The sequence below is a fragment of the Biomphalaria glabrata genome, chromosome 14 (assembly GCF_947242115.1).
Source record: "Biomphalaria glabrata chromosome 14, xgBioGlab47.1, whole genome shotgun sequence".
NCBI classification, from domain to species: Eukaryota; Metazoa; Mollusca; class Gastropoda; family Planorbidae; genus Biomphalaria; species Biomphalaria glabrata.
In genome coordinates this window covers 12,565,956-12,780,957 of record NC_074724.1, presented here as the reverse complement: position 1 = coordinate 12,780,957, position 215,002 = coordinate 12,565,956, and the positions used below count along the sequence as shown (strand labels likewise).

Sequence of the window (215,002 nt, the reverse complement as noted above, 5' to 3'; positions counted from 1 at the left end):
GCCATCTTTTCTGGTTTTTTGTAGACCCCCTGCTTAACTTGCAAAGTTTTGCAAATTCATTAACATTTTTTTAAAACTAATTTCTAACTGTAGTGAGTTGAAAAGAGTGAAAAGTAATTTAAAGCTACATATTACATATAAGTTTTGGCAAAGATCAGCTACTCGTGTATTTCTTCATCTTTCACGTGTGGCTCAAATATTGAGTCCGCGGAGCTGTTTTCACTAACAGGAGATAGGGGGGAAGGCGAGAAACTGTTGTCTAAATCTGTAAGCTTCGAACAGGTAGGGCTCATTAGAAGGAAAACTGAATTCAAAACTCTGCTGCCTTGTAACTATACCCAAACATGGGAAAGGTTTTGTGGGTTAACCCTGAGGAAAAATAAAAACCCAACGACCATTAGGCAGTTCGCAGCACTCAGCGCTACTCCATGTCAGAACCTGTGACGCCGTTGATCCCAAACTGTATATGTGTCGTTTACAAAGATATAAATAAGAAGTTTTTAATTGTATAAATCATGTCACCGATGTGCTCTTGAACTGTATTGTTGCTTAAAGAAATTCTTTTATTAATATCAGACGTAGGTTTGTGTAAAACAGTGTTTAAAACTACAACGGCTGGTAAAATCATTTTTTTTTATCTATTGTGTTTTCCGTCTTTTGCAATAAGTAAAGAGATGATGTTGATGGAAGAGATACTGTTCAGCGCTCACAGACCATCATTTTGTGGGTCTTTTCTGAACTTTATATTTGAGTGTTGGAAAGTTTTTAAAATCTGAATTAATTTTGTCAGGGTGGCATTGTCTCAGATAATCCTCACGTTAATTAGTTTCATATTGTCATAAAAAGGCATTTTGATAACTTCTTGTTTGATAAGGAAGGAATGAACAAATTTAAATAATCAACGCTGTACAATCTATATTTCTTTTTGTTAAACATTAGTTACATGTAGACAAAATTAAGCTATTTAAATAAGTATTGAAATTTAATATAACCATTTTTCGTTTGAATATCATGATAAATATGTAAAGGTTAACTAAGGTACAAATCATATATTAGTGTATAAAAGAATTAAACTAATGGGTTGTAAAAATTAGTTTAAGCCACAACCTGTTTAAATGAAATCTATTATGGTAGACCCCCGTGGACATCTCATAGACCCCCAATTTGTTTTTTTCACTTTCGTAGACCCCTTGGAAGTCTTCGTAGACCCCTGGGGGTCTATATAGACCACTTTGGGAATCACTGAGCTAGATAGTTGCAAACTAACATCATCTTTCAATGTACATACTTCGTAGTATTTAACACTCAATAATGTTTTGCTAGTATGTTCGTAAACGCATGAACACCTGAGTTAAAATTGCCAATCCTAACAGTAAATGTCACACATGAGTCACAATGTGTGCCATTTCAGTGTAGGGGTATATAGACAAGATGAGGGAAGAAAAAAATTAAATTTCGAATTATGTGACAAAATAGCTTTTGGAAATGTGTATAATTTATTCAAATTAATTCCAATGTGACATAATTATAAAATAAAATAAAAAAAAACAATGACATCCAAAAGACTGTATGTAATCATCCAGTATGAAATAAACGTAATAAAATGTTTTAGAAATGGATCACAACTTAGTGATAGAATATATAAATACATAGGCTGTCCGTAATCAACTTAATAGCACAATGCTGTATATACACAGATCCCTCTTTTTTAATCCCTTCTAAATATAACGTATAAATTAGATTTCAAAAGAACTGTGTTAAGTTTGCATACTTAATAAACTTAGGTCCAAACTTCATAAATTATAATCAAAAATATGTCAAATAATACGCTGATTCTCTCTAAAATAAGAAATGATTTGGATGTAATAATAAACCAACATAGCTAGCGAAGGGTGTTGAATACACAAGTCAGAGTCTACTATTGTCATTCAACGTTTGAAGTTTTATTTCCGGCCATAAAGGTCTTCTATTGAATATTAACACGTTATACAATTGCATATAAGAGTGTTTGATCCAGCATTGACATTGGCATGCCAAAAGTCATAATACAAGAGAACTACAAATAACTCAAAATAAGAGACTCTCCAGACACTTCTGATGGAAGAGAAAAAGATATAAGGTGTTTATCTAACAACATCAACAGTTTCAACATCTAAACACCAAGTGAGGAATCATCTTACTACTCAAGCTGACTTATTACGTCTGTAATATAAGTGTGTTATCTTTATAATGAAATATAGATTCCGAAGTAACTTTTCCTATAAATGTAGTTATATGTATTTATAAAAAGTGGCATTGTATTTAGTAAACAAGTATGAACCTAAATCACAGAGAAGGCGAGAAAGATGTCAGATTGATTCTCTAAGTCTGTCTTCAGAACAAAACAACAAATTATTGGGTCTAGTTTACATTGTCCGTGGTAAATTTTTTGTTTTCTTTTCAATGAAACTAAGAGGAAGATATAGTCCGTCTCATTTTTAAGAAAACAAGTTTTTGTCTGTCTTTTTGTCTGTCTTAGAGTAATTTTAAATAGTTCAAAGAAATTGTTAGGGAAGTTAGTCTTCTGTCGTCTGGTCTTCTGTTTGATCTTCTGCTGTTGTGACATCGTCGGCTGTCGGGTCTTCGGCTGTTGGGTCTTCCGCTGTCTGGTCCTCTGTTGTCTCCTCAGCTGTTGGGTCCTCAGCTGCAGGTTCATCTGCAGCTGTCTCCTCGGCTAATGTCTCTTCAGCTGTTTGCTCATCCGCTGCTGTTTCTTCAGCTGTTTGGTCATCGGCTGCTGTATCTTCAGCTGTTTGGTCATTTGCTGCTGTATCTTCAGCTGTTTGGTCATCTGCTTCTTCTTCTACTTGATGGCTAGCTGCTATCTCATCCAATGATTCTTCACCAGCGGCAGCAGCACTCTCTATTTCTTGCTCTTCGACTGCGTCTTCGATGTGGTCTTCAGCTTCTACCAATTCACTCTCTTCAACTTCTATTAATGATGCACCCTCAGCGGCATGTCCCTCTACATCTCCGTCCTCTTCTCCATGCTGTCTTTCAGCAAGCATGGCCTTGACCTCTTTTCTCGCTTTCATTCCTTTAAACCCGGCTTGAATTTTAACAGCTGCCGATTCCATTTCTGGGCTATCTAAATTCAAATCTGTGGTGCTGTCCTCCTGAGTTTCATCTCTTTCTTCAGCACCTGTCTCCTCAAGTTCCCCATGCTGCAGCTTACCCCGAAGCTCTTTGCGAACTTTGTAGCCTTTAAACCCAGCCTGAATCTTTGTAGCCGCTAGGTCCGCTTCAGGACTGTGCAATTCCTCATCGGCTTCACCTCCAGCGTCGTCGGCAATTTCATTGTCTACCCCGCCCTCCTCCATCTCAGTCTGGTCCTGGTCTGCTTCTTTGTTGTCCTTCAGCTGTCTCCTGGCTCGGTAGCCACGGAATCCAGACTGTATCTTGACAGCTGCCTGGGCCGAGCTGTCGTCAAACATCATCTCGTCCACTTGCACCTCGTCGACGTCGCCGTTGTTGAATGTGTCTCGGGGGTGGTTGTCTGAATCATTGATATCGTCTTCACTTTTCTGTTCAAAGAAATTAAACATAGTGAGATTGAATGGCAAGACTAAATAGTCTGAATAATGAGACTAGATAGTGACTGAATAGTGAGACTGAATAGTGAGACTGAATAGTGAGACTGAATAGTGAGTCTGAATAGTGAGACTGAATAGTGAGACTGAATAATGAGACTGAATGATGAGACTAAATAGTGACTGAATATTGAGACTGAATAGTGAGACTAAATAGTGAGATTGAATGGCAAGACTAAAAAGTCTGAATGATGAGACTAAATAATGAGACTAAATAGTGACTGAATAGTGAGAACTGAATGACGAGACTAAATAGTGAGACTGAATAGAGAGACTGAATAGTGAGACTGAATAGTGACATTGAATAGTGAGACGGAATAGTGAGACTAAATAGTGAGACTAAATAGCGAGACTGAATAGTGAGACTGAATTTATTTTTTAAAGTGTTCTGAACACATTTTTTTAAACAGAAACAATAAATTTCAAAAAATTCTCAAAATATTTAAAACACGTCATTTCATTATATCATTCAACACATATCATATTCATTAAAATATTTAAGTACGTAGTCATTTATTAAGTTCACAAATAAATAATACAAATAATAAAGTTAATACTAGTCCCATTGTTTCTAAAAAACTATTTTCTGTTCATTATGCAGCATGCATTCACCTCACACACACATGAAGACCTCATACAAACAGGAACACTCCATCTACAAATAGTCCTCATATACACACGAAGACCTCATATACACACGAAGACCTCATATACACACGAAGACCTCATATACACAAGAAGACCTCATATACACACGAAGACCTCAGTTACACACGAAGACCTCATATACACACGAAGACCTCATATACACACGAAGACCTCAGTTACACACGAAGACCTCATATACACACGAAGACCTCATATACACACGAAGACCTCATAGACACACGAAGACCTCATATACACACGAAGACCTCATATACACACGAAGACCTCATATACACACGAAGACCTCATATACACACGAAGACCTCATAGACACACGAAGACCTCATATACACACGAAGACCTCATATACACACGAAGACCTCATAGACACACGAAGACCTCATATACACACGAAGACCTCAGTTACACACGAAGACCTCAGTTACACACGAAGACCTCATATACACACGAAGACCTCATATACACACGAATACCTCATAGACACACGAAGACCTCATATACACACGAAGACCTCATAGACACACGAAGACCTCATATACACACGAAGACCTCATAGACACACGAAGACCTCATATACACACGAAGACCTCATATACACACGAAGACCTCATAGACACACGAAGACCTCATATACACACGAAGACCTCAGTTACACACGAAGACCTCATATACACACGAAGACCTCATATACACACGAAGACCTCAGTTACACACGAAGACCTCATATACACACGAAGACCTCATATACACACGAAGACCTCATATACACACGAAGACCTCATAGACACACGAAGACCTCAGTTACACACGAAGACCTCATATACACACGAAGACCTCATATACACACGAAGACCTCAGTTACACACGAAGACCTCATATACACACGAAGACCTCATATACACACGAAGACCTCATAGACACACGAAGACCTCATATACACACGAAGACCTCATAGACACACGAAGACCTCATATACACACGAAGACCTCATATACACACGAAGACCTCATATACACAAGAAGACCTCAGTTACACACGAAGACCTCATATACACAAGAAGACCTCATATACAAAGAAGACCTCAGTTACACACGAAGACCTCATAGACACACGAAGACCTTATATACACAAGAAGACCTCAGTTACACACGAAGACCTCATATACACACGAAGACCTCAGTTACACACGAAGACCTCATATACACAAGAAGACCTCAGTTACACACGAAAACCTCATATACACACGAAGACCTCATATACACACGAAGACCTCATATACACATGAAGACCTCATATACACATGAAGACATCATAGACACACGAAGACCTCATAGACACACGAAGACCTCATAGACACACGAAGACCTCATAGACACACGAAGACCTCAGTTACACACGAAGACCTCATATACACACGAAGACCTCAGTTACACACGAAGACCTCATAGACACACGAAGACCTCAGTTACACACGAAGACCTCATATACACACGAAGACCTCATATACACAAATAGATCTCATATATATATACAAAACTATTACACAACAGAGTGCTTAAGAAAATGCATGCCAATAGTTCAGACTAACAATTACCATAACGTATCATTAAGATTGCGACTCTTAACATGTCTTCGCAAGCTCAATCAAAATGAACAAACAGAACCACGCCCTAAAAGATGGACTGGAGCACAGAACTTGTTAGATTAACTACTGATCACCAAGTAACATTTAGAAATATCACCGCAGCCATGGAGAGGGCAAAAAAAGACAGTGAATTCGTTTAAATCGAGGTGCCAGGGAACATAGAGAGAGACTCGGAAACTAATGAACTAAACGTGTAATAAGAACATCTTTTATCAATGAACTTCTTTTTTTACTCAATTCCACGTTGGGGTATTTCGTATTTCTCGTTTTGTTCACGGACTTTAATCATTGTTGCCAAAAGTATTCACTGAAACATCGTAACTCTCTGCTATATTTTTTTATTCCTGAGACAATGTCTTTTTTTTTTTGTTTTCAACGATTTGTATTTTAGCTTGAAAGAAATCTAGACTTTAAGAGATTCTCTTTTGCTTTGTTCAGAATGTCTTTCAATGACATTGTTTGATGTCCTTTCATCGCTGTCTCTGCCTGGTGCAGTTCTCTGCAGGAAGGACTTTGCAAGCCTTGAGTATCTGTAATATGGACTATGAACATGCAGGGTTCTTTTTTTTTATATTGTTTTGGACAATTGTCATCAGATCATGATGAGGCCAAATAGACATTGGGTGCCTGTTTCGAACAGATCTCTGACCTAGAGACTAACAAATGTCTCCACCGTTAAAAAAATGTATAGTGCTCTGCTTTGATATAGATCTTCTTGTCAACATTTTTTTTAAAATATTAGAAATAAAAATAAGTATAAAAAGTAGAACAAACAAAAATTACCATTGTTCTCAACCACCTCTTTTCATCTCAAGTATCCATATTATCTTTCACCACAAAAGAAACTTGTAAGGGCTTCACAAAATATGGTGATGGGTGTATATAACAGTTCTACACTTATATTTTTAATAAAAGAAAAAGGAAAGTAGAAAAGAAATGTTCACCTACCGCTATAGCTTCTTCCCTTTCCTTGAGACCTTTAAATCCGGACTCGATGTGTTTGGCAGCGTTGCGAATGTCAGGGTCTTTCAAGTCAGTAATCTGAAAGAGTTAAACTAACGTTGTAAATGAACAAGACACAATGTGGTGTGTCTAACAATAAAGTGAGACGTTCTTACAATTTCAAGGTCACCTTGTTATTAATAATACAATTCACAATTTCAAGGTCACTTTGTTATTGATAATACAATTCACAATTTCAAGGTCACTTTGTTATTGATAATACAATGCACAATTTCAAGACTGTCACTAGAAGCACAATGCAAAGGGAAGAGAGAAAAATAAAGAAGGGGAATTATCTCTTATCTTCTTATCTTATATGATACAGACGTTACTTCAAAAAAAAAGAAGATGATTACATCCTACGCGTCATGCATTTAGTCATGCATATTAACCAATGACCTAAGTTCTGCCAAGTCACTGGTTTTCCTGGCTAGCTCAGGCAACCCATTCCATGCTCTAATAGCGCTAGGGAAGAAAGAGCATTTGTACAAATTTGTCCTAGCATATGGAACTTCATGTGAGTCTATGTCTTTGTGTCTTTCTGAGTATTTTATTAAATTTTTTTTATATTTTTTTTTATTTGAAGATTATGGTTCAGTGTTTTATGAATAAATGCTGCCTTACTGGTGAGTCTTCTGTCCTTAAGGCTTGCTAAATTTAGAGATTTTACTAAAGGTGTTACTCTAGTCAAATGTGAATATTCGTTTGTTGTGATTCTAAACAAGGCAAAAAAAAAAAAAAAAGGGAGGAATGGAGAAAGACGGTCGACTAATCTTGCCTGGTGCCCCAACGGTCCAACAGACTAAGGGAAAGCATGTAGCATGTGAATCTCATTGCTCTATTTTGTGTCTGTTCCAGTTTTTTAAAAATGTTCCTGAGTTGAGGGGTCCCAAATAGAAGATTCATATTCTATTATTGGCCTAATCAAGGTTAAATAACATTTTAGTTTTATGTTCTTATTTGATTTATAGTAATTTCTTTAAATAAACCCTAATGCTTTGTGTGACATTTTTTTTGCGTTTTTAGTCTGTGATACTGGTTTACCATGAATAAGATAAGTGGAAGTAATTTGTTTTATTTATTTTTTTTGTTACTCTTAATAACTGACATTTTCCTGGGTGGAAAGACATGCTCCAATTTGATTCCCATTTCTGTAATTCATCTAATTCTCTTTGTAAAATTTCTGTACCTTGTGTTGTTTTTATTGTTCTATATATTATGCAATCGTCTCCAAATAATCTGACTTTTGTTCCTGAAGTAATGCAATTTGGTAAATCATTTATGTAAATTAAAAATAGTAGTGGACCTAAGTCTGTTCCATGAGGTACACCTGAGTTTACTGTTATTGGTTTTGATTTAGAGCCATTTATTATTACAGTTTGTTTTCTCCCTATCTGAAAATCTTAAATCCACCGATGCATTGGACCATCAATGCTTACTTATTAAAATTTTTTAAGCAAACTATAGTGGTGAACTTTGTCAAAGGCCTTGGAAAAATCTAGTAAAATAGCATCTACTTGCTCACTATCATCTAAGCCTTTTGAAAAATCATCAATTAGTCCTATTAGTTGTGTTTCACATGATCCATATTTCCTAAAGCCATGTTGGTATGGTGTGAGGACATTATGTTTGTCAAAGTGGTTTATAATGTCACTACATATTATGTGTTCTAGGATTTTACATGTGATGCTGGTAAGTGATACTGGCCTGTAGTTTCCTGGGTCAGATTTTTCTCCTTTTTTAAAATATCTATTGGTTAGGATAATAACTTTCCCTGTCATGTAATTGGTAATTTAGATTGTATAAGCCAGTCAGGAGGACAATAAATGGAATTACTAATGCTATGGCGATGACATTCAAAAGTTATGGGGCAATAGAATATCAGCAGGTAAAGAATATAGAACAATTGAATGTATCTTGTGTAGGGTAAAATAAAGCCAGTTATCATAATAGAATGCCAGTTAAAATAGGGCCATATTAATTGATAAACGGCAATAGAAACTCAGTTGATAATGGGCAATATAATGTTGGTAATGTGCAATATAATGTTGATAATGGGCAATATAATGTTGGTAATGGGCAATAGAATATCAGTTGGTAAATAACATATAGAATGTCGATTGTCTTAGATAAACGGAATGTAAGTTTGGACCATAGCAATGCGATGTGACATGGTCAAAGGTAATAGAACTCAGTTGTTATAAAGCAATAGAAAATAATTTGGTATAGGAACAAAAATGTCAGTTGGAATAGTATGTCAGGCAAAGAAAATAACTTTTTCATAATGATAACAAAATGTTTAATTGTTTAAAAAAATTCTAATTAATAAAATAATATCTGTATTTTAAAGCATGATCAATATTATCTATAGCGTTTCATGTCTTTTGTTGTTTACTAAAAATGCATAATTATCATGGAAAATAAATTTTGAAATGAAAATGAAGCGAAATATAAAAAGATATATAACTATTATCAACAAATCAATAGGGAGTATAGTGATCACTATTAAATCTATGCAAACATAACTTACGATAAATTTCGTGAAGCTAGTGTCTAGTTCGACACACATGTATATAGACATAATTTTACAATACACGAACACATTGAAAGTATAACAAGAAATCAATAATAATAACAACATAAAATATCAAAAAGAAAGAGAAACTCAACTATTAATTTAACGTTTCTATAAATTAAGCTTGAAAAACTTCTGAAACAAAAAAATTAGGTTATTCAAAAAAAATTCATGCAAATTTTGTTGCATTTTCATTGTAGAAATAAGTTTAGTAAAATAATATTTAAAACAGCAAAAAGGAATTCTACAATAACTATAGGGGCTCTGCTCTAGAAAACAGTAGAAATTAAACTTTTCTATCATGCAGACTTGAAATCACATGCCAGAGAACTAGTAACGGAGTAAAATAAAAACCAGGTGGAGGTACTATGTAGGATTTCTCAGAGAAATCGGAACCTTTTCTTCCAGAATGTGTTTTCTGGTTAACAGTCCCCTAACGCCAGCTTGGATTTTTGTCGCTGCGTCATTGATTCTACTGTCATCGGTATTATCTATCTCAACCCCATCATTCATTTCTTGGGATAGCTCAACATTTCCCTCAATATTTGGAGTTGTCTTCTCACGAGAAGGTACAAGGTAGAAAAAAAGAAAAGATTATATAAGCATATAATGTAATTCATTACAACATATCAATAATAAAAGGAAATAAAACAAGACTAAGGTTTAAAAGGTTACATTTCTGATACATAACATATTAAATTTAGTATATCAATTAAACCGTGAAGAAGCTGATTCCTACTATATCAAGCTGATTTCTCATTCAATTATTGCAACTAGTCTTTCCAGTGAGATTCCCGCTGAAGTTATTCTATAACATTAGAGTTGGATGCTGGAATTCCCGTTGAAACCATGTCTTTTTCTTACTTCCCACGGAAAATGTCTTTGTTAAAAAGCCAAAGCCAAACTTAATTTTAAAACGATTACATAATTCTAAACAAAAATTCAACCGTTCAAATCAGAATTTTCACTGTATGTCAAATGAGCTAGCGGTTGTTTTTCAAAATATATCTAAATTATCACATTTCTAGAACAATCGTTGGAGACTTTCACGAAATAAAAAAAAATTGTATAAATAAAAGACATTAATTCAAACATATTACTGCCGAAGCCTGACAACAAAATCTTTAAAGTCCGGAAAATGTTTGAACGCAAATTATGGGGCTGAAACCAACCTTCCTTGAGTCCTTGCGCACCAAATGTCCCCGGAAATTGGCCTGAATTTTTGTCGCGGCCTGATTGAATACTTGGTCCTGGAGTTCAACCGAATCACTTTTTGATTTTCTGTGATTTTCGTTTTTGGCCTTAAGTGAAAAAGGAATGTGAATCAAACAAACAAGAAAGCAGAGAAAAAAAAAACACCCAAAGTTTCATCAACAGCTCTATTGAAGAGTTGTTTGAGCTCTAATTAATAGCTGTTTAAGATCTTTTGAAGAGTTGTTTAAGGTTAACTAAAGGGTTGTTTCAGACCTACTTAAGAGTTGTTTAAGGCCTACTTAAGAGTTGTTGCTATTCACTACCAAGTCTTGCATCAATTATAATGTTCGACACCCGACTCGATCAGAGTTGTGTTTACTGAGCGCCTAAGGGCAGCAAGTATCCTCTCAGATACCTCCTCCACTCACTGACACTCACACACCTTCTCGCACAAAAGTATGTTCTAAACAAAAAAAAACATATTTTCAGATATTTGAAGAAAGTAATTGATCTATTCTCTCGTGGCTCTGACCAACGCAAAAGAAACTCTTAGCACAACCCTAACCCACGGGCCTCTCCTACAGACAAGACTGCTACAAACTAAAACTGATTGAGGCCAACTAGCTCGATAGCCCGGCATTCTTTGGTCGCCTAGGCCTTACAATATTGCAGAATGAAAAAAACAACAACAAAACAGCAACAAAATTTGAAACTCTAAATACACAAACCTTTTTCATTTCTTTCCTAACGAGGTGACCTCTGAACCCTGCCTGGATTTTGATGGCAGCTCTTTCGTTATCCAGGAAACGTTTCATTTTGACGGCTTGTTTCTGGGCGTTGAATACGTCATGAAGAAATCACACAAACACACACACACGAATCGAATATTAAAACGTTTATATTAGTCAAACACACAGACACATTAAACGTGACAGTGACAGACAAAAGCAATCATTTGATAAACAAAGAGAAGCTTTTCTTTGATTTCACAATATCTTTGTTTTTTTATTTTAATTATTCTTGACTATATAAAGTTGTAATTTACTTCCGTTCAGGATTGTTTTCTAGTGACAGTTAATGCCAATCAAAGAGTCTTTTTTATGTATTTTGTTTTGTACCAAATGATTGATTTTTACATGCAGCGTAGCAAATGTTAAATCTGAAAATCCACGCCTAGAGAAGCCAAAATGTATCATGACATTATCATAGAATTGAGGCTGCTTGAAAGCAAAGTGGATTCCCAAATCAGATAAGTGTTTTAGTAATACATCGAGCCATTCAAAAGAAAAAACTGAATATTGTTAGTTATTAAAACTGCAAAAGATTCTTTGTGAGGAATGTTAATAAAAATGCATTAAACATAAAAGTTAAAATGTTACTCTGAAGCAAAGTTTATATGAGATAAAGATTGAAAGAGAGAAAGGGCAAAGTCCTCTCATTTTTCTGACATTTAAATGTGTTTAGGTCATAGTTTAGGTCATAGTTCGAACTTTAACCAGGGAAATAAAAAAAAAATCTAAAGACTGAACTTTCATTGTCAAAAGGAAAGAAACGAATGCATTGTAATTACAGATACCAAGTGTAGAACACTAAAGTTATTGTTTTATTTTTAAGAATCCCTATATTGTGCTGCCTATCTGTATTTAGAAACTCTGAAGCACTGAATTCAACAACAAAAGATAACTGGAAGGATAACAACTTGAAGATTTATTTTATGTGTTTGTGTGTGTGTATCTGCAACGGCCTAATTGTTCTAAATTATGATTTCTGAATGTACATTGTGAAACATTTTGAATTTATTATATGTCTGGCTAATTAATATAAATTCCATTAAATTAATATAGACTCTGGTAAATTAATCATACTTTTAAGCTGTAGCGGTGCTGAGACATGTTCACGTGCAGACGCATGTATAATCTCGTAATTCTAATAGTTTCAATTGCACCTCAAAATCCTCTTTTTAAAACTATTAAACTTGTGTTCTTTTCCTCTACACAATATCTATAAACTTTTCCAGCTCAAAATATTAATATTCAAAACAATTTGAACTACAATCAATTCATCTCATTCCGATCTACTTGCTGTCACCATATAGCTTCCTCTTTCTTTAGATTCTCCTTTTTTTTTAAAAGTTCCCCACTTCCAAGTTCCACATAAAATTTAAAAACAAACCATTACATCATTCTCTAAAAATAGTATTTTAGATTATACTACTACACCATTCCGAAATTTCTACAGACTCACTTCTTAATTTTTTTTTATTGTTTTTACTTTGTCAAGTTATAAAGACTTTGCCCTTCCTATATTTGTTGAAATGTATTAGATCCATTGATGCCCAAACTATTTCAGCATGGAGGGGGGGGGGATTACATGTTTCTGACAGATGTATCATGTCCACAATACCGCGAAAATATCGTTAATTCTATGATACCGATCTTGGCGGCTACATTATACTCTGCGGACGGGAGTTTTGGGGCCGGATATGGCCCGAGAGACGTAGCCTGGGCAACAATGTTTCGACATTTTATTACGCAGAAAAACATAATAACAACCCAGTGATAATAATTAAATTCAGATTGGATTCGTTTACCTCATCAATGGTGTCCTGCGCCTGCTGCCTGGCCTTGAAGCCTTTAAATCCGGATTGAATAAACGAGGCCGCCTTGACTACTTCCGGATCTGTAAGGTCTATGTCTATGCCGTCCACTTTTTTCTTCATGGCCCGCTCTTGTTCTGCCAGCTCAGCCCTGACAAAAAGACATCAGCATTTACAGGTGGCGCTGTTTTAGTCTAAGCTTTTACTTAACACTCAAGTGCAGCCAATGAATAGAGAATGAACATATTTTTGTAATGAAGAGTAAATATTAATAAGTGACTTATGAAGGACTCCAAGGTTGACTAAATTATACTTAATAATATAAAATACGAGTTAACAATAAAGAATTTGAAAATAGTAATGTAAACCATGAGAATATGAAAAAAAATACAAATGTAATATATATGAAGAATTTTTGTTTCCAATATGCAACTGGTAAATACATTTTTAAAAATTTGAAAAAAAAAAAAACAACAAAAAACAGTACGAATACAAAACAAACCCAGGATAGGCAACGAAATACAACAAAATATTGGACTTCGAAGACTTGGATAGTCATTGTTTAATAACATGCCTTTTATTTTTCGTTTTTAATACACTGGATAAATCCAGCCAACAATAAATGAATCTATTTAGCATGGTAGATTGTTTCGATGAATGGCTTAGTACAAGAGATGTTTTTGTATTAAATCTAATGCTATGGTTGCAATAAGTAGTTTCCTTTGTATAAAATAGTTCTACTAAACCATGTCCTCTTGTTAACACGTCAGAGGTAGGTGGTTGTGTCATCTGTGTTTGCCGTATCCCAGCCAGGAAAAGCTTGATCGACTATTCACTTATCAACAAATCTGTTCTATGCCAATGTAGAAAACCTTTTAAAGGCATGATCGTTAAACAACAAAACTACGCGAAGCTGCGTGTGTGTGCGTCTAAAGTGGTAAGCTCCAGCTTGGGATGTATAGCTGTATAATAAATGTCTTCCCTGGCTGGGATTGGTCAAAGATCAGTATTTCTCATTCTGAAGTGATGTTGAACCATTTAGGAACAGAAATGTATCTCGATTAAGTCGTTATATAATGTACTTTATTTACGATGTCAAAATGTCAAGATGTACTTTATTTACGATGTCAAAATGTCAAGATGTCATCTGTGAGACATTCCAACATAATCCTAACCGTTAAAATTTTAAAAGCAAGCATAACCTTATGGCTCATCTGCTAGAGCAGCTAGACAGACCTGCAGTCCGTTGGAGTTGATTAGGAAGATAGCGTCAAAGGGAGAAATGTAGAAAATGTCAACCAACCAATTAGACGATTTGAACGAAACATGTTTCTCTAGCACATCCAAGAAAGTTCACATCTTGCCAGCTTGTCATTGTATCCTGCCACAATTTCTACAAAGTATCTAATAACCAAACGTAGCGTGATTTTAGTAAGTCCACTATTAGTATTATTTAATTCTACTTTCCTAGCAAAGGAGTAGATGTGCTTGATCAACTTTGAAGTTCAACAGTTTAATAAACCTAAACATGGGTAGTGTTGCCTGTATATATAAATCTTCTTATTCTGAAGTTAATTTTCAAGATACTAGGTTTTAAAAAAATGTTGCACTTACTCTAGCGAGAGAAATACTGATCAACGATTCCACATGAGTTGAATATTCTTGTATCAATAAGCATGCAATTAAACAATGGGGGAGTTTAAAATGAAACTGTGGTATTAGAAAACAAATGTTTCATTTTGATTTCAACGAAGACAAAAAAAAAGGCTTGTGATAAAAAAAAAGCAACTAGTTTTTTCGTGTTTCCTGCTCGCTGTCTTGGCTGGAAGAGGCTTCAAGCTTTTCAGTTGTGGGCTTTTTCTTCCCAGACATCTCCCTAAAAGCAGTGAGAAAACGACACGGAAGTGAGAATTTCTACCCAAATAAACCCAGAATTCAGTGTTCATGGAGCGGAAGTTATGAACAAAAAAATGTCTGAACTTATTCTCAATAATGAATATCCAGTTTAAAGTCGACTCCCGCAAATACGAGTCCCAATTTATGAAAGACACGATTGCATTAAAAAAAAATATAGTGAAATAAACACGGTCCTGGTTTTGCTGTGACAGCGTCAGCAACTGAAATATATCCTTCGATACTTAATAAATAAAGCACAGAGCCAATTGCAGATTTACGACAAGAAAATAAAATAAAAAATACTTTTTAAAAAAGCTTATACTGGGAGTAGTTGTATCAATTAGTTTGGATTAGTCATGTAATTAAATTTGTAATAGATCTAGACTAGCAATAATAATTTTTTGCGATTTAAATATTTTTACAAATTGTTTTTGTGTAGTGCAATTTCATGCTTTTAGTTTTGTCATTATAGTATGATCCACTCACTCGTGTGTTGAACAGTTGGGGGGGGGGGGGGGGGGGGAAGGAAGGAGGGAGGAGAAGACGGGGGTATCTGCGTGAATGTTGCCGTGATTGCTTCTTAAATGCATTCATAAAAAACATTGCTGAAGGACCTGAATTCGAATCGAGGGCTCCAGCCTCCTCAAGCCAACACATTAACCTCTGTGCCAGCGGATCGCTTATAAAATAGAAGGTTTTATAGTTATCTATTGTTAGCTTCAAACTTTAAAGCGGCGACCTACAATGAATAAAGGGGACTAATTCAACTTATACCACAACATCAGTCAGGTAAAAATTTCTTTCCCTTGTTCCATAACAATATTAATTATATTATATTATATTAATTACCAATAGTTAATTAACTAATTGTTTATTTTTTTAAATCAATTCTTGTTTTGTCATGTAAAAAATATAATTGTGCTAAATTTCAGTCTTATCCGACATTGGGTGTGGGAGAAATCACGTGTACAAACATTTTACCAGACACACAGCCAGAGTGAGTTGATATCAGCTTTGTAAATAATAATTTCAAAACACTCACGTTTTAGTCCAAATAGTAACATAAATGTTTAAATACACAGTACAGTACATTATAAACACTCATATAACTCTTCTTTTACTTAAGTATAAATTTGACTTGATTTCTTTTCTAAAATATAGATAGAATTTACTATTAATAGCTCAGCGTGTTTGCATTATTTTAAAATTATTTGGATAAAAAAAAACCCCACGTCTTTTAGTTTTATAACGTAATCTAGCTTTGTGTGTACTTATGCTATTCTCAATCAAAATCACAAATTGTGTGTCTTTAAGTGCATATAAATAAAGTGCACACAGAGATGTGCACATAGACTTTGTCTATTGAAAACAAAAGACGCATCCCTAAAGTAGAACTACACACAACATGCACAGCAAGCCAGGAGACAAAGCCGAACCTTCTCTTACCTCATCTTTCTGACTTGCTCTCGGTCCATGTGACCTCTGAACCCAGACTGGATCTTGATGGCTGCCTGTTCCATGCGGAGCTCCTGGACTTCTTCCTTGGCTTCTTTCTGTCGGTACTGGGTCTGTATCAGGACTGCTGCGTTGTTCTGCTGCTGGTCAGTTCCGGCGCCTGGTTTCCTCTGCTCAAACACATCAGCACATGTTGTAATATATACATTATTGTTTTCTTCATTTAGGCTACATCACTACTAGACTTAAATATCTAAGATTTGTTCTCTTCGTTATTCATACATCACTTAATGTCTTGGCAATGACATGGATCTAGCTCAACATTCAGAGAATTTCCCTTGTAAATGTGTAGATACTTCCCTGGTTCTCTCAGCGATGTGGCCACGAATTGACAACACTGACATTTTTTTTTTTGTTTTCTCTTTTTGCCTTACCGAAATTCACCTTTCTAAACATGTTTTTATTTCATTCTAATAAATAGGTACATCTATGCAAAAAGTAAAAAAAGAAATGATAACCAGACGAAATATATTGTGAAGAAACATCAAATATCTGGTTCAGGATATTAGCGACATTTAAGAACCTGTACACAAGAGAAGGAGACGCGTTGGATGAGTGGTAAAGTGCTTGGCTTCCGAACCGAGGGTTCCTGGCTCCAATACTGGTGAAGACTGGGATTTTTAATTTCAGGATCTTTAGGGTGCCTCTGAGTCCACCCAGCTCTAATGGCTACCTGACCCTAGTTAAGGAAAAGTAAAGGCGGTTGGTCGTTGTGCTGGCCACATGACACCATCGTTAACCTGGGGCCACAGAAACGGATGACCTTTACATTGATGGCTGCCTGGTCGTGCGGTTTGCGCGCCGGACTGTCGTTCAGATTTATCGATGGTCCCGGGTTCAAACCCTGCCCGCTCCCATCCCCCGTCGTCCTGCGGGAGGTTTGGACTAGGAAGTAATTATCTTCAACTCTGAAGGAACATCCGAAACATGTCAAACATTTTACAAAACATTTTACAAACATTGTCTACATTATCGTAAGGTCTGAAAGGGGAGCTTTACTGGGTTTTTTTAAATTAAAGATTTAATTTGATTTAACTAAAGATACTGAATGCACATTTGACTTAATAGTTCTTTTGGATTTGGACGTTCATTTAAAGGAAAGATGTTGGCAGGATTCGAACCAGGCTCCATCATGACAGGTCCGAAGCGCATTCAACAAGAGCAAGTAGTCATCTATTTTTAACAATTACAAAGGTTTAACAAAACAGTTCTTGGATTTTTCACATCCAACTATCCAGTAAGGAGTGAGGCAGACTCGAAAAGGATATCATGTGACTTTCAAAACAGAAGGTTTTAATAAACTCCATGTCAGTTTCTAATGGTGAGTGAGGTAGTCTTTAAACAATGTAAGTTGCTGGACACTTCAAATGCAAATGCATCACTTCAAGAACGATAACCAGCAGCCCCAGGAAACGAGCGATTTAAAGGTGATCAATACAGATTTGCATGGGTGTTCTTCCCCCCCCCCCCCTTGTATTGATTCTCAATTAAAGCGATCGCTTTGATTTCAAACTACACCACAAGGAACCGCAAACTACATCGGACTTTGCCTGCAGTATTTCACGCATAACACATAAATGTCAATGATTTTTTTTTGGGAGGGGAACTCTATAAACATTCTATAAATAATATAAAGAGCTGAGTTATATTTAGTACAGTATTAAGAAATATAAACATATTGTACACATCTGCTTTTATTTAACAACAAAAAAACAACATAAAAAATATTATTTTAAAATACTATACCTCCCTCATACATCTTGTAGAGCGATTATTTTGATCTAAATAACTAATCATTTTTTTTTAATGAACATTTTTTTATGAATGTATATATCTATTAAATATTATGATATTCTTGTAATACACTTTTATATCTAGACAGGCGGTACGCAAATCAATCTATTGAACTATTGCATGAATAAGCCTACATGAGAAAGGATGTATAGCCTGTTCAAGATTAACAGTTTCTAGTCCTCTAGACAAATTTGTAAATAATTTCTTTTTATACTTTGACAAATTATAACGGTCTAACAAAAGTATTCTTAGTATGGTTAACTGTTATTTACCCAAATAATTGTTTGAGCCGTTTTCCAACTAGGTTCCATGAATGTGTAACTTCAATAGAGGTATTGTAAAAAAGGAAAATCTTACAATCACTTCACATTATAATCTTTATTTATTTCCCCTAGATTTCAAAATTGTATTTTAAATAGATATTTACTAGGTAAAGCTTTAATTTTTATTCAAATAAAAAAAATCTAAAGAATTAATGACACATTTTTCTTGTATTTCCTCCTTGACAAAATATTTCATTCAATTCACTATAATTCAGAGGGAAAAGACTAAGCAATGATTCTGTACTAACCATGAAACTGTTACACAATCTATAGTAACGTTGATGCGTTCGAAGTTCACAAAGATATCATCGTTCAAAAAAAAATAATTCTTGATACTCATTATTTTCAGTTAATTTTTTTTTTTAAAGTAATGTTTCTTGAAGCTATTTCTTTCTGTTGAATAGCAAAAATTAATAAAGGATGTCGTTCGAGCAGCAGATAAAAATATATCTGAGGTGAAATACCCAGCAATAAATTACTGTTATAAGCTTTATGAAATGTATTGTTTCCCTTCATTGAAGACTAGGGCACTAAGAGCGAACTGACCTTAAACCCCTCATTATTGTAGTTTCTGTCGTCAAGTTTAGCTCCATGGACTGCAGGGTCATGTCCAGTTTCTGTAAATAGAAAGAAACACAAAAATATAAACAAACAGAAAGTAGAAAAACACACTTTCATATCTAGCAATAGGACAAAGTTATTGTTAGGGAGCAGCTTTTCTAACTCAAGTTCTGCTTGCATTACAAATATAGCACAAACGGAAATTACTCTACTAACTATGGGGATTGATTACACTAAATGAGAGACACATAGAATGCAAAAGATTGCAATTGTCAATTGTACTGTAAACTGTCATTTAAAAATACGTAAAAAACAAACAAACAAAATAAAAAAACAACTACATTGGCTCCATTCAGGAATCCCTAATTTCAAGCATTGCAAGCCAATGCGTGTCTAGTAAGAACAAGCTTCCAGCTACGAGCATCTATATATCTATCTATTGTTTTACACTAAAGAGCATTTTTTCACTAGCGTCCAAATACAAGCACGATTACAATCATACAAATACATACATCCAGCTACAAGCAAAAGGTTACATTCGTACAAATACCAGTATCCCAATACAAGCATAAGGTTATAATCATACAAATAGCTACAAGAGTAAATTTACAAGAATCTGATTACATTCATACAAATACAAGCATCCAATCACAAGCATTAGGATAGAATCATACAAATACAAACACCAGGTTTCAAGCAAATATTTACGAACAAACACAATCATCCTAATTTCAACGTTCATATACTTATAAACAAAAAGTTAGTCTCATGAAACATGAAGAATACCCTTTAAAAAAAAATAAGTCAACTACTCATAGATTATGATCTGATGTCATTAAAAACATTTTTCAAATAAACATAAGATAAATATAGCTACATTAAACGGTCCTAGGCGTATTTCATCCTGAAACTTGACTAAAGCAGTACACGTGGGGCAAGATTAACGATGCTGAGACTGAATGTCGAACAAGAAGTTGAATAATAACGAAGGGAACTGTCGAATGTCGTCAAGCTAAATCTCAGCCTGCATAAAGCCTGCCTCTCTCTAAAGCCTTCAGAAGTAGTCTGTTTACATTTCGCTATTCTTCCTCAAATCCTAACCTTATTTTTACTAGCGGCCCGTCATTGTCTCATAGTCAAACTTTCCCTTTCTATGAAACAACTCGTTCCTAATCATTGCCATAACAGTTCTCAATTATTTCGAGCTAAAGCTGAATATGATTTTTGTTTCCCAATGCACATAGAGTGTCGTCAAGTGGAACACAAAAGTTTATTATAGTGTTCTTGTTGGCCATGACAAAGTCAGAATCGTCTCAATTCCCTGTTTTCAGTGGTGAGTGTAACACGAGAACATGTTCATCCATCAAGCCCATCACGTGATTAATTCTATTTTGGGAGGGATGAGTGCAGAGTGTCACATGTCAACACGCATATGTCAACAACACAGACTGTAGTATCGCTAAGTCTCGCATGACACCGCCCCTCCCCCAAGGTGCCCTGCAGAATTTACAATCAATAGAACAATTTGTGGAAGCTAAACGGTTAGGGACTCTTTATGGAGTATACATTTGATTTGTGCCCTCAAAGTTGTTAATGACTATAGTAGTATTATTAGATATCAAATGTTATCTGCATATTTTTTATAAAACTTGTATAAAGTCTCTCTGTCTGGTTAAAAAAGAAAAGGTTTTAGCACGTTATTTCTCCCATACCCATTCTTAGATCAAGTTGAAACTTTACACAATTATTCATATGTGAAAACAATGAAACAAAATAAAATCAATAATAGTAACAATAATAAATAACCAATTAATCAAATATTTAGCTGTAAAAATTGTATTTTGTTTGATACCAACAATGGAAATTAATCCTTCAGTATTCATAGATATGGCTAAACATGTGGGTAATGTCCCCTTAGATAATTCTACAAGTTATTTGTCCCACGCCCATTTGCGGAACCTTTACACAATTATTAACTCTACCTAACAAAACATGAATCAATTAAAAATACAAAGTTCGTTGTACTCATTTTCTTAACAAATTATTCTCTAGACATAATTTATCTAAATCAGTAGGCTTGTTTATTTTCAGTACAGACTATAGGTCGCTTTGAATAAGTTACATTTAGCAGTGCCAACTAAACAAATGACATAAACGACAAATTACTTCATTAGGAGATCACACACAAAAACAACAACACAAAAGGGTGGAATTGAAACTTAAAGCCTAACAAAGCATTAGAACACATTAACAAGTATCCCTACAAATCAGTCAGACAACAAAACACACCATCATTGTCCGGGCGTACTTTTTCCTCACAGTCTGCCCCATTCGGGGAACAGAATTTCCTGCCGACAGTCTCAGTAAACTTGGAAAACTTGGTTCCCATTTCGATTGGCTGTTATCACTGACCATCCAATCCAGAAACACCAAATGTCCGCACTTACGTCATTTTGGACTTTATAATACAGAAATGTAATCACCAGGAACTATGACCACTTACTTTAAATGCATATTTACAAACTAGATTACTAAAAATTCTCATCTGCTGAATGTTAGAAATATATTACGTAATATTCTTACGTAAGAGCTCAATTCTTGCATTTCTGGTCTTATTTCTATTCTACCATGTGTATATACAGTCCATAAAACGCGTTTAATTACTTAGCTAATCTAAATGTAAACTAATCAGGCTGTCAAAATTTGGCTATTGCTTTAACGAACTTTATAACAAATTCTTACAAAAATGTTAAGAAAGTTAAATAGTAACTATATTATCTCCCTTGTCTGTAACGTTACTATAAATAACCCAAATGGCACGAGATAAAACCTCGCATTCTGCAATCGTGCAGCTCAGGCGGAATGTTTCCAGGAGACGGGAAAACAAGGGAGAATAGTCATCCTAAATACCACAATAATTATCGAACAACGTATGTAATCATCAGAAACTACTTCGCTAGACTCAATTAGTAACTGAATAGTAACAAAGTAAACACCACAGGCTTATTTCGGTATTTCACTCGCACAGAGGGAAAAAAAAAGAAACAAGCAAAGTTAGAAGCACTTTGTATTTTGTATGATGTCCTAAAAGCACTAACTCTAAATATCGATACTCAAATATCGAAAACTAATAGTCTGATCAATACCAATAGAAATAGAACTTGGATCGAATTTATATTACAATAGGGACTAGGTGAAAATTGCTGTAAATATCTTTTCTACTGTCCTTAGAAATGCACATCAGCATAAAATAGTTTGATAGTTTCTGCTTTCACATTGCGATTGATTCATATTTTACTAAACAATTGTATTGTCTTTTATTAATTGTAAGTCTTTACACATTTTACTTCGCGGCTTTCGCGGTCTATGAGAAAAACTTTGAGCCTTAATATTAGATAAGTATAGAGCAACCCTTGTGAGGTTCATATCGATATGCATATAACAATTGTTTTAAAGCAATTGTTAATCTGTTATAAAGGTGGCACGAACCAACTCATGAATAATGGATGTACCGGATGTTGAAGTTATTAATTTATCTTATATAATACAGACGTTACTTCAAAAAAGAAGATGATTATGTCCTACGCGTCATGCATTTAGTCATGCATATTAACCAATGACTTAAATTCTGCCAAGTCACTGGTTTTCCTGGCTAGCTCAGGCAACCCATTCCATGCTCTAATAGCACTAGGGAAGAAGGAGTATTCGTACAAATTTATCCTAGCATATGGGACAAGGAATGTGCCTTTATCTTTGTGTCTTTCAGAGTATTTTATTAAATTTTGTTTTTGTATTTGAAGATTATGGTTCAGTGTTTTATGTATTATTGCTACTTTACTTTTGAGCCTTCTGTCCTGAAGGCTTTCTAAATTTAGTGATTTTACTAAAGGTGTTACTCTAGTCAAAAGTGAATATTCGTTTGTTGTGAATCTTATTGCTCTATCTTGTGTCTGTTCCAGTTTTTTTAAAATGTTTTCTTGAGTTGAGGGGTCCCAAACGGAGGATGCATATTCTATTATTGGCCTAACCAAGGTTAAATAACATTTTAGTTTTATGTTCTTATTTGATTTATAGAAACTTCTTTTAATAAACCCTAATGCTTTGTTTGATTATTTTTTATAGTTTCATCAATATTTCTATAACTAGATCTAATATTTCAGACAATTTAAATTTATTTGTTTCCTGTCCCCCCCCCTTCTCTCTCTCACTGTGTAAAAATTCTTTAATAATTATATAATTGGTTTAAATTAATTTTTCTTATAGAAATTAACTTTATCGAGCCAATCATACTACAGTCCGAGCACATTTCGGCAACCAGATGGGAGACAACCTATACAACAAAACAGGCTACATAGTTTCTGGGCTCTGAACGAGTGTACGGAAGGAATGTCTGACATTTAACTACCTAAACAAACAATACAAAAAACGTCATTATTATCATAAACCAACCACGACTAAATATAGGGACCAATGAAATGACTGATTTTCAATAATGGCAATTATAACAAAACCTTATTCGAAAAACGAAAAGAGTAGGAACATATGATTGCTGTCTTAGAACGTAAAATTTAAATGGCAAGACATGAAAAAGGAATAGACAAATACATAAATACATTTTTCAAACAAATGTTAAACTAATAATTGTCTACTTTATATATTCTGCTTTAAAAAAAATACAATGTTTAAAGGAAACATTCTTCTCAAGAAGATCATAACAAAATAAAACGACAAATTCATTGAATTCCAGGAAATGATCCTAAACATCAGAGTGCTCCACATAACAAAACAAGTCTAAACACACTTCACATCTCGCTATAATCACAAATAATCAGAGCGCCAGGTCCGGGTAGAAAGAACGGTCACTCCGAGTCCTAGAACAAACAGGACTTAAGGCGATTGGAACTCACGAGCTGTCGGTCCTTAAATGACAATTAAAGTAGGCCACGACAGAAGTAAGTTCAGGCTGGAACTGAGGCTGCGTTCACACAGAAAGGTACGGGAAGCACAGAGAAAGAGAGAGAGAGAGAGAGAGAGAGAGAGAGAGAGAGAGGGAGATATATATATGTGTAGCGCTGTGCTGGTTGCACGGGCATTATGAGACATTATGGACGACGCTATTCAATTTTGTTTTGGTTAATTGAACATGAATATTTAAAAAGTAATACAATGAAATGCATTTAAAAAAACGCATTATTTAATGACAACTTTATATTAAAACAACGGATCAACAATACATTGAGAACCATAATTGTTTATGCTTCATAAAAGTAGACATTGGGAAAGATAATTGTATTTGATGTCTCATAAAAATAGACTTCGTGTGTAGGTACTTGACATATATATCTTCATTTTGTTACATAATTCTTTAAGCAATTTAAAACATTTATTTGGATGAAGCTTACAAAGGAACTTATATATGTTTGTTGTGTGTGAATACTTAACAAAAATGTATCTCATGTAAGATGTTTCAGTTCAATAGTTTCCCAAGGCAATAAAGGCTTATGCTTAAAACATTTTCCTTAGTACCAAAATAATAGTACATTGACATCTGTGAACTAGTTACCTATATAGCCATAGACCTACTGCAAATCTGTATAGTATAAAGGGCTATACTTTTATACACTCCTTTAATTAATGTAAATTTAATAGCATTATCATTAAATATCATCGTATAGACTATAGAGTGCATGCCAACCTGTCCGTGCAGTGAGCACGCAGCCTTAGACTTCACGTCATGGCTGGATAAATCGAAGTCCCTTGGCACTTTTCCAAAAGAGCAAAGAGCAATTATTTCAAGGGGGGACGACTCGAGGCACATTTCATTCACATAAGTAGTTCAATTTTTATGGGCTTTTTATTCTTTTTTATGAAATCTGTCTTGGTATATTGACAGGTGGAGAAGCTGTGAAGAAATTTCTTAGGAGGGTCAGGGGTTCGAATTCTTAAAGCGATTTGATCTTAACTTGGGAGGACACACCTATAATGGGTACATGGCGAGAGAATTGAAAAGGATCTTCCCAATGTCGACGATGCCTAATGATATAAAACAGAGGTCACAATAATAGGTGAAAGATGCTTCACTAAGTAAAAAATGACTTACTACCGCCCCAGCACTCTCTACACACTCGGTGATCCAAGGGTGGTCGAGAGGAAGGTCAAGGGAGTAACGTGATTATTTCCTAGTATTGAAAATTGTATTATTTCGTTCATATTTGAAAAGAAAAAGTTGTATGATACATAGCCTTGTTTTCTCTTAATCGGTTCATCTCTAAGAAAAGGCTATTGCTAATTATCTTACATCAATAGTAACACTCAGGGCCTATGTTTTCAAAGTCTACTTTCTACAAACATTTTTTTTTCTACTAAAAGCTGAGGCACACACACACACACACACAGACCACAAATTACTCACAAACACCAACCACACATTACTCACACACACACACACACACATACACATCTCCTACCATCAGCGCCAGTGCGTATTGATTCTACATCGAACTGACTTCAATAGTCAAAGAAACCATTATCGCTAGGACAGGTTTGACCCTAAAGGCATTACAAGAACTTCACTACAAAGAAGAGGCAAGAAGTATAAAATATTCACAGACCACATTGGACACTTTCATTTAGTGGCACATCCATCTCGCGGAAATCAACATTTGGTCCCTATACCATATAAACGGGACCAATAAATATATATATTGAGAGAAGTAATAGTCAGTTTTTAAATCTTGAAACAAAAAATCCTACTTTTTAAAATTATATACTAGAATCACACGAAATAAAATGGTACATAGATAGACAAATAGACAGACAGACAGACAGATAGATAGATAGATAGATAGATAGATAGATAGATAGATAGATAGATAGATAGATAGATAGATATTATTGACGTCAAAACCCTGGTAAATCTAAAACCAGACAGTGTTCCCTTTTACATTGCTATTCTTCCTATATCTTATAACAACCGTAGGTGTATGCCTCCCATTGGGAGCCTTGCTAGTACTAAAAGAAAGAATCACGCACTTAAATGTCTGCTTCCTAAATATTTGCAACAAAAGATTTGCATCGCCTTTAATTGTGTATATATATATATATATATCGTGTATATAAATTGATCTGGTGTAAAACACTAGAATCTCAGACGATTCTGAGATAAATAGATGAGATAGAATTTGCTTGCTTGTATGATAGTCTCTGGAAATACGGATGAGTTATTTTTAGAATAGAGTGGAAAGAAATCCCAGCTAATCAAATATTTTTTTTTACCCTTCCATGTGACACTTTTGACTCAGTCTAAAGAAGAGTATATTTTACTGTTTAGTAATGACTGAGTCTGCTCTGTGTTGGAGATTTTCACGAATGACGCAGCAAGGTCAAGGACAATGTCGAGTTCACTTTTGCCAACTAAATAAAAGGAATAATTATTTGAGCTATAATTTAAACATCGCGTGGCAGTTGGTCTACCTATCAGGCTCCCACCACATCTGTCAAGTACGATGTCTTTCCCTTGTTCGATACCAAACATGCCACATATGCGGCCGGATTTTTAAAGCGAGGATTGGACTTTACAGCTACCTTCGAGTCCATAGGAAATAAGAAATGTGCTCATCTTCGACCACGAAGAAGAAGCTATATATATATATATATACCAAATAGAATAATTATTTGCCAATAGTTAATTAACTATTTTTTTAATGATCCTTGTTTTGTCAGGTACAAGAAATAATTGGGCGAAATTTCAACTTGTTACGAGATTGGGTGTAGGAGAAATAACGTGTACAAACTTTTTTACTAGACAGAGAGACAATTTTGATAAAAGCTTTGTAAAAACTAGCTTTTTATAGTTTTTTTCTTTAATAATATGTGTTACGACCTACTATGACATTGACCTGCCAAATTTATTTTGAAAACGATCCAATGTGTTTTTTATAGGGCGGAGAGATCCAGTCACAGTTACCAACCACGACGCCGACGCTGCATTGTAGAGATATTGATGGAAGGGTTAGCCGCGAAGCAATAAATGACGGTGGGGTGAGGGGGGCGGTAGGAGGGAGACCAGGTCAGAGTGGAAGGCAAGTCGCTGGGGGACACCACAGGGTGTTAATCTAACAAGAAGAAGGGTCACAGGAAACTCAATTTAAGTCTTTGTGGTTCTAATCTCATGGGGCAAACACATCCCACTAGTTCCTGATACACACACTCATACCTTTGAACACAAACACATATACCAAGACACACAAAGATATAAGACTTGTGAGAGGTTTTTTTTAGAGTGTTAGAAATATGAATAAAACAAAAAAAACATTTTTTTAAAATACTCAAAAAAGAAATCTTCTACGAAGTGTAATTAAATCAATTAGTTTGGATCAGTCATAGAATTAAAATTTTAATAGACCTAGACCAACAACAATAAATCTTTGCGATTACAAATATTTTTATCAATTGTTTTTGTTTACCGCTATTTCATGATTTAGTTTTCTCCATGCGCTATGATCCTATCACTTGTCTTCACAATATTGAGGAGTACTTCCTTTTGGCCAGTCAGACTCGTAAAAATACAAACTCATTTGTCTTCTTTGTCAGGTTAGAATTTTTCTGTAGCATTTTTTCTACAAGCTTTGATTCTTCTTTCAGTTCGATATCCGACTTTTACACTCAAATTTCAATAAGAAGCAAAAGTCGGAACCTTCAAAGAAGGGTTTCTATTGATATTAGAAGTGATGCACCACGAGCCGCGGGCCATATTCACCTTACTACGCGGAATTATCCGGCCTTTCCAGACTTCTATCCAGATTGCATAATGGAGTAATGAGGCTTTATTCTACTAGACTCAATTTGTTAGGTTATTGTGGCCCATGACATGCGTGCTAGAAATGGATACGACTCTCGCTCCGAAAAGGTTTGAGCACCGCTGAGTTAAGAGTAAGGATTTCTTTGTTTAGGCCAGTTTTTGTCACCTTTTCCCATTAGCAAATCCGCATAAACTTTTCAGAGTTTAATCTCCCGTCGTCCTACTAGACGCATTACATCTCTAGTGAGGTGAGAGATTATTTATTACTATTATTGTTATAATTATTCACATATGTATTAACGGAATGCTTTCACCCAATACATTTCCACATTAACTTGTCGTGAACAAACGTTTTGAGATTGCATCGGGCCCTAGAGCGGTGCGTGTCCTATAGTATTACTTCCGTAGTGCCAGTATCATTTGGCCCCAATCCCAGCTTGCATTCAAGCGGCCCCTGAACCCATTCAATGTGGCTGGGAGATGGGCATGACGGGATGTCCTGAGGGGGTCAAAGACAACGTGATCTCTTTACAAGCCTCGATCGGCAATTAGCTAATTTCTCTGTGCTTCTATCCACCTTCTTTCTCTCTCTCTCTCTCTCTCTCTTCTTTCTCTCTCTCTCTCTCTCCCATTCACAAACAAAATAACATATATGTAATGTTATCCTATACTGAATCTTATTCCTGTATATCCCCTTAGGAATGAAGAACAAGAGAAGACAAGCCTTATAGCATGTAGACTAGATCTGGATGTACAAGTCGTAATTCTTTCCCCATTACCTTAATCTTTCCATGAACTCATCAACAAAAATAGAAAGACCCTATGTTATCTCAAAACGAAGTCGTTTCAAAAATAGCGAATCCTTCTCATCAAACTACAGTTTAGGTGAAAGATAGGAGGTTCATATTACCCTTTCAAAATTCTAGTGTAAGAGTACAGCGTGACTAGAGATGAAGATGGTAACTTTTCAGGGCCCTCGTGAAAACGTCTGCTTGGGAAGTCAGACGTGCTAACAGAGGGCTTCCAGGAGCATGATCTAACGAACAAGCATTAAACTTGGAAATAACTTCGTCCCTTTACCCACGCAGTACAGTGTAGGACTACAGATAAATTTCTCGTGGGCTCGGCTTCCGGCCTCGCCGGAAAGGAGGAGTACCGGGGTGGCTGAAGGAGCCGTGTCCTACACTACATGGATATGATCCAGGTGGTTGATGGGAAACCTTCGGACAAGTGAAATGTCTGTCTCTCATGCGTGGTCAATGGGTGAAATCCTTTCTCTAGCTCAATGGTCATAATAGAGCGCTCCTGCTAGTTTATCCCTTACTAAATAGTCACCGTGTTTTTACTATTAATAGTGAATAGTAGTAAAAATGTTTTTTTTTTTTAAAGGGCATGCAAAGTTGATTTTAAAAATTAAATTGTTCGCTTTCAGAAAACAAAACAAAAAAATTGTGGTTGCATCAAAACTGTGAAAGATCTAAAATATCATGATATCGGATTTTCAATGTCGGTTCTAGTTTATGAGATCTAAACGGGACAAACGGGCTGACAGACCACACAAAACAAAAAGCGGCTATTTCCCTTTCGTGTGCCGCTAAATAATACTTCTCTGTTTAGACTTAGAGTATAGTTCCCTTTCAGACCATGCGATCTATAGGGCAGATGACGTTAAGGTCATCTGATTCTTTGGCTAACGGTTAACGAGCAGGGTATCATGTAGCCAGCACAACGACCAATCGCCTTTACTTTCCTCAGCTATAGTCAGGTATCCATTAGAGTAGTGGGGATTCAGCCGCAAACCTAGGACCTCAGGTACGGAAGCTAAGCACATAACCACTCAGCCACCGCACCTCCTCTCTCATTATAAACATTTTACTTTTGCTTATTTTATTCAGTTTCGTAACGTTCAAGACATTAAAATAAATATAATAACGTCTAATGAACAGACAAAAAAAAAATGTTGAATTTAACGGTCAGATAAAATTAGAATGGAAGTGTTGAGCCGAACATAATGGAGAAGGCAAGGCTAGAGCAAACAGGTCGATCAAGGGAGGCTATTCAAGGTTATCTCGTGTCGAGACCAGGAGTATGCTTAGGTGAAGAAATAAAGGAAGGCTGAAATTGAAAATGGCTGACAGGAGGCCGTCCAATGAAGCGTTATTTGACGACTGGCCTCCTGCTGTCTTCAAGAAAGTAAATTAAGGGACAAGTAATTCAGTGACATTCACTGACGTTAGAACCAAGAATACAACTTTAAATTTTAAACAAATACATCTTCTAAGGTATTGTAAGTTATGTAGTAGAAGATACAGAGACCTATAAACGATCAGTGATAATGGTGAAGACAGGGCCGGTCCTTAGGTAAGTGGAAGTGAATTTGGTGACCCCCAATGAAAATTTAAAATAAACAAGAAAAAACTAAAATCACGCAATTTATTTCAAACATATCTATATCATTCAATATGCTTCCAACCTTATTTATTACTGATGACCATAAGCCTAGATCCCTCCAATCGAAGCTATGTATGTTGACTCCCCTCTGCATCGCGCGAATGTACATGAATCTCCCGTAACTGTGTTCATGACTTCCCTTCCAGCAAATGAACCAAATTGTTGGCCAATTCCTCTAAAACTATCCGCTTTACGTTTGTTCTTTGATGCACCAGACTCGCGACACTTTCACTAGTCTGGGTAGTCTAGCAGATATAGAGCAATAGAGACTTGCGATTTTTGAGATTTGATACAATTTTCGCTGTTGTTATTTTTTTTTATGTAAAAAAACAATATTTTTAGTCTTATGCGAGACCCCCACCTATCGGAAGCCCTAGGCGGCTAACCAGATTTCCCAAGCCTAAGTCCGGCCCTGGTGTAGATGAATAGTTGACATTTAGTTTAAGTCGTAAGGAGGATGATACGGTAGCGTTATGTGTATGCCATTTAAAGACAGAAAAACACAGACCAGAAGAAAGGTGAACTAGACATTACAAATAAATAAGAACATAGACATAGGGATAGACATGCCATACAGGGGCGCATACATAGTTATGCACACGGGAAGAAATATGGGAAAGGCAGAAATGGCGCTCAGATACAAGTACAATTAAACAAGAAGTTACATTGAGGGATGTTGGGATGGATGCGTAGATATCCAAACAAAAGTTATTTAGTTCGGTTAAATATGGTTTAGATGGCCACGCCACGCGCAGAACAAAGCGACAAAGGCTTTACATTATCGATGTCGTGGTCTCTGGCACGTCAGTGACAAGCCTCGTAAGATGCCTCAAGTCTGTCTATTCATACCTTCACGCATAGAGAAATACGCCGTTTATCTCTTTGTCTCTCTCTCTCTATCTATCTATCTTCATCCGTAACAAACGTCATTTTAAATACATTTTTAAAAAATTATTTTTAGTGGGAGCAAGAGGGGTAGTGAGCAAAACGTGCGCCCGGGGCAAGAAACTTTATTGGCGCCCCTCCCCCATTTCCTATGAACATCACAAAAATATAGGCTCATAGGTAAATAGTACTTAATAATAATTCTAATAACCTAACTAAAATATCTACACTAATTTTTATATTTTTGGCGCCTCTGCGTGTGACGCCCCCACCCCAAGGTGACGCCCGGGGTCTCGTGCCCCTCCCCCTGACCCCTCACTACGCCTCTGGTGGGAGCATAAAGTTAGACCGTAGAATAATGAGTTATAAATTTATTACTTATTTTCAATGGCCTATAATTATGTTCTGTCTGTAGACGTTCGACCTAAACAAATGACACGTTGTTTTTCAGCGAAACATTTCCTCAAGGAGGATGTACAGCATAAGCAATAAATGAACAGGCTACTCACCAGGAAGAAGCCCCGATGACAGAATTTTAAAACAAAAACAGGAATAGAGTAGGTCTATTCTTTATGTCTTATACCTTTGGATAAGATCCAATTGACCATAAAACAACTCCAACACGTGTAATACTGTAACCAACTTTGTCTGGACATTAGTTGTCAGACTTCAGTAGTTTTTAAATAAGTTATAAACCAACAGATGATTTATGTCTTTGTCAATTATTCAAGGCAAAACAAATAACAACAAACAAACAAAGAAAAAAAGCTTATGTTTAGTGTAGTTGTATCAATTAGTCTGGATCAGTCTTGTAATTAAATTTGTTATAGAGCAAGACTAATGATAAATCTGTGTGAGTAGAAATATTTTTACCAATTGTTTTTGATTTGGGTATATTCATACTTTTAGCTTTCTCAATACGCTCTGATCCTGACACTTGCCTGGACTATTGGAAAGAGGTAAAAGGGGGGGGGGGGGGGGGAGAGAAAGAAGGAAGTATCTGGGTGATCGCTTTCTAAATGTATTTATGAAAAAGGTAAGCTAAGGGTTGCTCAGTCTCCTCAAGCCTATACGGTAACCATTTATGAAAATAGGTTTTATACGTTTTATAGTAATTTATAGGTATTTTTTTCTACAAACAATAAAAGGGACTAATTCAACTTATACCACTTTATCAGTCAAGGAAATTTCTTTCCCTTGTTCGAGATACAAAACAATTTGATTAATTAACAATAGTTAATCAACTAATTGGTTAATTTCTTTTTATTGATTCTTGTGTTGTCCTATAAAAGAAATAACTGCAAAATTTCAGCTTGCTCCGAGATATGGTCTTGTAGAAATGACGTGTACAAACTTTTACCAGACAGACGAGCAAGAATGAGTTGATATAAGCTTTGTAAAAAAATGTTTAATACAAAAAATAGTTTTTAAAATATTTGTTAGAAAAGCAGTTTAGAAAGATATTCACAAGCTTGACTACTTGTTTGAAATCTTTTCAAATGTATTTTAAGAACATTGTGTTTGTATGTAATCACACGTTCAGTATATTAGTTAATAAATTTTCTCTTTCATATCTTGAGATCTATAAGGCAGATGATGTTAGGCACATCTGTATCTTTGGACAACGGTTAACGAGCAGGGTATTAAGTGACAAGCACCTAAGCGCCCAACCATTCGACCCCCGCGCCCCCTCGTACCTACCCTGGATAACATTAATAGAGGCGCACTAACATAAGAAAATGATTTACTGTTGTACATTTGGACTGTAAACAATACTAACTGGAATGTGTAACGGTCAGGTGTTGCTGTTGATCTGCATCAAGTATAACAACCTTGTATTTAGTCTTACCTTGGAAATCGTTGCTTAAAATTATTCTATGAATAAGTAGCAGTGTATGCTTTTTTATAACCAAGTGTTTATGAGTTCGAATATCTGTTTTAAAAAAGGTATCTAGCATTTCGGTCCATTTAATATATCCCTGTCTAGACAGCTCTAATGGCTACCTGACCTAAGAAGTCAAAAATTTAAGTCGGTATGCTGGCCTCATGACATCCTCGTTAACCGCTGACCAGATGAGATTAATATCATCTACCTCATTGACAGTAAGGTCTGAAAAGGCAACTTGACCTTTTTTTCTTTACGTTGCCCTTGTCTTGTTGTTCTTCATTCTATCATTCTGAGTTTCTTGAATGTTACTGCCGGCTCTAAGGGTGACATTTCTCTCTCTCTCTCACTCTTTCATTTCCCTCACTATACCCCCCACTCCTCCCCGTGTATGAATGTGTGAGCCCAACGATACATGTCTCTATTATTGACGTCATAAGGCTGCTATCGATCAAGTGTCAGAGAGGAGACGACCCCCCATCCAAGGTCACCTCTCAAGTACACCCAACACCTCTACCCCACGCACCCCCCCATTCCCACACGCACATACCAAAGGCGCTAGAGTCGTGTCTGTAATGGCCGCTATCTCTGTTGCTGTGGTAGTATGGTGGTACCATCCGATCCAGATCTAAACTGTACAGACCAGTGATGGTCAAACTTTTCTGGGAGTGGGCCAAATAGTTATATTGAAAATTTTGGCGGGCCATAAAAAATACGGAAATGTAATATGGGGTCTACTGATATCAAATCAAACTAGTGCGAAGTATGAAGCTTTAAGTTGTTTGATAATGTTTTTGTTTTTTTTACAATCTATTTCAAGTGGATGGAAGTTATTCTAAAGTCAACTGAGATTGCTATCCGTCAAACTTTTCATTTCAGATTCATTATTGAAAAAGAAAAGCTGCTCAGTATTATATGAAGATGTCAACATTGTACAAACATTCTACAAGTTTTAATGTGACATCGAGGACTGGTTTTATATTGAAAGCATATCATTTATTTTTACTGTCTGTCACATTTTTAGTTTAATTTATTTTTCTCATTATTACCTTTCTCTCCTCTATGTTTCTCTCTCTTTCTCTTTCTCACTCTCTCTCCCTCTCTCTCTCTCTCTTTTTCTCTCTCTCTTTCTCCTTTCTCTCTCTCTCTTACATTCCTTTCACTCTTTATATATTATTTAATTCTCATTTAATTACTCACCCATTCTCTCTCTCTCTCTCCAAAAATTGTGTTTTTTCTTAAAGTAATACATACCGGGGGTATCTAAAATGAGCTTTCTTCTATTGACCGTATTGAAAGGGTTAAATCACATTCATTAAAATTTATGCATTTAAACGTAAAAAATCTATTTTATTTAAAAATTAAGGTTTTTCTAGACAAACATTTAAACAAGGTTACAAAGACATTTTGTGTGGGAATACAAACTCATAATCGGCCTCCGAAGTAGTCCACCCAGGCAGGTAAAAAAGACAGGTTTCAATATTTTCAGAAAGAATATCAGAACAAAATTCTATCAAAGCAAAATGACAGAGAAGAATGAAGAAAGAAGATTTGACAGAACTTGTATGGTGGTGCCCTAGCGGTCCAGCAGACCAAGGGATAGGTGCCTAACTGATGTCATATAATAATTATCTAATTGATCTAATTGTTCTGTAAAGGGTTAATCTCATATTCAAGGCTTCAAGAATTACACAACATTCCGTAAAAAACAATTATCCCTTCCTTTAGTTCAGTGTTTCATATTTGCTTAGCAGTGTTGGTATCTATGCGATAATATAAAAAACTACTTATTAATTGCTGTTTTAAATTATGTTCCACTTATATGTGTATTAAATAGATTTTTTCTCACTTCAAAAATAAAAGTAAACATTTCTTTTAGTAAATCTAGAAGTTACTATGACAGAACCTACTTAACTTACCAATACAATTGTATAAAAAATTATTTTGACAAAAAATCTAAAATCGTTCGCATAAATGAGTTACAAGTATGGTGAATGGTGGTCGCCCTTACTAAAAAGCCTCCCATGTTTGTTACTAATATTAGTGAATAGTTGTAAAAATGGGGTAATTTTATGAAAAAAAAAAACTGCTTGCATAGTTAATTTTAAAAATTAAATTTTTCAATTTCAGAAAAGAAAAAAGTAGCTGTTGCATCAGAACTTTGAATGGTTTAAAATATCATAATGTCGCATTTTCAATATATTTTCTAGTTTACGAGATCTAAACGGGACGGACGGATGGACAGACCACACAAAGCTAATAGCGTCTATTCCCCTTTCGGGGGCCGCAAAAAAATTTATGCAAATATTTAATTTCATATTTTGATATATCAACGTATCATTTCTGCTTCTATAATATAAAAAACTGACATTTTAAGGAACAGTTTTAATGATTTTGCTTTGTCTAAGTGAGAAGTGATAAAATAAGTAGGTCAGATATTTTGGGTCTGCCTAAATTTGCTAAATAAATCACTCCTTTTGATTCTTCATACTTGAAGACATTTGTTTTATAATAAATTGTTATAATTTTCGTTCGTGTTTTAATTTGCCTTTTGCGGTGGTATGTACTATAGCAACCACTTCATATACAGTTTGATATACATAATGCTAATGTAACTTGGCGATAGCAGACTGCATCTTATAGTTCGAAACAAAATTACAATGAACCTGGCTGCAGTTGATCACTTAGCGACAGGCACTAAAACGTTTAAATTTAAAGTACCATTGATTCAACTAATAAAACTTTAAGTTAAGTCAACCAGGGGAAAAAATGATTCAATTCCCATCGCTACAAAGATATTATCGGTAGTCTCCCCTGTACATGGGCTTGCGTGTGGCAATGTTGTGTGGCGACAGGATGTCAAAGGGTCCAGAAGAACAACTCCCCTCGCCATGAGTTTATATTTGATCAACAACTGGCTACCAGATGAATGTGTTGATAAAAGCCCCTGTGGCGGCCATGAACAGGAAGTTGGTCATATCCGACACGCTAGATGAAGTAAGGTGACCTTTAATAAAGCCAGTTCAGAAACAAAGAGCACCATTCATGTAATAAACAAGTAACAAAAAAAAATTAAAAAAAACTCTCCTTTATAAAGCTGATGACTCTATGTAACAGCTATTTTAATAACTAATGAATTATAGAAAAAAAATCCCAATCAATTCCCCGCCCCCCCCCCCACAACCCCGATTCAATTCTGGTTACGCCCATGTATAAATCTGCTCGAAGTATTTCAAAATTTGGTTAGGTGATTATAGACCCAGATTTAAACAATGAGTGGACTACGGGCAAGATGTAGATTACCTGATCAGAATACATGCGGGAATTCCCATTGACGCCAGTTCAATATAGACCAAATTAACTTCAAGACTAATGGGTTTAGAACAAATTATAACGGTCATACAATAGTTTTCCATGTGTGGCCAAAGAGCTAGTATATTTTTTTTCACTAAGATATACGTAAACTCAGTGGCGTCACTAGGGTCGGTGTCACCAGGTGCGGTTAGTTCAGGGTGTCACCCCCCCCCCTCAAACTTTAACTACCACCTAAAGGGGAAAATATACGTTTGCTGCAACCTTAGTCAACTACTGGTCTCGGGGAGAGTTTAAATATCATCTATCGAGGTCCGGGGCGAAGCCCAGGGCACCAAGCATTTTTCAGCATTTCTGAGCTTTAGAAACTCATTTTCCTTAAGTCTATCATGTAAAATTTCTAGTAGAAAGAAGTTTGAAGGTAAAATAAAATTCAAGAGGTAAACTGGCTGTATCTAAAGTGTGAGATACATTCGAGGCAGTGTTTCTCAAACTTTTACCCTTGGCGCCCCCGCCCACTAAATGTTTTTTTTTTGTGGTCACAATAGTGCTATGTACATAATTTTAGACTGTTTTGTATAACCGAAAACGTTCTTTCTGGAGATGATATTAGAGAGGCATCAGGCTCCCTATCCATCCAGCAATGTGGTCTGTTGAAGCGTGGTTAGCTCCTTCAAGCGTTTTCCTTCGTTCTCAGCAAGTGTTGTCTTCCCGTAGTAATTAAAGCCCAAGTCAACACAAAAAGGTAAACATTTTAAAAGATCCTTATTAGTAGAAGGTACGAAGCTGGGCTGATATTCAAAATTTGATTGGTACCGGTAACTACAATCAACAGACAAGTTTTTAATTCTACCACTGTAAAATAATTTGAATCGCTTCACCCTCTCCCTATTGGTTAGGGAGTCGCGCCCTCATGACTTCTCATGTAGTTCGGCCTCGCCTTCTTATAAAACGGTCTATAAAAGAGTTAAAATTTATTTAGTGTCTTTTTCCTCTTTACCAGTACCTTGAGATTGTGAAATAGTTTCCTTACCAAAGTAAGAGTCGTTACATCGTTTAGTTACTATTCATTGCCTTTAATAATGTCTTTGTAGATATGTACAATAAGAGAGAGACAGAGAGAGAGAGAGGAGAATACGGAGGAAGAGAGATGACCCTGACTGTAATTATTCACCATCCACATGTTCTTTTGTAAAGTATGACATGTCATTCCTAAAATCATGTATCTAAACTTTTCGCTATACATACAAAAACCCCACCGTAATGGCACGCTAGCAGACTCAGAATTTTTCATAAAGCATTTCGTTTTTCTTAGAATCCGATCTTCTGCAAACTGGCTGAGATATTTGTACAAATGATAAATAGATCTCTCAACTCTCTTTCACTAACGCTGACATGACAGATTTGAGTTGCCATGGCTACATCTGTTGACAGAACAAGATTGGCTTCAGAGACACAAACCAAGACGGACGACCAGTTAAAGAGAATAAAACTTTTTAAGTTATAGCAGAAAAGAACCTTGACCTTTCTGCTACAGATGTTGAGCACTCGGGTTCATAGCCGATTTAGTTGAGCCATTTGTTGGCCTTAATGACACAACAATGCTTTTATTCATGAAAATTGATCATTAACAGAATATGGCTGGAAAACTGATCAGACATAGTTCTGTGTATTCTACGACACGGACAAGAAGGAAATAATACACTGTTTCAAAATGCATCACCGAGATCAATGAAGAACTAGTTTCACTGGACAAATTCTCGTTAGGAGCTCTATAAAGAAAACACAGAAGGGAGCTGTCAAAGTAGTTAGAAGCTCACTATTACACAAATAACTGAGTTTAATTCAAATTAGTTTTCAAGTGAATGCATTTTTTCAAAAACAGTTTTAGTTTTAATCTGGCTTGAAAGAAACAACAGGAACAAGATCTTTTACAATATATACACACACGAACTACTAGACATGTTCTCCCATGTCCTAGTAGCACTACTTTTTGTGACTTTTGGCGACTTTCACAATAAACTCAACATTGTCAAGGACGCTAAAATAAACTTCAATGTAAACACCAAAAAAAAAAAAAGCTACAAACAGAAAAGTTTAGAAAATTTGATTCTGCAGAGTTCAAAAGTGAACAACAATTATCCATTAAATTAAAACATTCAAAATTACAAACACAGATACGATATACCAAAAAGATAACATGTTAAAGTTTTTTTTCCTGCTATTTATGAAAATCTTAATGAGAGACCTTGGTGATTCTGAAATATTTTTTGATTTAAAAAAAACTTGATAAAAGAACAAAAATAAAACTTGATAAAAGAACAAACTAAAACTTGCAATATTTGTGCCAATGAAATGGGTGAACGAACTGAAATATTGATGACCCGGTTCTAGCGAGATTTGCTTTAAATGTTTTTTGTGCCACATTCCCGGCTCATGTAAAATGCACGAAGGGAGAACTGCTGGAGACATGGCCTGGGCCCTCCAGTTAATGAAGCAAGAGAAGTTAAGTTTACAACAAAACAACAGCAAGGGCGATAAACTGACTCTAAGATAAAGCCATGAGATCTTAGCGTGAAAATATAGTGGTAGAAAGCCTTAAGTTCTACAACTAAATACTAACAAAAAATATATTTCTTAAAATGCTTCAAAGAGGATATATATATGTGTGTGTATATATAAGTATGAGCATTTACAATCCTACAGAGACTAAATCAATCTGTAGTCAAAGTAAAGTAGATTACCTCAATCAGTATAACCTACAACGTAGAGCTATGAGGTATTTTTCATAAATGGCGGCAAATGTTTAGTTTGCATGCTTTTTGGTGTAACCGGTACAGGAAGTATTGATACGATGTTATGCACCGGCATTTTAAAATGTTTAGAATAATGTGAGCACCTTTAAACACGGTCGAATTAAATTCCAGATTGTAGCAAAAATTAATTTTATTAATTAAATTAATTAATTCATTCATTGTATTTTTTAGTTGGCAAAAGTGATCTTTCAAATTAGCGTCCTTGACACTGTTTTGTCTAGTTCATTCAGAAGTGGTTCTTCTTTTCATTTCTAAAGTTGTTTTGATATTTTTTAAGTTCCGTTCCATCGCCCCCCCCAAACATTCATTTACTCACTCACTCTCTCTCTCTCTCTCTCTCTCTCTCTCTCTCTCTCTCTCTCTCTCTCTCTCTGCTTTCTCTTCTCTTTTTTCTTTCTCTTAAATTCAGTTCTTACTAAAACCATAGAACATGAATTGTATAATTCAAAATGCAAATGATCAGATTACTGTAATTGGCTTAATTATGAAAATGCAGTGTAAAAAAAAATATTTAAAAAATAAAGCTTTCTTAGGTCATGAAATCTAATTGTTTGTTAGGAGCAGTCTAAAAAAAAGGCTACGGTACACTGCAAACACTTATTGTTCCGCAACTAAAAATCAAGACCATTAATTGTTTAAGTTACTTTTTCAAAACAATTTGGGTATGTTACAGATATTTCCAAACCTTGTTGATGTCCAAGAGCTGAGCCGAAGGCTCTTCGAGCTCTAAGTTTGAAAAAAAACCTGTTTGGACGCCAAACAGTAAAAAAAAAAAAAAACCTGTGAGAACACAGTTCTGTTTGAGAGAGACCCGAGTCAATGCCTATATAAAACATTGCTGTTTCCAATGCCTTTGGCCCCCGACGCATGCTTGGCTGCACATGGCCGAAGGCCGAGGGCACCGGGAGCCTCCGCCATTTTCCTTCGTTGTACCAAGCTAGCTGTGCGAGACCCGCCATTTATGTAACGGTCCCTTTAAGGAACAGCGCATGGATGTGGGACGTGTTTGTGGGGGCTTTTTTACAACTCCGCCCGTGCAATGGGTTGACTCTCGTCTACCCGTGGGCATCACCACGGGAGTCTTGTGTTGCTACCCATTTAGCCTAACCACTTCCTCTAATGGTCGTTTCCACGCGAGCGCCACGATGAGGCAGGGCAACGTGCTCACCAGGCCCTGGACTGGAACCTAAAGGAGAAGGGGAAAGAATGGGAGACAAAAGTGACCATGCAGGAGGTCGGTAGAACAAGAAGACTTTAGCATGGTGACAGGGGCTTTCGCGGTGATACCATTTAGGAATTAGTTCTTTGTTTCATAGAAAGGTGAAGTTTTGACTTAGAGAAAATGACGGGCCACTAGTAAAAACAAGAAAAAGATTTTAGGAAGAATAGCGAATTGCCATAAATGGGCCACTTAAACTTAGACTTCTAAGTCCAAATCAAAGTAAATGGGTCACTTGCAAAGACCGCATCTCGAATGACAAGATTAGAAACAGGATTAATACAGCAATTGGAATCCACGGCGACCTGCTAATTACTGTCCTAAACTCAAACTCTATGACCGCATTACAAAGTCCTCCGGTCTCCCAAAGACCTTCCTTCAGTGAACAGTACCAGGATAAAGAAGAAGAGGAAGACGGAAAAAGCGATGGGAAGACAACATCGAATAATGGACAGGCCTGTCTGTGAATGAAATTCTATCCACGGCAGAGAGAAATGGAGTAAGACGGTTGACAGATCTTGCGTAGTGTCCCAACGATCCAACAGACTAGGTTATAGGTGAAGGTGACACGGGCCATGGTGTAATTATTATTATTATGGCCACTAAAAATCATCGAGCTCTATGGGACAAAGCTCTACGGCTTGGTCTTACCGGCCGGATATAGCCCGAGGACAGTAGTCTGGAAATTACTTTTACTCCATTCGTTGTTTTTTTTTTCATTATCCTTCTCTACTCGATGTTAAGGAAAGTACAAAAGATAAACTTTCTGTCCGTATCATTTTACCCTAGACATAAGACTGACACATGTCTGGAAACTGTTCTAGTCATCATGTCATGTCATCCAGCGAATAAAAAGGGAAACAACAGAAAACGTATTTTCTGATCTTATGATTTAAAATAGAACTTTTTTTTTCTTTGCCGGAGTTTTCAGTTTTGTATTACATGTTCAATTTGGAGTCTGCTTACAGGAAGATTTCATTGCAGTGTGTCAGAATTAAAACCCGTGGGTCATATCCGGCCCATTGTGTATCAGGCTGTTCGAAACGGCTGCTTAGAGAGAATAATGTAGTTGCACAGGCTAAGTTCTCTTAAACATTTGAACTTTTTTTTTTCCTGTTAGGTGTTGCCGCCTTTGACACTATATCCGATTGGTGGGGGCCTCGCACAGGATTCTTGAACAATTTTTTTTTAGAGAAGAAACAGAGACACGTGTGTTTAATGAGAGTGTTGGAGTACAACCTTGTTTCGAATCTATTGCGTTCGGTACATTTATCTTTTTAGCTGTACATTTTTTCTATATTTCATTTAGGGTCACCAAATTTAATTCGCCTTGGGCCTTACATTATCTAAGGTCGGCCTTGGACACGTATGCTAGAAAAAATTATATAACCCCATAGTAGAAGCAGGTTGGACACCAGTGTCATTTAGGAAATGAAATACACCTATGGAGATCTACATGATGAGAATATGATTACAATACATCAGGTGGCTAGAGAGGAGGCGCGGTGGCTGAGTGATTAAGCGCTTGGCTTCTGAACCTGGGGGGGTCCTTGGTTCAAATCTCGGTGAAGACTGGGATTTTCAATCTCAAGATTTGGAAACTAATCTAAAGGGAAGAACTCCGCATTTAAGGCGCGTCTATAATAATGTAGGATTTATTTCCCTTTTATATCAAACAAAGCGATCACCGTAATTACCACTAATTAATTAATTAACTTTTTTTTTTTAAACTGATTATTGTTTTGTTTGTTACAGTGAATAAATTTTATATTTCAACTTGATCAGAGAATGGATAATGGGAGAAATATGTGCATAAAATTGTAGCAGACAGACAGCGTGAGTTGATAATTAAAAAAAAAAAAAAAGGTCATACGTTTTAGACCTTGCAAACTGTAAGAAATCTTTTTGAAATCAGTTCATGCCAATAAGTTTGGGTCAGCTAACTGTTAAGTGGAGCAAATCCTTGAAGTCCTAGCCCTTGGCCTAAACTTTATTCTAGCCCGGTTCTCTCCATCTGGTAATGTGCCGTGTAGGATCGCTCTTAGAAAGTAATTTGATCTTGTCCCATGACTACACCATTGTAGCATTAAGTTTAAGTATAGATCTATAACACATACACTCAGCATGATTAACTATGGAAACCAAAAATTGGTAATCAAGTAATTATCATTACGTACACCTGGTGACTAGCACCTGGCTCAATGAGTCAAAGGTCCCGGTGTTTACCAAGGTATTGAGTGACACATACATAAATAATGCGAACTGTGCAACCTGGCAACTCTTTTTATCACAACACATGACACATCGCCCGTATCAGTGGTCATTACATGAATAAACATTGTCCTTACCTGGTCACATACTTCACCACAGTTTACGGTTCATTCAAACTCTGCGTACACTGTAAGCGTTCGCTTTGTTGTTTTGAATCACTTATTGAAAACTTATTGTAATAATTTCAACGAGTCTAATGCACAATTACTTTGATACATTCATTTCTCTGTTCGAAACGAGTGGATATCTGGGACTGCCTTGGACAGGAGAGAGTGAACGAAAGCTGCCCAGATTGACCAAAGTCTTAATAATGGTCAAAGTTAGCCTGTTTAGCTGCAGCAGATTCAGCCCGACTCAAGGAGAAGCGATGCTCATAAGTCAACTGGAGAGGTGAATCCGCTGCCTCTCGAGACACCTGCATATCAATCATGTAAAGTTTAAAAAACAAAACAAACAAAAAACTTGGCGAGGTGTCAATCTATTTAACAAAAAAAAATATTAAGACATGAACAGAGGGAATTGATACTAAACCTTGATCAAAACAGCCTCTGTTTACATAGAGGAGGGCGATACTATCCACAGCAGCAAAGCACCATCGCCTTCATGAAGCTATTGGAAGTTTTTTGAGAAGGTGACAGTCTCTTTATTTCCAACTGAACTGCTGGTGAAAAACCCCAAAAAGAAAACTACAACTACTGGAATTAAATCAAACTTGTCACCCACTTCGATCAGAATGTTAATTCCGTATTGTTATTTATTTTGTTTTGGACTGAAGACATGACTTCATCCATAATATTCAAACCTTTGCGCCATCCACCTTTCTCTGAACATAAGGTATTTCTAATGTATAGGTATATGGTATTTGTATATGAGATATGTGTTGTTTTTATGAGATCCTTTAATACAGGTCCCTATGTCCGACGTGATCGTGGGGCAATCAAACGATCTAGAAGTTATGTATTTGTAGGTGTAGAGTGCATATTAAATACATATTTAATATAACAACTTACAATATATTATAGTATCAGAAAGAGAATCGCCCTAAACCAATCTCTGAGGAGACAGCTTGCCAACCTATACAAACAACGTAACGAGAGAATGTAAGTAATCGTCCTAAACAACGTATTCTTTAAGAAATAAGTATTTGATTTCCTAATATAACGGCATGCATTAGTATTGATTCATTTCCTACTTGAATCATTAAATTCTCTAGCATTTTCTTTTTGCTAACTGTAGATAGGATATTATTTACAGCAATAAAAACAAAGACAATATTATGTAACAATAAACAACGAACTATAGAGACATTGTATTAATTTATTTAGTTATTCATTGTTTTATATTCTATATATACACACACACACACACAAAATCATTCAAATCTCAATTGTGTCTAAGTTCAAACATATGACTCTGAGAAATCATTTTTAAAAAATGACTTAAATTAGATTAAACATTACACTAAATTAAATGATTCAACGGGTAACTAAATAGAAAAATGAATCGACAAAATGAATGAATCAAATGATTCAACGGGTAACTAAATTAAAAATCAATAAACACATGAGTGAATCAAATGAACACTAGACTGACTTTTAAAAAAAACGTTATATATGGATACAGAGAAGTAGTGCAAGACAAAAACAATAGTTTTTTTTTTATTATTTACCACAAAGTTAGTAGATTATTAGATACAATGTTAACATGTTAAAACAAAGCCATTAGGTAAACATTGAATGAAAGGGAAGGGGGAGGGGGGAAAGTGGATTGCTCACGCACACACACAAACACATGTATAAGTGAAATTGACATCACGTCTGCTGAGTACTAGGGGAGATAAGTGAAATTATTTGCATGTTTTCAAAAAGAAATTTGCGATGGGTTAAAACAGGAGAGATGATTCAGGATATTAGAGTAAGACAATCAAGGGAGCGAAAGCAGCATACTATATTAGTTTTGTGAAAGAGAATAAGTATACAATTTAATGCGATCGAAACTATTCAATAAGATTCGTTAATTGTTACCAATGGTTAAAAGTTTTTACTATTATTTAGAATTAAAGTTCACATATATTGTTTTCTTTGTAATTCATGGTAAGAAGTCGCCTATTGCGTATGCTGTCAATGCAATCAGGGCAAACGTCACACTAACAACATGCGTTATTTATCTGATACATTGGAAAGAATATTTACCCTTCCAGATCTACACGATATTGCTGACATATATTCATGTTAGTTTGCTAAGACAATCTATTTCTAAAGATGCCGTTTTTAAAGCCAGTATAATGTTCCTGGAGCTTTTCACAATGGGGTAAGTCTTCGATGTCTCCTGTCTAATATTAAGCTATGTATTTCAAAACTTCTGAGGGGATCGAAAACTTTGTGCACTGCAGAATCAAGTTTCCAAATTCTTACGTTTCCAACTCAAAAAGTGCAGTTTCTTTTTTTTTAATTTAGTTAGCTTTCAATAATTTCTCTACTGATATTTAGTTGAAAATCTCCTCCGAGCTTCCTCTTTTAATCATCTAGCATATTTTCTAGGATCCATTTTATCGCCCTTACTTACTGCATATTGCTTTCTCTTCTTTTTTCTGCGTATTTGTATCTTGGTTTTTTTGGCACTTCGGCACAATTTAGGGCATGTAGTGCCAGTAATCCCTCAGGAGTTATTCTCCCTTAGTATCACAAGAGCTAAATTTATTCACTTAAATCATTAAAACCAAGGTCTATTCACAGTTTAGATAGTAATAATTTATTAATTTAATAAAAAGTATGTTGTAAATATTACATGTTCACAATTTCTTTGCCCTATCACAAATCAAACCTTCGCAGACAACCCCCACCTCCCGGACAAAGCCCAGTACCTTCCCAGGGTCGACATTCAATGGCTGTGATTTTTAAAGCAAAACTTGCAGTCCTAACATTGAGATTTAAACAGGAGACTTTAAGCTCTTTGTAACTCTGCATAAAGTTTTAGCCATTTGATCATTAAATCTATAGAATGCAAGAATATATGAAATTTTCATTGTTGATTCTCTTAGACATTGTCAGGTACGGTACACTAACTACAGTACCGGCACTTCAAGTATGTACAGGGGAAAGATGTCGAAATAAAATCAGTGACATGTTTGTCTATGAGAGAGAGAGAGAGAGACAGAGAGAGAGAGAGAGAGAGAGAGAGAGGGGGGGGGGTGGGGAGAGGGAGAGAGAGTGAGAGAGAGAGATGGATTATTGGGGTGAGGAAGTCGATCTATAACTCTATATATCTGCTATTAATTTGACAACAACTCAGAAAGGCAAGATAGAGCAAATATACAAGTATGTTTTATTGAACGCTTGGTTATAAGGACAATCGTAAAGAACAAACAATTTCAGAAAAATACAAATTTTTGCAGGTAAAAAAAAAACAGAGGGAAACTGTTAGAGAAAGAGAAACATAGTGTTATTTTAGAACAAACTACATTGAACTAACAAATGATTTAGCAGCAGAATTCACATCAAATAGTAGACTCAACTAAATTTAAAAACTAATATTGCACATTATTATTGTCATGATTTTATAATACCGGTACACTCGACTTTACCGGAGCCATTTTAATTACGTGTCTAAATTCGAGTCTATGATGCATTCCGTGTACCGATAGAGAAAAAGAAAGTATTGATTACACTAGTGTCAACAATATTGTGTACTTCCTAGCACTGCCAAATCCTAATTTGAAGATCAATGCTTGTAACACAAAGTCATGTGTATTACTTTGCTGGCACCAGCAAAATTTCAAAATAGCATACTAATAATTGATTCTAAGACTTTTAATATTCAAAACCTCTCACAAAGTTTCCCCTTTTCACTATCTTAAATTGTTTATGCTCCATTACATCGCCCCCCTATTGCCCATTTTCTCTTTCTCTTCTTTGTCTCTCTTACTGTACGTATTGAAATGCTTAACGTAAAAACAACAACACGTCACCAAGGAGCAGATTCCTGTGACTATCTTTACTTGACAATCCCCTGTATTCAGCAAACTTATCAGCTAATTGAACTATAAATGGAAAAAAAAAAAGGATTCGACTCAAATACTACCGGTATGTCAAAATTTATTATTGAAATAATTTATTTTGGATTAAAATAGAAACACCATTAGAGCTATTTTACTCGACAGTGTTAATATACACGTGATAGGAATTTCAAAACAAACTAGATTTGGCTATCAGCAGTTAAGAGGGGAATTTTTTATTTTTTTTTTTTAATTAGTAGTACCGGTATTTAGTTATTTAAAATTTCTCCAAAAATATTTCACAATATTGTACAATCATAATTACACAAGAAGAGTGTTTCAAAGAAGTGTGTATAAAGCAAGTGCGGTAACCTTACAGTTTAGTGTCCAACGTTTTGCAATTACGACAACATAGTTTGAAGGCGTTTTTATGGCAGGTAAAAAACGACGTTAGTCAATAGGTAGCTATCACTACACTGGCACTGTCTACACTGATCTAAATGTACCAGCATAAACGACATCGTGCCTCCCTAAATTCATTACTTTGCACTTAAAACTTAAATAATTAAAATATATACACACCTAATTGCTCTCTATAAAACATAGCAATTCAAACAGACAATAAAAAATAGACAAAAATATGAACTGTACAAAACCTATCAACTCGTTCTGGCTTTAGACAATATTGCACATGGTCAACTGAAAAATTACATTTTTGAAAATATATTTTAATATAATTGTTTACTATATATTTTTCCTAAATTACAAAAGCATACTGTTATGGCATTTCCAAAAGAAAAAAAAAGAAAAAAAAGGACTATTTGTCCTATTTTTTTTTAAATTACATAAGTATATTTTTATAGCATTTCCGAAGTTTAAAAAAGAAATTATAATACATATTTTTTCTTGTTAATTTGTATGTTAGTTGTTATACAAAAAAGAAGCAGCGTATAATACATATAATACTGGCAAATATATAAAGTGCAAATAACTAAACGCCCTTTCGTCATAATCCAAAGAAAATCAGAAAACCAAATGAAAATTGTTCGTCATACAAATGAATAATACAAGAACATAATCTGTTTTTTTAGAGCAACACACACTTTCCGAAATAAAACTCAATATCAAAGTTCAAATATATATACATTTGCTAGTCAATATTTGCTGGTGCTGTAAGGACCGACATTAGTTAAACAAAAGAAAATACATTTCATTTGTTCTCTCCCCTTAACATTCTACTCATAATAGTAAGTTTGAAACTTGAAGACGTGACTTCAGATTTAAAGATTCTTTACGTCCAATCCCAGACCTCAAACAGGACGGCAATGGGTGACGGCGAGCAAGGTTCGGACTCGGGACCATCAAGACGACAGTCCCAAGCGCTAACAACACGGCCACCCAATTTTCTCGAAAGGTCTGCAATAGCACCACCTCACGGCACCTAAATAAATTTCCAACACCTGTGTCATGGGCCGCTTAAATATTTCCCTGAAAGTGAGCCTCTGTGGCTTCATTATCCATTGTTGGCAGAAGAGGACATATGCGCCGCGGGGCGACGGTTGGGCACCCAGGACAAAATCCACTCAAAATGTTCTCTCTAATCACTCTGCATCAAACTGTTATACGTTTTTTTAACTCAAATTTTTTTTTTTTTTTTTTTTTGTTAATAATAATTCTGAATCAAATTAAAACAAGGAAATCATTTTAAAAACATAAAAAAATACTATTTAAAAAATAATATATATATATATTTATATATAAAGTCAAAATGAGCTTCAGTACAAAGTAGACATAAAAGGACTAGATGACATGACATATACAACAACACATGACTTAACATGAACACCTATTTCAACAACAATACGGGAACAGTCAGTCCTGGCCTTGCTGGATGGTCTTCTGTTACCATGGCTACCTTTAGTTTATCCTTTCCGTGTAGGCAGTGTTAGACACTAGAATACTAAAAGCAATTCACGTCTATTTTCTAGAACTGTACAAGCTACAAGTTCATCATACAGTTTCTTGGACCCGTCTCTTAAAGGAACCACTTGTTAGTATAAACTAGATGTAAGTATGTAATAATGTTGGATGGTAGTTCGGTACTCCTTGGCATTGCCTTGTATAACTATTGACAAAGTCGACAGCTTCTAATGCTTCACATTCTAGCAATCCATTCCATTGTGAATAGTTTGTTCTTACATTCACAACATATGTTAAGTTAGTCCATTCGATACAAAGGAAAACGTCTTTGTTGTACACTACAGGCTCTAACATAGAGCTACTCAACGAGAGGTTCCAGCGTTTGTTCTTGAGGAGCGACCATGACATGCGAATACGTTAATGCTATTGGTTAACGGGCAACAGTATACTGTTAGTGTATAGAAATATATGTATAGTAAAATATGTAAATATATATTTTTTTCTTAGTTTAGAAAGTTGATGAGGTTCTAAATAAGGGCTTCGGACTGTGACGTCGTAAGGTCCTCTGCAGAACCGTTGGTGTGGTGGGCGCTGTCGGGGGAGTTGATGACAATGGTGGGTTTGCCAGGGGAGGAGTTGAAGTCGTCAAAAGACAGGGAGGAAGGCACTTCGGAGGGAAGGGGCAGTAAGGGGTCGGCGTCGTTGCTGATCTGGTCTTCGTTATCATCCAGAGGCAGAGGGCAGGTATTGTTAACAGCGGCGTTGGTTGGGGTATTGGCTTGGGAGGAGGAAGACTCCTCAAAGTTTATGAGATCGTTGTAGGTTGCGGCGTTCAGAGGGGCTGCAGGGAAATCCGCCGATGTGCTCTCGGCTGGAGAGATGTTGTCGATCGGGGAGGTGACCAGGTCGGCGAGGTTTGCGACGTCCTGGCGGAAGACAGCACCGGGGTCGTAGCTGGACAAAGACTCAGAAACGCTGCCCTGAGCAGAGGTGTCGGTGATATCAGAGACGGGACTTCCACGCTCCACCTGGCTGGAGTCCGTGGTGGTCATCTCTTCTTCGTCGTTTTCAGGACTGGACGGTGAGCTGACGCCGATATCGTTACTCAGAGCTGGGTTGGTTAGGAACGTGCCAGTTCCGTTCTCCGTGACAATCTTGATGGCATCCTGTACAGCCTTTGTGGTGACCTCCATGGCGACCCGCTGAAAGGACTCATCCTCTTCTTCAGTATTGTTGTTCAATACGTTGTTGTTGTTGTTGTTCTCGTTGAAGATGATGGTGGGCGCCGATACTGGGGAGCTAAAAAGCTCATCTTTGTCGACGCTTTCATTCTGGGACCCGCTGCTGTTTGTACTGTCGCTAGGCGGAGTGAGATCATCTACAGCGGGAGGAGATAACTCTGGTGGCGAAGAGAGCTGTAGAGAGGACTGCTCGGACAACTGAGGGGACACGAACATGACACCCCTCTTTTTCGGCTCCATGGTCTCTTCTCCTCTTTCCACGCTGACTTCTGAGGAGGTGGATACTTCTTCCTCTGTCTCATCATCTTGTTTGTTAAAAGACTCTGCGACAAGGCTCGTGGCTTTTTCAATAATAGATTCGACAAAGTCCCTTGCAGTGGCTTCTTGGGCTGCTTCGGTAGCTTCTGAGCTTTCTTGTTCGTCAATATTCTCAGGTTGTTGTGTAGGTTCAACACTTTCAACATCATCAGAATTCTGGGCTGAGGCTGAACTTTCGACCTCTTTTACAACACCTTCAACTACGTCTCTGACAGCCTCTTCCATTTCATCTTTACCACTTATATTCTCTGTTTCGTTCATCAAGCTAACAGTTTTGGTCTCATCCAATGAGTTTCTATGAGCCTCCAAGAGAGATTTCGCCTTTTCAAGAAATGTTGGCTCATTTATACTATCTTCTTTTCTAACCTCTACATCAGCAGGATTAATATCTAAGCTTTCATCATTAGCTGCTTCATCTCTATTACCAATTAACTTCTCTACAATATTCTCTTGGACAATATTAGCTCCAGATTGTAAGACGTTTTGTACGGTGGCGCTTAAATTGTCGAGGATACCAGAGCTGGCTGTATTTGATTCAGTGCACTCTTGTGTGGTAGATTCTTCTTTCTCTTGGACCGCAGTAGAAGCTTCAGTAAAATCCGTAGCATTCTCAGAAACTACGCTGATAGCACTGGCAGCTTCCCTCTCAACATCTTCCGCAGTTGATACTGTAGCGTCTACAGCATTAGTAACTGCCTGTGATGCCTCATCTTTCAACAGCTGCTGGTCCTCGGCTAAGACGTTTTCAGCTTGTGACACAGTTTCACTAGCAGATTGTGAAGTTTCGTTTAACAGTTGACAGCTGTCAGAAACAAAGCCCTGAGCTTCGGTGGAGGCATCATCAGCGGCATCAACAGCAGCTGAAAGAGTGTTGGATCCGGACTCTTGAATATCGGCTTCAACATTCACCACACTGTCAGAAACAGATTGCGCCGACTCAATCACTTCGTTGTTAACATTTTCAGACGCATCAAAAGCTTGCTGGCTTATTGCTTCTGTAGACTGTTCAACTTGGCTAATAAGATCGCCTGCAGTTGCAGATGCTGATTGTTGAGCATTATCAACGGTCTCGGTCAATTTTTCGTCAGCTGATTTCTGGAAGCTTTCCACGGTGTTTAAAGTGGATGATTTCAGCTCCTCGAATTTATCTAGGATGTCATCCTGAAGACTTTTCTCTGCTTCTGATTGCAAAGTAAAAACTTGTTCGGCACCAGCGTCTAAGGAGTCATTGGTGTCATTCACAAGAGAAGTTCCTGTGCATTGTAGAGTCTCAAAGTTAGATTGAGCATTTGATTCTATATCCTTATTAACTTCATCTATTGCACTGACAGTGTCGTTTGCGTTTGAAAGTACCTGATTTGAGGTTTCAGTTCCTGCAGCTTCAATCGACTGACTAACGTTCTGAGTCTCCTCCTTAGCAGATTGTGCGCCACTTACAGCTGCAGATGTTAGAGTGGAGATAGTTGAGGACACGTTTTCTGATACACTGGAAGCTTGCTGGCGTGCCTGCAGAGCAATGTTCTCTATTTTCTCTTGCACATTGTTCACTGCTTCAGCAGCAGCGTCTTGCGTGGCAGCTTTGGCGCTTGTAACTGTCTCTTCTACCGCTGACTGGACGTCTTCAACGACATTGTTACCTATGGTGGCTGCACTACTTGCGGCGGAGTCTGCACTAAGGTTGACTTGCTGAATCCCTGTCTCAACATTTTCTTTGCCAGACTGCACGACTCTAGTAAAGGCGCTCTGTCCTTCGGAAGAGAATTGATGAGCTTCAGTTTCAATGGATGCGGACACGTCAGCCTTCCCCTGGCTTAGCGCTGCACCCAACGCCTCGCCTAATCCGCCGCCATCTCCGCCAGATGATGACACTTGAACTCCATCAGCGTTCAGCTCCACGGCAGCTTCGCCCTTGGGCAGCAGCGCCTCATCCTCTCCGTCCTGGGGTTTATCTGGTAATTGGTTTTCCTCTTTCTTTTCAGATCTCTCAGCGCCGGACGAGCAAAGATTCCCCATTCCTCTCTTGCTGGATTATAGCCGTTGTTATTTCTTCAATTACTATTCAATCGATAATATTGTCTTGCTATAAATGTTTGTCTTTTATATATTCACTATTGTTCAAAAGACTTTTAATGTTTTTTCAAACTATATAAATAGAAGAACAAAGCAAAAAATTAATGAATACATCAATCACATGATTAATCCCAGAATAAGAATCGCGATCTATGTTGTAACGTATTAATCCGATGTATAAAAATCCAATTTCGAAAAGTAAACAACACACACAGAGTACTGAACAGTATAACGTGAGCTTATATCGACTTTTCTAGGCTTGAAATGCAAACAACTGTGTACCAATTAAGAAACGAACTCACTACAGTACATAGATTCAAAAGCAAACAACTATAAATTACAGACAAGGCATGCCAATGTAACAAACTTAGAAACCAGTCAAGAACAGTTCCGTACATGAAAACCTGAAGAATAATTGCACAAGAGAAACACAAATCTTCGAAAGAACTTCTTCAACCTTATAACCACAGCAGATTCTAAAAACAAACTATGTCAAAAAGCAAACATAACTCTACTTTTGTATAATAAGAAATATACATAGAACAAAACCTTCAATACATCTTAATGGTCTTCCAGAACATCTACCACCTTGTGTCTGTCCATGAACTTTCACTTTTATTGCTTGTCTAGACCCTACAAGCAGACGCGAAATCTGTCTCTTTCTCTACAAAACATTTGTATTCTCTTTTTTTTCTTATTCAAACAATGCCAACCAATCAAACTTCCAAATGTACGCATGGATGAAGATTACAGCGCATTAGTTAGTCAGATATTCAGTGCACAAAGACACATCGGTAATATCTTTTATAAATTAAAGAATCTATTAAATAAATGACACGCAAAACATGGCCACGCAAACTAAATAATTGGCATGCCATGAGAAATGTATGTCAGTCGACAATCAATTATAATCTAACCAGATCATGGAATACAAGACGTTCCATTGAACTTAGTGTTAGATTTCTTCAGTTCGATGACACATGAAACCTTACTCATTACTCGAGAAATCCTATATAAACCATTCTCCTTCGGGTTGTGCTTCCTTGCATTGCGGTTGTTAAGTGAGAGAAATTGCTATCATGAAAATCACACAATTGAATAAGAAGATGCTATAACTCCATTGAAGATTCGGTTACAAGGAGTGATAAGAATGTAGATACGAATAAGGAAGTATATCGATAGAAGGTTTGTTCTTTTCAATATAACAATCTTTTTCTTGCACATTATCAGAGTGCATGGCTTTCTCTAACTCATTCATTTGTTTGTTCTCTCTATCTCTATCTCTCTCATTCTCTCTGTCTGCGCTCTTTATCTCTCTCTGTATCTTTCTCTGTATCATTCTCTCTCTCTCTCATTCTCTCTGACTGCGCTCTTTATCTCTCTTCGTATCTTTCTCTCTATAATTCTCTCTGTCTGCGCTCTTTATCTCTCTCCGTCTCTTTCTCTCTATCACTTTCTCTCTCTCCTATCTCTCTCTTCCTTCGAATAAACAAGCTATATTAGCCCAAAGTAAGGTGATTTTTTTTAAAACACCTGACTTGTTTAAACAAAACCATTGGACCTCCAACACAGAAATAAGGCTTATTAACCCATTCCTAGCGTCTCTATTTATTAACCCATTCCTAGCGCCTCTAGTGGTGTTGATCATCGTACTCTTGAAATCAATAGCGCAAAGTACACGGCGAGTCATTAAATCTAATTGTAAGGAACACGTTCCCTTTCCTTCGGTACGGTATATCCCTAGCTTAATACCCAACAGTAACAGTAACTTAGTTGATAGTTTAGACTCAAGTGTGTTGGTATGTAGTACTTCAATGTCTCTCTAACTATCTCTCTATATTTATAACTATCTATTGCTCTCTCTGTCTCTCTCTCTCTCTTACTTTTCTCTATGTCTATTTCCTTATCTCTGTAATCTTGCCTCGCTTTTCACTCTTTTTTTCACAAGCATATCTTCATCTTTCTTTAGTCCTCTCTCTCTCTATTCCACTCTCTATTAATCAGTATCTTTTTCTCTCTATCCTTCTCTCTATATAAATAATCATCTATTTCACTCTAGAAATAACCTCTCTTGTTTCTCAATCTTTCACTCTTACTATTTCTTTCTTCCTCTTTCTTCCTCTCATTCCTTTCTCTTTTCTTTCTCTCTCTCTCTCTCTCTCATTATATCAGAAACTTCAAGAGCGAGCGAGACTAAATAGAAATTTAATTCTGAGGTAAACTATCACACAAGTGGCGACATTCAAATGACATGCGTGTCATTCATGAGTATATCATTCTACCTTGTGTGAGTTACTTCCATTATACAGTTCAAAATAAAAAATCAGAAATACAACATAAATACTCAACAGTGTTCATGTGTTTTACTATATACCAAATAACTCTGCTTAGAAAACATACACCACATGTAGGAAGCTGCCTGGAAGTGTGGTTTGCGCTCTGGACTGTCGTTCGGTGATCTCGGATTCGAACCCTGCCCGCTGCTATCCCCAGTCGTCCTAACGGAAGTGTGTGCTAGGATGTAATTATCGTCAAATCTGAAGACAGATCCGAAATATGCAAAACAAACTAACATTGAACTCGGTCAATGTTTCCACTACCGCTACAGATTACTAGGTGAAACATAAAATATCACATTTACTATACTCCCAGAGAAGTGACTTAAAATGTATGATCAAAGGAAGCCAAGAAGTACTGATCTACTGACCGTTCCACGGGGAAGAATTACCTTTTCATGATATGATCAAACGCAAGGGCAGACAAGCGAACCAACAGAAAAAACGAAAACTAAAGTCTGTCGGATATTCCATACTCTTCTGTTACCCTAGACATAATGTTGTCAGTGCCGGTAATTGAAATTAACAAATGTCTGGGTTTTGATATGAATCATATTAGTATGTTGACAAGGTGCTTTCTAGTGGAATTCAGGATAAGTTTTTTAATAAATCTAAGATTTAGTTATCACAGGCACTATTTTATAAATAAGACGAAATCCGGTCTCGTTTGTGCGTTACAACTAATTCAAAAAGGCGAAGCTAGAAGCACTGAGTTCCAGGGGTGAACACCCTTGACCAAGTCAACAAGTGGAGGCTACTCATCCAGAAACAGATGCGCGTTATGTCCCCTTATCGGCGTCCTGATCAACTTTCTCTTTTCTTGACTCACTTTCTCTCCCTTTACTAAAGCAAACTAAAAACAACAACATAATTAGCTAATGAATTAATAACGTGATATTCTAACAACGTGGTCTAGGGGCTCAATTCAATCTGTGCTGTGTTGTTTATAACTGACTAGAACAACAACAAAACTCGTGTAGCAGCATTGCATCATAGCATCGCAGTTCGTGTCTGGATACAAATAATTAGCCATTGGCTAGCAAATAGTCAAAGAAAGAGAACTGGGGTCAGCACTGTCTGTCGTTGAAGACCGCTTATTGATTTGAGATTCACTAGTAGCGGTAGGTCGGGGCGGGCGGAGCTACAGGAACTGAAGGCCGGGTTGGTTCGGTGCTAAAATTTTCTTCATTAGCTCTGCTAACGACAATTTAGAAAACAAAAAAAGTAAAAAAAAAAGGAGGTGGGGTGGGAGGGGGGGGGTCGATAATGGCACAGAGGCCATTGATTCCTCAAATGTGTGGATGTGATGTGTGTGTGTGTGTGAAGGAAAGCGTGAATGCGTGTGTGTGTGTGATTGCACATGTTGCTTTTCACAAACAGTATTTCAGCATTAGATTTCTTGGAGCCCAGAACTGCGACGATATTTGAACATGTTCAAGACTGCGCTCGAAATGACCAAAAGGAAAGTCATCTTAATAACGTAGTTCAGACAATTAGGGCTCGTTCCCAAGGTGGGTAATAGAGTCAGAGTTAGATCAAGGGGTTATATATATATATATATATAAATGTTTTCTATAAACTTGATGTTCTAAGCTAAAGTTTAAAGTGTACGTTTTTTTTTTTTTGCATATTTCTACAAGGCAATATTTAAATGCTGATTTAACTCACACAAAAAAAGATAACTAATTTAAAAAGGGGAATTTCAAACACGAGCCTCACACATTCTTGTATTATATCATATCTAATATGTATGGTTTTATTGGGGAAGGGGGGAGCTAAAAACTGTGAGCCCGGTATTCGTAAGGGAGGAAAAGAGCCCGTCATTAAAAAAAAAAGTACAAATTAAAAAGGAGTGTCATGTTTTTAGCATTTAGCATTGTGATATTAATGTGTTGTTGTTTTTTTTTGGGGGGCGGGGGGTTCCATCCACGTCAAACAATTCAACAAATATATATATATAGTCTTGACGTGTCCATATTTGGAAAACAATTATGTACACGCTACAAGACGCACTGACCATATCAAGTAAAAAAAAGGTTTACATTCGCCTCACACATTTATCTGTCCTTAGCATTATTTCTTTGAATGTCCTATTGACCTGGGGACACTTATAAGTGCTATGTCGATCTAAAACATTACAAGTTGTACAAACACGTGACATCTCTAAATCCAGGTCAAAAAAAAAAAAAAAGGAAAACCCGTACTTGTGATCCGAATGAACAAAAACATACACCACTATGAACAAACTTAAGTCATTCACAATTAGCAAACTGAACTAAATGCCAAGAAGTTGAGATCTACAGCAAGGAAAATAAAAACTAAAATCAATCCTCCAACACGTACTCTATCCATGCTCACGCCATGACACTCGCACTCTAAACGTGCTATCAAGATAGATCTTTTAAATTCTAGAAAACATCTCACACCAGACGACGTGTCTGCACGCTGTGAGACACCCCCCCTCCCCCAAGCAGAAATGTGTGTATAATTACACCCTCCTCCTCTTAACAAACCTGGATGAATTCACTCCGCAGCCGCCTATCGAACTCCACCAAAGACTTAAATTTGTTCTACTGCTCCTGCCATAACAACCTTCGATTTCGTTCACCTCTAGAAAGGTGTTTTCCAAAGCGAGAAAGGCAATACAATTTAGAAATAGACGGAACCATCTCTACGCTGTTTCTCTTCCTCCCTCCCCCACCCCCCTCCCTCTCTCTCTCTCTCTTTTTCTCTCTCGCGAAATAAATATATTTCTATATTTGAGACAATCTTGGTAGACTGGTCTAGATCCAGCCGTGCACGAGTGAGCCTAACTCAGACATCAATACAGGTATTTATAGCGTCTGTGTCTTGTTTGTTTAAAAGGAGGGGAAATGGGGTTGGGGGTAAATATCAGTTACGCAATCCATGCCAGTGGTGCGGTTTCCAGACAATATGCCCCATTTTTTGTTCTAGCGCTAGGCTTAACAATTATGTCTTTGTTTCGGAAAGGAAAACATTTCTTATATAAGCAGTTTTTAAGTTAACCTATAATTGACTCCAACAATGACGTCATTACGTAAAGCAACCCATATTTCCGGTCCCTTTTTCCCCCAATAAATGACACCCCAGCTCGAGTTTAGAGCGGTCAATTAAATAATTAATTGTAAGTGTGGACTAGTTAGATCCTAACACGCAGGACCAGAATTAACTGAGTTTAATAAGTAATTAAATAAAGCTGACTGTCTGCAATTTGCGTTAGAAAGACTAGATCCAAGTATCTCTGCCAACTATTCTAACAGTAAGTAGGCCTAATCTACTTAAAGAAGGGTGATGCAGCAAATATTTAAAAACCAAGTCCATTCCTGGATTATTTAAAGTAGATTGGCTTTTATTATCCTAGAACAAGGGATTAAGATTATTTCCACACAAAAAAATCCAGTTACTCTGGCCGACAATGTGCGTAACAAACATAAATCGTGGAGAAGGATCAAAGAGCCTCACAAACCAATGTGATGCTGTTTCATTTCTACCCAAGAAAGTCAATAAAAAGAACAAGTTTCAATGACGTCATTTCCTAACGTGTCTGTCACGTGATTTTTCCCGACCAAAAAAAAAAAAGACGCTGCGCGATTTCCTATTACTTTAACTCTTTCTCTCCGTAATTATTTTCCTCGTTTCGATAGTATTATTCGTTTTGCTCATTTGTATTTCACTCTCCTGTTAGGATTAAACTTCAATAACTTTTTTGTTTGTTATCAGAGAATGTTACATTTGGTGTTGAATTATAGGAGAATGCATGCTCTTTTTTTCACTAAACAAAATTAAAGTTTATAAATCCAAAAATCAATTTAGTTTCATGGGGTCAAATCAAAGTTAGCACCGTCAATTAGGAGAGTTTTTCGGGAAAAGGAGGGGGCCTTCTACTCCCAGGGGGAAACAATGTTACATTAATCATTAAAACGATGCCACTAATTTCCATAATCATTAAATATTGTAAACAATAAATGACGAGTGTGTATATTATTTGATATCCATATTAGTATTTACTTTATACAATATTTCAAATTAAAATCTTATATTATACTTTACAAAATTATGCTATAGTCTTTTCATATTTTAATTTCTTAAATTTTATTTTAAGATGAATATTATTATTATTTTCTAATTGAAAATAAGGACATAGCTGTTGGCATTAGATAACTGGATCTAGGACAGAACAAAAAAAAAATCCCGTTTTTAAAACCTTAGGAGAAGTTGTTGTTTTTTTATAAAGAAGAATGGTCTCCCTTATCAGCGTTGGCAAATTGTTCTTTTAAAATTGTATCCAATAACGTTGCTTGTATGTTGTTTATATCTATTTCTTTGGTGCTAATACCAGTTGAGATCTACTTGTTGGGTTGTGTGTGTGTGGGGGGGGGGGAATCAAACCTGTTGGTACATTATCATAGAAGTTTCATTCACAGAGTCTCAGATTTCATACCATGCTGCCACCTATTGTTACAAGGCTCTATGAAAAGTCATACATGTCAAGGGTAACGTGACAGTGTGAATCGTATGGACATATTATTTGTGTGTGTGTGTGTGTGTCCTGAGCGAAGAGCCAACTAAGAACTCTGCACACTACATGTTGGTGCATTAAGTGATCGAATGACTAGAGGACAAAAAGTGTTTGTCAAGGCAGAAAAAAAACACAACAGCTGACTGCAGCCGACAGTTTGTGAAACGTTGATATCAGTTCCCAATAGCACGAGAGACCCGTGTGAAACTTGGAGCTTAAGCAGCTTTGATAGACACAAATATGTAACGTCCTTCAGCTGGATATAAAATCAACGAAACGAAGTATTTATTCCCAATCGGCTATCAATAGGTTTACAACCTATTCACAGTCGGTGGCGCTTTATTGCACTTTATGGTAAAATCTATTTCTATATTGTTTTTTTTTTCTACTTGTCTATTCGCAGCCGACTTGGAATATGGATCGCAATGTTTAAAAAAAAGCACATACAGACTCTGATATCGTAACACTAAATATTGTCGAGATAAAAGGGTAGAGGGGGTCTAGAAGTGAGGTCACTTAATCAAAACATTTAGGGCAGGAAATGAAAAGAAGAAAGAAAAAAACATTGGGATACTAAAGTGATTCAATATATTTCAGGATGTTTGCTCTTTATAACAGATTGCCCTTAAATGGCATCGATATTCTATCAAAAAAACTGGGTGACATGGGCAGGATCGATCTGTGAAAACATTATGGAGATGTGAGCCAGAAGGAAATGTGAACATATGGTATCGAGTACTTGGTTGACTCGCTATCAGATGCAGCGGCGTGGCCTGAATGACTTGCCCCAGTACATTAACAAGACTTGTATCTGAAGGGATCATAGAACACCCGCTAGTAGACAATAGAAGCAACAGTTTCATAAAAAGCGTGTAAAAATAAAAAAAAAGTAGGTAGGGGCCTGGGGAAACAAAAAGAGACATAAAATTACCTAAGTCTGCTTTAACCAATCAACAGTAAATAGTGGCAGGCTGTTAGTTACTGGACGTAGGTACATCTAAATTAGGGGAAAATGACTTATTGCTTTTATTTAAAAAATCAACAGTATTAAGTAGAAGGAATATTAAAGTTTCCTTTTTTTTTATACCCCCCCCCGGTCATTCTTTCTCTGTATCCTATGTCTCTTTCCCAATCTCTAACTTGTTCTTTTTCTTTTGTCCTAAATCTCTCTCTCTCTCTCTCTCTCTCTCTCTCTCTTTCTCTCTCTCTGTCTACTCAACATTTCTGAATGGATGGACCTAATCATGTGATCTACCGCCCCCTCCTCCCCCCGTATTTATTTCTTCCTCTTTTCTGTTTATATATTTTGTATTTCTTATTCAATCTTGTGTTAGTCTCAAAACCAAACGTCTAGCTGTTCTTGCTAGAGTGAACCACGCAATTATTACAAAGTAAACGCTCCGAATCAATGAATGACTTACACACACTAAGTCATCTAGTAAGTGTCACCAGGACGTTCTCCCTCCCAAGATGCTGTGGCTCTACTTGGTCTGACGTGAACTGGCAGAGCTCTCTGGTTTCCTGGACTAAATCTGTTTCTTCCGGTACGGAAACAATTAATGGCCAGCTCATAGAAGGTGTTGACAAAAGACTGTTTACAATACTTCTAGGGGCCATTCCATAGCGACTACCATCTGTAACATTATGTTTTACTGTATCCAGCGATCTATCTTGCGGTAACATGTTAATCTGCCGAAATGCGAGAGAGGGGGGCGGAGAGACAGTGCTATAAATTTACTAAATACATAATATATTATAACGAAAATTCAACTTTGATGGCTCTGGGATTCTATTAGAGTACGCTGGAAAGAATGATCATCCCTATTGATCTTCCTTTTGAACCCAGGGGCCTCAATGGGGTCATCATTTTGGGCCACAATAAGAATGTGCTGTGAAATGAAGACATAGATCTCAATGGTAAGGGGAATGAAGAGTGTTATCAAGAGTACAGCCATAGATCGGAAATAAGAACAAGACATGCCGTAAACTGATAGTAGCATGTAGATTTATCTAGAAGGGAAAAAAAATTGAAGAAAAATATAGGTGCACTTAGAAAAATATGTTCATTTTCTCTCTCTCTCTCTCTCTCTTTCTGTGTGCCTTCTCTCTCTTTTCCATCCAACCTCTCTTACATTATCTCTCATTTTCTCTCTATCCTCTCTTTCTCTTTCTATTTTACACATTCTCTATCTAATATCAAATAAGGTCGCTCCTGAGCCCAGCGTGGTTATTCTAAGCGCAATCAATATATTTCCAGGGCAGACAATTCTCTCACATTTCATTGCCTCGACAAGAACAATACAAGAATAATGAGGAAGGTTAGGTTTCTAGAACATTGTCATGGAAAAACAAAACACAATACTAAATAAGGTATAACTAGGCTAATCAAAGATTCAGTAGAAACCAAAAGTTAAGTTGACAAACTTATCTATCTATCTATCTATCTATCTATCTATCTATCTATCTATCTATCTATCTATCTATCTATCTATCTATATCTATCTATCTATCTATCTATCTATCTATCTATCTATCTATCTATCTATCTATCTATCTATCTATCTATTTCTTTGTCCATCGGTCTGTCTCTATAAACATATTCACATCTACAGTCACAGCAGACTTAGTTCCGACTCAAGACAAAACTAATACCAGTAAGTCATCCATTTTGTTTTGAGACAAAACAAGCCCTAACAAAGTTCATAGTCCATAATAGCCTTCAGACTACATTCCATAAATAATTATTCCCAAAAGAACATCTCCATATAAGAATAGTCAAAAAAAAAAAACTTCCAGAAAGATTTACATTCACCTCTGATCAGCTGTGATGTCTTTACCATACAAAAAAAAAATAAGTCTACGAAATCAGCCGACACTTTCCTAGAGCCCATAAATCTAATTTATTTCTTTTTTTACTTGTTCTCGGTCTCCGCCATTATTTCGTCTCTGCCGTTGTTTGTTATTTCCTCTTCCTTTCTCTGAGCTCTGGACAGCTTCATGGCGGCAATTTTCCATGGCTTCAGACGACAGCAAACGTTTTAGAGATTATGCTGTCTCGCGTCTGCTAAATGTGATGCAAAGGTCAAGACAAAAGGGCACGAGCGTCTGATTAATATATTAGCTGGTGCAGATTGAAGCGCTTCTTAACGGATGCCTGTGACGCTGGTGTGCTAATCAGATACGCATAAATACAGTTGCTAATAAGCTCTACATTATCTTATAATGAAAAGGAGAGATGTGTGATGTAGAACTCTCTGATACCGTTTTAGTTTCACACCACAAGCTTGGGGCGAGTTTAGACTTCACAAACATTAGGCGGAGATCTGGAGCTGGGTGCACACATTGTATGCAAGCTCTACTCACGACAACATGTTAAACCACAGAAGGAACAAAATATGTATAAGTACTATTACTAATTTTCTGTAACGCTTCTGCCTTGCTTGTATTACATACCCGGTACTAAAACCCCAAGACCTCTCACTGACTGTTTTTGCCACTTAGGTTACATAATCAAAAAACAATAAATGCACAGATAAAATGTTAGGTGTTTATAAACATTTACCAAAACAAACGTACAAAATATAGAGCACATATATAGACATAAAAATATCGATTTCAAAGTAGTAGATGTAAGGTTTTATTCGCATGGGTTTGATGTATTTATAGACTGCAGAGCAACGCACCCCCCCCCAACCCACCATAATAATCATGAACTAAAACCATCTCGTCAAATCAATGCCTAAATAATTGTTTTTTCATTAGACATACCAGATTAGTTTACGCCAAGATTAAATTAAAAAAAAAAACTGTTACCAAGTATTTTCATCTACAGACTGTAAGACACTATTCCTTTCTGTATAAAAGAAAAAAAAATGTTCACATTTGCATTAAAATGGTCCTATACACAAAAAGGTAGAATCCTGCCCAAAGTTCTAGGTTTTAGATCGCCATACAACAAACACTGGACATGAACTCACTTGCTCTGCACTTTTACTCAGACTCTGGTTTCACTCATTTTTTGTATTTTAGGTTGTGAACTGACATGCAAGACTTGTGATAAATCTGGTCCAATCTTCTCCAGACCAAACTTTGTTCTAGACTCTAGCAATACTACTTGGATCAATAGGAACAAGACAATTATTGCCCCATTAGATGAATGGATGACTTCAATATGGAAACGTCCAGAACATTCCAGGGATTGATACAGAGACTATAGGGTACATATGCTACTAAAAGAAACACAATTTAGGGACAGAAAATCAGGTAGTGTAGACAGTGTAGATTCTACATTACATACTAAATGTCATACTAAATGCCATACCAAATGCCTTACTAAATGCCATGCCCAATTTCCAGGGCTTTTATCGGGATTGAAAAATGATCCCAAGTCTAACCAGATTCAACGTGTGCTCTGCTGAAGGTAAGTAAAGTACGGTATGTCTTTGAGACAGCTTTTTGGAACCTGATCTAGCAAAGCGCTCAGTATTTGGTTTTCTTGTGACAGATATCCATCAGAAGAACTTGGCAAGAGCGAATAACTCAACACCCCAAAGAAAGACAAACGTGGATGTTAGGGAGAAGGAGTGTGCGTCTCTTTGCTGGTGTCATCTTAGTAGAATGGACGCCAAGTGAGTGGATAAATGAGGGGGGGGGGGAGAGAATGAGGAAAGGGGAGAGATAATGACAACATTAAATTTGGTAACGAGGACAGTGAGTTTGAACTATGTTTTTCTAATACTTTCACATCCTGTCATTTAATTCAAATATTTCAACACTGAATTTGAAACCTGCTAATGTTCAATAACAAAAGCAAAGCTAATTCTGTTTGTAAATGCAGTTACTTGGCTTGCAGAAAGATTTATGTGTAAGTTAAGTAATAAGCCTGCAACAATAAGGCATAGCTTTTGGATTAGTTCTCTAAAGCTACAACTCACCCCCCCCCCTAAAAAATACTATTAACAGTGGATTTAATCTCAATACTTTGGAATTAGCTACCAAATACTTGGATTCCGAGCTGCAAGTGGAGAAGGCCGCAGAGAAATATTCAACATGCCATTCTATTTATTATGTTTCCTTCAGGCGCGGTATCTGAGTGACAAAGTGGTTGGTTTATAAATAGGGTGTCCTGGGTTTGAATCCTGGTGAAGACTGGGATTTTGAATTTCGGGATCTTTGGGCGCCTCTGAGTCAACCCAGCTCTAATGGGTACCTGACATTAGTTGGGGAAAGTAAAGGCGGTTGGTTGTTGTGCTGGCCACGTGACTTCCTAGTTAACCATGGGCCACAGAAACAGGTGACCTTTACATCATCTGCCCTATAGATCGCAAGCTCTGAAAGGGGAAATTTACTTTTATTCATCGCTAAATATAGATAAAAGAGGGCACAATTCGTGACCATCTGAAATATCTAAAGAGCACAAATATCACAAGGCCAACATCTACAGGACTTAGAGAATCGCAGCAACCTCCCATCAAGTTAAATGTCCACGGAGCGCTATTGATTCATTAATGGTTGAAGTTTGCACTCGGATTTGAGGGGAGAAAAAAATTAAGTCAGCTCCATTGATTACGCCCCTTTAATCTGAACTTTTTTTTTTTTTTTCAATTTATTTCCCATTCTCGAAATTACGTTTTTTAAAACGTACATCTCAGATAACAAAACCAGTTCATTTGTATGCCCACCACATTCGGCAAGCTCATGAGGAGAGACGTTAAAAGGTTTGTGGCAACAATTGCTTTCATCTCTTGGGGCATTCACTCTGGAAATCGCGCAAACATCTTAGCAACACAAGTGCTTCAGACGCCCACATCGATAAGAGACGCATTCAATGCATTGAAAAGTACATGAAACTTGACGAGTCTTCTGGGGCGTTTTTCAGAGACGATATTTGACATCGTTTGTCTATTACATTTATAATAATGATGATTAGTTGAAATGATTTTTAGATTTATTTACAAGGGATGGACTTTTGCTTCTCTACGATACAAACTTCTGAAACTTGATACTCTAAAACAGCTTTACTTATACATAGCTTCACATATGTGTGTAACTTCTAGCTAAAATAACATTACAGAAAAAATCAAAGATATCATAAAACATTTTTATAAGAGAGTAAAAGTAAAGTTCCCCTATCAGAACTTGCAATCTATTGGGAAGTTGATGTCAAGATTATCTGTTTCTAGGGTCGACTCAAGGGCGTCCTAACAGTCCCGAAATTCAAAATCCCGAGAAAACTTAACAGAAGCAACTTTTCATCTCCTCACAAGGTCGTCACCAACAAAAAAAAAAGATTAAAGTTTCATTGAGTGACTTTTTAAGGCATTTTTTGCATGACCTTGACATTGAGAGGGTTTGCTGGTAATACAAACAATAAAAAAACATGGAAATACCAAGTCTAAAAGCTAGACACTTCTGAGGTTAACAAGTTCACATCCGCTGGTGTTAGCCGTAACAAGTGATTGCCGTAACCCATTGTGTTGGAAAGGTCAACATTATCGTACCGCCTATGCCGAGATTCAGCTTCGAACCAGTATGACAAAAAATAATCTCAAATAGATTTCCCAAGTATAAATCGGTTACCAGGTCGGAAAAGGTCAACTTTCTATCTCTAATTTCCGGTGTATTTTCATAAACATAGCAGATCCCAAAACACGCCAACCGGTACTCTTTCTAATTATACCACAAGTGAGATAACTACTGAAGCTGGTTGGTAGTCGAGACCACAAGTGAGATAACTACTGAAGCTGGTCGGTAGTTGAGACCACAAGTGAGATAACTACTGAAGCTGGTTGGTAGTCGAGACCACAAGTGAGATAACTACTGAAGCTGGTTGGTAGTTGAGACCACAAGTGAGATAACTACTGAAGCTGGTTGGTAGTTGAGACCACAAGTGAGATAACTACTGAAGCTGGTTGGTAGTTGAGACCACAAGTGAGATAACTACTGAAGCTGGTCGGTAGCTGAGACCACAAGTGAGATAACTACTGAAGCTGGTTGGTAGTCGAGACCACAAGTGAGATAACTACTGAAGCTGGTTGGTAGTTGAGACCACAAGTGAGATAACTACTGAAGCTGGTTGGTAGTCGAGACCACAAGTGAGATAACTACTGAAGCTGGTTGGTAGTTGAGACCACAAGTGAGATAACTACTGAAGCTGGTTGGTAGTTGAGACCACAAGTGAGATAACTACTGAAGCTGGTTGGTAGTTGAGACCACAAGTGAGATAACTACTGAAGCTGGTTGGTAGTTGAGACCACAAGTGAGATAACTACTGAAGCTGGTCGGTAGCTGAGACCACAAGTGAGATAACTACTGAAGCTGGTTGGTAGTTGAGACCACAAGTGAGATAACTACTGAAGCTGGTAGGTAGTCGAGACCACAAGTGAGATAACTACTGAAGCTGGTTGGTAGTTGAGACCACAAGTGAGATAACTACTGAAGCTGGTCTGTAGTTGGGACCCTCGTTAACCCATGATTATAGAACAACTGAAAAAGATGAGCTTTACATCTTCTTCCTCCTTTCAATAGATCGCAAAGTCAGAAAGGGTTACTCCAAGTTGAACACTAGAGTTTTGTCAAAACCAGAGAACCGCTGCGAACATTACATGAGAGATTAGCCAATGAAAGTCTTAGAAAGGGCACTATGTAAACTTGACTTAAGCTTCGAGCACTCACGCCACACGTGCCAGGTGTACAGAAGGTAAGACATTCTACATTGGCATGAGGGGGAGATAGACGTTCTAGTCGCAATATATCGCAAGTCCCTCAGGTCAGACTTCGGTACTATTTCTGTCAACTGTAGAAAAACAAAAATAGCTTGCAGGCGATTACTTTCTTTTTTTCTCCATAATTCCGGAAAGATTTTCTGTTTGTATTCTTTAAATTTAGTAATATTAAACGAAATAAAAGAATGTGAAAAACTTCATATTGAAAGATGGCAGCCAACCAAATCATAACTTTGACCTTCAAGAGAAAAACTTAGAAACTTGATTCAAAAATACTGATCACTACTTCCGTTACATGAACACCTGAGACACCAAAAAGAGTTGCTAATAATAGATTTGTATCTATGTCTAAAAATACTGCGTTTTTATTCCCGGTTCTTAAACACTTGAACTTCTGGTAATGCCTGGTCGTCAATATGCCCTGCAGTTGAGCTACAAAGGTAGCAGCAGACATTCCTAGTCTTCTTAATGACGTGTTCCATGAGCTTACAACCTTTCAATGGCGGCATCTCGCGCGCCCCTTGAACTCCCCATTATCTATGACGACATTTGTGGGTACGAGACAGGGAGGGGCAGGCAGGAACTGGAGCCCCCCACTGTGTTTACGTTATACTGCGTCAACACATCTGACATTACAGAAGGTCAGCAGGAATAACCTTGAACCCTCCAAACACCCGCATCCCTGTTTCCTCCAAACGCACGTGTGGCAATTAAATAAGCCGACGAGCATCAATGTTTGTGTGATAACTCCAAGATAATCACTTTCTTTGTCTAGAAGCCAGAGTCTGTTCTGCTTCGTCTTTAAAGCCAGTCCTACAAAGTTGTGTTGATGATAATTAACTCAAAAACACGCCAACCCATTTATGTATGCGCCTATGTAGAGACCCCTTCGAAAAAGCAGGCCAACAAATTTATGTATGCGCCTATGTAGAGTATTGTAGGGACACCCATGTAGGTTACGCTTCTGCATTACTTCATACAGACACTGGTACACATTCCATAAGCGGCACCGCGGGGAGGGAGGCTGGGGAGACGAGAATGGGCGACCGCCTAATGCCCTGCGCATAACGTAACCTTTGCGCAAAGCATGTGACGCACGTATGGCATGCATGTTCATTACAGATCTGAACATTCAGTGCCACCTTCCCTGAGCTTCACATTTTTATTGGCTCAAATCCTCACACTTTTCTTAGTTGATGGCTTTGAACATAAATGTTGACTGCCGACATCTAAGAAAAGAAAAGGGGGGGGGGGGAGATCTGTATAAAGCACTGTATCAACAATTCGTCTGTGCTCTTGTGTTTATACCTACTACAACACGTAAAAACAACTTATTTTTAGAATGTCAAAAGAACAAATTGCTTTAAAAGAAGTTTCAGTACAATCAGGCAACAGCAAATATTTTTACACACTATTCCTAATAGATGTATCTACTAAAGAAATTCGTAATAGCAAGATTTGACATTATACCTTTTATTTATAACCAAAAGAAAAAGCAATATTAGCATTCCAAAGATACCAAGTGAAATGTACAGAGATGGGATTTACAAACTTACACTTCGAGCACGTAATCTGTTCATTTTGATAGTAGGAGTCATTCCGATGCAGTAGCCTGTTGCATTTTATTATGCACACAAAAAGTGATATGAGTTTGTTTAAAGGGGAAAAGATATGACCTGGTTATTTACTTATTTTTAGTTTAATTTAAAAATCCCTTAATCCTTAACGCAGATCCGTGAATCAATAAGAATATCTTCAATATGTCAAAAGTGAAAATGAACACCGAAAAGAAAAGAGAGCCAACTTCCACAAAGAGAACACAGTGAGTTCTTTCTTTCCAAGAGTTATCAGCACCATTATCTCCCCCTTTACTTCTCAAGCCCCAGGCAGACATACAGGAATGCGATCACATTCTGACAGACTCTTTACCCCCACGAGTTTTTTTCTTTCTACACGCATATTTATAGCATTACGAATGTATAGGCGCAGTTCTTGTGGAGCTTTTCAAGAAACGTAGGGGGGAGGAAAGAATAAATATATCAGGGACAGGGAAAGGTGGAGGCCATGGAGGTCTGTGAGTGAAAGTGGGTCTAAGTTAGAGACAGAGAGAGAGAGAGAGATGGAGAGAGTGAGAGTTAGAAGGAGAGAGAAAAGAAACGAAAAAGAAAGCCTTTAAAATATGTAGGTAGAAAGGAACATAGGATTTTATTGTAAAGTAAGTTATTGTGTGTGTGTGCGCGTGTCTGTGTGTTTGTGACTGCCTGTGTGTGAAGCGTGAGTATAACTGAGAAACATCGTGCATGTATGTGTGGAGCGCTTCTTTATAGCAGAGGAAGTGATGAAAAGAAACAAAGAGAGAAAGAAGAAGAAAAAAAAGGAATGAGAATAAGAGACTGACAGGGTGATAGAAAGATGAGATAGAGAACTTGAGAGAGAGAGAGAAAGAGAGAGAGAGAAAGTTAAAGACAATATATATCAAGGAACTCCATCCACAGAATGAAGAAACTGATCAGTGCAGAGAGGTTGTGCCTTGCGCAGAACGAGAACTCACTTCCCTGACCTAGCCTCGGTCTCCTGGAGGAGTGTTTCTCCTGCTGATTTAGACAAGTTTCATTTCAAAGTCTACACACAGCATGTTTCCACGCATTCCTCCTAGTCGTATTCAACACGGTTTCATCATTTATTACATTAAAAAATCCTACAAGATGTTAAGCTGAATTAAGAAAGTATAAACCCTTGCATTGAAAAGTATTGCTGCAGTAAGTTTTAATGGGCGATTGGCTATTTATAATTATAGTTTACACAGAGATTTATTATTAAAAATGAAGTTGTTAGTTGGACAACTTGATTAGTATTAAACACAAAGTTAACTTCTGTAAATCTGTGAGTTCTAAAACATTAATTTATTTAAACGCAATTTGGTTTTGTTTAAATTAGTATCTACAGAAATATAACTGTCAAAATGTAAAAAGAATATGGCTGAGTGGAAACATATTTGATAAGATAGATATTTAAAACTGCTCATTTTAAAAATTAACAACATTGAAATCGATATGTTAGTGTTGATCAAAATTATAATTTATACACTCGTTTACTGAAGTCGGTGGAGAGACTCAAAAGATAGCAAAGCAATATTACAAAGAAAGTCTGTGTTACAAGTTACAAGTCAAACTGAGAGGCGGTTCCCAGCGATTCCACACCAAGCCAATGGATTTTTTAAAAAGTAAAAAAGTAAAATAACTGTCAAGAAAGTCGTTTTTCCAATGACAAATGACACGACCTATATAAAACTGTATGCATTGAAGAGAATTTTATAGAATCGAATAAACAAACAACTGATATTGATATTGATATCAAGTCAAACCTCATTGTTCAATAAATATAGCTTTAAAAAACAACAACTGAGGCCTAAGTATATCAACCAAGCTAACAACTTGGACAAACGGTAAATGTAAACCACACAAACTGCTTCCTGGCGAATGCCGTGTGCTTATTAATGTCTAATAAATAACATCAACCAATATCCACTGAATGGTGCATAGCTACCTATCACTTCAACACACAACCAATTGAACCCACGCTCCTGTGTGCTGACATCTATGAGCTATAACTGTGCCGGTGCACATATAACGCTGCTTGACTCACCTACATGTAATTCAAGGTGTGCCCAGGTAAACTATCACTCACAAACTACTTCTCTTAGAAGACAACAACAAAAAAAAAATGTTCAGGTTCTTCTGTTGTTTTTCGTTTAGTTCCTTGAGCAAACTGCGTGTCTCAGTGGCCAGCTGGGAGAGAGAGCTTGGGTAATTACAAGCTAGACCCAAGTCTTCATAAATACACAGTTGTTTCTAAAACATTGTGTACTAGGAGCAGGCCTTCAACACGACGATATGGCGCAGTAAATAGCATTTTAAAAAGACTGAAAGAGAGAGAGAGAGGGGGGAAGAAAGAGAGAAAGGAGAGAGAGAGAGAATAGGGAAAGTAAGAAAAAGAACAAAAGAGAAAGAAATAAGAAAGAAAAATTAAAGAGAAAGAGGCAAAAGAGATGGATAGCGAGCGTACCAAAAAGAAACAAGTGTATTAACGGCTAAAATGGGAAATAAGAGATATTGAAAAGAAATGAATACGGTGCATAAAAGAATCAAGAAGAAGATAAGAAGAAAGAATTAAAGATGCCAGTATGGGAATTTTTTATAAGACAAAAAAAAAAATTTAAAAACCGAAGTGCGTAAAGGAAGAGAGAGAGAGAGAGAGAAAGAGAGAAGAAGTGACATTGCCAGAGGGAGAGTACGAGAGAGGGCGTGAGAGTTTGACAGAGAGGTGGAAAAGAGAAAATGGAAAAAGGGAGAAAGAATTCGGACAGAGATAAAGATGGAATAGAAAAAAACAAAAAGGAGACAAGGACAGAAGGAGAGAGAGAGAGAGAGAGAGACAAAGTGAGAGAATGAAGGTGTGAGACAGAGATATAAGAAACATGAATGATATAGAACTATTATATCAGTACTTGAAACTGTTCTCAGTTAAAAAAAACAAACATCTCGCTCCAACAAAGTCACCACATAACAAAACAAGCAGAGAAGCGAGAACTTCACTAACGCTCTGAGACCATCGATGACGTCAACCATGGCTAGCGCTACATCCTTTCAGGTGTTCCAGAGTAGGACATAAAACATTCTTCAAGTGAAATCCCAGAGACGTCTTGACCTTTATCTCAATGGCAGCATCTAGGCAAGCTGCCCCCCCCCCTCACCCATCCCTTTCACCGAACCCATCCGATTCATTCACACAAGACAAGAACCCTCACCGCCTAGAGGGGTTGACATCTACTTACAGTCGTCTTCCTCGAGAGCCGACACGTGCAAACCACGTGACCAGAGAGCTATTTTAGCGTTTTCTTTTTTTTTTCCAAGAGTAAAAGGGCTTAAAAAAAAAAAAGAAACTTGGAATGTAGAAACAGTGATTTTACTCAAACCCTTCAAAACTTTTTATAGTAATTATTTTTTAATTTAGTACTCAGGTAACCAGACAGTTTGAGATTATGCCTCTATCGGGTCGCCAACCTAGTGTAGTAAAGGTCTTCTATGTTATACACCTTATTTATGAAGTTGTCTGAGATAGTGACTTGAATAGCCCTGTCTAACAACGAAAAGCAAAGACGGCAATGAAAAGACACTGTTAGCTAGCAAGCTAAATGAAAGTGTTATTATTAGTGTGTAAACAAATCATTACAGTCACATTCGAAGTAGATGTTGTTCGTTAGATCTACATGTTATATAATTCAATGTCACTACCTGCTATTTGGGATTGGTTAATAGATCTACCTGTCATATGTTATTATTCACTAAATCTAACTGTTGTATTTCATTGTTTACCAAATCTACCTGTCATATGTTATTATTCACGAAATCTACCTGTTGTATTTCATTGTTTACCAAATCTACCTGTCATATGTTATTATTCACGTAATCTACCTGTCATATGTCATTATTAACTAAATCTACCTGTCATATGTTATTATTCACTAAATCTACCTGTCATATGTCATTATTCACTAAATCTACCTGTTGTATGTCTTTGTTTACCAGACCTACCTGTCATGTTATTATTCACTAAATCTACCTTCTATACGTCATTTTTACCAGACCTACCTGTCATATGTCATTATTCACTAAATCTACCTGTTGTATGTCATTGTTTACCAGACCTACCTGTCATGTTATTATTCACTAAATCTACCTTCTATACGTCATTTTTACCAGACCTACCTGTCATATGTCATTATTCACTAAATCTACCTTTTATATGTCATTGTGTGCCTGACCTACCTATTGTATATGATTGTTTACTGAAATGGCGACACTCTCAATTCGTTTCTAAACAAATTACATAAATCTGTGGAGACCAATGGACCTCATTCACCAATCGTAAGCAAACAACATTTAACCACGTGATAATATTGATAAAACAATGAAAAAAACGTATCACGTGACAGCCTTTATGGATTACGTTATTTGTATAGAAGAGATAGAGAACCACGTGGCTAAATGTTGTTTGTTTACGATTGGTGAATGAGGTCCATTTGAACAAAGTTCAAGTCAACATAGAAAAACTTTCAAACTAGAATGTCATTATGAAGTTAAACTTGAATTAATCCCGTATTTTTTTTTAAAAAAGCAAGTTTCTCTTGTCAACAAAACATAGCATGTTCATTCATAACAGAGAAAAGCTGCGCCACAACAAAAAAATCCGGAATTTTCACCGGAACAAATCAAAGACTGTCATTACTATTTTTATTGTTCAATTGTATGTTAAAATAATTCTTTACACACAAATTAACTGTACGGGTTTAAAAAAAAAATGACAGGATCTTAAATCCCCTTATCAATACACTCACACACATGCAGACACGCTACAAATGAACATTTCTTTTATAAAAGTTCAGAATCGAATTTCAATAAAAAAAAAAAGTATTAAAAGAAGAAATAAAAGACACAGAAAATATCAGCTTTAAGATTATTCTTGGAAAATTATACATAAATTATTGCCCAAAGGGAAGACAGACATTTGATCCAGAACTTCGTTTTTAAAAGACATTGTAAAACATAAAATGAAGGCCATCTTCTCTCTCTCTCTCTCTTTGTCTCTCTCTCTCTCCTGAAACTGAAACTTTTGAAACAAACAGATTACAAAATATAAAATGTACTTTTTAAATTGTTGAAAGAAATTGGTTTTCTCTTGACTAATCTCTTGAAGAATTGTCTGTAGAGAAGTAACGAAAAAAAAAGAAAGACAATTGACATTGAAGAGTATTTGTAAACAAATGTTTGTCGTATGTATATGTTGGACAAACAATAGATAAATGTTACGTTTTTTTTAAAAATATAAACACATATGACCTTTTTTTAGTTTACAAATCTTATATTAATTCACTTTGTCTGTCTGTCTGGTAAAAGGTTTGTACACGTTATTTTTCCCACACACAATCTCGGATAAAGCTTTGTAGAGAGAAAAGTTTGAAATTAACAAAAGATGACTATAAAACCTTCTATTTTCATTTAAACAAAAACACATGGTAAAAATATTTGTAATCGCACAGATTTATTATCGTTAATCTAGATCTATTTTCAATTACATGACGGATCCGAGCAAATTGATATAACTACATTTAATATAAGCTTTGTTTTTTAATGAAGTATTTGTTTAAATGTTTTTCTTGTTTTTCTACTCAATCTGTAAAGATACAGATTCAACAAGCCTATCTTACAGTTTCAACAAGCCCTATCTTACAGTTTTAACAAGCCTATCTTACAGTTTTAACAAGCCTATCTTACAGTTTCAACAAGCCTATACTACAGTTTAATAAGCCAATCTTAGCTTGCTTGAAAAAGTAGGAATTCTACTAACTTTCTCTCTCCCCCCCCCCTCTGCCAGATCAACACACACACACACACACACACACACACATAGATGGCGTGGAGATCTAAAACTACGTCTGTGACGAGGATCCAAAGCAAAACCATTTCGCATCAAGTCACATTTAATCCCGGCCATTAGCCAAGTTTGACTAAAGGGAATCAAATCTTGAGACTCGAGAAACATTTTGTCAAGAAAAAAACTTTTTTAAAAAAGTACACGACGTCTAGCAGTAACATCATAATACAAGTGATTTGGCGAGGGGTTTTACTCCAATACTGTGTTCGGTCTGAGCAGTGGTGTTGCTGGGGGTAGGGTGTAAACGGTGCCGACCACATCGAACGAAAGCAATGAAAGAGTAACACAAAAGTGAAAAAAATGTCTGAATCAACGCAACCCACATTAAAGAACCACGACACATTTTCATGTTTCGTAACAATCAATTAGATGATGAGTTCTATGTATCAAAATATTATGAAAACAGCGACAAATTTTATTGGCACATTTTTGCTTTGGGTGAGGGGAGGCAGGGGGCGGCATTATAAACTGATAGCACCGGCTAAACCTAACCCTAGCGACGCCTCGGGATCTAAGCTATCTATTGTCAGAGGACCTCTTCTCAATGTTCTCTTAAGCTCTGTTTTCCTACTTTCCTATTGCGAGCTGTAATCTTTTCGTTTAATGGCAGTAGGCAAAGTGGAGTCCCGGTAGATGGCGCTAATGGATCTGGGCTAGTGGGTGTGAGAAATGTATGCGTGTTGAGGGGGGGGGTGGCTAAATATGTAAAGTTTCTGGCACAAACTTGTCATAAATAGCATGAATTATGTATAAGCTACTGAGAGCTAAGAGCATATTGACATATCAAAAGGTCTGTGTAATATTTTGAAAATTGAATCAAATGAACTGAGTGTGTGTGTGTTTCTATGGTGATGGTGGCAAGACGTTAGCTGTTGGTTAAGTGAATGATGCAAGATAAACAGTATTGTCGTCAGCGGACTTAGATAGGAAAGACGACTCCAGATTACTAGAGTAAAATGACGTGTTATTGTAGTGAATTTGGAATACTATTTTATATTACTACTAAAGTCTATTATAAGTATTATAATTTCATCTCAAGATGAATTAGTCTATATTGTAATAAAAGTAATATTTAGTTCTGTTTACAAAGAAGTTACTCAAGTTATTCCAAGTCTTATAAGTAAGAGATAATACCCCTACAGCGTTTTAGTTGTCTACCGGCAGTTGGGTGCTACAACTTAAAGACCGCCAACAACAGATTCAAGTTTTTTTGTTAAAGTTAACTTCACATTAAATATTTATTCATTCTTATGTATTTATAAATTAATTCCTTTAAGAAAATTTATTTATATTTCGTAAACAACTAATGTTAATGAGTTCCTGCAGTAAAAAAAATATGTTCTTTAGTGTACAAATGAATATTTCCCGTCTCAAAACTTTAAAGTATGCTCTGGAACATTCATATTGGGTTAGTGCCCACACGCTGTTGTATTCGCCTTTAGAGTGCATAAGATATTAAACTCTGATTTGATCAACTGCATTTCAAAGATATATCGCAAATAATAATGTTTTGTACTAGTTTGTTCACCCGAAGACACTTGGGAAGGTCACTAAAGGGGAGAAAAGAATGAAATTGTTTTCCATTGCTCTCCCTTTGTCTATTTATAGAAGAGCAGGACTTTCAGATTTATATATTATTAAAATGTGTCGCAAAACTTCATAAGGAAAACGTTAGCGGCGACGACAGCGGGTGTGAGTGAATGCCAATGTCAAGGCCGACACAGAGGTACTCACTCACACTCTATTGACTTTTTGTTCCGGAGAGTCTAATCAAAAGTCTTGGTATTCTGTGAGAGAGTTAAGCACAAAAGACCTACTGCTCTCCTGGGGGATAAACTCAAGAAATAGTCTCGCTATCCCCACAATGAATTTATAATCAAACAAAACAAAAAAAAGAACATTCTTCTTAGTTTATCGTTTAGTTTCAACGTTTCTTTTTGGTTTCGCCTTTTTCTATGATACTAGTAAGAAAATTGGAACTTTTTTTTATTATTGTTTGGAATTACAGCGATCATAATTGTCTAACTTGAGTGAGGCTGTGGATGTCGCTAGTGACCAATCTTTGTGGGGATAACAGGGAGGATCGAAATAAATCAAAGTAAGTCTAAGTGAATAAGTAAGTATTAGTATTGCATTCGTGGAATGTGTGGCTGAGAGGATTAAACCGCATGGCTACGTCATGGCTAACTAACAAGTGGGCTTGTGTTCGAATCCCAATGAAAATGTATATTGTTATTATTTGTAACTTTGATTGCCTTTTGTAGCACTTGTGCTTTGTGGTAAAACAAATAGAATGGTTCAATTGTTTGCTGAGAGCCTAAAGGCAGCAAGGAAACCTTCTCCCAGATATCCACTTCCCCCATTGGCCCACAAAAGAGATTGGGCCATAGCGCATAGAGCATGAGAAATGCCCTGTATAAAAGCAATTTAAAAAAATAAAAATTAAAATATTTTTTTAGCTTAGATTAAGTTTTTCCAAAATCGCACATAATTGAATGAAAAAAAAAGTTGAAATATTGACAACGGTCAGTTTTTGAAAAGGTTAAAGATTACGCCCTGTCACAGACTCGTTTGAGACTCACTGTGACATGAAGTGATTTCGTAGTCCCTTGATTATCTTGTGCCTCTTGCACAGAAAAACTATTGGTCTAATACTGACCACGAAGATAAAATCTCCGTTGTTACCTGGTCCTTTAAAAAGGAAGGACGTGGACATTGTTTCTCTAGACTATGTATAGTGTAAGGATTTAGGAGTTAAGTCTGAGTGTCAAGTCGAAACTATATTTGTGATATGATTACTTGAATGTACAATGTGATTTATGGCGAGATTGGTCAAGTTATATTTATCCAATAAATATATCGTCTGATAAGACCGTCTTTATTTAGTACGTTTTGTGAGTTGTGGCTACTGTGAAACAGTGCAAGTAATAAGCTCTGAGAGACATTCGTGTTAGCAGAAGTAAAGAAACACCAAGAGAGACGTGGATAGTTGTGTTACACGCCCACAAGCACCCCAAGGAAAACTTGCTGTATTAATGTATACAATTACGTGTAAACTGATGTCCAAAACTTTCTTTATTCTGCACTGCATGAACAAATACCTGCAAAGCAATTGTCCCAAAAATAACGTCCTTAGTAGATCTACATTAAACAAACAGTACGAAGGAGCAATCACGATTTCAGCACTGGGCTAAAACTAATACTAAATTACATAAACTAATTTACTAAACAATATCAAACTGTATACATGTTAATTTTATTATCGACGTCTGCCGATGAATCATCATGCTCACAGGTGTGACAGGAGTTAGACATAACAGAGTCTCATTAGCAAGTCTAACAAGAGGATTTCATTTTACCAACAGACGACATCTACATTTAATACGAGAGAAAAAAGAATGAAATTGGTATATATTTATATATAAACTTGTAAGTAAAAAAATAGGTGCCGGTACTCAGTGATTGATTGCCTAACTTTTAACTACTGATAAATAAATAATAGACGTTACAATACAAGAAAAGAAATGACTGAAGAGATTCTGTATGGTCGACAAACTTCTTCGGCAACCAAATTTATGAAAGGCAAAGTTATTCCACACACATGTTGACTTTAGAATTTAATTCTGAAACAATAATAGTTTAGTTGAAATGTAGTCTTGTTGTGTTAATGAATAGAAATAATTAAAACATGCACCCGACATTTTCTTTATATATGTATTTACTTCGCTGAAATTGTTTCAATGACTTCATCTGTTCTGTCTTAAACAAGAGAACACAACCCCTAACAGATTAGCTTCTATCCTCCATCCACGATACGTCTATTGACATTCACAATACTCAGATAACATTATCTTCAAGGATAAACTGGACCGCACTAATAGCCTCTTGACCGGGGGGCAAGTACATCTTCGATATCTCACTGGCAGTAGAGATACACTAAGGGAGTTTGCAAAATGTCAATTCTAATGATTCATGACCTATGTTTTTGTTTGTAAGCTAAAAAAAAGGGGGGGGGGTACTTTCCGATTGATAAGAACAAATGTACATTAACCTGGCATTTATTGTTGGGTGAAAATTAAAGAAAATTGAAGGCTACGAAAAATCTGTGCAGTGAACAATTCATTTGTGGAATAAAAAGCAAGAAATATTGCTGAGTCGTATAAATACAGAGCGCAATGATACCAGGAAAGAGTTACACTAGGTCTGATGCAGCCACTCTACATACATACAGAGCGCAATGATACCGGCCCAGAGTGACACTAGGTCTGATGCAGCCACTCTACATACATACAGAGCGCAATGATACCGGCCCAGAGTGACACTAGGTCTGATGCAGCCACTCTATATACATACAGAGCGCAATGATACCAGGAAAGAGTTACACAAGGTCTGATGCAGCCACTCTACATACATACAGAGCACAATGATACCAGGAAAGAGTTACACTAGGTCTGATGCAGCCACTCTACATACATACAGAGCACAATGATACCAGGAAAGAGTTACACTAGGTCTGATGCAGCCACTCTACATACATACAGAGCACAATGATACCAGGAAAGAGTTACACTAGGTGTGAACGAGACCATTCGTTGTTGAAGGCCTCACCATTGACTTGCTACATTGCAACCTGTGGGCTGTGGAGACCAATAGTTCGTTGCCACGTCCAACAGGTCAATAGTCTATTAGTTCTCCAGAAAGTAAATAATTACTTCAAGTTCTCCAGAAAGTAATTTCTTAAAGTTCTCCAGAAAGTAAATAACTTCTTAAAGTTCTCCAGAAAGTAATTTCTTAAAGTTCTCCAGAAAGTAAATAACTTCTTAAAGTTCTCCAGAAAGTGAACAATTTATTAAAGTTCTCCAGAAAGTAAACAATTTATTAAAGTTCTCCAGAAAGTAAACAATTTATTAAAGTGCTCCAGAAAGTAAAAAATTTCTTAAAGTTCTCCAGAAAGTAAATAACTTCTTAAAGTTCTCCAGAAAGTAAACAATTTCTTAAAGTTCTCCAGAAAGTAAATAATTTCTCAAAGGAGAGCATCGAGCTTGAAGAGTGACAATTATCGATCTCTCCCCCCCCCCTCCCGGCCGTTATTTCTCTTCTCAATCCTCAGCTCATTCCAATCTCCCCCCTTGTGCTTTTATTAGGTTCAAATTGTCTTCCAATTTAAGAAAGACGGTTCTCTAGTCTGTCAGCGAGTCTGTTGGCTTCAATGTGCTTATCATACTGCTGAGGACATTGTATAGTTTCTAGTTCTGGCGTCTCTTTACATTTCCAATGTAAACATTATCATAAACTATAAACCTCAATCAGAAAATGTTTTTATGAGCCAGCTTAGTGCTTTACGTATTTTGACAAAGCATATATCAACTCACTCTGTCTATCAGGTAAAAATTTGTACACGTTATTTCTCCGACATCGAATCTGGGATCAAGCTTAAAATTTGCACAATTATTTCTTTTACCTGACTATACAAAAATCAATTTTAAAAAATTAAACAATTAGTTAATTAACTATTGGTAATTAATTATTTGTTTGGTATCTGGAACAAGAGAAAGAACTTGTACAGATTGCACAGATTTCTTAAGGTCGGTCTAGATCTATAACAAATTTAACTACATGACTTAACTGAATTAATTGATACAAATACACTTCGTATAAGCTTTGTTTCTATTTTAAATTGTTTTTTCATTCTATTGTTGCGAGCAAGATTAGTCTTTCCTTTCAAGTCGTTATCTTAATAAGTGGTTTGGACATTGACAAATAGATCGGCATTTCTTCATGAGTCTTTAAGAAATACAATCTGTTCTTCTATCACATAGTTAGTTGAATTTAGTTCATCTTAGAATTCATTATTCAAGCATTATATTGACTATTTAATCTGTAGGGACTTCATACAAATTGACAAGTAGTTCCAAGTACAGGCTATGCCAGGCATTGTTCAGTGGTCACCTAAAATAAGTATCCCCATTATGGCCTGCTTGACGTAGGCAATTCCCCATTACAGTGGGTATCAAGTCACGTTGGTGAAATCTAATGCATTTTTGGACTTTCGTATTACATTTGCATAAAGTATGTGCAATACAAAAGACCACATACATTTTTCATTTACTAAACTTAGCTTATCATTCAACTTATTACTTTATTATAAGCAGAAAATCAATTTTCTGGCGATATCCAAATGTAATTAAAATGAACATCTTTTTTGTTTTTATTGTTTCATCTTATATGAAAATAAGCTCAAAGAATCAGGGACTTCAAATTGATAAAACTGCAACTGACTTGTTAAATTATCTCCCTTCTCTAGAAAATAATTATATCCCTCCCTTCAGGGGCATTAATTACAGAAATTTGTTTTCAAAGATTGCGCCATACGAGGCAAGTAATTGGAAATCTAAATAGAAAAGGGGGGAAAAACATGAAAAATGTGAAGATGTTTTCAAGAGGAAACAAATATGATTACAAATCAGTGCATAAAAAAAATCGTAAACTTGCACCAGGTATTTATTATCTTTTGGTAATGGCGAAATAAAGGGAACACTAAATTACTTACTTACCATTTGAAAACATGTCATTTCGTTTCGTATTCCGTACTATTACTAAAACATCATAGCAATATTACAAGGTCTTCGGGGCTCGCAAAGACCTTCATTTAGGGAACAGCACCAGGAAAAAGAAGAAGAGGCAGAGACAGAAAGCGATGGGAAGACAACATAAAAGAATGGACGGGCCTGCCATTGAAAGAGGCTCTATCTAAGGCAAAAGACAGATAGGAATGGAGAATGACAAATCTTGCATGGTGCCTCAACGGTCCCAAAGACTTAGAGATAGGTCAAAGTAAAAAAAACAAACAACGATTTGTTTAAACGTGAACTCTATAAACAAAAATATTTCATAAAAAAAAAATGTAAGTTAGAAAGTCTCCTGTCCTAATCCCTGAGTGGGGTTCGTAGAGTACAAATTGAGATGATCGCCGAATACGTATCGATCTCCCCCACCCCTTTTTTTTTTTCCATGCACACACACACAAACACACACACACATACACACAACAAAAAAATCAGCAGACGACAGGAATGGTAAACTACATAGGTACCGGTATATGGAAAAATATTCATTCATCGTCTTATTCTTGCCCCCCCCCCCCCTTCACAGACACGTGCCAAGACTCAGGAATCACGGCTGTGATCTCAGCTGTTACGAGTGTAACAAAGAATTGACAGCTGGGACGCGGCTGTGTTCACGGCTGTTACGAGTGTGACAAAGACTTGACAGCTGGGACGCGGCTGTGATCACGGCAGTTACGAGTGTGACAAAGAATTGACAGCTGGAACGCGGCTGTGATCACAGCTGTTACAAGTGTGACAAAGAATTGACAGCTGGGACGTGGATGTGATCACGGCTGTTACAAGTGTAACAAAGAACTGACAGCTGGGACACGGCTGTGATCAAGGCAGCTACGAGTGTAACAAAGAATTGACAGCTGGGACACGGCTGTGATCACGGCTGTTACGAGTGTGACCAAGAAGTGACAGCTGGGACGCGGCTGTGATCACGTCAGTTACCAGTGTGACAAAGAATTGACAGCTGGGACAACGCGATAGAACGAACATATTTAAGTCTGAACTGAAACATTTTTTCCTTTTTTATAAAAAAAAAAATTTCTATATCAGAGATTTGGACACACCAAATGTTAGCCTCTTCCTTCATTTAGTACCATCACATTGTAAAGCCAAGCGCCGACACTGTTTCACCAGGACGATGTGTACACTATACAACTATACACCTTCCTAAAACAATCGACAATAATGCGTCTTGTGTATAACTGGTTCCAAAAAACAGGTTTATTTTCTCAATTTATTTTTTTTAAAGACGAAAATAATGTTGGTCTTACTTCAACATCATGAGTCATTTTTTCCTAGTATCTCCTGTGTCAAGGTCACACACAGACAGGAGCGACTCAACGTGAATATATAACTCACCTATTTAGTCAAAGGAAGCTGATGTTAACCCCCCCCACCCCCATCCCCAGGTGTGAGCTGTACAAACAACGTAAAGGGGGGAGCAGGTCATCGTGCTTTCCACCCTCACAAACTAAGAGTCTGGTGCCTGGCATCAATTAAGGCTTGAGGGTTATTGTGATCTGTGGTCATGCAATAATAGTGGTGACCCCATAATACGTTTGCTGTTGAGAACCTGAGACCATATCTAGCCCAGTCTCAATTTTTTTTGGGGGGAAATGTTATTTAAATGACAAGTTGAAATAGAACTCCAAATGCAAATATACACAAACTTTTACAGAGATGTAGACAATCTCACTTAAAAGAACTTAAAAACAAAAGGAACGAAGGTGTCCACAATTGCCAGTAATATCCAAGTTGTTGTTTTCTAGCTGTAAATTTTCTTTTCTTCATCTGTTGCTGTCTGTAAGTCCCCCCCCCCCACCCCTTACAGTCCAAAAAGTTCTTATAAATTGTAAGTTATTAAAATATTGAATTCAACTTTAAAAGCATTATGGATATATTTTTTTTATCAATGAAAGCTAATAGGCTGTTCAGTCACTGTTAATGTTTCAGTATACAAAAAAATGAGGTCCCATACAGAATGGGCGCAATCAATGTGGGTTTGGTTACTGAGTGATGGAACTTAAGGTATTCAAGGCTGAAGCATAATATTTTTGAATGTTCAAGTCATTGACTTGGTATGATAGTAACTCGAATTTCCAGAATATTCTTGAGCCCGTCAGACATGTTCACGTCTGTAAACGTTTTTCTAGCACGTGCAATGTATCACAATATGAAGTACTTGAGCCCCTTGGGGTACTAAGCACACTAGCTGGGTGCGCTCGAAAAATGAAGACAAGTTAGCTTTGCGTGTGTAGGGGTGTATCTTGATGTATGAATGGGAAATTGAGAAAGGAAACATTGTAATCTAGAGATACTTTACAAAAAACGCAGAGAAATTCTGTGTTCACTTAAAAAAAATAGTAGTAGAACTATAAGTTACAGGAGTTCTAAGACGGTCTACTGGTTGTTTGAGGACTAAAGCCAAAGTCTTTATTTGCAAAATAAACTTTCCATAATCATGGTTTCGTTTAAAAGGGATTGGGTGAAAAAGGGGGGGGGGGGTAAATGCATGCCATCGTGTACAAGCTCCATACACAATGGTCTCATTGTCTAAACAAGGTTGCTCTTGAATAAGCTTAAGTTTTAATAAGTTTTTAAGATGTGTGTTCAGTCTGTGTAAGATGTGTGTAGATTTGTGTTTAGACAATATTTTTTTATCTAAAGAATTATCTAAACTATATAAAGCAGTGTTCTATGCGAAACAGTGGCGCATGGTGGCCGCGGTGGCGCATGGTTCCCGAGGAAAGAATGATCTAGAACTTTAGTTTTTTTAGGATGACCTTTACTAATGGGTGTATGATATTAGTTGAGGAAATTAAGTCGATTGGTCGTTGTGCTGACCATTTGACACCCTCATTACCGTTGGCCAAAGAAACAGACTTTGCATCAGTCCGATAGACTACGTGCTCTGAAAGCGGGAGATTTACTTTTTCAATAGGATAACACATCTTAAGCTGTATATTAACCAAGCAGAAGCCAATTGAGCAACAAGTCAAAAGACACACAAGGGGCAGGATTGGACATAGAATAAAGACCAATAAAAAAAATACTGCAAAACTGGCTCTGGAATGGAACCCCACGGGAAGAGAAAGGCTGGAAGACCAAAGCAGAGGAGATTGGTAGATCAAGAAGCAAAGTCTGCATGATGAACAGGGACCCAACTGAAAAGGGGGGGGGGGGATTGCGTAAACAGGGTCCAATGGTGAAAGTATTATTGCGGCCCTGTGTTCCTCTATGTATACTTTGTGCTACCCAGCTCTAAGTTTGGCTCTTAATATATGTGTGTGTGGGGATATGTGAGTGGGGGATATGTGTGTGTGGGGATATGTGTGGGGGGATATATGCGTGGGGGATATGTGTGGGGGATATGTGTGTGTGTGATACGTGTGTGTGGGGATATGTGTGTGGGGATATGTGTGGGGATATGTGTGTGGGGGAATATGTGTGTGTATGAAGGGGAAGAGTTGAATTGGGGCCCAAGAGATACAGTAGGAAAAGATACAAGCTTATCTTCCAGAACTCTGTTCAATGTATTCCGCAAGTCTATCTGGGCCAATACGTTTCCACTTAAGGGACACCTGTTGTAGGACAATCAAGATTGTATTTCTGTTCACCTAACTATCCATGCCAGACACAGCGAGCGTTGCCCCAGTCCCTGTCATGAGTCGGTATTTACTTTCAGATTCAGTGAATATCTCTAACAGCTAAACAGTATAAATCTATGAGTTAGAATACGTTACAAGAAGAAAGAAAGATTTTTGGAGAACCTTTGAAAACTAGTTGAATATAAAGTACAATGATACAACACTTGTGGGTATAACCTATCAAGTAGTGGGTGGGTGTTGAGAGCCAATTACATGATAAATATTAAACATACAACTATAATGTATACACTAAAAGTAACTGTACATCCATCTTGTGGATACGAAGTAAGAAACAGTAGAACAAATAAGACTAAGATATACTCATCAGAGTGTTCCAGGTGTGGAATTAAAATCATAACAGCCAAATGTATCACAGTTACGAAATCGGTATCCATACGAATAGAACGAAAACATAGAACAGAAAATGGTTTTTACAAAAAAAAAAAAAAAAAGTCTGAAAAGATAAATGTCAGACCTAGTGCCCCAAGTCAGTTTGTTGCTGGTCATTCCAATAAGCAAAGATTTATTGTGGAGGTCACGTGACAGGGAGAAAGACAAGACATATTTTAACAGACAGAAGCTCAGTCTCATCTTATTCTTACGTAGTCCTCCTTCTCTCTGGCCTGGTCTCACGCTCAGCCATGTGTAGGGCTAAACAAACACTCACACGTAAAGCGTCAGACCGGTGAGGAGACTTGTTTTAAAAGGTTGTCATGGAAACAAGAAGCTAGATTTTCATACACGAAGCGGTTTAATATGGCAAAGAGAAGTTTAAAAAAAAAAAAACATTTTTAAACAAAAACAAAGACGACTTTCTTGGATGTTTCTAAGCTAAAGTTACGTCATCTGGAAACAAAAAGGACGATTTGAAAGCAGTGACTCTCAACTTTCGCCTTGTGTACCCTAGAGGTACTTTCTACTTACAGGAACATTCTGTAGAGGTGGATAACCTTTCTAAAGAATAAGTTCTGTACACTGGGAAGTACATTGGTTAAATGAAAATGGTTCAATAACTGTACGCTGAACTAATGGACTTTAGTATTTGTTCCCTGACAACTCTAGATATTCTTGTATTTATTATAAGCGAAACTCTGAGGCTCTGATCTTACGGTCATTCAAAAGGTGCACTATAAGTTTAAGATATTAGCTAGTATGATTATTAATTGGAGGCGCGGTGGGTGAGTGGCAAAGCGCTTGGCAAACTAACCGAGGGTCACGAGTTTGAATCCTGGTGAAGACTGAGATTTTTAATCTTTAGAGCGCCTCTGAGTTCATCCAGCGCTAATGGGTACCTGACCTTAGTTGGGGAAAATTAAAAGCCGTTGGTCATTGTGTTGGCCACATGACACCCTCATTAACCGTGGGCCACAGTGGCAGATAACCTACAGATCGTTTCTCTGAAAGACAAAAGGAACTTTACTTTTTTTTTATAATTATTGATTAAAACATGGTTCGTACTTCTTGGTCATAAAAATATGCTATCAAACCAACTTTTCTTACTGCAATGACCTTTCACACGTGAGTCCTTGACCTACACTGTTCCTTGAATACTATGATGACTAAATACATCTCAAGTTTTAGTCGCGGTCCTGCAAGGAATTCAAGAAGTGACAATAGCGATGATGTCGACTACTTCAAAATGTACATCAACATGCGTCTGCCCGAGCTAAGCGTGAGAAAACACGTTCCACTCTGTCCACATGACGTCCATAACGCCAAGTCTGGTCATTAAACCATCATTTCGACCTGTCCACCTCCTGGGTCTGGCACCAAGGGTACACAAGGGAGATCCCAGTGGGAGATCTCGCGTGACCTTTTATCTCTTACTCAAACACACACACTGAAAATGTCGGCTAGTAAACTACGCAAGACTAAAGGTCAAAGTTCGTAGTACAGTTAGATTCTATCATTCTAGCTTAACATTGCCAAGTCTAGTGTAGCTTTGTTTTAGCGCTACTAGGAGTATCAGATTTCTACTGAATTAGGGAGTGAGGGGAAGGGGGAATCGATTAAAGTAGATTTTTTTTCTGCACTCCCCTGTGTGTTATTCCCTCTTTAAAATAGTGTTAGATTTCTTGTTCAAGCATTCTGTAAACAATAGATAGATAGATCGGTAGGTAGATAGAGTCATGGTCGATAATAGAGACAGTCGGGCGGGCGCACGGACGGACGGACGGACGGACGGACGGACGGACGGACGGACGGACAGACAGACAGACAGACAGACAGACAGACAGACAGACAGACAGACAGACAGACAGACAGACAGACAGACAGACAGACAGACAGACAGACAGACAGATAGATAGATAGATAGATAGATAGATAGATAGATAGATAGATAGATAGATAGATAGATAGATAGATAGAAAACAACATGCAAGTATTAAGTTTCCTCGTGAATTTTGCAATTAAAAAAACACACACACTTGAATAAATAATTCGCCACTTCTAGCCTTCAAAACAACTAATAAATAATGCATCTACACTTAAAAGTCTATCCACTCCTCGAGCCTAATAAGAGAGAACTGACCAACTAAAAAAAACAGTACCCAGAGAAACATTTAGTCCACATGAATTCACACTGACACATTCCGTGAGAAGCGTATCGCAGAGGTCGACTGTCCTGCTACTTAAAAACTGTCACGGGTTAGTTGTATGCGTGAAGTGGCCGCAAATTGTCAGGTCAGCAAGTAGAAAGGGGGTCGGGGTTACAGAAACAAGATGGTGACTCACGGTTTGACACACGTGTTTACAACTACTCATTCACAATATGATCCCTCAACTACACGCACTCGACAGACACACGTGACTCCAAATTCAATGCTGTGACCTGGCATTTCTATCTAGCTAGAATTCATTGCTCTAAAGAGCCAAAAGCTACAGAATCGAGTTTAAACACAAAAACACATGTCAGGGGAAGAATATGATGAGCTCCTTCTGTGGAACAAATTATGTCTAATCCTTCTAATTAGTACAAATAAAATATTTGCATGTTTATGTTTGTGTATAAAGTCTATAACGTTTAATGACTAGATAAATACATCGCGATATATGTTTTAATATTGAAATCAAAGTATATGAGTTTAAAGTGGGCTAAACGACTTTATTTGCAAGCAGTATTCAAAGTATCTCTTGACGTGCACTCGAACAGATAGATGCTAAATGCAATAGCTATATAACACGCGAGTGTAGAATGGGAGAAATAGATCTAGGTCTCTCTCGATCCTTTTAAACCAAAACTTCATTTACAAGTTTGTTTGTTTTGTTAAATAGATTTTATATAGTTTAAACTTTCATCCTTACAGCATGCTCAGAGCGCTATGGTCCAATCTGTTTTGTGGACCAGTGGAGGGAGGGGGTATCTGGGAGAAGGTTTTCTGCTCGAGTCGGGTGTCGAACATCATCCCCCTTGATAGGTAGCCAAGCCTAGCTCAAGCGTACTAAACCTCTCGGACAAAAATGGTGAGATATGTGTGACCGAGAGGCTAAGTAACTTTAAAAAGTTACTTAAAATCAGGAAAATATTGAAAAGGTTCCAGGTGCTCTGGTTATTGAACAATTGTCTTGGGTGATTGAATCTGTTACTGCAATTAGTATTACGTATTATTAGCTGAATAGTCAATAGATAAACATAGGGGAAAAAAGTCTACATTTTCAGTCTGCTAAACACGAGAGCAGGTCGATACAATCTGGAACTAATCGCCACAATGGAATGAGGGAATTCTTTTATTAGTGTACATAAGAAAAATCGCAAAAATCTTGGAAGACAACAGCCACCCGCTCCATCATAACTACGTCAAGTCATCGCGAAGTAGGCGACTTCTGTCAATCACGACAAGAACTGAGCGGTACAAAAACTTGTTCGTACCTTACTCGGTCAGACTTTATCAACGCCACCCTCCGATCAGGAAACATGAAAAGGACGAAGATGCCTGTGTGTAGTCGCTGAATAAACTCTTTGTGTTGTGTCTGCTCTATTTATGTGTATGGTTCTGTTGTGTTGTCTGTATATGAGAAAAGAATTCTAGTTATCACAACAAATTTTCAAAAGGATCAATAAAGCAGTCTTAGTCAGCCACCATGTTCTAGTTGTAGATGCGTTCAGAAAGTAAAACTACGTCACGTAACTTGGTACTATCCGGTCTCTCGATACTTCTGTCCACAGTAAAGAGCCGCAAAGATTCTGCTCCATAATACACAACCATGTTATCTGCGGTGAATCGGTCCTTGATAAGCGTGTAGGAGATTTATATGGCCCTCGGCCGAAAAGGATGTACTACACTGATATTAATTAAAATGTATCTGTTAACACGCAGTGTATGTCTTCGTGGTCATAGCGTCTCCCGTGACTGGACCAAGTTTGTATAAATACATTTATCCCCAATCACTGAATCCCTAACCCTAGTTCTACTGCAGACTATAGGAGCAACTATCCAAGTCATCTGAGACCGGCCAGACACGATTAGAACACCAGCGGACAACAAAACTGTCCACGCGGCCATCAATATCCCATTAAGCCCACTTGACCAGGGCGCAAGGATAGAGAAAGGCTTTAGATAGACGCACACTTCAGCCTCATCAGTCAGACTTTAGACCGTGTCAGGTCCGCTCAAAGATCTAGTCCTAGCAATGTAATAACTAGAGTAAGTGTCACAGTACACTCACACACACACACACACAAGAGAGCACTCGACACATATGAGGGTCATTTGAAACACTCCATTTCAGAAAGACCGTTATCATGCCAAAGCTCCCCCTGCTCAATAATAGATTGCTCCTTGTGAATGAAGTTTGAATCTTTGGTCGCTAACAAACAGTATACAATGAATTGTTGAGACTATCAGACATACAGACATAATACAATACAGTAGAACAGTGGTCCACAGACTATTCCCTTAACGGAACACCTCGCACATTCTGAGTAGTTAGTGGTAATAATTTTTAGAGAGATTAATTCACGTGGTGGCCTACTAATTAATTATTCCAGTAGTTCTTGGAACACATATTGATGCCTCGTTTGTAATAAATCTCACTGCTCTATTTCGTATTTGTTCTAGTTTCTTTATGTTTTCTTGATGATTCTAGACAAGTGCTGTGATGTCACAATAATTCACTGACTTTTCATCTTTAGCCAAGCGAGCACATAGTCAAACATATATAGAAGTAATAGAAGTCCTACTTTACTTGACAAAAATAATTTACAATATAAACAACAGTTTGCCAGATTGGCTAGTGACTAGTGACAAGTTAAAAACTTTATATGAAACCAAAAATCTTCGAAAGAATTAAAAACACAAATACGGTCAGATTTGACATTTTGTGTTAAAATGGGGGGGGGGGGGGGGCTGAGAGTATAGTTGGATTATATAAGAGTGTGTCACATGAGAAGAGGGTCACAGTGAGAAATATGACAAAGTATCTTGGCAGAAAGCAAGTACTATGGAGTAGATACATGTAAACGCTGTATTTCTCATATAATGAAACCCTCGCGATTCCCACCGCTATTATTGTAGCTCATTATAAAAGTCATTGAGAGAAGATAACGCAAAAATGTCAAGTCTGTTAATATCAGTCATATTTGTTCCTTGAGATGCATGTCGATAAAATAGTTTATTTTTAAATTAGTACCGGTATGGTAATACGATGTACGTTTCATGTTTTCTTGGTTTTTCAATAATTCAACAGCTGGGTGTAATAAGTTAAGTGCAGCATCATTTGTATTTCAATCTTACATTTCTTCCACTCACTTCTCTTTCTCTCTCTCTTGTTTTCTTCACTAACCTTTTTCTTTCTCAACCTTCTCAAACTCAATATCCCCCATCGCTCTTTCTCTCTCTCTTTCTCTCTCTCTCTCTCTCTCTCTTGGGTGTGCATTTAAACCCCCATTCCCACATATCTAGTTCTATCACTGCAAGCTAAGAATGTGTCAAACTGACAATGAGATACTCAGATACCTTTCTCTGTTAAAACGCACAAATTTATTATTGAGCTCAAACAAAACCATCCTTTAGATTTTATAGATTTGCCATTTCCAACAAGTAACTCAAGACCTCAGGGCAGCAACGACTAGATCTAGACACGTTCTTACAAACTCACCTGAAAGCAGCACTTAAAACTCTTAGCAAACTTAAGGAGAATATCATAATATAAACACTATAAACTATCAAACTGAACCAGCAACACAGCTACAGGACACTATCCGTACTGAATGAGTTAAATATATAATCAAACTTAATTAAAAGAAAAACAATGTGTGAAAACAAACTCAACACACGCACACTGCAAGACCACGAAATATCAAATATATGGCGGTATCTTGCCTGGCTCACACACGCGAAGAAAACTGGCCAGAAATAGATGGATTGCTTCCCTTCCCTCTTTGACTGGCTACGGCTACAGCAACGCTAGCCTCCCCTTTCTTGCCGCGGTTGGTTATACAAGCCCGACCGGCCTTGGCAGACGTCAGACCGATGGAACTGGGGGGGGGGGGGGGGAGGCATAATAGGAGTTAGGAGGGACCAGTAAGGGAGGAGGTGAGAAAGAAAAAAAAATAAGGGGGAGGGGGAATATGGGTCAACGCAGAAGGCAACCCACCCAAGGTAGCATTGTCTCATCCAGAGGCATGGAAGAATAGCAAGAAAGAGTGAAGAGTGAAAAGGAGAGATGGAAAGTAAGAGCGGAGAGAGAGATACAAGTCTGAAATAGAAGGCAGAAAATGCTGGAAGCGAAATAATTCAGAGATATTTATAAAACATTGCATGTAAAGAGTTATATGTGGGATGGAGGCTTAAAACTGTACTCGTGTGATGAGTTTGGAAAAATTATTGAAACTAATTTGTGGTAATGATATTCAAAAAGATGATACCACTAAATCTATGTCAAAATACGTGTAGGACTTACACTCTTACCACTGCACAAATAAAACTGCAATGGAATAGACACCGGACTGTACACCTTATATAGACACTATACCGAGAACATATCATATATAAGGATTCATGCTGACGAACCACTCGCATCTATCAATATATATATTTATTGAACGTCAAGACAGTGCAATTGCCACCTAATAGAATAAATTGCCATCTGGTGCTCTGGACAGGGTGTCTGGAAGTTTAAGCATCGGATATTTAGGCATCGATATTTAGGCACCCGGAAATTCCATTTTAGCAACTTTGTACTCTGCTGATCTAATTTCCATACCCTTGACCCCAGTGTGTAGCCTTAATTAAGACTCATTACGTAATTTTCACGACCAAGTTCAACATCTACCCGCGACAAATCCCCTCCTTTTAGTGGGAGTGCGTGGGGAGGGAGGGAGGGCTAAGGAGGTGAAGCAATGAAAGGAGAATCATCTCTACCTCCCCTCCCCTGAATCCTATGATGACTCTTAATCCGAGTCACTTCCCCCACACATTCTCATAATTGTCATTTTCCCCCCGTTTTTTTTTTCCAGCTTTTCTTTTGCATCATGAAAATGCAGTAAGAATCGTTCTAGTTGCTATTTTTGATAATGTCACCGATAGCCCAGAGCCTAAGGAGAAAATATACATTAAAATTGTTTTAATTATGTTTAAATCTAAGTTCGCTATTAAAGAGTGCCTAATATTCCGGTGCCTAATTTCCGCCTTGTCAAAAAGTGCCTAAATATCCGGTGCCTAAATATCCAGTGCCTAAATTTCCTAGATTCTCCAGAGTTGGAACCGTGCCCTCTCCCATCGCCAGCTGTCCTGTATGAGGTTAGGACCAGAACGTAATACTTTTTATTTCTGAAGGAACAATTTTCCTACAAACTAGAGAACAAAAAACGCACTAGCAAGCTGTGTACACAAAACAATTCTCTATCAAAATCAGTAACAAAACAAAAAACAGAGTGTAGAGCTTTGCCATGTCCACAAACTAAACAATTTATAAGTCTTCAATCGATAAGAAAAAAGAATTCCATTCCTACCCCCACATCTGACTGTGAAGTGGATCTTAGGGTACAGAGAGGAGTAAACATACAGCCAACTCAAGATACTGGCAATACAAGCGGCTTCTTCGGGGCTAGTAAATACAAGGGCGTTCACTGAAAGTTTGACGCGTTTAGGTGCCAAAGACCATGTTGTTATCTCAATTGACGTTTCTTATATTTATGTGACTCTAATAGACCTAGACGTAGAATTGCACAGTCCACAGCAGCACTTGCAATTCTCAAAACAATATGGAAAGACAAAGGCATAGACTAATGCGCTACCTGGTCATGGTCACATTTTTATATGCTTGCGAGTCTTGGAAACAGACTGCAGATCTCGAGAGGATTATCCTAGCAATGGAATTGAGATGCTACAAAAAGATCATTCAAAGACCGCATCACAAACCAAGAGATCAGAGACAGGATTAGTTCAGCGATTGGCCAATTTATTTTCTCTTCCTATTTCATGAAAATAAGACATGAAGTTAAACTTAATATTTCAAGGTAAAGTAGGAATTGATTTTTTTTTAAAATTTATAGTACATGCTCTAAAAAATAGGTGGTAGCTTTAACAAAAACTGTCCGTAATATTATGCAGATAACTTCTATATAACCAACCCGTTTTTTTTTTTTTGTTTAAATTAAAAAGTTTCGATGAATGCAGCTGTGGCGAATAGCTCAATTAAAAATAAAAATGAATACTGGTATGCAGAAGAAAACACGCTGACGCATTGTGTCTAGTACATAACGAATTGCATATTGTCATGTTAGAGATCCAATATATATTATAAAGCTTCACATTAAAGTTAGAGTCAAATAGATTTAAAACAGCGTAGAAGCCATTTGCTTTATAATCTTCAGAAAAGTGTCAATAATAATATGTCGTGTAGTGTACGTGCCCGAATAGCTAGTTTACAGCCTATAAACAGTTTAGATGTAAAAATAATTATTGACCTCTGGGTATGGGCAAACTACAGGAACAAAAACAATCTTCTGGAGGCATGAAAATAGCGAGAAAAAGAGAAGAGTGAACAAAAAAAAAACGACTAAACAAACACATTATTATTATCTGCCGTTGTCTTTTTCTCATTTGAAAAAAAAACAAAAAAAAAAAAAACTTATCGTCCTAAACAGTAACAAAAATTCGTCGGTTACATTGAAAACGGAAGCGCGGTGGCTGAGCGGTAAAGCACTTGGCTTCCGAACCGGGGACCGGGGTTCGAATCCTGGTGAAGACTGGGATTTTTAATTTCGGGATCTTCGGGCGCCTCTGAGTCCACCCAGCTCTAATGGGTACCTGACATTAGTTGGGGAAAAGTAAAGGCGGTTGGTCGTTGTGCAGGCCACATGACACCCTCGTTAACCGTAGGCCACAGAAACAGATGACCTTTACATCATCTGCCCTATAGACCACACGGTCTGAAAGGGAAACTTTACTTGACTACATTGAAAACGTAATAATAAAGAAGATCAATCTCTGACTGTATTTATTTCTGGTGGTTTATTTATAATCACATTTAATGTGAATAGTTTTGATTTTGAAGAATTCATTTCAAACTATTTTAAGCTATTCTACACCTTGCACTGAGTAACATGTTTTGGAGATTTCGCTTCAACTAGTGGACTTCCCATACTATCAATCTGTTTCTCCGATACTAGGAAGGATATGTGTATCTCTAGACCAGCGGTTCTCAACCTTTTATGCTCGCCGACCCCTTTTTAAAATCTCCCACTCTGCCGAGACCCCTTCCCCACACACACACATACAGCAATAAAATAGTAGACAATAACAATCCACATTTTCGATGGTCTAAGACGACCCCTGGCAAATTGTCAATCGACCCCCAGGGGGTCGCGACCCACAGGTTGAGAACCCCTGCTCTAGCGTCTAGATCAGCGTCTATTTATATCCCATGTAGCCTACCAGTTCATTCCCCTCCACTTTCGTGAACAATGCTTCAACACCGTCTCCACTTGACTTTAATTAGTGCCTGCCCTCCCCGCGATATGCTACTGGACATGGCTGAGGTCATTACTTATATGGATCTACCAATGGTTCTCAACGGTGTGTCTATAAGACACACTGGAGTAGAAACCAAAGGATGAAGAAGTACATAATTATATTTTTACAACATTACAAATTATTCTACACTATTTCGATTATTTACACAAATCACCTAATTATCAATACCAAAGAATCACCCGTCAAATCTAGGGCTTGGGGGTGGAGGTGAAGCGATGAGCGAGGAATCATCTCTACCTCCCCTCCCCTGAATCCAGCGATGCCTATATCATATAATGACTCTTAATCCGGAGCCATTTTTTCCCCGCATCCTAATGATTGCCCCTTTTTTCCGTTTTGTCCAATTTTCCTTTGTATCATGACAATGCAGTTAAAAATCAAAATTCATCTAGTTGGTATTTTTTTTATCATAGCTCATAGCCTAAGGATGAAATACTCGTATTTTTTTATTAATTCAAAAAAAAAATCGCTATTATAGAGTGTCTGTTAATGTATTAATCTTCGTCTTCATCGTTCTCATTGTTATGTTGGAGTGTTCATATGACTAGACCAATACATGAGATGAACTGCGCAGGGAGCTCTTCATATAGTTTTCTTTCTATTGGGGTGTTTTTGGGCCAGTGTCTTGTACGGGCCTCTTGGTAAAGAGAGCAGTTTTGGAGGACGTGGTCGGCATTCTCTGGTGATACTCCACATGGTCAGATTTCACTGGTTTCAATTTTGAGCTTCCGGTACATGTGTTGTCGCATTATGTTGTGTCCGGTCCTGAGTCGAAAGATTAGACGTTGATCTTGTCGGGATAGCTTATAGTAAGCGCCATCTTTCTTGTGATTTGGATGAGAGCTCGTCCATTTCTCATTTATTTTATTTACAATTAATTTCTTCAATTTATCTGAATAGAGTGGAGAGTTTATTTGTGAGTTAGTTCTCCCACTCTTGGCAAGTGTGTTAGCCTTCTCATTTCCATCTAGTTGTATATGAGCTGGTATCCATTGAATAACAGTTTTTTTTTGCTGTTGTTGTTGAGCTTTGTAAGTGCTGTTCTGAGGTTTTTAATATAAGAGGAATCAGAGTTTTGCAAGCTTTGAAGGTTTGTTTATTAATCGATCTTCTGGTTTCTTAAACGGAAAAAAGGAGGGGGGGGGGGAATTTACCACCATAAATGTACCCAGGTCACTGGTGTGACCAACCTCCCTGAAACAAAACAAAATTCTTTTTCACTCTACTCTCCACACTGTCTTTGTTTGTAAGTGTATTGTGTAATTACAGTAATTACATTACATTCACATATGATAACTACCACAACTGTTTGTTTAGGAAGTCATTGAACATGTTCGATATCAGACTGATGTCTAGTTGACACATGGATTCAACAAGACAGGTGCTAATGTATTACTTAGCTGATGTGGTTAATACATTGACCACACAGTATAAAAAATCTACAGCAGCCCATGAAGTATGGATGGTCACACCTTTCGCAAGCCTGCATCCAACAAGCCCTAACCTGGAACTCCCAAGGAAAGAGGAAGAGGGGACGGCCCAGGAATACATGGCGCCGCGATTTGGAAGCAGATTACAACCGAGACTCCTGGAGGAAGCTACTTGATGGTCTATGCCCCAGAGAGAGAGAGAGAGAGAGAGAGAGAGAGAGAGAGAGAGATAATCATCTACATTCTATATCATCCTATTTCATGCAGAAAAAGAGACTATATACAATGCGTCATTTTTAAATATAATAATCTATGTGCTGTAAGGGCTAGAGAAATCAGATTCAAAGCTGATTTAAAACAAGCACTTGTATGACCCCGACATCAACCAATATTATTAATAAGTACGGCCTCTCTAATTATGTGATATTTAATCAATCGTTCTAGCCATCGTCTTAACCAGCTTGATACTCCTCTCACACTTCATAACGCCTACAAAAACAGAGAAAACAAATTACGGGATGGGGCGGTTTCATTGTTAGAGCGTTTAAATACGAGCAGAAGGTAATGGTTTCGAGTTTTGCTACAGATTACATTAATTTAGTCGCTTAAAATAGGAGATCATACTAGATACTTGACATCTGTTGGAGAAAGTGAAGGTCACACACGTAGGCTTCATTTCACCTGGTCAATGAAGACTTCTAAGGACGCATTATTGATCTGAGCTCAGAGCAAGTCTGCTTCTATTTTTTGCATATCTATTTTCATAATGATTTTTTAAAAATTCTTTCCATCTCAGATGATACATTAGTTTACGTGAAATGTCTGCAAAGACTCCAGATATATTTTTCTTTCCTTCTAGTAATTGTAATTGTATTCTGATAATTGAAATGGTGTTCCTATCAAACAAGCGGTCATCACACTCTATCTTGAAGCAGTCAAAACAATTTAGACATTTCATTTATTCTTATCTCTAGCACTTCCCCCCCACTGCAGCCAGGACTGTTTTCGTTGAAGCTTATCTTTGAACAGAGAAACAACGGACTGGGAAAAGAACACAAATCCAGAGCTACTCCGAGATGCAAGGTCAGGCAGTGGTTCTCAAACGTGTAGCAGAAATTGAAACAGTTTCTTAGTTGGTTTTCTATTTTAGTTTAAGTGTTAATCCCAGAATCCTCGTCGAGATTTCCGAAAAGGTTCAAAAGATAAATCCCTGTTATGAACCTTTGACCCTGGAAAGGATTTTATCCTGTGACGCATCTGTCTGTAGACGCCCGTCAAGAAGATGATAATTTAATCACATCCGCTTTTTCATGGGTCACGGTCCCTTTAGCCAATGCAATGGGTTCCCCCATCCCATTCGAGGTCGGAGGCCGAGCACAAGATGGGAGAAACTGTACAATGGCTTTTCGTGGTGGAGGCATCACCACCAGTATGGACCCACTTGATATTTTTTTCCCCTTCAGAAAAAAAAAAATCGAAAGAGCTGCAAGAATGCATGTGTTTGTGTGTACAAGTTTCAAAAAACAAAATGAAAGTTATGCATAAGTATGTGTGTGTTTGTGTAAGTAAGAGCCATCAAGTCTTTGTGGGAGAGCTTTAAAATGCAAGCCGATCATTTAAAGGCAAAAAAAAAAAAAGAGTTGTGTGGGGGTTCGTTGGAGAGGGGCGTTGTTCCGGCCAAAATAAACCACATATATAGCTTGGATGCCAATTAATGGGTAAGAGAGAGAGAGAGAGAGTGAGAGAGAGAGAGACATTTTAAATCTTTAGATTGGACCACTCCGTCATCTTTACTGTGGTGCGTGTAAATCATCTAATGTATAGTTCACGACCCTATAACTACTCTGGCTGCGTTGTGTTAGAAACTTGCAGAGCATCGCTTTTGCTACAAGCAGGACAGGTAAGGAGATCGCAACGGCGATAGGACAAGACCACTCGCTATAGCTAGTGGTCTCAGATAGACGAGCCTTTGTATTGTGAAACTGGTGTCTTCATTTTATCTCCCAGCACATAAAATGGTGAGAACCCTCGATCTAAGCAGCGTCTGTGACGTCATATTTCAATTTAAAAAAAAAAAAACGAGATAGAATTCCAGACGTTTAACCGTTTTGGTGCAGAGGTGAGAGAGAGAAAGAGAAAGAGAGAGGTAAAAAAAAAAGAGAGAGGCTGACTCATCCAGATAGGCTCTAAGACATAACTCACAGCGCACAGATTCCGCAAGCGGCCTAGCCGTGACCTCCGTGAATGTCTCGCCTACCTCACTCTTCCTCCAAGAGATTTTTTTTTCTTTTCTTCCCCAGTTAGCCTTCAACTGAAGGTCACGACAGGGGGAGGGGCGCCCCGGTGCGGATCAGGATCAAGAGGGCGGCTGGCACCGCTCCTACTATGACGATTACCGACCGGTACTACACCCGAGAAAGTGAAAATGGGGATAGGGGGTGAAGAAAAGGAAAAAAAATTCCATTCCCCCCCCCCTTTTACCACGGAAACAACGAATAGCAAGGGGGGGGGGGGAGAGTGTAGATCTATGTTTCGAAGGTAGAAACACATTTTGACAAGAATGGCACATGATTTTAAGGAGAGCAGACGTGATCAGTGGTACACATTCTATGTGACCTTGCACCCCCTTAAACAATGATATGTAATTAAATTATTTAAATTTTTGTAACATTGGTAAAAAAAACACTTTAATTTTTACTTATTAATATTTAATTATGGATTTATAAATGCAAAGCAAATAAAACAGTTGAAAGAAGAAATTAAACGCCTTTGCGCTCCCCAAATCAGCGCGCCAATAGCGGAATGCGCTCCACGGTTTTGTGAAAAGATGGATTGGACCGCGGCCTTGATTGGACAGACGTAACCTGAATAGAGGTATGTCAATATTCAGTGTATATGTATAAAATACACATAACATGCAAGCGTCGGTGGTGTAAAGGTTAGCATGGTTGCCTTCCAAGCAGTCGATCCGGGTTCGATTCCCGGCTGACGCATGATTTTTTTTATAATGTTTTTTAAAACCTTTACTTTAATAAAATGCTACGAAGTATTTTTTTTTAAATATTTTTTTTATATAAGTATGCGCTACAGACGTTGGTCACGATTTCCCGTGTTTAAACGCTGCCCACCGCAATCTATACAGCAGCCCTAGAGGAAGTAGATCTAGTAGTCGTTAGGGCAGGACGCCCGAAAATGAACACATTGAATAAGTTGCACACTACACTTTTTGGCTGTGTTGTTTTTGTTTTTTTTTGGTCAAGGGTAGTTTTTTAGTTCCGCGTGTAAGCCAGTGACCCGTGTGCCGTCCTGTCAATCCCTGCCCTCGGGTAATAAAAAATACCACTTGAAGTGGTTTATTTGTACAACGGCTGCCTCCCTCAAACCGGCTCGCGCAACCTCTGTCGCCAAGGGCAACAGGTGTACCACTCGCCCCCACCCACATATATATACGAATTTGAAAGTTACAGATTATCTTTAAAAAAAAATATACCAGTACAATACAAGCATGCGGACATATCGAACACAACGTCCCCTAATACCTCATATATAACGAATTTACTACATGTATAACTTTAACAGCTACAACATTCAGGTTACAGCCGTTGCAACTCGATTTTAGTCAATAGGTCTGAATAGGTACACGTTTATAGACTTCTAGCTAATCACTAACACTCGAAGAAAGTACAAGCGAAACAGAAAGGTGTGTTTGTGGTCAGCTTGTTAAAACACTATAAAACAACTCCAAACCCCCCTCAAGGCAGGTTCCCGCACCTCCCCCACCCACTTCAAAATAAAAATAAATTTTCCCATATTTACGTTAACAGAAAGGGGGGACAAAATTTTTTTTAAAAAAAAGGGGAAGGGGGTATGTTTTTTATTTTGGTTTTGTTTTTGGATACGCAAGGGAGATAAACCTAAATATTATATATTATAGTCATAAAACATTTATTTCCCTTAGAACTGGAAAAAATAGTATGTTTTTTTTTATTATTATTACTTAAGTATTCCTAAAATATACGCAGATTTTTTTTTTAAATGTCAAAGCCAGAAATTTGGAACAGTCAACAAGACTGAATACTATTTTAAGAAGACAAAATTTTTTGTCCGGCGCCGAGAAACATTTTTGAATGACAAGATCTAAACGGTACACGCAAAGTTGATACAGCAGACGATTAATACATCTGTGCAAAACAGTCTAAACAATATATAACTATACTTACTCTGCATTTGGGAAAAGTCAGATGATCTCACTCCATTCTCTCGTGGCTCCTCTAGCATCCTCCGGGAGGTAGAGCTGGATTCGGGGCTCCCTTCGCCCTTTAGATGCACGCTCTTCAGCTCGGGCTGGTTACTGGGCTCCACTTGAACCGACTTTTGGCAAAGCACCGCGGCGCCCATGGCGTCAACCAGTCTTAGAAGTCTAAGCTCAGGGGCGTGTTTTTGACTGGGTACTTGCTGCCAATAAAGAGAATAGACTGGTCTCTATGCCACGCTCGTCACTCCATCAAGATGGGAGTGCATATTGAGACTAAAACATCGTGTTTGTAACTCAATATTAAGTAATACTTGGCAGTTTGGCACGATACATTCATGTCCAGTTAAAAGTTTGTATGTTATAGCACAGTCTTATTTTTTAAAGAAAAAGAATAACTTGAAGGCGTGCTGTTATGAGAGACATTCTAACCGAATGGTTCTAAAATAAATGCACTCTGCTTCTACGACACTTTAGCATACAATCTAGAGTAGCAGAAGTTTAGAAAGCAGACGGCATTCTTTAACAATAGACAAGACTTATTTCCCTTCACCGACTACAAAAATGAAATGGTCTACCCAAAACAAATACATTTACCCGAAGGGCTAACCCAGGGGCGCAATATTCACTTCTTGCTTAATCGTTAATGTCTGGTCATTATCATAACAGAAGTTTATTTCGAACAATTAGATCTAGATTCTATAATCTATATCTAGGTGATGTGTAGATTTGTCCAGAAGAAAACCTCATAGAAATACAACGGCAAGTTAAGGAAAGGGAGATTACTGACAGAAAGCAATGGCTAGCTCAAGCTGAAACAGTATGAGTCATGTCCCCTTGATTTGATAATCGTAACAGTAAAAAGCTGGAAATAGTAAACAGACTGAAGGTAGACAAATCTTAGTGAAGACTTGAGAAAATAAACACAGAACAGAATATGATTTAAACTACTTTTTAAAACAAAATTCTTTTAAAGTTTCATTCAAACCGGAATTCATTGTGATCTTTCTCAAAGTATTATTAACACATACAATTGACTAGAAATTAGTGCAATTATTAAACACGTTTCTTTTCGTATGGTAATTATTCACGTCGAGTATTACCAAGTAATAATACTTAATCATATCATCATACTATTCCTAATATAAATCATTATTAATTTACAAAATGCAAGGGCACTCTACTTAACATGAGTAGTAACAATCATGAGATTTGCTTATTTCCTTACTATCATGTGATTAAAATATCAAGGTTGGGAAATTAAAACTAGCAAGTACCAGAGCCAATACATAAATTAACTTTTCCAATTCTCAAATCCTTCCCATAAGATGGTGTAGTTCGAATAGGCTGGGTCTAGAAACAATATAAAAGTTATCTTTTAAAATAAGCATTGTTCTCAAGGCTTGATACCTATTTTAAAAAATGGCCGAGCGTACTATTATATTTATATGTGCTAGAATCAATCTTACGATGCAAAACAAATGGGGAAGTATACTCCCAAAACCAAGTTAAGCTGCATTGATACAGTATATATGACGTAATTATCTCCACGCTCTAATGAGGATCAATTAGTTGAGCGATTACAAATCCTCGCTATTTAAAAACGAATCAAATCTTATTTACACGCGATTTAAACCGAATGTTTCGGTTTAAAAAAAAAAGAGAAGCAACTCATTACGCATAAACTCTCAATGTTGTTTGTCTGCATTTGTTATCGACCTTTGCACGAAGTATTCTTAAGGATTTATTAAACCTTTCAAAAAAAAAAAAGAAAACATTGCAAAATATTCTATAATGTTACTTGACATTTATTTCCATTGATTCTAATAAGAGTGACGTTAGCTGTTCTCTGATCACGTGAAAAGAAAAAAACAAAAAACAAATCATTGTTGTGTCCTTAAATATATATTGCTCACACAGACCCCATTCACCACCCTCACCGTACACGGTGTTCCCTGGACATAACCGACCTTATCAGTCAAAGTGCACGTTTTATTTGTTGACATAGGTCGATGCACAGAGTAGACTGTGGCCGTAAAAGGCAACATTTATATTGCCCACTCAGTCTGGAACATTCCAAATGCTGGCCGTGATCCGCCATTTAGTTCTGCAATAAGGTCTGAAAGCCAGCAGATTTTCGTGAAACTATGTAAATACAATAACACTTAGGAGGATTTAGCTAGAGATAGACGAGATCATTGTTTAGCTAGAGATAGACGAGATCATTGTTTAGCTAGAGATAGACGAGATTATTGTATAGCTAGAGATAGATGAGATAAATTATTTACCTAGAGATAGACGAGATCATTGTTTAGCTAGAGATAGACGAGATCATTGTTTAGCTAGAGATAGATGAGATAAATTATTTACCTAGAGATAGACGAGATAAATTATTTAGCTAGAGATAGACGAGATCATTGTTTAGCTAGAGATAGACGAGATCATTGTTTAGCTAGAGATAGACGAGATCATTGTTTAGCTAGAGATAGACGAGATAAAATATTTAGCTAGAGATAGACGAGATAAATTATTTACCTAGAGATAGACGAGATCATTGTTTAGCTAGAGATAGACGAGATATTATTTACCTAGAGATAGACGAGATCATTGTTTAGCTAGAGATAGACGAGATCATTGTTTAGCTAGAGATAGACGAGATCATTATTTAGCTAGAGATAGACGAGATCATTGTTTAGCTAGAGATAGACGAGATCATTGTTTAGCTAGAGATAGACATGATCATTGTTTAGCTAGAGATAGACAGGATCATTGTTTAGCTAGAGATAGACGAGATCATTGTTTAGCTAGAGATAGACGAGATCATTGTTTAGCTAGAGATAGACGAGATCATTGTTTAGCTAGAGATAGACGAGATCATTGTTTAGCTAGAGATAGACATGATCATTGTTTAGCTAGAGATAGATAGGATCATTGTTTAGCTAGAGATAGACGAGATCATTATTTACCTAGAGATAGACGAGATAAAATATTTACCTAGAGATAGACGAGATCATTGTTTAGCTAGAGATAGACGAGATCATTATTTACCTAGAGATAGACGAGATAAATTATTTAGCTAGAGATAGACGATATCATTGTTTAGCTAGAGATAGACGATATCATTATTTACCTAGAGATAGACGAGATAAATTATTTAGCTAGAGATAGACGATATCATTGTTTAGCTAGAGATAGACGATATCATTATTTACCTAGAGATAGACGAGATAAATTATTTAGCTAGAGATAGACGAGATAAATTATTTAGCTAGAGATAGACGAGATAAATTATTTAGCTAGAGATAGATGAGCTCATTGCTAGAAAAGTTAGTTTGCAAACCTAGACATGTCGCAAAAAAATTATTATAGAATTTTAGCAACGCTTTTTCATAACTATGTATTTCCCGAATCATAACTCGAGATCAAATTAAAAAAAAAAAAGAAACAGACAAATTGATCGCGTTTAAAGGAATTCTTATTAATATCATTAAAACAAAGCACACTGAAATAATGGAAATCAAATAGAACTAATTCCGTCTACCCTTCTAGGCTGTGGAAAGCGTGGTCGAGAGGCTAAGTGCGCTTGAACTATGAAGGAGGGTCGAGGTTCGACACCCGACTCGGGCAGAGTTGTGTTTACTGAGCGCCTTAAGGCAGCACGGAAAAACCTTCTCCTAGATACCCCCTCCCCTCCCCCACTGGTCCACAACTAAGAATGGACCAAAGCGCTCTGAGCATGTTATAATCACGAGAGTAGCGCTATATAAAAGCCATAATTTTAATATAAACATTTTAGCGTTAACGTTTCGTTAGTTTCAAAATATTTGTTTATATTTAAAAACAATTTTCTTTTACCCTCATGTCAATTTCCCAAAATAAATGACAAGATGATTCATTCAATCAACAAACATGGTTAGATTTATCATTCACTCAATAATAACGGTTAGATTTATCATTCATTCAGCAAATCATGTTTATATTTGTCCTTTATTGAATAATCATAGATATTATCATTTATTAGGCATTCTGGGCTTTATTACCTACTCAGCAATCAGAGCTACGCTTTTCCAGACTTGATAGTTCAGACTCATATACATTATATCGAACTAAAACATACACACAAAAAAGCTTGATTGTTAAATCTATTTTATTAACTTTAATGCAGTAGGATTTAATTTACATGAGTGCAATGTAGGACTACTGCGAGATTTTTAATTTAAAAAAAAAACAACTATTTAATTTTATATCAAATCCCAGAAAAAACGAAACCCAAACTGATAATGTCTCAAATATTACACAAAAGCTAATACCCACAACGAATGCCAGATTATTTTGGTTGATTGATAATAATCGATAATATGATTTGACATGACAACATTGAGTCTATTTCAGATGTCAAGGAAGGCCATGGAGAAGATGAGTTCGAATCCAACAGACGTGAAAATGTACAACAAAGAATTAGTCGAAATCTGCTTCAGCTTAGCGACCTTGTGGTTAAGTTTCCGCTAAAGTAGAAATTTAACATTTTAAAAATTATGGCGGGAAAGTATAAAATAGAATTTGGAATGAAACTGACTGGCTGGTCGGGAGGTATATTTTCCGAGCTGTCATGTCTGAACGGACGTCTGAAACTTTGAAGTCAATACACTGCACATTGAAAAGTTGTCTGACTTTGAAGTCAATACACTGCACTTTGAAAAGTTGTGTGACTTTGAAGTCAATACATTGCACTTTGAAAAGTTGACTAAATATAAGTCAATACACTGCTATTTGAAAAGATGACTCACTTGAGAGTCAATATTCTGCGTTTTGAAAAGTTGTCTTACTTTGAAGTCAATACATTGCACTTTGATAAGTTGACTTACTTGAAAGTCAATGACTAGGCTTTAAAGACGATTGATACCTGACAATGATTGATGTCAAGTGAATCCTACAAGATTATGAAAGAAATAAACACTGACCTATTTAAAAAAAGGAATTTCAAATACTTAACCAAAGTCGTTAAGCAGTGAGAAACGAATGGCACAGTGACACGAGTGATGGCACCAATCGATGACATTGACAATACTAAACGTATCCATGTATATTGATCGGCGGCCTTGGAAGCGCTCGGTGACATCTGGCGGAGCAGTATTTTTAGATGAAACTGCAGAAAGCTAAACCCAGACGACTCATTAAATTGGTACAAATAAGTAACTAGGTAGATGGGATATGTGAGTTGAGAGGATCGACGAAAGTAGTTCCAGTTCTCTACTGACTTAACTTTTTCTCTCCGTAATTATTTACCACATTCTGGTGGAATCAACGCTGGTATCGTCAGTTAGGAGAGAAAGAGTTAAAGAACGCGATCCATACGTTTCAATTCAGACGTAAAAGTAGGCCTAAAGCGCTTTGAGTCTTCTTGTGTGTGTACAACTTTTAAGATGTTTTTAGGATCCAAGCGCCCGCACCAACGAAACATTAAACAAAATGTAACAAATATATCATTTCGGAGAAAGATGGTAAAAAAAAACTACTCTGATTGGTAACATTATTATTAAATGAAAAGGATTTTTCGAATCTAATTGACTTCAAAATCCAGTATGACTAAGCTAAATAACAAAACATTCTGTAAATAACTAGGCAAAGTTTGTGAATATTACTAGGCTAAGTAACAAAATGTTGTAAATATAAATAGGCTACGCACAAAGATATTCTGAACATAATTCAAATAAGAAATGAAATAATCAGTTACAGGGTTACACTTATGGCTAAAGAAATAATGACACAAAATTTATATAATTATATAGAAATACATAATAGGCTGCTTATAACAGGAACGTTTTGAAAAAGAAAATAAAAATTCACCGCTAAAAACTCATTACAAACTAGAATTTACTAGAAAGTGTTTTTTTTTAAATAGAGTTTATGTTTACAGCGATTAACTTCATTTCTAGTGTATAAAAAGGTTACAAAGACAGTTTATATGGAAACAAAAACTCAAAATCGGCCCCCAAAGTGGCCCACCCAGGCAGGTAGTCCACCCAGGCAAGTAAAAAGGCAGGTTTCAATATTTTCAGAAATAACATCAGAAGGAAATTTTATCAAAGTAAAATGACAGAAGAATGGAGAAAGAAGGTTGACAGATCTTGTGTGGTGCCCCAGCGGTCTAGCAGACCAGGGGATATGTGAAAGTGAATGTGAAGTTAGATGTGAAACTGGCATAACTAATGTCTAATAATCAATATCTAATTGATCTAATTGTTTTGCAAAGGGTCAACTGTTATTCAAATCAGGAAGAAAAAAAAAAACATTTTCTTAGGAAAAAAAAGTTTTTTCCTCTTTAGTTACGTCGCTATGCCAATCGACCTACAGTTCACGCGATAATATGAAAAACTAATTACTAATTGTTGTATTTAATTATGTCCAACTTATATGCATACTAAATACACTTTTCCTCTTTAAAAAATAAAGTAAAAATGTGTGTAAATGTAGTAATTAGTATGACAGAACTTATCTAACTTAGCAGTACAAATGTAAAAAAAAAAATTTTTTTGACAGAAAATCTAAAACCATTTGCAAAAATGTGTTAGAAATACGTATATATATATCCCCTCTACACACACTAAAGAGCCTCCAGTGTTTATTACTATTAATAGTGAATAGTTGTAAAAGTGGTGTTTTTTATGAAAAAAAACTGCTTGCATAACTGATTTTAAAAAATTAGATTCTTCGCTTTCAGAAAAGAATAAAAGTAGCCGTTGCATCAGAACTTTGAATGGTCTAAAATATTATGATATCGGATTTTCACTATCTTTTCTAGTTTACGAGATCTAAACGGGACGGACGGACAGGCATTCCACACAAAACTAATAGCGTCTTTTCCCCTTTCGGGGGCCGAGAATTATATGGAATTTAGAAAAGAACAAATGAGCTTGTGATTTTAAAAGTCATTTTGCATTATGGCTGTTATTAGGATTATCTTGCAAAAGTTTTTAACTTGAAAGTCAGTCGCCACAGCACGAGATGATTATTCTGAAATTAATGTTTCGTGTTCCAATTAAGCAACATCCGTGTCGGGCGGACGAAGCAAACCTGATACTTGGCTAGTGAATTCCTGGCTTCAGGACTATCACCAACTTCCTACAAATTAAGTTATGGATCAGAATGACGTTCAATTAGTGATTAGTTTTGACCCGTCAAAGATCGAAGTTCAGTTATCCCATTAGAGTTAGCTTTCAATGGTAATTGCAATACAAAATTCCGACAGAGCTCGCATAGCGTAATTAATAAGCGTGTCGTGTATTGTTATTAAGGGTGTATTATTTTAGTTAACCTACTTGTGAAGTATTTTTTTTTATATACTGACAGCTTAAATCTAAAATTAATGCAGTTCTTTTAGAGAAATGTTAGCTGTCATAGCAGTTACATCAAGACAGAATAGCTGAAGAAAGAGAAAAGAGAAAAAAAAAAGGCAGGCCATTCTGCAATAAATCCATCCTACGCGTGCCTGGAGTGAAGCCAGCATTTCAATACGAAGATCTTCAAAGACATTTTCGAGATCTTAGGAAATGACATTGTATTTATCTTCGACCATGACAGAGGAGCTTATTATCGTTATTATTGTTTTGGTACTAATATGATATATTATTTATTATTATTATTATTATAATTATTATGCTAGAAACGAACGACTAATCATTCTCTGGCACTGCCAGGGTTGAGTTTCGCTAAAGAGAAACAAAATTCATAGTAGTCTTTCTATAAGTGTCCACTGAGGAATTTTCTGGTGATGTGACACAGCAGAGTTCCTTCCCAGTGTACTACGGGAGACCTAGGTCTCCCTGCCTTGTCACCAATCGGAGTTCATCTCAGGTGATGTGGCAGGTCTGCAGCAGTACCGTCCTCTGACAGGCTACGAGAATCTTCTTAGGAATGTTGAAGTTATCTGTGAGGTCTGTTGCCATTATCCCCTCGGTTGACATAACAATTGTTATTTTTGATAAGTCCCGTAAACGCTTAATCTCCAAGCCTAGGTCCCCACATTTTCTTCTTTTTTTCCATTTCTGTTTTTCTTAAATTAAGAGACAGACAGAGTGAGTTAATACAGGATTAGTAAAAAAAAACAACAGTTAATGCTTAAAGGATGAATCAGCAATAGAACTTATTTCTTGAAAGATAAAAGTCTTTCACGAAGAATTTAAAAAGAGAGGAACCATTCCTCCTTTCATTTTCTGGGCGTGTCCATCATTATTCAATGACCGTATCTCGGCTAACTGCTTTAATCTTGCACTTTGAGTAACAAAGTCTGACATTTTTACCATTGATTCAAGCTTTACTTTCAGCTTTGAAGTCAAAAGATAGTTTTTGTTAGCGAATGAGTTAAATTGGATAGAAAATCGTAGCGATTCACAGAAAGTATAATGGGACACAGAAAATGTAGCGGGACACAGAAAATGTAGCGGTTCATATAAAATGTAGGGGGCCATATAAAATGTAGCGGGTCATATAAAATGTAGCAGTGAGTCACAATTTTTTTTAAAGAAGTATTAATAATGTGGTTTAAAAAAGGATATGTTGAATTGCTTGTGTGTCATATATGATGCTGGCACTTTACTTGATTCGCACAATATATGGTTTGTTTTTCATACGAATTGTGATAGAATAGAGATGACAGCTTTTTACTTAATAATAACAATTCGCTCACATTTGACCTACTATAGTACGCATACTCATACACTACTAAGCATAAAAGTAAAGTAGCAATTATACATAAAACACTGAACCATAATCTTCAAATACAAAAACAAAATTTAATAAAATACTCTGAAAGACACAAAGATAAAGGCACATTCCTCGTCCCAAATGCTAGGACAAATTTGTACAAATACTCCTTCTTCCCTAGTGCTATTAGAGCATGGAATGGGTTGCCTGAGCTAGCCAGGAGAACCAGTGACTTGGCAGAATTTAAGTCACTGGTTAATATGCATGACTAAATGCATGACGCGTAGGACGTAATCATCTTCTTTTTTGAAGTAACGTCTGTATTATATAAGATAAGAAGATAAGAAGATAAATGTTACGCAACGGACGGAAACAATCAAATATGAATAAAACAAAATGAATTAACCACTCCAAATTGTAAATTAAAAAGTGAAGTTTAGTGAAGCCACCAATGTATTAAATCCCTGATTCAATTACCATCCTTGATGTAAGCGAAACAATACCAAGACTAAATCCTCTTAGCTCCACAGAACAAACCAGCATCTCAACCATCACGTATAATGAACTTAGTAACTGGCAGACTCAGCCCTGATCAACTTTACCGGAGTATCACTAGTCTTCCATCCATTTATCACATACACAAGTATTCACACTAGATCCTTCTTGAGGCTTAAAGTAATGTGAGGGGAAAGAGAGAAAAAAAAATAAAAAGGAAAAAGAAATGTTTTTCTAGCCCCAGCGACCCCCCAACGCGATCTCTCACCCCCCCCCTCCCAATCCCGAGACCCCCCACCCTGCCTAAGTTAAAATAAATCAATAACTTTGTGTGGCCGGTCCATCAAGCATAGGCCAGAGATGTGGAGAGAGAAATTGAAAAGAGTAAATAAATAAAAAAATGTCTATCTATTTATAAACGTTCCAGGAACGTCACCCGCAGGCCAGGAGATTGACACCGAGGAGCACACATTGGAACCCCTCCAAAACAACTATCAAGAAAAACAAAAGTCACGCCAATGATAAATAAATTATCAGCCAGAAATTCGTCTTTTAGAGATGTGATGGTAACATGGCAGCCCAAATTTCAACTAGCCAGTTTCTGGTCAACAAAAGACATAGTGCGAAGTAGATCTAAAGTTTTCTTTCAAAAAACCTTGAGGTCCATGATGTAAAGATTCGAACATCACCTGCTTGTGGCATTATATGGTTTACAAAGCGATGATTTTCTCAACATTATTCACAATCTGACATATTCAAAATCTTGAAGTTTACAGCAATACGAGATTATACTACACTTTGATGAAACGTTGTTTACCGCTTGGTTTTCACCCTACTGCACAAGTACTTTATAGACAAATGATTAGGTAGCCATATTATTTCCTGATCTGGCTGCACATTGTCTACCATGGTCAAACAAATAACATTTTTTAAAAAGTTAAACCCAAGTCCTTCGAAGTTATTGTTTTTTAAACATAACTTCATCTGATTAGTCTTGTAAAATGTTTGACATGTTTCGGATGTTCCCTTCAGAGTTGAAGATAATCTACTTCCTAGTCCAAAGCGTCCCGCAGGACGACGGAGGATGGCAGCGGGCAGGGTATGAACTCGGAACCAAGGAGACGACCGAACGACAGTCCAGCGCGCACACCGCACGACTAGGCAGCCATCCATTCTATTAGAAACTTAATGTTTGTTATTTCATTTTGAGTTTTACATATAGTTTAGTACATGGATCTGGTGCAGCAAATTATTACGTGATTGAGATTTGAGTAACAAAATTGAAACAAACAAAAAACAAAAACAAAAAAAAAAAAAAAACGGCAAAAAATCTGCCCTGAACAAATATATTATTTTTACTCTTTGGAACATCCATTTAAAATATTTTAAAACTAAACGGGGTACATTTGTTTCTGTTGTTAATTTTTGAAATTATTGGGAAAAAAAAGACTGCTTCTTTTACTATTCAAAGCTTTCCATACAGGAATCTATTCAGGATCTAAAAAAAAGGCTGGTCATTAACAGCTAAGCACTGGAAAAAAGGACTTCTCAACTACCATCAAAGGGTTTGAAGGCAATGTCATCGAGCTTTCTAGAATTCCTTATTTTTATATAACTAAATATTTGCTGCTGAGCATTAGGCTCTTTTGCAGTCTGTTTGCTCCTATCACAATACAAAGTTGGACCGCCTTTTAAATATCCTCTTTGCAAGTAATGTAAGAGTATTATATGCATAGAATTATTGCTCCCTTTGATTCTTATCTACATTTCAACATTTAATACACAATTTGGATATCCGCCCCTAAACGCATTAATTGTACAGGCGCCAAGGAAGTAGGGAAGACTACACAAGTATATCAATTTTTGTGTACACAAATCACTTCATCCGATTCTCATTACTGTATTTCCAATACATCAACATTCTCCAATATCGATATCGTAGTCTACATTGAATTCTCGATATTTTGTCCTCGATACATCAACATCGACGTTAAGGAATTTTGCAGTATCGATATCATATCCCCAACAAACACCACTTCCTGTGCCGTGATGGAAGCAAAAAAAATGTCTAGGTCATGTTCTCCAAATCGCTACGACCTGGTCCCAGTTACAAAATCGATCCCTTTTCGATACACAATTGTTGAGTAACCGTGGCAATGTGTGAAATTCGTCAAACCTGGGAGTTTTTTTTGTCAGACAGAAAACCTCACAGCAAGATGGCTCAAGATGGAGGATAGAGGTAGTGGGGGGAACAAGCTTCAATGTGAATCTAACACACGTGCACACACACACACACACACAGATCGGACTCACACACAAACGACTCAAATCCATTCTAATTAAGTTAGTTTATCCAGAAAATACGAGAATGTAATCCTATTAGCGCCGCTCTAGCCTCACAGAGGTAGACAGAAGCAGCGGAACACACACACACACACACACAAAAGCACATTAGAAAACCATCTTCAACATTGAAGATAATAAAAAAGTGAGTTTATAACAAATATCATTATTTCCCACCAACATTCAGAAGTAATTTTTAATCAACGATATAATGATGGAAAGAACTCGTAAACAGATCATTAATTAGCTCTTAGATTGACATTAAGAATGAAAACAAGACAGAAAACATAAATTTTTCCATTATATCTTATTTGGCAACCTGTCAGCGTCCTTCACCTTGGTTTATTATGTTTATCTTTTTTTTTATCGCCTGCAAATCGGATACAAGCTGTTTAAAACTCTTCCATATTCACATTTGATGCTAGAAGATTATACTATATTCATTAAGACGATATCCCATGAAGGAAATAGTTGTGTACAAAACGAATTGATGATACGACAGTTTAGGAAGTGGCATTAAGACTTGGTTGTAAACAGATAAAAGACACATTTGGCGCTATTGGAAATGATGCAACTAAAAAAAGTGAATCCCAGTGGACTCCTCTTTGTCTACACTTTGATTGGATCCAGCTTACGTTATAACAGAAATGAAACTCATTGAGAGAAAAACAAAGGGGGAAAAAAGGAATCTCAAATAATAAGACAAAATAAACAATGTCAAGGTCACCAAATTGAAAGATCACTGCTGCCGACTGTTACGAGACTCTTAATCCTACACCAAACAAATCCATCAATAGTAGATTCTGAGGACTTTAATCTGGATACACCAAATAATAATATGCCAATAATAACCTCGTTTACATTCCTGTAATTCTCTTCTATCTTCCTCTTTCCACATGCATAGGCGCCATTCAACATTCTCACTACGCTGAGCACGTAACACCAACTAAACAATAATAATCTTTTTGTGCTACAACCGATTCTATTCTAGTGATGAAAAGTCCTGAAAAACCAATGGATCTAGGGTTCACCAAACCTTTTTGCTCATTAAAACATACGTATAATGTAAGCAGGATACACACAAAGCCAGGGCCGTCCTTAGGCCAGCCTTTAAAAAAAAAAGCTTCCTATTTATAGATTAGCCTCCATGTATGAAATCTGCAATAAAAACATTTTCCACTGTTGACAATAAACCTTTTTTTACAAAGCTTATATCAATCGACTCATTCAGTCAGTCTGGTATCGGTATATTATACCCTGTTTCTCCCGCTTCTCATTCTGGGATTAAGTTGAAACTTTTCAGAATTATTCATGGTGATAACACATATGAATTAATTTTAACAATTTACTAATCAGTGATAATTAGCTACTTTTGTTTATATAGGAAAAGGGAGATACATCTTGAAGTATTGAGAAATATTGCCGTAATTGTGCGTTTCTTTCCCTTATAAAAGTTTTTGGTTTGTTGTTGTTTTTTTTAATTTTTAAAAAAGTATTTTGCAAGTGTTGGTTTTTTTATAACTAAAAGAGTTGTCATTTCCTAGCTGTAAGAGCTCTCTTTGACGATAGGTCAGAATACGGCTGTACTGTGACAGTCACTGTAGCGTTTAGTGTTATTGTGTTTTCAGAGTAGAACATTGTTCATTATTATCGTCACCAATTTGTCAATTATTTGATATCATCGCAGCAGAAATAAGACAAAGACGTTTAAGCAGCATGTTGATGTCTATACGGTAACCAAGAAGTGGAGTGGCACTGTTTGTATGTGCTTTGAGTTGATTCTCAATCACGTGACAGGAGTGTTCGTTTCCAGACGACTACAATTTCAAAACATTATCTTGAATGCACGTCCGGCTGTTTGAAGCGTGGTCAAGTGTCCGGTCAAGCAATAAACACTAGGGACACTTGTAATCAATACAGCATCGGACAAGGAAAACCCATCAGTGAGCGCTCATCTTGTTATGTCTACCAAGAGTTGGTCTCATCTCAGCTTTCTCTTCTGGAAAAGGTCTGTAGCTAAATATAGGAAGAGGCGAGGAGAAAGAAGGAAGACATGATCTACTAGAAAGTAGAAAATGGCAATTGATTTTTACCCATATATGAATGTTGTTCAAGAGATAAATCGAACAGCATTTGAGGGCAAGACAACTGTAAACATTGACAATTAATTTCGTAAACAGCTATCACTAACTATAATTGTTATTACGCAATTTGGTCGTGATGGGTTTGCTGTTGTAGAACTGCGTGTAAGCGAAAAAAACAAATAAGGTAAATAAATAAAATACTATTAAAAAGAAATCGTATATATAAGGAAGATAACCGCACCAGTTATCTCTCAATACTGCAAGAGTTATCTTCCTTTATATATATATTTCAGTTGGAGAAACTCTCCCAGAACCGAGAAGCCTGGAGGAAGCTGGTTGGTATTCTATGCCCCAGAAGGGACCACAGGCAGAGATGAGATTGGACTGAACTACAGAGCCAATCAAATCGAACCGAATAAAAAGATTTTGTTGTGACTATAAGATCGAAGGATGAAAATCCAACGGCACCTGGTGATTATATATGCCCAACCTGCGATCGCAGCTGTGTATCAAGGATTGGCCTCTTTAGTCACACAAGAAGTTGCAAAGGGAAAAGATCGTCTCTCGAGACGTAAAATGCCACAGATAAGATCGAATCTAAGAAGTCGATGTTTACTGATATCTTGATCGTGTATTTCTTTAGAGGTCGTTTATTTTTAGAGCAAAGTCTACAGTAGAAATTGTTCCGACAACTGACACTTTGTTTTGTTTTCATTGCTTGGAACTTTGTTCTCCGGCATGCAATCTTTTTTTGTTGTTGTTCTCGTCACAGAGAAAACACGAGATCGTGTCATTCATTTGCAGTCCCATCAGGCAATGCCGCCCAATTAATTGCATTGGTTGTTCAAATTATGTCTCCCCCTTACTGGTTCATCGATTACCAAATAGTTTCCCAAAGAATGATTTTGATATAGCATTCTCTCTCTCTCTTTCTGCTCATCACCTCCTTCATTCTTTCCCCCTCATTCTTTCTTTCTCTACTCTTCAGCCTTTCTCTCCTCATCGCCTCTTTATTACTTTCTCCTTCATTCTTCTCTCTTTTTTATTTCTCTTTTTTTTTTCTTCGACTTCCTCATGATATTATTCTTTCTTTGTATAATTTTTATATTTCTTTCTTCTTCATTGCTTTCTTCCTTTCTCCCTAATTCTTTCTCTTCTCCTCATTATTTCTTTCATATCTCAATATTTCCCCTCCCCTCCCATTGGCAATCATTTCTCCTCCATCCCAATAAGAACTGAGAAAAAGAGAGAAGTGATGAAAAAAAAGATTTGTGCAGAAGTTGTTTCCCCTTGCCCAGAGTGATCCCGCCGTGTCTTCGTTCCCAATATTTTCACTTGCACTCAGCACGCCATTTCTGTTTCAATGACATCGCTCAGAAAGATGTCGACACTACCCCAACAGGTCTCCGAGACCAGATCCAGATTGATGTAAGTGGAGGCTCTGGGTAGGAGTTTTAAAGAGACCCCGCTAAAGTCCCTGCCCTGCTTTGAACACATGAATACAATGAAATTCATCAATGCCAGGATAACTACAGATAAGTGAACTCATTAGTGAACTTTCTAGAGTACATTTAACAGAATTGTCATTCCTTTATTTATATTTAGTATGCATACTTTTTTTTTTAAGTTATAAATTTGAGAGTGAGGCTTTGGGAGGCTGCACTGCCGTGAATCTGATGTTCCAAGGCGAGTATCAATAACCCCCTTCCTTTAAACTTCCTTACAACTCAGGCGCCTGCATCTGACATGGTAAAAATGAGATATTGTGACAGGGTAATGACGCTTTACCGATAAAATCAATGACCGTAGGTTAAGGCGTCTAGAAAAATAAAAAGCAAAAAAAAGAAAGAAAATATTAAATATATATAATTCAACTGACTGCGTATGGCAGACTAAAGGGTTTCACATGTTTACACGAAAGAAAGATTTGGTGAAAGAAATTTCAGAAGGAAAAAAAGAAATAATAAGTTGTAATTGTAAATGAAACAGATCGGTGATCCGACATTTATTGTTACGAAATCTAAAGAGGTTGGTCAACCAATTGACTAAATGATGATCCAATAATAAAAAAAAACTCAGCGTCAATGAGAATAAATGTATCGAGTCTCTTTCAACTAGAGCACGAGACAATTCAGTGCTCAGAGAGAACGCACGTAGTCCAACATTTATTCGATAAAATTGTAAGATTATAATGCGAAAATAAAACCAGGACAAGATAGAAAAGTTTAACGGGAAAATCGTGGGGAAAAAAACGTTTAAAACGATGCAATAGTAACGTTGTGATATCTATTTATATCTTGCCCAAAATAGGAGCCAATGACCTGAATGGAATAAATCTTTTAGCTACCTAACTATCGGTCTCAAATATAATTCCTATAAAGTCTACGAATGCTTAAGGTTGTGTTAACTACATCTATATATGTCGCTTTGATAACACCCCCCCCCCAACTCTCCTCTTACAAGACAACACAAGCGTTCAAAGGTGACTGGCAATATAGGCGTAATGTTTCACTTCGCCCTAATTAGGCTGTCAGGGGCAGGTATGGCGAGACTGAATATTTTACTTTGTTTGATATTTTGGTATGATAGTTATATCCCTTTGTTTATCTACTCCCGTGTTATGAATGGGAACAGTCTGCAGTGAGTCTGCACGTGTTGTGAACTGAATGTTTTAGTTTTCCTTGAATGTGAGAGAGAGAGAGAGTGCAATAGTCAGATGGGTCTTGTTCCCCGTCCAGGAAGTTTGGACAGTTGTTTCCTGGACTGGTTTTTGTGTTAGTTGTGTTTGTTATTATAGTAGACGTTGGCGGATTTTTGCTTGATATTACTGAGTATTTTTCTAAATAAATAATAAACTTGTGATTTCATGAGAGATAAAGTTTTTCTGGATTCATTTAGAAAGATATTTGTTATCTACAAGTGTTTACCATAGATCTGCAATAATCGTTAGTAAGTAACCCCTATTGAGCCAAGAAAAGAACATGACAGAGGCTAGACGTGAAAATGTATTATTTCATTTAATCGTTGGATATCAAGTTTAGTCTAGATCTAGAAATATTGAACTAAACGTTTATAACTGTTTTTAGAGAAGCCCCTACCGAGTATAACTTCAAAGCTATACTGTAGTTATATTTACTTCGAGAGTTGTTTTAAATACGCTAGAGATATTTACTCATTAAAAAAGGTGAAGACAACGTCACCTGGACAACGGTTTAAGTTAGACTTATTTAGCAGCTTTTACTGTCTGTAGTTGGGGGCGTGGTAACAACGCGCTTGGCTTCCGAACCGAGAGTCCCATGTTCGAAACTCGATGTAGATTTTTAATTTTGGTATTTTAAGGGTGCCAGTGAGCTCCCCCAACTGTAATGGGTATCTGACATTAGTTGTGGAAAACTGTTAGTCGTTGTGCTGACCACAAGATATTTTCGTTGCACAAAAACAGATGGCATCTCTCCTGCTGATAGCAAGGTCTAAAAGGGGAACTTTATTTACTTTACTGTCGGTTGTTAAGTTTAAGTTTTCAAGATGAAATTAAAACGACATTAAAATTTTCTATCTTTTCCCAGACGTCTAGTCAGACACAAGCTCAACATTTAGTCAGAGGCGTAGTGATCAAAACTTGCTCCCCGAGTAAGAAACTTTATTGCCCCCCCCCCCCCCCGGTCCCCCATGAACATCACATAGATATATAGGCTTACAAATAAAAAGTATTTAATAACAATACAATCTGCGTGTGGCGCCCGCCTGAGGATGGCGCCAGGGGCATCGTGTCTCCCTTGGGACAGAGGCTAGACGCTACGCCTCTGCATTTAGGTATAACTTAGTAAACGATTCATATTATTAACTAATTTTTTTAAAGTTCAAGATCAAATCTTAAAATAAAACCTGGTAAGTATATTAACAGTGAGATTTTAGAACGAATAATTTTAACTGTTGGTCATAAATCTGTTTTTTTTTTATAGCACAGTAACTCGCACACAGCTCCTTAATGGTGATAAAGAATTATTACAACACTGATATGTCAATATACTATAGTTACCACCTACGCTACCTCACAAGATTTGCTACAAGTCAACGCTAAATCTTGTCAATTAATCCTCATATCGTGTCCTTATGTTCCGCACATTAATGAATAAGTAGAATAAGTATCCACACATGTCAACAAATAGGCCTACCACTAGTCTCGTCCGAACACTGAAACTTTAAACACGCTTACAGGGAGTTGAGACTAAAGTCATTCATAGCTCCAAAATGTTTTCTTACATCTCTCTCTCTCTCCCTCCCCCCCCCCCTCTCTCTCTCTCTCTCTTATGTTTGGAAACTTGATAGTGACGTAGTAGAAAGTGGGAAAATTGTCTCTGAATCCACCAATCAGAAGCTTTGGTTCGATTGATAACTTTATTGATTGGCTCGTGTGCAATGGTGAGCCGATGGCTTCTGAAGGCGCGTTTTTAAGAGAGAAGAATAAGAAGGAAAAAAAAAAAACAGGGAAAGAAGAAAGGACATGGCCAAGAAATTGAAATTTAAAGTAGCCCCGAGGTCTAGCCAGAGAAATATCTTGGTGTGGAGATAGTTTTAATTAGCACCATTATCTTAGTGTTAGCTAAGTAATGTCTTTACCCAAACACTTATGGTTTGTGAAGACGATAGCTACAAGTTCAGCGTGGGTGTCCAAAGCTAAAGCATATATTCATTCGGGCGAAATACGTGTAGCCATATATTAAGATGTCCACTTTACTAGCCATGCCCCAATATGTATAATGAAACACCGTTATGTCAAGGCTAAAAAAAATGATCTTTAAAATACTGAGATCTTGTGGTGGCCTTTGTTGATTCGCTTAATACCATTTTAGTATCATATTACTTTTTCTACAACTAAAATCGATGGTATTGCATGTCTTGTTTTTGGTAGCATGTATAACAGGAAAGTTGTGTCTGTCCGTTGGTTCGTCTGTCACGTTTAGATCTAAAAATGTAGAAAATGTATTGAGTATCCGAAGTTACAGCATTTAGTAAGTTTAAGTGCAACAACCACTTTTTTTATAATATACAAAGACAGGAGGTCGGGCAGGGCTTGAACCCGGGATCTTCAAGACAACCGAATGACAGTCCAGAGCGCAACCACACCGACCTACTAGCAATTGTGTTCGTTAGACCTATATTGTATAGCTAATGCTCAGGGAAAGGAAAAATACAATATTGTATTAGGCCTACTCTTGGGTCAGCACACATGAGGGTTTTTAAATACTGAATTCAAGTAATATTCACGTTGGCCGATATTCTTTCTCAGGGGATTTGAGATGGTACAAAACAGCACATCATAGACCTACTACAGCTAAGGATTTAGGAATTGAACATGGGCTAGCAAAAAGAAAAAGTATCATAAAAGCTGGCTTGAGAGTAAACTAGTTACAAATTTATTATCAATCATTGTGAAGAAAAAAAATGAATAAAAATATCCCTACTTGGATTACAAGGGGTCCCAAATCTGCAAATTCTTAAGACTAAATCCAGTCCTGGGTGTTAAACGTCGGCCATATAATTATGTGAAATAGTTAGATAAAATCTACTTGTTTTTGTATTCGTTGGATTAGTAAAGGAAGGGGCACATCAAAATGTTAAATAAACAAATAAATCACACCCAGTGGGGTTTTCTTTTTAAAAAGCTTATATTTATATCAAATCTCTCTGTTTTTCTGTAGGGTAAAAAGTTAAAACATGTCTTATTTCCCATTCTCGGATCAAGTAAAAACTTTACACAAATATTCATTGAACCTGACAAGACATGAATCAATCACTAAATTAAACTAATTGGTTGATTAATTATTTTGTATTATATCTAAACAAGGGGAATAAGTGTTACTTAATGATATATATATATATATATATATATATATATATATATATATATATATATATATATATATATATATATATATATATATATATATATATATATATATATATATAATATGGATTTAATCCCCTTATTACATTTTGACACGTTTTTTTTCCACTTCCCACTCTCGGATAAAGTTGAAATTTCGCATTATTGTACTAAAAATCAATTTGGTTTACATACATGAAAGGGAGCTAAACACTTTAATTTTTCGGATAAATGGAAGTTATTAGTGGTTCTTTTCCTTCGATAAGCTTTGTTTTATAATAAGTATTTTTTTTCTATTGCTTTTTTATAGTAACAAGGTTAAATAACTAACACAACGAGATCGAGTTTAAGCAACTATGCTATGATAAAAGGGTTATAGGTCACCACACTGGTAGGCTTGTATGATGTGTAAGAGTCAGAGATGTAGGCCTATAAAATGCCAGACTCAACTTGATACCTTTTCCTGATGAATCTGACAGGTCTCAAACTTCGGGTGGTGTTAGTAATATACGGGTAAACTATTATCCCCCTATATTCACTAATGCAATTCATATATTACACAATGACTACAGTCATTGTTCGAACCCTATTACATTATTGTAATTGTTACAAAAATATATATTGATAGTATATAATAAAGTGTTTGAAATCAAAGTAATGTTTTTTACTAAATAATGTTGCATTACTTTTATAATTGGGGGTGCGGTGGCTGAGTGGTTAAGTGCTTGGCTTCAGAACATGGGGTCCTGGGTTCAAAGGTAGACGAAGACTGGGATTTTGAATTTCTGGATTTTTAGGGCACCCCTGAGTCCACCCAACTCTAATGGGTACTTGACTTAAGTTGAGGAAAATAAAGGTGGTTGGTCACTGTGCTGGCGACATAACATCTTACTCACTAACAGTTGGACACAGAAACATAAACTTAACATCATCTGATTAGATAATTAGTTTTATATTTTCGTAATTTATCCAATATGTTTTTAAACAGTTTTTTTGTGTTTTTAATTAATTAATATGTATTTATTTTACAAGCCTTTTTATTAGTTAATTAGCATGGCATAAGATCTTTTGAAGAAAAATAAAAAAATAACTAGGTTATAGACAATAGCATCAGTAAACACTACACAAGATCAAATATATTTTGAACTTTTCCAATGCACTCATTCCATGGAATGGCAATAAGAGCAACAACTGGGACTGTCTTTGCTCATGGATTATGATAATTAAACTTTCAAATACTGAAAGAGTTGCTAATAAAGAACATTAAGTTGCCAATACTCAAATTCATTAATACTACATTAGATAGTCATCACATAGCAAGGAGCACATATCTGAACATTTCTTTTGTAATTATGCTGTTAAAAATGGAACTCGCAAAAAGTGAAATAATTTGTCTTCCCTGTATGATTACAACAGCAGGAGAAAAGAAGGGAAAAGAAATTGATAGCAATGAGGGGAAAAAATTAGATGTGAGGGTGAATCAGAATTAATCATTAAAGATATAGTGTCTGTTTGCTATTATGATAGGTGCTGCTTATTGATAAATAAAGAAAGTATTGGTAAAAGGCCTAAAGGTGAAAAGGTACATTTCTTAGGCGTACATTTCTTAGGGTAATGTTACTATTGGTGTCCTTCTTAATTTTAGTTTCAAAAAAAAAAAAAAACTAATTAAAATAACAATGAAAATTAGGCCTAGTATAGATAGTCTTTCTAGGTGATGATGAGTAGCATAAGTGTCAATAAGTCCATAACCATTCATGTGATATTTGTTTAATTTAAAATGTAAAGAATGTCATATTGTGAAAAATCATGCATAGAGCTAAAAGACTACATGCCCATAAGTCAGTTCAAATGTAAAAAAAAAAAATGTCATAAGGTGAAAATCTTGCATAAAGCTAATAGTTGAAACGATAAAAATGCCCATATATAAATGGCTACATGGTTAATTTAAATGTTGGCATACTCAATAACTTTTAGTACAGTTAAATAAATAAATAATTCAATACATTGATAACCTTGAAAAGATCAAAATTTTATTATTACTCTTTGATGTAACATTCTATGCCTGAATGCAAGGGCACATTTATTATGACACTTTTCTAGTTTTGTGCATAGAAAACTGGCTAATTTTCTAGGCCTGATTTTCACATATCTAGAGTACACTTGTTGCAAGTAAAAAGAATGAGGTTGCATGACAAGACCACTTGAGAAAACAGCAAAGCTAATTATAGCTCAGGGATACAAATTTCAATAAAAGTACTATTTATCTAATTTATCCATTTACTTATATCTACCACACTGAGATTTCAGCAAACAATAACTTATTTAGTCAATAAAATCAACAGTCCCGAAAAAAAAATTAAATAAAATGGATAACATCAGATAAATATCAGGTAAATATATATGTTTTTTGGTCTAGATTCTAGTCTTCATTTCTTTACTTATCAATAATTAAGCTAATAATTTTCATAGTCATCCTAGCTGTTGTTTATTTAAACTATCTGTATGTATTATTAGTGTCAGACTGACACTTATGGTACTAACTATATTATTAATAATATTAGCCTACTACATGCTTATTTGGAAATGCCTTGAAAGTTTAGATATATATTAATAATTGCCAATATTGTAAATATGGTAAAATGTAATAAACATTACTGATCAATAATTAAGTTAATTTTCATGGTTTAGCCTACATGTACATCTTGATCTACCTCTATGTATGTTTATATTATAGTGTCAGACTGACACTAATACATCCTTAATTAATTGGCAATGAATTGTAAGTTTAGACTTTTATCCAGAACTTGAATTAGATCTAGACTAAGTGTTTAATGGGAAATAAAACTGTGAATTTGTCTAATTATGATAATGACAATTATAAACATATTATACACATATCTTACATTAACTAATAATTGCAAATATTTACATTGTCCTCATTATGAATGTGGTAGGACATGATGAATATAATTTTTTATAGGTTTACTATCATCTAAATTTAGATCTAGATCTAGATGTATATATTTTTATTATTATTATTATTATTTTAGAGGATCTATAAAAAATACACGAAAAGAATCTAGATACTTAGAGCTAACTAGAACTATCTAATAGAGATCTAGTAGATCTAAGCTAATATAATAATAGGCATTTAGTATTTAGACTATAGTAGTATAGATCTAGGATGTAGTCTTTAATTATAAATCTCACATATAATTAGATCTAGAAGAATCCAGAGTCCATAATTGATAATAATTATTAATGAATAAAAAGAATACCGTATAGTATAGTAAGACAAGAAGAAGAGTAGTACGACTAGAGACTACATTCATTGAGTGAATCTACGATGTAAAATATATAATAGTATAGTCTATATCTTAGTATCTAGATTCTTGATGAATGATGGTCCTGATTATTAAATATAGATTTGGATCCTAGATTCTAGTTTTGATCTAGAAGTACTCTAAAAATTTAAGAATAAATTGACTTACCTGTTCGTACTTTCATCATGTTTTCAAAATAAGCAGCAGCAAATTCATGAATGTTTTCAGGCTGTGAACGAAGTACTTCTCGAGCAAAAGCTTCCAAAATGTTCTGAAAACCTTTTGGGACTCGAAGTTTTGTGTTTGAGAATGGTACAGCCATGTTTTCTGATTTATATTATAGACTCTCTATATATTTGCTCAATAAATGTTTAGTATCTCCAAGTTTGAATCAACAAGGTGTTTCAGTACACACACTTTACAACGCTTCTTACGTATAGATCTAGTACACAACTACGATCACCGGATTACATAGCAACGGCTTTGTGGTGAAGCAGCAAATGTAGTTTCGCATTTATGTTAAAGAAAATATTAAGTAACAGCAAGGAAAATTTGATATATTAAGTGTTAGATTTAGATCTAGATAATCGTTAGACTATATATTTATTTTTAGTACCATCATTTTATTATTCCTGAAACGCGAATAAGCAAGGAAATAATTTAATGATAGCAGAAGTAGCTTCTAGATATACATAATGTGTGATGTGCAGAGTATATCACTAACACAGGATTAACTTTTCGCCCTTTTCGTACCGGCAACATTTTAATTATAATAAAACCTGGCACTAACTTTCCGTACTAGGCCTAGATCTAGATCTATATAGTTGTAAAAATGAATAATAATTTATTAAAGATACTTACGGAAACATTTTCTGTAAAATATATAGAAATTTCGAAGCGTGCTTTAGCACGTGCTGACTCTGCGATGATGAATTGTGTGTGGGAACAAATGTACTTGGCAAGAATGAGGTCACAAACGAAAGCTCACGCGAATGCTTGCACTACTCACCTTTGCCTTTATGATGTTTCTACCTCTCCCCACTAGATTACAAATTATCTTTCTCTTTTCTTATTCTACTCATACAGTCGACTAATGTAGGCTAGGTTATAAATGGTAATTTGCAAACTAAATCAATAGGCCTACTATAAAGGCCCCACCAGAAATTCGATTAGACCTAGAATCTAGATTATTCCAGATCTATTGGCTATCTAATCTTGATCAAGTTCAAGATGTCTCAGCATTCGTAAAGCCAGCGAAATCTTAAGAATTCTTCAATAGTTGTTTTTTTAAATGATATAGGGATAGTTTATTATGGAAATCTAGAATGGCCTATTCGCTAGTTAGCCTACTAAAAGTTGTAGGCCCACTGCAACAAAAAGTTACCAATAGACCATAATAAAACTAATATAGTTAGATTTATCATGTTAGATTATATACAAATCTCTAGAAAAAAAAAGATTTACATCTAGATCCATATTTAATAAATTATAGCCTATAAATTTGTTTATAGATCAAATATAGATCTAGAGTTATAACAAACAAATTAAACTTTCAACCTTCTTAACCAAGCTTTCCCTCTGTCCGTCTATCTCTCTCTCTTTCCCTCTCTCTCTCTCCGACTGCTGATAAACTCTCAATGGTTTTATGAACACACAGAAAAATTAAAAAGAGTGGGACAATTTGGGAACAATTGTCACCACAAATGCATGATTAAGGCTAGCCACCCACTTAGATGTCATCCCCAAGTTCTCGTGTGGGCCCCAACCTGTCATGAGTCATTGGCCCAAGCGCAGTGAGCGTTTTCGTGTCACTGATGCTATGTGACAGGATGTGGGCCCCTAAAGGTAGTTCTCTCATTGGTGGCAGTACTCAAGATGTATTAAAGGTTTACCGAATTTTTTAATTATTTTTTTTTGCCGACACTGTTTCGTTATCTCCAATGACAGAATCCTCAGAATAATTAGAGAGTCATTTCTAGGTTTTCATATTTGTGACAACCAATCCTTCAAAGAGTTCTTCCATGAAGACTTTTCAAGTCTACGTCTAGTACTAGACTAGTTTTGAGTTTAAAGCCCCCCTACAAAGGGGTTTGAAGTTTTAAAAAAACACCTTTTCAATAAAAAAAAAAGAAGCAAATTAAACACATAAAATTCTATAACCATAGCCAAGGGGGATTTTAAGTTTAAACCCCCTACATGTAGGTTTGAAGCTAAAAACCACACTCTTCAATACAAAACAAGAAGCAAATTACACACTCAAAATTATAGGAGCGTAGCCAAGGGGAGTTTTGAGTTTAACCCCCCTCCTCCAGAAAGCTTTAAGTTTAAAACCCCTTTATATGGTTTTGAGTTTAAAATCCTTCTTCAATATTATTCTAAAGCAAACTACAGTCACCAAATTCTAGCTAAAGGGGTTTTGAGTTTATTTTTTAAAAACTCCAGAGATTTTCTTTTGTTTAAAACCCCCAAACAGATGGTTTGAAGACAAAACTTCGCTTTTCGATATAAAATCTATAGCAAACTACAGTCACAAAATTCCAAGAGCGTAGCCAAGAGGAGTTACAAATCTCTACCAGTCGCTGTGCTCCATTAATAAAGTGCAGTGTGTCACAGCTGTGTGATTTTGTTTGGTTTTTGTTGTTGATACAAATAATATAGTACGATCTCTCATGTGCTGGACCTGGAGCAGACTATGACAGTGATGTATAGACACCCAGACAGAGACATTAGTAGACACCAACACTACGAAGACTCGAGAGGAACAATAAACTTGCAAACAATAGGGCTCGAAATACCACGGTCAGTGATACCGGCAGGACACATCGCGGATCTTTAGATTTATGTAGGGAAAATGTGGTACTAGCAGAGTCCGGGTGACAAGACAATAATTAGAGAATAAATTAAACATAGCTTAAGGACTATAAAGTCAGAAACAGTTTGAGATAAGGGGGAGACGACTCAAACACGGCTAGGTGCTGGACCAGACCGATGTTGTAGGAGTCGATGTCGTGTTGTGATATACGACTTGTGTTGTAGTTGTTAGATACAGGAACAGTATCAGTGCTTTCTTAAGGACACACGGTAAGATGAAACTTTTAATCTTTTCTTTAATGCACGTAGAAAGTTAACGAGTTGATTGGTTGATTAAGTACTCGGCTATTTGTAAGTGTCTGTCAAATTATATCTAGGTGACGGTCAGAGACGGTAGAGTTTTACAAGTACATATAACATCAAGACTATACGGACTGTGACGCGGGCTCCAGGATCCGTGCTAAGACAAGAGAGAGAGAGAAACTGTCCAGTGTGGCTTGCTATTTGTACCCAGCATCAATTTATATGTAACTATGTTGTTTTAGCCTTTCATGATTAGATAACTCCGAATCTTTCGTACCATTATTCATTTCTATTATTCATTTCTTATGTGTTTCTATTCATTACATTGTTTTATCTTAATTAATCAACCAAATTAACCACATTATTATCTCAATTATCTCCTATTTTGGTGGTTAATATATCAATAATTAAACACCTGTTTTAATGACCCTATTGTGTTCGGAGGTCCTAATTTGTCACATTAGACATTGTTGTGTTATTCGTTTCATCGTCACCTTTTGTATTAGTTTCAATCATTATAACTGGTTGGCTAGACACGGCGAGAATTATCCTAGACATCTTGCCATCAAGAGCTGATAAGTCGATATTCAGTTTCTTGACACAGTGAATAGCATGGAAGTCATCTGCCGAAATTGAAAAATGACAAAATGTGGCTCAACAAGATGGCTAAGACGGATTTTAGGATTCAGTTATAGAGATTGGGTCTTAATCAACGAAATCCAATGCCGAACTGAGAGTCGACCACTTAGTGAGGTTGTGACTGATCGTTGCATGAGGTTTGCGGGACATGTTCTCCGACAAAATAAATTACGCATTCCCAGAGTTGCGATGACATGGAGGACATTGCGAGGAAAGCGCAAACTTGACATCCACTTTCATGGAGGATCTCAGAACAGTGGACACCAGGTGGGAAGAGGCTTCAGACATTGCATTATATATGACAGTGACAGATTTTTGTGGAGACAGCTAGCCGCCCAATGCGCCGAACCGTGCGGGAGGATCTAAGTCCTAAGTAAGAATAGAAGATTAGGTTTTTGAACTAAAATTTTGTAATAGCAGGATAATGCACTGTAGATACCTCAGAATATGCATTTTTTTGTGTTTTAAATACCGGAAATAGTGCCTGGCGGCGGGGCTCCTCCCCGAAACCCTGCTGGGGGAGCTCACAGCGCTGTCCCAGACCCCCTTGCTGGCAAGGGCGGGGTGTGTCCAGGAAGAACCTATTCTAGGTTACAATAAACATCTTCCGAAAGATTGAATGGTCAAATTTAATAAAGATAAATTATGTATACATAAAAATTACGCATATATGTATATGGCGGGTGGGGAGAAAAAAAAACATCCCCCCCGCTCCCACGAAAAAAATCCTGGCTAGCTCATGCATTAAGGTATTACCATATTCATAATATCTCTAAACCTTAGTTGATAATTGGAATAATAATAATAATAAGGCTTGTCTTCGAGTCCGAAGATTAGTAAGGAATGCAGCATTTCCCGTGGTTGCGCAGGCCCAGCTGTGACCTACATATTTTGCCACATCCAGGGCAAGCATTACCATTGTCCGCAGGCCTACTGTTGCTTACATGAATTCTTTTTATGATGTCAGATGCAGGTTTAGTTAAAACAGTTTTTAAAACTGGCACTGTCAATTTTTCGCATTTAGTTACACTTAGGTGCCAGGTTTTCCGGATTTTTTTTTTTTTTGACTGTTGGAAGGTATTTCAAGTCATTAGGCATATCTATATTTTCAATGTGTCATTGTTTCAAATGATCCTCCAGCTTAGATGGCGTCATTACTTAAAACTGTGTTGCATAAAAGAACAACTATAGGGCAATGAAGGAAGGAATGAAGTAATCAATTTTGTACTAATTCCTTTTAGGATTCGGCAATGTTGAATATTAGTTTTATTAAGACAAAATTAAGATATAGATCTAATTTAAGATGTTAACGAAAAAATTATACAATTTCATAAAAAAAAAACCCTGTCAAAATTCAAAGTGATTAACAAAGGTACAAAACATGTGCTTCTGGATGGCTGCCTGGTCGTGCGGTTTGCGCGCTGGACTGTCGTTCGGATTTATCGACGGTCGAGGGCTCAAACCCTGCCCGCTCCCATCCCCCGTCGTCCTGCGGGAGGTTTGGACTAGGAAGTAAACTATCTTCAACTCTGAAGGAACATCCGAATTATGTAAAACGTTTTACAAATTCCATTTATGGGAAATTTAAAATTTCGTAGAAACCCATTTACATCTTAAGGAACCCAATTTCATGTCGTAGTTCCCTAGTTGAAAGTCGTCGAAGAATCCCTGGGTGTCTATATCTATATATTATATATAGACCACTTACAATATAATAAATCTAGATTATTTATTTCTATGTATTGACCCCATAGAGTAGGCCTATATAGATCTAGGCCTTGTCTGTGGTATTGATCTATTCATGTACATGTGATAGGCCTATATCTCAACCTGTGAGTCGCGACCCCCTTGTGGGTCGATTGATGATTAATTACCAGGGGTCGCCAAAGACCATCGAAAAAGTCTATTCTTCTATTGCTGTGTGTGTGTGTGAGCAAGGGGGGGGGGGGTCGCGGCAGAGTGGGGTATTGTAAAAAGGGGTCGTCGAGCTTAAAAGGTTGAGAACCGCTGATCTACTCTAGATCTAAAAAGCGAAAATGAAAGTTACATTTAGCCCATAAATTAAATCTAATATTAAAATATATCTTGTTTTCCTTTTCTTTAATTCAGTCATTCAGACGAAATTTTTAAATATTTGTATAGTAATGTAGAATCTATACAGTCTGCTACACGTTATATCTTAATATTGACCTAATAAACCATTATTTTATTTTACAAAATAAATTAACTATTGAGAATCGGGAAACTCCATTCAATGTGTAATGTGGTACTTTACAACGAAACACCAAATAACAGTGGTGAATTCCATTTTTATTTGTGGCATACTTAACTCTAAAAGGCCGGTTTTCTGAAAACTTAAAGATTAAATAGTTAAAATAGATCTATCTAGATCTAAATCTAGATATTAGAATTTATTAGATCTAGAGTCTAATAGACATAGTCTCATAGAGACTCTGTAGACAGTGTTACGTGTAGACTGTAGTAGAATAGAATACCATTACTGATGATTACTAGCTTCCAGTATAGATCATCTAGAATAGATTATATATCTAATTATTCTAGATCTTAGAAGTCTTAGTCACTAAGTTACTAGATCTAGTTAGACTAGTTAGTGACTTATTTTTTTGTCTTAGTAGCCTAGCCTACAGGTCTACATAATACAAGTTACAAGTAAATCATTATTTTCTCTATTTTACTATTCTAGAGCTTAGTAGAACTATATTCAAGAAGTCTAGAACTAGATTAGATCTAGTTTCAAAAAGATATTACAGTCCATATAAATTATACTAATTATAGTCCTAGGCATTAATCTTGATATAGTCATTTATAGTCAATAGTCACTATTGAATAGTGTAAAATTGTATGTAGCCTGGATCCAGCTAGGACCTTCGCTAGACTAGAATCATAATGTATCCCATTTTCATGAGAGCTTCTGCTACAATTCATTTTTAGATATTTATTTTACCACTCCATTCAGTTCATAGCACAGCATATTTAGAATAATTTAGATCTATGTTAGTATGTCCATGCGCAACATACATAGCCTCTTCCTGTTTGGTGCCCACAATGTTAAGGTTTCCTAGAAGGTATCACGAAGTTATAATATTGGGACAGCCCTGATTTGGTTTACCCTCAAGGCCTTTTTAGTCTCTGCTATACTATATACCAGGGGTTCTCAGCCTGTGGGTCGTGACCCCTTTGGGGGTCAAATGACCATTTGCCAGGGGTCGCCTAAGAAGATAGGAAAATTGTAGGGTTTTTTGAAAAAAATTTTATCAGAAGTTTTATTTTTGTTTGTTTCTTATGCGTTGTAACAAGCATATTTTTTACCATAGTGGATATAGATTCACATTAGTGGCGGTGCTACAATGGGACATTACTCAAGTTGCATTATTACCAAACAAATTCTGAAACGATTGTCAAACATTAATTTTAAAAAAAAATTAACAAAAAATGGCTGTGGCATATATAAAAAAGGACATACTGCCAGAGGATACAGAGGGCACTTTTAATGAATGTAACATCCTTGTTTGAAAGTATGTTTTTTCTTTATTAGTTCTTCTTTGTTTTTCTTTTGTTTTTATAATTGTCATTCAAAAATGGATATTGCAGACTACATCTCCGTTGTTGCAGATACATTTTTCAACAAATGAATTTACTGTCCGTCAATGTGTCAAACACCATTGCGGGATCAAACATTTCTTTGGGGAAGATCTAATCAAGTCGTAAAGAAAATTTAATTAATAATACGCCATCGTATTTTAGTGAATGGAAATATATTCATTCATTATGGAACAACTTAGGAACACTGACTTCGAACAAAAGAAAGTTACTATAAGAAAAGTGAATGAAGATTTTTTTTCGGTATAGTTTTACTTCAATAGTTCAAGCAGGAATTCAGAAACCCAGATGCGACATTCGTAATGATGTTCTCTCTGCCTTATGTATGTATTGAAATCGAACAAACTTCCAAACTTTGTCGATTTCGATATATCCAGAAGTTAAGTTTAGACTCAGAGGCAAGTACCATATTAAAATACATCAGACTGTGAATCTTCTTGTTTGGTGGCTCTCAGAATTGTTCTGAAACCTCAAACCATTACCAAGGAGTTCTTTTCAGTGGCCAAAGATATAGCTCATTATGATTGGAGCCAAATTTATTAATAAATTTAGTGCAATTTGCATACCTAATGACAGTATTCACAGGAGATAAGTTGACATGTCTTCTGATGTTAAGGAAATGATAGCTGCTTCTTTTATAATATTTAGCATCCAGCTTGATGAATCCACAGGCGTTGTAAATTGTTCACAGTATACTTAAGATATATAAATAATGGCAATTTTAAAAATTAGTTTCTATGCCAACCTCTATAAACGACATCTACAGCGCATGATGTATTTGAAAAAGTTGAATAAATTTGAAAAAGTAAAAGACTTCTTGGAAAAATATTTGTGGTGTCTACACAGATGGTGCTCCTAGTATGCTTGGATGTCAGTCTGGGTGTCATATGTTTGGTACAGAATGAGTCACCATAAGAATCCATCGTGACTCACTGTAGGATTCATCCACATATATAAGCAACGTCAGTAGCAATGCATCTAAATATTTCTCTTCAATGTCAGTTACACAATTCTGGATCAACTGTTTGCAGTCATTCTGTTCTATAGGAGATTTTTCTAGACTTCCTCTTCCATTTCCAACACCATATCTTTATGAAAAATGTTTTTTCTGCCTGTCAGTTATGGAGTCTAAATATAGAAATAAGCTTGATGCAAGAAATGTGAATTCCTAATCTAGTGAAATAAAAACAAGCTTAGCCTTCGTACTAACTTTGGCGTGTTTGAAAATACTGTCGCCACGTTGTCCATGATTAGTAATACTTTTTAAATTGTAAATTATGTATGTAAATTGAATATTATAAACACGCAATATGAAAAAAATATATGAAAGTCATAAAATATGCTTTTTTCAAACAATAATTTAAGCACTAATTAATTTAACTCTAAATAAATATATGTTTCTTACAATTAAATTAACTTCATGGATATTAGCTATATACATTTTGATAACCATTTTATAACATTAGTAAAATCACATTTACCTAGAACTATGACAATTTTTTCTTAATAGTCGGGGTCGCCTCCTAGTGAAAAATTGTATTAGGGGGTCATAGAGCTAAAAAGGTTGAGAACCGACTGCTGCCATAGACTATAGCTGTTTCATCTTGTCTAAGATTATGTCCTACAAACCTCATATGATGATTGGTCACAATTTTGCTAAGGGGTTGAATGCCCATTCCCCAGAATTTTTCTTTTGATGACATACATGATCCTGGTATGCTACTCCTAGGATCTTTTTCAGCCATCACTACTGAGCCATGTTTAACCTCTTTTCAATCTTTATGGATAACCTAATGTCCTATTATAGATATATAATTCTGTTGAGACAATGATTTGCATGGGTATTATAGGCCGCTGTTGGGACAATGATTGCATTGACAAGATTGATCTTTTGTCTCCAAGCAAATTTTCTATTAGCCCAGAAAGGATGTAATTGTTAAAATACTCTTCCTGCTTTTCCTATTTGGATGCTACATCACACTAAGAATCAACCTAGCTTGTAGTGACTCTGTGGCATTTTACATCTTAGGAGATGATCTTCTCCCTTTGCAACTTCTTGTGTGACTAAAGGGGCCAATCCTTGATACACAGCTGCAGTCACAGGTTTGGCGTTTTGTAGTGACACTGCCTAAATAAATGAATTTTTATTTCTGTGTCTGAGAAGATAAGATTCTTTTTTGTTGCGTTTTAGAGGTTTCAGACATTTTTTCAAGGATGAAGACAGTTACATCTAGTTCAAACCTCTTGCTGAACAACAGAAATTGAAGCAAGCTTGGTTCAAATTCATAATTGTCAGTCGAAAGCCCTTACACACAACCCGGCAGCCTTCTATATATCTATCTAGATCCTGTTCATAATATCTAGACTATCACTCTAGTTTAGACTTTAGATCTAGATCAAGAAACTTTAATCAAGAGAGTGGTTTATTAGATCTAATGACTCCCTATCAGAAATCTAGTTGTATATGGATTTATTTTCTGGTTTCAGAATGAAGAAATAGAGGAAATTACAGTAATGCTTAGACATAATTTGTAATTAACTTAAAAATGTCATGGGATCAATCTCAATTCTGACTTAAAAAAACAACACCTTTTTTCAATATTTTTCAATGACAAATTTAAAAAACATTTATTTAGTTTACTATTATTGGAAAATAATGTAGGAGTGGATTTTTAAAAATATATAATATACATTCTTTTTTTTTTCCATGCCAAACTCTGTTGAAGAACTTCTTGAAAATGACACAGACATGATGGAGGTTGTACTGTTGTAGAAGATATTTTTTACAAAGTAAACTGCGATTTTTGAATAGTTCCATTGTGCTGTGCATCCCATTATAATGCCTGCCTGTTCTTTGGAAATAATCTTGTTCTTTTTATGCTATAGTTTAACAAATATATTTTGACTTCTTTAAGGTGTCTTATGAGACTGATAGTACAGCAAATTAGTCAAAAGTTGTATTTTGTTTTTTTGAATAGTAATTAAATAAAATTACTGATTTGTTAATGTTATCTAGTTGTTAAAATATATATTTATGTATGACCTATAAAATTGTTTGTATTACAGTTGCTTGGAGTTGACTCGAATATCAGCCTTGACCTGGTATAATGGGTGGGGCACATAGCAAGAAAACGAAACGAGGCAAAACAAAAAGTCAAGTCAGGTCTGCTCATGCCCCAGGTTGGAAATAGCTTTTCATTACAAGTTTTCCTCTACTTTTAGTTATTGTACAGCATTTTGTAAAATTAGTCCAAATATCTTTTAGACAGGAAGTCTTATACATATTTTGGAAATAATATTAAATTAGCAAATGCAAGAAAATCAGTATCTTCACTTTACAAGTCTATAATATAGACTAAGAAACAATAGGGCCATTGGGAGTCATCCCTTAGGAAAAATCAGGAGTCAGTCACTCTTAGGCAGATGCAGCATACAGTGTTACACCCTGGCAGAACCAATGATGCTGCTGATCCAAAGCTGTATCAGCACTGGCTGCTTTGTAAAAATAAGGGAACTGTTTGTGGGTGACATCTTACCAACTATAGATGCTGCCCAGGTCCACATCTCATTTATTGTTGCTTTTTAACTGAAAATTCATATCATATATATCATATTATCAGATTCTGTAAAGAATTTATTAGTATATTAATAACTTTAACATAATAGTTTTATCAGCGGAGAACAAATTACAGAAATGTCAAAAGTTTGTCAGTGGTGGGTTTGATAAAATCTACAATGTTAGTAGTTGTTACCAAATATCAACTGTTAGGCGCTTCCGCTGTGTCTAATGCAGATAAACCCAATGGAGGTAACATTCAACAAAATCCAATAACTACTGATACTGAACAAGAAGTTTAATAGCAATGAAGGGAACCGTCGAAATGTCAGCTCTCTACATTCATAACAAGCTTCCTATCTCTAAGGCGTCCTAAAGTAGTCTGTTTACATCGGCTGATATTTCAGTCTGCCTAAAACCTAGTCTTGTTTTTACTAGTCATGTCATTGTCTCTAATTAAAAACTTACCCTATTTCCGAAACAAATAACTAATTTCTAATCGTGTCATAACACAACACATTTAACAACTCAAAAAAGTCTAGCTGCAAGGGTTTAAAGATTCTATGTGGTAGTTTTAATACTTTGTTCTCCTTAGTTGCAATGCTTTCATTAAAATTAAAATGATTATATACTATGCTTACACTATAGATGTAGTTTTTAAAAAATTTGAATCTTCGTTTTTATTTCATTTACATTAGCATTTTGTTTTCCCTTCTCTATTTTTGGAAACATAGTATTTATTTTTTCAAGAATTTGTTTTTTAAACTACAACACTGTTTCTGAGTTATTCTCTGTAATTTTAAAATAGCTAGCATGATTGTTAACTTGTTTCTAGATTGTCTAGTGCATTGACCTCTTTTTATATATTGAAACAATAGAGAATTATATAATTAATAAATATTAATAAAAATATTTTTTTTTTACAATCAACTCTTAACATATCAGTAATGTGGATAGTGTTTCATTTCTTTATCTGCTATTTCAGTGCGAATTATTTTGACCGAAAAAAATGCAGTTTTCTGGAACAAACACAAATTTTCAAGAGGGGTAAAGATACTAAAAGAACTATAACTTTTATATTTTATTAAATAATCTAACATATTTGATTTTATTTTGAAGAAAAAAAGTATAGTACATTAAATAAATTATTCAAACAAAAATGTTTTTTTATTAATTTTAAACTGAGTACGGAAAAAGAAAATATTTTTAAAATTCATAAAAAAATTGATATACTGAAAGATTTAACCTTTTTATTAAAGTTTTAATCCATAAATTTTAAAAAATCACAATACTTAACACATTTGATCACTTTAGATTTCATAAAAGATGTACAAATGCACTAAGAAATTGTATTATTTACATTACTAAAAAAGAGGAACCATTAACATAATGTTGTCTTTTTTTTTTAATCATGTTGATACTGCATCCAATTTACTATCAAAACAAAGAACAATCAGTCCCACATCAGGTTACTAAAAAAAAGAGAGAAATAAAAAGTTTAACATAAAAAAAGATAGTGAAATAAATATTATAAACCAAGTTACTCGCTAAGAGTAACGCCGCACTTACCAGTGCCATCAAAGTTACTTGCTGAAAGTAATGCCGCACTGACCAGTGCCATCAAAGTTACTCGCTGAGAGTAACTCCGCACTGACCAGTGCCATCAAAGTTACTCGCCGAGAGTAAAGCCGCACTGACTAGTGCCATCAAAGTTACTAGCTGAGAGTAATGCTGCACTGACCAGTGCCATCAAAGTTACTCGTTGAGAGTAACGCTGCACTGACCAGTGCCATCAAAGTTACTTGCTGAGAGTAATGCCGCACTGACCAGTGCCATCAAAGTTACTTGCTGAGAGTAACTCCGCACTGACCAGTGCCATCAAAGTTACTCTCTTAGAGTAACTCCGCACTGAAAGAGTTTTTATAGGTGCTTTTGTTTTATTATTAGTGAAAGTAAAGTATATTAAGGAAGTTTTGTACATTTTTATTTACAATCTTTCCAGTTTACAAATATGCATGATCATTAACTTAGTCTATACAATTAAAGAAAATTATTCATTTTCAAACCACAGAAGCCAGTGCGGATAAAATGAGAATTTGTCAAGTAATTTTACCAGATGGAAGTCAGGTACAAAAGAAAGTTTATTCTGTTCAAAGTGCATTTGAGGTAATACAATAATCTAAACAAATATAACTAACACAGGAGTAATTAAAAATATGTTGACTTGGTAGCTCATCATAGCCTGTCTCACTTAATTGTTGACACGGTAGATCATCATAGCCTGTCTCACTTAATTCACAACAGTGATTATGACCTGACAAATTACTAATATTTTCTTCAACAGACTTCATAGAGCTGAAATTTAATTCCTTTTTGGACTCATTATATTATCTATTTATCAGTTCCATTACAATCAAAGACATTTGTGTGGATAAAGCGTATGTTAACTAAGGAGTACAAATACAAATTCCTAGTAATCTTGATTCTTTACTGAGATGAGTAGCACAAATTCTCCTTTTCACCATTTTGTTTTTTAAATGTGCAAAAATTAAATTCTTGACTACAGAAGACCAAAAGTGGTGGCTGGTGACACAAGTGTAGCATCTCCGTTCCTTCTTTTATGTCCATTTTCCTAGTCACTTGGGCAAATAGTTTTACCTATGTCCGCATTCCTTATTTTTTTAAGTTCATAAGGGTGGGTTGAAGGTCACCAAACTTTTCCTGTCTGGAATGTTTCACGTTATGTAACAAGATCTATTTCTTATAATAAATGAATAAGGAAAAGGTTATGAAAATGTGATAATTTACTATCTGGTACTAACATTATGAAAACGTGATAATTTACTATCTGGTACTAACATTGTGCCCTGTGCTGTGTTTCTGTTCTGTCTTCTGTCAGTCTCTTACTTCAAGATATAAAAACTAAAAATAGTTCCCCTTTCGGACCTTGTGCAGATGATGTAAAGGTCATCTGTTTCATGGCCTTCGGTTAACAAGGGTGTCATGTGGCCAGCACAATGACCAACCACCTTTACATTTCCCCAACTCATATTAGGCACCCATTAGAGCTGGGTGGACTCAGAGGCACCTGAAGATCTCAAAATTAAAAATCCTAGGCTTCACCAGGATTCGCACCCCGGTTCGGAAGCCAAGCCCTTTACCGCTCAGCCACCACGCCTCCTAAAAACTAAAATGCTTTTGAAAATAATATTTTAAAAAACAAGGTCAATAAGGCAGTTAATTTTTTTTCTTGGTCTAATCTTACAAACCAAATATAAATAGATGCAATGTCTACTTATGGTTCACCAGAAGTAGGCCTATCTCTTTTTGTTTAGAAACTGAAGTCAACTGGTAACTAAATTTTTTATATTGCAAAGTTTGTTAATTATGATATATATTACTAGTCAATTCATGGTCACTATTGTGATTGAAAGATTGTGACAGAGCTAGAACACTAGGCCACTAAGCAGAAGGTCTCCTGTTAACTATCAGCATAACTAAACAGTATGCTCAATGATAATTTGAAAACTTTGCAGACACTAACCAACATAGACCAATGGCATGTGTTGAGAAACTAACTAAACTAAAAGCATATGACGAAAGTGACATTGACTGGGGACATTGGGGTGGGCAATAAGAGTTTTAAACTGATTACTGATTCTAAAAAATATGTAGCATGAAGAAATTTTTTTTTTTTTTAGATTCCTTTTGCATCTTTTGGGTCTACATAGAACTAATAATCAATACCTTTGTTGTAGATTAAAGAAGACTGTCTCCCTAATGAGAACATAAATCTAGAAAACTATGTAGTTGTTCTCTGGTTTGATGATGATCAGCCTGAAATTGAAATGAAGGATGAGGATGAATTTGGAAATCAGCTTTTTGAGTTTGATCATATTATTTTAAGGTAGGTTCTGTATATTTACCACAGAGATATCATAGAGTAATAATTATAGAGGAGTGTGTTTTCAAAGGTCTCACCTCTTCTTGTATTCAGAGGAGAAAAAAAAAACAACCTACCCAATTTTCTAGTTCGTTCCTGAATTTAATTTCCACTCACAATATAAACACATACATGCCAAGTTTGACATTTGTTTCTATGAAATGGCAAATCCACCTGTGACAGGTAGAATAAAGTAATATTATGTAGAAGATGTTGACTGATTTAATAATACCAATAATCTAATTTACATAACAAATAATGTAGGCTCTGTGATAATATAACTGACATAAACACGAAAGTTTAAAAAAATTACAAATTAATCTAAAAAAATTGAACAGATACATCCATCTTAATGTTCTTCTGGAATATAGTAACGAATGTTGTTTGGCTGAGATTGGTGGGGAACAAGTTTCAAACCTTTGGCCAATGCAAATATTTTTACCAATTGTTTTTGCTTAATGCTATTTCTTATTTTTAGCTTTCTCATTACGCTATGATCCTATCACTTGTCTGGACTAGTTGGAAAGGGGTGTGAGAGAAAGAACGGGATATCTGGATAATCGCTTTTTAAATGTATTAATAAAAAAAAGTGAATGACCTGAATTTGAACTTAAGGGCTAAAGCCTTCTCAGGCTTCTCAAGCCAACATAGTAACCACTCTCCTAGAGAAGAGCTTATGAACTTGGAATATTGTATAGTTATCTATTGCTTCTGTAGTCATGTTTGTGTTCACTAAGCCTTAGACAATGACCTATAAAGGGGACTAATTCTCCTTATACCACCACTTCTGTTAAGTACAATTTCTTTCCCTAGTTTGAGATACCAAACAAAATAATTACCAATAGTTAATTAGCTAATTGGTTATTATTTTTTTTATTGATTCTTGTTTTGTCAGGTAAAAGAAATAATTGTGCAAAATTTCAGCTTGATCCTAGATTGGGTGTGGGAGAAATAATGTGTACAAACTTTTTGCCAGACAGAGTGAGTTGATATTAGAAAGATAGACAGACAGAGTGAGTTGATATAAGCTTTGTAAAAATGAATATAGTCACAGTGTGACGATCACACTTGCCGGGGATTATATTATCAAACTTCTTAATTCAAATGAAATGAAGAAAGAAACATCTCTCTTTAATAATACTTCTCCAAAACTTTCTTATACAAATAACTTCTCAATCCAAATCTTAAAGGTACACAAAACTTCACTTATAATACTTCAACTACTGTAACTTCAATTAAGGTAACTTCAACTCATATCATTTCAACTAATAAAACTCTAATTAATAGACCTGCTAATATCACAAAACTTATAACTCTATCAAACCATTACTAAGCAAGGACCATCGCTCTACAAGAACAACTACTATGCGAGGACCCCATCTAACTGACTTTCCCCTAATTTATACTTTCTTTAATCGTACATTCCAGAATCTTGGAAACTTCTCCCCTAATTATTTTAGTAACTTTGACCTTCTAGAAGCTGACGTGTGCTATTTTCCCCCTTAAACTCTTTCTTTGATTGGATACTTAAAATTAACTTGTTTACGCTGGACACTAGCACTGGTTTGACCTCGCTTGTCGAAATAGGTCACAGACTTGACTCGTGACACATAGCATGATATAGCAAAATGTTTTTTACTCTAACCCTCAATACATATGAAAAGTTGTAAAGGAATAAACTATTTTTAAACCAATATAACTTGTTTAATGGAAAATGAATTGCTGAATAATAAGCTTGCAAGTTATACTGAAAATAAAAACTGAAAAAAAAACAACAACCTTAGATCTGGACAACTTTTAACTTTATTTAGTAAAAAACTAATTGAAAGATTTTTTAACTAAACATTTTAAATCTAAACCGTTTAAAAATTCAATTTGGCACATTCAAAACAATTTACTTAAATGTTAAAACGATGAAATGGTTTATTCTAAACTAGTGTCTCTCAACCTTTTTATTATGATACAGGATATCTGCCTCAGCGCCAAGCTGTCTTCTGCATTCTGAGCTGCAGAAATTCATTCTGTGACATGTATAGCACATTTCACAATAGTGAGAGAAACAAAATGCAAGTCAAATTACTAGGTCATCATCCTCATCATCAAACTCCATTTGAGTGAGGGCTTGAGAGGCTTAAATCCTCTCTTGCAAAAGCCCTGGACAGAAACCCTGCTGTATTGCGTAGTGCATACATGTCACCATGCAGGTCGAGGATTTTTGGTTTCCCAGACCTGTTGAGACAGAGATCATCTAGTCTGGGGCAGTTAAAAAGAATATGAGACACAGTTTCCTCTTCTTTTCCTTAGCGAGGACACCGTTCTAGGTCATTAAAAGTAGGGATGGCTTAAGGTACAAGTAGCATTTTCCTCATCCTGAGACATATTGAAATGTTTCTTTCAAATGAATGACTTGTTACAGAGGCTTTTAACAAAAATGTATTGAAAAGTATCTGGGATACTTTAACAAAAATGTATTGAAAAGTTCACAGAATTTATTTACATTTTTTAAAATATTGGTAATATATTGCTTTTACTTGTTATTATTAATATGGATTTATAACCTCAATTCAAATTCAGACTTTATTCGCCTTGAATATAAAGTTATCCAGCATCTCTCATCTGCCACTTTGGGAAGGGGTGTGCTTGTTCCACAGGTTGAGAATCTCTGTGATAGTGAGAAAAGTTTAATAGCAAAAGAAATGACAGAATATACATGAACTACATGCATATATATATATGAACAAAATAAACTCCACACAACTACCCCTTTGAAACCGTAAACCATATCCTCTTTGAATGCCCCTCCCTAATCCACCTTAGGCAGACCCTACTTCCACTACAGCCCAACATAACCAACACCCTGTACGGCAGTGCTGAACAGCTGAAAACAGCACACTTTTTTTCCTTGGCACAGTCTGCAAAAGAGCTCACAGCTCAGCAGCAATAAAGCTGGCTAGAAGAAGAAGAAGAAGAATATATGTACCAGATCACATACACAAATATTTTAATGAGTAATGGAATCTATACAATGAAAATTTGGATGTATCAGTAATGAACTAGCTTTTGCAGCATAGAAGTTTTACTTGTTAATTTATTTGTGACCAAAAAACCTGTGTAACTGAATGTGTTGTGTTTTATATGTTCACAGAGAGAGGCTGAATGAAGCTAGGGGAAATGAACTAGATAATGCTATCAAATTGAAACAGCCAAGGCCATAGTTAAACTTAGAATGTGAAAGCGGATATACAATATTTGTTCAGAACTTGTGAGGAACAGTTGTTACTGAGTGCTTTAAATGGATACAATGTTTTCTGTGCAATGGTTTTGATGTAGAGATGAACTTCATTGTATTGTATCATGTGTTGTTCAGATGTCATTTGTCACATTTTTGTATACATATTTAGGTATTCATATTGTATTTGTTTATATATATATATATATATATATATATATGATCTATAACTATATGTATACTGGCCAACACCAGATGTGTTGTCTTTCTAGATGCCAGTATTACATAGCTTTATAAAATATTCATAGTTTAAATTTCATTTTATTGAAGCAATGAAACATCTTTTATTTTATAATTGCCAGTTATAATTTCACATAGTCATTTAATTACTTAGTCATTAATCATGAATTAATTTTAAGGTTAAAATTGTTGCATTTTGTACCTTTGTTTCAAAGACTAATATATATATATATATATATATATATATATATATATATATATATATATATATATGAGATAGATTAAAACTAGAAGGGCTCATTCTTCTCAGCTTACATCTTAACATAATGAAGTATCCCTTTACTATAAAGCTTTACTGTCCAATAATATATCCATCCACCAGAAATATTGTGTTGTTGGTTCTTACATTTTTGAACCTTTAAGAAATACACTTATTTAAAGAGACTGGTTTAAACCATGTACTTCTGGGAGACTTTTATTGCTCCTTTTATCCTAGAATACATTGAGTTTTTAAAACCTAACCAAAAGCAGTGTGTTATCTATGCATAACACATTTTTTTTTACTATTTAAATTTATTTTTTTTAGCTCACCATTTTAGGGCAACAAACTACATCCATTATTAAAAGGGGGGGACCACATTATTTATTTTACATGTTGTTTCATTCTGTTAGATTTATTTTTAAGAAGCAACGTTGGTTTTCATATTTAAGACAAGAAATGTTTTGTATTATAAATCTTAATCTATGCATAATTTTCATTGTAAAAGTCTTGAGGCATAAAATAAGCCATTTCTTGGTTCTTTCGGTCCTAGAAGTTGCCAGGAATTACATTAAGTTGAACTCAGGCTGGCTTGTTGTTTGTGTAAAGCAGTTTGAATTGTCAACACAGTAGTTTGGTCCCACTTGTTATTAACCTTTGCTCTCTTGAATATTTATACAATACAATTCTTTTTCATTATTTGTAACTTTAATTTTTATTATAAACAAGTAAGCTTGATGCAAAGTTATGCTATTTGTAAATTCATATACACAAAATATTATGAGATTGGTTGAGTTTTTTTTAATAGAGCTAATAAATGCATATAGATATTTATGGAGTTCCACTAGCCTATATGAATATATGAATTGGGGGCGCGTGGCTGAGTGGTTAAGCATGTGACTTACGAACCTGTGGTTCTGGGTTCAAATCTCAGTGAAGAATGGAATTTTGGGATTTATAGGGCACCACTGAGTCCATCCAGCTCTAATGGGTACCTGGCCTTAGTTAGGGAAAGTAAAGGTGATTGGTCATTGTGCTGGCCACGTGAAATACTGCTTGTTAAACGGTTGGCCAAAGAAAAAGATGACCATAAGATATAGATTGTGAGGTCTGGAATGGGAACTCCACTTTCTTTTTAACTATATGACTATCAGAAGTGTGTGGTATGTTTGGATTAAAGAGAGTAGATTAAAGTAGCCCAACCAAAGAACAATGTTCACAAAAGTCATATACGTTTTCATTGTTAGATTTTAACAAAAGTACAAATGAAAACATTCTAGTTTACTTATATTTATACTTCTATATACAAAGAATTGTGGTACCATTTTTATGCTCAAAAATAGATGGATCATTTATGAATTGTTACTATTTTATTACAAGCTCCATATTATGATTGCTATGCATTCCATCATGATCCAAACTGCTGCTTGATTTCTGACCTGGTGCTTGAAGAGACAAAGTGAAATGAATTTAATTTTTTTGTCTTTATTGAATAAGACTTTATGAAAATATGTTGTTCATTTTGAATAGTTTTAAATATATTTCTAAGAATTTTATGTTAATTGTGGAGATTGCTTTGTACTATTTGCCATACTGAAAGAAATTTTTTTTAAAATTAATTTACATTTACCCGGTGATTAACTGCTTCTATAAAGAGAGATTTCAAGTGAGATGATTTTTGATACTACTGAACAAAATAGTTTAGTGCATCTATTCTAATGGCTATTATACAATAACATTGTGTGTATTATATGCAATTTACAAAAAGAAAACATATTGTCCATTGCAAAAGAAGCAAAGAAATAAGTGTATTGTCCTTAGACACATTTTTTAATTAGTGCCTGTTTAAGTGCAATTTCTAGTTTATCATTTGCCTTAATATTTCAACCATTTCATTTGGTGTACTTTTTAACATGCTAAGACACAATATTTGAACAATTGATTGTAAATTTCCCCTCATAGGCAGCTTTAACCTACACAGGCATTTTGAAAAACAAAAAAGTTATAACTTCATTTAAGCTATTGATTCATTTGTTTTGAATCCTTTTTTTTTTTTAAATCTATGCATGTGGCAGCTTGTTTGACAAGGACATCATCTCCTCATTAGCCCCTCTGGTCTACAGTTATAGTCTACTACTTTCTGATATTCTTTATGTTATACTCACTTTAGCCATTTTTTATTTGTGGTCATAGGGTACAATATATTTACATTTCTTTGTTTCAAAGGTTATCAGAGTAAATGTAATTATATGGAAGACTTCTGCAAATCCCAACTCAATGTGCTGTAAATATTTATTTGGCTGAATGATGAAACCTTTTGATTTATGTGTTTCTTGTTTAGTCTCAGAAATACAAAAGAAATACAAATATCTGTTAGTGACTATTATGGCACAATTAAAAATTAGTTATTTGTTTCGTAAATAGGGGAAGTTTTAACTTAGAGACTATGACATGACTAGTAAAAACTAGACTGGGTTTTGGAAAAGAATAGCGAAATATCAATCAATGTTAACAGACTGTTCTTGATGGCTTTAGACAGATAAGGAACTTTTTATGAACGTAGAGATTTAGCTTGACGACATTTGACGGTTCCCTTTGTTAGTATTAAACATCTTTTTTCAACTTTCAGTATCAGCGTCAACTAGCTTATATTGTTGGCCTTTCGCCTGTGTTATTGGATTTTGTTATTTGAGCGTTACCTCCATTTTGGTTTATCTGCATTAGACACAGTGTGGAGGTGCCAAACATAAGTTGCAAAAATTTACATTTATTTGAATAAGATTTTATTTTATTTGTTTTAGGCAGTGTGTCTTATGTAAAATGATTATAATACAAATAAACTTTACTATGCAGAGAGAAATGTATTTTACACTTCTTCAGTATACGTAGAAGTTAAACAATCCTCACTAAATGAAATATCATTTACAATATACAAAGACCTAAAATATTTTTTTCTCTTTTTGTGACATTTATTGTGTTAGTGATTTTTTAAAAATTAAATCAACTTAACAAGGTGTGTGAGTGTTTTTAGTGGCCCTGAAAAAAGGGAAAAGTTACTACTTAGTGTTAAAAAGCATCTTATTCTTAAAATCACACTATAGATGGAGTCAGTGCCTTAGGTTTTGTTTTGCTTTTTACAAATTTAAAATATTAAGATTTGTCAAAGTTTTATCAGTGACCACAATTCATCATATGCTTGTCATCAGATCATTATCATTCATAGCATCATTATTTGTGACATCATTACTTGTAACAGCTGTATAGTAGCTTTCTTAGTACAGATATATTTTTTTGTGATTGTATTAGAGAGGTTTTAACAAGTTATGTTTTTAGAAACAAGTTGGTTGAATGATTGTTTATGTGTGATGTAAATGTTATTGGGAGTTCTACATTCTTTAAATTTTGTTTATTTGTTAGTATTAACTTGCGTAATGTTATTGTTGTTAAACTAGAAACGCTACACTTAATAACCATAAACAACGCCAACACTGTAACGCCAGATTCATGAGTGAATTTATTTACACACTTCGTTAACACACATGACACATAACATCACAACATTCACTCCCTTAGTCAAGGGGAATCATTCAAGATACTTATATAAACAATGTCAACAATTATTTTAGTGAATTTTTAACTGACATTACACATCATTAAAATATGTAATTATATGTTGCTGTAATTGGAAAGAGAGATAGGGTTTTGGTTTAACAAAGAATACTATATGTGACAATAAGTAAATTAACTATACAGTGTACAAGTTCATTAGCAGCTTTTGTTTTATGTATAAAGTAAAAAAAGAAAATGTTTTTTTTTTGTTTTTCTTATTGATTCAGTTGATGTGAGTGTCTGCTTTATATTATTTTATTTTTAGATTGTAGATTTTCAACATTAAAATTTCTCAGCTTCACTATCTGAGTTGTATCCTGTCTCCGTGACACTATCTGAGTTGTATCCTGTCTCCGTGACACTATCTGTGTTGTATCCTGTCTCCGTGACACTATCTGTGTTGTATCCTGTCTCCGTGACAACGCACACACTTAAAGAAGTTATATGTTCATCTCAGTTCATTGAAAAAGGTGCAGGTATGGCATACCGGTGCATACGTCACAAAAAGCACTGTATATATTTATATATATATATAAAGGTGATTGTTTCTAGATATCCTTTATATATTTCTATTTCTATATATTTTCATAATATTACTCCACTCTACAATTAATCATCATCCCCTAAATAAGTTTGACAACTTTGTGTACTGGGCAACACAGTGTCCAAAGACGCATCACTGTCTAGAGACAACTGTCTGGCTAAGGCCAACAGCGCTTTTGGTCAACTATAAATGAGAATATTGCGGAACAGGTGTATACGCCAGATAACAAATCAGTGTCTATAAGGCATTGGTCGTTACCACCTTTCTTGTATGGCTCTGACCTGGGTTCTTTATAGGAGGCATCTAAGGCACCTTGAACGCATGTCAAAGGTGTCTTCGACCCTTGTGACGCGCTGTATAGGAGAACATATACATTTTCCCTATGACTATATATATATATATAATATATATATATACCCTTGTAAAACCGTTCCGGCCATACAATATATATATATATATATATATATATATATATATATATATATATTTATACATAATATTTCTAAAATACCACTCACTGACTCTATAATGTATCAAGAGACGAGATCTCATCAACTGCCGTAGGACTTCGAGTGACATCTCGTACACTTATTTCTTTTACCTCTCAGGTGCTTGCTAAGATGCAGTTTTGACAGATTCGCAACCTGAACACCTCGACTAAAAAGCAAGCTTTCTATAAAACCTTTTTATTTCCCCCTAAAAGACCGCGGTCTATTAAGAAAGCACTAATAGAAATATAACAGTCCATTATTTTAGAGTGAATTCTTTCTCCCCACCCCCTAAGTCAGCTTATTTGTAATTTGTCTTACATTTCTTTTTTACTTTATTCGCGCTAAAAAAATGTCCATCCATCCCAGTGGTACTACATCCAATGGAGGGGTCCTGGCCTGCTCTAACACAATTTTCTATTCTGATCTATCCTGAACTTTACGTGACATCTTCATGCCCGGACTTTGAGCTGTTGTAGATCTGCCTATACGTTATCAAGCCACCGTGCTCGTAGTCTTTCCTTTGGGGCCCTGCATTTTGGTTTTTGCCGGTGAACAATCTTTGCTCCTCTGTTCTCTGGCATTCTATCGAGGTGACCAGCCTAAAGTAGTCTGTTCCTTTTTATTTCCGTTACTATGGAGGGGTCTTCATGTAGCTGTATTAAACTTACGTCCTCTGGCGCCGCTCGGCGTATAGAACTTCTCAGAAGCATGACAGGCCTTTGGGACCTTTGTTTTTTATGTGTCGCTTTTTACCCAGCCGCCTGTGTCTCGTAGTCCTTGACCTTACTTTTAAGCCAAGCTCATTCATCTCCCCTGCAACTTCATTTCAATTCCAGATCTACTTCTTTGCAATTTTGTATTGAATTTTTCAGGTCTGTTTTACACCTCTGGCATCTTTCCTCTCGTCGATCAATGTCCATATTCTTTATTAGGCCTACTTGTGTGGAAACACAAACTCAAAATCACCTCCCCCCCCCCCCCGAAGTGGTCCACCCAGGCAGGTAAAAAGGCAGGTTTCAATATTTTCAGAAAGAACATCAGAATGAAATTCTATGAAAGACAAATGACATAGAAGAATGGAGAAAGAAGGTTGACAGATCGTGTGTGGTGTCCCAGCGGTCCAGCAGACCAAAGGTTTTGTGAAATTGAATGTGAAGTTAGATGTGAGCCTGGCCTAACTGGTGTCTTATAATGAATATCTAATTGTTTTGTAAAGTGTCAATCTCTTATTCAAATCCTGAAGAAAAAAAACATTTCCATAAAAACAAAAAATTCTCTTTAAAAAAAAAACATTTTTTTTAATGTAGTAGTTACTTTGACAGAACTTTGAAAAAAAATCTAAAACTGTAAATGTATTACAGGAATAGAGAACCATTCCGGTCTCTACCAAAGAGCCTTCCGTGTTTGTTACTATTAATAGTAAATAGCTGTAAAAAAAAAGGTGCATTTTTAGGAAAAAACTGCTTGCATAAGTGATTTTAAAAATTAGATTTTTCGCTTTCAGAAAAGAAAAAAAATAGCCGTTGCATCAGAACTATAAATGGTCTAAAATATTACGATGTCGGATTTTCATTATCTTTTCTAGTTTACGAGATCTAAATGGGACGGACGGTCAGACGGACATTCCACACAAAACTAATAGCGTCTTTTCCTCTTTCGGGGCCGCTGAAAAAGGAACAACAAAGCTATTTATATCTTCATTAGGGTTTTTTTTTCGGGAATACCCTTAATTATTTGGTGACTACGGAAATCTTTTGCCTTTTTGTTTTGGTTATTATTGAAGCTTAGCTCATTCCAGAAGGTTTAGTTTACTGTTTTCAATATTTTCTGTTTTATTAAAATACTTCAAATTACTTGATTAGGGCTTTTCAAACTCACAACAATTACCACGAGATGGACATAAGATATTTTAATAAACTATTGGAAGAAGAATTCAATGGAAATGGTAAAACATTTTTGTTTAATACCGGTACATCTAGATTTGTTTCCCCCCGTTCAGACCTTGCGATCTATGGGGCAGATGACGTTAACGTCACCTGTTTCTTTGACTAACGGTTAGCATGCAGGGTGTCATGTGGCAATCACAAAGACCAACCGCCTTTACTAAATTCAGGTACCCATTAGAGTTAGGTGGACTCAGGGACGCCTCAAGAATCAGAAATTCAAAATCCCAGCCTTTCCGAGATTCGAACCCATGACCCCAGGTTTGGAAACAAAGCCCTTAACCACTCAGCCATCGCGCCCCCACATCTAGATTGAAGACACATTATTATTTGGATTTTCGCTTATTATTTTCTACTATTAGAAAATACAGTCGTAGAAAATATTGTTACAATATGCTCTCTACCAGGCCTTCTGTAAACAGTGCTTTACAACACAACACATCTAACACAAGAACTTGACAACAAGAGTTCCAAATAATAATGTGTCAGTTTAATCAGAAATAGATTAACACAATTGGCTACACTATCTTATAATGTTTTGTTGTACTTAATCGAGCTGCCTTCTAAACACAAGTCATTCTGTCTACTACTGGACTCGTACAGCTACAATGACTCACTTGGTAAGAAAACATGATTTATGAAGCAGTGAAGACTTTCAAAATCAACGTATTTTACACAAACTATTGATGTCATTGTTTTCTCGATTACTTCACAGATTTCATGGGCATAAAAATGTCATGTTTGAGAAGTTAATAACCTGTTTCATTTCAAGTGTAATCGACATGAGTTTTATAATGCTACCATTCTTCTAGTTTCGTCTTATCAATGGCGTAGCTAGGTTTGGGGAGGAGGGGGAGGGAAAATTCGAGGACCCCTCCCCCGGGCCCCCATCTGAGGGGTCCCCAAATGAGTGTCCGAAATTTGTTTTTAAATAAATTAAATATGACGTCACTGACATGTAATCTTGCTTTTCACGTTGTTATATAAGTTAGTGACCCTGTTTGTATGTCTTCCACACAGATTATCAACACTTTCCGTGCGGGGTTAATCTCAATTTCAAGGAGTAGCACTGACTAATGCTGTGTTACTCTTAGGAAGTAACTTGGTATATAGGGTAGTTTATTTCATCATCCGCATTATCTAAGAAGAAACCTGATAAGAGCACTGAAAACAAAGGAGACCATGAACGTGTCGAAGAAAATTATCACTATTCAGATGATTCCTACAAAGACACAGCAGTCGAAGAAGTGAAAATGAGATGAGAGAAGAAGTGCTGAAGAGACTTCTGGGGAAGACCTTTTACCACAGTCCGAGAAAACATCGGAAGTGATGAGTCAAAAGATGGTCTTCCAAAATCACTTTCTCCAGAAGTTGAAGAAGCTGTAATTAAGTACAAAGACATCGGATATATCCAGCCTGGAATTTTTCCTGAGGAACTGCGAGCGAAATTATGTTAAAGGGTAGCTTATTTTTCCAAAACAAAGATGAACGGTATTTGTTTCCATTAGAGTTTACACAAAACAAATCACGAAGTTTGGCATCATGGTTCACTTGAAAGCTTCCAACAGGAGAAATTTGCAACCAATCTTGGCTCTTTTCTCCACACTTGGAATGTTTATTTTGTTTTGCTCGTGTGCTGTTTTCTGAGGCATCAGAAAAGACATCTAGTGCATTGAGCAAACCTTGAGTTGGTTTCACCAAATGGAAGAAACATGAGAGACTGAAAGAACTTGAAGATGGAGTCCACCACAGACAATCTCTTTTGAAGTGGAAGTTAGAAGAAGAAAAGTTTAAGACAGAACCAGACGAACTGTCACATATGTTTCATTCGCAAAGTTTAAAAAAATCAGTAATATTGGAGAGATATTCTGAAGCTTGTAGCAGACGCGCTTGGAGAGTTTTGCCAATGCTGTGGTAGCTTTTCCTATCCTTTTTGTCAGCTCGATGTCTAAGTCTAGGTTACTGACAATTGTTGAACCCAAGTAGGTAAATTCCTGCACCACTGAAAGGGTGTGGTTCCCAATTTGTATTATAGGTATTTCTGCAACGTCTTGTGCCAGGATTTCGGTCTTGGAGAGACTTATAGTAAGGCTAAACTCTTGACAAGCAGCTGCTAAGGCGTTCACTAGCTTCTGTAGACCTCCTTGTGAATGAGATACGAGTGCCGCGTCATCGGCAAACAGCAGCTCCCTTATCAAGATACGACGCCTTTTCGTTTTGGCTTTAAGACGTGCCAGGTTAAAGAGCCTTCCATCGGATCTGCTATGGATGTATATTCCGTCTTCCAGGGATTTAAAAGCACTGGATAGTACGACTGAGAAGAAGATGCCAAAAAGTGTAGGGGCCAGTACACATCCTTGTTTTACACCGCTCTTAATGGAGAATGGCCTGGAGGAAGAACTTTCAAACTGAACGGTGCCCTGCATATTTTCGTGAAAAGCTGACACTAGTTTTCTTAACTTATTTGGACAGCCGATTCTCTCTAGTACAGCAAACAGACCGCTTCTGCTAACAAGGTCATAGGCCTTGGTCAAATCAATAAAAGCTATGAAGAGGGGCTGCTTTTGTTCTCTGCTCTTCTCTTGTAGCTGCCGCAGAGAGAAAATCATATCTGTTGTAGATCTTCCTGCCCTAAAGCCACACTGCGACTCTGGATAAACACGATCTGCCAGGATCTGTAATCGCTTTAGTAACACTCTAGCAAAAGCCTTTCCGACTATGCTAAGCAGTGAGATGCCTCTGTAATTGTTACAATCAGAGCGGTCGCCTTTATTTTTATAAATTGTAACAATGTTGGAGTCTTTCAATTCCTGGGGGACCATTCCTTGTTCCCAGCACAAGCTTAGCAGTTCATGGAGTGGTTTGATTAGGGCATGTTTTCCAGCCTGAATTACTTCAGCAGGAATGCCATCTCCTCCGGGTGTTTTCCCATGTGCAAGCATGTCAATGGCAATGCTCAGCTCCTTTACTGAGGTCGTTTCGTCTAATTCCGTCAAAACTGGACCACAGCGACCAAAATCCTAGTCTACAACGCCTGTGTTGTGAGCACTCTCCTTTATGGCAGTGAAAGCTGGTCAACATACATGTACCAAGAGCACAGATTGAATAGTTTCCACTTGCGCTGCCTGAGACGCATAATGGGCATCTCTTGGAGGGACCATGTCTCCAATCAGGAAGTTTTGAGACTGGCCAATATGAACAGCATGTATGCTCTCCTGACACAAAGGAGATTACGCTGGCTCGGACATGTCACCCGCATGCCAGATGGTAGAATCCCGAAAGATATCTTATATGCTGAGCTTGTGGAAGGAGTCAGACCCAAGGGCCGCCCAAGACTAACATATAGAGATGTCTGCAAGCGAGACATGAGAGCCTCAGGCATCAGTGAAAGTATGTGGGAAAACATAGCCAAAGACCGGAGTGCATGGAGACAGACTGTGCGTGCTGGGACAACCCTTGCTGAGAACAAAAGAATTGAAGCGGCTTTAATCAAGAGGGAAAAAAAGAAAGCTGCCCTGTCTGCTAGCCCTAAATCAGAGGCACACAAATGTACGAATTGTGGCAAAGTCTGCCGTTCTAGAATTGGCTTGATTAGCCACACCAGATTCTGCCCCGTCTCAAGATTAAGCCAAAACCAGTGACTCACTTGGGCGCATCCATTGCCTTTCGAGACAAAAGGAGCCATATATTCTGAAGCTTGTAGCAGCAGCTATTAAGTACTTTGCAAAAACAAACTCAAGATTACTTGGTCACAACGAAAAACTGAATTCACCCAATCCTAGGAACTTCCTAGCATCTTTGAAATTTCTTGCAGAATTTGATGAAGTTACGAAACACCACTAACATAGAATCGAATATAAGAAGACACATTATTTTTCACCAGAAATTTAAAATGAGTTTATTAACTTGATGGGCAATAAAGTTAGGGAATCAATTGTTGGGAAAGTCAAGCAAGTTTTTTACTTTTCTCTGATGCTTGATTCCCCCCCGCCCCCAGATGTTTCTCATCAAGAACAGGTATCCTTAATTGTTCTTTACTTGGATAATGATAATTTCGAAATAAAAGAGTCATTCGTTGCTTACTTTGAAATTTGGAAACCTGATGGATAACATTATCAAGATTTTTTTCTGAAAACTTTTACAGACATTGGACTGGACTTTGTTCTGTGCAGAGGTCAAACCTATGATAACGCAGCCACAATGGGTGGCTGACTGGTCTACAGAAACGTCTCCTAAATCCAAAGGGGACATTTCTGAACTGTGATAATCACTCTCTGAACCTGGCAGCTTCTTCATTCTGCTAAGATAGATCCAGAAATACTCACCTTTTCTTGGAACTATACATGAATTGTTCAACTTTTTTTCTCGACTAAATCATCAAGTTGTTGTAGAAACTTTCTGAATCAGCAACTAAAAGAAGGGACACTTGAAGTAATGCACAGAATCTTCTTCATGCAGTGGAAAATTATGATTTTTTTTTATCTGGAATTCTGATCAAATCTCCTGCACCCAATGAATATAGTTTAGAAGAAACTACAAACTTCTGGACTGCACACAGGGAAGCTACGTAAGAAATTAAAACCTTTTCGTGCTTTCTGTAAAATGATGAAAAAACGGGCGAAACTGATCACCCAGTACATCGAAAAAACAAAAGATGGAAGTGAATACTATGGATTTCCTGTAATCAAAATAACCAGAAGAAAGAAAAGATTTGATGGGGAGTTGAGTTCCGATGTAGGACTGCCAATAGAACTGTAATTCAAACGTGTTGCAACAGAAGTGCTGGACAGACTTCATATGGAGATGAAGGACATATTCTAAGACTGGAAAACCATGTGGACCCCATTGGGTTTTTTTTTGAACCAAGACACCTCTTGCTAATGAAAAACTGTGTTACTTTTTCCTGTTTGTTACAGGCAAATTGCTTGTTCAATGATGTCATTGATGCACGGGTACTTTTTATCAACAAACCAGTGCCACAATCACCAATTGACATATTGAGGCTGGCTTTATATGGTAATGATGTGTTCTCAAACCTTGCAACCTCATTCCGAATACTTCTAACTCAGGCCACTTCCATTGAGTCATGTGAGAGATCATTCTCAAACCTCAAGCTAATCAAAAACTATCTCAGGTGCACAATGACGCAAGAAAGGCTTAACATGGCTTTAATGTCAGTGGAGTCACAAATACTAGACAGTATAGATGCCTTCGCTGAACAGAATGCACGACGTGAAGCGAAATGAATTGAGATTTGTCACTTGTGCATTTTTTTCGCCAATAAACAACGGTATTATTCATTAAAAGATTCTCAATTATTATTTCTTGTTAATTTTACTGATATACTGTACCAATTTGAATGTAGGCATATATATTTATTAAGTACATTATCTCATGTCATGATGTCAAATGTCAAAGTGCTAGGGCCCCCAAACAGGAGACTCCCAAATCCCCTGAGTCTTATCCAGAAAATATTGCTTTAGAATATTGTTCAGAGATACAATCCTCTAAAGAAGCCTTCCTTAAAGACATATCAAGTCTGTGTTCAGTACGAGATTTGGCTGTTTTTTTATCATAGACAATTACATTTTCTTATCAAGTTTTCCAAACATTGTCTCATCTTGTTTCTCTTACTAAATCTGTGGCAGCTAGTTCAGCATAGCAAGCATTTTTGAAGTTACCATTGATCAGAAATTATTTAAAAGTTCTATGACACAGAGCAGGTTGGCTTCACTTGCTGTTCTTTTATTTGATCGAGAAACAGCCAAAAGTTTAGAAATGATGCACTGATTAAGACTTTGCTACTTAAAAGACAAGAATAGGGTAGTTTTAGGAAATAAATGTTACATATAATTACAGTAAACTAATGAACATATGACTAAATTATAGTTTTTATCAATCTTTCATACTTTTAAATTTGGGGATGTGTTCGTAATGCAATAGTATAGGCCTATCATTGAAAAAGAACTTGAAACACCTTTAAGTAGTTTAATTCTGTTAAGAAGTTGTACAAACATTGACTTTTAAGACACTATTACTTGTATGGAGTCAAAACGGAATCAAAGGTAATGACATTATTACTTATAAAATAAAAAGGTATAGTCATACATTCAGATTACTCAATTTTTGTCACACACTAAGTTTGTCTTATTGGGGGGGGGGGGGAGTGGGCCCACCAAGATATTGCTACTCCACTACCTATGGCCGGGGCCTTCGTGGCTCTTAAAAAAAGTATTTACTTTAAGAATTTGAATGAATCCAATTTTTTCTTAATATTTCTGACTAAAAAAAAAATACCACTAAAAATGCGAACTAATAGAAAAGTTTCCTTACAGTGTAATCCTATGTTTGATATCCAAGTATAATGTAGTGTTTGATGAACTTAATAACAAACAAAAAAAAACTACTTACATCGTCCCAAAACGTCAAAGACCTGATGAGTAATGCAGTTGCTGCTGCTGCTGCTAAAAAAAAAAAAAGAACCGATTTAACATTGGCAAATTTAATTTTTGATTAGAATAGCATCAAATTTGATTTTTTTTTTAATTTCTAATGACAAGAGAATCAAAGAAATAGAAATCAAAGAGTTAATACTGGGATATTCTTGCTGAGAATCTGCAGACTTAGTTAAACAAATATACCTAGCAATGAGACATAATCAGTTGTCTTGATATTAAACTGTTAGTTCAAAGCTATGATGCTGTCTTTATAAGTAGACAAAAAAAAGGTGCCATCGGGCATTACGTCATCCTAGGCAGAAAAAGAAACAACAAAAACAAATAAAAAAGCCGTCAGCAGTTTTCGACACGTGTGATATTATTTTGTGTTGCTCTTTAACATATCAAGATGGGCACTTCTGAAATTCAATAGCAAAGCTCCTCTTTCAGACCTTACTATCTATAGGGGAGATAATGTAAAGGTCATCTGTATCTGTGGTCTACTGTTAAAGAGGGTGTCATGTGGCCAGGACAACGACCACCCGCATTTACTTTTCCGTGACTATTATCGGATATACATAAGAGTTTGTTGACTCAGGAGCGTCTTAAAAATCCCTAACCCTAACCCCTAACCCAATTCTCAACGAGACTCGAACTCGATACATCTTGATTCGAAAGTCTTGCGCTTTACCACTCAGCAACCAAGCTCACTCTGAAATTAAATAGGGTGTGTAGAATTGTGTCCCAGGATGGGGTCTAAAACCAGCATCAATTGGTTGGGAGGGGTATTTATATTTTACAAATTCAATACATGCTTACTCTGAAGTCTAAACATTTGAGGGTAAAAAGTAAAAAAGGATGCCAAATCTTTATGAATGTCCAATCCAACCGGAGAATATCTATCATGAAATAAACAATTTAAGAAATGATTTGAATAACATAAAAAAGGTGGCTGCAGGAATGTCTCAATAATAGGTTGGTGATCCTCATCAGTGTCTTCAATATAGGATTTGAATGGCTTTGGAAAATGTATACAAATATTTTCCACATTAGGGATCTCAAACATTTGTCAATAAATGCACTCCATTTTTCACTTCGCCAGTGACACATTTATTCAGCAGAGAGATCCTCTTGAAAGTTTCGACTGATACAAAATGACATTTAAAAAATCTATAATTTAAGCCAAGTTGGCTTCACTAGCTAGAGACAAACGGAGCAAATAGTTTAGTATTCGTTGCGCATGTTTTTTAATTTATCATTTGGAAGGCTAGAGAATATTATTTGAGTAGGCCTATACTTTGCTTGTGCTATGTTTAGTTTGTTTTTACGCGTTTCAGTTGGTCCTCAGATTTGAACCTTATTACATACTAGCCCAGATCTCCTGCACGTCGAGGAGGGAACGGCAGCGGGATTGGTTCGAACCAGGGAGCATCGGGACGACAGTCCAGGGCGCATACCACACGGCCAAGCATCCGGTGCTATGTGTATTCTTGTGCTATCCACTGATACATTTAACTGATTAACAATTAAATTGATGGACAAAATGTTTCTGTGCTATTACTGTGCTTTTCACATTTAAAGATAAGGATATTTGAAATTTAAAGGTATGTAATAAGAAAGGTGAATAGATTTCTTTATATGAAACACTCGTTACTTGTATAAGCCTTTTGTTGTCACGATGTTGAGAGTAATGACTCTATTTATGAGCACTGCAGAATCAGTTTTTAGGCTCTTCTTATACGACTTTGTTGGCAACTCCAAAGTGCAGATTTTCACGCCAATGTCAAGGACTTTAAATTCAACAACACTGTTGCCATTGAACTAGAATTGAGCTATAATTTTAACAATATCTTATTAGAATTTCATCTAACTTGTTTCAAATCTTCATTAATACCTCGTTTTAGTTGCCGATTTTTTGTTTTTAAATAAGTTATAAGTCTAATGCATTTTTCTATAGATGAAATAGCTTAGAAATTTTAATTTTTAATCAACATTTACTTTATTTTGTACAACGGATGCACGAAAAGCCATGTATGAAAATATCAATACTTAAGAATTTTTTAGTGACACTATTTGCGTTATATATTATAAAGTTTGTAAAGCTTTAAGTTTTTTGAAATTCTAAAATATTGATAGATAGTTACAATGGAAGAAGGCATTAACTCGCACAGTTTAGTCAGCATAAACAGGTACAGCTTAGTCAGCATAAACACGCACAGCTTACTGAGCTTAGTCAGCATAAACACGCGCAGCTTAGTCAGCATAAACAGGCACAGCTTACTGAGCTTAGTCAGCATAAACACGCGCAGCTTAGTCAGCATAAACACGCACAGCTTAGTCAGCATAAACACGCACAGCTTAGTCAGCATAAACACGCACAGCTTATTCAGCATAAACACGCACAGCTTAGTCAGTATAAACACGCACAGCTTAGTCAGCATAAACACGCACAGCTTAGTCAGCATAAACACGCACAGCTTAGTCAGCATAAACACGCGCAGCTTAGTCAGCATAAACAGGCACAGCTTACTGAGCTTAGTCAGCATAAACACGCGCAGCTTAGTCAGCATAAACACGCACAGCTTAGTCAGCATAAACACGCACAGCTTAGTCAGCATAAACACGCGCAGCTTAGTCAGCATAAACAGGCACAGCTTACTGAGCTTAGTCAGCATAAACACGCGCAGCTTAGTCAGCATAAACACGCACAGCTTAGTCAGCATAAACACGCACAGCTTATTCAGCATAAACACGCACAGCTTAGTCAGCATAAACACGCACAGCTTATTCAGCATAAACACGCACAGCTTAGTCAGCATAAACACTCACTGCTTAGTCAGCATAAACACGCACAGCGTAGTCAGCATAAACTCGCACAGCTTAGTCAGCATAAACACGCACAGCTTAGTCAGCATAAACACGCACAGCTTAGTCAGCATAAACACGCACAGCGTAGTCAGCATAAACACGCACAGTAATTTGTTTTTTTCAATGCATGGGAGAAGGGGTGGGTTATAATATAGGGGCTTACTACATACTAGCAATAAATTCATGCATAAATTGCGAAAACGTAAATTAGTTTTCATACACTTACCAGCAGAAATGCAGAATTGTATTCCTTCTTTTGGTGAAGCGGTGGCTGAGCGGTAAAGCGCTCGGCTTCCGAACCGGAGGTCCCGGATTCGAATCCTGGGATTTTTTAATCTCGAGATCTTTGGGCGCCTCTGAGTCCACCCAGCTCCAATGGGTACCTGACATGAAAATCGTGATCGTTGTTGTAACCACATGACACCCCCGTTAACCGTGGGCTACAGAAACAGATGACCTTTAAACCATCTGCCCTATACATCTTTTTAATGGGGGAACTTTACTTATTCCTAGTGGTATTAAAACAATTCATAAAATATCATATAGTTCTTTCATTTTACCTTTACCTATCCCTTAGTCTGTTGGACCGTTGGGGCACCAAGTAAGACTCTTCCACCGTCTTTCTCCATTCCTCCCTGTCTATTGCCTAATTTAGAACCTCTTTCAATGTCAGGCCGTCTATTCTTTTATATTGTCCTCCCATCGTTTTCTCTGTCTGCCTCTTCTTCTTTTCCTGGTACTGTTCCCTGAAGGAAGGTCTTTGCGAGCACGGAAGATCTTGTAATATGGCCATAGATTTTAAGCTTGCGTTTTTTTTTTTACTGCAGTTAGCAGGTCATCATGGGGTCCGATCGCTGCAGTAACTCAGTCTCTGATCTCTTGGTTTGTGATGCGGTCTTTGAATGTGATACCTAGGATCCTTCTGTAGCATCTCTATTTCATTGCTAGGATCCTCCTCTCTAGCTCTGCAGTCAGCGTCCAAGACTCGCAAGCATATAAAAATGTGGCCATGACCAGGGAGCGCATCAGTCTGATTTTGGTGCCGAGGGCTAAGCCTTTGTGTTTCCATATTATTTTAAGTTTTTAAAGGGCTGCTGTAGACTGTACTATTCGAGCTAATAGTTCGGGTTTCGTTCCTTTATCTGAGACAATAGCTCGAGGTATTTGAAGATGCTAACACTAGTCAGCTTTTCACCTCCAATACTGAAGCCCCTCTTAAAGTTCTGTCACTACGTTCGTTAAATTCGTTTACGTTATATCAAATTTCGTATAGCTTACTGGTGACAGATTGTGAAAGACGGGGGGAGGGGTGACAGCCTTTATACGACCTTTTTATGCCACTTCCCCCCTTTTTTTAAAGCTTCAGTGTGCTACGTTTTATACAGGTAACTACATTGAAGCACATCATGATTCTAATAATGAAATATTCATGTGAATTTTAAAATTTACTAATATATTACATTCATTTTCTACAGAGGCCTGTGCTACAGAAGACATTGTGGTGACTGTGGCTTTACCAGATGGAAATAATGTCAATCACAGAATCTTGAAATATCAAACAGCTGCAGAGGTAGATCTAAGGGCAAAACTGTTTGTTTCTTTTTATTGAAGTGTAGATTAAAATTTATTTAGTAAAATCATTGAAGTTATGCTATGTTATGTAACTTGAAAACGAGAAGAGGAAGATCGGAACAAAACAATGTCAAGGAAATCATATTGGTAGATCACTGTGCCACAAGCGAAAGAGATTAGAAATTTGATTTTACATTGCAAAAAATTGCAAAAAAAAATTTTTTTTAAGGTTTACTAAAATACTTTCACATTTTGTAAACTGGATGCTCCAAAAGCTTGCTATTTTCGAATTGGCCTCCATGTATCAGAATCTTTAAATGTATATCCTTATTATACATCGAATTGTTAAGCATCATAACATTTTTATAGTTTCTACTATTCAAGTACGACCACTCTTGAAAGAACTTGTGTTTCATCCCGAATACGTACGTGTCCCCAAAAAAATACAAAATACATTTTCTGTATTATTGGGTAATTGTGATTGCTTTTTTGACAATAAACGTGATGTCTCAAAGCTGGATCCAGCTTCCAAAACGTCATGTTACGTTGTCGTGGATAATGATGGGGTACACGTTCTTTTATTGACTTCAAAAACACTATGGACAAGCCGATGGAATCGCTGGAAAGATTTTAGAGAAACTACGTTCGGATGGATTAAAGATATTAGGCTGCAGAGGTAAAGGCTATGATAGTGCTGTGGTCATAAAAGGGCAACACTACGGTGTCCAGAACCTTTCGCCTATTCTAGAAGTGAGACCTAAAGTGCAATAAATTGCTGCTCGAACCATTTTCTGAACTGGGCGGAAATTCGAGGAGCGTAACATTTTTTGATACACTTGGCCGGTTACACATCGTTTTCTTACATTCTATACACCGCTGGGACGTCCTCACCAAAATAACCAGAACTCGTTTGAAGCGCTTGGTTGAAATCCGCTGGAGCGCCAGAAGAGATGGTTAGCAATACATTTGCTATAGAAACTCTGGATATGTTGACTAAAACGTCTTCTACTAGAACTACAGCAGACGGACTGTTAGTTGCTATGTAGTTTTGTAAGTGTCTTACCTCTCTATGGTTTTGGGCCCTGTATTAACTAAAATAACCGACTTGCAAGACTACCTTAAAAAAACAAGTACTATCACACTCAAAATGAAAACGTTAAAATCATTCTTAACTTTTAGTCGGGATAATATTGCTGAAGCCAATATTACCTTTGCCGAAAGCATGTGCTCAGATCTGGAAATTAGTGCAGACGTGGCGAAATGATGAAGATTCTGTAAAAACACAAGAAAATGGTAAGGGGTAGTGTTATTCTTCCTTAGACCGAATAGTTCAAGAAATAATCACCTGATGTGAGCAATCTCATGATGTGGCAGATATGAATTGTTGCCTTTCCAATTATTAAATCCTCAGATCAAAATCAATATCCATAGTGCTTTTAGTGTCATTGACAAAAACGAATTTCGTCTGGAGAGAAAGAGGCTTCAAAGATTTTGTCGCAATTGCTTCAGAACCCTCCAACCATCCGAAACAAAAGGCCTTGATTTATTAATTAAAAAAAAATATCATCTAGATAATTCAGTCCCAAATATTCACATATTTCTAACCCTTGCGGTAAATGTGGCTACATTCGAGCAAAGTTTTTCCTAACTTCAGTTGATCATGAATTACTTGCGGTCGATGAGGACAGATCTACGACTAACTAATCTGGCTAATTTGGGAGGGGGGGGGTGACATAACTCTATAAAATAACTGATAGTTCTGCCGGCTAGAAAACACTCAAGATTAATTAGTAGTATCTTTTGGTAAACTTTACTTTTTTTTTTAACTAATTATCAATATTTTAGTAACGAATACAGAATATTTTAGGTAAAAAAAACAACGTCTTTTCCCTGTTTTAGTTCCTTTTTTAAATTACTTTTTGGAGCGCATCACGCGGAGCTGCCGCACAGAGCACCATCACTGTATATATCATATCATCTCTGTCTGTGGTCCCGACTGGGGCATATGCCACCAACCAGCTTCAACCGTCTCGTTTCTTAGTGAGTCTCTCAAAACTGTCTGAGTATCTGCTTTCAAATCGCGGCGCCATGTATTCCTGAGCCGTCCCCTTCTTTCTCTTTCCTTGGGGGTTCCAGGTTAGGGCTTGCCTAGTTATGCAGGCTTGCAAAGGGTGTGACCTATCCATCTCCAGCGTCTCAATAAAAAATTTTAGTTTTTGTTATGTTTATTATTTGTTTCTGAAGATATTTTTTTTTAAAATCCTGATCATTCAAACAGTTGTTAATCTCACTGAATGAAAAATACATCCTCAACGGAAATCCCAAAGATGATTGGGTTGTAGTTCTTTATACCGAGAAAAATCAGGAGATCATCCTCAGAGACGATGAAATCATCTATGGTGATGACTATCGCTTCTTCAAGTCCATTGAAATAAAGTAAGTCCACTATAGTCTTTCCATCTTGCAATGAATCTTGCATTTCAAAACATGATATTGAAAAGACTAAGCCAACGTTTTTCAACTTATAGTGTGCACCATCAAACCACGAGATCTATCTATCTATCTATCTATCTATCTATCTATCTATCTATCTGTGTATTTATCTGTCTGTCTGTTTTTCTGTCTGTTTGTTGTCTGTCCATGTTTATGTCGAACCGCAAAACTCTCATTGGTCATTCTCTTAAAATTTGATAACCGTAGCTTTGCTTTAGTTTTTTCATGTTGTTACTTGAATTCTTGTAGATTTAGTTTATTAATGGAGCCCAACAACTTTTAAGAAAACAGGTTTTTTGTAGGGGGTGGGGAGTGAACACCTCCAAGTTACGCTCATGGTCTGTATATTAACACTAGCACCAACACTAGCACCCCACGAAAAAAAAAAGACAATAAATCTCTACTTTCTCGATCTAAACTAATAGATACAAATCGACTCGAAACACAATAGATATTATCTTAAATTCCCAACTACTCACCCTACAGAGGGTCAAAACAGTTACTAACCATGAATAGATCAAAGGCAGTAAGGCGAAGGTTGTCCAGTAGCAAAGTAACTTAAAACTATTCAATTGGCGAGTCGGTAAAGCTTAGATTGGACTTGCCTAAAGCATATAAGCCTCTTTATCAACAACAAGTTCGAAAGTAAATAAATGCAGAACCCAGCAGACGTCATGACGTGTACAATGAATAAGCGTTCAATAAAGCAATACTCTCTAATCAATTTGCTTGAAAATAACACACACACACACACACTCAAAGAATACGCTCACTTATACATTGATATGCTCCGTTTAACATGTAAACATATGTGTGCATCAAAGTTCGAGTATAGCAACAAATTTGTGTGTATTCAGTAAATAGTTTAGTAACTTTCTCTTCAATCCATAAAATCAAAATATATTGTTTATATATATTTTTTTCCTTTTGTTTTTAGATTGAAGTGTGATCTGTTTGAGACAGAACACGCGATAAAAAGCTGCATTCAGATGAAGATACATGTTTTTTGAGAATTCTCTGTGAATCGACGTCAAATTTTTAAAAGTTTTTTTCTCAGTACTACTCAACAGCGTTGACTTCAATTATAATTAGATTATATAAGTATGCTCTTAAGCAGTGTTTCCCAAACTGTGTTCCGCGGGAAAGTACAGGTCCGCGAGGCCTGAACTACTGGAACAACTAAACTAGTAGATCACCACGTAAAGTAATCTATCTTAAAAAAAAAAAAAAAGCGTTTCGCTAAATACTTAGTATGTGCGAAGTGTTCCTTTAAGGAAAAAGTTTGGGAAACACTGGTCTTAAGCATACGTATATTTCTTATTTCTGTGGCTTTGCCTAATTCTAACTTATTTTTAAAACTGTATTAGTAAAAATAAATAAATTAAGGGCTATACGCACTTTGTTTTACATAGATGCTGGTCTAGTTTGTAAAACGTAATGATGCTGATTTTACCCGTGTCGATTACCCAACTAAATCTTGATTTTGGTACGAATATCAATGGATTACTCTTCTACAATGAATAAACAAAAATCCTCAAAATATTCAAAGTATTCTGGATCGATAATTTTTTCAAAACCATCATTAATTGAACCTTTTTAAAAATTATATTGTTATGGTTGTCTCCATACAAACATATGGGCCTATTTATGTTGCTTTTAAATAGACCAAATATCTAGCTTTTAGCTTTGAGCTTATGTAGGCCTATATAATATTACATTTTATTAAATCCTGCGCAAAACTTTCGCCCAATAGTTTTACTAAGCCCTCCCTATACTACGTATATTTTTATCACTTTAATTTACCATTTCTTCTTTTTAAAATTCAGCCCATACGTAGGGTTACCCACAACAAAACATTTACTGTAAACTTTATTACACACAAAGCTTGTCATTTGAATGTACTTAAAGACATTATCAGACAGGGCCGGATTTAAGGGAAGGCAGGCGGGGCTATTGCCCAGGGACCTCCACAAGATAAGGGGCCTCCACAAGGTAAGGGGCCTCCACAAGATAAGGGGCCTCCACAAGGAGATTTTTAAAATATCCGAATTTCGACTGGTTAGTAACTTTTTAAATTTTTTTTTTAATATTATATTTCGCATTTTTTCCCCACAAATCTTACGGTGTCAACTAACAGTTCTGGATTTACGGCAGTTTTTCTACCCAGAGACTTACCCTCCGTAAATTAAAAAACAAAATACATTCTTTGAACTAATATATGCATTTAAAAAAAGAAAACGAGGTTAAGTTTACAAGTACTCAATTTTGTTCTTCTAAAATATGTCATGTCTTAAGATGTAAGTATTATCATTATTAATAAGTGGATTTTTTTTAAGGTTTTTGGAAACGGGGGGTGGGGGTGGGGGGTCCTCAAAATCCTTTTACGGGCTCTCCACTTAGATCCGGCCCTGTTATTAGGCTATATATATTTAGGCCCTATATCTGTTTTATAAAATGTATGCATAGTTGCATACTGTTATGTAAAAGTTGAGCAAGTTTATTAAAGAAGTTTTGAGAGAATACAGAGATGTTTCTTCATTGAATTATAAAATTATTAATATAATCTCCGGCGTGTGATGATTCTGTTTAATCTACACTTAATATAAGAAGAATTACGAAGAAATAATTAAACAGAAAATTGTCACACATACATTATTTGTTTTTTTTTTTCAAACGCAATAAAAAGTTCTACCAGACCAACTTGTTCTTTTAGTTGTACATAAATGTAAATATAACATAATAATTACATCACCCTACAGTCGTTTACATTCACATTACATTTTCACTTTGTCCTACACAAAAGGTTGGGTTATTGACTCATCCGGAGGCATCCGAAGGGGGAGTTAAAAAAATAATTATTAAAAAAAATTATTTAAAGTTTAGAACAATATTTTTTTAATAAGCTAATAGGGTTTTCACTATCGTTATGGAAAATCTTGATCGTGTACTTTTTTTGTTTGTTTTGTTTTTCGCTGTTTTTCTTTTTTTATTCTGGAAATATGAGTCTTTAATTTCTTTAATCTTTATATACGAAGTGTTTAGTTTTGTGATGTGTCGAGACCAATCGTTGTAGAAGGCCTGGACACTGACCAGCAACGTCGAAACCTGTGGGCAGTAGAGACCAATGGCTCGCTGCCACGTTACAGGTCTGTATGACGTGACAACGAGCTATTGGTCTAAAATGGCCACAGAGTGCGATGTCGCGTGTCAGTGTTGAGGCCGTCTATATAAAATGGTCTCGGCTGAATGCACCATTATTCATGTACTTATCTAAACTTAACAGCACTAATTAAAAATTTGGGAAAGTGACAAGATATTTTGGGAAGTGAAAGCGGGACATATAAGTCGTAAAAGAACGGGCCCAGATTTTTTTCGGCGGGCCGGATGGAACCACGTCGCGGGTCGGATCTGGCTCACTGGCCGTATTTTGGGCATTACTGCATTACATCATCACAAAGCTCATTTTTAATTTCCTGTTCAAGCCTGAGACGAGATCAAAATGTTTCATGTGCTTCTTTTGTTTTGTTCAAAGTGAGTCGGAACGAAGTCCATCAACCAAGATGGCTCCATGGCTGCCTGGTCGTGCGGTTCTACGCGTTGGACTATCGTTCGGACTTATCCATGGTCCCGGGTTCAAACCCTGCCCTCTCCCATACCCCGTCTTCCTGTGGGATCGTCCGCCTTATTTTTTGTTACAAAATATACTATCTTACGAAGTACTGTACAACTGGCCTTTTAACTACATAAACTCGAAGTGTTCTCCACCTTCTGAATCTGATACGTCCACAAAAACGCTATGTCAAAGACATCTGCTCTTTGTGGCTAACATCAAGCGTGCAGTCAAGGAAGACGGGAAAATATGCCATCAGGTTTATAAGCTCGTTTTCAATTCCATGTCCGATGTTCTGGTAAAAAACGAAACAAACTCTGAGTTCTTACATCGTCGAAGATGTTCTTGCATGGTTGGGTCAAATTTGTCAAGCATCTCAACCAAAACTAACAACAGACCTTTATTCGGTGCATCAAGTTTCTCCCACGAAATGCACTGTTTATATTTTGGCAAGGTTCTGAAATATCGCTAGGATTATTGTTAAGCCTGTGCGCCATTGCAGTTTTTCTTGTCTAATTTGTTCTAGCATCAAGCTATTGCGCTACCATTGGACATTCTTAGAGCTTTATCCAACCACGCTGACATATATTTATAGGCATGGGCGTAATACATTCTGACAATTCATTCTTTCGGAAGACGTTTATTGTACCCTAGAATAGGTTGTTCCTAGAGTTAGTGGAAAAATTGTAGACTCCCCGCTCTTGCCAGCAAGGGGGGCTGGGGAAGCGCCGTAAGCTCCCCCAGCGGGGATCGCCGCTAAGCACTATTTCGGGTATTGAAAGCCAACAAAATGCATATTCTGAGGTATCTACAGTGCATTATCCTGCTATTAAAAAGTTTTATTTCAAAAACCTAATCAGCTATTCTTACTGACTTAGATCCTTCCGCGCCGTTCGGCGCATTGGGCAGCAATCTGCTTCCACAAAAATCTGTCGCTGGCAATATCTGAAGCCTCTTTTCACCTGCTGTGAGGACCTCCATGAAAGTGTGACGCCAAGTTGTACTAGGATTTCCCTGTTTGAGTTTTCCTCGTACTGGCCATGTCATTGCGTAATTAATTTTGTCGGAGAACATGTCCCGCAAACATCATGCGACGCTCTGTCACAACTTTACTAACGGGTCGACTCCCAGTTCGGCATTGGATTTCCTTGATTTGGACCCGATCTCTATAATTGACTCCTAAAATCAGTCTTAGCCATCTTTGTTGAGCCATTTCAATTTTGGCAGATGACTATTCACTGCACTTTATTAATGGAGTCCAGCCACTGGTAGAAATTTGTAACCTTTCTTGGCTACGCTCTTGGAGTTAGGTGACTGTAGTTTGCTATAGATTTTATATCGAAAAGGGAAGTTTTATCGTCAAAATCATTTGTTGCGGGGTTTTAAACCAAAAAATCCATGGAGTTTTTTTTAAATAATTCCAAAACCCATTAGCTATGCTAATAGAGTTTGGTGACTGAATTTACTTTAGAATAATATTAAATGATAGGTTTTTTTTATATTGAAGAGGTATTTTTAAAATTTTAAACCATGCAGAAGGGGGGTTTAAACTCAAAAACCCCTGGCTACGCTCATAGACTTTTTAGTATGTCATTTGCTTTTTTTTTTTAATCTTGAAGAGGTATTTTTTTTTAGCTTCAAACTCGCTGGACGGAGGAGGGGGGGGGGAACAGAAAACCCCTGTTGGCTTCGCTCATAGAGTCTGGTGACTGATGAATGGTTTAGCCTTATATGGACGAGGGGGTTTTATCGTAAATTTCGGAGGGGGGTTTCAAATCAAAATCTTCCTTACCTATACTCTTGGAATTTGGGGATGGTCGTTTTTTTTATTTTTGCTCTTATAGAAGAGGGGGTTTTAAACTCAAAAACTCCTTGGCTGCGCTGAGTAAAGAAGAGATGGTTTAGTATTAAAATCTATAATCTACAATAAACAAAATCAAAGCAAAAAAATCAGTCAATTAATTCCGACCGATTCATTTCGGGGAGGGGGGAGGGTTTGAATCCCAAACCCCCCTCCTGGTTACGCCCATGGGTGTAACGTTCTGGACATTTTGATGAGATTTCAACCAAAATTATTTTAAGCGAAAAAAACAAACAACTAAAGGCAATATAGATTTATGTATTAATTGTGCATAAACATGTTCGGGTATTTAGCCACTGAAATTTATTTTTTAAATTTTTTTGTATAGCGAAAGTGCATTTTTTTTTCACTTGGGTGTCATCCCTTTTTGGGTGTCACCTGGTGTGGCCCGCACCCCCCTAGTGACACCACATCCTGCTTCCATCCCCCGATGTCCTGAGGGAGGTTAATCGGACTTTAACTCTGAAGGAACATCCGAAACATGGAAAACATTTAGAAACATTTCTAAGCTATCATCATCATCATCATCATCATCACTCCTTTGAGTTCCTCATGGAACATACAGCCTCGACAAAAACACGCCACTCTCCACGGTCTCTTGCTTGTTTTTTTTTATGGTTTCCCAGCTCTTCCCGGTCCTCTCGGCTTCTTCAAGTACACTGCGTCGCCATGTTCTTTTTGGTCTTCCTCTGCGTCTTGTTCCTGGGGGTTCCACTCTAAGACCTGCCTAGCTCTGTTGCTGGTATCTTTTCTAAGAGTGTGACCAAGCCATCTCCACTTCCTCCCTAAGATCTGCACTTCTATATTTTTCTGTCCACTCATCTCCCACAGTTTGGTGTTTTCTACTTTGTCATACCAGTGTATTTTTAGGATATTTCTCAGGCATCTGTTGATGAAGGTCTGTATTTTTTTTTTTTTGTCGCTTCAGTTGTTCTCCATGTTTCAGAACCATAAGAATAAGAAATATTAATTAATTAATTGGTAATTAATTATATTGTTTGATGTCTAATAAGGGAAACTGCTTGTACATTATTGAGAGATATATTCTTCTTCTTCTTTTAGCCAGCTTTATTGCTGCTGAGCTGTGAGCTCTTTTGTGCCAAGGAAAAAAAGTGCTGTTTTCTTCAGTTGTTCATCACTGCCGCACAGGGTGTTGGTTATGTTGGGCTGTAGTGGAAGTAGGGTCTGCCTAAGGTGGATTAGGTGGATTCAAAGAGGATATGGTTTACGGTTTCAAAGGGGTGGGCGCAGTGTCTGCAAAGGGGGAGTTGTGTGGAGTTTATTTTGTTCAGCTGGGAATTTAATAGTGGTGTGTGTCCTGTTCTTAGTTGGAAGATTGTAGATTGTTCTTTGCGGGGGAGGAAGTTAATACTGTCCAGTTTGTTAGGCGTAGTCATTTCTCTGTACATTGTTCTGCCTGTGTTTCCTAATGCCCATTGGTTTAGCCACTCCTCTTTGTGATTGTTGACTAACATTGACCTTAGGGTGAGGTAGTTAACAGGTCTATCTGGTTGTTCCATAGATGAACCTGCCTTTGATAGCTTATCTGCCTATTCATTTCCCATGATGCCAATGTGTCCAGGGATCCACTGTAGTGTGATATTGATATTTAATTTTGATATCATCTGATGGATTATCACAATGAGTGTTGTCAACTCTCGATCTTGGGCTGTTAACAAATTTGAGGTGCTGATGTTAAGTGCTTGCAGAGTAGATTGGGAGTCTGTAAAGACAACAATATCTAATGGTGGTTGCACTCCTTCATATAATTTGTTTTCCACTGTCTGTCTATATATATAAGAGGTTCAATATTGCAGTCTATTTCACAGGCTGCTGTGGGAGTATAAGTTCTCATACCTCTATATAATATAGTTGTAAGTGCGGATTTGTTTTCTTTAGAAACGTTTTTTTTTTTTTAAAGGATTTTATTTCTAAATTTTGCTTGTTTACATTTCGATCATGATTTCGATATAGATCTATTATTTTAGGAAATAACCTATTCTATTTATAGGTCATGGACTTTTTCTTGAGTATATATAGGCTACTTTGCAAAAAAATAAAAATAAATAAATCAACAAACTGAGCCATATTTAAAATCTATATAACACTTTCGCTGATTAGATTGTGTAGAATCTATATCTTGAGTCTAGCTGTTTATTTTATTATTTGTTGTGAACTCAATAGAACACCACTCTAATCTAGGTCTAATAATTATTAATATATTAGATTCTATTATTATAAATTATCTTTTAAGTTAAGTCTTACTTAGGCCTACGCCGCCTACGGCTATGTTAACTAGATCTATGTACTCTCACTGGTCACTCTCAATGACAATGTCAACTCAATTGAGTCAATAGTTAGTCAGTTAGAGTCTACATAACATAGTTATAGTACTACTAGGCCTAGGGTAGTAACTAGATCTAGTAGTAGTAGGCCTATACTGAAGTCCAGTGAAGTGAACTGACTAGATTGACTAGATCACTAGATATATATCACCACCACATATAGACTCAAATAAACTGCACACTAGGTAGCAGACAATATTTTAATTATGATAAAAGAACGATTCACATTATATTGGCAACTTCAGTCATCAATAAATTGAATAAATCACATGGAATTAAGTTCACAGAAATCAATCATAATCCAAAGAAAATATCAAATACATAATTAGTAAAGCTTTCTATTCTATAGACCTTACACATCTGTCTTCTGTAATACTCATGGCGTTGACTGCTTCTTGACCATGTAGTGAGCTCTAAAAATGAGATTTCTTGCCCACAATTCAACTGTGGACGCATATTTCTCACATGAAACATCCTAAGTAACAATATAGAGTGTATTTTGTGCTTCACAAACAATACATATCACTGTAGTGACTAAATAATGATTTGACAGTTTTTATGATTTTTCATTGGTAATTTTATTTTCCTTTTTTTTAATTTTTATTTTTAAAAGTAAAGTTCCCTTTCAGACCTTGCTATCTATAGGGCAGATATGCCTATGATTATGATGTTAAGGTCATCCATTTCTGATCCACATGGTTAAGAGGGTGTCACGTGACGAGCACAGATCAACCACCTTTACTTTCCCCAACTAATGTCAAGTACCCATTAGAGCTGGATGTACTCATAGGTACCCAAAGATCCTGAAGTAAAAAATCCCAGTCATCACCAGGATTCGAACCCAAAACCTTGGATCAGAAGCCAAGGGCTTAACCATTGAGCCACCTCAACAGCATTGTGTTAACATAAAAATAGTCTAAAAGAAAATTGATCTATTATAGTTACCAGCTGGGAAAACTTTTCAACTTTTACTGCCTCGAAGCATATATATATAATATATATATATATATATATATATATATATATATATATATATATATATATATATATATATATATATATATATATATATATATATATATATATATATATATATATATATATATATGCTGCAAAAGCTAGTTCATTACTGATACATCCATATTTTCATTGTATAGATTCCATTATTCATTAAAATATTTGTGTATGTGATCTGGTACATATATATATATATATATATATATATATATATATATATATATATATATATATATATATAAATGATCAATTTTTGGTTGAAAAAAATATTAAATAAAAACTTTAAAAAAAATCATTATCATCAGAAAAGCTAATAAAAAAAAGAGCAATGGGATGATTCAACAAAAAACATCTTTGTTTGTTTTTTTTTTGGGGGGAAAGTGACTAGGATGGAGTATTCTGACAACCTCCCTAGTAGTATGGACTGTGAATAGCACTGTGATCATGATGTCCAGAGTTCTTCAGAAGGTTTAACTGGGAGGTAATCTTAATTTCTGTTGGAACATCTGAGACCTACACAAAGTAAACAACAACGAAACATGTAGAGATTATTCTTAATTATCTATTCTTTTTTTTTTTAGGATATAAAAATAGAAAAACTACTATCTGTATGCTATATATTTTGTGAAGTGTTTTTAGTTATATTTTGTAAGAAGAAATTTTAATATATTCTGTTTTAAATATTAACCTAGATTGTTTGGGTATAATGTGAAATAATGGGTGGCAAGAACTCAAAGCCCACACCCACAAGGAATAGTGATCAATTAGATGTTATTAATCCAGGTAATGAAAATGATCATTTGTTCTGTTTTCATTCTCTCTATATTTATTGCAGAGAATTAGCATCATAAATAAAATATTTAAAGGTACAACATTTTATCTTTTTATTTTAAGTTACCAAATTAGATCCTCCTCCCTCCTTTTTCAAACACAGACATTCAAAAGTTGTGTTAAAAAAACAAAAAAAAACTAGAGTTAATCATTCATTGGAAATTAGAGAAATGCAAAAGAAAAAAGAAATTGAGATTGAGATTTATAATCCTACTGGTGAATAAAATAAACTTTAAAATCTATTTGTAGAAAACTAAGTTCTTTGTCTTTTTTTTTGCCTCTCAAGGTATTTAAATTTCTCTGTATTTTTCCACTGACATAATCTAATAAGGTAGGATATTTTGCAAACACTTGAATATGTTTAATAAATTAATATTTGTATCTATTCAGACCAAATAGCTTTAATGCAACAACTGCTTGTTTAATTTTTTTTTCTTTGCCATTAAGTTTGATTTTTTTTTAAACAGAGGCAATCGCTTGTATTTAAGAACTCAGCCCTACATCTTTTGATTTACCATGAAATGTTTAGGCAGTATTAGTGAGAAAATATATAAGCATTATTTTTTTTTCAATGTTAAGTTTTTATATTTCTATATCATGATTCATATTTACCTTCTCCTTAGTTCATTGGGGCATCATACAAAATCTGTTGGCCATACTTCTCCATTCCTCTCTATTTTTTGCCTTTGATAAAATCTTGCTCAAATACAGGCCCATCCATGATTTTATGTTGTCTTCCCATCTTTTTCTCTGTCTGCCTCTTCTTCCTTTTCCTGGTACTGTTCCTTGAAGGAAGGTTTTTGCAAGGCTAGAGAACCTTGGGATGTGATCATAGAGTTTTAGTTTTCATTTTTTGACAGTAGTTAGCAAATCGTCATGGGGTACAATCGCTGAACTAATCTTGTCTCTATTCACTTCATTTTGATGTAGTCTTTGTATATGATACATTGGATCCTTCTGTAGCATCTCATTTCCATTGTTAGGATCCTCCTCTGTAGTCAGTGTCCAAGATTCACAAGCATATAAGATTTGATTAGCATACCATATGCTGCGAAAGTCTTGTCTATGCGCATCTACATGTCAGCTATCTCTTCTTGAGTCTCATACATGTGATGTGATATGTACCGAAATTATAATCTTAATTACATTTTTACCAAACATTGAATATGTTAAACATTTTTGCAGAAGCCAACCCAGAAAAGGGTAAAGAAGTTAAAGTTATCCTTCCAAATGGCACATCCACTCTAAGTCGAGCTTATGGAGTGCAAACTGCTGGTGAGGTAGGTATATTTATATATTTCATCATAAAATTTTTTAAAAAGTTAATATAGATTGTTTAAAAACCCTCAGCAGGATGTAAAATATGTAAAACCTTCTTCTAATTACATGTCACAATATTATAAGGCAGTGTTTCACAAACTTTTCCTTAATGGAACACTTTGCATATTTTTGAGTATTTAGGGGAACACTTTGCAATATTTTTTAGAAAAATTAATTAAGGTGGTGGCCTACTAGTTAATTATTCCAGTAGTTCGTGGAACACCTATTCGTGGAACCTTAGTGTTCCATAGAACATAGTTTGGGAAACACTGGCATAAAGCAAGGAAAGTATCCATGTAAATTATGTTACATCTTCAACCTTTGACTTAGATTGCTGATAGCTTGGGCTGCTAGATTTGGGTTTCCATTCTACCTTTAACAAAGTATCTTAGGACCATAAACTATTGGTCTTCAGTATATGTGAAACTTTTAAATAAAGCTTCCTATGATGATGAGATTTGTAAGAGCAGATGATAAGAATTTTAGATGACTTTTTAGTCCATTTTGAGAAAGTCAGAAATCATTATAAAGTTTGATTCTATTAACTATTTAATTTTTGAAGAAGAATTATTTTCAGATATGGAGCTTTAGAAATGTTAAGGCTATCTTCATATTAATTGTAAAAAAAAAAAGGTATTTGTATAGGGTACATATAACTTATCAAGTTACATGAAAGATTATGAGTTGGACAATGCATGTTGAATTTTAGATTTTATTATATTACATAAATTTAATTTAATTATAATCCATGAACCGTAATTATCTTCTGTTAAGTGATTTATAAGAAGATAAGAATGATGATTTAATGAAGAGAAACTGAGGATAATGCAACAAGAAAATATCCTGTCACATTATCTTTTTTTTTCTATTATTGATCTATTTGAGACACATAAAATTCTTGCTCAACTGCCTGAGATATGCAGGTATAGAAAAATTAATATAGCATGATGTGTTTAAATGAAATAAAATGTTTTTATTACTAGAAATTGAACATTTTTGAAAGCAAACATAAGGAGAAAATTTAATCTTGACAAATAAGCTACAGAAAAAATTCAATGTTCCATGTGTCACTTGAGAAGCTTTATAAATTCGTAAAACCTTTGATTAAATTTGTAAAGGCATTTTGTGGCAGTCATCAATTTTATTCTTCCCAAAAAGGAATACTGGGTTGTCTCAGGATGTATGTTTTTTACCATGTTTAAACTTAAACCTAATCATTTAGATAAGTTTTTAAGGCTTTGTATTGTGAATCTTGTTGTCAGTAATTTACTTTCTTAAATCATTATTTTTCTCAGTTCAAAGTTGATTGTTTGAGACTGCATGCTCCAAATGCTAAACCAGAAAACATAAAACTTGTCATTGTTAATACTGAGCTTGAGGAAAAAACACTTGAAGATCATGTTGATATGGAGGATTACCTGTCTATCATAGAACATATCATTCTGCGCTCAGTAGTGTAAGTGTCTGCCTTAGGTTATATCATACTGATTGTCTTAATCTCATTATATAAAAATATATATTTATGAATAGATATTCATTGGCTTGATAAAATACAGTCCCAACCACTATGATTTATCAGTGGAACCTTTAAAACAAGCCCAGTAAATGTGGCAGAAATGATGGCTAATGTTGGCCCACTAAACCTTAGATCAGTTCTAACTTGCTTTCAGCAATACAAAAGTCTAAATGAATACCCCTCAGCTAGAAATCTAGTAGATAAATGGAGATACAGAATATGTATCCAGATGCAGTTTTTTATGCATCATGCCACTAGACTTGCTGATAAAGCTGGCCTCACCACCAATAGGCAAAGCATTCAACATCTTTTACTGCCTTCCCCCTTGGTGTTGCCCCACAGCCCCAAACATTTACTTGAAACTAGAGGACCCTAATGCCACTGAGCAAAGGTATTCATCTATCAATCTTCAAATAATAGCACTAGAGACCATCAACACCTTCCTGCCCAGTGCTATTTTTGGGTCAGCAACAATAGACTCTGGAAGAGCAGGCTATGGAGCCAACATTTAGTTCCCTGGACCATGTAGTTGTTTTGGTGGTTTGATGCAATATTGACACTGTCATCATGGCATCACACAATATAATCCAAGGCTTTGATACCTTGGTAATAATGCAGTGGGTGTGACTTTTAACAATGTTGCAGACTTCTTATCCACCAGGAAGGGCTAACACCATCCATCGAGCAGGCTGTCAGCTTCCATCATGCTCTGGCAACAATGATATCCGAAAAATAGAAATGGGAAAATGGTTTGAGTGCAGGGACAAGCCCCAAAAATCCAATTGAGTCTGGGAGCACATGAGGCTGTGGCTCCTTGTGGTGGAGGCTGTGCAGGCTCGAGCAAGCTATGATAACACAATGCAGGATGGGCAACTCACAGAGCCCCCCCACTGTGGGGAGAATGAGGAAACATCCCCAGACTTGCTGATCTTCATCTTAACAGGTCTTGGAAACCATAAGTTCTTGGCCTGAAGCCCTGAATGGTAAAATAGATGTGCTAAACATAACAGCAGGGTTTCTGTCCTGGTCTTTTGTAAGATAGGGTTTGAATCTCTCAAGCCCTCACTTAAATAGAGTTTGATGATGAGGAGGATTTATTGGCTATTTACTTTAGGACTGATGGGTTTTAAAGTATTTTTTTCATCTACATCATTTGGCACTGTGTCCAACAGCATTTTTGAAAGTTCATTGGATCATTTCCTCTAAGCTAATTATAGTAATGATGAAAAATCATTAAAATAATGAGATTTAATAATATATTGCCTACACTTTAACAACCAATGAAATTAAAGCTGTCCAAAGGTGCTTGCATAATTTAAAAAAAATATGAAGATATTATGGGAAGGAGGGTACCGTGTGGGCTTTATTACTTAAATCTTAATCAATAACTTACTCTTATGTAATTTATTTAACCTTCAATATATTCAAACTTCAATGTATTTTTACATGTACGTTTTTCTTAGTTTTCTTTTAGATGAAATAAACATTTATTCATTTTAAAAATATCAATACTTTGATGAATTAAAACCATTTTAAGCATAATTTGCCAAGTGAACTGAAATATTAGTTTCCAAAAATGTCAAGAATGCTTTTTGTTTTTAATCTTTCAGTAATTTCCCATTGTTTGAGTGAAAGTTTAAAATCAATAAAACTGCTTCATCTAATTTTTTTTCAATAGATATGTTTCCAGAAGTAAAACAAGTATTGGATCAGTAAAATTTCATTTAAAGAACCTTTTTTATATTTTTAAACAATCATTTTATTGAATATGGCTAAAATAAGCCCCAATTCAGAAAAAATAGTAATAATTGTAAATAATTTAAGTGCTGATTTTTTTTTTTCTATTAGGAATCCACCTTTAGACAGTCCAGATCTGAGAGCAGCCATACATTTTAAAAGAAATACTCAACATTAATATTTGTCATAGTACCCCTATAGTATCTTGTGATAGAATTTGTGTCATTCCTAATAGGAATGTTTTTTGTTTTGTTTCTTCATTCTATAGCTAGAAGTCAAAACAATGATTATGTCATCTAATAAAAGTACAATTATTGTCATTAAAATAGCTTTTAATTTAACTTTATGGTAGATAATATTAATATTGTTAAAGGTAAACAAATACTAAATAAGTATTAAGTAAATAGGTAAATGTGTGTTTTTGTGTGTACTCTTATTTTAAAGTTTTAAATGGATTAAGATATTAAGTGCCATAAGTGCAATAATATTTATTTAAATTAGCACTCTTGGCTACACTAATAACTAACAAGTTCTGGAAACTGTGTATGTAATATGCAAATGGCTGGCTAACAAAACCATTAAGGATGCTATGAGTTTATTTTGGTGATGTTTTAATTCACCTCTTAATTAATTTCTTTATGGAATGTTCAATTTACTGCTTTTTTTTTGTTATTATATTTCAAAGATAGATTTTTATATAAATATCCTACATTCTTATCTCATGAGCTCATCTTATTGTCTGTTAATCATCTGATTCCTTGCCATCTTTAGTTTGCGTTATTTTTTGTGTACTTTTTATGTAGAAATGGGTCTATAATTTTCAATATTGGCTCTTACAATTTAGCGTATGCCAGTTAACAATAACAGAATGAAGTATTTTTTAAATTTAATCATACAAATTTTTTATAGAGCTTTAGCCAATGTTTCCTCAAAACCATACTTCTGCATATTGTTTATTCATTTCAATATTGTTTCTGAATTTTTACTTTTATTATGTTTATACAGCCGATCCATATACACTGTTTCTGTAATAGAGACACACTAAAACAACAAGCGTCTCAATTAACACATTGATTTTATTAGTCTTCTATTTGACTCCTTTACTCCAGCCTCTGACCCACTTTTACACACAGTCCTGACTTACACACTTTCTTTGCTGTTCACTCAACCATATAGGCCTACAATGAAGGTCAGCTGGTCATTTCATACACAGGCACACACACTGTACTACTAGCCACAAAACACATACACTACTATCACAGTATCTTTTTATTGTTCCAGAATCAATAACATAGAGACAATAAATTAGGAATTATTACTTACTGAAAAAAAAAGTATTTTAAAAACAATACACTTTCAAAAAGAATAAAAGTAGACCAGTTACTATGTTAACAAAGAGTTATATTGATTATTGCTATAAGCTATTGCATCTTTATTCAAGTCAATTCTTAAAAGTCGCACAGCTCAGATTTTGTGTAGTACAGCAGAAAGTTGCAGCTATTTGAAACTACAACCTTGTAGTTATAATTCCTATCACATGATCATTCTGCTGTCTTATGTTTAATATTGACTGAATTTGCTTAACTACACAAAATAAAAAATTTACCTAATATACTGGTTTTTTTTTCACAAAATATATTGTAATAAACCTGGTGGTGACACAGATGGGGGTAGTGGAGTGTGTGTGGACAGCCGACATAAATCGCCCAGGCCAGCACTAGATGAGCGATCAACTGTTCTGTGTTGTGAATAGTGATCAGGAATGTCCTGAGGGATGTAGTCATGTGAACAACCAGAATGGTCGAGTGACATTCCGTCCAGTTCTAGAAGGCCATTAGGGACCCTATATAAAGAGCGGAGGTGTCACAGTCAAGTCGTCAGTACAGTGTGGGTTCACTACAGTCTGGTTGACTACAGCACAGTTCAGTGTGGTTCAGTGGTGTGGTTCTGTATGGTGTATTACAAAGGTTCTGTGCAGAGTACTATCAAGTACAATTAAGACACCTCACTAGTACGAGATGATGTCTTGATCTTGGTGTGTGACCAAGTTTGACACAATTAGCCCAGTGTGTGAAGTCAGTCCTGAACAGTTGAACTCAGTGTAAGTCCAGAACGAGACAGAGAGGCCAGTGCAACAGTTGAGAACGGTTGTTATCGGAGAGAATTTGTACTGTCTGTGTTACGTGTCACCAATTGTACGGTATTGGCTGTGATTTATTGGACATTAAACTATTATGTTATTTTGGAGCCCTGAGTTTTTAAGATTTTTAAGTTGGTGGCTTCGTGTGGTGCAGTTTGCAGAGAGCCTGAATAGTGAGAAATGTAAAAATATGCTAAGGAAAAATTGTTTGTATAATCTGCAATCAATAGTTATAAGCAATTTTTGTAAGTCCTTTTTTTTTTGTGTTTTTTTTTTAAATATTTTTTTTTATTTTATATATGGCTGATGTAAAAGCTGTTCCTTGCCTTAAGATGTTTTTAGATTCAGCTGCCTGTTATTAATTTTACTTTGCAAAAATTATGAAATCACCATTTTCAGATTTTGATCTAATAACATATCCTGCCTGACTTTATTAGTCAGTAAAGATTGAGTTGCTAATAAAATATTGAAAACTTAAAGCAGATTTTAGCTTTAAACATAAATAAACTTTTATAAATAACTTTCTGTTCTTTAAAGAACCTACCACTATAGCTTATTGTAATGAATAGTAATAAGAATTTCTTTCACAGTATGATACACCTGTTGAACTTCAAACATAGCTTTTAATTCTATAATTGACAAATGTGTTTCAGAAGAGGTAGATGTATAGTTGTGAGAGTAGGGCATGACAAATATAGACTCTGTTAACTATTTATTTGTACAATGTACACCAAATAAGGTATAGAAGCAGTTGTAATTTTTTTTTTGTTGGTTAATTTGTTTATAATCTTGCGCTCAAATTTAATTTGTATCTTGTGCAGTTGTAATTCAAGTCAATAATTGTTCAGGCTTTACTTTTCTGAATTAGAATATCTAACTTTAGATTTTTTATTTTACTTTCTCATAAACTTATGTTACCCAACATGATATAGAGACTGCTTTTTTAAAAAAAAAACACTTTATTTCAAAATATTAGTATTTGCTAAATTTCTTTTAAAAATCTTCAAAATGTTTTTATTTTATCAAAAACATTTTAAAGTTTATATTTAAAAGAGGGTACCTTTAAAAAATAGTATTATTTTAAAAAAATGCAAAGCAAAATATCTATAGTAAAAAGACACTTGATAATAAATTTTTCTTTTAATTTGACTTGCTTTTTTAACAAATTAAGAAACAAAAAAATACTCTTTTACAATTTTTTTTGTTAAGATTATGCTACTAGCCTTTATATAACCTTGTTTTGCATTAGGTAACATTTTAAAATGAGACAATGACAATAAAGCATAATACATATATATTATTTATATTAAAAACCTATTTTTACAAAATGTTTGAGATAATGAAGAGAAATAAATGAAATAATATGATGCACTATAAACTGTTTAATGTTTTTCCTTACATTTATCTTTTATTAATTTGTAATGGATATATTATAGCATGTGCAATGTGTTTTTAGTTTTTGCAACATACATATAACAATATTGCTTTATGGGGTTCCCCACATGTTCTTTATTATTTAAATAAAAAACAACAACTAAATTGCTGTTTCTTGTAATGTTAAACTTCCTCCAAAAATAACTCTTTGTGTCTCAACACTAGTGCCACATGCAGACTGTAGCTCATGTTTTAAGTTATAAGAAAAAAAAACATCAAACCTCTAAAATAAATGAGGTAAGGCTAAACAATATAAGTGCTTTCAGCTGCCTACATATAAGAATTTGGTGGTACAAGTGTCTTGATCTTCTGGCAAAAATCAGTGGTTTGGTTGTTGAAGCCATTTGACTGTAAGAGGCTTTGAGTCCTGGGGGGCTAAATAGAAGTATATGCTTCTAATTAGCACAAATGACATACATAATTGTTTAAGTTCAGGAACAAGATTTATACCATTTGCAGATGTTTGTAAAATATATAGAAAATAAAAACAAATTGACTCTTTAAAAGAAAAGTAGATGAATTACAGAAAAATGGGAATCAAATTGGGCATGTCATTTCCACCAGAAAAATGCTGATTATTAAGAGTAAAAAAAAACAACAAAAAACTACTTATCTTATTCATGGTCATTTTAACCAGTTACAGACTAAAAAACTAAAAAAAACTATTAAAAGAAATGCTTACAGTAAAAAAAAAGAACAAAAAACTTAAATGCTATTTAACCTTGGTTAGACCAATATAATAATATGCATCCTAGCTGTTTAGCACCCCGACCATAACTGAAGCAAACATACAGTATATACATTTAAAATAGAGCCTTGAGATGTATAAAAAATGGATATTTCATTTGACTAGAGTAATAGCATTTTTATTAGTTCAATCATTTTAGAGAACTATGCAATACAAGACATATGTAAAGTAGCAATGATTTATAAAACACAGAACCTTAAATTACAAAAGAAAACATAACCTATTAATAAAATACTCAGTACGACAAAAAGATAAAAAGCAGTAAAGCACTTAACTTCCAAACCAGGGTCCCTGGTTCGAATCATATGTGAAGATTGGGATTTTTAATTTCCGGATCTTTTGGACGCCTCTGAGTTCACCCAGCTCTAATGGGTACCTGACATTAGTGGGGGGAATCTAGTACATTTTAAAATACAATAAAGTCCATCAAGTTAACTATTTTGACTGTGACACAGAGTTTAAAGTCTCTTATAGACATATGCCGTGATATGTATGACTAGATTAATACACATGAATACAGCTGTGATGTAGGGCGTAATTATCTTATATAATACAGACGTTACCTCAAAAAAATGATTACGTCCTAGATCTATATGCGTAATGCATCTAGTCATGAATGTTAACTAATGACTTATTAATTCTGCCAAGTCACTGGTTTTCCTGCCTGGCTCAGGCAACCCATTCCATGCTCTAAGAGTTAAGAGTGTAATATAGCACTTACGAAGAAATGTCTGTAATTAATGTAAGAGAAAGATGGAACTTGTCTGAAACCATACTTCTAAGATAGCAGTAAATGTTCAATGACATTATAATTATGGGGTAACACTAATAGGCATCTAGTTACATTACACGTACTTATAATTATGATATAGATCTATATATATATATTGGCCGGTTATAAAAACAACAAAACCCGAAGTCGAAGTACAGTCCATCCAGTCACGGTCTGATGACGCATGTTGTCTGGAGCAGATTGGGACACACTAGCGGATCCAGAACTTTGGAGTGGGGGGGGGCGATTTTTTTCCAAACCCTAACCCCAACGCCCTTACGCCCAGTAAACCCTAACCCTATGCATAAACGTGTGTACAGAACACACACACACATACACACACACACACATATATATATATATATATATATATATATGAGAATTTTAAAAAGCAGCATTTCTCAACCTTCGGCGAAAAAGTGGGGCAACGCTATAAGGTTCCCTAGTGGGGTTTGGGGCGAAGCCCTGACGCCAAAAGCGTTTTCTTGCATTCTTCACTGCAGAAACGCATTATCCTGACATCTACAGCTCATCATTCATCAATAAAATTCGGGGCGAAGCCCCGACGCCAAAAGCGTTTTCTTGCATTCTTCACTGAAGAAACGCATTATCCTGACATCTACAGCTAATGAAGTTCGGGGCGAAGCCCCGACGACAAAAGCATTTTCTTGTATTCTACACTGCAGAAACGCATTCTCCTGACATCTGCAGCTTATTATTCATCAATGAAGTTCGGGGCGAAGCCCCGACGCTAAAAGCATTTTCTTGTATTCTTTACTGCAGAAACGCATTTTCCTGACATCTACGCTTATTATTCATCAATGGAGTTCGGGGCGAAGCCCCGACGACAAAAGCGTTTTCTTGCATTCTTCACTGCAGAAACGCATTTTCCTGACATCTACAGCTCATTATTCATCAATGGAGTTCGGGGCGAAGCCCGAAAGGACAAAAGCGTTTTCTTGCATTCTTCACTGCAGAAACGCATTTTCCTGACATCTACAGCTCATTATTCATCAATGAAGGTCGGGGCGAAGCCCCGACGCCAAAAGCGTTTTCTGGCCTTTTTGCACCGCAGAAACGCATTCTCCTGACCTAAAGCTCATTATTCATACTATTAAAAAAAAGGACCTTTTGAATAATATTGTACTTGAAAGATATTCTAATATGAATTTATAGGCCCTTAATACATTGCAAATAAAACCGATTTGTTCCTTGAAAAGATAAGATACCCCACATATTTAGATTTTGGCTTTGAGGATCGCCGCCGAAAAAAAATTATTCGATAAATAATATTAAAAAGTAAGCAGACAGCTGCAGAGTGAATACATAAACAATGTAATATCTAAAGACAACAACAAAAACCTATGGTCATACATTAAGTCTAAGAAAATGGAAACAACAGGCGTAGCGCCATTAAAAGATGAACATAACATAATACATAATGATAATGAAACTAAAGCAAACATTCTAAACAAATACTTTGCATCAGCATTCTCAGCCCCAGGAGACAAAGACATATTACTGAATTTGAACCAAGTAGACAACATAGAAGATATAGTAGTACAAGAAAATGGAATTCAAAAACTATTAGCCAACACCAAACCAAATAAAGCTTCTGGACCTGATGGTATTCCAGCTAGATTACTCAAAGATCTAAGTAATGAACTAGCCCCAGTGTTCAAAATACTCTTTCAGGCTTCACTTAACCAGGGCAGAGTACCAAAGGACTGGAAAGAAGCTAATGTCACCCCCCTATTTAAAAAAGGAGAAAAATCTGACCCAGGAAACTACAGACCAGTATCACTTACCAGCATCACATGTAAAATCCTAGAACACATAATATGTAGCAACATCATAAACCACTTAGACAAACATAATGTCCTCACACCATACCAACATGGCTTTAGGAAATATAGATCATGTGAAACACAACTAATAGGACTAATTGATGATTTTTCAAATGGTTTAGATAATAGTGAACAAATAGATGCTATCTTACTAGATTTTTCTAAGGCTTTTGACAAAGTTCACCACCATAGTTTGCTTAAAAAATTAAAATATTTCGGCATTAATGGTCCACTGCATCAGTGGATTAAAGACTTTCTGATAGGGAGAGAACAAACTGTAATAATAAATGGCTCTAAATCAACACCGATAACAGTAAACTCAGGTGTACCTCAAGGAACAGTCTTGGGTCCACTACTATTTTTAATTTACATAAATGATTTACCAAATTGCATTACTTCAGGAACAAAAGTCAGATTATTTGCAGACGATTGCATAATATATAGAACAATAAAAACAACACAAGACACAGATATTTTACAAAGAGAATTAGATGAATTACAGAAATGGGAATCAAATTGGAGCATGTCTTTCCACCCAGAAAAATGTCAGTTGTTAAGAGTAACAAAAAAACTAAAACAAATTAATTCCACTTATCTTATTCATGGCAAACCAGTAACACAGACTAAAAACGCAAAATACCTAGGTGTTATAATAAATGAAAAACTGTCATGGAATCCACATATTGATGAAACTACAAAAAAATCAAACAAAGCATTAGGATTTATTAAAAGAAATTTCTATAAATCAAATAAGAACATAAAACTAAAATGTTATTTAACCTTGGTTAGGCCAATAATAGAATATGCATCCTCTGTTTGGGACCCCTCAACTCAAGAAAACATTAAGAAACTAGAACAGACACAAAATAGAGCAGTGCGATTCATAACAAACGAATATTCACATTTGACTAGAGTAACACCTTTAGTAAAATCACTAAATTTAGAAAGCCTTCAGGACAGAAGGCTCAAAAGTAAAGTAGCAATAATACATAAAACACTGAACCATAATCTTCAAATAGAAAAACAAAATTTAATAAAATACTCTGAAAGACACAAAGATAAAGGCACATTCCTCGTCCCATATGCTAGGACAAATTTGTACAAATACTCCTTCTTCCCTAGTGCTATTAGAGCATGGAATGGGTTGCCTGAGCTAGCCAGGAAAACCAGTGACTTGGCAGAATTTAAGTCATTGGTTAATATGCATGACTAAATGCATGACGCGTAGGACGTAATCATCTTCTTTTTTGAAGTAACGTCTGTATTATATAAGATAAGAAGAAGATTCAATAACATTGTAGTATAAGTCGTGAGTTATAGTCCCAAATTTATTTAACTAGAAAAATATCCGATTGAGTAAAGGTTGGGAAAAGGCGACTATAAATGTATTTTTTCGGTTTAGAACTCATCTCAATCATGACTCTTATACTGAAAAATTTCGTATGAATTCTAACTTTTCCAATGCAAAGTCTTTCTTAAAATAATTAAGATAAATTCATTTGAAATTACATAAACTCTGGAAATGGGAGGGGCGGTAGAATGAAAACGATTAATCCTCGCTACTTTAATAATTTCTGCTAACGATTGCATTTGGCATTAAAGAATAAAAAAAAAAGTAGGGCGACTCGATATAAGAATTTAATTTATAGTATATATAAATTATATTAGTGGAAGATTTTTTACATTTTGTAATTTCTAAACTATAATACTAAAAGAAAAAGTATTGGTTTGTCCGATGAGGGAAATGCAATTGCATATATCGCCCTTCCCACCTGGTGCAACCCTTTTTCATTTAAATTTACTAATGATACAATTTGAGATTAGGGTGTGGTACGACATAATATACGATGGGTTCACATATTAATACGTAGTTTATATTATATAGATATTCAACTAATTTTGTTCACAAACTATGATTCTCCATAAAAATAGGACCGCCCCCCCCCCACTCAGAGGGCTAGAGTGGGAAGGGCAGTACATGCAATCGCCCTCCCCCCCAACCCCACCGAATCGGCCAAAATACCAGTAAGGGAGCGACATAATATAAAATTTATAGATTAATTCAACTAATTTTGTTCACAAACTATAATTTCTCCATAAAAGTAGGACCGCCCCCCCCTCAAATGGTTTAGGTGGGAAGGGCAGTAGAGGTATTCGCCCCCTCCTACCCCCAAACGGTAAACAGGGAACGACATAATATAAAGATCGGTTAAAATATCAATAACAAGATTTAATCATATAGATATTTAATTGATTCTGTTAGCAAGCTGTGATTTCTACAAATAAATTGGACCGCCCCCCCCCCACTCGAAAGTGTGTGGGGGGGGGGGCGGGATTGATACCATTGCCCCCTCCCGACCCCACCAAATCGGTCAACATACTAGAGGAGGGGGCGAAATAATAAAAAAATAGGCTGAAATATAAATAATTAGTATATATTATTAAGTAATAAATTTGTATACAAATTGTGTGAATTCTATACTAAAATTCGTCCGCCCCCCCCGGGGGGGGGGGGGGGGTCGGCCGAGTGGGGGGGGGGGGGGCGATCGCCCCTACCGCCCCCCCCCCCCCCCCTGGATCCGCCAGTGTTGGGACATGTATGTAAACAACTGCCCAGACAGATGAACTTAACACAACTGTTAATTCTTACATCCAGTTCTGTGAAAACATAATTATATCAAAGAAGAAACTTAAAAACATTCAGTAATAATAGACCCTGGATGACCAACATTAAAAATTAACATTCTGCGTCATCATCAAGGAGTATATAGGATTATAGAAGTCTAGGTAATATCAGGCGCTGGTTATGAGTGTCTATGTGTTTTTTTCGTGTGTGAATGTTGTTCGTATGTGCATGTATATCGTGCATCTATATTGTTATTGTACAGTAGTTACGCTGAGGTTTTCAATTGAATTTCCATTTGTTTGTATCAATAAAGTTATCTTATCTATCTCTCTTATTTTTAAAAAGTATTTTTAATTTGTTTATCTGGGGTTTTCCCCAGATTACGAGCCTTGGATTCAGTGAATCGGTGTTTTGGGAAAATCCCGTTTTCCTAAAATAAAGTAACCCCAGACTTGAGAATTTTTAGAGGTAGATTAGATCTATTAGTAATTATAGAGATAGATTTAAATCTAGTAGACTGTAGACAAGGTCTAGATATAGATCGAGAATATAAATCCTAACTTCTAGACCTGTGGGTTAAACGTTATGTATCAACAGACAACACAAAATGGCATGAGCGTCACTAGATCTTGATAATTAAATTGATTATTCTTGGTCTAGACTCTCTAGAGACTATAGATCTAGATCTAGAGTCTAGAGAGTTAGAGAGTAGAACTTCGAACTTTTCTGAAGTCAGTGAAGAGTCACCGAAGAGCAAGAGGTTTAGAAATCTATATTTTTATAAATTAAATAGATCTACTCATAACCTCATTATTTAGATTAAAACCGATTAGACCTAAATGATTAGAATATGATATAAATCTACTACACTCTATTACTCTATACTAGAATCTAGTTAATAGACATGCATACTCTTACATAGTTAATCTATTTTAGTACTTGTCTTAGAGTCTATATTAACTATACTTAACTATAGTATATATAATTATTATTATATATTCAATATTGTAGTTTGTGTTTCTATATAGATCAGATGAGTAGGTGTACATAAATTAGACTAGACTAAATCTAGTGATTTAAATTTGGATTTATTTCAAATTTTTAATGTTTCAATTTGTTGATACCCACTGGCGGGCGCAGTCACTGTTAATTAATCAATCGAGATCTAGATCTATATACTAATATACTACTAGTCAGACAAATTATAATAGATCAACTGGGCCGGGCTTATATATATTTTATTTTGTAAAGATGAAATCATTGTCTAAGGAAATATTCTAAAGCACAGTTTCATTCATCAAATTGAAAAAGCTTTAATAATTATTAATTAAAAATCTAGCTTTCAAATTTTAACTTCCAATAATTGTTTTTACAAAGCTTATATATTAACTCACTCAATCTGTCTGTCTGGTAAAAAGCTTGTACAGTACAATTATTTCTCCTACACCCAATATCGGATTAAGGTGAAATATTGCACAATTATTTCTTTAACCTGACAGCTTAAGAATCAATAAAAATAATTAACTATTGGAAATTAATTATCTAGTTTGAACAAGGGAAAGAAATTATACTTGACTAAAGTGGTGGTATAAGCTTTATAGATCACTGCTTTAAAAAACGTTTGAAACAAACATCACTGTACAATCCTCTATAGTCATAAGCACCTCACTAACAGAGTGGTTAATGTACTGGCTTGATGAGGCATGATTTCGAATTCAGGTTGTTGCCCCTTTTTATTTTTGTAAATACTTTTAAAACTTGATTATTGTAAAATTCACCCAGATATCCATTTCTTTCCCTCCCCTGTCTATCCATTTGATAGGATCATAGCGTATTGAGAAAGCTAAAAGCATGAAATAACGCTAAACAAAACAATCGGTAAAAATAGTTCTAATCGCAGATTTATTGTTGTTGGTCTAGATCTATTACTGATTTAATTACATGAATGATCCAAACAAATTGATACAATTACACTTCGTATAAGCTTTGTTTAAAAAAAAAATATTTTTTCTTGCTCTTTTTTTTATGTTGCCCTGTTGGCTAATGGCCCTTATTTTGATAGAGCAGATGAATCAAAATTTAAGTTGCATTGTTTTCTTTTCTTTTTTGTCTTTCATTCATAAAATTCATTGACATGTGACAAATTACAATAAACAAGAATGAAAAGATGAAGCTGATATATGCAGCCTTATAGGCTATATATTGTTGAGTAGGGCTGCGTTTTGATGTAGCTCCAGATAGCTAAACCAACCAGAACTTGTATGCATATTTATTAATTTGTCAAACTTGATTTTTACCTGTATATGCAATGCAAAAATACTATCTTATAAATTACAGACATTCATTGACAAAAGATCCTATACATACTATAGATCAATGGGTTGCTGCAAAAGTACTCTGAATGATTCAAGCAGCGACAACTCTACTAGAAGCAACTTAGATGGTGTAGTTCCAGGTATGACATTAAAGACAATATTTTGAGTTCTTTACCAAAAATATTTCAATATATAATTTAAACATTTTTATTTGATGTAAGCAAGGTTGTGAAAGCAGAACCTTTTATATTTTAATTTTAACATTTGATTGTTAAAATCTTATTTTAGTACTGATATAAATTAAAGTTTTGTGGTAACAAAATTGATAATATACATATGTTTTCTTTCTCTTAAATCTTAAACTTGTCTTGTTAATAATAAATAAAAAAATCAAATATTTTTTGTTTTTCATATTTTGGGTGTTCCTTCAGAATTTAAGATTATTACATCTTAGCCCAAACCTCCCATACGATGCCAGGGTATGGCGGCGGGCAAATAGTTCAAACACAGGACTATTGAGACAACAGTCCAAAGTGAATACCACACAACCAGGCAGCCAGGAATATATTTAAGTTACATTGACATAGTGTCTTTCTTGATTGTTTATATTTTCTGTTGTGATAATATAGTTTTAGAGGCTTTAGTTTGAATCACCACACTAACAAAGTAAAGTTTTTTAAATTACCCCCGGTAATTTAACTGTCTCAACTACATCATCTACATCTTCATCTTTTTTATCATTTTTCATGTCGAAATGTTCAGATCAGTAATCCTATGTCTGAAATGAACTGCGCAGTGGTTTACAGATCAGGCAGTTCTCTGTATAGCTTTTTTTCTATATCAGGGTTTTGGAGCCACAGCCTTGTTTGGGCCTCTTGATAAAGTATGCAGCTTTGAAGAACTTGGTCAGCATTCTCTGGTGATGCTCCATAAGGGCAAGTTTTGCTTGTCTCAAATTTTAGCTTTATGTTGTCTCATTCTGTTGTGTTTGGTTCTGAGTAAAAAAAAATTTTGCATCTGTCATAATAGGGGTCTTTTTTCTTTTAATTGGAATGTGAGCTGGTTCAATTCTCATTTATTCTACACCCTATTATTTTCATCATTTCTTCTGGGTAGACAAGGATTTTCATTTGTTTGTTTGTTCTTCCATCTTTGGCCAGTATGTCTGCTTTTTCATTGCCTTCTTCTTTAGAAAATGTGGTCAACTAATTGTCTATTCTCTAGGTTATTCACAATTTATTCAAAACATTTGTTGTTGTCAAAGTATGAAAAGTTGCTTTTGTTGAAGTTTATTTTTTTGAAAAGATAAATATTTTTCAGAGGCCAATCCAGAGGTGGGTAGAGAAATCAATGTGACTCTTCCAAATGGAAATATTGTTAATAGTCGAGCATACGAAATTCAAACTGCTGGAGAAGTAAGTCAATTTCTTTATAAATAAACAAAAAGTTAAGAATTTATTGACTTGTTAAAATCTAACAATTAAACTTGTATTGCTTTAGATATAAAAATCTATGGCTGGTAAAAAAGATTGACTGGTTTCTGCAGTTCACAGAGTGACCTGTCAACAGTAGACTAATAGTACAGAGATCAGAAATGTTGTGGAAAAAGTGGATTCAAAAAAAAAATAGTTAAGAAGAGAAAATATATGTATTCAATCTTTAATGGTAAAATGTTTAAAGATTTTTGTTCCAACGCCATTCAGAATATTTAATGCTGTTTGAACTTGGTTGGAAAGTTTAATAAAATGATTATTAAATTCTTAGATATTGGTATTTTAGAAATATAAAAAGTTGCTGATTTTAACACTTACTTAATATCAGTCGACTAAAAAATGATTACTTCGTCGTTTTATTTGTATCAGTTAAAAGTTGACTGCTTAAATCAACATGCCGTTAACCTTGAAAACATTGAAGTTGTTGCTGTGTGTGAAAACAATCAACAAATAGTTCTTGAAGATAATCAAGAGTTGGCTGAGAATTTATGGAGACTACATAACATTTTACTGCGACCCAGAATGTGAGTTACACTCTCTCTTTTATTTCTCTCTTTTCTTTATTTTATTCATCTCAGTTTCCTTTTTTTTTTTTTCGTTTTTTTTTACTTTTTCTTACTTTCTCTTTCTGTTTCAATTCCCTTATTGTTTCTAAGTTTCTTTTTTCTGTTTCTTTTCTTTTTTTTCTTTTCTCTTTCTTTGTTTCTCTTTCATTTTTTTTCTTTCTATTTCTTTCTGTTCTCTATTCGTCTCTATTTATTTATTTCTGTTTGATCTTTTCTCTCTTTTTTCTTTCTTTGTTTCTTTTCTCTTTCTTTGTTTCTCTGTTTCTTTTCTCTCTTTTGGTTTTTCCTCATTTATTCTCTTTCTGTTTCTTTCCCCTCTTTTTATTTCTCTCTCTTTGTTGCTCTCTTTCTTTCACATAGATCATTAATTAAAGTATTTAATAATATAGTAATGAACAAAAGAAATGTCAGGCACCTATAATTAGTCCAATAGCTACAATTAGGATAAAATTTGTTGTTAATTTTAGACTCATGATGCAGTACAATGCAATAAGATTGGCCTATATTGTTATACATTGTTTTGTATTACATTAATTATATAACAAAATATTTTGTTTGTTTGTTTAGAAATTAAGTGAATGGGTTAAGGAAAATGAAAAAAAAGAAAAGTAAAAATATAAATTAAATCTAATAGCCATCTTAACATATCATTAATTTATTAAACATTACATCAACAAAATATTTACACATACACATATATTATAACCAATAGTCAGTATAGGTAATGATTAGATTGTTACTAGTCAATAATAACCAATAAATCAGGTGTTGAATATATTAAGCTTGTCTTTTTTATTCAGTTTGTTACATTAAATTTCAGTCCTAAAACTAATGATTTTTATTTTTATTAAAGCAAACTTGGCAATAAATTTTTGCCATCTTATAAGACTTAAAGTTAACTCTTTCATTATTAATCTACCATGTCATCAATATTTGGGACTGACTCATCATGAATTTTTTCATTAGTAGGGTTCACCTAAGTTGGGTAGGTCTTAAATCTGATCAATAGGTCTGCTAAACAAGAGGAAACTCTTTAGCAGGTAGATGAGAAAAGGTGAACTAGATCTTCCTAATCTTAGATCAAACATTCTGCTCAAGTAAAATACTTAGCACTTTAATGGTGCATGAAACTCTGATAATAATAATAATCTTTATTGTCCGTAAGGAAATTGTCTTTTGTGCATTACACCTAACAAAACATTATAACTATAAAAAAACAAAATGTACATTCAAACTGCTGAATGTGGTTACTTGCAGTTTTCTAGGCAGAAAAAATAATCATTTTATTTTATTCAAAATTTGGTGAAATAAAAATTAAACAAGCACTCAAAAACATATCAAGAACTAAAAAAAAAACAAATCAATGAATGACTTAAATATTTCAATATTTATTTGGTTTACTTTTCTCATTCAGTACTTACTTTTTTTTTTTAATTTACATTTGTTTATAATTTTCATAGCTATTTTGAATAGAGAGCATTTATTTTATTTATTATTCTCAGGCCTAATGATGATCTCATGAATGCCATTCATTTAAGGCAAAACCCTCAACAACTATGACACAACCAATTTTAGACCACAGTGACCTAATATAATGTGAGCATGCATGTGGCTGTAAGTGTGTCTCTATGTTAGATGAAATTATTGTAATGTCAAATCTTTTTTCCTTATGAGATCCGTTTGAGTTGTGGTTGATTTAGTCATTTCTCTTCATTTTTAAACGTTGTCAATTAGTTAATACAGGTTTTGGGTAGAGCCTATCATAAAATGATGTATTGAATTCTTGACTTGCACATTTACATAAATCATACCTGTAACTAAGATGTACATTTCATTTATTGTTACATAGTAATGAAACATACTAATGTTTTTTGTTTTCAATCTGTTTCTGAAACTAAAAATTGCCTTATGTTTGTAAAATATTTTATTTTATTGATGATTGTTTTGTGATAGTTCATTCATTGTAAGATAACATTTAATTTAGTCATCTGAAAGGGTGCTGTAGATACAACCTTTCTGTGTTGACAAGCGGTTTGTGAGCCCTATACAGAAATTCCCATCTTTTCTGAAAATAAGTAGGCTTTAACCTTATTTAGAAGTCTTGATTTACTCCTCTAAGGCCATTTTGGCTTTTAGTGGCCAAAACTTGCATTAGTCACCTTTGTTTGGTGTGCTATTTGGCACAGCAAAGATTTAAATGGTAGAAGTCTATGAATCTACCTGAATTTACCGGAACTGACTATATTGAGCACTGTCTTAATTTTTTTCTCTAACCAATTTGCTATGACCAACAAAAGCTAATCTGAGATCTACTTTTTCTTTACATGCTGCTACGTTTGGCAGCAATGTAATATTGTGATGATTACTGTTTTTAGTGCCTAATTTTGTGACTATTTAATGTTCATGATTGTGTTTTCCCTGGCTAATTAACTTTTCTTCAATTTATACTTTTTAAAATTGTCTTCTCTAGAATCTTAGAAACTTCTATTCTAAGTATTTCTATTACCTATGATCTTCTAGAATCTGATGTTCATTCCTTTTCTCCGACTTCATACTCTGATTGGTTACTTCTAATTAATGCATGCTTACTCTGTGAACTTCTTTTGACCTGACCTTTTCTAGAAAGAAGTAGAATGAGGTCACAATATCGATTCATGATAATATCATATTGTTTTTTCTACAAAACCAGGACCAATTTATGGTAAGTGGAGGCCCCAGGCAGGATTTTTCAAAAGCTTTAATAAAAATCTACTATTATTAATAATACTTATATCTAGAAGCCTGTCACACACACATATATATATATATAATAAAGCTTGTCTGAAGACTGAAGATTAATGAGGAATGCAGTATTTCCCATGGCTATGCAGCCCCAGCTCTGACCTACATATTTTGCCACATCCATTTATATATATAAATTATAAATATTTGAAGTAATAGAGTGCTTGTAAATTCAATCTCATTTCCCTTTTTTTAAATAAAATTAATATACATATTTTAGTAAGTAAAAAAAATGCATATTTTTTAGTTTGTTAAAGGTAAGGTCCTTGGTTGACGGACACTTCCTAACTATGACAGTGTTGCCAGTCATAAGATTTAAGTATTGTTGGTAAAAATTTGAAAATAAACATTTAAAAAAAAAAAAAAGTAAAAGTTTCTCACCTGTCATAATTGTGGAGGACACCCTCACTTGTGGAAGTCCATGGGCAGTAGCCCTGCCTGCTTCCTTTAAATCAGGTCCTGTTTAAAACTTATATTGTCCAACTTTGTCCTGTTTAAAACTTTTATTGTCCAACTTTTCTACATTTTAAAATACTTCTTAGATTCTCCATATTTGAAAAAAAAAAGACACTCCCTTCAATACTATGAAAGTATTTTGCTCATTTTTACTATTTTGGGGAAGAGAAGGTAGAAAGGCAAGGTTGAATTGAAAAATTGAATGAATATACAAGGTATAAAATATGCCTTACAGTACAGTGAAAGTATTTTGTTTAGTTTTTTAAATTTATATCTTCTTGTGCCAAGTCTTTATCTTATTGTCACATTTTGATAAAAGTATTATACCAGTGATGTTTTATGTTTGTAGGTAGTCACTTAGTGTTCGATGTACCAATGCTTGCATATTCAATGTTGAAAATGTTGTTTTATTTTAATTTATTGAATGCAATTTAGTATAATATCTTTTTGATACAATTCAAGAGTCACATGAATCAATTAAGTAATGCAGCATATGAATTTGTTACGCACTATCCTTTGTTGCCTACATGTATGCATATACCCCAAAAGATATACTTTCTATTGTATTATTTAACAAAAAGGTGTAATGTCATTGACCGAGATAAAACATCTTTAGCTACTGTCTACCACACCAAAGCCATCTTATTCTAATGTTCATATTTATTGTTCAAAAACTATCCCTTAGCCTTCTACTCATTGTTTGAATGTGAATTTATATTTTCTTTATATTATTTTGCCTATAGGAGGGTGAAGTAATGCAGGTCATTATGATTTTTAAATAAAAGTATAGATTTTTTAAAAAGTAATAAAAAATACCATTTTAGCACTACTTAGTGGGGCATTGATATTAATAGACTTCATATAACATTGACACATATGTAATGGTATGGAGTTAAATTAACAATTTTTCATAAAAATAAATACTTCTGAAAAAAAAGTTAAATTCGTTTGTTCTGTTCAACTGAATATACCATTATTTATTGTATAGTTGTTATATAGGTTAGTGGAGCAGTGCAGTATTTCATGTTGCTAGAGATTCGAGTCCTAACTGTGACCTACATATTGTCACATTCAGTGACAGCCAGTGGTCAGTTTTTCTCTTTTTGCCATCTTCACCTGTCATCTGCAGTAGATATCCATTTGCTTTCAAATGTGCATACTGCTCCCTTTGTAAGTAATTTCGAGCTGTTTTGCTCCTAGTTTTCCTGATACCAGGTCCTCACTTCTATGCCAGTTAAAACAACAACAAAAAAAAAGCTTGCATCTGAACTGGCCTTCGAAGCATTGTCAGGAATCACCTCTGTTATATCAACCACATTTCAGCTCACCTTGTCTTCTGTAAAGGAGAATTGCCTTGCCCACCCAGCATAACTGGTGAACAATAAGCAATTCTTCTACATACACTATACTTATAGGCATATAAGGAGACGCTTGCTTTCTGAACCAAGGAGTTCAGGGTTCAAATCCTGGTAGGAATTTTTTATTTTGGGATCTTCAGAACGCATCACTCACCCTCATTGGGCACCTGACATTAGTGGGGAAATATAAAGGCACTTTGTCGCAGTGCTAGCCACATGACACTTTCATTAACAACAGAAACAGATGACCTTTACACCATCTATCCTATATATGCCACAGAGAACTAAACATAATAGAATAATAAAATACTATCTAAGACTTATTTTTAAAATGCTTCGTATCTATATATAATTCTCTTCTTCCCTCAACAGTTTAAACGCGTAGTAAGGAGTAAAGAAAAGATCACTCTACGAATAGTCCACGAGAAAACAAGTGGGGGGGGGGGAGAGAACACGTAGTCACAACATAGCAGGGCAGGACCGTTGCAATATCACTCTTTTTTTTTTTAATTTCTACCTCACATTAAAAAAAAAAGGTGGGGGGGGGGGGTAGTAATCTACTCTGTAGTAACTATCGAAGCGACAGAGCACGCTCAAGAGTTTGGACACAATGGAAAGATCACTCTTTTAATTTTGCAACTCGGTCGGAGGGAGTTATCCTAGGTAATTTAAGAGTAAAAAAAAAAGACAATTTTCGTCTGTATATTTCAGGAGATTGGTATGAGTTTTCAAAAGATTTTAATAATTTCCGGATACTTCCAGGACTTTTTCGTATATTTTGCAATTTCAGGAGATTTCCAGGAGCTCCTGATAAATTGACAAGAGGCCGCGGGAAATCTGTTATAAAATGGTTTAATTAAATAATTTATACACCTAAAATTAGTGCGGGTCCTATAAAAGTGCTGGGCCCACTGCGGTCTCATAGGTTGCATTGGCCTAAGGTACCGTTGGTCCTGCAAAATAGCGGCGTATGCTACGCCGCCGGTAGACTAGTACTTGTATAAAAAAGAAGTTTCCTTACTTCATTTTATTTCATATTTCTAATACAAAAGTTTTCAGAAAACCATAATTATTCTTGTAGTATCTCCTAGGACCTAGATGCATGATAAAGGCAATTTTGTATTCCTTATGCTAGGACAAAATCATAGGATCTATATCTATATAATGTATATATTATTGTAGGCCTACTTGCTTTCAAATGTCATATAAGATCATGTTAGGAAAACCAATGAATTAAAAAGGTAAGGTCACTCATTAACAAGAATAACTAGATCTATTCTGACAGAGACATTGATGCGCCTATGTGGCTATGTCGTAGTAATTTAATCCGTTTTGATGTAAGTTGTATCCCATCAGGATAAGAAAGATACAGGCCATGGTGAATTCGTGTTTTCAGAAGCGCTTATCGGGAAAATCCTTAATTTGTTAAAAAAAATTTTTGTTGACGTTTCGACCAAACGGATCTTCCAATATGAAATACATAGGCCTAGAGTATAAAATTAGTTCTCCAGACATAGAGCAAATCTAATCAATTTTAATAAACTTTAAAAAATAAGTAGGCCTAATAAGTTCAGCCCATGAACAAAAGTAAATGGATCTACATTTTCAATAATTACTATTCAAACTGGAAAAATATTAGAAATTCTACAGAACATTACTAGAATCTATAATTTTACGGTAGGCTTTGAATTAAAATCTAAGTTTATTAAGGCCTACCTCCTCTGTATAGGCCTACTTGAACAAATTTAATTACGCTTAAAATTCATCATTAGCCTATATGTGTAGCCTATACCATTAGTATGAAGTTTGTAAATCCTCGTGTTACATTTGATATATATTATGATATTATGCTGTCTGATGGAGGCGCGCGCTTGGCTTCCGAACCGGGGTCCCGTGTTCGAACCCTGGTGAAGACTGGGATTTTTAATTTCGGGATATCTGGGCTTCTCTGAGTCCACTCAGCTCTAATGGGTACCTGACATTAGTTGGGGAAAAGTAAAGTCGGTTGGTCGTTGTGCTGGTCACATGACACCCTCGTTAACCGTAGGCAACAGAATCAGATGACCTTTACATAATCTGCCCTAGACCACAAGGTCTGAAATGGGGTAAATATGCTGTTAGATGAATAGGCCTAACTAAAGTCACTCAAGAAGGGGGAAACAATCGCCAACTTTTAGCTCATAAATCTGAAGAAGTTTTTCCTATGAAGTAAATGCAATTTCTTTTAACACATATAGGCATCGTTATATACCTATCCTAGATCTATATGCATATGATTTTTTAAGCGAGCTATCCCATTACAATAAGAGCACAAAAGTAGCCAAAGGGGCATTACTTTTTCACTAACTCATTGGAGCTAAAACGAGTGAAATATAAATGTTGGCAGTGAGGAATTAACATCAGTGGCGTCACCAGGGTGGGTGTCTTCCGGTGAGGTCCGGTACCTCCCCCAACTCCCGGTCAGAAAACAAACTTCCTTTTTTTTTTGTATGGAAAATTGAACAATTGAACAACTTGTATTTAGTTGCACATCAGTAAAATGATGGACGATGCTATCACTGGTTAGAACAATTTATTAATGGTCATAACATTTATTAAATTAATAAGATACGAGCCAAGGAGAGTGTCCAGCATAAAAGAATGCAGAGCCAGCACAAAAGCTGAAAGAAGAAGCAGGATTATCTGCAGTAGACCCAACTTACCCATGCCATGTGTGCGGCCGGCGTTTTGAAGCGAGGATTGGATTTTTTGTCCTCTTCGGGGAATTGAGAAATGTGCTTATCTTCAATGACGAAGGAAGGCTTGCTTAGACTTAGGTCCTCCCGCGCCGTTCGGCGCATTGGGCAGCAAGTTGTCTCCATAAGGATCTGTCGTTGGCAATGTCTGAAGCCTCCTCCCACCTGGTGTCCACTGTTCTGAGGTCCTCCATGGAGGTGTGGCGCCAAGTTATACGAAGAAGTCTTTGTTTGCGCTTTCCTCGTATTGGCCTCCATGTCATCGCAACTCTTGGTATACGTAGTTCATTTTGTATAGGAGGAGCTATATCAAAATTATCAAAGTCAACGTTTTTTTTTATCTTTTTCTTCTCAATAGACTGAATATGAATGTCGTGTCAGTACATTTGTAGAGCTCAAATAATTCTTATTATTTTGTGTAAAGCATCTTTAATATCACGCCACTGATACGCAGATAGTAGGAAACAGTTGATCGCTTAGAGAAAGTATTGTTAGAGAGTCCCAATAGCATACGAATTATTAAACAAAAAAATATTTAAAAATAATGTAAAAAAATAACAACACAGCTTATATTAAATGTAGTTGTATCAATTAGTTTGGATAGGTCATGTAAATAAAATTGTAATACATCTAGACTAACAAAAATAAATCATGCGATTAGAGATATTTTTACCAGTTGTTTTTGTTTAGCTCAATGTCATGCTTTTATTTTTCTCACTACGTTATAATCCAATCACTTGTCTGGACTAGTTGGAAAAGGATAGGGGAAAGAAAGAAGGAGGGAGCCATGTGAATGTTACCGTTATCGCTTTTTAAATGCATTTATGGAAAAAAAAAGTTGAAAGACCTGAATTCGAACTCGAGGGCTCAAGCTTCCTGAAACCAACACACTAACCATTGTGCCATCGAATCGCTTGTGAAAATAGAAAGTTCTATAGTTATCTATTTTAAACCGACGACCTTCACATTATAAAGGGAACTAATTTAACTAATACTACCACATCAGTCAAGTAAAATATTATTTCTCTTGTTCGATACTAATTTAATTAATTAGGCCTATCAATAGTTAATTTACTAATTGGTTAATGTTGTTATTCATTCTCTTTTTGTCAGGTAAAAGAAATAGTTGTGCTCAATTTCAACTTGATCCAAGATTAGGTGTGGGAGAAATAACATGCTCAAACATCTGACCAGCCAGACACAGACAGAGCGAGCTCATATAAGCTTTGTAACAGTACGTTTATTTCCCTGACCAATAATAATATTAGTACAATTTAATCTGATACATAGGCTACATCAAATAGGCATATGGGCTGAGTGGTTAAGCGCTTGGCTTCCGAACCTGGAGGCCTGGGTTTAAATCTCGTTGAAAACTGGGATTTTGAATTTCGGAATTCTTAGGGCGCCTCTGATTCCACCAAACATTAATGGGTACCTGACTTAGGTTTTGTTTGGTATCGAACAAGAAAAGAAATTCTACTTAACTAATGCGGTCCTATAGACCTAAATTGAATTAGTCTTCTTGAAGAGGCTTGAGCCCTGAGTTTGAATTCAAGTCGCACGATTTTTTTTATAATGCATTTAAAAAGCAATCACACAAAATCACAGAAAAAAATTGCAAGGTACCCATTTCCCCCCCCCCCCTCCCTTTTTTTTCCAACTGGTCCAGACAAGGGATAGGTTCATAGCGCATTGAGAAAGCTATAGGCCTTAAGCATGAAATTGAGCTAAACAAAAACTTTGGTAAAATATGTCTAATATTTAATATAAGTTTTTTTTCCAAGTATTTTTTAGTTTTCTTGTTTCTTTATTTGAATAGCGGTGAAATGGGAAAGAACGACCATGATAATCAGCAAGTCGAAATTGGCTTATCAGGTAACAGACAACTAATATACCTAGTCTATCTTAGAATTTGTATAAATCTATATGAATATTCTGATTTTTTTAATTTTTTTTTTGCAATAGTTTTAAGTTATAACAGATGTAGCTCAATGGGTATATTTTAACTTAATTTAGGGGAGGTTTCTAGACTGTGCTATGTTTAGTGTATTTTGAATATGTTCAAACTTGAATCGATCTTTAAAAGATATAATTAAAATTAAAGATATTAGATCTGCATAGATCTTTAAATGATGTGACAGTTTGCATCCAAATTTGTGTCAATCTACTAAAGGTAAGTCTAACCCTCTTTTTCTTCTACAGAAGCGGAAGATGTAAGATCCAGAAACATTCGAATTATTTTTCCAAACCAAGAAGAAAAAAGGCGAAATGTTTTTCTTCTTGAGACTCCTCAAAATGTAAGGAAATAAATGTATTGCATATAATTATATAAACTAGTTATTTAGTGTATCCGGTGAACAAAAAAAATTAGGACATGTTGATTAGCTAATTTACAAGGTCTACATTTCTAAGCCAAATCTCTGGTAGCTCTTTTGAGGATTTTGTAGGCCCCTATATTTCTATAACAAAGTATTATCAGTGGCGTTATATTTAGGAGCTCGACGACCAATCAACATTTGAGGAATTTGAAACAGCAATTCATAAACTCAAAAAACACAAAGCACCTGGCTCTAATGGGCTTCCAGCTGAAATATTTAAAATGGGTGATGTCGCCCTAATCGAGAGGCTAACAGACTTGTTCGCTCTATGCTGGGAGAAGTGCGTGGTCCCACTTGAACTTCGACAAGTCTAACTGCTCCAAATATCGAGGCATTACAGATCTGTCAGTAACAGGGAAGATCTTTGTTCGAGTATAGCTCGACTGAAAAACCCACTCTTTAGTGGACGAGGTGTTATCTGAGAGCCAATATGGCTTCAGAACCGGTAGAGGTACATCTGACATGATATTTCTTCTGCGACAACTATAAGGAAAATGCAAAGAGAAGAACCTAAACCTATACGCTGCCTTTGTGGACCTCACCAAGGCTTTCGGCACGGTCAGTCGCGATGGTTTGTGGAGGATTTTGGCCAGGCTGGGATGCCCACCTTCGTTCCAATCCATTCTCAAGCAGTTTCACGTGGGACAAAAAGACCGGATCAGACACAATGGTGACCTGTCTGATCACTTCCCAATAGAAAATGGCTATCATCTTTGGCGTAACGCTGGGTCAAATGAAGCAGCGATTGAACGAAGGCATCTACAGCCGGTTTCGTTCTGACGGCAATGTGTTCTATCTTCGACGTCTACTATCCCATACAAAAACAAAGGACATGGTCATAACGGAGCTTCTCTATGCCGATGATTGCGCCCTGCTAGCTCACAATGAACATGATCTCCAGAACGCGGTCTAAGAATTTGCATGCACTTCACATATCTGGGTAGTATAGTATCAAATGACGCCTCACTTTCAAGGGACGCCTTCAGGCTAGAGTTTGGCGGAAAAAATCGCTTGCGTTCAATCATGGACACACGCTGGCAAGACCGCACTACTAAAAGCGATATCCTTGCGAACGCCGGTAAGGACAGTATAGAGGGACTTCTTATGGTCCGACAGTTACGCTGGGCAGGGCACGTATCCCGTATGGGGGGACGAACGTATGCCAAAGACAGTTTTTTTTTGTGAGCTAAAAGGTGTCCATGTAACAGAGGCACCCCACGGAGCTTCAAAGACTAGCTTAGGCGCTAACTTGCCTTAGCTGACATAGAGGAGAGCACCTGGTTGCATGCGACCTCAGAACGAGACAGCTGGAGGTCACTTACAAATGCCGCGGAATACACATTTAAGACCAAAAGAAAATTCTCTGCCGAGAACAGACGCAGACGGCGAAAAGAAAATCTAATTCAACCACCTGCGGACAATGGTTATACTTGCTCTTAGTGTGGCAAAATATGTAGGTCACAGTTGGGGCTGCGCAGCCACGGGAAATACTGCATTCCTCACTGATCTTCGGACTTGAAGACAAGCCTTATTATTACTATAATTAAGATAACTATTGCCAACTATATTTTTTTTTATAAGTTGCTACAAACGAATGAGATTAGAAAATGTGATTCTGCAAAGCTAAAAAAGCGTAAAAAAAAAAAGTTTTCAGAACTTTTTTAAAAAATGCTTATCAACCCTTCAGTTGTCCTATACACCGGATACTGGCGGATACACCAAAAAGCAAGCTATTTATAGCTTTTTTTTCAGCCATAGATTATTATTTTATTAATTATTCTAACAAGGCTAGTAACTCTATCTGAATTGGTCAACCTTTTATCTTTGACTTTAAATAGTTGTCAGCACGCAACGGACAAACCCTGACCAAGTTAACGAGCGAAACAAGATGGAGCATTAGTACAAACATTTTTTTTTTTTTATTTTTTTTTTAGAGAAAATGTCCACCATTACCATCTATAGATACTGTCTATAACCTAGTTATGGTGCCTGTTCCATATTACAAGTGAAGTCTAGAAAGCAAAACACTCGTCTTAATAGACTACGTGTTCACTTCAGCAAACGTTGAGACAAGTTTAACTAGATCCACATGAAGAGCGAGCATAAAGGAAGGGTGCCGAATTCCAGATGCCATACACAACAGTAGTAGGCTACAACAGCGCCTGGTGTTTACAGATGCCCACCCTGTGACTGCAGCTGTGTATCAAGGATTGATCTCCTTAGTCACACAAGAAGTTGCTATGAACATACATTGGAAATGTATGAAATGAGTTCGTAGACTGTAAACGGAATTGTGGGCTGTGTGACCGAGAGGCTAAGTACGCTTGAGCTTGTCTACCTATCAAGGGAGCTCGACGTTCGACACCCGCCTCGAGCAGAGTTGTGTTTACTGAGCGCATAAAGGCAGCACAAAAATATTCTCCCACATACCACCTCCACTCGTTGGTCCGCAAGGCTCTCAACATGATATAAGCTTTTTTTTTTATTCAGCAGAAGATTACATTGCCAAAAACACATAGGAAAAATTGTGCAAACTTGAGGATAATTACTTTAATTAGGTTGACTAACGTCTTCTGTTGTGGGCACATGTAGGTACACGATTGAGGTCCTTGATATTAGGATTCTTTCAAAAGGAACTGTCTTGCGTTTCTATGGAAGTTCAAAGGTTCCAAGAAACATAAATGTTATTGTTGGTGCGCTTGCCAGCCTACAAGCATGCATTCTTATTGCAAGTTATCATGTACAACAAAGTGTACTTAGAACTGGGGTAATCAACGTCCAGCACTTTTGATATAGAAAATTACACATTGTTTTTTTTTTATATATTTCCAATCAAAGATAAAAATATGGTGTTATAATTTGGTTTATTTTCTTGTCCAGCTTATAGAGAGCTACTATGGCATAGGTCGAGACAAATGCTATTCTGTTCTGTTGTGTTTGCCTTTAGAGAATGAAGTCAAAGTCTCAATGTCTGCTGACTTTAGCGAATATTTTGACCAAATAGAAAGCATTAAAATAGTGCCAACTGTGTAAGTGTTTGATTGTTTAAATATGTATTTAGAAATGTGCTTTTTCTTTTAGTAAAATAATCAATGATATACAAAAATGAACTTTTTATTATCACAAATTAAAAAAAAATCAAAAAAAATCTTGGTTTTAGAAAAAAAAAATGGTAGAGAATGTATAGTTGTTTTTTTTTTACAAAGCTTACTCTGTCTGGTAAAAAGTATGTACACGTTATTTCTCCCACACACATTCTCGGATCAAGTTGAAACTTCGCACAATTATTCATCGGCATAGAGAAGACATGGGGGCGCGGTGGTTGAGTGGTTAAGCGCTCGGCTGTCGAACCTGGGGTGCTGGGTTCAACCCTTCACTAGTCTCCAGGGCGGCAGCTGATCAGTTTCACCATTAACCCTGACAGGCGCAGTCTCTACACCAGACAAGCGTCCAAGAATGATAAGAGACAGAGCTCAGCATTTCCCCGGCAGAGCTCTGCACCAGGCGAGTGTGAGAGTTAACCAGGGAAGCTAAGCGCTCCACCTACGTTAGGTCTTTTTGGAACACACCGAGAGCAGGAGGGGCAAGTAACCCCAGTTACCGGAGGAAACATTACATTTAGTTCCCTTTTTTTTTTCATTTGAGTGACGATGCTCTGTATTCCTTTTTTCTTAAATATGTGTAGCAGTGTTACGAAGCTGTGTTACGTAGCTGTGTTGTGTAGCTGTGCACTCATCTCATTGATTTATAAATTTATTTTAATTCTATTTAATGTAATTTTATTTCAATTATCGTTACAGATACGCCGAGACCAATCCTCCAATTACATATGATCTTGACAGTGTTATTAAATACAAGAATGTATAAACAACATCTACCAGCTTTGTACAGTGCCAAGGATAAAAAATGACTTGGTTAAGAAATACAAAAAAGAACGAACACAGACTTAGTTAATAACATTATAGATGTATAGACTGGATAAGGACTGGATAGACTGGATAAGGTTTAAATGTCATCAATGAATAATTTTTTGGTACTTGGGAAAGAACTTATTTTGTTCTTGGCCTACTCTATACTATTGGTTAAAAATGACTAACCAAAAAATATAATGAGATTTCCTGTCTACTGTGATAAAATACTGGACCTACTATGATAAAACACTATTAGATGTCTTCATGAAAGTTACTTTAAAAAAGTAAACAAAATCGTATTGTAAAAGATGTGATTAAAACAAGTCTTTACATTAATGAACAATTTTATTGTTACTGTCTTTTAATTTGAAGCTCCTGTGTGTAATTTAACCCTACACAAGTAATAGGCCTACTCTTATTGTGTAACGAGGACAATAGCATTTGGTGCCTTCAATTCATAATATATCATAAAAGAAAGCAACACTTAAGATTCTAGTAGAGTAGTCTCCCGATCGGGTCTCAAACAAGGAAATCCAATGCCGAACTGGAAGTCAAACACTTCGTGAGGTTGTGACAGAGCGTCGCATGAGGTTTGTGGGACATGTTCTCCGACAAAATGAATTAGGTCTACACATACCAAGAGTTATCTTATCTTATATAATACAGACGTTACTTCATAAAAGAAGATGATTACCATGCAGTCATGCATATACCAATGACTTCAATTCTGCCAAGTCACTGGTTTTCCTGGCTAGCTCAGGCAACTCATTCCATGTTCTAATAGCACTAGGGAAGAAGGAGTATTTGTACAAATTAGTCTTAGCATATGGGATGAGGAATTTACTTTCATCTTTGTGTCTTTCTGAGTATTTTTATTAAATTTTGTTTTTGTATTTGAAGTTTATGGTTCAGTGTTTTATGTATAATTGCTACTTTACTTTTGAGTCTTCTGTCCTGAAGGCTTTCTAAATTTAGTGATTTAACTAAAGGTGTTACTCTAGTCAAATGTGAATATTCGTTTGTTATGAATCTCACTGCTCTATTTTGTGTCTGTTCCAGTTTTTTAATGTTTTCTTGAGTTGAGGGATCCCAAACAGAGGCATATTCTATTATTGTCCTAACCAAGGTTAAACAACATTTTAGTTTTATGTTCTTATTTGATTTATAGAAACTTCTTTTAATAAACCCTAATGCTTTGTTTGATTTTTTGATAGTTTCATCAATATGGGGATTCCATGACAGTTTTTCATTTATTATAACACTTAGGTATTTTGCGTTTTTAGTCTGCGTTACTGGTTTACCATGAATAAGATGAGTGGAATTAATGTTTTAGTTTTTTTTGTTACTCTTAATAACTGACATTTTTCTGGGTGGGAAGACATGCTCCAATTTGATTCTCATTTCTGTAATTCATCTAATTCTCTTTGTAAAATATCCGTGTCTTGTGTTGTTTTTATTGTTCTATATATTATGCAATCGTCTGCGAATAATGACTTTTGTTCCTGAACTAATGCAATTTGGTAAATCGTTCATGTACATTAATGCCATGAGTTGCGATGACATGGAAGCTAATACAAGGAAAGCACAAAAACAGGACGTCCTCGTACAATTTGGCGCCGCACTTTCATATAGGACCTCAGAACAGTGGACACCAGGTGGGAGGAGGCTTCAGACATTGCCAAAGACAGATCATTGTGGCGACAGCTTGCTGCCCAATGCGCCGAACGGCGCGGGAGGACCTAAGTCTAAGTACAATTGTAAGAGTAGTCTGAATAGTAGAGTCTGTTAGCTTAGCTAGCCTACTTATTTCGCCACATCAAGTCAGATGAATCAATATCTGTCTTGGAATTGGTTCAAGTTGTCCTTTTGTTGATCGTAAATTATATTTGAACTTCATTGTAACCATAGACATAATATATATATATATATATATATATTTATATATAAAATATATAAAATATATGTCTATGCTTGTAATTATATGCTACGTGCAGCTCACGCATCCCTATTAGTCCAGTCGCTTTAAAAAGTAGTCCCAAATGATAAATCTTAGTAAATAAATCTTTCAGAAAGCGCCTGAGGTGCACTTATCATTATGACATTCTTTATTGCCTTTAACTTGTGTTCATCCACAAATGCTCATTATTGGCATAAAGATATCCCGAACAGCCCGGATGTCGAGCAAAATAAACACTAAAACTCTTAAACATTCCATAATGATATGATATCAGCTAGAGAAATTCATTTTTTATTAAGCAGTCAGATCACTCTAAGACACATACTAGGCTAATGAATAAGCCACCTATCGAGAACACGGGCCTTTGAAAGAATCTTTTCATAGTTTTTGGGTTTGTCTTAGTAGTTGTAAATGCTCCTGAAGTATATGACAACAATTCTATAACATCAAAAATCAAGAGAATCCATTCTATTCTTGGACATTATGAGACAACATACTGTAACACTACGTGACCAAGATTTTTGCAAGAAAAATATATTAAATGATCAGGGAAAGAGCCCCTGGAGGGCAAGAACTACGTACGTAAATGAAAGCCTAGCGAACGATTAAAGTTGACTGGTGAAATGCTAAAAAGTTATTTTAAAAGCAGTCTGTTCATTTTATAACCCAATAATGCAATGTCTGTTGGACCGTTTTTTCAGAATTAGAGTCCATTTCATTGATCGGCCCATCTGTTCCCCCCGCACACACCGATACTGTTATTTCCAAAATGTCTTTTCGAACGAGCCCTGAGGATCTTGTGAAATGACCGTACAGTCATAGCTTGCGTTATTTTGACAATGGTCATCAGTGGCGTCACTAGGGTGGGTGTCACCCGGTTCGGTCAGCTAAGGGTGTCACCCCCCTCCCCCCACACACTTCTGTGAACAAAAAAATTTTGTTTGTTTATTGCGCTGTAATACATATAGTTTATAAGGATGGCTGCCTGGTCGTGCGGTTTGTGCGCTGGACTGTCGTTCGGATTTATCGATGGTCGAGGGTTCAAATCCTGCCCGCTCCCATCCCCCGTCGTCCTGCGGGAGGTTTGGACTAGGAAGTAAACTATCTTCAACTCTGAAGGAACATCCGAAACATGTAAAACATTTTTCTTACAATTACTAACTACGTTCAACAATAATAAAATGAGTGTCTATTAAATTTTAAAATTCAGTTGTCGATTACAATTTATGTATAGTTTACTGGGTTTGTGTAGTCATGTGAAACTCTGCACGCATCCTTCATCTTTGGAATCGAAGACATTGCCATTAAATTATAGTTCAATTTTACAACAATGCTACCATAAATAAATTACAACGTTATTTTTTTTTCTGGATTTCAAACTTGAAAACTTATAATTAAGATAATGAAATTTAAAGTCTTTGACAACCTCATATTTAATACAATTCCCCTTTGTGAAAATGGCGTTTGTTCCTTTGTCTCAAAAGTTCTTAATTTTAATTTTAAAAATCCTTTTTCACTTGACGCCGTAGATATGCAGATGATAAAAAACGGTTGAAGGCTTTGTTAAATGATTTAAAGATATTTTTTAATGTCTTAGTGGCATATGAACCGTGAACTGTCAACTTTTATTTTCTTGAAGAATAATTTTTGTTGCTTCTCAGGCTTGGTATTTCTATTTGAATGTCACCACCAGAATAGTCAACATATACGCCAATATTTTGAAACTGACATCAACAATACTTCGTAGGTTGTTGAACTAAAGAATTTTTCGGTTGGATTGCTCCAAATTTATCTACTATATCAATGATTGCTTCTAGTAAAAGTTGAGGCTCAGAGTTAATAAAAAAAAAAAAGATATATGCACATAAGAATGAAGCTCTTTTTCTCTTCTTAAAGAGTTAGTCCGGCATCTTGTGACATTTTCTTCTTGTTTTTTAATTTTTATTTCACAGTGCTTTTTTTCTAGAAGAGCCTTTTTGTTAATAACACTTTGTGCTAACGAGTTAGGCGTTTGTTAAAGAAAAGGTTTAATTAGTCCCCACTTTGACAATAGTCTAAAGATAGGCATATTCTTGTGTATATTTGGCCTTCTTGTACATCTCCCCCACCCCACCAAAAAAGTTAAGATAGTTAAAACTTAAAATAAAAGACCTTTAGCTGCACCTCTTGTAGCAATAATTTCAGAACGAAAAAAGTATTTCAGTCGTATCCAAAAAACGCTAAGCAAAAATCTAATTTCTGAAAACGAATGTAAACCACATAGATTATGTGAACGTCATGTACATCTAGTAAATAGCTATTCTATTTGGTTGTTAATAAATTTCATATACTCCTCCATGGTTCCACACATTGAAGCTGCATTTTCATATCTTTGAGCTCCACATATAAATTCAAACTCAACCTTTTCTAGACATTTTAAGGTATTAAGTTGATCTCAACAACTTTTTTTTTTCAAATCCAGATGAATTCTTATGTCTTTTAATATTCCAATATCGGACTTATACAATTAGTTGAAAATAGTCGACAACAAAAGAAAACAGTTTTTTTTGCTATTAAGTGACTAAATCGTCCCCATTAGGAAGCAATGGAGGCATCAGAATCATTCTTGGCACTAGCCGAGAAGAAACATCACCTAAAATATTCACGTATATGATTCGACTGACACATTGTAACATTTCCTTTATCTTAGCTAGAGCTTCATTTACAGAAAAATAAAATTACATCATTATCTTCATAAATCTCAATGACCACTTATTTACTTTTCGATTCTACTAAATTTACATTAATTGCATGTGAGATTTCAATAATATTTTATGGCTGAAGAATGTCATCGTTTGTTAAACAGGGACTATTGGTTTGCGTCCTGATATTACGGTGCTAGCTACAAATTAGATTCGATTAAAATATTTAAAAAAATCAAAGCAGTATTCATATACATACTTGCAGCTAGTATACATCTGAAAATAGGGTTTCACGTTTTCCTTGATATATTAAGTATGATATAGCATTTTGAAATAATTTCATTAAAAATTAAAATATGTTTAGTCGAAATGAAAGAAAAAAGCATATAGATCTATTTATTAATTGGTGAATAACATGTTCCAAAATTTAGCCACTGTCATTTATTTTTTAAATTGTCATTTATTCATAAAGTGCATTTTTTTTTATTTGGGTGTCACCCCCCTATTGGGTGTCAACCGGTGCGGATCACACCCCCCCCCCGTGACGCCACTGATGGTCATCATGGGGCCCAAATTCTATGGTGATCCTCTTCCCGGTTCATTTTTTTGTGTTGCGATCTATCCTATAAGTCTAATATCTCAATGATATGGGCTGGGATCTTCTTTTCTAATTTAACACAACGCAACATGTAGGTAGCCTAAGGGCCGGTCCTACAGGTTGCGGGGCCCTATGCGAAACGGATAGCGCGTGCCTAATTTGGGTTGTGATACGCATAATAAGTGAAAATTTTGATTTTGTATTAACAAATAAAGTCGTCTTTGCATTGTATTTATACTTTTACTAAGTACACTTTTAAGGAGATTTTTAAGGAGATTCGCATCAGTTTTAAGAAAATTTTAATAATTTCAGGAGAATTCTAAGAACGCTTTAGTAATAAGTTAAAATGGTTTAATTTAATAATTTACACTTAGAGTTGGCATCGCGCGGGGCTTATGAAAGAGCGGGGCCCACTGCGACCGCATAGGTTGCAGTGGCCTAAGACCGGCCTTGGGTAGCCTAGTAGATCTACTACGGTTCCACGACAATTCGTTCACTTAGAGTTGGCATCGCGCGGGGCTTATGAAAGAGCGGGGCCCACTGCGACCGCATAGGTTGCAGTGGCCTAAGACCGGCCTTGGGTAGCCTAGTAGATCTACTACGGTTCCACGACAATTCGTTCACTGACATTTCGTTCACCCGACAATTCGTTCACGCGACATATCGCTCACGGACTATTCAGGTCAAATCCGAGTTTATTTAATTTCGTTGTTGTTGTTGTTGTTGTTGATATTTTGTTAATGAGGACAGTATGTGATAAAAATTATATTTAAAATAAAAAAAAAAAAAGAGATCTTACAAGCTAGCTGAAAAATGTAAACGGGCCCTCACTTTACTATAGGTAACATTTTTACTTTCACCTTTAATATACCTTTACAGCCCCCTCTTTTTTTTTTTCATCTACCTGGAATCTACCCATTCATCTGGATACTCTAGTTAACACCGTGTAAGTCTCATCGCACTAGGGCACCGTGTTGAGAACTCTATTCTCTGATAACACGGACAAGGAAAGCGGCAGTCCTTCTCAAAGCTTCTCTGTCTCCGTACAGAGTCAGCTCCTCATGCAAACCAGCTTTTGTTTCACTCAAATGGCCTTGTTTAGGGTGTAGTGTTGCGCACTCGTAAAGGATGTGGTTAACTGTTTCGATGTCTTCCTGACAATGCCTGCAGCGTGAGTCGAAATTTGGCTTAAATTTAGCAAAATAGGCACCGATTGGACAATGTCCCGTTCGGTACCTAGCAATTGTCACCTGTTCTTCCCTATTTAGCTGCCACCATTCGTCCGATTTTGAGGGCCCTTTTAAGTTTTGCCAGACTTCCCTTCCCGTATTACCAGTCTCCCAGCTTTTGTTCCATTTATTTCTTGCCCATTCGTCCACTATCGTACGCGCCTGCTCAAAAGTCTGTGGCTCGTCCACAGGGTCCAGTTTTGTGCCGAGCTTGGCTAATAAGTCAGCCTTCACGTTACCCTCCACATCCACGTGTCCTGGTACGTATTGGAATGTCGTCCGAATTTTGTGTTTTTCTTGGAGGCGTCCCACGCACGCCAGTGTTTTTGCCAGGGGTTCCGGGAGCGTATCTGCAGGGCTTTCAATGGCTTGTAGGCTCGACATAGAGTCTGTAAATAGCACAATAGGACTGGGTTGTGCTGTTTTCTCGTTAAGTCGTTCTTCAATGTACTCTACTGCATTTTGAATTGCAACCATTTCAGCAACGTAATTGCTCCTGCCAGAACACGCACCTAGAATCTCATCGTTTTCAGTCGAGCCAGGGAATCGAACTACCACACCATACCCAGAGGTTTTTTGTCCGAGGTTCTCTCTCGTGGAACCATCTGTGTACACTTTAATGCAATCAGCTGGGTACTGGGCGACAGTTTTCCTGGCAGTGTTTCGTAGGACAGTTTTTGTGCATTTCTTGTTAACTTCTGGGTCAATCAGCGATTTCCTCACCTCTGGGACTCCAGGAGCATTCGCCGGAGAAGAAGCCCCATGCAGAGCGAGAGCTGCTCTGTTCTGGGGTAAATCGACTTCTTTGGACAATTCCCGCACCGAGTGCATGAAAGAGTTCGCTTCAGCCGATTTCCGCCCTGCCAATTGTCGACCAGACTCCTGACTGGGCAGCCCTCTTCTAGCCGTTTGAATTTTTCATAAGCAATCATAACGGCTCGCTCCCTTCGTAATCTCAGTGGTGGGAGATTTGTCATGACCTCACATGCCGCAGTTGGCGTTGTACGAAATGCACCACAAATGAGTCTAATTGCTTGGTTCTGCACTGAGTCCAGCCCCGCTAGAGACGTTTGTGAGGCATAGACCTGTGCAAGAGACGAGTACTCCATCCTCGACCTTACCGCTCCAATGTAGAGGGCCCGTAACACGTTCGCTTTGGCCCCCCACTTGGTCGTGGCTAACCGCTTGACTACCTTAAGGCTCTCTGACGCTTGCTCTCGCACTGTTCTCACATGGTCGGACAAACCCATTTTTGGGTCCAGGGTGACTCCCAGGTATTTCGGCTTGGCTTCCATCTTTAATTCGGTACCATTGATTGAGAGAGAAATCTTTTCTTTATAGATATCTTTGCCAAGAGTGAAAAGGGTCCAGACTGTTTTCGCGCAATTAACCTCCATATTCCACAAACGTGTGTAGCAAGAAATCGTGACTAGGTCACGTTGGATTTCCGCAGCTAGAGCGGCTGCAGATCTCCCAGTTTTCCAGATCAGCAAATCGTCCGCAAAAAGTAGTGAGCGACACCCTAGGCGTTTGGTCAAATCGTTGATGAATACCAGAAAAAGTGTGCATGAGAGTGACGAGCCCTGAGGCAACCCCTGCTCAAGTACCTTCTTATTTGACAACTGCTCGCCATAACGTGTCTGAACTAACCTGTTCGTTAGGAAGCTTTTTATCCATCGGTACATATTGGAGTTTACCCCAAGGTCCATCAACTTGAGCAACAAACCTTGTCTCCAGACCCTATCGTACGCCTGTTTGAGATCCAGAAAAACCGCGAGTGTCGACTCACCCTTCTTCTCCCTTCCGCCTCTCTGAAAACCGTCTGCCACCTCTTGCATAAAGACTGTAACCTGGTCCATTGCGCTACGCCGCTGTCTGAAACCACCTTGTTCCTGACAAATCAAATTGTGGGACTCTAGGTACCACGTAAGCCGTCGGTTAATAATTCTCTCCGCAATCTTTCCCACACACGATGTGAGGGAAATTGGTCTGTAACTCTCAGGGCTGTTTGCATTCTTGCCCTTTTTAAGGATAGGAACAATGGTAGCCAATCTCCATGCCTTTGGGAAGTCCCCTTGAGTCCATGTCCGATTTAGTAAGCCGTGAAGTTTTAGGAGGCCAATCGTTCCAAGATTTTTTAGCATCTCAGCGCTGATGCCATCTGGCCCCACTGCCTTGTGTAGTCTCGCCTTTTTTATCGCGAAAGCCACCTCCATCATGGTAAAGGGCTCTGAGAATGTTTCCGTCCCAGCCTTGCTGTCAACCCACTTGCGTTTTTCATTGGCTCTTCTAACACGGTCAAGGGCCATCGACACGGAAGATTTTTTGTGTGCTTTGGAGACTCCAGCAAAGTGTTTGTTCAAAGCCTCCGCTCTCTTCTTGTCAGTAATAACAGGGCCACTAGGCGTTTGCAGGGGCTCCGCTACCCTCGGTTCCCCCACTCCAGCCAAGTTGTTTAGTAACTTCCATGCCTGTCGTCCATCCGCGAGATCCAGGTTCGCACAGGTCTCCGACCACTTTTTTAACGACTCTTCTGACACCGTATCTCTTACCAATGCCTTGAGTTTATTGTAGGCTCGTATCGTCTCCTCCGTTTTTTGTCTAGCATGCCGTCTTCGTGCTGCTTTTCGTTGTCGGACAAGACGTGCCAACTTTCGAGACCAAAAGGATCGGTACTTGCGCTTACCACTGGTTCGCGGAATGGCCCTACGAGCCGCAGATAAAAGAGCCTTCACAAAGAGACTGTAAGTTGCGTCAATATTCTCAAAATCAATATCAAGTCCTTCCAGGAGTGTATCTGATGAAATCCTGAAAAGCTCCCAGTCCGCCTTAGCGTACACCCACTTACGTCTAGGGCAGGCTGTTTGTTTTGTCGTTCCGAGATCAATTGAGACCATTAGCGGCAGATGATCCGATCCCAAGTCCCCCAGGACGTCTAGTCGACTCTTAGCAACTATGTCCGCAGACGCCAGGCACAAATCTGGTTTCGATTCCCCTCCATGCCCGGAGTGAATGAATGTGTTTGGAGAATCAACGTCGTTGAGGAGAACCAAATTTGTTCCGTCGCATAAGTCGATTACTTTCTGTCCCGAGAGATCGGTTGTTGTACAACCTATAACCTGGATTTTGGCATTGAAATCACCCGCCACTATCGTTCTGGTACTGGAGAGGCTTTTGCTATCGAGTGTAAGGACACTTCGCGGTGGATTATAGACATTTAGGCATTCAAATCTCTGTCCATCTTTAAATATTTCAACCAGGAGCGTGTCGGTCTCACCACATCCCCGTGAGGTGGCTCCCTTCACACGAGCAAGCAAAGGGTTCCTGACAAAAGTGACTAACTTCTGACATTTTACACAGGAACAGGTAAAGGCCGTGAAGCCCGAGAGCGAGGGCACACAGCTCCGTTTCCTACCAGCGTTGCCAGCTTCCTGCACCAAGAACGCATCGACCTCGAGTTCCGACAGCAGTCTCTCAATTTCAGGCTTTTTAAGGCGCAATTGCCTATTCGCATTAAATGATATGATTCTGAGTTGCCCAGTACCTTTAACATGTTTGGGCTTAGAGGGACCGTCCCTCTTGCGTTCCTTTTCCGAGCTTTTATTGGTCACATTTGGTGTGGGGGTCACGACTTCCCCGTCCGTGGTTTTTGATGGGTAGCTTGGCTCGACTTGCGTCGAGGGGCGCTGGCCACCCTGCAGCAACCCTTGGTTAGTTTTTGCTGTCAATATCGGTGAGCTTAGTGGGCGGACATCTTGAAGAACAACGACGGTAGCTAACTTATCGGACATCAACCCGTCGTTAGGATTGATAGAGCGGGGCCTATCGAGTGAGTAATGCCCATACTCGGGTTTAATAGATAAATTTTGTAAAGCCATGTGAGTGAAATACCCGAGTGCGGGCGAAACTGGTTGCATGTTAGACTGTTGGATTCGATCTCCTCAAGTGGGATCAATGCTACCTACTCAGGAACTCGGGTTCGCTGAGCTAGCTTCCAATGTCACGCTTGCCGCGAATACCTTGTGGTATAATGAGTGGTTGTCTAGACTCGTTGCTTTCACCGCCAGAAAGTTCGCCATCAGTGGGGCGACTAGATGCAATGTCGTACATCCGGAAGCGTACCCTCTAGAGCCTACGGCGTTTATGGGGCGCGCCTCGCATTCCGGCGCACCCTAATCCAGCTTTTAACCAGGCACCCACACATTGGGTTGGACATCCTGGATTTAACAAGCTCCATCCACTTGGCCTTGAAAACCGTAGACGGAGGGGATCCCCGTTAGCCGCTGTTAGAGGCGTTCACAGCGTTACCAAAGTCCGCCGCGAGGAGGCCAGGATCACCAATAGGACTTTAACACCTACTTGAGTGCTAGTCAGACTGGCTCCTCTGGAAGTAATAAAACTTTATTGGACATTGCCTATATCTGTTAACATTGAAAATATCTACTAGACACTAGTATAGTACTTTCCATCAAGTTGAAAAGAAGATTTATTTTATTTTTATTTTAGTTAACTTGTTTCTATATGTGACCACGCATTGGTAGACTAATTTGATTGCTTGGACCTCAATAACAAATTTATTGAAACAATTTTATTTTGTTGTATTGCGATAAATTATAATTTTTTGATAGGGAACCAAAATATTTCCTAGTGTTGTAGCCTATATGTAATTAGTTTTTTTTTCTTAGATGTCTTAATTGATAAGTATTAAGCTTAGATCTGTATCTAGTATGTGACGTTCAG

At 36.1% G+C, this 215,002-nt stretch overlaps 7 protein-coding genes and 1 non-coding gene across 37 annotated transcripts; 6 read left to right on the top strand and 2 right to left on the bottom strand.

Annotated features, from left to right (window-relative positions):
• Window positions 1-1,477: 1,477 nt before the first annotated feature.
• LOC106073892 (abnormal spindle-like microcephaly-associated protein homolog) lies at window positions 1,478-123,923 on the bottom strand. 14 transcript variants are annotated; one of them, XM_056010587.1, is made up of 10 exons: window positions 118,281-118,454; window positions 100,573-101,089; window positions 19,385-19,455; window positions 16,653-16,831; window positions 13,305-13,461; window positions 11,443-11,544; window positions 10,693-10,821; window positions 9,917-10,075; window positions 6,892-6,984; window positions 1,478-3,563 (listed from the first exon to the last, which is right to left on the bottom strand). In XM_056010587.1, exons 2-10 carry the CDS (start codon window positions 100,748-100,750, stop codon window positions 2,556-2,558), a joined length of 2,076 nt encoding a protein of 691 aa, XP_055866562.1. In that variant the 5' UTR covers window positions 100,751-101,089; window positions 118,281-118,454; the 3' UTR covers window positions 1,478-2,555. The 14 variants fall into 14 exon arrangements, with proteins under 14 accessions (XP_055866562.1, XP_055866567.1, XP_055866566.1 ...); XM_056010592.1 differs by having other exon boundaries at window positions 100,573-101,014; XM_056010591.1 differs by having other exon boundaries at window positions 100,573-100,977.
• LOC106073891 (dentin sialophosphoprotein-like) lies at window positions 45,005-91,369 on the bottom strand. Of its 7 annotated transcripts, XR_008774768.1 has the most exons (3): window positions 91,224-91,369; window positions 45,947-52,653; window positions 45,005-45,861 (listed from the first exon to the last, which is right to left on the bottom strand). XR_008774768.1 is itself a non-coding variant. In XM_013234556.2 (2 exons), the coding sequence occupies exon 2, from the start codon at window positions 52,522-52,524 to the stop codon at window positions 49,480-49,482; it is 3,045 nt and encodes a 1,014-aa protein (XP_013090010.2). In that variant the 5' UTR covers window positions 52,525-52,653; window positions 91,224-91,369; the 3' UTR covers window positions 45,005-49,479. The 7 variants fall into 7 exon arrangements, 6 of the variants coding, with proteins under 6 accessions (XP_013090010.2, XP_055866559.1, XP_055866558.1 ...); XM_013234556.2 differs by having other exon boundaries at window positions 45,005-52,653; XM_056010584.1 differs by having other exon boundaries at window positions 45,005-52,653; window positions 91,220-91,361.
• Window positions 99,274-99,345, top strand: Trnag-ucc (transfer RNA glycine (anticodon UCC)). The gene has a single exon. It is a non-coding gene; the product is annotated as a tRNA-Gly (tRNA).
• A 5,547-nt stretch (window positions 123,924-129,470) lies between the features above and the next one.
• LOC106073890 (uncharacterized) lies at window positions 129,471-145,953 on the top strand. 6 transcript variants are annotated; one of them, XM_056010603.1, is made up of 6 exons: window positions 129,540-129,865; window positions 130,531-130,731; window positions 133,883-133,996; window positions 136,444-136,538; window positions 138,131-138,279; window positions 141,461-145,953. In XM_056010603.1, the coding sequence occupies exons 3-6, from the start codon at window positions 133,924-133,926 to the stop codon at window positions 141,528-141,530; spliced, it is 387 nt and encodes a 128-aa protein (XP_055866578.1). In that variant the 5' UTR covers window positions 129,540-129,865; window positions 130,531-130,731; window positions 133,883-133,923; the 3' UTR covers window positions 141,531-145,953. The 6 variants fall into 6 exon arrangements, with proteins under 6 accessions (XP_055866582.1, XP_013090008.2, XP_055866578.1 ...); XM_056010607.1 differs by lacking the exons at window positions 129,540-129,865; window positions 130,531-130,731 and adding an exon at window positions 129,471-129,492; XM_013234554.2 differs by lacking the exons at window positions 129,540-129,865; window positions 130,531-130,731 and adding an exon at window positions 129,475-129,533.
• A 2,477-nt stretch (window positions 145,954-148,430) lies between these two features.
• LOC106073889 (uncharacterized) lies at window positions 148,431-164,520 on the top strand. The gene is made up of 4 exons (XM_056010555.1): window positions 148,431-148,632; window positions 159,411-159,505; window positions 161,786-161,943; window positions 162,938-164,520. Exons 1-4 carry the CDS (start codon window positions 148,581-148,583, stop codon window positions 163,008-163,010), a joined length of 378 nt encoding a protein of 125 aa, XP_055866530.1. The 5' UTR covers window positions 148,431-148,580; the 3' UTR covers window positions 163,011-164,520.
• Window positions 164,521-169,513: 4,993 nt separating this feature from the next.
• On the top strand, window positions 169,514-178,217 carry LOC106073888 (uncharacterized). 3 transcript variants are annotated; one of them, XM_056010571.1, is made up of 6 exons: window positions 169,529-169,673; window positions 170,166-170,388; window positions 171,526-171,616; window positions 172,850-172,944; window positions 174,280-174,440; window positions 176,349-178,217. In XM_056010571.1, the coding sequence occupies exons 3-6, from the start codon at window positions 171,550-171,552 to the stop codon at window positions 176,413-176,415; spliced, it is 390 nt and encodes a 129-aa protein (XP_055866546.1). In that variant the 5' UTR covers window positions 169,529-169,673; window positions 170,166-170,388; window positions 171,526-171,549; the 3' UTR covers window positions 176,416-178,217. The 3 variants fall into 3 exon arrangements, with proteins under 3 accessions (XP_055866545.1, XP_055866546.1, XP_055866547.1); XM_056010570.1 differs by lacking the exon at window positions 170,166-170,388 and having other exon boundaries at window positions 169,514-169,673; XM_056010572.1 differs by lacking the exons at window positions 169,529-169,673; window positions 170,166-170,388 and adding an exon at window positions 169,889-170,001.
• Window positions 178,218-186,181: 7,964 nt separating this feature from the next.
• LOC106073885 (uncharacterized) lies at window positions 186,182-194,358 on the top strand. 3 transcript variants are annotated; one of them, XM_013234548.2, is made up of 5 exons: window positions 186,182-186,272; window positions 188,142-188,259; window positions 189,440-189,534; window positions 189,982-190,136; window positions 191,681-194,358. In XM_013234548.2, exons 2-5 carry the CDS (start codon window positions 188,181-188,183, stop codon window positions 191,736-191,738), a joined length of 387 nt encoding a protein of 128 aa, XP_013090002.1. In that variant the 5' UTR covers window positions 186,182-186,272; window positions 188,142-188,180; the 3' UTR covers window positions 191,739-194,358. The 3 variants fall into 3 exon arrangements, with proteins under 3 accessions (XP_013090002.1, XP_055866645.1, XP_055866643.1); XM_056010670.1 differs by lacking the exon at window positions 186,182-186,272 and adding an exon at window positions 186,279-186,564 and having other exon boundaries at window positions 188,177-188,259; XM_056010668.1 differs by lacking the exon at window positions 186,182-186,272 and adding an exon at window positions 186,279-186,564.
• A 1,864-nt stretch (window positions 194,359-196,222) lies between these two features.
• On the top strand, window positions 196,223-204,696 carry LOC106073886 (uncharacterized). Of its 2 annotated transcripts, none has more exons than XM_056011234.1 (5): window positions 196,223-196,450; window positions 199,328-199,383; window positions 199,711-199,805; window positions 202,767-202,915; window positions 203,687-204,696. In XM_056011234.1, the coding sequence occupies exons 2-5, from the start codon at window positions 199,335-199,337 to the stop codon at window positions 203,751-203,753; spliced, it is 360 nt and encodes a 119-aa protein (XP_055867209.1). In that variant the 5' UTR covers window positions 196,223-196,450; window positions 199,328-199,334; the 3' UTR covers window positions 203,754-204,696. The 2 variants fall into 2 exon arrangements, with proteins under 2 accessions (XP_055867209.1, XP_055867210.1); XM_056011235.1 differs by lacking the exon at window positions 196,223-196,450 and adding an exon at window positions 198,661-198,742.
• Window positions 204,697-215,002: the final 10,306 nt, after the last annotated feature.

Excerpts from the sequence above, each read along its gene's own strand:
- LOC106073891 (XM_013234556.2), bottom strand. The coding sequence starts at position 52,524 with ATGGGGAATCTTTGCTCGTCCGGCGCTGAGAGATCTGAAAAGAAAGAG.
- LOC106073892 (XM_056010587.1), bottom strand. The coding sequence starts at position 100,750 with ATGGGCGCCGCGGTGCTTTGCCAAAAGTCGGTTCAAGTGGAGCCCAGT. Across the intron at positions 11,545-13,304 it reads CGCAGGACACCATTGATGAG|AAACAAGCCGTCAAAATGAA; the intron begins GTAAACGAATCC and ends TTCAACGCCCAG. Across the intron at positions 6,985-9,916 it reads AACACATTCTGGAAGAAAAG|ATTACTGACTTGAAAGACCC; the intron begins GTTCCGATTTCT and ends TAACTCTTTCAG.
- LOC106073890 (XM_056010607.1), top strand. The coding sequence starts at position 133,924 with ATGGGTGGGGCACATAGCAAGAAAACGAAACGAGGCAAAACAAAAAGT. Across the intron at positions 133,997-136,443 it reads CAGGTCTGCTCATGCCCCAG|AAGCCAGTGCGGATAAAATG; the intron begins GTTGGAAATAGC and ends TTCAAACCACAG. Across the intron at positions 138,280-141,460 it reads TTTGATCATATTATTTTAAG|AGAGAGGCTGAATGAAGCTA; the intron begins GTAGGTTCTGTA and ends ATATGTTCACAG.
- LOC106073889 (XM_056010555.1), top strand. The coding sequence starts at position 148,581 with ATGGACATAAGATATTTTAATAAACTATTGGAAGAAGAATTCAATGGA. Across the intron at positions 148,633-159,410 it reads AGAAGAATTCAATGGAAATG|AGGCCTGTGCTACAGAAGAC; the intron begins GTAAAACATTTT and ends CATTTTCTACAG. Across the intron at positions 159,506-161,785 it reads AATATCAAACAGCTGCAGAG|TTGTTAATCTCACTGAATGA; the intron begins GTAGATCTAAGG and ends TCATTCAAACAG.
- LOC106073888 (XM_056010570.1), top strand. The coding sequence starts at position 171,550 with ATGGGTGGCAAGAACTCAAAGCCCACACCCACAAGGAATAGTGATCAA. Across the intron at positions 172,945-174,279 it reads GAGTGCAAACTGCTGGTGAG|TTCAAAGTTGATTGTTTGAG; the intron begins GTAGGTATATTT and ends TATTTTTCTCAG. Across the intron at positions 174,441-176,348 it reads ATCATTCTGCGCTCAGTAGT|GAATCCACCTTTAGACAGTC; the intron begins GTAAGTGTCTGC and ends TTTTTCTATTAG.
- LOC106073885 (XM_013234548.2), top strand. The coding sequence starts at position 188,181 with ATGGGTTGCTGCAAAAGTACTCTGAATGATTCAAGCAGCGACAACTCT. Across the intron at positions 188,260-189,439 it reads CTTAGATGGTGTAGTTCCAG|AGGCCAATCCAGAGGTGGGT; the intron begins GTATGACATTAA and ends AATATTTTTCAG. Across the intron at positions 189,535-189,981 it reads AAATTCAAACTGCTGGAGAA|TTAAAAGTTGACTGCTTAAA; the intron begins GTAAGTCAATTT and ends TATTTGTATCAG.
- LOC106073886 (XM_056011234.1), top strand. The coding sequence starts at position 199,335 with ATGGGAAAGAACGACCATGATAATCAGCAAGTCGAAATTGGCTTATCA. Across the intron at positions 199,384-199,710 it reads AGTCGAAATTGGCTTATCAG|AAGCGGAAGATGTAAGATCC; the intron begins GTAACAGACAAC and ends TTTCTTCTACAG. Across the intron at positions 202,916-203,686 it reads ATTAAAATAGTGCCAACTGT|ATACGCCGAGACCAATCCTC; the intron begins GTAAGTGTTTGA and ends TTATCGTTACAG.